At 39.6% G+C, this 242,623-nt stretch overlaps 10 protein-coding genes across 16 annotated transcripts; 5 read left to right on the forward strand and 5 right to left on the reverse strand.

Moving 5' to 3' along the window:
- Nucleotides 1–42,306: 42,306 nt before the first annotated feature.
- On the forward strand, nt 42,307–95,591 carry nr5a2 (nuclear receptor subfamily 5, group A, member 2). Its single transcript, XM_061297964.1, has 7 exons — nt 42,307–42,877; nt 45,206–45,324; nt 48,127–48,268; nt 54,650–55,359; nt 72,270–72,389; nt 74,412–74,559; nt 94,568–95,591. The coding sequence occupies exons 1-7, from the start codon at nt 42,796–42,798 to the stop codon at nt 94,813–94,815; spliced, it is 1,569 nt and encodes a 522-aa protein (XP_061153948.1). The 5' UTR covers nt 42,307–42,795; the 3' UTR covers nt 94,816–95,591.
- A 416-nt stretch (nt 95,592–96,007) lies between these two features.
- On the reverse strand, nt 96,008–148,732 carry LOC133167280 (adhesion G-protein coupled receptor D2). Its single transcript, XM_061297963.1, has 24 exons — nt 148,509–148,732; nt 148,380–148,416; nt 148,120–148,144; nt 146,695–146,919; nt 143,806–143,991; nt 143,046–143,125; nt 142,623–142,901; nt 142,364–142,475; nt 141,974–142,120; nt 141,794–141,896; nt 141,574–141,685; nt 140,832–140,884; nt 140,610–140,736; nt 140,224–140,327; nt 139,605–139,707; nt 138,960–139,113; nt 138,565–138,698; nt 138,115–138,230; nt 136,395–136,515; nt 122,780–122,821; nt 120,039–120,092; nt 118,318–118,465; nt 108,662–108,741; nt 96,008–97,070 (listed from the first exon to the last, which is right to left on the reverse strand). Exons 2-24 carry the CDS (start codon nt 148,413–148,415, stop codon nt 96,954–96,956), a joined length of 2,658 nt encoding a protein of 885 aa, XP_061153947.1. The 5' UTR covers nt 148,416; nt 148,509–148,732; the 3' UTR covers nt 96,008–96,953.
- A 185-nt stretch (nt 148,733–148,917) lies between these two features.
- On the reverse strand, nt 148,918–162,701 carry kif14 (kinesin family member 14). Of its 2 annotated transcripts, none has more exons than XM_061297676.1 (29): nt 161,478–162,701; nt 160,983–161,237; nt 160,767–160,854; nt 160,483–160,581; nt 160,295–160,347; nt 160,182–160,212; nt 159,548–159,655; nt 159,320–159,436; nt 159,024–159,142; nt 158,556–158,728; nt 157,648–157,795; nt 157,263–157,326; nt 157,003–157,187; nt 156,693–156,795; nt 156,404–156,561; nt 155,989–156,136; nt 155,644–155,790; nt 155,221–155,353; nt 154,836–154,929; nt 154,571–154,712; nt 154,069–154,175; nt 153,685–153,785; nt 153,142–153,372; nt 152,390–152,577; nt 151,801–151,953; nt 151,073–151,195; nt 150,896–150,970; nt 149,724–149,874; nt 148,918–149,571 (listed from the first exon to the last, which is right to left on the reverse strand). In XM_061297676.1, the coding sequence occupies exons 1-29, from the start codon at nt 162,482–162,484 to the stop codon at nt 149,213–149,215; spliced, it is 4,860 nt and encodes a 1,619-aa protein (XP_061153660.1). In that variant the 5' UTR covers nt 162,485–162,701; the 3' UTR covers nt 148,918–149,212. The 2 variants fall into 2 exon arrangements, with proteins under 2 accessions (XP_061153660.1, XP_061153659.1); XM_061297675.1 differs by having other exon boundaries at nt 149,724–149,877.
- Nucleotides 162,702–163,049: 348 nt separating this feature from the next.
- ddx59 (DEAD (Asp-Glu-Ala-Asp) box polypeptide 59) lies at nt 163,050–166,908 on the reverse strand. The gene is made up of 8 exons (XM_061297677.1): nt 166,793–166,908; nt 165,569–166,508; nt 165,306–165,488; nt 165,097–165,186; nt 164,764–165,015; nt 164,046–164,198; nt 163,748–163,876; nt 163,050–163,670 (listed from the first exon to the last, which is right to left on the reverse strand). Exons 2-8 carry the CDS (start codon nt 166,490–166,492, stop codon nt 163,410–163,412), a joined length of 1,992 nt encoding a protein of 663 aa, XP_061153661.1. The 5' UTR covers nt 166,493–166,508; nt 166,793–166,908; the 3' UTR covers nt 163,050–163,409.
- A 1,074-nt stretch (nt 166,909–167,982) lies between these two features.
- On the forward strand, nt 167,983–190,972 carry camsap2a (calmodulin regulated spectrin-associated protein family, member 2a). The gene is made up of 17 exons (XM_061298331.1): nt 167,983–168,525; nt 171,129–171,388; nt 176,842–177,003; nt 177,553–177,639; nt 180,627–180,768; nt 181,387–181,526; nt 182,663–182,759; nt 182,874–182,970; nt 183,088–183,119; nt 183,268–183,337; nt 183,434–185,429; nt 185,893–186,029; nt 186,378–186,601; nt 186,845–186,917; nt 188,034–188,149; nt 188,572–188,690; nt 188,972–190,972. Exons 1-17 carry the CDS (start codon nt 168,387–168,389, stop codon nt 189,278–189,280), a joined length of 4,200 nt encoding a protein of 1,399 aa, XP_061154315.1. The 5' UTR covers nt 167,983–168,386; the 3' UTR covers nt 189,281–190,972.
- Nucleotides 190,973–191,964: 992 nt separating this feature from the next.
- Nucleotides 191,965–201,228, forward strand: LOC133167110 (WD repeat-containing protein 47-like). Its single transcript, XM_061297663.1, has 16 exons — nt 191,965–192,104; nt 193,624–193,814; nt 193,887–193,970; nt 194,160–194,244; nt 194,409–194,717; nt 194,996–195,435; nt 195,543–195,636; nt 196,979–197,151; nt 197,621–197,848; nt 198,030–198,102; nt 198,174–198,331; nt 198,448–198,617; nt 198,713–198,883; nt 199,162–199,293; nt 199,607–199,825; nt 199,896–201,228. Exons 2-16 carry the CDS (start codon nt 193,657–193,659, stop codon nt 200,036–200,038), a joined length of 2,637 nt encoding a protein of 878 aa, XP_061153647.1. The 5' UTR covers nt 191,965–192,104; nt 193,624–193,656; the 3' UTR covers nt 200,039–201,228.
- A 1,685-nt stretch (nt 201,229–202,913) lies between these two features.
- Nucleotides 202,914–204,288, forward strand: lim2.2 (lens intrinsic membrane protein 2.2). Its single transcript, XM_061298028.1, has 4 exons — nt 202,914–203,354; nt 203,589–203,729; nt 203,833–203,967; nt 204,211–204,288. The coding sequence occupies exons 1-4, from the start codon at nt 203,177–203,179 to the stop codon at nt 204,279–204,281; spliced, it is 525 nt and encodes a 174-aa protein (XP_061154012.1). The 5' UTR covers nt 202,914–203,176; the 3' UTR covers nt 204,282–204,288.
- A 1,451-nt stretch (nt 204,289–205,739) lies between these two features.
- Nucleotides 205,740–216,038, reverse strand: si:zfos-943e10.1 (GRAM domain-containing protein 2B). Of its 5 annotated transcripts, none has more exons than XM_061297799.1 (13): nt 215,822–216,038; nt 211,238–211,411; nt 210,861–210,924; nt 210,404–210,476; nt 210,215–210,318; nt 210,002–210,100; nt 209,841–209,912; nt 209,603–209,671; nt 209,337–209,430; nt 208,725–208,820; nt 208,421–208,526; nt 208,067–208,174; nt 205,740–207,482 (listed from the first exon to the last, which is right to left on the reverse strand). In XM_061297799.1, exons 1-13 carry the CDS (start codon nt 215,911–215,913, stop codon nt 207,464–207,466), a joined length of 1,170 nt encoding a protein of 389 aa, XP_061153783.1. In that variant the 5' UTR covers nt 215,914–216,038; the 3' UTR covers nt 205,740–207,463. The 5 variants fall into 5 exon arrangements, with proteins under 5 accessions (XP_061153783.1, XP_061153782.1, XP_061153781.1 ...); XM_061297798.1 differs by having other exon boundaries at nt 211,238–211,414; nt 215,822–216,037; XM_061297797.1 differs by lacking the exon at nt 215,822–216,038 and adding an exon at nt 213,504–213,629 and having other exon boundaries at nt 211,238–211,414.
- A 5,682-nt stretch (nt 216,039–221,720) lies between these two features.
- On the forward strand, nt 221,721–229,189 carry gipc3 (GIPC PDZ domain containing family, member 3). Its single transcript, XM_061297788.1, has 6 exons — nt 221,721–222,297; nt 224,635–224,820; nt 224,999–225,179; nt 227,289–227,398; nt 227,679–227,760; nt 228,400–229,189. The coding sequence occupies exons 1-6, from the start codon at nt 221,965–221,967 to the stop codon at nt 228,549–228,551; spliced, it is 1,044 nt and encodes a 347-aa protein (XP_061153772.1). The 5' UTR covers nt 221,721–221,964; the 3' UTR covers nt 228,552–229,189.
- A 557-nt stretch (nt 229,190–229,746) lies between these two features.
- tbxa2r (thromboxane A2 receptor) lies at nt 229,747–237,450 on the reverse strand. 2 transcript variants are annotated; one of them, XM_061298082.1, is made up of 3 exons: nt 237,125–237,448; nt 233,714–234,586; nt 229,747–230,984 (listed from the first exon to the last, which is right to left on the reverse strand). In XM_061298082.1, exons 2-3 carry the CDS (start codon nt 234,530–234,532, stop codon nt 230,667–230,669), a joined length of 1,137 nt encoding a protein of 378 aa, XP_061154066.1. In that variant the 5' UTR covers nt 234,533–234,586; nt 237,125–237,448; the 3' UTR covers nt 229,747–230,666. The 2 variants fall into 2 exon arrangements, with proteins under 2 accessions (XP_061154066.1, XP_061154067.1); XM_061298083.1 differs by lacking the exon at nt 229,747–230,984 and adding an exon at nt 230,991–232,454 and having other exon boundaries at nt 237,125–237,450.
- Nucleotides 237,451–242,623: the final 5,173 nt, after the last annotated feature.

Genomic DNA, 242,623 nt, shown 5'->3' on the forward strand with positions numbered 1-242,623 from the left:
TTCGAGCTCCTCACTGAAGAAAAAAAAAAATGGGTAAGATAAGAAATATGCAGCACCACTGATGTTGGTTCGATTGACATTCATTGTGATACATCCATATGGGCAATTGGAGCAATACACTACCAATAATACTAATATTCATTAGTCAATTAGGCTTTGCATTATTTGAATGGGCCTCCGTTTTTAAGACAAGGGTGACCATTAAGCGAAAACATAAGAATGAGCCTACTTTTCTGACGATTTGCTTGTTTACAGAATTTGGATGTGTCACACAAGAGCGTCTATGTCTGCAATGAATTGCTTCACTGCTCCAACTGTCTTTCTTCTACAGACGTTGATTCATTGCTGTGACTACATCCACTGATAATCTAACAAGAGTTTATTTTATTTAGATCTATATTGTTGATGTTTTGTTTTAGTAACCTCAATCACATTTTGTAAAATACACACCCACATTGTATGTTTCAGAGAAGCTGATGGAAAAGTAAACACACTTTTGTAAATAATATTTGAAAAATCCTCGTTTAAGTTGAGTAAGACATTGCACAAACTAAAATGGAACATTATGTACACCACAAGTCATTAACATTTCTTTTTGGGCTCCAAATGTTTTTTATATTTCACATTTATTTCATCTCTGTTCATTAGCTACTTTTAAATTATCTCCTAAATGCAACACAAACATCCTACTCCATCCAGTGGGAAGGCAAACTGATTGAATGGTGAACATTAAATAAATGAAATAGTTAACTAACAAAGCATTGTGCCTATTTAGAATAACACTCAGTCATTCCCTCATTATAAAGACCACTCCATAATGATCCCATTTTGGGGACTCATTCACTGAAATAATCTGCGCCGAGAGCAAATAGCCTGCACCCGGTGATTGACTTTGCCAGACATTTTCTCATTTAACTTGCAGTGTATAAGGGCAATTACAGTAGGTTGACTTTAAGAAGAGAGGATAAGGAAAGCGAATGCAAGAGACAGAGAAATAATGTTCTACCATAAAAATCACAGACTGCACAGTTCATATACATCTCTATAATAATCTATCTCTCGCCAACCCCCCCCCCCCCCCCCCCCATTTTATATATGTAGTATACTATCCTGTATATCATAGGTGTCAAACTCAAGGCCTAGGGGCCAGATACGGCCCGCCACATCCTTTTATGTGGCCCACAAAGACAAATTGTACATCCACTTCATGTGTCGATAATAAATTAAGAATTTAGTGCACTTTTAAAGTCAACTTTTTGAGTTATTGCTATCAATTTTTATCTCCATTCATTATTTAAAACATCTTAACTGTAAAAAATAGTTTGACACCCCTGCTGTATATCATAGATGGATGGACAAACGGACAGATGACTTTACATGTTTTCTATTATATTTTTTTCATAGACACATTTCTGCAAAACGTATCCGTTAGTTTTAGTTCTGTCCACAAACACCACATTTCAGAGCTGCTCTATGAGTCTAACCCATGAGTGACACTGTTCTGCAGGATTTTAGGAGCTTTTGCATGAAGATTAAAACCATTTACTTGGCACGCCACAGAATATCATAAAGGCACCCATGCTCAGGCCATTTGCATCTGTTGCCTTCCCCGAGAAACAAAGCCCTGGATGGCGATGCGTGGTGGAGGCGGCTTGGACCCCATCTGATCCTGACATACGTTGCGCAATGTTGCCTGTCTCATTAGGATTCACATTTCAATCATGCTTGACTAGCTGTAAAATACGTGTCAGTTCACATGCTGATGCACAACATGCACATACGGATCCACTTTTACGTACATGGTAATGAGGTCATTTTATAATAAACCTGTGTAAAAAGTCACAGCGAGGGGTCATGTGGGAAGTTGGGAAGAGTTACTCATTTGTACACCATTAGTTGTAGAACTTGCTGATTTAAACCTGAATAAAACACAGTTTGAACTTCACAACCTTATGGTATCCATGCACACGATATCACAAAGTTAGAGATCGAGACGTATGAGAGGCAACATTCCTCCTGCATGCATGCGCATATGCTTGCACATGTGGAATGCACATCCACACGGACCACTGGCATGCATGCATGCACACGTTTTGTGATGGCTCAATACTCAACCAGACGATTAAATTATACAGACTACTAATTGTTCACTGTTGAATTTGTTTAACAAAGATTACAATTGTTGTATTAGTTTTAATCTTGTTTAATAATATTATTTTAATTGTTGTAAAAACATGAAAAAACCCTAAAACTTAATCAGATACTATTGCATTATATAATATATCTATAATAACCCATTTAAAACTAGGCTCAGGGTCAAACCAGGGTTTTAAACTAGAGTTTAATTTATAATGCACAGTATCAGTCAGTAAAGGGTTTGAGTTAAATCATGTTTTAATTAATCTGAAAAACCACCTCATGACATCAGTCAAGAGATAGTGAGCTACATTCTCATTAAACATTATTCCATTCATATCCAAGCATGAAATGGGGGTTCAGAATTTTGAGGCGGTCCTGTCCTATTAAACATATAAAAGAAAAATGATTGCCCTCATGTTCATGTTTTCCATGATCAAGGGGCATCCTATTAATGAAAATGAACAAGTTCATTCAGAAAGCATAGAGAAAAAAAATACTATATTTCCCTGTCGAAAAGCTTCCTGCACCTCAGACATAGAGATGAACATCATCCCTCGTTTGGTTATAACACTAATCAACCCCTCACCATCAAACCGGAAACTCAAAATCCAAACCGCAACGGTGGCAGTGATTCCAGCAGCCTGTCCGCCTCACTCACATCTTTATCTTTTCTTCTGTCTTCTGCAGAGAGCACGTACGGGAGAAGGGGCTGCCTCTGGCGTGTATAAGAAGGAAACGTCCAACCTAATATCCTGTCTGGGGTGTCTACGCTCTCCATCGACCTCTATCAGTAGATCAGGTGGAGGGACGACAGAGCTTCAATCATATCTGATTCTCTTTGCTCTCTTTTTGCATGGAACATGTCAAATAGCATGTAGTGGAAAAAAGCACATTTGGTATCATTTAGATTTGGAAACAATGCAGAGAAGATATTTGTGAAAGGGCAGTGATGAAAAATGGTACTGCACCACGCTGACTGTCGGATATTTTTTTAAATATTTCTATATTTACCTCAACAAAATAAAATATATATTTCTGGAGATACATATATTTAGCATGACAGACACATGAGTCCAAGTGTAAGTTCTCCACTGAATGATTTTAAAATTCATTCCTTGTGTAGGCACACATGGAAACTACTAAAGCAATATTGACACAAAATGCCCCAAACCAACACACACTTTTGTAAACAAATCTTCAGCCAATAACTTGCTTATTTAGTCTAGTGCAGACAGCATCCTTTGACAGTTTAATTGAATACATTTTAAATTGGCCGTCTTTCCTATTCCTTTCGGTGACCAAGAAAGAGAAGAAACAAAGCTGTGAAAAAAATTGACAAAACCAGAAGAGAAAAAAAAAGACAAAATGATGGGTCCATAACTGCCAAAATCCTATTCATGTCCAGCTCCACCCCGCCTCATGTAACCTTCTCATTTTGTAAACTTTGGGAATGTTTATAAAACGTACTAGCTAAATTCTACGTCTCTCTGAATTACGCAACCCCCGTCCCCCTTCCCTCCTCCTGACACTGTCAATTTAACACCAAATTCATACTGACAATGCCAGAATGAGGTCTATTCAAGGGTGTGACAAAGTGGCCATCATATAAAGGCATATTTCAGGGTTTGCGATATTTTCGGAGTATATTATTACCATAAAATGAATGTTCCAAGACAGAAGCGTGGGTGTGAAACTATCTTCTTGACATATTGTTTGACAACAAATGGAAAATGTCATTTTGCAAGCAAGGATAGTCAAAAATAACTAAATGTAATAATATAGATTGATGATATTTGGAGGAGAAAATTAGGAACTAATTTAATTTTACAACCTTTCAATCAATGCTGGCATTTACTTGTGTGAAAGAAAATGAATTTGACTTCAACATTTGAAATTATAGGCACATCGGTTATTAAATGAAAAAATAATTGACATGACATACAATTAGAGATGTAATTCATCGACCATTATAAGCTCTATGGGAATCTGTGCAGATGGAATAAGCCAAAGTCAAAATCTAGTTAACAATATAATTAGGGCAATGAGAGAAGGATGTATGTATCACCGTAGCAAAGTGGTTACATGAAGCCTAGTTAGGCTAAAGCGCAGGCTCTAATCAAATTATAATATTGTTCGTGTTGTTTACTTTTTTTTTTTTAACTTTCCCATACACTGTCAGAGGAGCATTTGCAAGTTTCGCACCTTTTATTGCTCAAGGTTTCGGGGTGTCACTATCGGTCAGATTATTATTTTTGTGGATGAGTCTTTCTTTTTTGTTTTTTCTATTCTTTTTATTTTAAGCATGCTGGGCTAGTCTAGGTATGAGTGGTGGGGAAAGTTACGGGTGGGGGCTAAGGTTTGTGTTTGGGGCCTCTCATACAAAAACCAAAACAAAAAGACAGCCTTGGTCGTCAGCATGGGGTACAAAGTGCAGCTGCCCTGCTAATGAGATTTTAAAACAGGTCATAATGTCCCTTTAAATTGCCCTTACATGGAGAATTATATGCTTCATGCGTTGATTTATTTAAATGTGGAGGGAGATTCGGTGAATGTACTGCGTTTGTGTGTGCGTGTGTGTATGTGTGTGTCTGTGTGTTTGACATCAATAGCCCGCAGCAAGGAAAAAAGTGTTCTCATTTGTCAACTCTCATGTACAATAAATCAATAAAATCGTAATGATAATAATCATCATCATCAACCTGTAATCCATGTTGCGTATTTAAATTTCCCTTATTTATGAATCAGAAATTACCAAACTAATGTTATTAAAACATTTAAAAACATTTTTTATTAAATATAAAACATTTTTAATGAAAAAACATGTTTTCTATCAATTATCAACCCAATATTTAAGTAAAGTATTTATTTGAAGAATACGAAAATAAAGTAAAGAACAAAAGAATATTAGGAAAGATTTTGGACTGACAATTGTCCATTTGTCATCAAATTCAAACACACCAAAAATGTAAGAAAGTAAATGGGGCATAATTGTTGTTGAAAATTTAATTTATGTCAAGGGGTATATAGTCAGTTTGAGACATCGACTCGATTCCAAATGTTTCAAATCTGTCTTGGCATAGAAATTGAGGTGTTAACTGTGAAGGAGCTTCTTTCAATTTTCTGTCAATTCTATTAGTTGTCAATTCTTGATTCAAATTGTCCACCCCAAACATCACACTTTTTTCATTTTGCATTCATAGCTGGAGCTGCAGCAGTACTGTATTATTTTAATTTGATCTGAAGTCCATTTTGCAAGGAAACAACTCTGACTGAATTACTACTCCGCTCTTACTGCCGAGTAAGTGCAATCCATTACTGGCTTCATTAATTCAAAAGCAATGCACCAAAATTAACATTGCTCTCAAGACTGCTTGATTTACCAAACTCCATGTGGTCATCAAAATTCATGAAATTAGTCAAAATGATAATACTACTTGAACAATTAGAAATTAAACATTGCTTAATAACAATAAGATTCCAGGCATAGTGTACCATGAGAACACAGCCAAACACACAAATGAGTTCCTTTTCTATTGATCCTCACATCACAAAAAGACAAAAATAGGTCATGTTTTGATATAACCACTGCGTACATACAAATCAAACGCAAATACATAGAAAAATTCGGAGGGTGTTACTCGGTCTCACGTCGTTTCACGTCGGGTGAATATCTCAATGTACAAGGCAAGAACGACGTTTTTATTCGTGTGTGTGCGTGTGTATGTGTGTGTTTGTGTTTTCGGGAGAGGGGACTGAGGCAGAGGGTTACAGGCCTGCATGAAGCCATCCTTTGTACGTATGATGCATGCTCTTTGTGCGAGGAAATTGAGCATCAGCATGAGAAAAGATAGCGAGGCCAGCATCGCTGATCATTGACACATTGTTGAAAAGGCCCATAGATGGAAAATGACAGCCAGCCTTTCACTTGAGTCAAATCACATACAAACACACCCACACGCAAGCCGTGTGGTAGCATTCATGGCTTTCAGCGTGCTAAATGGCATCACTTTGTTGTTGTTAAATAAAAAATAAAAAAGTAGTGCCATAACATTTGTTACATGTCAGTTTTTTCAGAGAAGTAAATGTACTCAAAATGTTCATTGCTGGTCTCTTTGATCTCTCCAGTCTTTTTATAACGTGTGTGTCTGTTTGCAGACAGTACGTGCATGTGTGCTTCCTCTGTGTGCATGTGTGTGTGCCAGCATCTGTAGCCGTCTAATTAGAGACTGCATCCTGGCCAACCTCTTGTTTTTAAGATCCCTCTTTCAAAGCCAGAGATGGAAAAGTCTTATTTTTGGGCCAGGAATTTGTCGGTTTATCCACAAAGCACCCATAACTGAAGAACAAGATTGCGACACGAGTGACGTGACGTTTTAGCTTGACTTTTGTCGTCACAAGGTGAGATTTTGGCGATGGCCTTCCATCTTTATTGTGCTGAATGGTGACACTTATTCATTGTAACACTTTGTGCAAAGGTGGGGTTTTTTTTTGGGGGGTGGGGGGTACCAATAAAAAACAGGGCTTGCACTGCCTCCGAGTGGAAGATAGACACCCATTGATGTCTGATTGAGGACTCTAAGGAGTGAGGATTCTAAATGATCATATAAATGAAATCAATTCAACTCATATTATTGTCACTGTAACACACACATTTTCATCTCACATCTTACCCACTTGCACCAGTCATAGTGCGACACCCAAACATCGATGCTCCTGCAAATTTTGTACTACCTGTGTGGAAACAATGAAATTAATTTATGCATTTTAATTGAGCATTTTATGGGTGGTAGTATGCTGGATCTACGGTTTAACATGGAAGGCCTATGCACGCCTTTCCTCTTTCTTTCAAGAGGCCAAGCGTGGACGGACAACAGAACAGTTTAGGGCGTTTCCACTGCTGTCACTGCGTTGAAGAAGAAGATGCTGCTCTCTACTGGCATGTTTTATGATAGCAACTAAACAGATAGCGTCTCTGAGTCTGGGGGTAATTATGTATATATAAAAAAAACTAAAGGAAATAAATAGGTGGTGAAAGTATACATTGTAATAAATAAACAAATAATGTTTAAAAATGATTTATATTTTTTATTTTAATATTATTTATTTATTATTATTCATTTATTCGAATTGAAATATTTAAAATTCAAAGTTGTATTGTAAAATTCTTATTTATTATTTTATTTATTTAACCATGAGCTGTCATCTTAATGAGGTAGAGGCGTTTGTGTGTCCCATTGATTCGAGGAGCTACGTCACCCTTGAGAGGCTCTGCAAACCAATGTATACATTTTTAACCTCTACCAATCATCTACAAATAACCAGGCCCATCTATATTTTTTCAAAAAAGCCAAATGTGGCCCTTAGGCACGAATGCAGAACTTGCTGCAGTACACAGTCATGTGTTTAAAAATCACTTCAGACCGTTCTATATGGATCTTGCACTTTTTTCTCTGATTTCTTCCCACATTCCAAACAAACATGCATGCTAGTTTAACTGAAGACTAAACTGTTCATAATGTGTGGATGTCAGTGTGAATGTTTTGTTTGTCTATATGTATGCAACTAATTGCGGGTGTACCCCATCTTAAACACGGACTCAGCTGGAACACTTTTTATGAAAATAAATAGATGGATGGTGGCTGCTTCTTCCATCTCATCCAACCACAGAGCCATTGTCTGCAAGAGGCGGGGTGGTGGGAGGGGGTTTAGACAGATGAGAACCAGCCAGGGCACGCCACGCTACTTCACTTTCCTTCTCCTTCAGTCTGACAGGAGCTGAATTACAATAAATGATAGCCCTCCTTGGTCACAAAGCGTTTTGACCTACCACCGTCACATTCTGTACTCTCACCCACTGCAACCCCTCTTTAATGGGTCCCACATGGGCGGCCAAGCTCCCTATGGACCCCGCTGGCAGTGAAGGCCGCTCTCACTATAGGGAAAGACCTGCAGAAATACATTTTTGTGCAAATCTATGTATGTGTCATCTATAGAAGTCACTCATCACTCTCTCGGGATTATTATTAATATACTGGACGACAGTGGAAAAGGGTCATGTGTACTTCGAAGTAAATGTAGAGTAAATATAAAGCTTGAGGGGAATTGGAAGTCATAATACACAAGCCGGGGGTGTGGCAACTGCCATCAGTGTGTTTTTATGAGCCCCTTGATATTTTTCAGATGACACCTTCATACATTTTTCACCTTCTGACCTGTTTTATTGCTGCAAATCTACATTTAATCACGGTGCCAATAAAATATTTTTTTCCTTAAAGGAAGGACGAGATTGGACATTTGAGGAGAGTCGCTGACCTTCCTGCAACCTGCAGTGCAGGGTCAGTTGTGTCACCTTCTCATTCGTCATAATATTTGTGTGTGCACTTGAGTCTTCTACTAGAAATGCCACACGTGCGTTTTTAGTGCACGTGTTTAGAATTTGTCCCAATTAAAAATTTTGTGATTACATGTAGGTTCTGTAATCTTCATTGTGCCCAGCTTAGTAAAGTTGGCAAAAAGCACGGATAGAGTATGTGTGAGTTACACAATGTCTGTAAAATGAAACAGTGATGAAAAAATGTGGTGACTTATGTGGTGACTGAATTGCTTATCTGATCTGATCTGTGTTTTCAGGTCAATTTGTTGCCATAGTGACAGTGAATGGTCAGTGAGAGCACATTACCTCCTCTTGAATGCTCACCATTGCTCAGTTTGCGCAACGAAGGCAGTCTGACAGAATCATTCAGTGACATTACGGCTGGCTGGATGCCGTCCATCTTCCTGATCAATTTTCGAGTCACTCTTTTATTCAAGCTGTCAAAATGTCAGTTATTGACATTTGCATCATCCAGTCACATCAATGGCAACTCTAGGAAAAAAAATCCATCACATTACTTAATGCCAATACGCACAATAGCAATACAGGTTGATTTATCGGTTGACTAAACAATTGAGAATTTGAGCCATGGCAAAAAAATAACTTAAAACAGTCTCACACGTTCTCTGGGTCGAGGCTCCTCACGACAGGGGGTGTTGTAAAATCATTAGCATCCAGAGAACTCTGCAAAAGAAATGTGGATGGTTTCAGAACGGAGCCTATTTTCGCATCCTGCCATGAAATTTCTGATAATCTGTGCACAAAATGTGGAAACAAACACTTGTTGCTTATAAGGAAAAAACACAACTTTCACTGTCATAAAAGTGATTCCAAAATATTATTTGAAATACCACATAGCTCCTGCATACCCCTTACATTGCTGTTTATTTTGAAAACATGACCAAACCTGTCACTCTTAAAAATTGTTGGTACATACATAAGTTATTATCATTTAGACTTGAAAAAGGTGACGAGTTCCGGACCTACAGGTGCCCTTGCCAACAAGCCTTAGTAAATAAATAAATAAATGCTTAAATAAATAAATGCTTAAATAAATAAATGCTTAAATAAATAAATAAATGCTTAAATAAAGTTTAAATAAATAGATAAATGCTTAAATGCTTAAATAAATGCTTAAATAAATAAATAAATAAATAGATCTTCAAACTAGTTTGGATACAGAATGTGGTGCACTGAAAATAAGCCTTTGAATGAACAAATATGGTTATATAATTTCAACTAACCCCCCTTTGTATCATTGTTGAATATTGTGAGTGCTTTATGCTGCTAGCAGTAAATGCACATTACTAAACTTGTGTACCCACAGTGTGACAATTTTATGTATGCCGTTAGATGGCAGTATTGTGTCATTAAAGGCTCTCAGATTTAAATACCATTTTCATAACTCATCTCAACTCAACTTTTTAATAAAAGGTTTTTATGGAATACTTAAAAAAACAACCACAGATGTAACAAACTGCAAATCAAACATAAACCATAATGAATATACTACTACTACTACTACTACTACTACTACTACTACTACTCCTACTCCTACTACTACTACTACTACTACTACTACTACTACTACTACTAATAACTCGGCTGTGTGAGGGGCACCTAGTCGAAGGGAGATAAGTAATAGTAAGTAAAATTGTTTGAGGAAATCTTGTCGCATTGTCTCATTGACAGGATTTCCTAGAACAATTTTAGCAATAATTCAAATTTAGTGCATCAATACAGACTGGTCAAGCCTCACTGGAGTTGATTCTGACTTTGGAATTGTCTAAAAATCCCCTCACCCCCACCCACCTATTCCGCTAAAGCTACTACCACAGCAAACCTTCCACACTCCGGTCAACCAGGTCCGGAAATGGCCATGTAGTCTGAACATTTAAATTTTCATTTGTCTGTTGCTCAGTTTTTTTCATATTGAGAGAGTGAAATAGCTATTACGGATAGTACTGCCACGCATACGCCAGTATCACCCAGAATGGCCGTGAAACTTTCTGAGCCTCCACATGCATGCAGGCGATGTGGAGACCATACACACTGCTGAGCCATGTTATGGGTATAGTTTCAAAGAAATGTATCTGTGAGGGATATTTTTCATTTTATTTGAGTCTCAATTTAGTCCTTGATAGGTTAATGATTTGTTTTTCCATTTATTTATTTATTTATTTATTTATTTATTTGGCTCAATCCATCCAGGGTCACATATTTGTCTTTTCACTGATTTAGGATGAAAGACAGACAACACCCTTGAGTGGTTGCCAGTCAATCTCTGGGTAATTATGAATGGTGCATGGAGTGGAAATCAAGCAGACAAATCAGCAATGCGAGCGCCTACATCACTATTAACCATAAGAGGCAAACATCCCTAAAGGAAAATAATTAAATCCAATATAGTTTTCATCTTTGCTATAATGAGACACAAGCTATGCAGGGTGCACATCAAGTTGAACAAAAACAGTCACTTGTGGCAACAGTGCTGATCCATCAAGGATAGCTGCTGCGCCTTTTACCCTGAAAATTCTGCCAACTCAGGAGGGCAATTAACACCTCTGTAGCCTGGGTCAGAAACAAGCTGAAGATGTCTCCCCTGTGGAAACTGTGGTTGACCACAGAGCTCTTTGCTGATGCTCTGCTTTACATGTTGGAGCTGAACTTGCGTGCGTGCATGTGTGTGTGAGTGAGGCAGAGAGAGAGCGAGAGAGAAGGGAGGGAGACGGTGTGAACGGTGTGAGAGCAAAAAGAGTGCGTGTGTCGGTATATCTCTGGTGCTTTGCGTCTGGTGGTGTGTGTACCGGGCGCTGACAGGCGATGAGAGATGTGCAGGTAAGGTCCACTGCAGGATAATTATGCATAACCTCTGGAGAGTTCACACTTGGGTATTGAGGGTAGTTTTTGTTTATGTTAGACATTCATCCCCCCCACCACCACCACCATCATTCACATGAATGAAATATCAAATGTACCTCTGTGGCTCGCGCAAGGCTGAAAAGAGCATTCATCTGCATATTAGGCAAGAGGGAAATGTGGTCACGTCTTTGCACTCCAGACACACGTTTCCGAAATTAATATGCGGCCGATAGACTGGGAGAAGAGTTTTCATGAATATTCATCAGACTTAATGTGGATGTCTACAGATGAAATCACCGTCTATTAGAATAAAACAGTGGTAATGTGCTTAATTGGCCGGGGTCCCATGAGTGTATAAGGTTCTCATTTTATAAATGCTCTACATGTCAAAGTCCAATCCACCAGCCGAACCACTTGCATATCAAAGTGTCTGACCTTTGATCAAGGAAATTTTCCCCACTCTACCAATTATCAAATGATGTACAACATGTCAGATTCACTACAGAATAAAAAAAAAAAATCCATCAGTGTAACATAGCTTCCTTTTCCCGGTGCAAACTGCACAAAGTGATTATAAAGGGAGTACACAATTTCAACAGTCAGACAATTTTGGAGGCCAGTGGGTTTCAGATGTTGTTGCCCATGCTCATAAATAAATGCGGGGGAGATTTTAAGGGGTGGTGGGGGTAGCAGACGTCTGCCGGTGGTTGCCATCCGTCACAGCTCCTTTGCAGACTTGTGCTGGAAGCCCAAGAAACCCGAGCCTCTATTAGACAAACACATGCCACTTCCAAAATAACAATGCGCTGTGACAGTGTGAGGACAGTGACTGGAGTTGTGTGCGCATATGAAAGGCATGCTGACACTGATATGTGCTGTACAACATGTTACCAGAAGCTGTTGTGCAGATCAACATTGGCTCAAAACAAATGAGGTTCTGACATAATTAATTCCGGCTAGAAGTTTGAAAAGCAATCGAGTATAAATATGGGGTTCAAATGTACTTGAGAAATGTTTTTGCCAATCAGCTCTCTCCATCCTCATTGTCTCAGTGGTCTTTGTATGTCATTCCTTGTTTCCTTTTACTCTGTCCCGGGGCATTGTCAGTGTGTTATCTCATGTTGTCTAAGTGGAAGTAAGGATGTCCCCTGTGTTATCCAGTACCTCACTTTGCGTTTTAGTTTTTATAGATTCCCCTTCACTTCTGCCCTGCCTTGCCTACTTCCCAGCACTTGGTTCTTCCTGCCTTTTGCCCTCACTCAACTACACTACAATAGGTTACTGTGGTGGAGTGACAAAAATGAGATGTTTAACTTCACATACACAACTGATGTGGAGTATTCATATTGGATTATTGTTCTGATAAAATGTACTGGGCCTAACTTACCATCTTTTCAAATGTAATGTGGACATCAGCTGGAGGGGGAAGTGTTCTGTCATCTTAGAGCAGGTATCTTTCAGCAGGCAGGATCCTTTCGGGTTCCAGGCGGAGAAAGCAGCCTTGACCAAGCCCTCCTGCTTCATGCAGCTGTCCTGCAGGGGGTAGGCAGTAAATCTACCCGAGCAGTTTACACACACACACACGCACACGCACACATACGCGCGCACGCACGCACGCACGCACGCATGCATGCACACGCATGACTGCGCTCCCCCTGAAGGCCTGACCTCTGATTTTCTTGTAGTTGCTCAGATTTACAGGTGCCACCGACCTTTTCATCACAGGAAGTCCCTGGCTTGCCTAGGCCTTTACTAATCATCTCCGCTTCTTCCACCTATTGCTCTTTCTTGTCCCTCTTTTGCTTATTTTCAGCCATCTCAAACACTGCTAAAAGTGTTCTCAAATATTTTCTAAGTGATATTCTCACAGGATGAGTTTAAAGAAGAGTAGAGCTAATTTGCGAGCAAACAAATGGAGAAAGAAGATGACCCAAACTATGAGAGAATAAGAATTCATGTAAAAACAAAGGTGCATGCTACAAGGCTAGGAAACATGGTGGATAGCTGAGCAGATGATGGTGCAAATTTGAATAGAGCCCTAAAAGTCAATAAGACATGATAAAAACTGAAGGAGAATAAAAGGAAAAAAAGAAACTTTAAATGAATTAATAAATTAGTAGGTAGATGAAAAATCTGAACAAATACGAAATATATCAGTCAAAACCTATCTTTTATAATTACACTCTTTCCAAGAGCATCAGTTAAACAGTACATCCATTTTATGAGCTTATTGACTATCTTTATAGGTCTTCAGTCACAGGACGGTTGTGGCCCGGCCCACCAGAAAGATTAGTGAAAATAGCCTCTTATACCTAAAAGCCAATTACACCGCCATTCTTGTAATAATGAACTCATGAACCCAGCTCAATTGAGAAATCGGAATCAATGAAGACAGACCGAGAAGACAAGTGGCACAGTGAGCCAGCTTCAATATCAGCTAAGGGAAGCTTCCACAAACAAAAATTTATTTGGATGTCAATAGACTCCGCATGAATCCGTCTCACCCGAGCACACTTGGCTTGTGTTCCTTATTTGCAGAGATAGATAGTGATAGAAATAGAACACAGATTCAGCTCCTTAAGATAGATATTTATAGACGTTTTTCAGCAGAATGTCATTTTAATGACAAAATAATTCATCTTTGATTCGGGTCCCCATTTAGAAATTGTTCATAATGCAACTATTACTCCCTACAAACTGAACCCACAGATTCAGAGGTCCTGGGAAGATAAGTTGTTCACACAAAGAGGCACGCGTGCACACACACAAACACACTTACACACACACATGCAAGAGAACTAAATGGAACCTAACCCGAAATGGGATCAAAGTCCATTAACCCCTGTAGTCCATTAAGGAGAATTAATTTGCCTGCATATCAAAACGCTATTAAAAGACTGAGGTCAGAGTCAAACGGGGCCAAGATGCTATTGATTTTGGAGTTCACATGTCCGTGCAGACAAATGGAATTCCGTACACAGACATTGCCGTCTTATATCACTGTAAGTCAGCGGGAGACGGACATGAGAAAATTGTGCTGACAATAACAAGTTAATACGTGACATCAAACTGTAATTACATCACTAAATGTTTACACAGCACGTTCTTGGTCATTAAGGAACTTTTTTTAATTATCCTTTCAAAACTTTATTATTCCACTTGAATGAAGGGATGCTGGACTGGACTGGACTGACTTTTCCGGTCCAAAAGCTGCTTTTTGTTTTGCTCTTCGCAGTAAGCTCACTGTGTGCCAATTCGTGGAATTCTATTGACGCACCTTCGCCTTCTTGATGACACACATCCATAAGTTCCATAGTTCCCATTTCTGAGTTTGATGTTTGTGTGCCGTTTTAAACAGAGATAAGATTATTTTGTAAACACATACACACTGTGTTTAACGATTCAGGGCCTCAGACCATTGAAAGTTTCCTCTGATGTGGACTTTATTGTGCTGCTTGTCCTTTTTCCTGTTAAACACTACCTGGCGCCTTTTTCCTAACATGGGGATAGTGGCACGGGATCCTCAGGATGGGACGTAACCGATTTCAGCACTTCCTTGCGTCATCTGCCCCTTTCTGTCTGTAGTGTGACTCTTGCATGTTTTATTGTGAGGCCTGGGTAAGGGTAAAAACAAACAGGAGCCCGGCTCAGAAGCTTTGATCTCCCGTTTCCTGGTTCATTTTTTACGTCTGTTTCTCACCGAGCATTTTTTGTTCTTTCACTTGATTACCATACACTTCCTCACACATTTCCAGTCCAAACTAAAAGACAATACGTTGCGATATAATGGTCTCATCTTGCAGGAAGCTATTAAAGGGCTTTTGGGTTATTGTGTTCAATGTTTCTTTGCATTCTGCGCCTCATATAAAGTCATTGAAGAGCAATACAACATGAAATATGGATCTTGCTCGACAGCAAAATGCCCACATTTCACATTGTCGTGGGTCCTATGGGGATTCTTCTTGCTATGTACCTAACCAACAATTGCAGAGAGCTTAGTCAAAGGTGTTGCTTTTCTGTTACAATTATTGCAAGTCCAGAGGCTAGAAATGCACTGGGTCCGACTATTGGGATGAACAGCTGGTCCCTCTCCTTGACCCATCTGCTCAGATCGAATAAAAAAATAAATATTAAAAACATCTTTAGCAGAACTGCTGTTGTATTTGCCATGATGCTAGACATTGTTAGTTAGGCTTAAAGCAGGGCCTGGTTCGTGTTCCAGCTTGAGTTTGATATAGGATACGAGAGTGTTTAGGATAATGTTAGACACCAACCACATTTGAAACTTTCCGGTTTCTTAACTGGGAGTTCTCTTAAGGGAAACACTTGCTGCCCTCATCCTTCCTGGATTGCTGACATCATTTCAGGTCACTTAATTCAATTCAGCACCCCACATATTGAATATCTATGATACTTAGAATCTTATATTGGACATTATATTCAACTTAAACAGTTATATGTAGAATAAGTTGAAATTCCATTCAGAATGCTTCATTTTAGATGAGATCCAAAACAAGAACTTTAATTATAATTATATAATTCTTGACAAATTTAGATTGATACAATTATAAGATTTATATAGTTAGTGAGATTTACTTTTCTAGGCCTTAGTAAATAAAGAATTAACAGTAATTTATACTGAACGTTTTTTATTAGATTTTTGACTTGTTTTCTTCATCCAAAAGTGGGGAAAATATTAACAATGCTACCAAAATCTGGGTATAAAATAAACACTTATTCTAACCACCTATGTACTCTAATGATGAGATTTTTGCCTAGTGTGCCACATGTTATGGAACAGAGAAAAGAGTTTTTGCTTCAAGTGTAGTTCTTTAAAAGTCACCTGTCATTACACATTGCCTTGCATCTGCCAGTTAGGTTCTGGTATCAGAAGCCGTTTAGAGAACATATGGCGGGATCTGAGTCACATCACTTCCTGACCACATACACAACACATGTGAAATAATTGGAGCATGTTTGGGGGTATTTAGACAGACATACGAAGAATAAAGGCTCCTATCCAACATTAAACGGCTGAGGGGGCGAAAGTGTCAAAGAAATGGACAGATCGAGAGGGTAGTCTGGCCAAGTGCGTGTTTGAATGTAACAGTTGGGGCGCTGATGACAGAGTGGTCTTTGGGAATTTAAGAGTGAGGGCTCAGAAGTGGGTGTTTCCCCCGACTCAGAACTTTGCCAGGAAGGAAGGCTTTGGCTTTCAAAGCGTCCACAGCTTTATTTATATTACATATTTTCATCGCCAGCACTCTTTTCAAAGGCAGGAGAGGGATGTTTTTCAATTTTCAAAACTTTTTGGGCTCGTGTCTTTTTCCCTTCACTGTCCACTATAATCTATTTGTTTCCGGAGTGTGTTTGATAGAAGTCTGCATGGGGGGATTGTCAGAGTAAAGTCAGAGTAATCAACATTGTGTAATTGTTTTTTGTGCTTCACCTGTTGTCCAGTGGGGGAAAGAGAACTAAACTAATTGAACAATAGTTGAAAGGTCTGTGTGATGAAAGATGTCATCAACACACCATGAAGACGTTCAGAACTTTTCGTCAAAGTACCCTTTGTTCTTGTTTTATTATTAAAACCAAATGCAATGTGATACATAAACCTAAAAGTTTTCCCAGGACGAGGCACCCGGGGCATCGTTAACCATCATTAAGACGAGACAGCTACTGATAAATTAGTCATCCATCAAAGGCTCCCATATTATCTTGTGTCCCCCGATCATTATTGGAAGCAAACAATTGTGTCGCCTGGTACTCGATCAAACTCCCACCATGTCCCATTGCAGCTTCCTCCTGGGGATGAGACACCCACACGACCAATACGTATCCGTGCCTCAGTGGAATGAAACAATCAAAGACGAGGCTTCACTCATCTTGTACAACATGCGAAGAAAATGTCCAGCTCCTATCCTAGATGCATAGAACTTCCTGATATGCAGTTAGGTAGATGGTGGTCTTAAGGAAAAAAAGTGCACAGAGACTTCTAGTGTATTTTGATGACATACATAAATCAACAAGTTGCAAATTATTTTTAGACATTTCAGAGTTAATAATGGAGACCTATTTTATTTAATTGATTTAATTAGTTTATCTACTTGATTGAAAATATTTCACTATTCTGCAACGGGTCTATGAATCACTGCATGGTTTGGGTTCTGAATACATTAAAGAAATTCCGATTGAATATAAACCCAGTAGAGCGCTTAAAAACCTTTTACCCTGTAAATTTGATTGATTTTCGTTTTTTTACCATTTTTAAATCAATTTCAGAGTCTTTTGTTAATTTTAGAAATCTACCTTCATTTCTTAACTTTTACGAATTTCCTTTCTTTTATTCTACTAATGTGTGTAATATGTCGTCTATGTCCATTATTTTAGTAGTTTTAGTCAAATTTTGGTCTTCTCGAAATTCTTGGTTCTCATGAACATGCATTTATAGGGGGAAAGGATGAGACGAGATGGCTTGGTAAGACTTAGAATTGGGACTCAGCAAAATGGTGACATCAGGTACCCTTTAGCTCCTGTTCCCATCGGTGGGATACTTAATTAATTAAGAGGGGCTTGCCAGTTGTCCTGGGACTCTGGGGTAATCATACAGGGGAAATAACAGCATGTGGAGCTGTGTGGCAGTAGCAGCGAGAATTCCCTGATGCTGATGTCATTGTTGATTAATTTGTCTGTATAGATCAGGGGTGGGCAAACTTTTTGACTCGCGGGCCGAACTGGGTTCTAAATTTGGACCGGAGGGCCGGACCAGGAGCAGATGGACGTAGGCGTTGTGTGAAGTCATATAAGCGACCTGTAAAGGTCATTGCATAAAAGATCTTGGCCTTTAGTAGGTAGTAAAGCATGGATATTCCAAACAATTTTTTTGAAAACAAATGCATTTATTAACAGCATTAAAAAAATAATAATTCACTAAAAAACTGCTATCAGTGATTCTCATAAAATACGACACTGTTATTATGAATAACAATCTCCATCACTTCAGTGCCTGCAGGTCAGATTAATGAAAGATGTTTATCTTATGAGATCACATCAAACGGCAAACATTCTGACCAAATATATCATCTTGAAGAATCGGTGAAAGCATACATCCAAATAAAGTAACCAAAACAGCAACACGGTGAGGGGTATCTGAAAATCAGAGCAGAGTTTTAACTCGCAAACACCTGGTAACAGAGGTGAGGAAACGGGAAACACCTCCTTACAGTAAGCCTTAAGAACTTTACAGGTTAAGATTAGTCGCAAATAGGTGGTGCATCAATGTCCTTGAGCATCCTGTATTGTTTGAAAATGAGAATGGTCGCTAGTTTCAATCCCTGCTATGTGTACGTACAAATCATATTCAAAATGCATTTTTTTACAATAAACTTGAGAGCCTCCCGTTCATTTTCAGTGGGAACAGTGTTGTTGGTCTCCCTTTTTTGCTAGTGCGTCATAGTCTGGAGTAAAATTTGTTGTGGCAATTCTTAGGCGAGATCCGAGGTGTTGGTCCGTTTACCTTGATCTGTGACGGGTTGATGTTGATGTGGCTGAACGTCACGTCGCGTACGTCGAGCCAAATTGGCCACTCTTTTTTAACATTCGGCACTCACTTCTTTTTTTCGGGCCACTCATTTTAATGGAAGGTGTTGGATTTATGTTCTCCTGTGTGAATGTGTTGGTTTATCTTTTGTTGTGGAAAGATGTTCTTCTTAATTGTCGTTTTATTTTGGAGGTGATTTTGTTTTGTGGTCATGGAAGACTTCACTTCCTGTTCCGGGTTATGTAGCGAAAACTGCATACAAATCGCGATGTGCGAATATGTTCACCCTCCTGTGTTGCGGACAATAAAATAAACGGGCAAAGTAATCAACCAACCAAGTGTGTGCATTATTAAGAGAACATGGCCGAAGAAGAAGAAAACCCTTCGAGCTCAACAGGTTATGGGCCCAGGCGTGACACAACAGGAGGAAGATGGCAGAGGTTAGTGTTCAACGGAGACGAAAACGGTTACGAACTCTGGGAGACAAAGTTGCTAGGCCACATGCGGATAATTGGCCTAAAGGACACTATATTATCGGACACTAATCCAGATGCAGAGAAGAATGCTGAATGCTACGCTGAACTGATTCAGTTCCTTGATGATAAAAGCCTTTCACTGGTAATGAGAGATGCAACTGACGACGGAAGAAAAGCTTTAAAAATACTCCGAGACCACTACGATAGTAAAGGCAAACCTAGAATCATCGCACTGTACACAGAGCTAACGTCTTTACAAAAGAAACCTGAGGAGACAGTGATAGATTATGTTATCCGAGCTGAAAAAGCAGTGACCTCCCTAAGAAATGCAAAAGAAGTCATCAGTGATGGACTTATTATCGCTATGATTTTAAAGGGGCTTCCTGAAGCTTACAAGCCATTTGCTATTCACACAACTCAAAGCAGTGAAGATTTAACATTCACACAGTTCAAAAGCAACCTGCGAAGTTATGAGGAAACCGAGAAATTCGACAACAAAGTAAAAACAGATAATGTGATGAAGGTTAATTTAACCTCAATCGTCTGTCATGGATGTGGAAACCGAGGACATTTTGTAAAAGATTGTCGCCAAAAGGGAACACCTAAATGGTGTAGCTACCATAGAAGCTCGACACACAGTGATGAAACATGTAGAAGAAAAACCAAGTACACAGATGATGCAAAACTAACTGTAGAAAAACAAGAGGACAAGAAAGAAGAGCAGACTTTTGTATTTAAAGTTAGTCAAAGACTTCTGCCTAATGACATAATAAGAGAAGGACTAATGGTGGACTGTGGTGCTACTTCACACATCATTACGGAGAAGAACAAGTTCATAAAGTTTGATGAGACTTTTGATCCTGAGAAACACTACATGGAGCTTGCTGATGGATCCAGGACAAATAACGTCGCACTCAAGAGGGGAGATGCCAACGTCTCTCTACAGGACGTACAAGGACACTATACCACCATCACGTTGAGAGATGCTCTGTTCATCCCATCCTACCCTCAGAGCATATTTTCAGTGAAGGCAGCTACAACCTATGGAGCACAGGTGATCTTCAAGAAGGGACAGAGTGAACTGGTGAACAAAGATGGGACAGTCTTCTACATCGAAGAATACAACAGACTCTACTATTTGAAAACGGTAAATAATGAAACATCATTCAATGACATGATGTCCTGTGACACTGTTAATCTGACTTGTGATGTGAAAACATGGCATGAAATTTTAGGACATTGTAATGTTAGAGATGTGTTAAAGCTACCTGATGTTGTGAAGGGCATGAAAATCACAGGCAGTGACATGTTAGATTGTAATGTGTGCACAGAAGGGAAATTCACTAACGACAGAAACAGAAAAAGTGACCCAAAAGCGAGTGTGCCATTACAGTTGGTGCACACTGATCTAGCCGGCCCCATTGAACCAATTGGCCAAAGTGGTCACAAATATGCTATAATATTCACAGATGATTATTCAGGGGCAGTGTCAGTTTACTTTCTAAAACAGAAAAGTGACACCACAGAGGCCACAGCAAAGTTTCTAGCTGACTGTGCACCATATGGCAATGTTAAATGCATTAGATCTGACAATGGCACTGAATTCACAAGCAGTTCCTTCCAGTCTCTTTTAAGGGAAAAAGGTATAAAGCATGAGACATCTGCACCATATTCTCCTCATCAGAATGGCACAGCTGAGAGACAATGGAGAACTCTCTTTGAAATGGGGAGGTGTCTTTTACTAGAAAAGGGGCTGCCAAAAGAACTATGGCCTTATGCCATTCAAAATGCAGCACACACTCGCAACCGATGCTACAGTAACAGGACTAAAAGTACACCATATCAGATGTTAACAGGGAAAAGACCAGATCTCTCAAAACTATGGATATTTGGGTCAGACTGTTATGCATACATACATGATCACAAGAAACTTGATCCCAGATGTGGAAAAGGAATATTTGTGGGGTATAGTAAAAATAGCCCAGCATACCTGGTTTATTACCCCCACACCGGAAAAGTGTCAAAACACAGACTCGTGAGATTTATCAAAAAGAACACGGTTGAACAACAAACACAGACTGATGAATGTGACACAGAAATTCAGACTTATGAGCATGTAGTGCCTTCAAAGGAAAGTACAGAACAGCAAAATGAAAATGCAGCAGAGAATAGAACTCCTCGAGAGGAAGAAATCAACACAAATGAACCAAACCTTGACACAGAAAGAAATGAGGGTGATGATCAAAACCAAACTGAACGATACCCTAACAGAGAAAGAAAACCTCCTAAATATTTAGAGGATTACATATCTAACTGCAGAGTGCTAGATAATGTAAATTCTTTAAGTGTTGATTATTGTTACAGAGCAACATGTGGAATTCCCCAAACCTATAAAGAGGCACTGATGTCACCAGAGGCAACAAGGTGGAAACAGGCAATGACAGAAGAAATCAAATCTCTGAAAGAGAATGACACATTTGAACTGACTACTTTACCTACTGGTAGAAATACCATTGGAGGAAAATGGGTCTACGCCCTCAAAGAAAATGAACAAGGACAAATATTTAAAGCCAGGTTTGTAGCAAAAGGTTACAACCAAACACAAGGAATAGACTACCAAGAGACATTTGCACCAACAGCAAACATGACATCTGTACGAACCCTAATGCAAATATCAGTCCAGAATGATCTTATTATCCACCAAATGGATGTTAAAACTGCATATTTGCATGCTCCCATTGAGGAAGAAATATACATGGACCAACCAGAAGGTTTTGAGCAAACAGAGTCAGGAGAAAATTTGGTGTACAAATTAAAGAAATCCCTTTACGGGTTAAAACAATCAGGGAGAAATTGGTACAAACTCTTGAATGACTACCTTGAACAAAATGACTTTGAAAGAAACCTTTCTGATCACTGTGTATACAGGAAAGACATTGACCATGAAACTCTGCTGGTTATCATCTGGGTAGATGACTTGATCATTGCGGCTAGCAATATTAACATGTTGAACATATTCAAAGAAACAATGAGGTCAAAGTTTAACATGAAAGACCTGGGGAAAATATCCAGTTTTCTTGGTATCCAGTTTATACAAAAAGGGGCTGAAATCAGGATGAGTCAGAAGAGGTACATTCAAAGAATGTTGGAACGTTTTGGGATGTCAGAATGTAAACCCAGATCCACACCGTGTGAATTAAAAACTGACACTACTATATGTAGAGGAAGTGATACAAATGGGACAGTTAACCCAAGGGAGTATAGAGAAATAGTGGGCAGTCTGATATATGCCATGACGTGTACGAGACCAGATATAAGCTGGGTTGTTAGCAGACTATCTCAAACACTAGCTCAACCCACGAGAGAGGACTTAGTAACAGCAAAACAAGTCCTCAGATACCTAAAAGGTACAAATGATTTTGAACTGATCTTTAAGAAAAGCAGTGAGGATCTAGATCTAATTGCTTACAGTGACTCTGACTGGGCATCCTCTGTAAAAGATAGACGCAGTACAACAGGGTACTGTTTTGCACTTACTAAAGAGGGACCAGTAATATCCTGGAAGTCAAAGAAACAGCCTACAGTGGCACTCTCGACATGTGAAGCCGAATACATTGGTCTTGCAACCACTACTCAAGAATGCATGTACTTAATCCAACTGTTAAACGGGATGGACAGAAAAAGGTACACGTGTGTCAAACTGTTTGGGGACAACCAAGGGGCCATTGCTTTGAGTAAAAATCCAGTGAACCGACAGAGGTCGAAACACATTGATGTGAAGTATCACTTCATTCGGGAAGCGTTGAATGAAGGAAAAATCCACACTGAATACTGTCCATCAGAAGAAATGGCTGCAGACATACTAACAAAACCAGTTACAAAAGTGAGACTCAAAAAGTTTCAAAAATGGTTCTTTGGAAATGCACAAGATGCTATGGGTTAACAGCATGAGAACAAGGGGGGGTGTTGGATTTATGTTCTCCTGTGTGAATGTGTTGGTTTATCTTTTGTTGTGGAAAGATGTTCTTCTTAATTGTCGTTTTATTTTGGAGGTGATTTTGTTTTGTGGTCATGGAAGACTTCACTTCCTGTTCCGGGTTATGTAGCGAAAACTGCATACAAATCGCGATGTGCGAATATGTTCACCCTCCTGTGTTGCGGACAATAAAATAAACGGGCAAAGTAATCAACCAACCAAGTGTGTGCATTATTAAGAGAACATGGCCGAAGAAGAAGAAAACCCTTCGAGCTCAACAGAAGGATTCCAGGGGAAGGTTTGTGGGTGGCTTTAGCGCAAAACTGCATCTGAAAGCTCAGCGCGCGAATTATAAGAATGCTGTCGTCAAAGCCCACGCTCTAAATTCGGGACTGATACGAATAGAGCGAGAGTGCGCCAAGTCCGTACTACTACGTACACGCACTTGTGAGTGTGCACCGAGCTTTCTGACACGGCTTCCGGTAGTAAATGCGCAGGCGAGCGCTTCGCCATCTACTGGGAAAACGCAGTCATTGCAGGCAAAACGACCAAAAAAAAAAAGTTTAATAATACAATTTGTTCAGGGTTGGCGGGCCGGATTAAACGGTCCCGTGGGCCGGATGTGGCCCGCGGGCCGTAGTTTGCCCACCCCTGGTATAGATCCTGACACCATTATGCTTGTTTCCCGTGTTTCATTTCATCACTGTGTGGAAAGTGTGTGTGTTTAGAGTGAATCGCAGCGTGCCTGCTATTAGTGTGTTAACATGCCATACAATGTGTAGCAGCAGCAAGCACATAAACAAGATGGTGATGCCTGATAAGAAAAGGGGACATTCCTGGTGACAAATGTATGATGGCGTCCCGGGACAGGGTGGCAGCGGGTGGCTCTGTGAGGAAGTGTATTGATTAGCCTTATTACCCAAAGCATCCGTCTTGGGAACGGCAGAGAGAGATAGGAGGGGTGGGGAAATTAGCCGGACACCACCACTGTTGACGGACTGATTACTCTAGGGGCCCAGACGAGAACAAATCGACCCCACATGTCCGCACATACATGTGCGCTCACACATGTACCCACATGCAAATTGTCATTGAGGCCTACTTATATTTTTGTATTAATCTGGCACAGTTTTACGTTTTAGAGAATGATCGTGTGCAGTTTAAAACATGACACACATACACATAGGATACAAAATTAACCTATTCTTCATAATCTAAAATATTTATTTATTTATTTATTTATTTATTTATTTATTTATTTATTTATTTATTTATTTATTTATTTATTTATTTATTTATTTATTTATTTATTTATTTACATTTTTGCCGCTGACATCTTTTCCTTCCTGTCACACATCTTCCCGTACTGTTAGTGCAACTATCTCAATTGAATTTGCTTGTCATTTTTTACTAGGCCACACTCTACCAGTGTGTGCGTGATTTACTTTATTCATTTCCGTCCATTAATCTGTATGCCTCTCCACGCTACCCTTCAATTTTGGTGTTAATCACATTACGCTGTAATGATCTATCTTTCCGGAGCTTATTGATGAAACCACCTCAATTACTTAGCTCAATATTTCCAACATTAGTTGGCCTTAGAAGTGTTGCACGTAGCCATTTATCTGCATGGGTTTTTAAGAGGTATAAAATCAGCTGCAAAGTGCATTCATATTTTATTCTATTCAGACGTTGCTTAGCTGATGGGTTGCCGGTAATTCACCCCCCTTAAGTAGGTATAATAGCCTGATGAGCACAGACGTTCCTGATAGGAAAGTGGTCTCTATGGAAGGGCTTGCTGAGCCATAAACAATTCAATAACCAGTTTTACTGTCAAGCAGCTATGAAATATTGTGCTTGTTTTCTTACACAGAGACAAAAATGATGATAAAATCCTTTTTCTGATACTTTTGGGGATTTTTTCACCGATTCTGCATTATCACTTCTTGTTTGTGGCTGATAGGGGGAAATGGCTTTTTGTGAAGTGCTGACTTGCGTGATACTCGGTATGTTTGGGTCACCATTGGGGTGACCATCTTGGTACTGTAAAGATGAGGTCATTTTATTTTGCTGTTTCACATTTTTCTTCTCAGTGGCCCAAACAGCAGCACATAAAGGTATCCAGCATTATTACCAACAACCTATATAAACGAGTTCCTTCTTTCAAAATATATTGAATAAATAATATTGGTCATTCAAATCAAATGTTCACTACTATGAATGATATTTTGATACATTGAAGGCTCTATGTAATGCTTGTGTGTTTATTGTCCACTTAACAGAGGAAGATAGCAATTTCTAAATGTTTTCTAGTGGCATTATTCTTGGTTAAGATAAGCTCCTGCTTTATTAAGGCTCCCCAGTCGGAGGAAGACGGTTGTTGCTATGTTAGAGATCAATCAATAGCCATCTTCCCATCACCTTACTGTAAACATGCTAAAGTATTTATGAATTAATTGACTTCCTTTATCCGAAGGTAAGAAGCGTATCACCACATTGTAAACTGCGGTGTGCTGGTCAATTATGTTTGTAACAATGCTTTGTGCCAAAAGTAATGTAGTGAGATAAATTGCATAAAGTTTGAAAACCTTGATTTCCCACCAGTGGTGGTCAAGCAAAAAAAATGTTTGCTCAAATTATCTCAAAATAATCTCAGGGGACTCTTTAATTTGCAATTAACTGTTAAAGAATTTGGATTTTTCAAATTATGCCAATTTCTACTACTGATTCCTTTTCTTTTAAAATGGTGTGTTCGGGGCAACACTTCACCCTTGGGTGGTATTAAAAAAGGCGAAGGGGAAACCTAACTTTTTAAAATGGGAAACACGTTGGACAAGCCTCTTCCCCTATTATGGTCAAGTGACTGTGGGAGGAGACCTAGCTGTGTAACTAACTACCTTGACATAATATTGTGGTTTGACCAGAACTTATGATGGTGAGGTTGGATAAGAAAAAAGAGATGGTGGCAGATGGAGGTTTGCCTACAAGCTAAAAGTTCTCCGTGGCTTTTTTGGAAATACATGTGAACATTTTTCCTCATTTTCTGTGAATGGAAATGTGTCATTAAGTGAAATATACAGATTCCGTTTGCAAGCCGTGTGTGTGCTTGTTCATGTCAGTGTGTATTGGGGGGATTCTGCTTTGGCACTTAACCACTGAGTTCACCACCTTCCAGCTGTGATATTAACTCTTCTCTTTTAGGTGAGACCACACGTGAAGACCTTTAACTCCTGAAAAGTGAAACCAAGAGTATATTTAGGGGGGAAAAAAACTCTCCTGACTGTGACTTTTCTTGCAGAGATTGATGATCCCTCATGTCAAGACCAGTAAAAAGTACACAAGGGCGGAGTAACATGAAATACCTCAATTATCGCTTCATTTTCTTGCAGCATTTTTGGTACAAGTGGATGAGAATACTGTATGGACTTTGACTGGAGTCCTCATACCCAATTCCCTAGACCAACTTAAAAGTACGGGTGAGTGGAGTGAATGTACAGGGGCCCCCTCCATCTGCACTGACCCTGGAGTTGCATCTCTCAGGTCTTCCCGAATTACTCATTCCGTGTCTGTGTTTTTAACAACACTCATTTTCTTAAGGGATATAGAGTTCAGCTTCACTAGACGAGTTGTCTAGTGAAGTGAATATTTTGTGTGATAAAACATGTCTTTTTACATGTTATACCTTTCCTGAGGTTAAGAGGCTGATAATAATAACAATAATAACAATAATCATTATAATAATAATAATAATAAAGTTCACACTGAATGTGACGTGTTCGAATCTAAGTTATTGATAACCCATGTGGATGTAAAGTGAGCATTTGCGTGTTTGTGCACTTGACAACATTATCTGCATCCTCTGTGGGCTAGGCCACATTTCCGTCAGGACATTTCCAAAATAACTGACCCATCCCCCCTTCCCTCCTCACACCCTGCATACTCACACACTTGTTGCTTCCTTTTAAACAGAGCAGCGCATCGATCAAGTCCTGGTCTGGGTTTTTAATCTCTTCCTGAGATAGCCAGGAGGAACCTGAGCGGAAGAACATGCAAATCAAAGTCAAAAAGTCAAAGTCTGCTTTATTGTCAAATCGTATTGAAAGCATTATTTTATCTTGTCCACGTTGACGTATGCAGAGTCACACAGACACATAAAGTATCATGTCAGAAATGCACGCAATAAGATCCATTTGGTGAAAATGTTATGGATTGTTAGAATTATTTACATATAGTACATGCAGATACACATAATCAAGAAATACACACATCTTCAATATACGTACGCACAACATATGACAAAAAAAACCAGCTTAAAAAAGCAGTTGCTGCTTTGCTCAAAGACACTTGGGACCAAAAATGTCTCTTTCAAGAAACCAGATCCAGTTCCTAAGTATCATACGTAATAAACATTTGTTTTGAATAATCCGGTCCCTTGTTGGTCATGAAGGAGCCACCTTCCGGTCCAACCTAAATGAGCAACTTCCACCCCCTATTGTCTAAATGAATGTATTTTTTAACATGATTGGATAAATCTGTATATGTTTCCTGACAGAAGCATATTTTTAGAGAAACACTTAAAGTGCACGGGGACTACATTAAAGTCCCCGTGGAGGCTAATAGTTTGAACCATATCAACAGACCATTTCCTCTTGCCAGTATTCCGAATAATTTTCTATTGTCTGTCTGGTTGTATTGTTCGAGCAGCGCAACAAAGTTCTTCACTTACCTGCATGAAAAACACATTTCACCCCAGCTACCTTTTACTGATGAGATATTGTTTGTTTTGTCCTTCAGGGGGACCAAAACGCTAGAAAAAAACTCTTCTGACAATGTTTAACGGTACAAAATAAAGTTCTACTTGCAGTTCTTTCTAAATATGCTTTGTGCGGTTTAATTTTTTGCATTGAGTCCAGCGAGACTATTTCTGTTTCAGTGTTCGCACCCACAACGGCACAAACGTCCTTTTTTACACATGTCTTTTCTACATGTACTGAAACTGTGGCCCAAATTTTTGAATGTATTTGCTTGAAGTGTTGTTTTCCAAATACAGAGATTTTTCTTTCCGTTTCGTATCGATGTTCAAATTCAACAGGCATATAATGTAAATAAAACATAATTACTTTGGATAGACCCGTCAAAAATCCGAAGACTGAGGAATCAAATTAATTTAATTACTGAGTGTGTGCTGGCTTATAAATATAAAAATATTTACTGCACATGTGTGTTTTGGCCCAAAATGGCCGAATGTTCAGAATGTCTCCAACATCATGGTTACGGGCAGAACAACATCAAAACATAAGCAGATGTTTTACTGGCTTGAATGTAAACAGGGAAATGTGTTTTACATGTTAATACTGAACTTGCTTGATTTATGTCTTTCAATTAGCACACACAATAAACACATGATGACATGCCAAAGCCTGCCATGAAGGTTGATCTATCTCATAATGAGGATAGAAGTTTTTTTTTTTTTAAGTCCTCATCACAAGTCCTACAGCTCCCAGCTATAAGAAGCACCAGGCTGGGCTCGTTTTTCTTGACCCACAAGCCTGTTCAGATATTTCCTGAGTAAAACACACCACCTCAGGCGAGACCGGCCCGCTCGCTGCTGAGGCAGCAGCAGTTTGAGCCCGCTATCCACCACAGTCTCACTCTCTCCCTTTTATTTCCTTCTTCCGCTTCTTGTTCCTCCTGTGTCGCACTCAGGTTAAGCCACAGACACTTATTTTTTACTTTGCAACCATTCTTCTCTAATAGGACTTGATACTATTACTCCAGGCAACATTAGACAGCAAATCAAATCAATAAAACTTGCTCTTAACATGTTTGAGGGAGACCATAATTAATTTTACAAGTCATAGGAAACTACAGCATATTCGGGTCTGTTTGAACAGGTGTCTTTGTAACATGGGAGCATGCCATAACCATAAAGTGATGGCTGAAGAAAATTGGTAATAAGTCTTTAATTCCTGAAATTATAGAATCCGTTCAGATTGCCTAAATGTAATAGGATATTGACTGAAACCTTTAGTGCCAATGTTTTTCATAGCGTAAAATAGTTTGCTCCAACATTAAATCATGCTCACGAGGTCAACTGGAAACCAGATTCTCTGTATATGTATAAATTCACGTGTGTATGGTTGTTTATCCATATTTTTGCTCCTGTGGTTCTGATAAAGTAGATGAGTAGATTAACAGATAACATCCAAATATTATTTCCAAGCCATGAAGGCAAATACCACTTAGGTTAAACAAGCATATGGGATTGAGAGACGCATAAGAAGTCACATAGTTAATAAATGAATGCTAAAAGTGTCGGCATAATAACATAATGTCAAATAAACATTGTCTGATCATTTAGTATTTTTTTATTTGACTTTGTCATTGTATGACCTAGCACTTTGCCATGCTGTGATTCCCATGCTACAGAACGAGACTTGACTTTGTCTGTTGACCCAAATGACTCCTTCCAAAAGATTGCAAAGATGATTGAAGAACCACATTGTTTAAGGGTTGATAGTCCGTCATCTCCACACATAGGGGCCAAATCACAAATATGCCATTTAGGTGTTATTTTAACACAAACAAATTGAATTTGTGGCATGAGAAATGAAAGTGCATTTTATAAATTTGCCCTATTAATCATTTTGTAATTTTGAAATGCCAAGCTATTTCATTTTGGATCAAAACTATTCAGGTCCTGATTGACCCAGGACCGCTTCTCTTGTTGAGGCCAGAGCAAGTCAAGGCAAAAAGACCCATTACATCGTGGGGTCTATCTCACTTGGCGTCAAGACCATCCCACTTAGCATGAAGGATGACTCTATCTGTCCCCTGTCTCATTTTGCCTGTCCGAACGCCCCAATGGCCTGAGACCACCTGCTCATCGACTGCAGTGATTTGTCAAAACCTGATCCCAGAGATGATAATTGATTTAATTGGAGCTGATAAATGGCAGTCCTTCATAGAGTATGGATCATAAGTTGGTGACAGTCTGGGGGATAATGAGGAAAGTTTATGGGTCAAAAGCCAACATGATCTTGCTGTGGGATGGCAAAGCTGTTTGTGAGGTCTATGCTAGGTATTTTCTTAAATTGCTTCGGCAGGGCAAATGGCAAATGATGAATTTAAAAGTGCAGTTCAACTCCAGCTAGCCTTGAGGTTACAGGTATGTGGTGTGTGTGTGCATGCGTGTGTGTATATATATATGTATATGTATATATGTATATATACGTATACACACACACACATACACACACACACACATCTACACACACGTTTGTGTGGATGTGGGGCTGATGGGGGGGGCACGAAAGGAAAGGAAAAGACGCAAAAGGAAAGACAAGAACAAAAAACACTTTGAGAAGAAGAAGGAAAAAGAAGGTGAAGGGGGTGAAGAGAGGAAAAGATTGCCGGGCCAAAAGCACACGGGGGCCAAATAGGCGAGCTGAAGAACAAGAGCAAATGACTCTAGGAAGTTAGTGGTGAAGCTGAAGAAAGAAACGGTGAGTTTGTAGGGTGTGGGCTGCCAGGATCCGATTCCCACATTCTTCCTATCACCACACCTAAGTCCTTAATTGTGTGACCACAGACAAAGTAGTGCAGAGACCGCAGCACTCCTGTCGGCCGACGTTTGGCTGCCGAAAACCTCGCTGTTTAAATTGGTTGGTGATCCTGTCTGCATGCGAGTGGGCTTTTTGGAGCGAGCAAGAGGGAAGAAAGGAATGAAAAATAAAACCAGGCAAAGACAGGAGAAACAAATGGGAGAAAATCCTTTTCGGAATTTGAGCTTGGCGAGGGCAACTGAGAAAATAAATATGTACAAAGTTTCCTCAAATCAAATTACCACCACACCATCAGTATGTCAAATGTTTGAGAAGGAGAGTGGCGCCTAACATTTCAATTATATCTTGTTAACATATACTTGAATGTAGTTTATCTTCCCCACTTGGTCAGATACTGCAGCCAAGGGATGAATGAAGTTTGCACATAAACACAATGTGGGTATCTACTTACAGCTGGTGAAACGGTAATAAGCAGTGCAAGAATTGCCCTTTACAGTCACGCTTTGAACATGTTTTTTTACATATGCAATGGATATCAGAGTGAGAAAACTATGTCTAAGGGTTAGTATATCAGGGGACAAAATGATAAGCCCGACACTTATGCATATAGGCTAGCCTGGATTTTGTCATCAAAATGAAAGCACCGTTCATTGAGAAATAAGGAAACTATCTACACAACACATAGGGACTCATCCCTAAGGGGACAACCAAAGCAAAACATTGCACAAGACTCATTTTATAATTAATATATTTTATAATTCAGTAAAATATGGAAAGGCCAATGGAAGCATGAAGGGGTGGCAGTGGTCAGGTAACTCGATCATTTTGCCCTTTTTCCATACACACAGCAGACATTTTCAGCACTCCTAATTTCCCACAAGAAACATAACAATGAAAGGGTTCAAGTATAATCACATGGGCCCTCACCTTTAAAACAAACAAACACTTGAAACTGGCGGTTGGTGCTGAAACACTACTTCATTACACACCCATGTATTAAAAAAGACGCTACAAATGTTGAGAAAGTGCAGGGCAGCAGAAAGGCTGGGTGTTGTGAAGTGTGTGTCGACGGGTGAAAGGAGGGGGCGGGGTGCTATCCAAGACATAGAAAACTCAGTGAGAACATTATTTTCTGGAGGTCAACAGGCCTCAAAGCCCCAACACTGCACCCCACTCCACCCACACTCCCGAGTCCACTCGACACGCCATTCCTGATCAATAAACCTCTATTTTCTCCCCCACACAAGGTTTCCCATTCAATACAGCTGCCACTGGCTTTAAAAACATAGAAGCATGATCCATTTATTATTGGCTCTTACTATGATCTATCTCCTCACACCACCGCCGCCACCACCTCTTTATGTTGCTGCCTATTGGGGAATGGAGTTGGGTGGGGGTTCTTTTTGTCTAATGCACACACTTTGTATTGACAGGCCTTCAGCGAATCAGTCGTCACACAGCGTGTGAATGCAGCATGGAACAAAATTAGATTCAGATGCTTCTTTGCCGGTTCTTCAAAACAACAGACACGCGATGTTTGTAAAACCCTCATTGTGGTGTTTTAATAGCAAAGTATAGTGACGACTTATTACAGAAAGTTTCTTTCGTGGGTGGGCAAACAGAACTGAATCTATGAAGCGTTCCTGAGAATTAAAACTTTGACACGCTGTTTTTTTTCTTTTTCTTAGTTTTGATAGGAACAATGAGTGCCAAGACACATGTTCAGAAATGCAAGAACCTCAGCATGATTCAAGTAAAGTACTTTTGAGTATGTAGGAAATAATCTGTGAGGTGTCTGCGTGTTGAAAGGCAACACTGAGTGACAGCATGGCTTTTGTATTTGCACAAGGTTTGCATTTATGCACATTTGTCTCATTCGCTCTATATTACACCATATGGCATTCCCACAATTCAGCATGTATATGGTCTTTGCCAAACCAAAGCTGGCTCACCCTTTTCTCAGGAGGACAAAGCTGTCAGCCTTCTGGCTGACTTGACCTGACCGCTTTGGAGGTCCTCAATGTGGCACACTTCCTGCCAACTTTTAATAGCCACACACAACCTCAGAACGTGAGGTGCACTCCTCAATTAAAAAAAAAAAAAAAACTGTTAATGACAAACGGCCAAAAAAATAGCCTACCGGATTTTGAACTAATGGAAACTACCTTCAAATATGAGAAAAATACCTCATGTCACCATTATAGTGACCAAGATAATCATGACCATAAGAATTATCCTAGCACTGTCTGTTTGAGCAGCAGTTATAGATTTGTCTTCTTCACTTTCTTCTTCTAGGTTTGTCTTTATTTTGCTTTACTTTTGAAGTTATTTCAAAAAGTAGAAGTTATCACAAAGACAAAGACAAAGACACCCTTGCGACTTAGGTGTCAGCTTAAAACTTGCTTACAACAGGATGTTTTGGCATATCAGCGGAAATACGTTGAAGGCAACCATTTTGTCATCATGATAAATTGGACCGGCTGACAGATCACTTCTCACCGCTACTCTCTTTTTTTTCTCTTTTGCTTTATTTCGTTGCTCTCGCTGATCTTTCCTCCACAACAATTAGTTTCCCTATAAGTGGGAATCTTGGAGCCATATTCCAATCGTGAGACAGATGTGACTCCAACACCAACTAAAATGCCTTAAAACGTTCCTACCACCCCAAGTCCCACTGCCACCGAGACGAGATTGAAGAGTCGTTTATACCTGCTTTGAAATCAATAGAAGCCAACTCATATACTATAAAACCACACATCCTGTTTGTAAGGCACTTTAGTAGAATTGTTCCTTTAAAATTAAGCTATGAAAATTCCTGCTAAGTACTTGCAAGCAGGCATTGACAGGAATGTCCGTATAGACGCCAAAGAGAGAATACTCTCAAACATTTATACATATCTGGATTTCGTACTGGATGTTTATTTACTTACTGCATGAACCGCACGTGTAAAATTTGGCACTGTGGGCCTGAAGGAGGAACAGCTGGGAGTCATTTTCACCCTGGCCGACTATACCTCCTGCCTCGTGTCAGAGAGCTTGAGGTTTGTCGTGACGGAGTTCACAGGTGTAACAACGTCGCCGCTACTCTGCTCACCCGACATGCCACAAAACCAACTCGCACGTAGACCATCCCGGCCAAAAAATTAAGGGATATGGGTGGTCCAAAGACACATTATGTACATATTTGACTTACCTCCATATCATCTCTGTACAGTACGTGTGATGTTCTACACATGATCTGTTTCTTGTCTCTCGAACATACACAGCAGGTGCTCACATCTGCATCTACTGCTCTGAAAATATACAGAAGGATGTTTGGACTGTTTTGTAATCTGCTGGATAAACTCAGTTTTATGTAGCCTACCAATAATTTGAAAATATAGCAGGTAGACAACTCCATTTATCATTCTATGTATTCGTAAAGGATAAAGTATTGGTGGAACTCATCAAAAAATGCAACTAGTATAATGCTAAATAATGAACTTTGTATATCAAATATATATATTGCTTTTCAAATGCATGTTTTATGTGTGAAAAAGAGAAAGCGTGAATAATTGAAATGAAGGTAAAACTACCCTCTCTAACCATTCCTTGTTGTCCCATTCAATGATTGACTGGTTGGCTGAATTACTGAATTTTTATGGCAGCCCAATAGCCGCCCCGCCGACTGACTGACTGCCTGGATATCTAAATTATTCAATGCAGGAAGGACTCGTTCCAGATCAAACAAACTCCCATCTCAACTCTTCTTATGTAAAAACTTCTAGTTGTCAACTCACGGGTGAACTTACTTTCTCCATCCCTCATGCCAGATGACTGTAGATTTTTTTTTCCCAACGTTGGTTTTTCAGAGAAAGAGTGCAATTCATTTCAGGTGGCCTGAATGTACAAAGACAGTTTGTGAAGTCATCAATGTCAAAGTTGTGATACTGCAATAATAAAAAAAAGTATTGAAAGTAACGTTTTACACAGAAAACACAGTTACATCTTTTGGCACCATTTTCTTGCTAGAACTTAAAAAAGAAATATGACTAGAATACTTCAATTGGGTGTTGGTAGTTTGCTTACCTCACTTGAAATCTTTCTGTTGATTGATGAAGGATCAACAGATAACCCTCACTTCTTTACCCTTCTGGTGTTGAAAATAAAATAAGGAAATACAGTAATTCCTTACTAACTATTCATTTAGGTATTTTCATTGTTTGATGCTTCACATTTTTTTGTAACTTGGGAATTTAATTAATTATGCGGTGACAGTGCTTCTCGACAACCGGAATCATGTACCATTGAATTAGAGGAACCATTTCTCTCAGTGACCAAGCTTTATGGAACAGTAAATGTTAGGGATCTATGTATACCCTCCATTAGTTCTTACTACCACCACCACACCATGCACGCCTACACTCATGATGAACACGTGAACGGCACATCATCCACTAAAGCCTCTCACTTTGAGATGTGGAAACGTCTCAAACAGCATTTCATCCAAAATGATACCTTTAGGCATTTTGAGAGAGCTCGGTAAACATATACACACGGATAGAGATTTATCATGGAGGAACAATGAGCACCCCACCACCGTTGTCTTCTAAACCCATAAAGTAGCCCTCTGTGCCTCTTCACCTGCCTGGTTTTATGGATCTCTGTGCAGCAATTAGGCTTTATTAGCCATTCTTTGCATGACACAGCACAACAGTAGATCTAAATGAATGGCAACACATTGATTAGAGGTATTCACCTCTAGAAATTGGTCAACACCGGGGGAAGACGGGAGGTTAAACCTTTTCTAAAATATGTGACTTAAAGTATCATAAATGTGCAGAATATTTCTCCAAACCGGATTGTCCAGATTAATGTTCCCCAATTTTAATAGTCATAACATCAGGATTTCTTTAAGTACATGTACATTTTAAGGAAAGGGTATGCTCTCATTAGAGTTTTTTTTTTTTTTTCTAGATTTTTTTTTCCGTGCAAATCAATAGAAAACACTTTTGAGGTTGGGTCATAAATTAATTTGCCTTTGAAATGGTCACATTTTGAGGTATGTGAAATTATATGTTGCCAGTAGCTTAAATATATTGTTTATGAAAAATAATCGCCAGTGTACTTATATTGCAGCAATTTTCTGTATATTCTTTCCTTTCAATGCAGTCAATAAAAATGAGTATAGACTCTGGAAATCACAAATGAATAAAGTTGACATTATTTTGTTAAATCAATGTTTTCTCGATCTCATTAGCATGATAATAAATGATGCAGGCCATGTGTAAAAGAGCTGCTGGATAAAAAGCGGATGGGGCAGTACATTGACCATATTTCAGTGTGTGGGTGTTAGTCGTGTACTATTTATGTATAGGTGTGTGTTAGTGCGAAGGGTCAGCCAGAGGGGACACAATGTGTCTGTCGCGAATGACCGCTCAGCCAACATAGACACTATTGGACCAGTCACCAGTAATTGTCTCACAGGCAGAGAAAGCAAATCAGTCCAATCCTTCTCAGACACTTTTTCACCTACCAGACTGTTACAGCCAACCGCACACTGACCTCAGTTGTTGTTGTGAATGTGTGTGTGTGTCTGGCAGAAGACAAGAGCAGTCGACAACATACATACACAATCACCCAGGATCCACTTAGACAAACAGCAATGTGGATAGAGAAGAGGTTTTATAGTCAGGTGTGTGTGTGTTTGTGTGTGTGTGTTTCTTGTATAAGTGCACCCTTGTCATGAATGACCGCACACTCACCTGGTGTCTGAAACTGATTGTGGCCTTGCTGTATCCAAATCGCCTAGCTTGTATAATGAATGTGAATGATGGGGTTAAAGGATAAATCCATTCAAAGATCATGTCGTATATCATAAGACTACAGTGCTTCCTCCATTATCATTCTATTTGAAAATTTATGACGTAGTGTACACATAGATATCCACTTTACATAATCCTCACTTTAGTACCCCCACCATTCCTTGTGTGTTTAATTAAAAATAGAGCATGCTGAAAAGAATCCACTTTGTTCTAGTCCAAAATTTACAAAAACATTTAGTATGAGTTTAGTATAAATTCAAGTCGATTAAAGGACACTGAAAATGTTTAGATAAAGTTTTGTTCACATTTCAGCATTTTGCAAATGTATATCAGGAAAATATGCAGAAGTGATAAAGACTGCTCAAATAATCCATTATTATCGACTGTTAATTAGTTATCTTCATTTGTGTCACGGGTGAACCGTCAAATAAGCTCTGGACTGGTTTCTGGTCAATCGGAACAAACTCACATTCACACCTATAAATTAAGGAATTAAATTTACATGCAAGTTTAGGGGATGTGGAGAGGACCCCCCGCAACCATGCAAACCCCCACAAGACTGCCTGTGTTGTGATTCAAACATCGGAAACTCTATCGTGAGCCTGTGGTTAGTGCTAACCACGACCCATTCGTGCTTCCTAAGTAAAAACAAAACTTTTTTTTTTTTAAATTACATCAAATGTCTTTATCTCTAAGAATGATTTCTTACATCAACACCAACTTTCCAGATTTGAGGAATTACTCCAACAGTTTCCCAGAGGTCAGAATGCATATCCTTGAGGGACATCACCTGTTGGCAGGTGTCATAAAAAAGGAAGACAATGTTTCACGTGCTTAAATTTGCCATGATGTAAGAAAAAAAAAGGCGCATTAAATACTATAACTTCAATAGAAAGCGCATTCAGTACCGAGAGAGCTTGGACATGCAAAAGTAACAATTACACCCTCTGGTCTTAAAGTGTCTGGAAAGAAGGAGACACATTAATTATCATTTGCAGCATGCCAGAACGTGTGTGGGTGCATATGTATGTCTGAGAGTGTGGACGGAGAAGTGGTTGGATTGCGTAAATCACAGCCACCGCAGCACATATTCCAGGACATTCTCAGAGAAAAATGTTTACGCTATGGAGAATTATATGTGTGTGACTACTTTCTCATACTGCTGCACTTTCTCATTCTCCATATTTAAACGTCTCCTTGCTGGAGTTCTCTCATGTCTGACGTCTTAAGTTGGACTGTCACTTTTGCGCTTCGTTATAGCAATTTAACTTCAATTGAGTTCATTGGTGATCAAGTAATTCAGTAATGTGGAAATAAAAGCTCGTGAGTTCCCATCGTATTCCTAGTGCTTAACGATTGTATTTGATTGACTATTCAAAGTTTGAGACGAGCTTGGTTTCAGCCCAATCAGCGGAAAAAGAAAATATATTTAACGCCCATGAAGAACTTTGTTTTATTTACTTATTTTTATGGGGTGATTACTGATTCATTTTGAATCTGAAACCTGTAACATATTTCATCAAAGCTAGAACAGGGGCACGTTTACAGCTGTGTTACATCACCCCTCACACACAGTAAGCACTTGGGAACTACGGACACGAATGGTTGAATTTGCTTCGTGTGTGGAATTTCTTCCCAATCTTGCTTGATGTACAACATCGGTTTTGCGACAGATCTCGGTTGTCATATTTTACGCTTCATAATGTGCCACACATTTAGGATGGGATACAGGTTTGGAGTGCTGTCGTTCCAGTCTGGCACTCACACTCCAAGCCAAGCTAAGCTGTTGTGACAAGTGCAGAATGTGGCTTGGCGCTGTCTTGCTGAAATAAGCGGTGGTGTTCCTTCCTTAAAGGCATTGCTTCAATGGGAACTCCAATGCCAGTAGGCGCCTTTTGGCATTAATGGTGCCTTCACAGATTTGGAACACACCCCGTACCTTCAGAGATCCTGTTTTTTTAACTTTACGCCGATAACAATCCTTTTCCTCTGTGGCTCAGAGGACACGACATCCATGACATTCAAAACGATTTGAAATGTGGACTTGTCAGACCACAACACATTTTTCCCCTTTGCGTCAGTCCATCTCAGATGAGTTCGGGAATCCTGGGACTTCTGGGTGTTGTTGATATCTGGCTTAAGGGAGCGTTTAAACCGATTTTTATAGATGTACGTAGCTGCGGACGATGTTAACTGACAGGGTTTTTCTGAAGTCTTACTAAGCACTGACAACAAGAATAGTAGTCTCAAAGATCATAGAGTGCATCTGGTCAGTCACCGGTTCGTAGTCACGTGAACGTTCCCTGGTTCCTATGACCCCCGTCTCCAAACAACCCCATGTCTCCAATTACAAAACATTATTTTTGTCCATTTATGACTATAAAACAAACCCTGAGCGTTAGCCTCCTCGTGTCACCGGAAAGGTCTGCCAGGCACGGAACCAAACATTGGTTTTATTGATTACAACTATGGTTTTAAAATGATTAATTCCAGATTCAAGGCATAATTCTTTGTGTTGACCAAATTTTGTGGTAACCAACATTTCTCTACAACCCACCTTCTAACTAAACTATTTAGTTTTTTCCTTGTTATTGGATGTTATGAAAGCAACCATATTATTACTGAAAATGAAGATGGTATTATTTACTGATGAATAAATGTTATATATTCAAATCACACCTTTTTTTTTCCGTCCTTGGGTCTTGGCAAAGATCGTTAAACTATGGCACATATGCTTGAAAACAGGGCACAATTATATGCAATAAATCTTAGGTGAATAGAAACTAATACAGCTTGCGATTGAATGGGACATTTCTGATTGCTTAATTTGCCGATCGGCCTCAAAAACGATCACGTGGATTCTACTTAATGTTTATTCATATGCCGAGATGCGGTTGGTAAAGAATAAGTGATCAAATGTTGTGGTCATTGTAGTTGTTGTTGCTGTTGTGTTGAATTTGTGATGGTAGTAGATTTGAGTCTCTCGCTCAAATGCAATCGTTTACGCCTCCAATTGCTTATCAGACCATAAATTACGATGGTTTAACAACGAAGGAAGTCTTGGCCGAGATACCTACTGAACAAACTAGAGATTGGCCACTTTCCAAGCAAAGCTGCCATGTTCAAAACATAATCCACAGATCTTTGTCTTGTTAGGCAGAGGTTTGCATAAGTGTAAATTTTGTAGCATTTGTTTGCTTGAGTATCCTGCATCAATTGCTTCATGTTTAATGCCATTGGAAAATACATTGAGTTGATGTCCAAACCTGCATCATCTGAATGGTGATCTTGGACAAGTCACTGGACTTCTAACCCCACGAAACTTCCTCCCAACTCTGTGTTGTGGTCTTTTCTTCTGTGTTGAGCTTTCATCTATGCGTCATCTTCTGCTCTTCCTTCCTTCTGTGAAAAACATTATCGCCGTAACTCCCCACTGAGGCTTTCCTTCCCAGATTCACACCACTCTTTTATTAAATTTACCATCTGGTTTACTATCCTCCGTTCTGATTTGACTGACATTTCATCAGATGTGAGGAAGTGTCAGGCCTTGACCTGCTCTGGGTCACATTGCTCCACCATATTTTTGTCAACTTTTAATCTCCTTGGACCACTAATATTGATACTCTGTGTAGCACTTTACTTACTCATATTTAGGGATTACTAAACCCTTGTAATAACCCTAACTCTGATGCCTTTGTCAAAACAACACAGAAAAACTATACATACTGTATTCTATGCATTACAATAGTTATTTACTATACGGTACGTCAAACAGAAAAACGGCTATTCATTTTGAAGGATATTTTTGGGGTCACTTCTCTTTGAATCTAATAAAATTGTAATAAGAATTAAAGTTGTTGACTTATATAGTCCAAGATAGATCAGGTCTAATGTCATATCAGAATGAGTTGCCACTTTTAAATTATTTACTTTAATTCCTATAATTTGGTCGTTTAAAAATGCATAATTCTAACGTTGGACTAAAATGTAAAACACGTGATCAGGCCTCAATTGTTACAGAAATGTTAAAATAATAAGTGAACAAATGTTCTGGATAAGTATTTATCAGAGTTATAGACTGTTTTTGTTTTTTTGTAAAGCCAGATCTCATTAAAATGTTGGTGCATGTTCTCCGTAACCTTCTGACAAGCCCCACTTTCATGTTTTTTCCAGTCAGTTGGGAAGGAGATAACCAAACCCTCAGACGATAGCAGCGTCCTTCCACTTTAGGTTGTCAGCAGCAAAGTTGCGCACTGAAACCTTTCTGCACATCGATGCGCACACACATGCACTCCACTCAAAGGGGACAGCCTTTGTTTGATCCAATGTGAGGTTTATCTCCTAAACCCAAATGTCAACACTTACTGTTGACACACTCCGTTTCCTCCAACAATCCAGTGCGGTCCACAGTCAAAGGCCTGCGAAAGGAGCAAGTAAAAGTAGTTGACCTGGGGCAGAATGGAAAGTCAAAAGGAATATGAACAAATAATACTGATCCCACAACACATCACACATCTGCAAATGTAAACCAGCGCACCATTTTGCATTCTAACAGACAGCTAGAATGTCAATGTTTGTGTGTGCTCCTAATTTCAAAACTCGGATGAGTCCAAAGTTTGAGTGCATTTTTTCTTGGCTACTGACATTTCTTTTGCTCTTTTTTGTTGTTACTTTTTTAAAACCTCAAAATATAATACCACATGAATAACACATTTTTTGCATTGTATACAACATTCAGAACACATTCACATAAACTAACTCCATAACTTTAAAATATATATTGCAACACATGTGTCCACCCCAATGTCTTTCACCTCAGCACCTGGAGAGGAGCTCCCTCACTCCTGCAGGTTAATCATTCCAGCAGTGATATCATGTCAGAAAAGGTCTTATCTAATTGCCTGACATGAAACCCCACCCCCTACTTTTAACCCTCTTTTCGACTTGTAAACTTGTATAAATGAGGTGAATAGGGTGGAGGGAAATTCTACAATTATATATATATATATATATATATATATATATGGCGTTATACATCAAAATAAATAAAAAATAATAAAATAATAACAGATGGATATTTCTCCTATCAAAATAGAATAACATAATAACAATAACAGCACAACATGCTCAGAAAGAAAGAAAGAAAGAAAGAAAGAAAGAAAGAAAGAAAGAAAGAAAGAAAGAAAGAAAGAAAGAAAGAAAGAAAGAAAGAAAGAAAGAAAGAAAGAAAGAAAGAAAGAAAAAGAGAGAAAGAAAGAAAGAAAGAAAGAAAGTTAATATTATTATCATTTGCAGGTAACCATAATATAAACGTGCACCTATAAAGAAACGAGCGTCTGGGAGTTATCCAGGTCCGTCTGCGCGTGCATGTGCTCGTGCACTTTCAAGTCATGATACTAAAGCCGATCTTTAAGGTACACCATTAACGGGTTCTAACAGGTGAGGTTTTGGAGAGACGAACCCGAGGCGATGGGTCCCGGTCCAATGGTCTGATTGGACCGGGGATCAATGACGTCAGACGGCCGCATGAGTCGAGGATTGGAGGGAGGGGAGTAAACAGCGGGACGAGGAGGAGGAAGAGGAGGAAAAGAGGTTTCCACATCTCAGGCAGTCCGGCTTGACGCGCCGAGTCTGGTTTTACGCACAGGGGAGCGCGCAGATTTTTTTCTAAAGGCTTTAAGTTATTTACTTTTACTTTATTAGTTTATCGCGCCAACAACACGTTTGGAGACGACTCTAGAAAACTTATTTCGTGTTTTAATCCACGTTTTGCGCGTTTGGGTGACCCAATTCCTTGCTCAGTGCGCAACTGCGACTCAGTATCGTTTTTGTTTGTTGTTTTTGGGTTGGGGTGGCAAAATGATATTCTGACATGTAGAATTGCGTTACTTTTGTCAAGGACAATATTCAACATTATTTCCCGTTTGGTCTGAGACATTCAGAAGAACGCCAGATATAGCTCGAGAAAGACGCAGGCCACTTTGACAAAAAGTGCGCCCATTCCATCAGAGTGTCACTCGCTTACGAGTCTCCCGCTGAGCTGAGGCCGGCGGCGCTGACATGCTGCCCAAAGTCGAGACTGAATCGCTGGGACTCTCTCGATCGTATGGGGAACAAGGACATATGCCAAGAAATTTGCAAGGTAAGAGCTGACACACCTCTCACTTTAGACAACAAACGTGCCAATCATGTTTTATTAGGTGGAACTAAACGACGGACGTGATACTATCAGTTCATAGTTTCCATGGCTGTCAGAGTAATCAAAGATGTTTCGGTTTGCAGAGCATTCTGTTGCATATTGCGGTCTCTGTCTGTGAGTCGGAATAAAAGTAAAAGTGTATTTTTTGACTTGAGCATTTTGTGGCTTGCGATCCCGCCACTGATCACTTACAGTCACGCTTATATTTGGACATGTCCTGACGCAGGGCGCGTAAAAACTGTCCAAACTGCCGAAATAGAGTGTATAAATGTATGCACCCAGTGACCCGTTTGACTTAATTCTGATCGGTAATTTAATGTGTATGAATGCGCGTGTGAAGGGTGGGGAGAGGGGCAAGAGTGTTTTCCTCCTCCGCTATTTATCAATCTCGAGTTTAGAGTGTTTAAATTTGTAATATTATTCGCATCAACTCTTTGCATGGATTACACTATATCTTCATCTTATATCGGGAAAATTATCCTTAAAAGTGGTATTTAAATATTTTAGGAGACATTCTGAAACATTACACACGTTTCAGATATATTTGAAAAATGAACAATATTGCAGTGAGTCATTTTGCGGTTTTAAATTTCTTCGCATGTTTGGCCGTGTTATATATATATTTTTTTCTAATCCCTGCAATGTTACCTTGTATTCATTTAATATTTTGGGACTTAAGATACTCGATCATTTTCCAAATGATTACAGTGCGGATTGGATTGTGGCGTGTATAGTAAAATAGAAAGAAACCGAGGTTGCAAAATTTTTGTCACTGCATGCGTCACCTGTCAAAATCAAATTCAAACTGCACCTCGAAATACTTTTGTCATTCCACGGCGGTCTAAGCGGGCAATCAATTAGCTGCGCGTGTTTATGAGATTCTGATAACAGAGCCAAGACTCCCTGACAAGTCAACTAAAAGAGTGGCTTGTTAGAGGAACACTTATCTGCTTTTACACACGCAATAAAACAATGTAGCTCAGGACACGTTTTTTTTTTATTTTTCTTGGAAGTATTTAGAGATTGCAAATGCCAGATATGTTGTAGTGAGTATATTGCCTCAGTAAAAAGCCAACGATTGGAAAAGAAAATATTTACAAATTAAAGGTAACTTTGTGTTTATTTTTGCGATTTAGAAATGCGCATTTTCATTGTCCTTGTGAAAATTGGTGCAAAACAGCGCAACTCGCTATACGTTTTTCTGTATTTTTCATTAATTCAACGTCCTGCAGGTCTCCCTAAACTCTACAATTTGAAGGTCTTTCCGAATGTGACAAAAATGTGTGAATATATTGCACAGGCCCCGCGGTGTATTTATTTTTGTTTTTACTTTATTTTAAAACCCACACCGTTTTTTTATTATTCCATTTGACTCTTTCTGAATGTAAAATAACCCAGCGGCACAGTGCAACTTGTTGCTCTGATCTGCATATAGGAATGCAACTGCCTTGGAAATTATTATAATTCCAATTGCAAAAAAATCATATAAGACTGGCAAAACTGTTCGCACGAAGGCCTCAAACAAGACAAAACTGAACAAATAGAGAATAATAAGCTTTTTCTCCCCGTTTTTACCGGCTGTAATATTTGCAAATCTACCTCTTTTTCATCTGAATAAGGCAACTCTTTGGAATTAGTGAAATGAATAATTAACCAGGTAAAAAATAAAATAAACGGCACGTTTTAATGGTAGTAATTTATAAATATACTATAATGTCGAATGATACACAATTTCAAATTAATATTGGGATTGCGGTTCTCGTGATTATGGGAAAACAAAAATGTGAAATACAAAAAATAAAAAAAATACATAAATAAAGAGGCCTTCAGTTTTTTATTCGTTAGAGAGGGAATAATCGTGGTTGTTTCTGTGCTGGCCTGCAGTGACGAGCGCTTGTGCGTGTCCGCATGTGCATGCGTGCGCGCGCACTTGTGTCTTCATTTGTCTGTGGGCGGCAACATGTTCTCTTTCACTCTTTAACGCTAATATCTGTCCCCCAGCGAGCTCGACGTGGATGTATTGCATATTTATGAGACTCACTTTCATCGTCTTCTTTTTTGGGGGGGGGCGTCAGATTTGCAATCCAATGTGCAGGAATTAAGCGAGATCATTTACAGCGTCTGTGCGTCGATTTTCCGTTTACCCTTGAAAATAAACGTCCCCAAGGCAAAACTTTACGGAGCGTCACCTATTTGGGCCGTTTTGCGCTCCAAATTGAACACGGTCAGCACTGTGACAGTCTATTTTGTGTACGCATGTGTCTCTTGCAGTTCCACAATTAAAAATGATGGACTACTCATATGACGAAGACTTGGACGAGATGTGTCCCGTGTGTGGAGACAAGGTTTCAGGCTACCACTACGGACTCCTCACCTGTGAAAGCTGCAAGGTTGGACAAATTTTGCTTCTTAGTGTGTGTGCGTGTGTGTGCACGCGTGCGTGTGTGGGCGCGCGTGTGTATAGTGGGGTGGGGGCGGGGGGTCGGGAGTATTAACATCCGTGACGCGGCTTCATAACCTCGACTTTGGACCTTTGAACCTTTTCCAGGGTGTTAAACGCACTTTGCTCACGTTTGGGGATATTTTGCTAACAAAAGCAAGTGAAATTCTACAAGTGGGAAATATTTTTCTTATTGTGGTATGCTCACATCATTTTGCGAAACACCAAGCTACACAAAGTAAAACTCAAGGCCGCAACATTAGGTACACCTGCACAATAATGAGATGCAATATAAAGGCTGTATCACAAATTCTGCTTTTACAAAAATAATGCTTTGATTGGCACTATAGGAGCGGTATTATTTGCTAAAAGTGTGCTTATTATTATGAGTGTAATTATCTGTGGAGTAGAACTGCATTGCATTAATCCAAGAGCCGCTTGTAATATTTTGAGCCCCGTGTTTTGCTAAACGGGGCCACTACACATAAAAAGGGATGAGAACAGTTTTACAACACTGCAACGACAATGCAATACTGTGAAGTTAATACCTCTGTGTCAAACAAACGAGAGTATTATTAGACTCATAACGGTGAGGTATGTTGTGGTTATTATAACTCCGTTTGTATACTTATGCACGATGAAACTCTCATCGCAAGTTCATTAATAGCCGAACGACAGTGTCTGAATGGAAAAAGGCTTCATCATACAAACACGGTTGCAAAGTAAACTGTTTTGACGTTGAGCTCCATCAGCAGGTTTTTGTCCTATTTCCTGTTCTCTCTTCATGTAGGCATTAGCAACGCAAATGTCTCTGCGTTAATACAACTTGAAGTACATAGAGTATGTACTGTTTTTTAATACAGTATTGATGCAGTGATATTGCATTTTTTGCCTATGTGGTCACTATTTAAAGCAGATGTTATAGATTGAATTCCGTATTGTAACCTTGAGATGCTATAGGCACTTGCTCGCAGAGACGTCAGTGGCATCTGTGCAGCTTCTCACCCTCAAACACACCCTCGCGCCTTTTTACTCCAAATTGTGTGTGTGCGTGCGTGCGTGTGTGCGTGCGTGTGTGTGTGTGTGTGTGTGTGTGTGTACGTGTACTTGTGTGTGCCTCCAGGCTGCATATGAAGAGGTGTTTTAATGATGCACTGTCTATCCTTGTTGAAACATTAATAATATTGATATTTACCGCTAACCAATCATTGATTCACTCAATAAAGAGGCCACCTTGATTGTCAATGGCAGCCTCGTAATTGTCAAGCTGATGTATTAGTTTGCTGTCAGAGCCCCCCCCCCCCTTAAAAAAAACATGCATACATGCATTGAGGGCTTTTCCTTTGCCATTCAAGTGCAGAGAGTAAAGAGAAAACAGACTCAGGGTGAGGTATTGGTGAGAGGTGCCTGAAACTTCGATCCCTGCAAGGAGTCGGTAAAAAGGTCAGGGTCAAGGTGTAGAATATTCACAATTTAAGTTCAAGTATAGCTATTCCAAAGTGAGCATTTTGAATGTAAATTCAAATGGATTAAAAACTGTTTTGACTTGAATGATTGGATATAGAAAGGCTACTTACAAATGGAGTTTCAATATAGTTATATTTTATATAATTTAATCACTTTTAATGGGAATAGAAAAAGAGCTCCGTTGTTTTCTAACTCCTTGGTTGGCTGCTGTATACTGGAATTTCCAGGTGTATGACTAATAAAGGAGTGTGAAATACTTGCTGCATGCGAGTAGACGACAATAATGCTGTGTGCAGTAAACCCCATGGATGGCTGGATGGATGGCTGGATGGCTGGATGGCTGGCTGGCTGGCTGGCTGGCTGGCTGGCTGGCTGGCTGGATGGATGGATGGATGGATGGATGGATGGATGGATGGATGGATGGATGAGGGAGGGAGGGAGGAAGAGAGTGAGGGGGGAGGGAGGGAGGGAGGGGGGTGGGAGTGATGGATAGCATAGATTCATTTTCTACTTTTTATATCCACACCGCTATTAAACTAAAAGAAACTAAAACTTATTCATCATGCAGTTACTGTTAAACTGAGTGACTTTCCAAATGTTTGGTTTCATGTATAATAACGTTTGGTGGATCTTTTTTGTACTCACCAAACTTTATGTTTTATTTAACGATACAGATTGTTAATTAAATCCGTGTTTGGTAAAATATTGACAACAGCCGTCTCTATTCATTTATTTTATTTGGGAGGGAAAAAGCAGGTTCATGCTGCATGCAGTCCTCCAAGATTATGGATCTGGAATACATTATACCTGCTCCCATCCTTCCTCCATTTGATTTTCATTGCTTTTGCCAATAATTAATTCCATGTTGCAGTCAGGAACTCTATTATCCCGGAACTGAGAATTATGTAAATGTATTGGATTTGCACGTGTTCTCGTGTGCTTAAATTTATTAAAGTGGAAAGTTGATTTCCGTCAAAAGTCTAAAGGAGGCTATCATAAATGAGTTGAGTATTTTTTAGGTACTAACTTCATACACAAAGACGTTGTATGTGGATCTTTGTATAATATTAGTGGGGGTCAGGTGAGACTTTAATTTATATTTTAAAAAAAATATCTCAGCACATTTCATTTAAAAACAAGCGCCATAACTTCTTCTTTCTATATTAACTGTGTGACATACCTGCGTGTGCGTGAGTGCATTCAACCAGTGTGCGTGTGAATGGGTGCATTACCATCAAATGGATGGGGTCAGGCAGGTTGACATGTTAATTGGTTCCCTCCGCAGGGCTTCTTCAAGCGCACGGTCCAGAACAACAAGCGCTACACATGTATTGAGAACCAGAGTTGCCAGATTGACAAGACCCAGAGGAAGCGCTGCCCATACTGCCGCTTCCAAAAGTGCCTCACTGTCGGCATGAAGCTGGAAGGTAAAGCAATACATTCGCAATTACAACATTTCAAATGCCAACATGACTAGAAAATGTTTTTCCTGGTCTTTTGCTCAAGTAATTCAGCATCTTACCTGCTTCATCTGACTGTGTGCGTTTGTGTTCTTTATTTAAAAGCTCACTTAGCTAAAAAAATATAGCTAAAATATATATATATATATATATCTGCATAAGCTGAACTCTGTCTTTGCAAATGCAAGCATAAAAGATATAAAATACTCAGACATATTTCAATAGTTAGGCTGACATGTTGTATGACCAGTAATCTATTTACTGTACAAAAACATTTATGTACTTCACTTTTATGAAGGAGTTTTATGAGAATACCACACCATAAAAAGAAAAGTAAAAATTGTGCACATCTGCAGAAGTGAAAAGGCAAAAACAGGGAACATTCTTTGCTAAGCATCATATAGTTTTCAAGATACGATGCCTGTTTGCAATCACTGAAAGTGGAAGGAAAAAATTATTGCATGGAGCAGTTCAAGTAGGAGGCTGACTGACTCTGGACGTCCACACAGGTGTTTTATAAACTTTTAGCGTTTTTGTGAAATGACAAATTCGTCATTTTCCATGAAATCACAGTTGAATGCTTTGTAGCAGAAGCTATTCATGCTTTGGCTTGAAGTGTATTATTCCATGATCATTTGGAGTGTGAATAGCTTTTATTCCAAATTGAGATATCCACAAAAGTACATTACACCAGTTGAATACCTCCTTTGACAATAAAATTGTCTGCATGTTTCTTTTTTTTTTTGACTACTGGAACACCTCTCCTTTCCTCCTGTGTGTTGAAAACGAGCAATGCTTATTAGTATTTTAAATGGGGGTCAGAGGGAGTTTGGGGGTATCTGGTAGCTGCTGGACACTTAATACCTGCCAGACAGGGAATAAAATCAAAAATCTCAAACTTGGCATGAGGGTGAGAATGGTAATGATGATACTTTTGGCCGGCCAGTTTGAAGCCTCTTTGTTTAATTTGAACGCAGCTCCGAAGACGGCTCAAACATAGCTAAAGTTGAATGGTGACAGCATGGCAGGGCAAATAATCCTCCTTTTCAAAGATAATATTTCAAATCAATTAGTTTTATTCTGAATGCACAAATTCTAGGGCATGTGTTGGCCTACAGGTCACTTTACAACGATAATAAAACAAGATGGTTATTATTTAATAGAGAACCAATATTGCTATTCTCTATTGTAATCTTGGTATTTATACACTACCAGTCAAAAGTCTGGACACAATTTCTAGTTCTATTGAGAAACTGTGGTCACTGTTTTAACTAGTTGTGTATAGTAAACATTTTGTCAACCGGCCTATAAGGAAAGACGGGCGGTATAAAAGCAAACTAACAAACTCCTGAAGTAAAATCTTTCCGGAGGTTTCTCCCTTCTTCCCTCCATGCGAGGAGTAATTAATCGCTCTTAATCAGGAATGGCCGCTGGGCACGACGTCCCATCCTGCTATTTTCCAGCTGACGTGGGCGCACAGTTTTCCGTGTTTGGTTTGTTGGCAGTAACTTTCAGCTCGGGGGCACGACAGGCCCTCCAGCATTCTGTCAAGGCCCAGGATCTCCAGTGGACGACTCCTGCCACAACCACTAAAGCCCTCCTCCACAAGAAGGCTGACACCCCCTGCCACACACACACACGCACACACACACACACACACACACACACACACACACACACACACGCACACACGCGCACGACTCCTTATCAAATACATGTATTCATGAAAAGGCCAAAGGTGTTCAGAGGGCCACAGGCGAGATCGTGAAGCTACAATTGGAAAGACACAGTAATGATAAAAGAGAGCCCGTTCGGATTCACGCTTATTTCACGGCATGACAGAGCAGCTTGGAGCAAAATGTGAAACGAATGGAAACCAACTGCATGAGAGTTTATTTTGATTATCTAATGTTGGTTGATTTGCAAGCAGTCAGTACAGTGTGCTGTTTCTAGTTTGGAAATTATTCAAGATTGTTAAAATGTTTATCCTCGTGTCGGTGTGGAACTTTAGGAGGTGTGTGAAATTTCAAAAGAAGAAAATATTTTAATAGTACTACAGTAGGAATGGTAGAAATACCAGTCTTAATTCATTTTAAAAAGATCAGCATTATAGAATTATATTCTATTCCAATCCAGTCACTGTGTACTTTGGAACGACGGTGGCCCTCAAAAAACAAAAGATATGAAGTTTGATTTACTGAACGGTTGGTTGCTAAAATGGGAGCAAAGATGTTTGCTTAAGCAAACAGCGGTGGAAATTGATCCACTTACTTTAGGCATCCAGGATTGTGTTTGCCAGTCATGCAAAACTAATTCAATTTGCAGTTCATTCTGGGACGTATATTTGGAAACTGTTGAAATCATACATGCAATGTGATTCATCAGACTTCAGACAAATCGCAAAGGCTGATTTTACATTCTACGTCTGAAAGGCAGGTGTAAAGGAGCACGCAAATGAGAAGTGGTCTTGGGAGTTTTAACACAGTCTTAATGAAGCAAGTTTACCACTGGCTTTTGTGCATTTGCTGGGTTTCCCCAAATTATGGGAGTAATAGATTTCTTTTGTGTAAATTAATAATATATTTTTTTGTCTTCCAAATACACGTCCAATTCTATCACTTCAAATTTCATTTTGCACTTGTTGTGCTTCCCCAAAGTTTATATGATTGAAAAACCGTCAATTAACTTAAGTGCAAAACCCTCTTTTAAATATCGACCATATTTACAACTTTGGCCGACAGCATGCAATCTGGTAGACTGAGTATTCATGCAGTTTAGCAGCGGCCATTTAAGAGCTTAGTAAAAGACAGCAGTCTCAATAGATTTCACCCAACACACCCATAAATAGCACGCAAAATCTGTCAGAGTGAACATGCAATTTAGTACCTGTTTGGAATCTTAGTAAATCAGGCCCATGGTCTTTGGGCACAAATAATTTGAGTTGCTGAGGGTGCTGGCAGACCATTCTACCCCGTATGAAGAGACACACATTTTCTTCGGTGGTTCTTGTAAAAAATTAATTCATTGGAGAAACCCTTAATTAATACAGAAGGAACATATTGAATTATATCAAAGGACCATCATTTTTAAGATGCTCCCTATTTTACTATAGGATATGAAAAACGGTAAATAGAAAATGGAGTCCCTAACACATCTGACACATAATTGCTTCAAAATGGTGGGTTAAAAACAACACAGACAAGATGTTTGCAGTTTGAGTTTGTTCACGTTACAGGCAATCAAAGTGCTGATTGATTGATTTATTTTTATTTTTATTTTTATTTTTATTTTTATTTTTATTTTTATTTTTATTTTTATTTTTATTTTTATTTTTATTTTTATTTTTATTTTTATTTTTATTTTTATTTTTATTTTTATTTTTATTTTTATTTTTATTTTTATTTTTATTTTTATTTTTATTTTTATTTTTATTTTTATTTTTATTTTTATTTTTATTTTTATTTTTATTTTTATTTTTATTTTTATTTTTATTTTTATTTTTATTTTGACAAAATGCTCAGAAAAATGCCTATCACACATTTGAAATTGAAGATGAGCTGGTTCTTTTAACCACATGCACACACTGATGTGCCAATGTGGCATATGAGCCAGTTGAACCATTGGTAGAAAGAAGGTAAGATTCCAGCAAGGTTTCAACCCATTAACACTGGAGCTGATGAAGCATGTTACATCTGAGTATCACCCCCCACTGGTGGGATATTCTAGAAGATACCTTGATTATATGCTTCAGTGGCTTGCCTAATGTCTCCTTCACTGAGGGTATCGCCTAAAATATGCAGTGTGGTTCATAATTGAAGCTAATTAACCTTGAAGACCTGTTACTTTCTTTCTAGTCGGAAGAGGGTCTTCTACAGTAGGCCTACATCTATCAGATTTAAACATACCCACACCATCCACAAATTTTACACCAATAAAAGAGCAGCATCAGACTATGCAGACAAAACAATGCTTTGCGTTCATAGACAATATCAGCCCATTATCTTGGCCATCATTTTGGCCAACGTTTTCATTGCCTTCTATTTTTAATGAGAATTTTTTGGGGGGTAATGTCCCCTAAGTAGTCATTTTAAAAATATATATTAAAAAAATATACATTTCTATTTAGCCTACCGTTTCTTATCCATCTACCTCTTCATTGATTTGTCTGTATTCAGCCTCCTACTACCTCTATTGTAAAACTATACCCATCCCATTACTTATACGTAGATATCATAGGTATTCATGTGTGAGCACAGGCTCGGGTGCATGCGGAGCAGAGGCCGAGGCCCCGACATGACAAACAGGGTGTCAGCAAGGCTCTGCAGGAACCATTAATATGCTGGCGACCGACAGGGATCCTCACCTGCGTGCACTTAATATTCCTGTATATTAAACAACCATAAATCAGAGGACATAAGCACTGAGCGGTGTGTGTGCATCATGTGTGTGAGTATGGAAAGCTCTGTATGTTGCTCCATGTGTGTCAAGAAAAGAATGTAGTTTGTTAAAAAATATGTATTAAGAATAAATACAAGAGACAACATGTATGACTAAAACACAATGGTACCTAGGAAACAAACAAAAGCAGTAACTAAAAAAAGAACAAAACACACAAAAGAACATAAAAAAAAACTTGGGACGCTGAACAGAGGCCTTTAGATATGTTTGCGTACTGCACGCGTTTGTGGATGTAAAAAATTAAACTATGTATGTTTGTTTGGGGGTGTATATTTGTCTGTGTAGAGTTATTTGTGAGCACAGAAATACGCCTTGTCCTTATTTCTCGACTGTGTCCCTGTAAAAAAAAAAAAAAATATGAACCTCATTTGTCTAGGGCTAGGCCACCTATTGGTTTCTTGGCTCATTAATTGCAACATTGTGTAGAAGTCGTTAATACTCTTAAATGGACCCACACAAATGATTAAATGGGTACATTTCTCAAAACCCCGTAATTTTATAGTCAAGATTCTACAAGTACAAATGTTCATGATGATCCCTGGCAGTGTGTGTTAAGTTCCAGTGAGGCTGTTTTATGTCATTGAGTAATGCACTGCGTATGCGTTACAAACTCTTTGAGATGTCAAGACTTTATCCTCCAATCTATATTTGTGATCAAGACATACGTGTTTGTGTGTGTGCGTGCGTGTGTGAGTGTGTCCATGCGTGCATGTGTGTGTGTGGCGTGTTAGATCCTAGCATTCAAATCAGTGACAGGCACTTTTCTAACGGAGGTCATTAAAATCACTCCCAAGGCAGCTTTGGAGTGCATGTAAAGGGGGTACGTAGGGGGATTGGGGGGTGGGGTGGAGGGGCTCATCCTTTCCAGTACTCCACACCCACTACTCAGTCCTCAAGTGTTCTTTTACTAATCTATTAAGACATTATGAGCTGTAGTGGACCTGGGCCAAGTCACCATGATATCCCAGGAATCAAAATGCAAAAGAGGGGCCAAAAGCTTAAAGTACTACAGATGGCCGATTGCTGTAGTATTGCAATGAGGTCTTCTGTTGTTTCGTCCCTGATATCTCTTAGCTCTTTGTACGGGGTCGGAGTAAAGGGTGATTAAATATGAATAATTAACTCCCACGCCCCCCAACTGGGAGGCAGCAGAGCAGCTTTGCAATGGCAGCAGTCAGACAGATCACACATGGCCCCCGTAGCAGTCCAATGTGTAACCGTCTCATTCATTAGACATACCAAGAGCACACACACGATGTGATCCTCGCCGTGGGATCCTGCATGAAGATTATAGGGCGTAGGGGAGAACTTCCATGCAAATTGTCAGCATGTAGTTTGGTCTATCCAGGCCGGTTTTCAAGCTTTTAAATATTCTTAATTAGTCTTATGTGGCTCGCTTTGTTTTCCATTTGTATTTCCATGGAGGGAGGTTTGTGTCTTTGGTGAATAAGTAACTTCACTATCAGGTAGACCCGAGGGCTTTAAAAGTCAACAATGTCAAGTGTAATCACAGCAGAAAACCTTTGTCCTACATAGACATTACAACTATTAAGTTCATTTCTATTGCACCATTTAACAGTGGACAAATGTTTTATAAATTTATTTCCACAGATCTATTTGCACATTTTCATCTGCAACCACACTGGACATTCTTTTCGCAACCACAATCCAAAAACATGGAGAACCTGTCATAACACCAAACAAAAATGGGATACAAATGGGTCAGGGGGTTATGGTTAGAATGATACAATTTATTTCCAAAATATGCCAGTTTCATACAAATTCCACTATATATTTTTTTGTACCAAATCCAATTAACATGGTGCTCATTGAATGGCAGTAATAATATTTTTGCCTTTTTCTTTCTCTTTGTCATTATGTCTTTTCCAGCTGTGCGAGCAGATCGTATGCGAGGAGGACGCAACAAGTTCGGCCCAATGTACAAACGTGACAGGGCCCTCAAGCAACAGAAGAAGGCACTGATCCGAGCTAACGGCCTGAAAATCGAGGCCATGAGCCAGGTGATGCAGGCTGTCCCTACCGACCTCACCATCTCATCAGCCATTCAGAACATTCACTCAGCTGCCTCCAAGGGCCTTCCGCTGAGCCATCACGCTGGCCACCACGCCAGTCACCATCATCACCACCACCACCATCATGGCACCGCCTTACCCCCGACAGACTATGACCGCAGTCCTTTCGTCACTTCACCCGTCAGCATGGCAATGCCACCGCATGCCGGCAGCTTGCAGGGCTACCAAACAGCCTACGGACACTTCCAAGGCACACGCACCATTAAGTCTGAGTACCCAGACCCATACACCAGCTCCCCTGAGTCCATCATGGGCTACGCCTACGTTGATGCCTACCAGTCGGGCTCGCCACCCAGTTTCCCCCACCTGATCGTAGAGCTGCTCAAGTGTGAACCGGACGAGCCTCAGATTCAAGCGAAGATCCTGGCCTACCTGCAGCAGGAGCAGGCCAGCCGGGGAAAGCACGAAAAGCTCAACACCTTCGGTCTCATGTGCAAGATGGCTGACCAAACGCTCTTCTCCATCGTGGAGTGGGCTCGCAGCAGCATCTTCTTTCGTGAACTCAAGGTGGGTGCGCATGGCGTGTCAAGATTTCTTTCAAAAATTGTGTTTGTAATAGTTGAGTCCAAATATGCGATTGTCTGCATGCATTACACAAATGATTCGCTATCTACAAAAATAGAAACAAAGTCCATGGATATTGATTCAATCACTCGATGTAAGACATGTCTTTAATCTGCCTCTCATATGCACTGCTTCAGCACCAATCTTCACAGGACTGTGAACGCAAACTGTCCTAATAACTGATCAGAAATTCAGCAGCCACTCGTATTTTTCTCCAACATGACACATTTTGGCTATGGGCTGCGATAACTCCAGGTCTTTTTTCATTGGGTTGTAGTCTGGCTGATTTATCTGCCCATGAGTGATTCCTCTGATCTGACTGTGCGCACTCCGTGTGATGTATCACTGGTTAGCATATTGACTGAAGAGTCAGAGGAGATACAATACGGCAAATGTGATCTGAAAGCATATCAAGACTGACTTGATCCCCGGTAGAAGCGCTCTTGTCCCAGGGCTGATCCCCACAAAGCTACTACTTTTGCACCGTTGGACAATTGATTGGTATACATTGGCAACATATTAGAATTTTGGGTCAATGACAAGATCCAATGACAGACTTCTTTTTTTCGTCCTAATGGACATATTGGTGTAAATTGTATTTTCAGGAATATCATTTGACTGTACTACAGATCTATCCCCATTTCTGACAGTGACTCCTCCAGTTGACAACCACACACAGGGTCAAAATCATCCCATCAAACTTCCTTTGTGATTTGTAAGCCTAATCACAACAGTAGCTGTCTCAGACACACATCAAAAACAAATGAACAAGTTTAGCACCACACATCTTCCTAGATTCTTACATTTCTCCAAGAATAGGCTTAAGAATATCTGACAAGAGCTCCAGGAATCGCGACCAAATGTACGTACCGTAATTTTCTGACTAAAAGTCGCTCCGGAGTACAAGTCGCATCAGCCATGAAATGGCCAAAAAAGTGAAAAAAAACATATATAAGTCGCTCCGGAGTATAGGTCGCATTTTGGGGGGCAATTTATTCGACAAAATCCAACACCAAGAACAGACATGAACGAGCAACAACAGTCTAAACGATAGGTATGCTAACGTGACATAAACACAAACAAAGAGCTGAGAACGGGCCTGACGTAACATTCAGAGTTATTGAAAAGAACTATTACATAAATAACACGTTTATAAAACCATCTGTGTCACTCCAATTCATTAAATCCATCGATCGTCCTTTGTCAACAATGGGTGCGTGCCGCTGACGACGGCGCTTGCACTTCGAAATATTCCACAGGCCCATATAACGATATATATTAATTAGATATCAAATAACTATTATATAGTAAGCAATAATATTATCAAACCATCTGTGCACTCTAAATCATTAAATCCATTGATCAAATTCCTCGGCCTTTGTTGTCCTTTGTGCGCCCTGATGTCAGCCTCGTCGTTATTCCACAGATCTAGTATATAATTAGATTGTAGCGTTAACAAAGTACAAGGAAAGACGTGGGTTTGGTAAACGGCTCTTTATTTAACAAAACAAACTTCCAGGGGTGTGGCGGCGTGGACTTCCAGCCACGGAGGTGGAAGAGAGATCCATAGAATAGAACCGGGCGTGCGTAAAAGCCATGACCGAGCCCCATCCACCGTTCCCGGACAGCCACCCGGCCGAGTGCCGGCCCTCGACTTCCATCCACGGAGGTGAAAGAGGTCCGTAGAGTAGGACCGGGCGTGCGTAAAAGCCATGTCCGAGCCCCATCCACCGTCCCCGGACAGCCACCCGGCCAAGCGCCAGCCCCCGACTTCTATCCACGGAGGTGAAAGAGAGCTCCGTAGAGTAGGACCGGGCGTGCGTAAAAGCCATAATAGTTTTTCAAACTTTCTGTGTCACTCCAAATCCTTAAATCCTTCAAACTCTTTGTCCTCTGTGTCACTTAGAAACAAAGCCGCTAATGATGCCGGTAGTACGTGGGGCCCTTCGTCATCCCGTGACCAATCTTTGTCCTTTTTGTAAACAACCGCCACGCCGCGTCACGCTGCTGACGTCACTTGAAATTCAAATGACAGTAATCCCTTGCTACATCGCGGTTCGTTTATCGTGGTTTAACTTTTTTTTTTTTAATTTTTTTGAAAAAAAACACATATAAGTCGCACCCCCACCCAAACTATGAAAAAAAACACGACTTATAGTCCGAAAATTACGGTATCCATACTTATCTGGTTGACATAATGTCAGTGAACGTACAAACCATTTGTATATATTTTACGAGGCCATGATCCGACATAGCTCCCGCAAAGGATTATTTCAAGTGCATGCCCCATAGTGGTTTTATTTTCTTCCTGATCGAAGGTTAATATATTGAACGGCATGGTCTTCGGTTTGATCAGTCTGTCTCTCATGTCTTTTCACGTACTTCTGTTGTCGCAACCTTTTATCTGGCATAGCACATTGCCAAAGGCTCAAGTGCTTATTAAAAGGCCGAGGGCATTCATAAAATTACCTCCACATATTGAAAGTAATTTTATTTTCAGATGGCAAATAATACATGTAATGAATTCTTTTTTTTAATATATGAAAGAGAGCCAATTACAAAGTACTTGAAAGCACATGCTGACATTTAGCACAGTGTGTCACAGCTATTGACATTTTTTTGGATTTGCATTTGCATTCAGCTGAGATCCTCGGTACTACAGTCAAACACACACACACACACAAAGTACACACAAAGGGTGCGGCTACTGCTAATCATTGTGTACTCTTTGTCCATTAATTCTGAATGATCATTTTGCACCGCAATTTCCTATCCACTTATCCTGATTCAATTATCACAACCACTTGTGTCTGTCGCACCCTGATTAGCTGTGGAATGTAATGTCTTTTTATTGTCCTAATGACCACCATATTACTGAAACTTGATAGCAAATGAGCCAGGTGCCTGTTACAAAAGTAGAGAATGACATGGGCTCAATAGAAGACAATACTCTCCCTGAGCAACCCCCCACCCTCACTTCTCTGCCCAGACAGATTATTTTGATTTGATTTTGGGATAGGTGATGATAATTTAGCTGATGGCGGGCTACTCTAATAACAAGTTTTCAAAAGGCCCATCTAAATAATTATAAATACTATGGATGCCTACCACACATTGCACAGGCTCCTGCTTTTACTGACTAATACGTAATTGAGCATATTTTAGTGTCTGACGGTGTGGTGTCATTGACACCGATGGTGTGGCTCAATTAACGCAACGAATGGAGCACTGTTATTGCTGTTTTATGGCCCATTGTTTTGAGTTGGCCTCTTACGGCAAATACTTTTGACAATGGTTTCCCTCCTACGTTTTACGGATGTTTGAATTAACATTTGAATTTGATTGTGACTATGTTACATGTGTGTTTCATGACCCAATTCTGCTACTGGTGTTTGCAGCTCAATTACAGCGTTAGAAGAATCACAGACTCAAATAACCTTAGCTCTCTCCACTTACTAGATGAACGTGAATGTGGTTCCTTTAATTTAATTTAATTTTGGGTTGTTCAGAATTTGAATCTATCTGTTCTGTTTGGCGTGTGATGTTTGGTTATTGGCTAGAAAGCACAAAGACAGGAAGAAGAGTAGAATTAAAAGTTTGTCACACGAGTAGCCGGCCTGAAGCTGTAGGTAACTAAATATATACATTCATCTCCTGGGCTCTCTCCTTTTTGCGCTCTCGCTCTGACGCACTAACACAGACTACACTTGCACATTGAGCGCTCACTATTATTAGCGCGGTAAGAACAAAAGAATTTCTTTGGTAATCGAGCCAACCTCAGGGGGTGTGTACGAGATGTCTGCCAAAACAAGTGTTTAAAGATTTAGTTTCCGTAAGTTTACCTCTGTCACGGGACTCGGACGCATTTAGCCATTAGCGGGACCTTTTGAAGATCCCTGTCCTGGCCTCTTCCAGAGTGGCATGCTGAGCCTTGTTTTTCTGGTAAGGAGACATTAAGATGGACAAATTTAACACACCAACCACTCGCCCAGTTTCTCAAGCTTTATTGAACCAAGGCACTCATTTTCATAAAGAAGAAACATTTCACAGCACATCTCCAACAAAAATGCCACAAATAGTATCAACACGTACTAATGATGATCTTGCATCTTGCGAAGAGCATTTAATTGTTCTGCCTAAACGTCAGTGCCGTAGATAAATGGATTAACAAAGATAGTATATTTGTAGTTAATGAATAGTATTCTTTTAACTTTTTTTCTGTATTTTATTACTATTGCGTAATTGTCAAAGTGACTGTGTCGAGCTGGTCTAGCCCTATGCTCTTCTCCATTGTGCGAGCATTTTGGGATAGCTGTTCCAACGCAAACAACTAACACAATGGAATAGAGAATTTAGCAGGGAGATGGATGATATTGATGATTCATATGTTTACGTCTAACCTTACGAACTCAATTTTCTTTTCAACACTTCTGCCGTGTCCCTTTTTTTCCTCTCCACACCTTTTAATAAACCGGATGGAGCTCTCATTTTGGAACCAGAAGCACTTTTGTGTGCCTAGTCAACACACACTAGCCAGCAGGTAATTACTGGAAAAAAAAAAAATCTTATAGATTCCAGTCATCATATTCACATCTGCTTTATTCATTTTACAGATTCTGCGGAAGAATATCTCCTTGTCATGCATTCAGCTGTAATGGTCTTGGCAGTTCAATTATTTTGTCTCTTAGGTTAAAAAAAAATCAAACGAATGATGACATTACCAATTTAGTACCATGCCACAGAATCCGTGGTATTAAATCCTAATGTGACTTTATTCATACAGTATATTGAATCTATCAACTAGACAAGAAAGAGTTACGACAACCTGTGAGATTTCCAAATGTGACTTCACTGCTTGTTTTAGTCATTTAGGGACTATTTTCGATGGATCCAGACACTTCTTCTATATCTCTTTTCTTTTTTGTCTGCATGATCCAGGGATTGCAAAAGCAGAGAGGAGGCCCATTAAGTTGAGGAGGAACTGTATTAGAAGTCTGGTTCCCTGGGAAAGGTCCCAGCTGAGATGGGGCGGCCATATTGGATAAACAGATGGCCAGGGAGAGGAGAGAACAGGCAATGAGAACAGAGGTGAAACAAAGAGGGGAGATGAGAGAGGATGCAAATAGACAAGGAATGCAGAGATAGTGAAAACAAGGAGAGAAAACACACATTTCAGGTGAAATGAAGATTAATAAGCTATAAAGGCTTCGGTATATGTGAACTTTAGGGATATCTGATTCTACACACACATGATCAGATTCAAAGCCTTATGCTGCAATGTCAGTCTTGTCACAGAGGTCAACAATATACCAGCCGCTACCCCCTCGACACCCCTGCCCTGACAAACTGCGAGAATGATGGGATTGGCGGCCATGTGCATTTGGCAGAGATTTGTAACTGTGGCCCTGCTCCACTGCATTTGAATTATTATTCTTCAGGATACATAGACCCCCCCTCTCTCCAACACATTCACTTTAGAGTAGCCACTACGGTGTTTAAAAAAAAAAAAGACTAGAAGCAACATGAGCAAGAGACAAGGAGTAACAAGATGTGAGGATGACAGAAAATTATATGAGATTGTAGCAGTAATGTGAGGGGACAAAGCAGAAAGACAGACAAAGTGAATTTAGGAGGGTAGAAGACTGGTGTATGGAGAGATACGTATGGTGGTAAAAAAGTGGCAAAGAATGGATGAGCAGGAGCGAGGAAAGGAAATTGTGAAAAGGCACTGTCAGAAAAGGGTTGGATGGGAGAAAGAGGGAAATGAGGAAGAGAGGAAGATGAAGGGAGCAGGGGAGGGGGTTAAATGGAAAGATGAACAAGAAGGCTGCGAGAGGCGGCGACCAAGGGCAGGAGGAGGAGAGGGAGCGTGGTGAAGGACAGCAAAGGGGGAGAAAAGACGATCAGTAGGTGGGGTTCGATAGACGGGGGGTGTCAAAAAGGGGGGTGGGGGGGACAGGTGGAAGGTTAATGGGCCTGGAGCGACTCCACCAGACGCTCATGTGCTTGATATACGGCGGCGGGGACGGGCGCGGGGCGTAGGCTTTCAAAGATATATTATTTCATTTGAGGAGCAGCACCATTCGGGCCAACAACCCCCTCCTCCGCACCACCCTCCCCAACAACCTAGTATTTGTCCAGTGATAGATGACAGGGCCCCTCGCGAGCCCAACAGACACATGAACACCTGTGTACAGTATCCCACCAGTACACACGAACATCCTCACACCAAGCTGAGGAAAGTTGTCTAAATCTCCTTTGAATTTCAAGATTTTAGTCCTCTCGCCCGTCTCCCTCCCACTGCTCTGTCTTTATCACTGTCTGAGTGCAGGTTCTAGAGCTCCATGTGTGATGCTGCTGCTATTTTAGTGGTAACAATATCTCTTTGATCAGTCACGCTGGGAAGGAACTGGAGTTTGAACTACTTACTGCATATAGGAAGCTGGGGGCTCACTTCATTCATAAATAGTAGACCACCAGAAAGGAGATGAAGTTAGCTATTTCATAAATACTGTAAAACAAGCCTTGCTGTGTCAGCACTGGTACCAACAGCAGTCAATGGATTTAAGGATTTGTTTTGATGACGCAGTACTCAAACATAACTTTTGCTACAGGTGAATCTGAATGCTGTATCCCAGAAGAGGAAGCACATATATGCACGCAAGATGGCAATTGCAGCCATCTGTTGTACCTGTTGTCCTCTGGGCTTTAAGTGCCCACAGTGTCTTAGATGTTTCTAAGTGTGGACAACTCCAAAGTGAACTTCCTCCTCGGGTCCCTTGATGGTTGTAGACTTAGCTTTAAGACACAGGCTTCCCAAATACTGTAATGGTCCCGTAGGTCCAACCACAGGGGACCGCTGGGGGCCGGAAGGAAGAGCTTGGAACTTGTTAAAAGGAAAGATTTAGGTTGGTCCCTCCCAGAGGACACAACAGGAGGTTAGCATGAGCAAAGTCTGCTCATCTACTTGTTGCTTTGATGAAGGATGAAAGCCAGTGATTAAAAGTATACAGAGGTCCGCTAAATGACTAAACCTACCTCGGAAAAATGTCCATTTACTTATTTAGGTCCCGAGCAGTGAACGCTGCAAATACCTTACGTATTGTTCTTGTAGAAATTCTCATTATTTTTTGAAAAAACATCTCTGCAGCTTTCCCTACAATATTTTAACAGAGGATTCCTGGTTCTACATTTCACCTGGGTCTGTGAAAATTTGGAGACATGTGCAACAGCCCAAAACCTAAAAAAAGTATTTTGTAGCCATGTGCTAAAACTAACAAGATGTCTATAATTTCGACTGTTTTGAAATTGAGCCCCATTTTTGGCATTTAAACCCAAATAAATCACATTAGTGTATTGGACCTCATTAGCTATATGATTGTTAGCCGATAAGATGGTGTGTTGGTATTTTGTCTGTCAATCTGATTTTAAAGTTTGGAGAGAAGCAATTTTAAACTTCCATCTGTCCATGCCTTTCTCCAATTTAGCTGCCTTTTCTGTAATGAAGTGACAAAAGAAAAGCTAAAAAGGCCTCCACCAGTGGAACATTTCCAGGCAAGTTAACGCAGCCTGATTCACATTTGTGAGCACTCTGGGCGTTCTACGAGAGAAAGCAGGTTGCGTTTAAGTCTTGTTTGGGGATGATCAGGGTAAAAGCCTTTTTTATTGGCAGGTCATCCGGCTTGTTAATGTGGTGACGGAGGTGACGAGACTGTGCGGTTACAGTCTTGTACAGTTGTTATTGCAAGTTGGCAGTCAAATCAGCGGACTAAGGGAGGGAATAGTTGAAAGATGGGGAGGAAAGTGATCATAAAAGGCAAAGAAAATGGGTAAACAAAGTGGATGTGAGGGTGTTGATCTAAAAAATTAACTCAACACTTCACCGGTTCTACCCAAGTAACAAAACAACTTTCTACTTTCCCTCTCAGTTGAGCTGGGAGGTGTGTTGCATTTATCTTTGTTGAGTGCTTACTATCTGAATTCTGTATCAGTTAGACCTTATTGTGACTATTTTTTGGATGAAATTGAAAAATATTTTTATATTTTATTGTATATCCTGCATAGCACTAAATTGTTTCCCCCAGAGATTATTATTATTATTATGATTATTATTATTGTTATTGTTAAATAATTTGTCCAATCAATCACAACAGTGTTCCACTTTGTTACTTTGTCTTAACATAGTCCACTTTCTACTACATTATCATATCACTTTGCCTAGATATGGATATTTTAGGCAAAAAGGTTCCGTGCGGTCATGGTATGGTGCAAGGGTAGCCGGCGTAGTTACGGCAACTTCAAAGACAAGTGTGAAGAGGCGGCACTTTGCCTGTAAATAGCCTTTGGCTATTTAGTTTCTCCGAGGTCAGAGGGGCCGAGGTGTGGCCGCTGTAGCTTTATGGTGACCCAAACCTCTAATCTAAACACACCGCAGATAACTATGCAAACCTGTCAGCTAATTTCTCTTTCTCTTTTTTGCATCTCATTTGCGTAAGAGACAGTTAACTATCTATTGTACAACTACTGAACTTCTATGGTAGAAGCGGTGCATTGTTCATGGCAAACTGATTCCATATTGGTTACGATTTGAATTAATGTGCAGAAGTATGGTCATACAAATATATTCATTTCCACTTCTGTTGACAGGACATTGTAGTTGATCGAGGTCATAGCATCATTAGTGCGAGGGAACTACTGGTAGCATCTGAGCGTCGCACATCACTGTATCTCATTCTTCCTCGTTGGTCCTACCAATAAATTTATACTAGTGTCTTATGTTCCAGTGTTGTAGCGGCTGCAATTATGTGGATGTAATCCGGCCTGCCAAGGGATTATGCTTGTCTCTGCTTCTTTCGTCACAGACTTGTCAACAGTTGTCCTCCGATGTCTATTTCTGATGCTTATTTGCTGCTGGTCTATTCTTGAAAGGGAGCAGGGACACTTTGGTGTGTGTGTTGGTGTGTGTGTGTGTGTGGTTTGTGGGGCTGTCCAGGAGACAATGTACATAAGATGTTTTACAGTACGCGGAGCAACTAGTGACAGGGATGATTGAATTTACACACGTTCCAAAGGAGTAACATTGGATATTATGACATTGCTGTGACGACAGGAGAGAGATTTCAGCAGGGCGCCAAAAACAAGCCATGGAGAAAAATGGTCCACTATTTGCTGGTGGCACAGCAAAGTAGGAGAAAGACACCTGTTTCGTAACCCTACTTTTAGCATTCCTTTCTCTGCTGGTTTTAATTTCCTCCTTTTGTTCTCAACTTCTTTAACATTACACCCAGGCCATTTTATGAGTCTCACATCATTCACTCATCCTGTCAATCTCTCTCTGCTTTTCACCCAAAAGGCCATAGCGGCAACCTTGGCACAAGCTTTGGATAAATGATTCCATACATGCAAAATAAAAGCCTCGTACTAATAACGCGTTTTACTGCACTGCATTCTTTTCCAATTGTCGAAGAGGGCATAAAAAAAAAAACTTTTCAAGCAAGGTGAAACAAAGATGAGCAATAAATCTAAATCCTTGCTGAAAGTGGAATTTCTGTGAAAGGTGTTGACAACACTATGAAAACTAGAGAAATGAACCAGGGAGTCAGGAACACAAACAAAAGAATAGGGGAAATGGCTATCAGGTAATAAGTGAATTGTTGTCTCCATGTCCCTCAGGCCTTTATACTCCACATGCTACTCTAGACTTAGCTTCAACAGGAATGTCCGATGGAAAGACGCCCATGCTCTAATACAGATGCATTTATGTCAGCATCTGTCAAAAGACACAAGGTGATGCACCTTAGGGAGACTGAGGCCTCCATCTGCTCTTCTGTCTTGTGGTTTGGGGTCCTTGTCTTTACACAGCAGGAAGTACAGAAATGCTTCATTATCTCATTCACATGTTTAATGTGCCTATCAAGAGCTGTGATCTCTGGAGTTGAGTCACATTTGGTTGCGGTGCCTGCTCCAAAATGTAACCACACCTACAAATAAAAAAAAAAGGATATTTTCTCAAGTTTGTGCAGGACTTTTTGTGTCCATGCAAAATGCATGTCTGTGATTGTGTATCAGTGATAAGATGCTCTGTCTCTTCTGTGCTGAATAATACAAAAGAGAGGCGGGAAAAGCCTTTAGCCTGCTGTCTCCGTTGTCTCCTCGTTTTCCGGACTCCTCTTTACTTTAATACACAGAAGGCCAGGCAAGCATTATGAGGTCATTTCCCACTGTCTCTCAATGAAAGTCCAATACACACACACATAAAAGCACACGTACACACGTTTAAATACATATATGCACATAAATCCTCTCTTTCACCCTTGCCAAGAGTGATAGAGGGATTATAAACTGAATTCAACCCCCCCGCACTCTGCCCCGTGTCATATTCAGACCTTTCTACCTTTCATACTCATGCTCATACAACTATTCACAATAAATCGCAGCATTAATTCAAATAATAATTGCAGAGTGTGAAAATCCAATGGCCCAGTCTTAATGCTTATCGGTCTGTAGATTAAGTTGTGGGTGTGTGCGCATGCAGCTTCTGCTGCTGACCCGATCAATAGGATTCCTATGATCGGTAGGGTCTAAAATAAATAAATATATATATATATAAATATATATATATATATGTGTGTGACTGTGTGTGCATGCATCCGTCGATCCATTTGAGAGAGAGGAGGTTACTTGTGGGAGAAGCAGATCCCTGGGCTGCATGTGTATTAGTGGTCTAATGTTCATGTGAATAATGTATTAGGTTCTTTTTGTGTTTTTGATAGTTAGTTGATAGCTTCTTAGCTTTAAGCCTTACAATTTCTGGGCTATGGGGTTGCGAATGTGTCTGGTGGGGTGGTAGACTCTCTCCTGAAGGTATCCTGAAAACTATTGTGTACAAAAAGATACTTTCCTTAAAGCCATGAACTTACTGTGTATTAACGTTTTGAAAAAACATACATTAGTTTGAGACTTTAGTCTCAAGTGCTCACGATACATTTGGGCATAACGGTAACAACGGTACCGTATTTTCCGGACTATAAGGCGCACCTAAAAACCTACAATTTTCTCAAAAGCCGACAGTGCGTCCTATAGTCCGGTGCGCCTTATATATGGACGAAATTCCTAAATTTAAACTGACCCGAAGCATTGTGTCATGAAATCAATCATAAGTGGCCCGCTGAAGACTATGAATCATGAATCAAAAAGACTATGGATCATTATTTTGCGATTATAAAGTAATTTGTTGCGTCTGAAGTTGAAATAAAAAAGATAAAATGGAGAATGATTTGATTTGGATTAAAAATCTGATATGATGCATTAATGGTGTGCCTTATAGTCCAGTGCGTTTTATAAGGACAAAGTTTTAAAAATGGGCCATTCATTGAGGTGCGCCTTATAGTCTGGTGCGCCTTATAGTCCGGAAAAAAAATACGGTATTTCAAGTCAAATTTGACCCCATGATTAGGAACACAGGATATTAAAGGATATGTTCTGAAGTTTCAGGAATTTTGATATACGTACACGGTGTTGAAAAATGATTATGAATGTAGGATAAATTTCAGCAAACAGAACATTTTAGTTTTACTGTGGAAGTTAGTGTTTGTTGACATAACGAGTGGCTTTTATGAAACAATTACTTCTCATTAGGGTAACTCTTGGGGCATCACAAATCTATTGTTGAGTGGGTGCGCATTTTATGACAGGATCTCAGCATCTGCTAGTTTTATGTTTGCATATTTGCAATATAGACGCTTTGCAGTTATCATCCATTGATATTTTCACTTGAAAGTTTTTTGTTTTTTTTAAATTTCCTGTTGCTGTATGGGGACTATATTGAGTGAGGGACTAACAAAGGTGGTGAGGGTAGTGGAGGATGCCCATTCATCGTTGTCTATCCTTTCACAAACAAACGAGTGAGGATGTTAGGATGTGTGGACGGATGAGGTGAAGTGAACGTGCTCAATCGAAAGAGACCCTTTCGTTCTCAGGATCAAAGGTCACGCCGCAGAGTCAATTAGCGCAGTCACCGTGGGAAATTGTCAATTTCAGGGTCTCAGTATTATCAATCAGACATTGCTGAATGATCACTTTGGCTGTGCGAAATGGGCACACAATGAGAAAACATGCATAATACCCTCAGATGCTTTACTTTGCATTTATGAGGCGAGCTGCAGTGGACAATAACACCAATGAAAATAAGACATTTGAAAAAATGTATAGACAGCTCACCCCTGCCCTGACAGTGTGTCACCTGCACATTTTCCCAGCGTTCTTATCACTCCACCAGCAGTAGGATCGAAGACCAAATGAACTGTATGCCTTGATAAACAAGAGTTCGTTTTGGGGAAATTAGGACAAGGAGGAGGGGGGGAAAGGTAATCTTTTCCCTCACATTTCAGCAGAAATCCTGGGTGGGTGGATTTCATCACAACTGTTGTTTTTCTTCCCAGGGATATGATGAACTCCTGCATTTGTTTCTTCGAAAAGAGGAAAAAATGTTTGGTTATTTAAATAGGGGCTTCTAATCGACCTCTCAATTCAGCTAGCTACGGGGCTGGATTAGCCATATGTCGTAAAGGACAAGTGCCTGGTGGGCCGAAATACTTTTTAAATGTTTTATTTATTTCTTATTATGTATTATAATCATTTTCCACATTTAGACCTAGTACCCATTAGTCCATCTACAAAATAGACATCAAAACAAAGCAAGCCACAGCAAATAAAATTGCATGACGTAGTAAATTAAGTTTAGCCAAACATTGTGTTTTACTTAAACTTGATCCTCCTCATATTATTCATGTTGTAAGCATAGTTGTGCATACAGCATGTGTGCCCATGGACCAGTCTAAGGCCCAGTCAAATTTTTTTGCGACAGTCGTGCCTAGCTAATTCCCAAAGAATAATAATGCCAGTACGAACACAAACGTAAAGTAATGCAATGCTACAAGGATATAAATATAATTGCAATGAAATATCTTTTTCAAATTCCATAATAATTGTATTCTAATAACCGTCTTGGTTTGAAGGAATGCCTAGAATGATTTAATTAAATGGCCGAACGGATGTGAGCACGCAGGCACGACATAATTAAGCGTTTGCAACACTCTGAAGACAAAGGGCCCTGTTTCTAGGTGAATTAATGCGTGTTCCCAGGTGAATACTGGAACTGTTTGGCTCAAGGCGAACAGATGCTAAGATAGGACGGCACCAAAGGATGAGCAGCTCGACACACAACAGCATTGAAGTCAGCTTCAAACCTAACCTGTAGTAGGCATTGATTTCCATCCAGAAAAGAGCAATTGTTCACGTGAATTTGGGGCAGATTAGCTCTTGGTGTCCAAATGCTACCCCTCCCTCTGTGCAAGAAATATCATGAGCTACTCCATTCATTAACATCCACAGAAGGAGATTCCATTAATCTCTTCATTAGTCCACATCAAAAATGGAAGTACTTATTAAAATCAGATCCAGCTGTGTATACTCGTTAAAAATGTCCGCACCGTACGCCACTTAACAACGTTCATGGCACGATACCAAGACCAGGGCACAAGAAAGGCGGCAACTTTTCTACCACCCCAGCCTGATTTGACTTAGCACCCCATGATTGCTCTACTCTTGGCAGGGGTCTATGAATAAACATGACGTGTGTCAGGGAGTATTTGACTGTGGCAATTCTAATTTCATTTAATCTTCGCAACAATGTCTGCTCTGAATCACCTTTTTATTTTTGCACGTTTTTCCATTCTTCCATTCCCAGCCAGGTTCATTCCCTCGCTCACTCCCTCTTTTTTCTTTTTCTACATCTTGAAAATCCCATTAATCCTAGCCAGTGGTTTGAACAAAACTTATGGGCTAAGCGATTGATTCGTGTATTGATCCCACTCAGCTGAACGATCATCAAGGCGGTAAATTGGTTTCTTGGAGAATATGCTTTTCTTTTTTATTGCTGGCCTATGTATGTAGTCGTCCCTGCTTGGATTTTCAAATATCCTAGATTTGGTGATAATGTTGAGTAAACCAAGCCTGAGAAAGTAATGTAATTTGGGGGCTGTGGTCAGTTTGAAGCTCTAGTTTTCAGAATCTTTTTTTCCGCAATGAGAACGTAGAAGCTAAATGTTTGGTATTATCGTTGCTGGCACTCCTGAATACTACATCATCTTAAGCGCTCCAAAAACATCTCCACTCTTATGCCTGTATGATTTTCATGTTCACAAATCACGTATAGCAAAATTCCAAACAAATTGGCTTGTTCGTTAATGACAATATAGCGGGAGTTCAACCCTTATCCATACTAGAGAGCAACACGTTGATTTCAAGCTTTGATTTATGGCCGCCTAAGTTAGAAACACTTGTCTAAGTTTTCCATCCTCTTAAGATAAGATTTTAACAACTAAAGTAGTACCACACACTTTATTGCACGAGTCAAACAATTTGAACTTTGTGCTATTATGCTCAGATTAAATCAAAGAGCCATAAGTTGTAAAAAGTAGATGGCAAACAGCCAATCGTGAGATAAAGTATGCGACTCGCCTGCATAGCAATTCAAAACAAAGCGTCTGATGTAGTGTCAGTGAGTTCATATGATGTGTGCAGGGAGTAGATCTTGAAGGATCAGGCGCCGTGCCTGTCGCTCTTTTGACAGAGCAAAAGGAAGAGCTCGTCAGGGAAACAGTTTGTGTCCTTTGCACTCAAAAGGTCAGCCAACTGAACCCCAACCCCTGTGCCGGCCTTATGCTTGTCTCTCACTAGTCTCCCTCTTACAGACGGGTGTCCTCTGCCCCTCGTCTACACTGCTATCACCCACTGCCATACACTCCCTTTGATGACCTAGGCTTCTTGTCAGAGGGTTGCTTCCAGGCAGGCAGGACAGCCCTTTGATGGAGGACCCCGACACTTGCTAAAAGCATTGACATGCGGTGGGACTGATGCTGTTGTTTGAAGATCTTGGGCATTACATGTACCCATCCTTTCAAACACACACATACATACACACCATTGCACTAGCTTCCAGGATCTTTACAGAGGGCAGAAAGAGAAGGACCGGCGAGTGGCTCAAAGAAACCCCTCCTTTGAAAGTCTTCAGTGATCTCTGATGGTTTTAATGATGTCATTTGAATTTTGCTTTAGTCGTTAGCTGGCGATACCTCCATAATGGGACTATAGAAGTAATGCATAGAAGGGAACGAAGACTACTTGTGATCAGAAAATTAATGGACAAAAAAGCTTTTGGTATATTCTATAATTGTACAAAATACTTTAGTTGATGCATTTAATTTCCATTCAAAATATCTTAAGTATGCCACTGTTCAGGTAAAGTCGTAGCATTATCTGTAGCATAATCTAGCTGTCTTTCACACTTGACTTTCCCATCCATTTAAAGTTTTGATCAACCTAACCTTCAGCCCTTATATGGTAATAGACCATCACATCCACTAAAAATAGTATATATTATTTCACTAACTCTATATATATATATATTTTTTTTTATTATGCCTGAACAATGTAACATTTGTCAAAGAAGTGGTTGACTGATCAACTATATCTATATTATAAGGGTGCGATAGGCGGTGCATTGGTGCGCATGCAGATTAGAAAAATTCACTATTGTGCTACTAATGGGAGGAAACAAGCAAGAATTAAAAGAGAGAGCTCAAATATTTGAACAACCCATTCAGTAATTATTCAACTTGTGCATTTCAATGACAAGTACACTCATTCCCTTTATTCGCCACAATTTTTGACTCAATATCGAACCGGTTGCCAATTGCTGGTCACTTGTGAAAAGCAGATGCAGAACGTGCCAAACTGCGCACCGGTTCAGTCACATTTGGCTGGGTCGCTCTGTGTGCCTTAGCTGTGTGAATGCTTTGTCTTCTTAAACAGTGGTGTCTTCTTAAAAGGTAAACCGATTATGTTGGACGCAAGTCAAGAATCATAACAACTCTAATCAACTTTAGACTCCAGAGTTGGCAATCAAACAGTGGTGTCTTTTTTCCCTTCATGATAATAAATTGTTTTACTGCCTTCTGAATGCAATGACACAAAGTCAGTTCAACAAATATATCTCTGTGCAAGTTTAGCAGCACTCCGTTACGAGACCACATTCCTTTTCATGGTACCCATACTTGCACCTGCTTCTTTGGCTACGTTTAACATTGATCCACATTCCTCACCATCCACTGCTGTCGTTGATACTGATGGAGTTCTCACATACTGTTGTCAAAGTCAAAGACTAACTCCTGACACCAAAAACCAACAGGCCCCAGGGGGACACATTATTTTTAATGACATAACATAAGGCAATGTTTGTTGATGCAAAAAAACGAGACATTTTCCTCATTCCTTTTTTCCCCTAATGGCGGCTTTTTTGTTTGAGTCTCTCAATTGTGGTGTAATGATTAACATGGCCAAGCATGGGAAGAGGCTGGCTGTTACAAAGGAAGATGTTGTTTTGGGGAACTGTTTGACCTGACCTGGTTCCAAAGCTCACTTGGCATGCCCATGGGAGCCAGCGGCTGCAATTCAGCAGGCGTAAATGTTTTAATCAGTCGAACCAGAAACGGTTGACAATGGACAAACAGAGAAACTTGCACCAAAACTTGTTAAAGAGGCACCCAGTAACAGAACCAAAATGAAAGTGTAGTTTCAAATGAGAAAACTTAGCACTAACTTTTGGGAATGATTGAAACAATAAAAAGTTTGGAAATAATCAATTCCAATTGATCTGTACAACCTCTGCGCATGTCTTTACTATAACAGTTGCTTGTGCTTAATTTATTTTCCTAAATATTGGAACTGCTCCTCAAGAGTCTCAACAGTATTTTTACAGGAAATTAATGGGCTTTTGTTAATATCCCCGCCAGGTTGACGACCAGATGAAGCTTCTGCAGAACTGCTGGAGTGAACTCCTAATCCTGGACCATGTCTTTAGGCAGGTCATGCACGCCAAGGAGGGCTCCATTTTATTGGTCACTGGGCAGCAGGTGAGTTATTGCAAACCAAAAATATGAATTTCTTCAACATAGCAGTGGGCTATTATTTAAACAAGAGAACATGGAAAAGAAAATGCAGCAGCAGCAGCAGCACCAGCAATGGGGTAACTTCAGAAATGATGATGAAGTGAAGATGTCGACAGTTTAAAGAAACTGCATCCATTAGGATTAGGAGAATGAAAGATTGGTAGTCATAGTCAGTTTCATTTGCATACTTTGGTCAATGTGCAGCTGCTGTTGGAGGGGATATGCTTTTGTGTTTGCATAAATGTGCGGGAAGCTTTAAATGAGTCCATTATCTCCTATTGTCTCCCTCGTCGCCATATCACCAAGGATGCAATACAGTGAAAGCAAAACCCAATGTGGGTGTGAACACACAGTTGATCTGCTTCACAACCAATCAAAATTCCCTTTAAAATTGGGGCACAGTCCTTCCAGACATCGCAGAAGCCGACATTGATTTGCTGGAATCCAAGCAGAAGATTGAAGCATACAAAGTACATTTAGGAAGAAGAGCTACATGGGCCAAAATCACGTAAACCTGTCCAGGACAATCATGTAACCCTGCTGAGAAGCAGGCACTTGGAGACTGTAAAATGTATTCATTTTGCATGTTCGGCACATTTGAAACTAACCCTTTGATTCATGTCAGATGTCCTATTCATTTTTTACACTGAACTCAAACAAAGTGAACATGAATTTAACTTCATTCTCAGGGTCGCCAACAAAGGCATAACTATGTGTGTTCTTTTTTCCTGCCATGGGCTGAAACATGAAATGGAGCTCATTAAAATACATTCAATGAGAAAATGACAAATGGGCTGAGCTGCTGAAAGCTTAAGCAAGGCCCTCAATATGATGGCACTGATATTATGACAGCCTGATCTTGTGGTGTCCATGAAATTTAAATGACAAATATTTAAAAGAAAAAAAGAAAGAAACACTGGAAACACACTTCAAACCAGTCCTCCATCCATATTGATGCAGGATGGATTAAAATCTGAAGGTTTATTTATATTTACCCAGCATGTCACTACAAAAGGAATAATAAAGTAGGATTGATTGACTGATTGATATGCAGGTCACTTGGGTTAGTGCTAACTCTGCTATAGTGGTGTTATAGTGTTTTCCCCTCTCTTTGTACTTCAGGCCAGGAGGCAATAACCTAAGGCATCACCATCAACAGTCCAATCCTTCAATGAAGTTATTTCATGCACAGTTGATTTTATGTAAATTGATTGACACTTTGGAAAAGGAGCATCGTCTCCCTCTCACTTGAGCCATAACTCTCTTCTTTATGAATGGGGAAAAAGAAAAGCAAGTACAAAAGCAGTTGGGAAAATAATAGAGGGGGGGAAATGTTCTATAGAGAATGGACCACATATACTATTAGAATAAAAGTACATCACTGTTCCTTAAGGGGTGTGACTTGTGTGGTTTTGCCCCTGCCACGTGACTTCTACACGCTACCTGTACATTTTCGGCTTAGTTTGGAGTCTGGTAATCAGGATTAATTAGTACAGACAGAATCTTTAAGGGTACGAATACCTCTTGCTGCTCCCTTGCTCCATAAATGAGAGAAGAAACGGGGTTTCACTGAACATTTTCTGATTCCATTCAATTTCAGTCATCCTATTTTCTCAATAAATATTGTTTAAAATCCTTCTGTGTTGTAAATTTAAATTGAAGCTCACACAGACCCCTCCTTTAGGAAAGAAAGGCATCTATCTACCTTTCCTTGGAAATGCCTTGACAGTCAATTATGATAATGAATTGTATAAAATATAAAATATTGCTATAAAAAATAAGCTAGTAATAGAAAATAATAGACGTAAATAATAGAAAATAATGTAAGTAAATAATAGAAAATAATATAAGTAATAGAAAATATAGCACCGCATAATGCATAATGTCAAGTAATATGAACTATAAGTATTTATATAATGTTTCACAATCATTGAATATTGCAGAAAACTACATTGAAATTCAAACATTTTTTCTTTCTTTTTGCAGGTAGACTATGCAGTGATCGCATCCCAGGCTGGGGCCACCCTCAATAATCTATTGAGCCATGCCCAGGAACTGGTGACGAAATTACGTTCTTTGCAAATGGACCAACGGGAGTTTGTCTGCCTGAAATTCCTGGTCCTCTTCAGTCTTGGTGAGTCTAAACAGAGGATATTTGGACGTGTGGGGAATAGTTTGTTTTTTTTGCATGACAACGATTGAATAATGTATAATGGTTGCTGAACCTAAATTGAGGAAATTATGTATTTATACAATTGAGAGCTTGGTGCCAAGCTATTTTGCTCCCTGTTTCCAATGTTTGATGTGATTTCTGGCAGTGACTGAATATGGACTGCAAATTCACCACAAAGAATACTGATTTAAATTTGGGGATCACAAGTCAAGTTATTGATGCACTTACGATAGAGAGCATGGTGGTTAGTGAAGGGTGACGGTTAATTATAATGGTAAAGGATGAGAAGAGAAAAGAAGAGGTATTCAGAGATATTAGTGAAGGAATACATTTTATAGACTAACATGAGGGTTACCTTGGTTTTGCTTATGTGTGTGTGTGTGTATGTGTTCTCAAAGTGGTTATCCATGGTTTAGGTGGAATTCAGAGGGGTCTTAGAATATGTGTGCATGTACGTTTGTGTGCATGTTAGTGTGTTTGCCTGTATGAGTTAGTTATGTCCAGCATGTGTCTTCACGTGGCATAGGGTTTGCTTGGGCCCAGAGTCTAAATAATTTGGCAGAAACATCATCCATAACGAAAGACTGACCTCAGGGATGTGTATAGCCCCCGGCAGTGCCTGTTTTCCAGCAATGCCTCAGTCTCCCACAGAAGAAACCCGACACAGGTGGCGGAAGTGGCGGCGTTTGGACTCAGCAATGCAAAGCCTGGAGATTTAGCATTGATTCATAGCAAACACAGCTGAGCAGAGGTGGGCTATTGATGGGCTGATCTGAATATGTGTAATGGAATGAGAAAGCAAATACTCACAGAAGCGGCTTGCACACTGCCGGCAACACCAATTAGTACGGCTGTAGCTAAATGAGGCATGAAAGTAGATTTGCGTAGGCTGCTGAGTGGTGAAATGGCTTCTAAAGAGGGATGAGTTTCATTTAACGTACACTCGGATGAATTAATCAGACGCCAGAACTCAGGTCTAATTTCAGAAGCTCTGCTTTTTCTTTTCTTTTTTTTAAACTTGAATTCAATTGAGAATGATATAAATCTTTTCAAAAATACATGGGCAATATACGGACCATTAACATGACCGTCCGTCCCTGATACAACTTGTCAGCTGTTTAGCTACATTGAGCTGTCATCCTCCATAACTGCGGTCTGGGTGTTTTCATATGCGGCATATGTTGGCATGCATCGGGTCTTGTGTTATCTTTTCAGCACCCTCTGACTACCAAGACTGGCAAATCGTATCTTGACTTGGCTATTACCTGATAGTTACCTGAGAATTAATCAACAAATCCATTACTACCTTCATTTTTAGACCACGGGCAAAAGAGAACATGTTGAGTCCAAATAGGGATTCAGTTTTTTTTAAAAATATTTTTGTATCATTTAAAACATTTTTGCCATGCAAACTGTTTGAGTGTGATATTGTTTTCTCAAAATACCTCAAAAGCAGGTTTCACGGAGCTTACTCTGGAATGGCCAGATCGGCAATGTCCTTGATGAAGTAGTTATTAAATGACCGTGCAGACTAATTTGCTCAGACAGATTTTAGAAATAGGCAGATAAGCTGTTCTATGTTGTGGTTAGGTGTGCCTTTGGTCCCATATATGATTATACAAGACAAACTGCCGTCATTCTGGATAGGTCGTTGACATTTCTATGGTCTGCGTTTGCCTATAATAAATGTTCCAATAACCATTAGACTGGCATTTAACGATCATCATTTACTATTTTTTCGTGCTTTTCTTAAACTTGACTTTTTCCATTATTTCCCATACTGGCTAAGCAGTCAGTAAGTCACAGCCCCGACAACAGAACTCTTAGTTAAGCCTTCTGTCGATAAAGAGAGAGAGATATAGATGTCGCTCCAGCTGAGAAAAGACTTGTCCTGACCTGAATTTGACCGTCTTTTTTTCAGTCTTGGTATTATTTTCTCACTGTCTCACTTTATCCATCTCCTTCGATGGTGTCCTCTCTATCTGCTGTCATTCTTTGCTTGTCTCAAGCGAAGGCTTTTGCTCTCTATCAAGAGGACGATGATCACTCTACTAGCATTGATCTTGGTGTGTGGAACTGTGAGCAATGGCCATGTGTGTGCTTGTATGTGCGGTAGTAAAGTCACAACCATTAAAGCTCGAGAGAGACAGAGTACAGCCCAGGTCAGAGTTCAGAAAAGAATTACTACTAGTTGTCTGATGACAAAACACTGTTAATGGGTCTTTGATTTCCTTTTAAAAGCCGTAAGTGCTGAATAGAAATACTGCCAAGCTGCTTTTTTAAGTGATCGTCGGGTGACAGGTAGGCACAGAAGTGACATCTTGGCTTTAAATTAAACAAGTGGTCTTTTTCTTACTATTAATTGACAATTAAAGCTATATAACGTGGTTTGCTTCGTGAGTTCTGCAGTACTCTGCTGTTTAGCACTTGAATTGTAATGAGTGGGGATAACTGAGGAAGGAAAAAAGGAAAAAAACATCACTTATCAATTTTCACAAGTGTGGTATTTGATGTAAATTCCCTCAACTAGAGACAGACAGGCCTCATATTGGCAAAGCACTTGTAGGTTCAGAGGTCAGAGTCTGCTCTGCCAGCAAGCGACTGGGCTCTGTGGGTCAGACCACGTCAGATGTAATTGGGTGAGACATGCACTGCCAGTCCTCGTCAGCTGGGAAGAGAACCAGAGGAGCTGTCAGCGCACTGCTGAGTGCTAAATGCTCCCAGCAGAGAAGCAAGATTTGTGGATACAACTTAGAATAATTGTAGTGGTTAGGGACAAGAAAAAAAAAGTTGATAGAGAGGTAAATTATTTGGAGGTCTACTGATAATGGAGCACTCTTGGACTCCCAAGTCATTATTTTGGCATTTCATACTCAGCGTTAGGTGCCAAGTCTTGCCTTTGTGGAAGTTGTAAAATGCTGCCTTAAAAAAAAAAAAAAAAGCATGTCAGAATATGTGGATTATTTTGATTCTGGTATCAGGAACAATTGCATAAATCAGAGGGTTATCTCTAATATAATCTAATATATACCTTGTTTAGATTTATGACAGGTTCAAATTTATTCCACATACTTCAACAATACAATAGTAAACAACTTGGGAAATTAATACAGTTTTAAGAGTTTACATTTTTTCATCTTATAGTTCTTCAAATAAACTGCGGTGAACATAATCCATTTTTAACAATCTATATCTATAACATAAAAAGTTGTATTATGTACTTATTTATTTGTTTATTTATTTTTAATGTATCCTTACTTCTATCATCGCTCCCTCATTTTTTCCCATCTTGACTTTGTCAGACACTGAAGCACTGCAAACAAAACGAGACGAGACAACAAACATGGTCAATGTGACTGACCTTGATAAAACAGTGCGCTATCTCCATTTTACATCATGTCTGTGTATATAGTGAACAAGAGGCAAAACACTAAAGTCCCAGTCAAGTGTCCCAGTCAAATATTCAGCTGCAACAGCCTGAGCTGCTCAGAATCAATCTACTGATCCCTGACCAGATTGTTCATACAGCCCATCCAATTCCACATTCCCAGTACGCACAGCAAATATTCATTTCCTGAAATGAACCGAATCATTTGGATTTGTCGAGGCATTGATTAACATACTAAGAAGATGGCAATGGTTCAATATTTGCTCCTGCTGGGACCACAATGTAAGGGCTAAATAATGGAGCATGAAAAATCCAAAACACACTATAGCCTCATTAAAAGCAACACAATAGACAAGTTATTTTATGCATACGTATAGTTTTTTGCCCTTTCTCTCATGCACTCAGCAGTATGGAGTTATATTGATATACCTTATCAATGTTCACCGTTGAACCTTAACAATCCTGATTTAAATCTGCTCCAAAATATGATTCTTAGAAAGTCACCAAATGTAAGTACTTTACATAACAATGCTTAATTAATTTCCAATTGCATTTCTGATGGCATGGTTTCAAGATTACATCCTCTCCAATGTGTAATCTATAACTTTATTGTCCTAACAATTAAATGCAGAACTAACATTAATTTTCAGCTATTGGTGACCTAAAATGTCGAGCTAACCATGTGTCTGACAGATGAAGGTTAATATCGTAAATGATGTGTCTCATTTATAAATTGCAAGATGCAACTGTCATTTTCCATGTCATCAAAAATATAATCCTTGAACTAAATGTAGGCTCTGTCTTTGGAGTGTCCGCCATGGCACTTGCTCACTCAAATCTGGCTCAGGCCTCGCTTTTTGTCAGGTCTGACACATCGGTGGCACCCATGACACAGAATATGACAATTCTATATAATTATACATCACACACTCCAACCACTTAGCTTTGTACCGGCAAAACTAAAATACTTTCACAGATGGACGTTTAGGTTTGGCCTAATTCTCTTCCAAATGCAGTGTTTTAAAATCACACAGGTGGAAAAAAAAAATTGAGACAATTAATAAAACTTTTTTATCTGTTATAGTAATGGAAATGACTTACTTTTGCTGACCATGTGACCACGTGTTGCTGGGCAGAATTGCATAGGAGAAAGTCTACCCTGTTGTCCAAAAACAAGGTGATGATGATGATGAAGCTGCTGTATGAATCCCACTGGGCAGTGGTAAATTACTTTCATTAATTCAGGAATTAAACTGTAACATTTATTGATATACGGCGCATTACTTTCCCGGTTTAATACAATTTCTGTATTAAATATAGAAAAAGATTCCAACGAAAAGAAATAGAGTGCCAAAAGGTGACATCAATCCTTGTTTGTTTGGTGTAAAGTGTTTGAATGTTAGTTGTTTATGTGAGCCACATCTCCGATGTGGGATTGCGGGATCGTCATACAGCGGAGTCTGGTAGATCGGTGCAATGACAACAGTAATGGAAAATACAGTGGTGGTGATTGCAGTGGGGGTACACTAAAGATTTATGTATAAGGCTAATAAAGCGCAATCTATGCACAATACCTCGCCTTCTTCATCACTCCGCTTTGACTGTCGTGTAAAGTGCTGGGCAAACACATGCTGATTGAAAACTATTGGACTGTCATCTACTTTTCAAACAAATCTTTTTACCAGCCATCAGCATCCGACAGTCTTCATTCTGAGGCAGCAAACCAACAAATAAAAAAGTCCTTCGCCGTTCGCTCAAACTTTCTAGCCGACAAATCCAAACTCAACTAATCAAGTTTGAGTGTCCTGACTTTTCTTTTCTCGTATTCCGTCTCATCGAGAGTAGGTGGAAATATGCACTAAAGCAATGAACCTAATACTTGCACCTATTTTCTGTCAATTTTAGCCTAAGAAATACAATGCACCTTCCACTTTGTAGGGAATTCAGCGTAATCAGACTGCGGAAAAGGCTTTCAGAATTTATGAAGCAATAAAAGCTCCGGCTTGCTGTCATTACTGAATGTAGGCTGTTGTCATTAAGACCTGTTGTGCTGACTTGTGTGTAGTTGTGGGGAGATAGTCACACTCAATCTTCTTTTTACAACTCACCAGTTAAAAACCTCTGATTCTCAGAATTCATTTACATTGTGTCTTTCCAATCTGAAGCTGAATCTCCCACTTGATTTAGTTCTTGAGTATACATCAAATGTGGACGGTTAAACATTTTACCAATGTAAATATGTGTCACTCAAAATGCACAGAGAAAATATCCAGAGAAAAAGTCAAGATGTCAGAGACAATAATGAAAATACATTCAGTCATTCAACTTCTCTGATAGGATCCAAGAAAAGACAAACATGCTGCCTCTCCCAAAATAGGAGTTCATTTTAGACGCGTTTTAGTTGTGTACTATTCTCGCCTTATATGAAGATATACCTCATCGTCATCATCCCTCATACAGTAGGAAGTGTTCAATCTCACAACATGACCCTTTTTCCATTATCATTAATTTTTAGTTTGAGTTGAATCATTTGTATAAGGAATATCAAATATGATTAATAACCTCATGCACTTTATATATAAAACCTACTAAAAAACACTGTACATATTAAAAATAAATTAAATACATATACGTACATCACCGTGTTGATAATTATAGGCCTCAATATGATAATATTTTTACTTTCCAAGCAGTTCAAATGCCTAAAGGCATGTTCGTTCCCACAACTTCCATAATTACCAGCAGTGTTACTTATTTACTAGAGCACCATCGGTGTGTGTATATAATGCATACAGTCGCAGCAGTTATAAAGCAAGTTTTGCAAGAGTCATAATCACTTTGTCACTACTCAGTCACGACCATAACATGTGCAGCACCGCCTTGTTCTTCATATCTCAATATTGTGAAAGCAGTGTAGTGGCTCTCAGATTTAGAACACATTGTAACCTAGTGCACCTCTATGTCAATGTAGAAACTACCCTGCATGATTACACAATTACTACTTAAGCACCACAACTACATGTATGCGTTTCAGAAGAAAAAGACACTTCCTTCCTCCTGCTCCTCCTATTCCTCTAACAATGTCCTGCTCTCTCCTGTGGGGTGATTTAACGTGGCCCAGTGAAATTGTTCCCCACAATCTCTCCCTTCCATTCTCCCTCTGCCTTATTACGGGCTGTCAGTTTATTATAAAACATTAGGAAAGCAGAGGGACACTTGCGGTTACTGTCCTATCGATCGGCACGGATAGATTCTGTGATTTAGAGTCCGCCTCGGCTCGTGCCCTCCGTGTTCTCAGTCTCCCATTTGCTTTGGCTATTGATGTTTCAACATTAACAGTTACAAGCTGCTACAGAAAATCAATTCTCAACTTTTATTACCGTCTGGATAAGGCCGAGGGCCCCCCTGCCAGCTTGTATTTAGGAGTTACGGATACTCCGCCCAGCATGTCAGGTGTTTTCTAAGTGGTATAGGCAGCAACAATCATTTGTTGAAAACACTACGGGGCCGTCAGGGGCCAATGGGGAGGGCCTCTGAGTGCTGCATAAGTAAGGAAAGTTGGGGGAGTTTCATTTTTTTATCCTGCATACTAATACTTATATTGAACCTGTTTGAACACTGTAAACACACCTCAACATGCCACAGATGACGATTGATCCCCTCAACCATCATCACTGACCAACCTGTTATCCGTGTATGTGTGCGTTCACCCAAATGGTGTGAATGTAAAGAGGCTGAGGCCTTTCAAACATTTATGAGGAGCTACCGAGCAGCAGTACAGGAGCTCTTCTGGGACAACCAGCCCCCGGTTCTGTGCTCGCAGTCCCGATCAATGGAAGTCAAGTTCATTTCACCCTTCTACCGCCTCCTTCTCCAGTCGTGGAGTGGCCCACTGGTGGGACCGCATTACACTTACACCACTTGTTTTCGTGACTGTGTACATGTGTGAGTGTGTTTCCCAAGTGCCAAAGCTTCAGGTTATCATTATGTACTGGTCTGTCCGCCGCAATGCTAATACTAATACATTCTCAGTGGTCACGTCTTGGGTCCCAGCGCTGTACTGCCTAGGAACCTGCTCCACTCCAATTAACGGCCAAGGGATGCATGCTTGGGCCAGGAAGGACAGACCCAGGCTACCCAGGGCCCTGCGGTGAACAGGCTCATATTAGTTAAAGAAAGCCCACATTGTGCAAACATGAATGTTGCAGAATATCATATCAAAACCTAGTGATTTGTGGAATTGATATATTTTGGTCCATGTTTTGTTTCCTGCAAAACCATCCTTCATCCATCACAAACCACAATAATCCAAATCCTTCCCAACTAAATTAGACCACCTGACCAAATCTGACTTGATTTTTACCAATCCAAAACACATTACTGTGTCTATATTTACTACACAGTTGTGTCATTTGTGTGGCATGATATCAGGGGAAGGACAACGGCCATGACCATGTTGAAGTTTCTCTTGGCAAGATACTGAGCTCCCACTTGCTCCTTTCTGTACCAAGCTCACATGGATTTTCTCCAGATGCTCCACTTTCGTCCCACATTTCCAAAACATGCCTGCTAGGTTACTTAAAGATTGCCTATAGATGTGAAGGTAAAATGTGATTGTTTGTATTTGTGTTTTCTGATTGACTGGTCTCCAGTCTAATGTGTAACTCATAAAGGCTCAAGACTCCATTTTATGGAAAATCCATCACCCCGTTAACAAATACAGTGCATGGGCCTTTTATTTTATTTTATTTTGATTAAATAAAATCCCGCTTTGCAAGGACAGGATTACAGGAAACTCAAACAAATACCTTTGTGTAAATATAAAAACGCAACAGGATGTACAACAAAAGGCAGTGTGAGGTGAAATGTTTAAAATGAAAACTGCAATCAGATGGACCTCGTGCTTTTACACGGGCACCCTGTGAATCATTTCTAAAGCTGTAAACGAGAATAGTATATAATTTGCTCTTCTATATGCGTGGACTCTGCAGTAATAAGTGTTGCTGTCATTTCCATAGAAAATATGCTACTTTATGTCTTTATGACTGGTTTAGCTCATGATGAGTCATTACTGTTGCTCATTGGTAGATAACAAGCAACTCATACTCTCAAAACATGTAACAATAATTAATTTAAACCTTTAACTCAATATGACTTTTGACAGTTGACATATTTATTCATTCATATTCAGCTGTACCAATGTATTACCATTGCATTTGATCATGTTTAAAAGCTACTCTTAGTGTTTTATAGATAACCTGGGGGGAAAAGGGTTCTATTATCTCACTGTGAGGCAATCGGAGTCCATCTAGGACACTCAAGTTACTAGTAACCTACATGAACTCAGATTTTCAACCATATTTCAGTCTCTAGTATCCATCCATCCGTCCGTCCGTCCATCCATCCATCCATCCATCCATCCATCCATCCATCCATCCATCCATCCATCCATCCATCCATCCATCCATCCATCCATCCATCCATCCATCCATCCATCCATCCATCCATCCATCCATCCATCCATCCATCCATCCATCCATCCATCCATCCATCCATCCATCCATCCATCCATCCATCCATCCATCCATCCATCCTTCCATCCATCCATCCATCCATCCATCCATCCATCCATCCATCCATCCATCCATCCATACATGCCGGTGGGACATACCCGGAACACCTGCCCAGGGAGGCGTCCAGGAGGCATCCTAATGAGATGCCCGAGCCACTTCATCTTGCTCCTCTCAACGTGGAGGAGCAGCGGCTGTTCTCCAAGTCTCTCCCGGATGACCAAGCTTCTCACCCTATCTTTAAGGGAGAGCCCGGACACTCTGTGGAGGAAACTCATGTCGGCCGCTTGTATCCGGGATCTTGTTCTTTTGGTCACGAAACCATAGCTCGTGACCATAGGTGAGGGTAGGAGCGTAGATCGACCGGTAAATTGAGAGCTTTGTCTTTTGGCTCAACTCTCTCTTCACCACGACAGACTGGTGCAGAGTCCACATTACAGCCGACGCTGCACCGATCCGCCTGTCGATCTCACGCTCCATCCTGCCCTCGCTCGTAAACAAGACCCCAACATACTTGAACTCCTCCACTTGGGGCAGGATCTCATTCCTGATCCGGAGAGGGCATTCCACCCTTTTCCGACTGAGAACCATGGACTCAGATTTGGAGGTGCTGACCCTCATCCCGACCGCTTCACACTCGGCTGCGAACCGCTCTACTGAGAATTGGAGGTCACGGCTTGAAGAAGCAAATACCACCACGTTGTCTACAAAAAGCAGAGATGCAATGCTGAGGTTCCCAAACAGCAAACCCTCAACGCCTTAACTGCGCCTAAAAATTCTGTCCATAAAAGTTATGAACAGAATCGGGCAAAGGGCAGCCTTGGCGGAGTCTAACCCTCACTGTTAACGAATCTGACTTACTGACGCAAATGCTGACCAAACTCTGGCATTGTTGATACAGGGACCGACTGCCCTTATCAGTTGGTTCGGCACGCCGTACTCCCGAAACACCCTCCACAGAACTTCCCGAGAGACACGATTGAATGCCTTCTTCAAGTCCACAAATCACATGTGGACTGGTTGAGTGAACTACAATGATCCTGCCAAGGGTATAGAGTTGGTCCACTGTTCCACAGCCAGGAGGAAAACCACACTGCTCCTCCTGAATCCGAGGTCCGACCTTCCGATGGACCCTCCTCTCCAACACCCCTGAGTAGACCTTACCAGGGAGGCTGAGGAGTGTGATTCCTCAGTAGTTGGTACACACCCTCCGGTCCCCCTTCTTAAAGAGGGGAACCGCCACCCCAGTCTGCCAATCCAGAAGCACCGTCCCCGACGTCCACGCAATGATGTAAAGGCGTGTCAGCCAGGACAGCCCCACAACATCCGGAGCCTTTAACAACTCTGGGCGGATCTCATCCAGCCCTGGGGCCTTCAACTACCTCAATGACTTCGACCCCAGAGATTGGAGAGTCCACCTCAGAGTCTCCAGGCCCTGCTTCCACAACGGAAGGCGTGTCGGTAGAATTGAGGAGGCATTCTCCCCACCGACTCACGACGTCCCGAGTCGAGGTCACCAGCACGCCATCTCCACTGTAAACAGTGTTGACGGCGCACTGCTTCCCCCTCCTGAGATGCCGGATGGTGGACCAGAATTTCCTCGATGCCGTCCGGAAGTCATTCTCCATGTCCTCGCCAAACTCCTCCCACGCCCAGGTTTTTGCCTCAGCAACCACCGAAGCCGCGTTCCGCTTGGACATCCGGTACCTGTCGGCTGCCTCCGGAGTCCCACAGGCCAAAACGGCCCGATAGGACTCCTTTTTCAGCTTGATGGCATCCCTTACCACCGGTGTCTCTAGTATCTCACATATTTTATATAATTTGATTGCTGTTCTCAAACTTAAAAAACACAAGTCACACGTATTCAAGTTGGGGTGTAAATATATAAACTTGTACATTCACCTACTACATAAATGGAGCTGCTCGGCATGGCAATCTTGCCAGGCATGTGGCTTGTCAGCCATTGTGTTCTTGTACGATTGAGCACAGTACACAAGCATGTGTTCAAACTATGGTGTTAGGAAGATGGTGGTCAGGTGGCTACTATAATACCACAGTTCCTTTAAACAATGTGGTTACAAGATACCTCTAAGCAGACAGAGAACAGAGGGGCTCTAAGGTTTTGTGATTGCATGCTGTGGTTTGTGTGTGTGTGTGTGAGTGTTTGTGTGTAACCAGAGACAGTGATTAAATGTTTTAAAGTGCAGATGATCCAACAGGTGCCGTGGCTCACTGGCCCTAGTTCTCCTATCCCCGCTCTCTTGCCGTTGCCCCCTACAACCCATCACAGCTCCTTATTGGTCTTTTCTTATCCTGGATATTTTTAGCAACAAAGCTACATGACTCTACTGTCTGCACACACACACACACAAACACATCCGCTTTAGCTCTCCTATTGACTTATTTTGAAAATAAAAGCAGTCCAATGAGCAGCTGCAAACAACTGTTGAATAATTCATACAGAATTAAATAATTTCAACTCTAGCTCAAATAATAGATGTAATATAAAGTAAAGTTGAGCGACAATGATGAGCAGTGCCTTAATGCCACCCGCCACTGATACGATACATATTACACGGCATGCCAGTAAATTCAAACATAACGTTCCACAATGACAACTGACAAACAAAACAACTCAGTAAAAATCCTAACTGGAAACTTTCTTCTTGTCTTCCTAAATGATTGAAGATTAACTATGGGACAGAGTCAGTGACCTCTTAAGTAGGTATGCAGGTAGAACGGCCACCTAGAAATGCATTGTCATTAACTAACACAATTTATTCCCTTTTTTTTAATGAAACTGTTTGTCTTTGTAATAATTGAGTGAGTTCAAATACAGGGTCATGGGTGATATTGAGGGGAAAATATATCCTAAACCGATAATTAAGGAGATAGCAATGTTCAGATCGTACTATCACAGCAAAACAATTTGAATGGGAGCCGAATAAAATTCTGACTTGTGTCCTGTACATATAGAGGACTTTGGACACGCCTGCTGTAGTGGCTCAATATTGGTCCATATATAAGGCGCACCTGATTATAAAGCGCACTGTCGGCTTTTGAGAAAATTTGAGGTTTTTAGGTGCGTCTTATAGTGCGGAAAATACGGTACTTGGATCTCATGCAAATATTTGAGCAGAACCGAGATGAGAAATAAGCGATATCTAATTGAACGCATATACATAAGTGCTTTGAATCTCATTACAGTGCAGCTGTGGGTAATGATGTGGTCAGCAAATTGTTTTGGCCTTTTTGTTTTATTTATCAATTTATCTGATTTAAGCTTTCTAGTCTTACATTTTTGAGTCCACTATGGGAAAAAAAATGCAGTTTTACTTTTGCAACTAAAGACCCAAAGAGCAAGTACGCATACTTTTAAGCTATAGAAAGTGGTGTGCAAGCATGTCATCACACATGAATAGTACTGTGACAGGATTGGAAGGGTCGCCGCCATATAGCAATTTGCACTTAAGTTGACTCCACTTGTCATGTGACAGGGCACCAAAATCACACAGAGAGCAAAGAAGTTGAAAGGAGTGTGGAAAATATGGTCACACTCTCTTTAGTCAGCACTACCCACTGCTTTCCATCATCAAGAGAGAATGACGGGCAAAGAGACAAAGTGGTTGTGAAACGAGAGAGGGGGAGCAAGGAGAGAGCGAGAGAGAGCGAGAGAGAGCGAGAGAGAGCGAGAGAGAGCGAGAGAGAGCGAGAGAGAGAGAGAGAGAGAGAAAGAAAGAGCAAGGGGGTGGGGTGCTATGGATTAACTGTCCTTCATGCCGAAAATATACATCCCCAGGCACTTGCCGTTGAATTATTAATTCAAATTTGTCAGAAAAAGAATAAGAGGCATCTATTGACGGGGAGACGGGCCCTTTAATGAGACCATTAAAGGGGAGGCTTCCCACAACAGGCACCTTACTGACTGCTGCAGGAGTTTTGGGGGCGATGGGGGGGATTGTGGGTGAGGTACTTGACCCCCCAATGATTTTCTGTCACTTTATCATAAACAAGAAAGGTTGACTTGCCTCTCCACTCGGCAAGCCCTCCCACAGCTACTAAACAAACCCCGTCTATAATTAGCCAAGGGGCGCAAAAGTGCACTGAATGTAAACAAGGTTATAGAGAGCACGACAATATCATCTGCCACTATATTGGTGTAGGTGAAAAGAATTTCACTACACTTGAGGTAAATCTAATGCTTTTGTTTAATCCAAATGAGGCGTTCCATGTAAAGTTTATGACCTCATTGTCTTGTCATGAACTAACAGCATTTGCACCTAACTGTCTTTTGGAGAATTAGTATAGTTGCAATAATATTAGCAAGGTGAGTTAGAAGGGTCCTTTAGGTGCATCTGACGGGGAGGAGGGTGAAGAATGTGAGGAGGGGGAAAAGGAGAAGGACCTCAATGAGCAAGTGGCTTCCTTGCTGATTTGTGATTCTTGAGTGTACCTCGGGCAAATTGATTTTCATTATCCTGAGACAATGTAATATTTTCTTTGAACTCGATTCAGAGTTTTAATTAAACCTCAGATACATGTTTTTTGAACATGGGAGAAAGCCAGAGTACCTGGAAGAACATGCTAATGAAGCAAAGACCAGAACTGAGACTCGAACCAGGAACTTTAAAACCGTGAGTCAGACGTGCACACTGCTCACCCACCTGGCGGCCAATTTTGGAATCATACGAAACAGAAAATCAGCAATGAAATAAATGTTGAAATAATGCATCCTTTTCAGACTGCTAGCTCCCAGGTGAATCCCTCTGTTGTAGAAAAGCTAAGACAGGAGCATCTGATCCAGCAAGTAAATTCACTTCAGGACAAATCCCTATGCACCTTGCAGCCAGCATAGACAATGAGGAAGCTCTTCTCTCTCTCGATTTCTTCTGCACAGAGCGCCTCCTCTCTTGTTTATTTTATCACACCTCGGGCACTTTTGCCTCTATTCCATCTCTTGACCCCTCTCAATTGCCCACCGACCTGTCCTTGGGCGACAGAACAGAACAGACTGCTACCTGTTAACAGCAACAGCAATGTTGTTAGCCAAGCTGTAGCTTTAACCTAATACGTATATCCCCAACTGGACTTGACTCAGCTCTCATTCAAAGCTTCATGACAACACATCTCTTGACTGGTTAACGGGACTTTTTGATAGCTGGATAGACAAATTGAGCCTTCATATTTGATTTTGACATGCTGACAAATCCACGTACCCTTTAATGGCGAGAGAGAAAGGAAGTGTGAGACGGTTGTAATTATTTATTGCTCATGCGGAGGATCGTCAGCCCCTGGACAATGGGTTGGATATTAGCTGGAGGGCATGTGCCTACAGTAAATTACTGTAAACCAGGACAATGAGAGAATCACAGCAGAGGATAGCTTGTGTTCAGAGCTTAATGAGGCCTTTTCTTGAATGTATAAGAAGTCCGAGTGTGATATTTGTCAGCTTCTTACAGCCTATTAAATATAGATGTGGGCTTTCAAGGGCACTTGTGGCTGCTTGTCAGTTTTCCCAAACAGACTCCACTGAAAATAACGCACAATATTCATCTTTAAAAGGCTCAAAAGGTGAGATTAAGGAGTATTTCCTGGTTACTCCAAGCAAACTGCATCTTATTCAAGACCAAATTATGATACGGTATTTAACTTTTTAAATTTATCAAGCCATGTTCCTCTTCCATATTTTTGTGTCACTATTAGAGGGGAATTAAATTGTCCATTTATTTTCCAGACCACCTCTCCTGTTCAGGGTGATCTGAGGCCTACCCCGGCTGACTTAGAGTGAAAGAACTCCCTGGACTGGTTGCCAGTCAATCGCAGGGCACTTAGATACATTCACACTGTCACTGAGTGAGGTGAACACTTAGACCTACTACACAAATGCATTTTGATGTCAGTTATTATGGTGTTACTCAGAGCACTCAGTTTTTATTAGTAATATATTTTTGACCATTCCTGATGATTTATCATTTGCCAATTCTTAATTGAGCGCTCAGAATTTAATTGATAAGTGTCTATTTCATAATAAACATGAACATTCAGTTGCTTAGAGCTCAATGAGATGATTCAATCTCTTCCCGTGTACTGGGCATGTCTGTGTATCCCATTAGTCTCCAGTGCACTGAATCTGACAGAAACCCAATTAATTGTTAAGAACCGCACACAGCACCACCCCTGGTTTTTATGTGGTTGAAAAGGAATTCCCCAAAAGGGACTCGGAGGAAAACAAGTGTGCTGAGTTCTCCAGGGTGCAACGCGTTTGCCGGCAAGCATAAATAGAAAAGATCTTTAATGGCCTAATGGCGCAGCGCAATCTCCTGCTAAGGAAAGGTGCATGTTCATGTGAATTGTAAGTAGAGTATTGATGGGAGCTGAGGGGAATGTTGTCCAACTCTGTGTGCGTGTGTGTGCGTGCGTGCGTGCGTGTATGGGGTTGGTCTCACAAGTTTATGGTAGCGTGAGTTCCAAGCTGGGGGTGAAGGATGCTGTGATATCCTACCACAATCTCAACTAATGGATCAGGGCACTGTACCATAACTCAGTGAGCTACTTAAGCGATGACATCAACCATGCGGCTGTTGCCCCTTGTCCCAAGAGTTTATTTGCTAAGATTGCCCCTGCTGCTCTATTTGTTAGCGCCGCATGTACAAACACACAGATGCAGACGTGAATGAAAACACACCACTACGTGTCACCAAATGTAGCTGCACAGTCCTGACTTGGTCCCTTTAACCTACTCAGAATCAACGGTCATCAGGTTCTCGTTTGTTCCCGCCCTCTTTTCTGATTGGAGCCAAACTGCTCGATGGATTAATAATGAATAAAGTAGCCCAGGACATTGCTGAGCTGATAACAACACAAGCGGGATGCAATAAAGAGGCCCGGACTCTGGTTCAAGTCCTCTTGAAAGTGCCGTAGTTGTAGTAAAAGGTGCTCCAGCTTTGATAGGGTCGTATAAAAGGCCTTTTGGAAGGCCAGCGCCTGATGGCGGAAGTCACTTGTTTGTCTACTGGTTTACTGACAGCGCTTGACTCAATATCTGTTTATGGCCCGCCAGCTTTTATGTGTTGTTTTGAAACCCAGAAGGAAGCAGATGTTGTGACATTTGAAAGGAGTGAATCGGCAGCATGTGACACGGACATTTATTGATTTGGGACACTGAAAGTGAAAGAACATTGAGTTATTTTGTCATGTTACCCTGCCAGGTGGATGTTCGTACCGGAAAGTCATGACGGTAAATTGTTGTGTGATGAAGGAAGAAGTAAAAATTATTGTCTCTGAGAAATTGTGCCAGGCCAAAGTGGCCTTATAGTGGCAATCAGTTCATGTATTAAAAACCAGTATTGTGGAAAGTCTAAACTAGAATTCTACTTCTCATGAATTTGTCTAAAAATATGTGAAGATAACTTGGATGTTTTGCTTATATTGTAGCGACAATAAAAGTATAACAGTTAAACACTGTCAGATAGAATCTTTTTTTTAAAGTTACACATTGTGGAATTAAAATAATTCTTAAAGTGATGTCAATAGTTCAGAATGTTAACATATTATCTCCAACATTGCCTTAAGATTTCTAATGGTCTTAACGATTGATTTTCTAATTTCCTTTTTAATCTTAATAGGGATGTCACTATTGACTATTCTTGGAATTATAGTTGATTATTCCATCAATTAATGGAATAAAATAATGACATTTTGTTTTTCATTCAAATCTATTACAAAACCGAATTATTCTTTATGAACCAATTGTTGTTTATTTAGTGCTAAAAAACAATTAACAATTAAGCAATATATTGTGAGAGGGATTGATGTACTCTTCTCACCAACCTGTTTGGAATATATTCAGTTACTGGTTTAAATAGTCATTAATTAATTTGATAATCAATTGATTGTCAATTAGTCAATTCATTTTGACAACTCTAAATATTGACATATGTAGTAGACCAATATCACGGAACTGAATGATTCGGTTTTAAAGGCTTCACTGTACGAGTTTGCGTGTGTTACCTTGGGCAGGTTGGAGAAGAGAGTGTGTGTGGGTCTGTGTGTGTGTGTGTGGGGGGGGGGGGGGGGGGGGGGGCAGTATAACAGAGTAAAAACACACTCTGGCAGCATGGTAACGTCTAGTCTTCAAGTCTAATTAAAAGGCACAGCGGGTTCGGAGAGGAGAATTGTGTGTGTGTCTGTGCTTTTTCATTAGGTCACTGACTTCAGTGTGATCACCCGTCAAATAGAACAATGTATTCTGCGGGACCTCAGGGTTTCCATTTGAGTATTCGGACGCAGCGCTGCGATGAACTGTGGCTGTTTAATGTGTAAAAAAATTTTTGATAATTAGTCCCACTGTGACTGAACGATGAGTTAGAGGAAGAGGAAGGGAGGGGGGAAGAGAAGTGGCTGAGGTGAGGGGGAGGTAGTGAAGAAAAAGGAGAGCACTTAGCACACTTAATGCTTCGACCTGACTCTGTCTGGAGATTCGTGATCAACTGTTTGCTTTTTGATTTGTGTTTTTTTATTCTCTCTCTCACTCATTATGTAAATATAATTTATTTTGACCACATAAAAAAATGGAGGGTTTGTTCTTTAATCATTTTTTTTTATTCATTACATTTGCAAATTATAGACAAAAAGCAAGCCCCTCATATGGAGACCCTCATTCATTATTTTTTCAAAAGGACTACTGATAATTAGCAATTAAAATGTGGCCCTTTTGCCTCAATTTCGCCCTAATCAGCTTGACAGAGAGACATACTTAACTCTTCGTAGTAAATCCCTCCCCCAACTATCTATGCACATATACACGCACACACGCTGCCCGTCTCATCTTAGTTATGTTGCCATGTTGCTGGAGTAGCTCAGTGTTTATTCTCGCTAATTGGTTTTCCCGCTTACTGGTTCTATCACACTAAACAAATACTATGGCAGTCATGCAATGACCATCAGATAACAATTTATAAAACACACAGACATTGTTTTGGGAATATGAAACTAAATGAACTTGAAATGCTTGGAGGTGGCAAAAATCCCTTTCAATTTCATCTGTTTTTGTGCCTACATTTTAGAAGGGCATGTGACATCCTCCAGGTTGAGGTAGTTGCATTTTGTGTAATTATAAGATCTCATGTCAGAGGGCTTAAGGGTTAGGGTTTTAAATTTTTGTGCATTTGCAATTATCAAAGGATCGAGCTAGAGCTAGCTATTTTGGAAATTTATTTTATGCCTCCTGCATGGCTGGAGCAGATTTGGAGTCTCCTGTCTCTTCCAGTGTGTACAAAGCAATGTCCATAAAGGCATGGTTGGATAAAAACACCCCAGGGATGAATTGAACAGAGATTGTGAGCCAGGTTCTCTTTAGGGTCCAACATTTGTAACCTCTGACCTCACACATGTTCTTTTAGACAAACGGACAACAGTTTCCACAGACACACTCCAAATATAGATCATCATTTCAGATCTGAAAAAAGAAAGTCAGCCTTTTATCTCATTTTATAGCAAATCAGTAACTTTTTTTCATGCATCATTGCAAATGTTTTATTTTTCTATTCCACATTGACCTGCACATAACATCCCTACGCAACACTCGTGCCTATAGTGAACGTAAGTCCTCATTAGAGCTTGGCATCAGCACCGACGCTGTTTCAGAAGTGTGGCCGCGAGTCACACAGCTGAGTGACAGCAGGAAAAAGCATGTCGTGTATGTTTGGAGTCCCTCTTTGTCACCCCCTCCTACCGCCCCACACACGCACAGCCCTTTCCTGTCCTCGTCTTGGCCTTATTTAGCCCCTCGCCGTGTCACACAGAGGTCATGGTGAGCATGCACACAATGCACACCAGCTCACACATGCAACAAAAGCACCGACACACATGCATACAGATTGCAATAGCATGGTAGAGTGCATCATAGATGGAAATGCCTTGAGGGAACTGCTTCTCATACTCTAGACCTCATTAGCTGCTGATTTATCTCTCCCTCCTCCCTGCTAATGCTCTGAGTCGTGTAGGTGTGTTAGCGAGTCATACAATGCTAGTGAGGGAGAAAGTGTATTTCCTAGGCTTAGCGTCTAATCATATATATGTCTGGGAATTAAGAGAGATCAAGTGAATGCAACGGGATGTCAGTAAGTGCGCATATACGTGCATTTATTCCATGGTTGCACATGTGTGTGTGTGTCTGGAGGTGTCAACGAGAAACAGGCACACTGTTGTTCTCCATTAGCCTGTATAAGCACATCCAACCTGAGGTCAAATATATTAATAAAGGATCTCGCACACACACAGACACGGGATAGTCGCTTTGCCATCTCATTAAAAATTCTTCAGCCCTGCACTTCGTGATCATGACAAATACACACCGCTGTAGTCCACCATTATCCATTTAGCACATTTTCCACTTGTCTTGCAATAATCTGTAGGAGCCCCCAGTGAGCTTATTATTGTTATTTCCAAGGAAAATTGCTTGTGGCAGCACACACAGGTAGGATTTGGGGGGGTTAAAGTTTGAATTTGCATCAGGAACCAACAATGAAGGCAAGAATCTACACCAAAAACACTAGCACTCTTGTTGCACTCTGCAAATGTTCACTTCTTAGGGAAGTCACTTATTTATTATGACATTGTTTTGATATGACAAAAAAGGATGGCTGTAAGTCTGCCCTACATAATTTATTGACTCAAGGGAATTTAATCTCAGGAGGACCTTTATTTTTCCTCTCCATCCCTTTTTTTAATGCCTTCACCTGATTCCTTCAACACGGTAGTCCCAAGAGATAGCTTTGAGCAAAATAAAGGGAAGTAGCCTGTTTTGTCATACAACCAAACAATTCAACAAATTAGGTTATGGGTGACTCATTTTTGGCTTTGCATTATCGTCATAATGCCATGCTAAACAGAGATGTCGTTTGAGAACCATCAAACATTAATTGTTGCATTTAGTAGGACATGGTGGGAATGGTCATGTGGTTAATGAAAAATGTAGTGACTGTGATGTTGTCTCTTTTTACTTGTGTAGATGTGAAGAATCTGGAGAACTTCCACCTGGTAGAGAGCGTTCAGGAGCAGGTGAACGCGGCGCTGTTGGACTACGTCATGTGTAACTACCCACAGCAAACAGACAAGTTTGGTCAGCTGCTCCTGCGGCTGCCAGAGGTTCGAGCCATCAGCCTGCAGGCCGAAGAATACCTTTACTACAAACACCTGAATGGCGACGTGCCCTGCAACAATCTGCTCATTGAAATGCTCCACGCCAAGAGAGCTTAAGAGGGAACATCTGCTGGACCTCGTGAGGAATGAGGCTCCAGCCCAAAGTCTCCTGTTTTTATTTAAATCCACCTCAGCCCTGTGTTGATTTTGTAAAGGACGGAAAGCTGTGTTAAAAACTCGTGAAATCTGCACAAACTGAGCGTGCACACGTAGGAACAAGAGGAAAGAAGTGTAGTCACGCAGGACACCAAGAGGAACACTTGAACTTAACAAAGACTCAATGTTTATAACACCAGTGACTAAGAAAGACCGTTGTATAGGATGCGGACTTGTGTTTAAATGCTTCTTTTAGCTCTGGTTGGTACTGTACAGACAAGCATTCATGTGGTCGACCAAAGCGGACTCCTTACCTGCGATCACTGAACTCATGGATACAGCAGCGGCAGCTTGACCTGACCAAAAAATGTGAGAAATGACTCTTAAGGTAAGAAAGAAATGTCCCTCCATGATCAAAACAGTACTACTCCAGTAAGAGAAGAAATTTAGTGGGTGTCCTTATTTCATGTACTTCAGAGGGTCAAATGTTAAATACATATAGTTATTAATATCAGCAAAAACAATAGCATATTGACATTTTTCCTGCAAAAACACTTAATTTTACAATTTTATTAAACAAAAACTAATGGAACAAAACAAACTGTGGTTTTGGATGTGGTTCTAGCCAGCCTTCGCCCAGAAAGACCAAAGCTTGCTGCAGATGAAGGAAATTACACAAAACCTTTATAATCAGTATTATTTAAAATAAAATGCAAAAAAAAAAAACTGAAAAAAAATATTGTGATGTCACAGTTATGTGAGTCATGCCTTATTTCATTACCATGCTAGCTAACTGTGCAGATGTGAATGAAAATATGTACAAATATATATAAATAAAGTATTAATGTTGTAAAATTAACACACAAAAAAAGAATAATTACAGGTGTTTACATTCATGTGGTAATAAGGGAGACAAATGTGATGATGCATTAATTGCAAACCAATGATTTCCTAAAAAGATGACAGCGTTGACATTGAAAATAGTTGCTTTCTTGTTGTCGTGTGTGTACAGTGCTTTAATTTGAGTTTTAATCAGTACTTAAATTATGTCGTGAGACACTAAAATCATTAAGGAATCACACATAAAATATTCATTTGTGTCTGCTGGCATTCAAACATCTCTGTCTCTTAAGTATTGCTGTATAGGTTTCAGTTTCTTGTTCCACTTTTTTGTACAACTTTTATTCATTATTTAGAGTGCTTTACCTTTTTGATGTACAGAATGTCACTGGTTACACTTAATAATGAAGATAATTTATTGCGTCTTTTGGGTTCCATCTTTGTGTTACATGACGTGAGGTTTCGGCGCCACAATAAATTTGTCTACAGTCGGAAGGTTCTTGTTTTGTTTTTACAAACTGGGAACCAAAGAAGCAATTTTACATGCACAATACACTGATCTGAATGTTCAATAACTTGACGAAAACAAAAATGATATATTTTGTGTACCGGACGACGTTATTTAAGTGGTTTTAGTCTTGTACTGTTACAGCAGAATTGGGGAGTAAAAAAAAAAAAAAAAAGGCTGAAGAATTCAGAAGAATTACTGGCCCCCTTCACATACATTGTGAGATGCCAAGTTATCATGTATTAAATTCTTTGTTTTTGAAGTTTGACACTTGACACAATTTTAAAAACACAAGAAAGTGAAACCATTTTATATAATATACACAGATGTGTTGAATATAAAAGGTGTATAAGTAACATGAGTGTATAGTAACATGAGAAATAAACATGAGAAATAAAGAGCACCGTAAAGACTTTCTAGGACACAAAAGATATATATACGTATGTACGTAAATAACATTATCACACACAAAGGGTTCACAAAGGTGCTCCATTATTTCATTTAAGTGTTAATTTGTCACAGTACAGAACACAGACCACTGACTAAAAAGTGACTTTAGACAAATGTTTAATCCCTGTTGTCATTAGGAAAGGTCAGGAGACGCTAAAATATATATATATATATATATCTCGCACACACGCACACACACACGTGCGCACACACACACACGTGCGCACACACACACACACACAAATAAAGATTGATCCTACAATTTCAATATGATGGTCCTCGTTCGAGGAGTTAGGCCCTTCTATGATGAAGTTGAATTTCTTCTAGGTGAGAAGCAAGAGGCAGTAAAGTCGAGCTCCAAGGGGATGTGGAAACTACAATCAGCTGGTGATCCCTCCACTTGTGCAGGAGGGAGGGCCTGTGTGGGAGGAGGCGGGACCATTTATTTGCATTCAAGAATACAGGAGGTCGTTAGTATGAATAATAACAATGTACAGTGTATTGCATAAAATGTTTTTTTAAAGAAACAGAAGAATCAAAAGCATTAAGTTAAAACAGTCAGGAGCTAAAGAAACCAAGTTCATGAATAACACAAACAGAACTTGCCAGCTGATACAAAGAATATGTAAAATGTCCATAATGACTCAGGATAATGGAGGAAAGTTTGAGACTCAAATCCACATTACGTTAAAAATAAACATCTTGGCATACATAAAGAAAATCTATGCTGAACTCAGAGAACTACTACTCCTAAAATTTCCCTTTTCTGATATATGAAACAATCCTAGGGGCACATAAATGGTCAAATTAGCTTGGGCATCCATCTATGCGTTCAAGGCCAACTCCAGCCTATACCACCTGACTGAGCGAAATATGTGGTACACTATTATAATTAAAATTTGAAGCTTGGGTCCATGGAGAAAACTTGCAATGACAACTTCACACAGGTAACGATTGGGGCTGAGATTCGGACCCATTACCTGTGACTTTGAAGTGACCTACAATACAAACCAAGTGACAATATTTGCCATATTTCTTTTTTTCCAGACTGTAGGGTTTCCAGAACGATTTTCCTTCCCCCTCAATAACACAAAAGGATTGAGTGATCATCTGATAGATATGTTTTCATGCAGCATAATGCATGCCGGCCAGTCATAGCTGGAAAAGCAGCTAGCTTCACTTTGAGCTTGGCTTGCAGAGCCTGGCCTCTTGGTCCATAAATGCGTTCAACCTGCCTGCCTTCACTCGCTCTGAATTTGTATAAATAATGTATATAAATTTATCCGCACACTCTAACAAGTGCAGCCTCAGGTGAAAATATTCAGAAATGCATGCTGTGTGCGTCCCCAAGGGTGGACATCAGCTCCAGACCGACCGAGTGCAAAGATAACCCCACATAGTAGATGCCGAGAGAAAAGGGGGGGGGTAGAAAAAACACATAAATAACTTGCCGAAAGCAACATTACACTCAACATCACTCACACACACACGCAAACACACACACGCGCAAACACACACGCACACACAATCACACAAATGTAATGCTGTCAATTTCTAAACAGGCTTTCCTTTCCATCACACAAACAGCCCCAAGTTGTGTCTGCCAGTGCTACGTGAAGCTTTTAAACTCTGGAAGCTCGTCACTCATGCTTTGTGAGATGCGCCTGCATGAGTCCTGCATGGCCGTGCAGCAGGCTGACACAAATAGCAAATGGGGATACAAGAAGAAGTAAATTCCCCTTGGGAAATGGATTTCCAGATTGGTTGAGAATCAGATGAGGGAGGGTACTTGATTTGGAAAAAAATGTACTACAAAAGGTTTAGCTGGATTAGTTTATAGTATAATGTGTGCACAGTAAAAAAAACTAAAAAAAAAACTAAAGTAAATTAGCCAAAAATAAAAAGAACTTGCCTTTTGTATTACAAACAATTTTTGTCATAATTTAAAATTATTTTAGGACATAAATAGACCCATACATACAGTATTTTCCGGACTATAAATCGCTCCGGAGTATATAAGTTGCACCAACCAAAAAATGCATAATAAAGAAGAAAAATACATATATAAGTCACACCGGAGTATAAGTTGCATTTTTGGGGGCAGTTGATTTGATAAAATCCAACACCAAGAACAGACATGTCATTTTGAAAGGCAATTTAAAATAAAAATAGAATAGGCAACAATAGGCTGAACGGTACGATACATAAATACATAAACACGGAACTTATCAAAAGGTTTCTTATTGGTAAAGACTCTCATTTAACTGAGTGCGTTGTAATAAAGTGCGTTATAAACTTCCTTCATGTTAAAATTGATGACGGCTCACCGAGACTGAAGAGAAACAGCAGACGTCTTTAGCGAGGCAATTAGCCAACTTTAAATTCACTCCAAGCAGCAGTTGTACCTATTGCTTGCCGACCTGATTGACAAAGTTTACACATGTAAAGATGAAATGAATTGGCATGCATTGTTAATGGAACACTCGCCATTGTTAGTCCAAACCATCAATATGGCATGCTAAACAAACATAGAAAGGTTTGGAAATGTAGTGGTTTGAAGGCCGCTGCTGTTTCATTTCAAAGCATGCATTATACATCATTGTGCATAAAGAGCAAGCCTACAGCATTACTATTTTTTCCCTGATAATTATCCTTTATAAGTAATTAAAAGTAGAGCGATAGAGGCAGAAAGAAAATGCAACTTTCAAGCACCTGAACCTCGCTGCCAACATTTCATTAATTGCCTATACAATGGGGGGAGCCTTCAATTTAAAAAAAATAAGGAGCACACATTCAGTGCTCGTGTTATACTGGCACTTAAATCCGACAGAGCTCATAAAAAAAGGACTCAAGGTTGCATCCAATTGAACGCCTCCAACTACAGCCACTTCAGGAATCCATTTAGCAAGCAGGGGGTTAGAACATCTAATTCAATAGGAGTTGCTTTGTTAAAATGGTTGCACCAATGTCTTTTAAAAACAAACACACACATGCACGCGCACACGCACGCGCAAACACACTTTCAGGCACTCCTCCTTCTGTGTTTGCTTGGCTCCATTGTGGAAAAAAATTAACCCAGCACATACAGAGCGCAGGACACAAAGGCTCAATCTTGCCAGAGCTCAGTTGAGGGGCAAAGATGAATGCTTCACTGCATATAGAATCTTGACCTTTGCCTCGACAGTGCCAAAATAAAAAAACAAATCCAAACTTCTAGAGGTCTGGACTGTAAGAAAACGCCAATTTGAATTTCACTACACACTACATCATTGATTTCTATAATTCTCCGTAAGTGAACATTTTCCAAAATTAGGCAAACCTATTTCGACAAATATTTTTTTAAATTACTTGATTATTTCAAAAGTTACTCGTGGAAAATGTCATAGGCTGGACAAGCATTTCTTTCATTGCTTTTCATTTGTAAAGTGTGTGGGAAATTGTAAGATGTAATTAAAAAAAAAAATGTTAAGATGACATTTACTTTGTCATGGAAAACAATTCTTATTGTCTCCTCCAAAGAAATTGCCTGTTCATCAGTTTTGTTTAATATTTGTGCACAGGATTGCTTTTCTGTCAATATTCCATGAACATTTACACCAAATACAATTGGGTAACAATATCCACGCAGTCAAATATTTAGCAGGGATTGAGCTCTATTGTTGGATCTGGATTGTTTGTGTTCATATCAAATGAAAGATAAAAATAAGAATATAACTTTAGAAATGTATAACAAAGAATAAAACCGTTATACTACATAAGAAAGGTCCATATTAACGGAACCCATTAAATGTATTTACGTATAGGTGGTCATTGGATCAACAAAAAAAGATCAAAACTAAACTTTTTAAGCTATTTAATCTTTATAGTGAGTCACTTTTAATATATATGTATTTTGAGAGTTTACCATAACAAAGGCATAGTTAAAGTTCTCATGACTAAAATAATTACAAAATAATTTAGCTAAAAATACTTGGTGAATTAGTTTTTGTGTTATTGAACATTGTATCATGATTAACTACATTAGCATTTGGTCAGATACCAAAAACCTGTTTAAAAAAAAATCAGAATTGACCTATAATGAAATAACTCAACCTTTTGAAACTTTTTGTACAATAATACCGGAGGTCAGTGCATGTTCTTTCATACCAAAATGAATGAACACTGTAAAAAAAACAGATTCTGCACAATGAATTGGAGATATGTGATGGCCTCAGATCGCCTCCAATAAAACCAGAACTTTGTAAGTCCCACAGGAGCAAGAACAGCCTTGATCTGTGTGACCTACTGCTGGGGAGCGGTGTAATCAACAGAGAGCCGGACCGTCAGCCATCAACATGCATGGTCCTTAGCACTCGCACACATCACATTTATTCACCAGCTATGTTGCTGTAGATCTAAGGGAAGCGATACACGTCACATTTCTTTGCGTGAGCGCATAAAATAAGTTTATTGTTTATTTATTGTTCATTTATTTAATATTATTAATTCGTATTATTAACCTATCTGTTTAATCTAATCAGATCTATTCTCTTCCTCTCTGTTTTAGTGGTGTCCGATGTCTATCTGTTAATTTATGTATTTTATGGATCAATAAAGCATCTATCTATCTATCTATCTATCTATCTATCTATCTATCTATCTATCTATCTATCTATCTATCTATCTATCTATCTATCTATCTATCTATCTATCTATCTATCTATCTATCTATCTATCTATCTATCTATCTATCTATCTATCTATCTATCTATCTATCTATCTATCTATCTATCTATCTATCTATCTATCTATCTATCTATCTATCTATCTATCTATCTATCTATCTATCTATCTATCTATCTATCATTTTAGTTATCCCATTCAATGAACGGACTACACACCTGTGTCTCAAATGATGATGTGACGGTACCAATATGTGCGTACATGTGATTGGAAAATTGGTTCAAGGTTGCAATCAGTAGAGCACGGACAAAAAATTAAAACATGAACCAGAATCATTTTTGACCTGAGATATTTCAACTTCTTTTTTTTTTTTTGCACTGACAGAACGGTAATCCTTGTAAATTTAAATAAGATGATCTTCTCCTTGTGCCTGGCAGGAAGTGATAGGCCTACATATGTTTCTTTATATGTAAAGTACCTTTGACCTCAGATTGGGTAGGCTGACTATTCCTATTAAATATTTTATTTAATCTTTGATATCTTTTTATTGTGTTTGCAATATCATTTGTGTTGGAAATGAGCAGGATGCATTTTTTTTCCAATCGAGTTGAACCTAAATTTTGAACAGTCCGCCTTAATTTTGCAAACTTCAGTCGGATAGATGAAATAAAGCTCAAAATCATATTGTTACTCGTCTATCTAATTTTATTCGACAATGAGTCAATAAAGAAAATAATAATGAAGGAAAGATTATATGCTTCTTTTTTGGACATCATCAATGAACCAATGATTTTTAATAGATTGGTGATGACTATCAGCTAAAATTCTAATAAAGAAAAGCAAAATGTCACATTACAATATAAATAAATATGTATGATATAGTATTGTATTGTATTGTGGTGCGCTACATACAAAAATATACTTGAATGGCGCTTTCATCCTTCCTTTATTCCATTGCTACTTTTAGTTCCCCTGCTGTCTTTCGGAACACCAAGTCCAACTGCTGGCAGCCCTTCACAGGCCAACAGCTGCTCCTAAACCTTCATTGTGAATATTTAGTCTGCCACACGTCTCATGGGACAACAACACTTTCTGCAAGTGACTGAGGACTCTACAGAGGAACGGTCCATCTCCAAAGTCAGCTACAAACATTGTAACATCAGAGACTTTAGCATGGCTATGAAAAACATGAGCTTGGACCAATGGGAATATTTGCTGGTAACATCCCTTCAGCATGTTTGGGTCAATCATTAGGTCATACACAAGGACCTTGGGATCTTTGAGTCACCTGGATTTTCACTTTTGAGAATCTGGTTAAGATAAACCTAGTCTTGCTGTGATTCAAATATAATTCATTTAGACTGAATTTCAACCATATCAATTATGAATCACTAATATTTTTAAAATTCTGTTCAGTTTATACCTTGATGAAATTGATGATGGATTTCACCAGATCAAACATTATCTACACAAGTTTCAAATAAAATGATTATGATGATGCAAATTACCGTATTTTCCGCACTATAAAGCGCACTAGATTATAAGGCGCACCTTCAATGAATGGCCCATTTTAAAACTTTGTCCTTATATAAGGCAGACCGGATTATAAGGCGCACCTTCAATGAATGGCTCATTTTAAAACTTTGTCCATATATAAGATATATACATTTGGCCCGCGGGCTGAACTTCGGACACGCCTGCTGTAGTGGCTCAATATTGGTCCAAATATAAGGCGCACCTGATTATAAGGCGCACCGTCGGTTTGAGAAAATTTGAGGTTTTTAGGTGCACCTTATAGTGCGGAAAATACGGTACGCACAAATGTAAAAACATCTCCCCAAAGACAAACTATGATGTGAAAACACGTTTGTCAATCCAATGCCTGAAGCGAGATAGAAAGTAGGAAAGAAAATCCATTTACGGAGCTCATGTTGGTGCTCAACAAGCCTTTTCACTGGGAGTGAGTACAAGAGAGTGCCTAACAAGCTGCAGACGGGATATTAGGTGATGTACATGAAGGAAAGAGGCTGTGGGATGCGAGAGCATGGACACGGAGGCACTGCACATCAGTTTAATCAATACCAGCCAAAGATGGATGAGTATAGAGTGGCAGACAGCAGGTAGCTAACACGCTGTTTATAGGCTTGGCTATAACATCTCAACACAAACCTGTCCAGGTCATAGCCAATTTTTCTGGCTGTTATGAATTACACAGAGGGAAGAACTGTATTGGAATGACAGGTGGCTTCTCGTCTATCCAGCGTGTCCTGAGTCGTCCCTCCTGGGACAATGCCTCACCAAGGAGTTGTCCAGAAGCCATCCTAACCAAATGCCTGAGCTACCTCATCTGGGCCCTGTCAACATGTAGAACCCCTCCCTCACCATATCTGAAAAGGAAGAGCCCAGACACCCTCCGGAAGAAACTCGGTCGCTTTCTGTGGGTTATGACCTACAGCTCGAGAATGTATACCACAAAAAAGGATTTTGTTAGTAAAGGATGGGCTCTGCAACATCCTGCCTTTGCAGGCCTGGTGTCACATTTAGGGAATAAAGCCAGTCAATGAGGCAGGGACAACTGTCCAGCCCTTCTGACCTGCATTCAGACATAAACAGGAAGTCGCCTATGGGAAGGAAGTCGTATCGTTGTCCCCCCCTTTTGTAGTGGTGAGTAGAAAATGTGCAACAAATAGATGCGAGATGTACACAAAACTTCATTAATTATAATAATTTCAATAGAAGTTTATTTCGTATTGCCCAGTTTGAAAACACGACATGCAAGATGTTTGTGTTCAGAAAGGAAGCAGTTGATGTTTCCTGATGCCATTAAAAAGACCCTGCTCCAACAATAGATTAGTTGTGAGGTTAGTTAATGCAAGCTGGAGAATGTGTTTAGGTTTGCCATGTTAAAATTGAATCGGTGGATCTCTGGAGTATGGCTACTTGAAAAGTAGAACTTGGGTCAAAACAGGTTGGGTTCAACAAGATCGATAAAAACAAATAGAGACGCACTGTTCTCCACAGAGATCAAGACGCTTAATCGATTACTCTGTCCTCTAAAAATCTGGTTCAAGCTTGCTGGGGGGTTTGAAAAGGATGGTGGGGGAAGTGGGCCAAAAAGGAAGTGATTTAATGTCCAAAAAGACATTTGTTTTCTCTCTGTCTCTTTCCTGTTGTGCTCTGATAGGGACTTCCTGTCCCCAGTGGAGGTGGATGTGGGTGTCATCTGTCCATCCATACCACCCACTCCCTAAAGCGCACGGAAATATCCTTCTTCTCCGATACATCCCAATGTGGCAGTCATTGAACATTTTTTACTTCTAGTGTTTAATATTTTGATATTTAACTGAGGCTTTTATCTAGTAAATCTGAACAACTGAAATTAATGAGCATCCAATTATGAGATAAAAATTTCAAGAGGGAGGGGAAATAATCAACATTATAACTGTAGTTGTCTTTCGAATTTTTTGTATAATAAACTCCATTCTTAGTGTTTATATAGTTACATGAACATCGGATATGCAGTATGCTCGTACATTTACCGTGTCGTGCAAAGAGGTCTCAACATCAAGCCATGGCCAAAGCAGGATGATCTCTTCCCGTTTGCCGCAATATCTCTGTGACCAACTCCCTTCCTATGTGCAAAAACATACACGGGCACACACCCACACACATGCAGTAACACACACATGACCTACCTACCAACCTCCTCTGTTATTCCTTGTACGCATCTCTTGCACTGCTACAGTAAGCCTTTCTTTCTATCACGCAAAATCACACACACACACACACACACACACACAGAGAAACACACACACAGATGGAGGAAGCTCTGCCTGTGTCTACCGAGGATGTGAAATGCAGTGATGGCACATTAACGACAGGTTCCGTGACAGCGGTATGCATCAGCTCCACTGACCATTTTTTAATTCATTGTGGATTGTTTAAGTGAAACAATGGCCCTCAACCCCAGTGGGGGTTACGAAAGGGTGAGAAAGGTGAGTGTCACGGGCAGTTTTTTTGTTTTAAGCTGCGGCTGATCCCGTGGGTTCCGTTGGACTCGTGGATTTGAAATATCTCTATGGAGCAACATCCGCTGTTTTTCCAGGTAACTAAAAACAAAAGGGAAAATGACTGTGGAAAAATAAAGGCTATTTGGATGCAGTGCATCGCAATGAGACTATAACATCAAGGTATTATTGTAGTAAATTAATGCATTTGATCAAAACATAATATTAAACGGTAATGGAGAGAGCTGTTTAACGCTCAAATTCAATTTAAGAAGTCATTCATTGTCTTTTAAGTGCACTTTTAATATGCCTTGTTTTAGTGGTTTATACGGTTTTCTACCAGTAGGTGTAGGACTAGAATTGGAAAAACCACATTTATTATTATTATTATTATCTTCTTTTTTTTATTGTGAGTATGTATGGGTCTACTATAAAAATATGAAAGGTTTAATATGAGGGCTTTCACCATGCTTTCAATCAAGCATAGACATGCTGCAAGAGAAAATGGTTCCAACAAAGTCAGAAGCATAAAATGGTCTTGGTAAAATGAAGAGGAATAATCCAACCATTGATTATTTAGTCATCAAGTTTATGCTTCCAGCTAAATTTCATTTACTGGAGAATTCTGCGTCATTCATTCAGTTGTATGGAAAGCGCTCTTGGCATTCCTCACAGTCTGTGTGATCTATGCTAATAGAGTCCATTCATGCAGCACAGCTAGTCTTAATGAAAAACCTTTGGCTGGTGATCAGTGCTATTGATCAGGTTGAGCCACACCTTTAAGCAGGGCTAATTGATCAATCCCCACTGCTTGCTTCGGATTAATGGAACGTGACCACTGCATGAGTGTGTAGAGAAAGTGCGTTTGTGTAAAATATGAACTTTTCCAGGTATTTATATTATGAAAATATGTGGGTGTATGGTGGATAGTATTTTTGTGCATGAATTTGAAGAAGCATGTGTTTAATGCACTATTTCTCAAATGTTTAATAATACCTTGGACTCACAGGACTTTTTCATCTCCAAAGTTAATGCATGTTTTGTGTGATGCAATTGCTATGTTTTCACCACAAATAATAGAAGTTGACATTTGACCTCTTCTTTGATGGAAAGTATTTAAATCCTGAGAAGGGTGTTTTTCGGACCAATTACAAACGACAAAAAAGGTTATGGAGGAATAGAATGTTTTGACTAGGTGTCACAATGTCAAATGTTTGATTACAGCAAGATAAACGCCTTATTCTATCATGTCCTATTATGTATCCCCTATCAGTTTACCCCTTGGGATAATTTAATGTGTATCGCCAGTCCCAAAGATGACATGACACCACCAGCCCCCTGCCAGGAAACACATGAGGCACACGGGCCAAAACAGGAAACCTCCAAAACACTCCTGACACATACACACATTCATGCACCGCCCATCAAATGACTGAATGACTCACTGGCCATTAGTGCGTGCGTGTTTGTGTGTGTATAAGTGCGTGTGTGTGTGTGTGTGTATTTGGGGTGTCTTAATGAGGGGGATCCAGCTGGCCTGTCATGGGTCTCCCAATCGCGTGTGAATAACAGGGAAAAAACACTGAAACATTCAACAGGCTACCAAGGTCAACCGGGGTGAGACAAGACTAGGTTTATCACTTTATATGTCTCTTTTCATGATTTATCCATTCTTCCACAGATTGAAATGTATTTCATTCAGATCAATAAATTGACTATATTCTGTAACACAGTGTAACAAAATCTAGAATTTGAATATTAGGAATAGCGTTGTTTTGCTAGAAATAAATTTAAACCTGAAGAAAGAAATGCATTGCCCCATAGTAACATCTGCACTTTGTTTTACATATAATAATAATCAATAATCACATGGTGATCAAATACTCTGCATTGTGCATTCTGCAACAGATCTACTAAATCAAAACTAAACACTGACTTGTACTGTCTTTAATTGCAAAGCAAAGTCCTCAAAGGTAAAATCTATCCAATGTAGCCCATCACATTGCTAACCTCCAATATTTATTTAACCTCGACCAAATAACCTGCCACCACTCCTAACCTCTCATCCTCTCGTTGATTCACACATTTTGCAGAACGGGACCATACTTCCAACCAATAACCTCTGGTGTGAACTTAATTGTGTATACTCAAGTATTGAGTTTCAGGCCATGGCTGGATGCCGTGAAGCTCAAAGAGAAACAGACGCTGTGAACTTGACAATGAGTGAAAAGGAGATAGAGTGGAAGAGAAACCGAGAGACAAGGACCACCCAACATCTGAAAAGAAACAACAAAACTGGATGGAGAGTAAAATCAGCTTCAATCTCTTTGGAGGTAGGTCAGTCTGACAGTGTTACACAGCACTTGTTTGGCAATGAAGCAGCTAAAGAATACTTTGATGGTGACAGATGTTGAACTGATTTTGGAAAAAAAATACTCGTAACTTCCCAAATATTTAAACATATTTGAGATTATTCTCCTTTAGAGTAAGAATCCATAGTGAGTTTTAACTTTTAAACTCAATGAGTGAAATACTATCAGTAGTCCTTGAGAGCTACTGTGTAAAACTACTGATTGATATCTTCCCTGAACTACTTGTAGCAAATGTTATCTACCTCTTTTAAACAATATATATCTTTAGCTGTTAAAATGAAACAAAATAAATCTATAAATATGAAAAACATACTGTAAATACAATGTCCTGTATGAATGAAATCCAAATCATTTAATACACTGTAGTGGTAAAAAAGTGTAGTGCTTACATGGTTCACTAGAGGGACATTTGGACAAATGACATGGAAATGAGCATGTGCTTGTGTGCATATGGCACAAAGAGTAAGGTTGAATATTATATAGTTTCTTAATAAATTATTTGAGGCTTGTTGAGTTCTATCAATTTCATTGTTTTGATGTTCAAATTAATTTGAATTAAAGCAGTAATGCTTATGGTAAAGTCAGCATAGTATATATACATTCCACTTTAGAAGACTTTACACAAAAAATAATTTAACTTGCCATCGATCAAATATTTATCTGGTTTTGTTTGAACTTTTGTACGGTTCAATGACAGTGTTAAGCATAGATGTAAAATAAATCAAAACGTAACCTAATTAAACAAACCCAGATGCATCTGGCTTAAGAAGCTTTTAGCACTGACAAATTTGTGACGGTGTTTTACCACAATACTGTAAACGTTCTGGCTGGAGCCAGAGTTGAGGTCTTAAAGCTCAAATTCGGTGGTCTCAACCCGCCAAACTTTCAGGCAGCAGAAAGATTCAAAGTCCCACTGAAAATGACTACACTAGGTATATACGTATACATGTGGGAAGAGAGTCAATTACCTTTCTATGCAGATGAGTGACTGCGGAACTTGATGTGGAGGAATTGGACTCCCTTGGAACAGGAGGAATGGACAGCTGAGCTGGAGACAAAGACAGACAGGCACTGTTAAATCTGTTAAGTCTATTTTCTCTAAAGACGGTTACATTAGCATAAAGTTGGTGGAGCAACCAAAACAAAGGAGGGGGGGAAAAAATCCATGATTGAAAGGGAAAAGTATTTCATTAAGCAAGTAACTTTAATTATAAGGTAACGGTTTATTTGGCAATGTCACTAATTTAAAATGGTGCCAAAAGATTTATGGATACTGCATCTGTGCAGGTATATCACCGTCATCGAAACATCCGCCCAATTTGTCTGAACAGTCTGTGTCGCCTGTCATGTCTGCCCCCAAACAGACTCTCTGTGTCGGGATTAATCTCCTCAATTGACGGTTAATCTGAAGATGGCTGGGGGCACCATCGACGACTAGCAAAACTAATTTCACTGTCAATGCCCACAAACCAAAATACTGCAAAATATCTTCATTGGTCTGTCTCATACACATGCGAGAGGGCAGCAGAGCGGGGACAATCAGCCCTAAATTCATCATAAACTGCAAGGTTGGCTGACAGCCACTCAGTGCAAATGAGTCACACTAACGTTGGTTTAACACCTTCATGTGTCACTTTTGATTGTCTCTTCATTATGATCAAAATAAACACAGACATCATAGTCACGCGTATAATGGCCGTTTTGTGGCCAAAACATGCTCGAGGGTTTCTTGCAACAACAAAAGCTGTTAGTCAAACATGTACATCCAACTGAGAAACAAATAGATCTTGTTGGCGTCTGGCATGAAGCAAGCAGCTTTTAATAGAGTCAAGCTCACTGCGGTGCATTTGGGACCATCTGTCCAGTCCATTGTGTTACTCTTTGGAAGCCTACAGAGTGACAGCTGAGGAGTGGGGTCCTATGAAGACGCCAGCCTGGCTATTTTTTTCTCTGCCTGTCATCTACATCTTCCTTCTGTCTTATTTTTATTTACTGTAATTATTTGTTTCCCTTAACATAGATATTCCCTAATTATTGTGTAGCATGTCACAGTTGGTGACATTCTAATTTAGAGATCACGGGAATGTAGCAAAACTGTCAAGAGAGCAATTTTATAGTCTTTTGTACACGCAATGATCACATTTATGGCTGTTGAAGTGGTGTGCTGTCAATTTCTTCAAATTAGGTTAACTTTGTTCGTGCATTTGTATTTCATTATGGTTTCTTGATGGGTACAATATACAGATATCTTATTTTTTGTCCAATCAGATTTCCCCTTCTTTGAGTTGCCATGTAAATGTAATCCGCCCAAGGTCTTCAGAATCCCAAATGTGTCGAACAGATACACACCATTGTGTTTTTTCCCCCCTAACAATCAGATTTTAAATTTACTAGTTAATATCTTTCAGCTAAATAGTTTGTTATATTTACCCCTCTGATTGGTTGTGCTAAATATGGGCAACAAGAATCTGTTGATTGGGAGAATGATTATGATTAAGAAATCCCTTTCAGAATTGGACATTGTGAGGGTAGGTCCAGCAGCAATGCTGCTGCCTGCCTTGTTTCAACCTGACAAAGGATTTTTTTTTTATGCACGTAGAGATCAGTGCTACAGCTATCTTACACAGACCAGCAGGAGTAAAGAAAGGGAGTCTGCATCAACTTTCTGATGAGTATGATGTATTTTATTTCAAGTTTTGATATTTAATCATGTTATTAGATAAATATTCATTTTAAACTGCTATATTGTAGTATAGAGGTGTCTATAAAATGTACAGTATGTACATACAGGAAATGTCTTAAGGATAAAAGTAAAGCATTAGTCAACTAGTAAAGTTCAATGCAAAAGTTGCAACATATTTGCGGGAAGATGAATTGAACTCTCTTGGAAAGAGCACATAGCATTTGCAATACACTAAAATAACAAAAGAGCATTGTTAGTCATAAACAGCCTAAATATAAGGTTGCTTGGTGATTGTTCGAGGGTTACACTGGAGTTTAGAGGTAGGAGGTGAAACCTGGGTTCAGGAAGTTTTCACTCCTTTCTTCCTCGCATGCCCCTGGCCTCTTTGACTTTAAGTCAGTGAATGAAAGAAGCCAGATGCAGTCAAGATAATCACCACCTAATAAGAGGTTATATTGAAAGCAGCTTGTTGCTTAGATGCGATATGCTGGAGACGGGAATGCGTATACACACATGCCTTAAGAAGAAGAAGAAAAAATCAACTTCAAAAAACATACCCGCAAAGTTGGGGCAGGTGTAATTATGGTGTATGATGACATATTTAAAAAAAAAAGAGCAGATCATGTGAGACCAAGACTACTCACAATAAAACGCACCCACTCCATCCATTTTCTCTAATACAGTATTCCTTTAATACTTACTTGAAAAAGTGCTCAGATTCACATATTGATCAAGTTTATTCTTAACATTCCTTCCTAGAAGAACAAGAAGTTATGTGGCTGTGGCTTGTGTCAGTTGAGAGGTTTGGTCTCACAACAGTATGCAATTTTATAAACAATATTTTTCATCTATTAAACTTGGTTCAAAGAGTGCATAACTATGAAGAGATCATCAGCCTTGATGTACCAAAGACCTCGTTCATTGTGCAGCAAATCAAAATTGCCCAAAGGTCTGTTTTTAATGGAGTATTCATATAATTGAAGTAAAGCAAAGGTGACACTTATGAATTATTTATATAAAATATTGACAGTGTCTTACAAATCTCACAAGTCATAATACAATTTCTTTTTCAAAGGCTAAAAATGAAGTTGCTTCATCAATTTGTAATAAGAATTCAAGAAGCATGGCAATTACCCAGTGCAACTATTTTCTTTATTAAAAAAGCTGAAGGATTTTTACACACACATCATCTCAAAAGTGAAAACTAATTAGATCTTTTATGTGCATATAATTGCTTCATATTGTGCTAAATGATGACAAGTACTTTTGTATTAATATACTTTAACTCTTGTCACACTCAAAATGCAAATGTGTATAACCATCATGATCAAGACATTTGGTTTTTGATCTTTCTTTGCATGTATCTTGGCTTTCTTCCACCATTATCAGCTTCCAAACTCTTGCACGGATTTTTGGCATGTGTTTGTAAAAGACGGACGGCACTTGCTCTTTTTAACAAATGCTCTCTCTCATGTGTGCATTTGCAGCCTTTTAATTAGCCTGGAAATTTATTTGGCAATAGAAAATTCATAGCCTACCCTATCCGTCTTCAAAATATGACCACATACTAAGAATGCCCAATGCTTTTTCTTACAGAAGGTTTCACTCAGAAATAAGTATGTTTGACAAAATGATTACGCAACCAACCTCAAAACACTCTGTACTGTTTGCTCGTAGAAATGTCTTCTCATTTAAAACCTGTACGTAGGTCAGGTGATATGTCAGTGTGAAACGGCAGTCTCACATCACAGCCCCGCACAGATTAGTCAAAAGACCCTCTGAATGTCTCTGAAACATCCAAAGTCTTGCTCTTTATACTATCAGCGCCATCTATATTCTCTTGTCTTTTTTTTTTCTCTCATTTGAGTGACTATGAGGTCTAGCAGCTGCAGCCTCTCACTGCTCGTGCTCAGCCGGTGGAAGGCAATAGGTTTAGCAGACGAGGAGTCGAGGTAGATTTATGGCAAGGGAGGTGACCTCTGGGGCCGTAACACGGTGATGGGTGAGTGGCTCTCAACGGTAAGCTACTGGCACTTGACAAAGTGCCCGAAGCAGAATGAATTTACTTCTCTTTTCCTCAATCATCAAGCAGCCACTGCCCTGACCCCCATCCTGACTGCTATAACAAGATCTCCCATCTCACAAGGGCCTGAAAAATTTACTGTCACATCTACTTTTCAATGAGCTCAAGCGAGCACTTCTTTCACCTTCAGCGGAGCAGGTACTGGCGTGGAGGAGGACTCACCTGCCCCTGTGCGTGTTTGTGGTTTTTTAATGTGCATTTGTGTGTGTGGGTGGGGACGGGGGGAGGGTGGAGGACCGGGGGATGTAAAACCTTGCTGCACTTATATACAGTCCAAAAGCCACTAATATCATCCTAAATTTTTTATAACCTTTCAAATAAAGCAAGCAAAAAATTAAAAACATTTGGTGAATGGCTAGGATGTGAACGTGGCGGGAAGTAGTAAAAAAAACATGTAAATTTCAGGAATATTTTTTTATCTAATTTTAGTCTCTTGGCGAAGATAAATTGATTAAAAAAACTGATCATGTTCATTTCCATCCTATTCTTTATCATGATAGGTTTATATGAATTACAAACTGGTGGGACAAGATCTACTTGGACTCAAACTGTCAGAAAAGCATGTGAATTGTTGCCTCTCTTAATGTGCTGACTCAATAATTGATTGGCAATTGATCCAGGTGGGTAAGTCTTCTCGCTGCTGGGGTGCATGTATATGATATTTAACAAACCCAGTGGAATACATTGTCTGATCATCTATAGGGAGTGTTCCACTCGGATGTCTCTCTGAAAAAAGTGTAAGTGTAAAATTCCGGTTGAACCAGTAATAGTGGTTCAGAAAACATTGTTTTTCTTTTAACTTTCAATTCTCCTAAGCATCCGAGCTGCACAACCTCTAGGGCTATTGCCGTTCTCAATCTGTCCCTGGAGGGACAGGAATTATGGTCCCTGTCGATTGAGGAGAAAGGGATGTTATTCCCCTGTCACCTAGTGGCCGTGCCGCCATCCTCTCTGCCCTGATCTACGGCCTGATTCACCCCTCTTTACCCCCCCTCCCCTCTTTCTCTTCCCCACTTTGGCTCATCGTAAGCTGCCAGCACGTCGTTGCCACGGGCTGTTGAGATGCATATGATGGAGAACAGTTCTGGGGAATGGAGTGGCAAGACTGATATTGGTTTTGCGCTACTGTTGGCGGCTGCTGTGTAGTGGTGATGCTTCAGGACTGAGGTGGTCAGTAATGATGTTTCTCAGCTATAAATACAGTTAAATAAATAAACACAAAATATGAGTGAGGTTGACAGTGCACCAACACGGAAATAAATGTTGTTCCTGCTTATGGCGTTTGAGGATGAGGGATCAGGCATATGCAATATTTGTATATAGATATTTACATTTCTTTGCTGATGGCAAAAATTCAAGTAGGGAATAAACAAAGAATTTGAATTTGAGAGGGCAAACACTTTTTTTTTCACAGCAATGTATGTCTCATTCATTTGAAAGAGAGAAAGAGAAAAACAACAAAGTTGCAGTGGTCATCTGACTGATGACTAATGTGATTTGTAAATTTTGTTGGAATGCTTGAAAAAAAAATCATGTACGTACAATTTGGTAAAAGCCCCTCTCGGGATAAAGTCCAATTGTTTTATTTCTCTGGCAAAGGTAAAAGACCAACCAAGAGTAAAAAAAATATATCAGCCTGCAGACAGCACCACCAATGAACACAAACACTGAGATCAATATATCCGCCACGTGCTAAAGAGATGACTCAGAATCATAACGGCCAACACTCAACCTCCTTTAGGCCCTCGTGCGCCATCCTGACTTTTGAGGGTCTTTCTGGGTGAACCAATAAATAAATAAGCACATAAATACTTTGGATGAATAACCCAAGAATGGAAGCCCATGTAGCTTGGCCATCCATCATCCGTCCTATTACCACGCACTCAGCGGCACCTGCAGTATGTATAATGCAGTCAGCCTCTGTAAGCAGATACAAATTCAGCATGTTCACAACCTCAATTTGTTATATTTGACAATGCCACAGCTTCTGCTCTGTTGTTACTCTGAATTATGAATAGATTTTCATTTTAGGACTTAGGTCAGAGGGTGACAGCGACGTGTTCTTATGCAGAAGAGCAGCATACATTTTTTTTGCAGCTGGGTGAATATGCATAAATAGTTTCTCTTAAAGCCACAGAGATTTTTCATGTTTTGGATTTGTTTCACTTGATAATGCCAGTGCATACCATGGCCGCAGTTTATATGATTTCTCTCAAAATAATCAAAGGGCTTGGTGTGAATTTATGACATGATGATGTCCAAGCCAGTCTAACAAAAAACATAATGGGACAAACCCGTCCAGTTAATCCCGTATTTGACAATCGCTTTGAAAAACATAACAGATCAAATTTGTGAGTAATAAATTGAGGACAGTTGTAAAGAATTTTGAATCTATTATCTTTTGAACCTTGTTTGCCCAGACCAGATGTATATTTAGTGCACATCACTTTGCATCAGGAAGACAATGAACACAGGCTGCTACTCACAGGCCAAATTCTGCCGGAACACATACACATCACATCTGCAATGTGCATTTTTTCCTAGTGAGTAATCATGAATGTAAATTCTGCAACAACACATTCTTCCTGTTCATCCTGCGAGTGCCTGAAGATCAAGATCTTTGCCATCACACAATACTCAACTCAAATATACATCACATATGGTCAAAATAATTTCACATCTAAAATGGTTATTTAAATGATGATGGATTTATAAATGTAAGAAAGGTGTTGTGTGTGTTTGTATATTCTGATAAATGGGAGAACTGATGAATATATGAACATCCACCAAAAATAAAGTCAATGAACTCTAATTCTAAATAATTCCAACATCATAGGTATTGTAAGTTAACGGTTGAATTTTACCATGGTAGTTGTAGTTCTTTGTCAAAATGCCCCAAGATCAAGAATTACAGAAAATATGCCATGCATTTTTCTTAGCCACACTGAACTTAGCTTTTTTAAGTGGGTGATTTCATCTCACACAATGCAATTGTAGAGCCTTGACTATGACGGCCGCTATCATTCGCAAAAGCTGCAATCCAGAGACTAAACAAAAATGTGACGCCCATAAAATAAAAACATCGTTTGTATTTTCACTCCCGAAAGCAGCACACAAATTACACAGTTAAAGTTCAAATCCAGATGGCACATGCATCAGACACATCAGCAACACTGCATATACAGGTTGTATTTGTGAATATATATTAAAAAAAAAAAAAAAAAAAAAAATGACAATATACCTCAAAGGGATAATTACCCGAGGCACGCAGTTTGAAAATATTACAACTTGACATTTCCATTATGGCACAGCACTTATCATGACTGTTATGATGAGGACCTGCACATGGGAAAATGGTACCCAGATGACACTGTCATTACATTGTTGGGGAGCATGGGATCCTGTTGCATGTCAATGCATTGGGCTAACTATGCATGACAAGTTTAGTTGTATCGGAGAAGGCAACATAAGAGGACAGAGCCAACACTATAGCGTTGATGGCAAGCAATCTGTCTAATCACTTTACTCACTTTAAAGTCAGAATTCTCAATTTAATCTCAAAATCCTCACGTTAAACTTCTCACTTTAATTCTCACTTAAAAGTCAGAATATCTACATTAAAGTGAGAATTGTCACAAGATACCTACTGGATCTCTACTCATTGAGATGGAGGCTTTTAACAAATCAAGAGGATGACACCAGCTCACACAGCTCCTGTTTAAAAGAGCTCGCAACCTTCAACTTAGCCATTGTGTGGGGCCATCTCATCAGGCATGCAACACTCATGCACATACACAAACACCTACATAACCTTTCCCCTTTCCACTCACCCCCCCCCCTACCACCATCACCAACACTTCACCTCTTATTCTCTCATTTTGCACATGCCCTTTTCTATTTCTTTCTATGTGTTTCTTCAATAAATACATTCATTTCACATCATCCCCAGTCTTCCCTACAATATGCAGTCCACAAACACTAAACAGTAAAGAGGAAAAGGGACGTAAAGTATAATATAAAAGCATATTGAGGGCAGCTTGTCCTTGCAGTTACATATCAGAAAATAATCACTCAGAGTAAGAGCTTTTGAAAGAACTATGTGCTCTGCTAGTAGTCCACGTGTGTGTTATGTAGCATTACCTCTTATAACTTTGGTTCTTCTTGTGTGGTTTATTCATATTGTTAATGAATCTTAATTGAGTTCTGTTTTTAATTGACAGTGAACTAATGCAGAATGTATAGTTTGTATATACCGTGTTTGATATTCAAACTTAAATATCCCTTATCAAATGTACTTCCACTTTGTGCATTTTAGTCCTTATGTAACATTCAACAGTGCGATGATGAGTTGTCACAAGCATTCCCCCCATCAGTGTGTCCTTGCTACATTTAATATAGAGCAAGCTTCTACTGTACTGTATGTCTGAGTGCTCGGCCATAAAGTCAGTCAATCATGCAAACGCAATTTGCATGTGGTAACATTGAAACGGGAGTAGATTGAAGCGGCAAATGGTCTGAATAATCTCATCTGACAATCATTTATTTTAGTGATTGTGTTACATTAAACACATTATTTGTGATGCAGGGCCTCATTTGTCTGCTTACAGGGTGGTCTCATTCGCATAAATGTGACACAGGCAGTGACACTAACTGTGCATTGAGTGAGTGAGCGAGGCATTAAGAGTGTCAGGGACCATGCAAATCACCTGCAAAAAAAACAACAACGCTGCGTATCGCAGAGTCAGGGCTACACGCAATACATACAACTCCAATCTGGTTCGCAAGGTAATTTGTGTCCATACATTTATGTTTGGAACGATTAATTTTCTGTTTAAGTTTCACACCTGAATATATGAATCGATGTCGAAGATCATAATAAACACTACAAATTCTAGCAAATTGCATGCCAATAAGCAAAAAGGCTCAACTTTGCTATTTCTTCGACTTTTTTGTTACATGGAAAAAGTCAAATAGGCATACATCGGAATCAACATTTTGGGGGGAAGCTGTTCATTTTGTTATTTGGTTAGGACAGTTGTGCTAATTGGCGGTTCCTCAAATTAGCTACATGGAATAGTAAATAAAATTATACAGTAAATATGTGACGTATTGTAGGATGTATAATTGAGTGGATTACAAAAGCATTCATGTAATGCTTATCACTCAGTAAACTACTTAGCGATGTTATGATGATTAGAAACGAAGCAACTGACATCATAGATTGACTGAAAAATATATTTATTCCAGGTATTATCTACTCTAGCTACCTTGAAATATATGTCAAAACTTGAATTTGTGACGCCAAACCAGAGATTAAACTCTACCTTAACTTTACCATCTTGAATCCGGTAACTCACACAATCAAGTGTATTCTTAAGTCAGCTGATTCAGATGGATTGATGTCAGCGCGTCTGGTTAGTGTTACAGTGAACCGGATATTTCTGATGTCTGATTTCACTCAACAACTACACAGGGCCTTGCAGTAATGCATCACAGATAAAGCCAGCTGCTGAATAGTGAGGAAATTGCTGGTGTTTAAATGTCATTTCCATGACTGTGATATTTCTAAAACATTGACATTGGTGAATAGTAAGTAAGTTTTTAAATTAAAGGCCAATATAGGCCAAATGGGACTACCCCCTGTGGCATCGGCTTGACTGTCGGCGAGAAAAGAATTCAATGACGCAAATACAGTGCAACAGGCAGTGATGCTTACCTTTTTAAAGAATATGTACAGAATACTAATATTAGCTACATAGCTTATATATAATAGCTACCGGGTTACGTTATAATCAGATGAGTCTTGGACAATTTCAGTGTTGCTGTAACAAATTAATTGCATTGCTCGAGTAACTTACTTGTGGCACTCTCTTCTTCCTTCTGATGATTTGGGGTGTTGCAGTTATGGAAGGTGGTTGCCTCCTCTGGGTTGGAGGCTGCTCCTGCTGGTAAACTGATCTGACGAGAGCAAGTGCCTGAGCTGGATGGACGGGAACTGGCACAGTTCTGCAGCCAAAGGAAAGGGATACATCAGTACAGGAGAATAGGATCAGAGTTTAGAGAGTTTACTCTTTTTTTTTTTTTTTTTTTTTTTAATGTACAAATATAATACGTGCATGTACCACCTTTTGTGTTGCGATAATTCACTTAATTCAATTCATATTTGAATAAAATTCTCAAAGTAACAAAATTCAATTAAACTAATTCAATTTCATAGAGTCCTAAATTTGTGACAAAAAAACAAGACAGCATATTTTATTTAACCTCTGAATTAAATCTGCCTCATGAGCCTAAACCCTTACATATAAGACACCATACATCGGCAACTTATGTCGTTCATCTTCAAATGACCCCATGTATGCAGTAATACTAGCAAAAGCTTCTTCATCTCACACCGTGCAAGGCACAATACCCAATCCTGCGTTTTACAACAAGGGGATATATGGGGGCATGTGCGGTCATGTAGAGCCAAATGCCTCCAATGCAACCAAAGGACAGGTGGATACGGTATTTCAAAGAGGATTTATGGCACAAAACAGCATTAGCTAAAAACCGTCAGGTGGCAGCGATAGCTAAAAAAATGCATTCTAGTAGCGGAACCCAGCAAGATTGGAAAACCACCACCTCAAGAGCAAGCAGTAAAAATGACAGTAGATGGTGCAGGGGGGGGACATCACTGATGCCGTGAGCAGCCAATATATCAAGCCGCACCAATGGCAAGGGGGCCCATTAGCCCCCAATCCAGTCCAGCAGACTCATCTGATCTATTTATTTATTTAATTTCTTCATATTCTTACAGTGTCAATCTCGAAGGTGGCGGGGGCGTCAAAGGAAGTGGAGGGGCACATGAGATTTTCAAAATCAATCTGCACTTTGTAATGGATTCATTCCTTTTGCAATGACCTGATGAGTGCAAGGTGGGAAATATTGGTGGGTGTATATGTGTGGGTCAGGGTGCGGTGGGAGGCATAGGACAGAGTATTAACGGCTGTAAAGCCTTCACTCACAACCGAGGAAGTGGAGTAAAGTTGATGTGATCCCTAATAAGGGACAAATTGCAATTTGTGTTTATGTGGTGGCGGGCAAAGGGTGCTATGATGAGAAATGTATTTTTGGAATTGTCCGAAAAGTGCTTTGCTTAGGCTGACACGTACCACAAACACGTGGTCGCATCGCAGCAGCATACGGCGAGGTAGTATAAATACTGGTCTGACACTTTAATGTCAGGGGACAGCTTGTCCTGGATTAGAAACTTGTAACCCAGCACAGAGGTTGACATTGCGGGGATGAAGGTGCCGCAATGGGCAGCGTAAAGGGGGGGTATTATGGAGGGGGTGTGTTTGATCTATAGGGGCATCTAACATGGACTGTCGGCTAGTAAGAGGATAGTGGATGTAAGAGGCTGTTTTGTGGCCAGCTCTCATTGGCATTGTTGGAGAGAGGATTTTGTTTCCCCCACAAAAAAGAAAATTGGAAAATTGAGTTTGCGGCGTGTGTGCAACACGCAAGACACACACACGCGCACACACACACACGCACGTAGGCGTGCATACACACACAAAAGAATTAAAGTACATACTGAGAAATTAAGCGCCTTCCTCCTTTCCTTGATCCTGTTGACCGTGGTCCGGACCTAAAAGAACAAGAGATACTTTAAGTATGTCTGCTTGGTGAAGCACACTTTCACACCATAAAAACATCAATCAACTTCTATACAAAATTATTTTTTTTAAAAACTAAGCTGGCCTTTGTGGATTCTGATAGCAAAAAGCTGAAACAAAAAAAAGAGTGTATGCCTACATGAGAGAAAGTGCTCTAGTGTGTCCCGGTGGCTAATGGGACTGAAAGTGACACATAGAGCTGGCAAACTAAGAAGACGACTTCGAGATATCATCTGTCAACACAGAGCGGCGAGACCAACAAATGGAGCTATTGAAGGAGAAGGGACTGCCCTTGCAGAACAGATTACATTTTTATCCTCCAGATGAAAACTGTAAGATCACGCACGAGACAACTGATTTGTTTCCACAATTGCAGAGTAAATTTTATACCTGATTAAATGTAAAATATCACTGCCACACTGTGGATAACTGTACAACAGATAAAACCCAATTATTATTTTTTGACGTGATGTATAATTGGATAGCAAATTATTATTTTAAAAATATTTCACAATCTTTCACATTCACAAATGATTAGTGCGATTAAAACAAATTCTGTGTATATTCAGAGTAATCCATACCTGAAGCATTTAAAGACGTATTTAAATGTACCTACAATCTCGTTAATAAATGCTGTTTGAAAATAAATATATAATCGTATTGCTGGCTTGTGCTTTGCAGTAAAGTACATGCACAGTTTATTTTTACACTATAATTTATTTGTCCCCAATACAGCATCTATGGGTTTTGAGATGTGTCAAATCAGTTCTGACACACTTACTAAATACATTAATCAAGATATACTTAAATTATATTTATATTGAAATTCAATTAAATTACAAAATTAAATTAAAATGACCTTTGTCAAGTATCACGTATTTTAGTATAGCTTAAAATAATATCGATATACTGCCTTTATTGAATAGGGCAGTAATTTAACTGTATTTATAATTGTCAATGTAATGAAATTGTGAAGAACCAAATAGATGACACAAATAACGTGTGTGTGTGTGTTTCTGAAGAGACACCAACAAAAGATTCACAAGTAAATTTGAATCAGCTATTTATGCACATTGTCAGCACTGTAAATTTGTAGCGGGTTACACATAACACATAAGCCGCCATAGCGAATATGCATTATGGCTTCTGGCTTCACTACGTCTGAGCATTTCATAAAATATGACACTGCACACACACACACACACAAACACATGCACACACACATGCAACAGACGCATATATTTTACAAGTATAAGACTGTTGGAGAGCTACATAATGAAGAAAGGCTCATGCAACTGCACAGTATCAACAGAGCTTGCACTGTATAATGAGCCTACTAATTTTGACAAGATGCGCAACAAGTCTAAATGCTGGAGACATTATCATCCGATATTTATTGAGGGGGAAGGACATACCAGAGATTTCACTGATATCAAAAGCAGCCTCCTGTTGAGGCAATTACATGACATCACTTAATGAATCATTTGACAATGAGGGGAAGGGCATTGTTTTTAGATGATGGTTATGTGTTTAAGGGCTTGAGCATACACTCAAGGTTTTGCGATGATGCAAAGTTAAACAATTAACATATGAAAGCGGCTGACAAACACCTGCCGACATCCTTGAAGCTTATGGAAATAAAAGGTCATCAAAGCATTTTAATACAAGGTGACCACCAAGGAAAAGCTAATTGCATTGAATAATGGGGAGCTATTGTCAGGTAATTAGTGATAAAAAAGAAAAACACTGCATTTTGAGTACATTAGAGGCAAAGCCCATTCCATGGCAAATTTATAAATGTGGAAATCCAGCTTCATGAATTTTTCGACACTGAGGCAGTATTCCTTATCTTATCAAAATAAGTTTTTGCTTTCTAATCAAATCTAATCTGCTTCATGAGCAGAAAAAAATATTTTGTCTGTTACTTATATTGGCTTTTTTCTTTTTGCAAAGAGTTCGCTTACAATTTGATGGGTATGAATTTCAACTTTTGTTTTTGAGTAAGTAGTGGCTACATGAACAGAATGTTATCTTCAGAGATTTTTGACTAAGAGTGATTTTCATGTGGTGAAACTCATCTATTAAATTGTATCCTTCTCTGTTGCCTTATCTAAATGGTAATAATGCGGCATCTCAGTCTGATATGTTCTCAGTCCCTCATTGCATGTTTCTTCCTCTGTCTTCCTCCGTACTGAGGCTGCTCGGGACCTCACTGGCCAACGGCTTTGTCAGGATTCTAAATGGAGGGCCGTGAGTTTAAAAACTTAAAGAGGCAGTGAAATATTAGGCAATGTAGGTGAGCAATGAGTGGCTGAGAACGACGCCGTGTCAGTGTTTAATGGTCGGACTCGGATGCATATAAGTTAGTCCAAGCATGAAGGGCAGTGGGACGCTTGCGTGGAAAAGATGTCCCCCTCCCTTCCATCTCAGCACTCCTTCCACCATCAACTGTCGTATACATACACACACGCACGCACACACGCACGCACACGTGTGCACTCAAGACCACCCCCACCTTCCCGCGCACACACACACACACACACACCCTCCTACTTTCCGCAACCCCCCGAACCGGCACAGCTTTTAACCATGGAGCCCATCAGAAACTTGTCATTTCTCTCATTCACTGCGACAGCCTTGAGACACAATGCAGACTTACCTCTGTGTTGTACACCCCATATATCAGGAAGATGAACAGGCCCTGCAAACAGACAAAGAGAGAGGGGTAATAAGATAGGAGGACAAAGTTGTTACACTTGTTTTCTCTCATCATAATCATCAAAAAAAAAAACAGCTCTAATGATTGGAGCGATAAGCAGTTTATGAAATGAAAAGTCTCGCTTAAAATGTGATCAGCTTCTCCAAACTGTGGCCTCCTTTGTGTCCTCTATAATAGTGGTGTCACTCATTTCAACCTCCTCACAAAACATGCAAACCCAAACTAGAGCTACATTTTTTTTCCAGTACAGATTGTGTCAGACAAGTGCACGCAAATGTAATACACACATTGCGAGTTCCAAAGTCTTACTAAAAGAGATGCACAAAAACACACACATACAAAAAGAGAGCAACTCAAGCCCGTCAAAACCATCAAGGAAAACCATTGGAGCAAAACAGAGAATGGGAAAGGAGAAGCAGCATAATGGAAAAAATGAAACATAAAAGAAGATATTTCATGTTCAAAGAACCCTGAACCCAACAATAACCTGCCCTTGAATGCATAAACCCTGTACTTTTGGTCACAGAGAAATAGTTATTTTTCATTGGAGATTTTTGTATACACAAGCTTGCGCATTCGCCTTCGGGCCATATTGTAAACCTGTTGCAGCCGTAGAAATGGTGACATATGCCACAAAAGAAGAAGCATGAAAAGGTGGGTAAAATCCTATAATAGGTCAACAGAAAGACTAGGTTCTTTGATAAGCCAGTCTCATTATGATTCAGTTCTAGTTCACACAAAAGATAAACCTTTGAAAAGTATTGCGCATCTTTTTTCATTGCATAACCTGAAAAAGAAATGATCAAGGTCCATTGGAAAGACAATACCTCTAAAGTACAAAACTTACCTAATGGCAGCAAGAATTAAGGAATGTTACATGAAAATGCGTATAAAGCTGTAAATAGGTGTCGAGTGTATCATTGAATTGAACCCAACTGTTCACGCATGCACTAAAAACGTGCGCACACATGCTCACACATTTCGTACATAATTTGCACTATTCTATTGCATTCCAATTGCAATTCCCAACTCATTGTTTGATTACCATGTTTTTGATCATTGCTCATATTTGTAATTAATCTTATGTTGTACAGTGAACAAAGTGGGAAGAACATCCTGCACACATTAAGAAAAGTGGTCTATTAGAGAATAATTGAGTTAAAAATAGTTTAAAATGTTAAGTCATTAATATTCCCACCGAAAACAAACACAAACAAAATTGGGGCACATTATTTAAATGTGTGTGCACTTTTCTTAACCAAGTCGTGTTTCTTTTGAACTCTCTAGCAAATGGTACAAATTTATGCATAGGATGAGCATCGTTGCTTTCAAAATATTGTTATACTGCACTTCAAACAACAGAGCATAAATTAATTAGCATCCAACTAATTGGGGAACATTTGTATGTTTAAAAAGTTAAATCCACCAAACATTGTGTTTGACCACAAACAATCATCTTCCCAAGAGTGGTGGTGCAATGCAAAGAAACACAGAAAAATACATTTGATACAATCACATTACTTCCGTTGATTATATTGTTTCCAATCTCCCATCTATCTTCTTTATAGAAAATGTGTTATCACCATTTCATAATGTTAAATATAGGCAGTAAAAATAATAACTTTACTATAACAGATAAATTGAATTGTTTGACTGGACCACTACTTCTCTCTTACAGACCAAAAGACCCCAACCTCTATGTGCATTGAAAACAGCCACAAAAATAAAAGGGAGCTATTGCAACAAGTTAGACACAGTGTCAAAAATCCAACCTAGAGTCAAACACTCGAGACACTTTTTACAAATAGAGCTATCTGCATCTCTGCTTGGCAAAACGGGGAGGAAAAATTTAGCTCTTACACCTGGTAATCATTACGGAAATGAGAGACAGAGGAGGTGAAAATGCTGGGATGTAGGAAAAAAGACAAGAAATTCACACTTCTGCACTGGGACTTGCTAATGTCTCTGACCCCTTTATGCATAAACAGTTTAATTAACATGTATACATAACTTTCACTTTAACTGCTCATGGCATGTCAAATCAAAGTATCTGTCAGTGCTGTGAAGTACCGGGTTGATGCTGTGCAGGTCCTCGGTTCATATTCACCCCTGCCTAACAGCTCCAGCTGGCCAGAGAAGCTGGCAAGACCACATGAAGCCAGACAAACAGGCAGGTAGACAGCCAGGCTGCTTTGCTGTCAATTTGATGAGATAAACACCTCCCCATGCAAGCTTTAACACCCACAACCAAGGGGCAGGACTTGATCGCTTTCATAGAGAGAAAAAAAAAATGCCTTCAGCCAGCTTATAAAATAGTATAAATGTGAGATCATGGTTTTACATAGACTGTATGAGTAAAACTAATTGGAAACAAATGCAACATATATACAGTGTAACTTCTGAGTTCACAGTGATGAAATCAGTGCAGCCTTGGTATTTTAATGCTGTCTTTATGAGCCCCATTTTTAGCCAAATAACCCGATTTGGCAATTTAAGTGGGTGTTCGAAATGGATGGAATAAATCAAGCCAAGGGAATTAGTGAGTAATGAAATAAAATGACAATATAAAAACAATAAATCATGTAGTACATACAGTGGGGCAAAAAAGTATTTAGTCAGCCACCAATTGTGCAAGTTCTTCCACTTAAAAGATGAGAGATGCCTGTAATTTGCATCAAAGGTACACTTCAACTACGAGAGACAAAAGGGGAAAAAAAATCCGGAAAATCACATTGTCTGATTTTTAAGGAATTTATTTGCAAATTATTGTGGAAAGTAAGTATTTGGTCAATATCAAAAGTTAATATTAAAACTTTGTTATGTATTCTTTGTTGGCAATGACAGAGGTCAAAAGTTTTCTGTAAGTCTTCAAGAGGTTTTCTTACACCGTTGCTGGTATTCTGGCCCATTCCTCCATGCAGATCTCCTCGAGAGCAGTGAGGCATCTCTCATCTTGTAAGTGGGAGAACTTGCACAATTGGTAGCTGACTAAATATTTTTTGCCTCACTGTATATTCAGTAAATATCGTGCCATTAAAACGTTTCCGTCCCCTCTAAATACATCCTGGCGGTGGCCAGGGGGTGGTCAGAGACTGAACAGGGGGTGGCCACCATGTAGGCCAGCCTACTAAAATTACCCCAAGAGCAGGGTGACAACTCATCCAGAAGGACACAAAGAACTGCAGCGGCATACAAAGGACACCGTACAAAGAGCTACATTTGTTGGAAAAAGCTTTCCTTAATTAGTTTAAATGCTCCCCATGGAAATTGACATATCTCATAGAACTTCCCACATTACATCAACATAATGATCGCAATGTAAGTGCTTTGGCCTTATTTCATTCGACTTTTAAAAAAGCATTGTTCATTCTTTGAGACGAACTAATCGGACACCCACATCCACTCAACTCGGTTGTCACATTGAGCGGGAGACCCCCAAGTCAGTGTGCCACTACTGGGTCTATAGTTAGAAAGCGATCATATACACACAGCGATGCTGGTGGAAACACTCATTGGTGTGCGATGGCTCAGGAGAGGAGGGAGAGTTATTAGCTTAGCCCTGAACCACCTATTTAATATAGGGGCCGGCAGTGATCACTAACAGAGCCTGGCAGAGGTGACAGCTTTTGGCCCTGCTTGAGGAAATCCAATTGAAAAGCAGCCAAGAGGAACAACAAGCCCAAAACAGATGTTGCTCGCTACCACCGACACAACTCGGGGCCTCACGAGCCAGAGGCGACAAAACACAACAGTAACTCTGACGTAAACACTAACAGACAACAGACAAAACAGAATGCGTAAATGTAAGGTAGGATATGATCGAGTTCTGTGACTTGAATAGAACTGCGTACAGTATATACTGGAAAAGGAGAGATGGACGAATATATAGGACTGGAGATAACACATTTTTGATTCATTTAGGAGTGTGATGGTTGATTTCATTTATCAAGTGTTTGTTTTTGAGAAAAAAAATCTTGCTGTGGTTTGATTTTTTTTTTTAATTTGAAAACCTTTGGAGTAACATACCTCAATACTGTATAATGGGAATCTGGAAAACCCGTATTCTATGTTGAAACAAAATATACAAAGCACAAAAAAAAAAAAAATCAAAACATACAGAACATACTTGCGGAAAAAAAATTCAACAATCACCAGCAAAGCATCCCATTAATGACAACCAAAAAAACCAAACATTTCATTGCTCTTCCCATTTTACCGGCAGGGCTTGTCGACAAACATACAATAAACGTGCCCTCAAAGCATCACAGCCCTTTTCTTTAAGAATAATTGAGCTTTGCAAGGTTGTCCTTCCATCGCCATTTTCAAATTCCTTTCCACTTCTTTCTTCTGCTACCACAAAAGAGCAATAAATGGTGGAGGTTGTGGATTGGAATAGACTGAAATCAATTGTATATCTTTATTGCCTATCGATGACAAATGACGTTTGCCACTGCTCTAGCATTGAGCTGGTGTGTCATATTGATTTTATATCACAGCAACAATAACAGATGAGCGCTCGCTTTTGTGTTAATGATTAAATAAACCCGTATGACCGAGGGTGGGTGGGAATGAGGCAATCATTTAATTTTTTGCTACACATGCTAACATAATTCTAAAATGTTTACACAAATTGGACTTATTGGGAGAGCAATGGCTTTTAGAAATGCCCCTTTGAAAAAAAATCTCTACTAGGCACATGTGGTAATGGGATGGAGAGGTTGTGGGGCTATTGAGAGCGAGCGAAAGCGGACTGTAAACAAACTAGCTTTTAAACAAGACAATTTAGGGCTGGTTTGCCTTAAGCGCCAAGCAAAACATAGCTGTAGAAAACCGATCCAAAGATTCTGCACATGGGTCAAAGAGTCTTTGAACTAGTGAGGCAAAGTGTTCTGCCGATGCAGAGAACTGTTTAATTAACAATACTAAGGTATCCAAGGAGGCGCTCTGGGGCAACCCCTTGTCAAAGTGGATGTGCCTTCACTGTCAATCCCAGCATGTTTCTTGACCACTAAGTTCTCCCAAAGATGGAAAGCGGGCGAGGGGGGAGTGTTGAACAGGAGGAAAACATGGCAAAAGCAGCTGGACATTATATTCTTCTGAACAGAATGCATAAACATGCATTCTTTTACTGTTCGTAACTTAGCCACATTGGATATGAAATGAGAATAAGTTATTTGAAAGTCTACAATTTACAGTAATTTAACATCTGTGTTTATCTTAAACTTGATGTCCAAAAGTATTGGGAGTGTTAAGAAATTAATGAAATAATCAGGGATGGGTCTCAAAATCTTAACCATGACAGTTGTGACATATGTATGCTTCCAATTTCATGGGAAAAGGTTTAGGAAGGCCCTAACTGACCTTCAGTATGGTCCATAAAGAAATGGATGGCTTGTGTTCATTTTTTCCTCCACTTAAATAAAAGATCTAAATTGCTAGTGCGGAAAAACACTGTCAAAAAGTTGCAAAGAAATGAATGGGGATGCCTGATAATTTGATTAAGATTGACACTAAAACAGATCGAATCTATTGACCTGACAAAAATTCCACATTATGGGAATTGTGAATCCAACGCTTATTCTGACAGACCTCGGTAATCATTAAAAATTCTCAACAAACCACGAGTAGCATGCATGAGTGTTACTGTAAAACTACATAATATGATTAACAGGAGCAATATAAACCATGCTCCTACTTGGAAGAAGCCTCACTTTATCATTTTCTTGTGCTTGTCTGCTTCTAGATTCATCAATGTTTTGGGGCCATAAAAAGTGCATATTTTGCTCAAGGAACAACAGGATATTTGCCCTTGGTCTACTCTTCGGGCACGGGAGAAATGTGTCCTCTTATTCATATGCACACATTTGTAGGCATGAAAACAAATTTAAAATCGCTCGAATGATACTTCTTAGACGCACACACACAATCACACACACACACATACTCACCACCCGTTTGAACTGAAACATAAAATTGCACCGTTGACAAGACTGTGCAGCAGTGCCCTTGACTAGCAATGACAAATGGATGCAATATGCAAAATTGGAACAAGTTGCTTTTGGGTACCAAACAGGAAAAAAAAAAAGATGGTTACAGGTATTATTATGGGATGGTTTTGCTCTACCGTCTCACAGTTGAGGTGAGGCGAGCTGAGGTTAATGGCATGTGTCAAGATCACCAAGTATGGAGGCGAGAGCAGTGCAGACAAAGGGAAAGACAGAGCATCTTTCACGTTTTAAGGGTTAAACATGGTCAATGGGTGTGCCTTGTGCTTTTTTATTGCATTGAACATGTGACCTTGGATTTCATGGGAACTTACTGATACATCGTTTGAGTATGAGTACATACTGAGAGCTTTACAAAAAACGTTGCTATTCACTGCATATCTGGGCCTTACGGTCCGTTTACAAGAGCTGCAAGAATATTTTTGGGATAATAATTACAAGTTGAAAATGAATCTTAACATCACCAATAATTCTCTAGACAATTTTGATTAGTCAGAGAAGAAAGCATTCATTCTACAACAGCATACAATAAATGATGTAAATGTTTGGTTTTTATCGAGGGTTTGATCGTCAGTGTGGTAATTGGTGAATATGTGGCTTGTGCAAAATATGTGATTCTATATCAGAGGGCTTCATAAAGCTGCAGTTCCTGCTGTGCGAGTGTGTGTTTGTGTGTTGCACTGCCACAATGGAACCGTGTATCAATCATGATAAACAGGCAGACTTGGCGACTGTCACATGCAATCACACTTCACCACGGTTCGTAGGTCCTCAAAGTGAAAATGAATGGTAGTTCAACGACATGAAGACTTCATATATCTTCGGGGTTTTTTCTCTCTCTTTCTTTGCTATCGCTGTCTTTTATTTGGATGGAGAGATGTTTTTTTTTTCTTAAAGCCCAATTTAGTTGTTGTTGGCAGTGTCTAAAGCATGTTGTGGGTTAATGATTTTAATTATTGAAGAAATTTGAGGACATTTCCAATTACCACGACACTTAATCCGAAAATAGTAATTACAAATACTCTAAGTACCCCAACAGCAACGCAGACACTGCTCCACCAAATCTATAAGCGACAATAATTTACACTTTCTTCAAACTCAGAACCTCCCAGCTTTGAGTCATAGGTAAGTGCTAACCGCTATTTGTAATTCAAGTTTATGTTACTTTACAATGTCTAAATGAATTAATAATTCTGATGTTAATACACAATCCCGCCCCACAAAAAAAACATATGACATAAAGCTATAATTTGACATGACAAGTGTTAACTGTTATAATCATCAAATTTGCAACCACTTGAAAGTCCAACGAGGGATAATGTCAGTCCTGCAGCTGTTGCAGCTCTCTCACACCATGGCAAGGATTGGCTTTAATGTAGTAATGACACAATGCTCTAAAAAGAGGAGGAGATGAGAGGGTCTCTCTACCTCCCTCGCTCTCTCCCTAACCTGGCTCAGGCACTGCTCTTGCTAGCCAAGCTGTTTGATTGGCACATGCTTTCACTTAACGAAGGATAATTACCAAGGAAAACAAGTGTGAGACCACATCTGCTCAGTGTAAAAAGAGGACCAGGCCTGGTGCAATCTGTCAGATGGGGCTTTCAGGTTGTGTGTTCACGACTGCCTGCCTGTGTGTGTGTGTGTGACTGAACATTTTACCCACCTTCTGTGGCCTTTAAATCCAAGACAAACCCTCCAAGATCCACCCTCCACCTTGTCCCGACAAGAAGCAGATTAATAGAAATCAGCATATGGCTGTAAACACTCAGCGGGAAGAGCATATACGTATCTGTGCACACTGATGTGCATAGGAAATGACCTAAGCTATGTCGGTGACAAGCCAGGGGCCACCCCAGGAAGGGACCAGTGAAGACTACGCTCGATATCCCAATCAAGGTCCTGCTGGCCATGCTGTTGTTTCTTAGCTCACATTGCCACTTTTTTGTTTGCTTTCACAGAACAATAGTGGGTCTAGTAAATGCTAATGGGCCTCACAACACTGAAATATCTCACCGGCATATTTCTGCTACGGATATGCGAAGGAAACAATCACCTGATCATAATTTTGCTGGATCAATGACTACAGCGTGCAAAACCCTCTACCCCAGGGGTCGGGAACCTTTTTGGCAGACAGAGCCATGAATGCCCATTTTTTAAAAAGAATTTCCCGTGACAGCCATACCATTTAAAAAAAACAATAGGTTAAATACAATTACCGTATTTTCCGCACTATAAGGCGCACCGGATTATAAGGCGCACCTTCAATGAATGGCTTATTTTAAAACTTTGTCCATGTATATGGCGCACCGGATTATAAGGCGCACCTTCAATGAATGCCCCATTTAAAAACTTTGTCCATATATAAGATAAGTATATACATTTGGCCCGCGGGCCGGACTTTGGACACGCCTGCTGTAGTAGCTCAATAATGGTCCATATATAAGGCGCACCTGATTATAAGGCGCACTGTCAGCTTTTGAAAAAATTGGAAGGTTTTTAATTGCGCCTTATAGTGCGGAAAATACTGTAAATGCATGGAATTTAATTAAGACCAACAATGTTTTGAGTGTACTAATGTATTCTTTTTAAGAACGTTTTTAAGAACGTTAAAAGAGCCATATCTGGCTCCCGAGCCATAGGTTCCCGACCCCTGCTCTACCCCATTACCCTATGAAGTGACTCCAGTGCCTTCCTCCACAAATACCCTAAGTTATACCATATTAAGCGTGCGATATACCAATCTACCTCTCCTATGTGTTTTTTCTTAAATTCACAAAAAACAATATCAAAATTGGTACGATATGTTATCCACCCACCAAAAAAAGAGTCTAGAAAAAGAACCGACAGCAGTGCTTATTTGCTTTGACCTTAATGCAGTGAAAAGAAAATGTCTCAATGTGAATTGGCACTAATATTTGACAGCCTTTTAACCTCCCGACACTCTAACCCCCACTTCAACTCTATCCCACCATCTCCCTGCCACCCACTAGAAGAACAACATGGTTTTGCTTTCTTGCCCTGTCCTGACCCAGTTCTCACTAATTATCCACAAAGTATGCATCAAAGCTGCAGAAATTCTACAGATCTACTGCAGTGTGGCAGTGTAACAGAAACCAGGACAATTTCTAACCTAATCACAACCAGCCAACACCGAATGAATACTGTATGCATGTATTGTATGTATAAATGTAAACCCCCAAAACTAGATTTTTGTGAGCAACAAAAATAAAGGAGGTGAAAATAAAAATAGCATGGCCATTGCCCCCCCACGTTGTCAATTGACAGGGTGTGTGACGGTGATGTAGGGCAGTGAGATCAAGAGTTCTGAAACCGATGAAAGGGCACATCTGCTGAGGTTAAAACTTCTAATCCTCACCTTCCTAATTTTTGACACTGCCGTTTGTGAGGACTCAACAAAAACGTCCTCACAAGGTATAAGTCCCCCTTACAGTTGTTTCAAACTGAAGTTGTTCTTCAAAAAGCCAGAAAGCTGTGTAGAACCACACACAGGTAAGGCGAGACACGCACAAAAATGATGGTTTGCTTTCTTATGACACAGGCTATTACCAAATTGAGCAGGCAGGTAATTCTAAGCCAAATAAATGTCAGCAGGTTTAACACAAAGAGAGGCCTTACAACGCTAGGAATTTTCTCCCTCTTTTAACAGGAAGTGTGTTATTCACTTTATTTTTCACATTTGATATTATGCCGTTTCTTGACCTCTCTTTGATACAAGTTAAGAATAAAGGATTTCACAATACTGTCGAAATTGACTCATTTTAGTCCTTTTTTTGAGGGGAGCGAAGGCATTGTGTTGCGTGAAAGACTTAATTTTGACTGTAAAAATAGGTGACCACAATGTGAAATCAGCCACAATTTAAATTCAGACACCGATAAAAGTGTAAAATGCAAGAAAACAGGCAAACATGGAAAAGGACAAATAAGTACAAGTTGAGACAAAACACTATAAATATACAACTTAAAAAGGCTGTTCAACGCCCTCATTAGAAGTGGCACCTCAGAGAGGCTTGGTGAGAATCAGTCTGACCTTGGTATCCTGTTTGAATATTGTTTTAATGCTGCGGCTGGTAATTGAGGATGCAATACAAACAGGACTACTTTTCAAAGGGAAAGTTATTTTCCCTCACAATGGAAATGCAAACAATCATGTCGCGCGTTTGTTTGTTTTTCAACCGCACCTCATAATTATCAAAGACACCAATTAAAACATGGATTTATAAATAAATCTACATGATTATACCTATGACTACTTAAACTTGAAAGTTTTCATCATCCTTACATTATTGTTTAAATATAGAACATAATGGACATTGCATGTGGTTAGCATGTCCGAAACAGTCGACTTTTTTCTTGCCATGCTTGTGTGGGTTGCTGGACGAATGGATGAATGGAACATCGTTCATTTTCTATACTGCTTATATTACTACCAAATGTCAAATTTTATTGATATAAAAAAATAGGCAATTCCCCCACATTGAATAAACAGTTCAATGTTATACTAGCAACTCAAATGTACAGTTTGTCTGTCGAGTAGAAGAGTGGGGAATTCAAGAGTCAAGATTCAAGAGTTTTTTATTCGCCATGTTTGAGCGTGCCAAACAAGGAATTTGACTTCGGAATTAGAACTTGAAAAGGGATGGGCAATATTGTCCAAAAGTGATTGTAAAATCAAGTTTCAAATTTGCTTCATGAACCAGTTGTTGTATTTTTTGACTCCTCTAGAAAAGTACACGGAATTGCCATTTCTTATCCTCCATTCAAACCCACCGGACCATCTAGAGTGGTCAAAAACTACAACTGGTTCATGAAGCCAATTTGAAGCTTCACTTTCACATCACATCATCACAATACCAAAATCTAACAAAAAATAGAAGAAAATTGACAAGACAAGCTAAATTAGCTGGGCATCAGCTAACACCTAGTATTTCAGCAGCGTAACATTTTTGTTATAACGCAACTTCCTTCATCTCCCCACTTTGTTGTCTTCAGCTTCTTGTTGCACTCACCTCACCCGTTGATCAAACTTGTTGATAGTTTGATGTTATGGACTAATAATAGGATGGGCATAGCAGGGCCAAGAGCCTATTATACCTAGGTAATGGATAGTGCGAAAAGTTTTGAATGACATTGGCTAGAGATTGGATGACAGTGGGTGGAGCGATTTATGGGCCCCACAAACACTCCCTTGCCCTCTTACCACATGTGCTATTTATCTTTCACCTGATAAGTAAGTAGATGAGGCATGCCTGTATTTATGGTAAAGATCCACATAAAACTTACTCCGAGATAGAAGTTCAAAGAGACTCAAGAGAATAGCATAGCTTCTGAAACTTTGCAGATGCTGTGTCGTGATTGTTTGAATGAATGAGTGCTTTTTCAATAAAAACTTTATTCATCCCATGAGGGAAATTATATTGTCAAAAAGAAATATTTATAATAACCACCAAAAAGGAGTAACCCAAAATTTGGTTTGATTATTTTACAGTAAATATATAGAAGCGGTGGGGAAAAATAAAATAAAATCACCAAGAGGAAAGTAAAGGAATTTCCAATTGTTCAAAATACTGTAGGTGCCTGCTGTAAATGGATCAAGTTACAAAAGCACTGTAAAAACAACTGTCTTTTGGATACGTCTTCCTTTTCAGAGTTTCAAAACTTAGTAATATCATATACTGTGAATGTTGACTCAAGTTGCTCGATTACAGTAAAGAGCAATAGTTCAACTAAAAGAAGTGTGGAGGCATATTACAAAGGCTCACAAGGGAAAATGAGGACTAGAAGTGTACGATCACGCGCAATGAAATGTCACCATTATCTGTTTTATTGATTCAACAGTAAAAGCCTGACACTTTAGCTTTATGGTGCTTTGGCTTGGGCCAGTAAAAATGACGGGCAAACAACAATTCTATGAAACCTTTTTTTCTTTTCTAATTCCCAATCATTTTCAGCAATGTTTTGCATAGTCTTGGGTGTTTTGTGCCTTTTGCCTGAAATCACCTGGCATGGGCTCCGGCACACCAACGACTCTAGTGAGAATGAGCGGTATAGAATACCACTATTGGGAATGGATATGGAGTCTATAGGATTCAGCAGTGAGAGAAAAGTCACCATTTAGTATATCGAAATTCACAAGAAATGTAATGAAAAGGATACATTCAATTTCTCACACACCTCAAATGATTCTACCTTGAATCAAAGCTTTCACCCTGCCACTTTTAATTCTATTCCATTATGCTCGAGCTTTTAGTGACCAGCTCTTGTATCACTGCAACAAGAAACACCTCACACTCTGACTTCAGACACAGTATGTCTCTGGAAATGAATGATGTCAAATCATCCAGAACGACCTTTGTGAGGTCAGAGGTCACAAATGTTGGACCTGAGCGTCTGGCTCTAAATTTTCATCCCAAAGGTGTTGGATGGGATTCAGGTCAGGACTCTCTACTGAAGTCAGTTACTGCCATTGACAAGAAAAGATGCCAAATATGCACGATAACTGTGACAGGTGACAGTGGTAAGATAATGGAAGACGCATTGATCAAGGTTTAGAACCAAAACACAGAAATTACTCTAATGAGAGAGGATCTATATGTTCAGGCTGATTAGCACAGCAAAATCATGTGCATTAATTATCTTCATGGAAAAATATCCTTAGCTATAAGGAAAAAGCTATTTGTTGCGAGTGGCCCACTTAATTATCAGACAACAGTTAAAACCTTTATTGATTCTTTCCTTAAAATACAGCTCAATTAAATATTCTACAACTGATGGATTCTGGGTAATATGTGAAAAACTACTAACCTTTGAGAATTTCATTAAAAAAAAGGGGGCAAAAGGATCTGAGAATTGAGGCAATAATTATCTATAAAAGTTTACCACAAATTTTCAACAATGTCAACAACATCAAGGTAAAGAATTTAACTGTAATATAGCTCCTCTCTAAAATTCTGTGATAAATCTACCCTTCAGATTTTAGCACTAAAAGCATTTGAATTGATCATCACAATCATGTTGACCTTAGATTGCCTATGACGGGAATAATGCAAATAAACAATATAAATGCAATTCAACTGTTAAAATGAAAGAAATCCTCTCTGTCATTTTTTTATTACTCCCATTTCTGCACTAGCCTTTGCTACTGACAAATAAAAGCCTTGACAAACTGTGTACATTCAGAGAAAAAGAAGAAGGTATGATGGAAAACCTTTCAACTTCTCCTTACAAGAAAAAAACCCCCACAGGATTAAGTTTGTAACTAGAGTTTTTTTTTCCTGGTTGCAGTTGTGTTTTCATTCTTATATTTTTCGAATGGAATGTAAGAAATGGAGGATGAAATTGAGGTTATGCTAATTTGGTTAGAGTGAGAACTACCACCACGTTTAAATATTTGTTTCATCTTCTTTAGGTTTTCACTTTACTTTAGATGATGATAATAATAATAATAACAATAATAATAATGTTCACTATGATTCATGTGTGGGTTATTGTATGCTTGTAACATCTTTGCTATTGTGTCACTTGGTGTGTACCTGTAGAGAATTGAGAAGGATGAAGATGTAGGCCATGACAATGGAGAAAGGCACAAGGACACCACACAGCCACGTCAATCCAAGAATGGGCAGCAGAACCAAAACTGCTTTAACAGCAGCCCTGTGATCATATGACAATAATGTTAAGCACACAGTACCCATGCAGGGTTTTAACACACACAAATGATAAAGAGGCTAAACATGATGGCAAACCATCCTGGGTTAATATTCAAATCATTCCTTATGGACGTTGGCACTTTTCTAACTTTTTCTTCTTAGCAGTTTTTGGGAGGATATTTGTCCTTGTCGTTGTCTAACCTTGGATGACTAGCAGTGGCTGTGTGGCTGGGAAGACCCACAGGGTGACAACTTCCCACCTTAAATCTCATTTAATTCTATTTAGAGTGGAATTAGCTTCCCACTCAGGTGACTGCCAAACCACACCAGCTGTGAATGTGTGTGTTCAAATTGTGACAGGGATGGCGGCAGGCCCTAGCTTATTCATTGGAGGAATTTGTTTAAGTTTCCGAGATGGCTGCCACCCAGGGGTGCCAAATGGTTCAAGGACAGCTTTGAAAATGTGTATAGTGTGCCTACTGTGAGGCCTGGTGGGCTGAGGTTGAGAAAAAAAAATACACAATTTGACATAACTTTCACCAATAGAATCATTTACAAGACTTCTGGTCGGAAATCTACTGGATCACATGTGGGAGAGATTCACGCAGATTAGTTCATACTAGTTTGACCAGAAACACAGCTGTGATGTTTCTGCATGGCAACGTAAAGTACAAAAAAGACAAATCAGCCCAAAAGATTTTACACACGTATTTACAGGGGAAATGGAAAGCCCAAGGTAATTATTTTCATAATGCAATGGTTTACGTAATTGGCTAGTTTATTTGATTAGACATTTGAGTCGGAATTGATTTTTGGACAGACTTCAAATGACCAACTACTGTAAATTTACAATTATAGATATTGTAGAAAGACAGACTTGTAACACTTCCTCATCTTTCTTTATCATGTTATAATTAATATTTATTGATGAAATTTGGAAGATGTTGCAAAAAAATACACACTGAGTTTACAGACTACGTTTGAAAAAAATAATAATTTAGACAATTGTCTTTTTAAAGGTTATTTTAGTTTTTAACAAATGTTTCCAAAGTTTAAATAAATCATACAATTAAATATATTCCTGCCTGTTTCCTCATTGAAATTGCAGAAATCATACATAACTTCAGCTATAAGTGGATCTTTTTTCTCAATCCCATTCCTAATTTGCTAGTCAAAATGGGTGGAAAAAAGCAGAATTGCATTATAAACATTCATTTATAACCGAGCCAAATCATTTAAAAAGTCAAACTGTATACACGATTATATTAGCATAATATGTTATCTAATTGTCAATACAGAAAAAGACAATTTGTCTGAATTAATTCATGTGTCTGATCAAAAGTAAAAGACCCTAAAACATTCAGGGACAGAGGGCTTGAAAGCATTTGAAGTGGCTGAAAACTGATGAATATTTTATAGACAACACTAATATAATCAATTCAAAATGTATTTCTATCTTACTTGATGAATGAGCCTCACTATTTTACAAATGACAAATCCTTTTCTCTGGTACCTTCAGAAGACAGCCGCCCGTTCCAAGGCCTGTCGCAATGTTGAAAAAGTTTTAAAAAGAGGACAAATAGCGCCCCCTCATGGCCAGTACCTAACTTGCTCGTAGGTTTGTTCCAGAGGACTGGCACCCATCGCCAACATAATGGAGCGCCTCTTGGCTGTGGAGATAGTGATGACCACCACCCTAGTGAGTACCATGACATTCACCTGTAATGAAATATATAAAAAAAATAAAAATTAAAAATAAACCATTCACAATACTTATTATGAAAACAAATCAGGGGGACAGATAATTTGAATTAATTTTTTCAACTAACTTACACACAAACAAGAAATTACTGTACCTACTAAGCAAACAAAGCACAAAAAACTGAAAAAGATGGATTAAGAAGTTGATAACGGAATTATTTTGAATCTCTTGGTTGCAGTGCAGTTTTCAGGCATGGGTTAATGTTACTTGCACGTGGCATCGGTTATGTCAGCAATGAACAAAATACATTATATTGTAAATCGAGGGATGGCTCGGGTGTAATTTGCTGACCATGATGATGAAGATGACAGGCCCAGCAAAGCCCCATATGACACCGTTCTGGACACTGAGCCAACAATAGCCATCCGCCAAGTATTTGCCTGAGGCCGAAGCCAATGTGATGGTGACTATAAGAACTGGCAGACCTAAAAGAAGGTTGAGAAGTAAAAAAAAAAAAAACAGTGGAGACATAAAGGATTGTGAAGAGTAACATAAATAAATAGAACAAATGTAGGCAAAATGGAGACATAAAGGATTGTGAAGAGTAACATAAATAAATACAACAAATGTAGGCAAAATGCAAGATAAATAATGTCACAGTACAATTTGAATGGAAATACTATTTTTGCTATTTCACGTTCATAATGTAATAGAATTGAAAGTATCCCAAGATAAAATCACTGTACCCCAGCCGATGAGATAATAATACTTCATGTGTCTTTCTTCACTGAGATTGACAGCAACCACCTTGCTCCAAAGCAGCAGACCCTCAACCAACATCCAGCTGAAGGCAGCCATAAAGAAGAGGTGGAGCAATGCTGCCACAAGTGTACACGCAACCTACGAGCACAGCAAAGCAGATGCAAATGTCACTACAGTACATAGACTTGGATTACTTGGCCGGAAAAAATAGTAAAAATACACCCAAGACAATTCTGATCAATTAAATATGAACTGACTAAAATACCTAATTAAAATCGACAGGAGACACACTTAATGACTGCTTGGGATATTTTCTACATTTCAAACCATTTATTGAATAGTCCAAAAAGCAACCCCAAGAGGTACAGCTGACCCGGACATGACCTAGGGTCAAATAATCAACTACTGACCCGTGACTGACCATTGGGTGAATATAGGACATTAGAGTTTTGTATCACATTATGTGTTAGCAGTTTAATAACACGTTTAGCAAATTATAATCATGATTATCATACCGAATAAGAATCATTTAAATTGAACAATCAGTATAGTAAATTGTGAGTAAAACTTCAACCATCACTATCACTAATTACTGTCTTGTCACCCAATTCAATGAGTTTGTACTGTACCTTGTTGTGAATGGCCGAGCCACTGCAGAGCAGAATCACTTGAGCACAGATCAGCGCAATGAACAAGTTCTTATGGATGGATGTCCTATCAGATCGAGGTATGCTAGTGGAAAACGAGTGAAAAAATGATTTGAATTTTGTGAAGCTTTCACAAAAGACTGTCAATAGAAACAAAAAAATGAAATAGCTCATTGAATTAAATTATCAATAACTAAATAAGACACTCAAGTATTGTTTAATGCTTTTATGCATATTACATGTACAAGGCAAGCTGACACTCAGTAGACTACAGTAAATACATTTTGATAGCAGCTCCTTCATGGCCTATTGCCATCCCTCTGTGACCCTTCAGCTAATTACCAGCAGCAAAATGCTACCATAAACCTTTGGAGTGAACTCATGTGCACACAACCGTAATTAGAAGATTAGCACCAGTCAATATTCTAAACGGCCACAGAAGAAAAGCAATGCCTGCTACCGCAACGATGATCATATAGTGATCTTTTTGGTGTATTGGTGGGACATCAAAACCATTTAAGAGAACAGTTGTATACTGCTTTCATTACTCGAGAAGCAAGTAATTTTGCGGATGAGCAAGACAACATTAGGAAATACTCACTCCAACACGGTGAACAGCATCAATGTCACCACCAGAGCACACAAAGATGCTCCTGAGCCAATGAAGGTCAGCTTGGTCAAAACAAGCTCTTCCTCAGGAGTCCACTGGGACGATGGGTGAAAAAAGAAGAGTGGAGAATATTGTTAGCTAGGGCTTACTAAACCTGTGCCTTTCAATAAAAATAAAAAAAAACTGGCAAATACAAAAAAGTATGTTTTAAAACTAGATCACTGTGATTGTCACCTGTTGGATAAAAACAGACTCCGGATTGTTTTTTGCACAGTATTAATGTACCGTTATCACTTTCGGCATGTTTTGCTCGCCAGATTCTGAGTACATTTTAAAATTAATTTTGTGTTTAATACTGTACATGCCAAATGACTCACCTTTGGATTCAAGTAATTCATCAATACTGCAAAGTTTGTGGTATGGTTGCATAGACAAGAAGTAACGCCAGAGCCAGCAAAGATGACGCTGCAGCCATCACTGGACCAACCACTGGTATGATTATTCCTATGACACACCACAGAGAAATGCACAAGAACACAATCACTAACTACGTGATTAAATGACACAATTGAATTCATTGTTTTGCTGATGAAACCTACATCAGGCTGAAATTCCAGAAGGCACAGACTGGAGAAGATCTCTGCACATAGTCCTTAAGGAAACAGAAACAAATTCAACACTACATTTTGGTGATAATATTTATTGAATTTACTTGCAATGCAATAGCATGTGAACTAATTGCAATTTTATGACAACTCTAGTGTCGTGCTCATAAGACCACAAGCATTGTATGAAGTCAAAGTGATATAGTATCTCCTTTGTGATACTTAAAGAATGCAAGTCGGTTGTCATTAGGAATGGACATTCGAGTACATGTATTTAATCAACTATGGTGAATGTGACCATTGATTATTTGTTATTTTGTTAAAATTATTTTACTGAGATTGGAGAATCTCACCACTGTTTCAACACCAATGTTGTACTGAGCATAATGGTCGGCAAAAGTCTTCATGGGTGTAGCTCAACTTCCCATAGCCAAGATTACATCACCCGCATTTGTATGTGCAAACTGTTTGCAGCCAAGTAGTGCACTGCATTTTGATTTAATTGCGAGATCACACAGCAATCACTTCGACACAGCCAGTCAAATTCTTAAAAAGACTTAGAATCATAAAATAAATAGTCATTCCTATTTCTAGCTGCAATTCATTCCGCTGTATATACAAGCAACATATCTGGATATATCCCTGGCCCTATCAGATGAGCATGTTCAATCTTCAATGTTGAACAAGACATTTTCACTGAAGCACAATATAAGGATTATTACTCAAGCTTGCTTACCCCATGTGATGATGATAACGTGTACTTGACAGCAACAGGGATTGTTTGGGCCTTTGAAGCATCGCGGACGGTGGCTGATATCACAGCAGAAGCCAGGTGACCTGAGACAAATCTGAAGAGACACATCCTCAGTAAATGTCAGTTAAAAAGGAGGGACAAATCTTTACATTTCCTCCATCACGATTGACTTCTCAGAATATAAGATCATTAAATGTCCAACCTTTTCACTTGATCATGCCGACTCAGAAAAGGCTCTGCAGCTCCAGATAAAATCTCATTCAAATGGCTGTAGTGAGTGTGAATGAACATCACATCCTTATGTCCTAAAATCAGAAAAGAAATTGTGCCGGTAAAAATAATGTGAAGCAAAGTGCAGCAAGATTTTGTCTATTTTTGTTACCAAGTTTCTGAATTCTCTGTAACTCTGAGTCTGGGATTAGCAGCTCATCCTGAGCAGTTCCCCTCATTGTGCTGGAGCTGATGTCAAATGGTTTAAATGATTGACAGCAGCTTATTTCAGTCAGTTTGTGGCTCCTTATGAGTATGTCTACTCACAAAAAACAGCAGAAGCCACGGCGCAAAGAAAAACACAAAAAGCACATTTAATGTAAAACAAAAATCGGAATGATGGATGTTATTAATTACGTAGACCAGTGAAAAATTACTCTTTCTGATATTTGTAACCCTCCAGAGAAATTACTAAAACCAATAACATATGTGGTACTACTAGTACTAAATGTAGGCATATCACAATATGTTATGGTATATATTAAGACGTTTTAGACATTACCTATGTTCTTGGTAAAAAGTGAGAAGCTTTTTCCTTCAGCAGATAGTATGTCTGCCAGAGTTTCAGAAAGACTGTCAATACTATTGACGATTGTAAAAGGTCCCATGTTGATCTGTTGAAGAAAATCAGATAAAAACAACAAACAAACATTTCAATTATACATCATGCCAGGAATTTTGGCTTGTTAAAAATGACATAAGAGAAAAGAAAATAATTCAAGGTGTATCTTTCTCAAAAGGATGCTTTTGTCAATCCTCACCCCGCCATCGGTTAAACCAATCCATTGTTGAGCCACATGAGGCTCTAGGATCAGACTCGACATCTTTACGTAATCTTTAGCAATGGACGTCATGGCCTCTGCAGCGTTAGTGCCGGTTGCATGGCTAATAGCCAGTGCAGACAAGCCCATCTCCATCCTTTTAGACACATAGTGGATATCATTGGACGTGAGGACATTGGGACCACCAGCCTCAATTTTGTGCAGGACAGCCCGGGCCAGTTGATGCAGTGAATTTATCTCTCTGTCCCAGGAAGGAATCTGCTCATTTAACATCCAAAAGAGATGATAGATAAATATCAGTTTGCGCTATCATGTAGTGTTATATTCCTACAATGATACATTTTTGCCTTAAAATGTAACATTTACAAACATAAAAAAGGACACTGAGAAAGTTTAACTTACAGGACCGGGTAAAGGATACTGGTTCAATATGCTGAAGAATGGCATCTTTGGGGAATGAGAATCATCCTGATCTTCTATAACTAACAAAATGGAATTGCATTCATAAAAGCAAGTTAATAAAAAACAATTATTACACACAAAATATGAACAATCTTCAGTGGTTTTCAAAGTGTTTTGCACACCTCCCCAGAGAATAGAAAATAATTAAACTTGCTATGCTACTGTGGCCACTATTTGTGTGCCAAACACAAATTTGGCCCAAACCTCTGTCTGACTATGCACATGGGTGGAGTTTACTTTCTTTTGGTATTTTGGGAGACAGGCGCAGGTCCAAAAGGGCATCAGTAGAGCTCAAGCTCTGTCGACCTGCGCCTCAATCAAATCCAGTAAAATCGCATCACACAACCAGTGCCACAACTTACACCTGCTTTGAGCTTGTCTAAATTCTAGTCTATTTTCAGTCAACAAATTGTCAGGGAGAGTATGATAGAGAACAGCCCACAGGGAGGTGCAACTCAAATTCTGAAACAGAAAACCAGAGATGCACCTGTCGACAAAAATAGGCCCCTTCAAGTTAAAAATTTATTTTGACTCTTTTCCGTTTGAGAAGGGGAGCGACAGAGTCTAGGGCAAGCAGAAAATAGAAAATCGGCTTTTCAACACAGGCTGATACTAAATTATTTACATATGATTCAAAGACGCTATCTTGACACACGTGAAAATGGCATAGCATTGTCACAATACACTTTGTCAAAGGCACCTTTCTTGTACTGGCAGATGGCTCCTCGATAAGTGTCACAGTCGTCGTGGGCCAAACTCCCTGTAACAGGATCAAAAATGTCGCACACTCTGTCAGGCTGGGGGGTTTGGACAAACTCTAGGGAAAATGTCCGATTCTCTGAGGAATCTCCACCCAAGATAGAGTCCAAAATGACAGATATGTTACCTAGATGAATAAAAGTGGAGGGTTAAAAAGAAAAAGGAAACTAATGTAGCCATGATGATAGACAACAACACTGTTTAAGTTTGGACAACGTTTCTTCTTGAACATTTCCACATTACCGTGTTTTCTGGACTATAAGGCGCACCTAAAAACCTAAAATCTTCTCAAAAGCCGACAGTGCGCCTTATAGTCCGGTGTGCCTTATATATGGACCAAATTCCTAAATTTAAACTGGCCCGAAGCATTGTGTCATGAAATCAATCATAAGTGGCCCGCTGAAGACTATGAATCATGAATCAAGAAGACTATGGATCATTATTTTGTGATTATAAAGTAATTTGTTGCGTCTGAAGTTGAAATAAAAAAGATAAAATGGTGCGCCTTATAATCCGGTGCGCCTTATATAAGGACAGAGTTTTAAAATGGGCCATTCATTGAAGATGCACCTTATAGTCCGGCGCGCCTTGTAGTCCGGAAAATACGGTACTTAGTAACCTACATTATTCAATCGCCTACCCATGTTCTACAGCAGCAAAAGAATTGAAATGAGAAAAAAAAAATCACAAATCCCTAAAACTGTTTGTTCCTGGGCAGCAAGTTCTTTAATGAGTATAAATGTGTTGTCTTTTCCGCGTCTTCAACCTACTGGGAAGTGAATTTTGGACACTCAATGCTCATAGGAGACTATGAAGTCAGAATGGGACAGAGTTTGCTGTTATGGGTGGATTACAAGTGACGTGAGTCACAAAACATTTACAAGAACTGTAAGGAGCTGAAATTGAGTAAAGCAGGGGAAACGGGCTTGAGAGGGATTCTGTCAGACCACAAACCCCATTAAACATTAATAATGAACATGTGTGATTTTATTAACATGTTGAAGTTGGCTAAAGTGGGGAAGAACTCTCAAACTGAATTCTTTGTGTTGTTGATGCTGCAAAGAAGAAGTAGTTACTTTATAGGTCTCATTTTTCCGGTACAATCTGAAGTAAATACTACTATCACTGCATTACAATTCAATTGCTTCCTTTTGTTCTGTAATGGCAATGAAACATGTTTTGCTAGCCATTTGGAGCACAGTTTTGGATGTAATTTTGGTGACTTCATTAGATAAGAAAAGCTCATTCACTTTTGATAGTTTAAGATTTGATCCTCTTGTGTTTTCAAACAAATGTTAGTCATGTATTTTTCTACATTCTAAGAATGAATTTTAAAGAGAGTTTGTTTGAGGCACATACTTTGTGTGAAAGTGTGTGTGTGTGGGGCGGAGGGAGAGTCATTTTTCAATATTTTGATTGAGATTCTGTTGTTTGGTTCCCCAAATACACACACACACACACACATTTCCAAATGGGTGGATTCCCCACATAAATGCTTCTCAGATTTTTGGCAAACGTGCAAGTGTGCATCCCAGAATGACTTTCGACTAGCCTCTGTGTGATTGTTTTTCTGCACAGCAACCATACCCGCCCTGAATACCAGTGCAGCAATGATACCGTGCCAAACCATGTGCATGCAGTAAATTTGTGTCTGTTCTTGATGAGATCGTCTTTAAATGAATGTGGTAGCCTTTCATTTTTCCCCCATTATGATGATGCTGAAAGCTGGCCAAATTACCTATTATATGGGCTCCTGCTACACAGCTTTGTAAGAGAGGACTCTATTTCCATGGATGCCCAGTTCCACTTGAAAATCAGCCCAGATATGTTGGGTGGACACAACTTTTCCATAAAACTTTCACTTCTTTTCAGTACTTGATCCCATATGTGAATCTCAGTGATGCTTCCTGAGAATGACTCATACTCCTCAAATGAGCCCCCAAAGGTGTCCTGCTCCTGACCGATAATAAAAAGGCCATCTGGCCCAATGCTGTCAGAAGTGTTCAAGACATTCCCAATGTAGATTGTATGGCCATCAGCTAATAGTGTCTAGCGTCCACCGTTCTGTTTCCAAGAAACGCGAATTCAGTGCCAGGATCCGTCGAGGATGAAGACTTCTTGGTAAGCACCATGAATACCATGTACTAGCAGAGCCAGCTGTGCAGGCTTTCCTTGGATAAGGTTTGCACAAAAGCTGGAAATCATTAATATATGACTGGGTGGAATAAGAAACGGCGCTGGAAATTGCAAAGCAGTTAGGGTCTGAAAACTTGTGAAGAGGATGGACAATCTTCCGGTTTGAGTGCTCGCTGAGCCCCAGAACCAAAGTTTCACCTGAACTTTTTTCCCCCGGGCATACACAAAACAGAAACACTGCTATAAAACCAAGCAGGCTTGCATAACCCTTGTTAACGTAAACAAGAAATATCGTAAAAGCTAATGCAGACTAAAGTGTAGCTAGAATACAGTACAGTGGAACCTTTAAAGTCAAACACAATCCAACCCGGGTCGATTTCAAAACCTTTACCTTAAATGATAACAGAAATAATCCATTCCTGAGTCTACCTGTCATCATCATAAAACTGTGAATGAAATATTATTGACACTGAAGCGCAAAAATAAGATATTTTAATGTCCAAACCATTTTTTAAAACTCAGTCTTGCAAACGTATATTCCTGATTTCGTACAACTTTACATTTTTAAGCCTCTCTCTGCAAATGCTCCCCTTTGGAATAGATCGTACAAAACGCCAAAGAAAAGCGAAACTTATGTCTCATGATGTCATGCAAAAGGACAGCTCAGGAATAGATATGTAAGTAGTAAACTTACTTTGCAGATGAGTAGTGAATTTCTTGGCAATCCACACAGCTTCAGAGATGTTTATGGACTTCAAATAGTTATTTATCTCTTGTTTCTCATCTGGACTGGAGACACCCGCTAAGGCCCCAGAGCGCTGGTAACAAAGTTTGTCTGCACTGCCCCATTGCAAATCATCGGGTATGTATTCATACAATGTCTCCTCATATATAAGGGCTCTGCTTTCCAGTAAAAGAGCTGTTAAAATAGAAAACTTCCATTATTATTGACAACAACAAAAAACAGTTATAATACCCTACAATTGTTTCAGCTGAACTGATTTGTAGAGCATTTTAAAACCACAACCGCTGCATACAAAGTGCTGTACGTGGAGCAAAGTAAGTCATAGAACAAACACGGTTAAGATAATAAATAAATAACAAAGACAGTAAAAAGAACAAAAACATTCAAACTGAAACCAAGTCTCACGCCAAGTCAAAAGCCAAAAAATAAAAGATAGATGGGCAGCGAGTGTAGATGTCTGACATTTAGCAGGAGCTTTTTCCAAATAGTGGGACTGGCAACGGAATCCCACAAGAAGACCTAACACTATATTTAAAAAAAAAAAAAAAGTTTAAATAAATAAAATGTGGGTTTTTTTCCCCCTTGATGGAATTGAACATCTACAGTACGTAAAGAGACAATTTACATCTTGATTTCTATACAAATAAATAAGATTTAATTGAAATTTTTAACTGAAAGGCGTGTCAAACTCTAGTCGTAATTATTCAGGATGATTATTAGAATCCTGCAGAGCATGAGGATGAACTGATTATTTGAATCAAGTGTGTTTAACGAGGGAAACTTTGAATACATGCAGGAATGCGGCTAAGCAGTGGCGTAGCCAGGAACTTTTCCAGTAGGGGCGCGCGCCCACAGGAAAAAAAAAATCGAACATCACCCACGCCGTTCGCTGATCGCTAAAACAACATCCGGGTCCGGGAGGCAAACGGTGAATGGATAACATCGCGCACATAGAATAGTGCAAGCACATTTGCGCAAGACTGAAAGAAAAAAACGGCATGAAAATGAAGAATCAAAAAAGCACGATTTTTTTCAACCGGGGCGCAGGGAGTCCGAACCGGGGCGCCGCCCCGGCTCGCCCCGGCTTGGCTACGCCACTGCGGTTAAGCATATTTAAAATACTACTAACAATAAAAAACTACAAAACACATTTTTCTCTAAATGTTAGATCAAATTCAGGATTTGTGTTTTTACAAGTTCGGTAGGATAACTAGATAAATTTGTCCCAAGCAAATTAGTTTGATATTAGAATTAATGTAAAAATAAAAAGTAGATTTTTATTTAATATTACATTTCTTCACCAGAATTCTATCTTGCAATTCTGCAGTGCTAACGCTGAATGAAAAAAAAAAAAAAGATTAAAAAGCCACTTACCTGATATAAAGACATGCCAACACACCTGAGAGAAATAGCAGTTAGTTCAGTTTAATATTGACTTAAAATGCATCAGTTTGAATGTATTTAGTTTCACACTTTAAATTGACTAAAGAGAAACTTTTTAATACTAGGAAACTATATGTACTGTATTTATAAATTTTAAGATGCAACCAGGGGGATTGCAGCTTCAATTTTAGCAATCAACCAATCTAACCACAAGAACTATCAAATATGTGCAGAAAAGGAAAAATACTTACAAGCACTTTAGAACGAGGAGACATTAACCAGTGCATTCTGAAAATCAAATAGTCAATCAGCGGGTAACGATTGCCCTTTTGTTTTGGACATCCAACGTGAATTTCTGAATGAACAAAGCCGCGTCTTACCTTAATGATTGTCCGGGAAACTTTTACCATGTCTCATCTTAAATCTCTGCTTCGGTGTCAGATTTACTTGATGCAATGTAAGAACTTGTATTTGTCAAGCACTGCCGCATTGGAGTCAAGAGAAAGAAGCTTTTTTAGCAGTGAGAAAGCGGTAGGAAATTTGTGAAGAGCAAAGGGTGTAACGCGTATAGGACAGCGCCCCGAAGTTTGGTTCAACGAGCCTCTAAGGTCCTGGAGCGTCTGGCATGGAGTTTGCGCAATTACGTCATTCAAGGAGCATTCATCATTTGCTTCCTTCTTGGCGCTATTTTCTCAGCAACATGTTATGTTTAAAATCACTTACTCAAATGCGCCGGAATCCACACATTTAAATGTATTTATAAAAAATAACCACAGCGAGGAAGGGTGCAACATTCTCATTTTAATACGTTTTATTGCTCGCACAAAATAGCAACATATCAGTAGATATTTTTATATTATATCCAAAGTCTTACAAATAACATGTTCCGCAGGGAAGAAAAACATTTTGAAATACATTTATTAAAAAAAGAAAAAATGAGTGCAAATATATTTTGTGTTGACTTGGATGGAGCAACACAAGCAGTGGCAGCTGTCTCTGTTGCCAAGACTATTATGTTAAGATAAAAATAATAATAAAGCTCCTATAATGTTAATGTTTAATTTCCATTCTCACAACATGGCTGTTACACCCAACGTAGGCTACCACTGGACGTAACACCCGCAGGGAGGGAATTTACAAGATTATTAATGCCTCGACTTCTGTTGTGAGGAGCTGTATCGCATTCAGTCTGATCATCTTTGCTTTCTTCTGACGTGACGGCGTTCTTGCTCTGAACAGCTTGCGGCTGATCCCAGGGCAAAGTCAGAGACTGCAGGGCACAGTGGAGCTCATGTTGTGCAGCCATCAGAGTTTGGCCAGAGGGGGGATGTAGAGAAAGCCCAACCGCTTCCTTGGAGAGACCACTGATAATCTCATCAACCGTCTTGGCAGTGGAAGAGATGAGCTCTCTACAGCTGCTCAACTCAGAGTGTCTATCTTTACCTGGGGAATGATTGCAAGCATTTAAGACTGTAAATTATTTACAGCAAATGTCAACATTGTGAAAGTGAATAAGCTTTTGATTTCCATGCCAAAAAGGTTTGAGGGCTTTTTCATATGTACACATGGCAGGTGGCATCCCTAAGAACTCTCACCTCTCAGGGTGTTGGACAAAGAGGAGTGCAGCTGCTTGATGGCTTGGTCCAAATTGAACAATGTGGCCGCTGTAGCCCTCAAGGTCTGCAATTTGGAAGCTGAAGCATTGTCCTCGGTTTCCTCAACGTCTTGTGGGTAATTTTCACGCCGCTGCTGAACACCATAAACATAGGACCCCGCCCAACCCCAAAATAGATTTTTTTATAGCGCATTATAGAGCATATATATATATATATATATATATATATATGTGTACACACACACACACACACACACACACACACACACATTAATAACCCCGCCCCCAAAAAATAAATTGCTCTCTACATGTACAAGCTGTGCAAGTATTTGCTTCAACTTTAACTCAGTTGAGCTGCCTTGACAACAATGACACATGGGTATTAAAAATGGCCCTGGGACTTAATGTGTCAATGGAGGGATTACATAATTGAATTTCAATAAACAAAAACTAATTTGTTCAACAAAGATAACGCGTGTGTGTGTGTGTGTGTGTGTGTGTGTATGCGTGTGTGTGAGTGTTGACTGCAAGTGATCCCACTTCATTTATCACCTTAATTAACTAAATGTTTAACGACAACAGAGATGAGCCTTCTGAGCATTCAGCGCTACACTGACAATAAAGGCTGAGTGCCACCTATGATGGATCTTTGTGAAATTTGATTATTAGCGTAGTGCCAAGTCTGAGCAGGATTGGATGATGAAAATTTAGATTTGCACTTAAGATTTGAGATTTTTTTTTTTACTTGCTTGTGTACTGTCTTTTCACTTCACAGCAAAAACATTTTTTTTTTATTATGAGAAATGAAAATCTAGATATGCACTTAAATATTCAAGCTTTTTTTTTTACTTGCTTGTGTCTGTGTACTGTATTTTTGCTCAAGACCAAATTTTGAAAAATTCTTACAAGACATTCCATGTACAGTAGATACACCTGCGTAGTATAAACAAAATGCATATATAAATGGCCATCAATTACACATGCATTTTCACTATTTGCGAGTCAGACCAGTCCCCGTCCCCCGTATACTGCAAATAGGGTTTGCAATTTTGGACAGAAAAAAAAAAGCTCTTTTAATTATGCTTGGAAAAAATAAATGTCAACACACATTTGTCATTACAGTAGCATAATCTGAGTTGAGTTCAAACTCACCATGATGCAACAATGGATGTACTTCTGCATGCAGCGGGCTAAATCAAGCGCCTTGGACTTGAGGCCCTGCAGCACCTGTGAATAGATCATGATAAATGTTCACCTGGATTTTATTTGTTGGATGATTACTTTAAAAAAGAGCTAATCACATTACAACAATTATTTTTTTAATCTTACTGGGTTCTTTGGATGAGCGAACTGAGCCGCTCTCTGTATTTCCTTGGTGGAGATGAAACTTTCTTCCAAGACGGAGTGTACACCTTTATTTGTTCCTTTCATCAGATATGGTACAAATGATACCTGAAAATAGGTTTTATGATGTTTATATGTACAACATTCACATCAGATGTCTGTCTAAAAAGCACAATTTCCCTCAAGACAATGTGAGAAAATTTGGATGAGCACCAGAGATATTTATTTCATGAGGAAGAGTCATGTAGTATCGGCTCATAAGTAACTGGATTTGAAGATGCCTAACACCCTTCAAAATTTGTGGATGGATTTTTTTATTTTAATTTTTTTGCATGACCAAACAATTCCCTTGGCTGATAAAATATGCCTCGAAATAAACCGAACTTTGACTCCCAAGCAAATCTTACTTTCCTTACTTTACTGGTCCTACACATAATAATTGATTTTCACTGCCTATGTATGTAACACAAATAAGATACAAATGTGTCGATGTAACATTCTTAAAAGCTGATATACTTAGTATTCACGCTGCAATTTCAATTAGTTAAATGGCATTTTAATTCAATAACATCACACATTCCAATCCTTTTTTACCTCGGAACTCCATACAGCTAATGTTCTATTCCTCTGTAATGTTTAATCTGATCTTAATTACGGCAAATCCCAGAGCCAGACGGAGACAGATGCTACTATGGTATTAATGGTATTGTTACCTTGCCTGTGGCCTGGAAACCCAACTCCATAACACCAAGTGGCATGCCTGACAACACCGCCAGGTGGCTAAGTGTGAGCAATGCTGCACGCAGGCACTGACCACTCTTCCTTCGTGCTTCGCCCACCATTGACGTGATCTCGGATTCGCAACCCTAAACAAGGAGATTTGCATTTTCAGTAAACATCGAGTAAGCCCTAAGCAACAGGTGGAGTTTGAATATATTTAGTGAGTGAATCAATGAAAACAAGCGAACAAATGGATGGAATGTTCTGCGGGACTTTTTAAATAAATGAAAACATACAAAAAACTTGGATGTAGCAGAAATTTGTGTTTAGGTACTGAGGCTTATAAGGAAATTAGATTCATTTTCCATATATTCATGTTCTGAGGCTCAAGGTTCACAATTCCCTCTGCTTAGTCATTTCCATAGACATAGCTCAAACAGCTCAGAGCCAAGACCCGTCAATCAAGGCTTTGAATTTTTATTAACCAGCCTATGCCAAAAATCAAAATTATTTGCCACCTAAGATTTCTTTCACTCAATTAATTGAAGTACGAGACTGAAAAGTGAATTTATGAATAGTCACTTGAATGAGCAGCTGCAGATATCCTCCCATCTTCTTGACTTGGCTCTTGAGTTCTTCAGCGAGTGTGAAGAGTAGGCCAGAGGAGGCTTTCACACAAGCCAACCACTGTGTGATGACAAACACTGCACTCTCGGTAGCTGCGGCGGCCTTGATCAGTTGAGTCAGAGCCGACACGTTACCCATAAACACTACGTAGAGGGGGAGGATAAGTGAAGATTAGAAATGTCAATTTCAGAACTACTATAGGGCACAGGTGTCAAACTCAAGGCCCAGGGGCCAGGTACGGCCCGCCGCATCATTTTATGTGGCCCGCGAGACAAATTGTGCATCAAATTCCTGTGTCATTACTAGAATTGCAAATTGTCTTCACTTTTCATAACATCTTTTTTTTTTTTTAATATCTGACCAGTTTTTACTTGTCTGATTTGAAAACGAGTTATTTGTCAGTTTGTTTTGTAGCTTTTACTGTATATAATATGAGGTGATCATACATTTATTTGGGTTGACAGTCATAATGGCCCTCCGAAAGAAGCTATGACTACAATGCGGCCTGCGAAAAAAGTTAGTTTGACACCCCTGCTATAGGGCATGATGAATTTATAAGATCATATACTGGGCTCCTAAAATTTGGGTCAATATAGATTTCAATGTGAAAATGCCACTCTACCTCATTTGAATGGAATTTTGTTGTGTTCTGACTGTTAATCAGCGATAAAACAAATGCTCAATATGAACAAGCGTGGTTAACTCACCATTCTCTTGGCTGTCATCATCTAAGCTGTCGTACAGATCAGATATGGTCTGGATAGCTGTGTATACCCAGTGCAAATCTGACGCCAATCTATCGGCCAAGCTTTCTTCAGCTCCTCCAAAACTGCGTAAGCGGGCAATTGATTGGCTCACCAGCTCCTTGCAGATAGCGGGCAATGAAGATTCAGTGCTGCTGGAATGTGTAGAGGGTGGTGTGGCAACACCCATTAACCCTGGGACATACACAGAGGTCACTTGGGGTGTGAAAACATGACTTCATCAGAGATCACTTTTTTTTTTTTTTAACAACGTGTCATATTAGAAACTCAATTTGTCATATAGTCTTCCGGGACTCCGTTTTTACTTCAAGTGGCAACACCCTTGGATCACATGTTATCGTTTAAAAAAAGATGCAGCGGCGGCCGAGTTTGGGAATTTTCATTTTCCTGAATCCCAGACTACACCAGGGAACCGATTGGTGGGCCTTATGCATTTAAATTGTGAAAACAGAGCGAGGAAAAGTCATTTTGAATCATCAGACTTACCATCAGAGTGGGAGGAGCCCTTAAGAAGGCTCTGAATGGGATGAACACGGATCTCATAAAGACGCCCTGAGAGTCTCTTGCTCTTTAATAAACTCCTGCTCCTAAAAAGAAAAACCAGAAGTAATGTATGAATATGTAACTTATTATGAACGTAGCATGATTATGAACATTTGTAATGAGGCACATCTAAACAGTTGCACAAAAATAGAAGAAATGTTTTTCACCAAGAGACAGCTCCCTAATTTTCAGGTTAGTCAGGTATTTTTGGAGGCAGCCAGACACATCCACCAAACTTTCAGCTGCCTCCAGCACTAACATTTTGAACTTCATGATGTCATCAACGCATGTTTGGGATAAACCAAACAGAAGTATGTTGAATATTACCTTCGACGTGAAAAGGTGGAAGATGAGGCAGAGGAAGATGATATATCTTGCTCCCACTCATCATCAGGGGCATAGAACACATCCTCCTCTTTAGAAGCCGGATCACCCTAAGGAGAAAAAGAAATTACACCTGAGACACACAACTGGCAAACGTGTTGGTAAAGAATATCAACATACGGTAAAGATGCTTTTGTAACACTAGGCAATATTGAACTTTACAATGAATGCCAATTGGAAATGTTAAAAAGTCATAAGTCTATAAAGTTGTTCTAACTTGATTGGCACTTCTTAAAATATTGTTTGTGATTGAGAAGGTTTTAAATTGGCTTATTTGTTTCTGCAGTATGTCACCAATATTGTAAGCAATGAAATCTGGTAACAGTTACAGAAAAAAGAATTATTGATTTATGAAGTAAATCCGAGTTTGAACATCTGGCTGCTGGGTGGACCATTCTTTCTGAGAACCATCCAGATATTTCATCTTTAAAAAATCAAAATTAACCTGTTCCATTTCTCTCATAGCAGCCAAGTTGTTTTGAAACTTGTCCAGGCTCCAGAAAGTAGAGATCCCCAGCTTTGTGTTTTGGACCCGGACTTGAACAACATCCCCTTGGCCTGGGTGGCCATTGTCAGCGCTCTCGTGTCTACAAACACAGTAATATCACAATGTACGTATCTCACCGGCACTGCCACAAACAAACACTTAAGTTAAACTGTGTCAGCCTTAGATTTTTTTGGGGGGTGTACTGTCATGTGATCTTGTATACCTGCTGAAGACGGTGTTTTTGTTCAAGTTAGCACTGATCTTATTGGCTTCTTCAACCATCAAGGAGAGTTTCATAGCATCCCAACGTGGAGACACTGCAATAAAGACATGACATATAGTGCTTGTCTTGATAAACAAAAACGACAAAAAAATAGTAGATTATTCTATTGGATCGCATAATAGTTGGGAAAAATAATAAAATTGAATTTTACTATGATACCCATCACCATTAAAACGTACATATCTTTTTTTTTTCTTCATCAGATTCTAGAGAGGAGCTATACGCAGTGGTTCTGAGGCAAAAACAATGACTCGCACTACTCTATCCAAAACTGAGCTTGCTCATGAAGGTGGGCAGTCACTAGTGAGCCTAAAAAATGACTCACCATCTCTTGGAGTGTGGATTAACCTCATTGCCCGTTTCCGCTGGATTTCTTCAAGCTCTTTGCTGAGCTTTCTCTTCTCAACTTCCAATGCCTCAACAATCTTTGCTTGACACACATGGTGTTCCTCCATCACCTTAAATAAATAATGATGATTATTTGAATTGCATGGCGTGATGTCTCAATTTCACTCAGATTGTGATAATGAAAGAGAACTAAGACAACATTGTTTCACTTAAATCACATACATATGGACCCTGTGTCTAACCTTAAGACATAGCTCCTTGTGAAACTGTTATTTAAAAACTGCCCACAATGATCTGTGTGGGAGTATTTTTCCACATTCTGGTGGTGCAAACCCCGTGTCGCACAACATAAGCCAGCTTTCCACTTTCAAGTGAAAGTGCTAGTCTACTACACCCTGACCTGGGCCTCCATGTGTAGACGGAGGCGTTTCTTCTGGGAGTCCACCTCTTGCTCCAAGTCCTTATTTGCCATTCTCAGTTCTTCCATCTGGCTGGCTACCCTTTGCTGGTTGAGCTCCTGGAGACGCTTACGCTCATTTTCCTCGTTCTGAGTGAATGACATTTTTGGTATAACTCAGGCTGCATAGCAAGCATAATGAAGTCTGTCAAAAGACAACTGGTTCTAAATTAACAGTACATACAGGTGCATACATACATCATTAAACTCACAATTATTGCAACTAGAAAAAAAATGGTCAAGTGTGGACAGTGTAGATGGATTTTTCCAAATAAAAAATTCCTGTACCAGCACTTTTTCCATTGCTTGGATCTTGTTCTCATAAAGGGCTTTCTGATCAGAAAGCTCTTTTTGGGCAACCTCTTTGGCCATCTGGATACCCTGCATCATTTCCTCTTTGGCCTTCACCTGGGCCTCTTCAATTTCTGCCTCCAGCCTGGGATAACAAAATATAACTTAGAAGGGAGTGGAAAAACTGACAATAAACTGACACTTGTGTTAAAAATGTATACAGTGGACTGGCATCAACACATTCATGGGCGATTTATTCGTTTTATTTTCTGAACATTTAGGGTTTAAAAAAAATAATCAAAATTTCCTTTAAGGTATTCATAATGGGCATCAATTATAGATGGATTTTTCCTATTCACGAGCTGACCTGATCCCTAATCGCCCACAATTGCTCTGTGCCCTTCTCACTTACTTTGCTCTTTGAGCTGCAAGCAATTCATTTTTGGCAAACTCAAAATCTTTATGGCCGTCGCCTGCACCAGTCCAACATGATACGCGCTTTCCACTCTGCACCTCTGCGGGATGGTTGAAACGCAAGTAATGGTCTCCACCCAGAATCACCCTGTCTCCCTGCCGACAGAAATTAAGAAATAGATGTACAGTATTTATAAAATAGATAGGTTGGTAAACTGTTTTAATTCGGATCATAAAAAGTTTGCTCGGAATGACAATCAATTTCAAACGAAATATTGCATACTTACGTGGTGCAAAATAGATGATTCTGATATTAAGTTTCCATTCACAAAGGTCTTGGCATTTTCCATGGGTGTGATGCTGATGGTACCATGGGCGTTTGTTATAATGCTGTAACAAGAAACAAAGTCATTCGTTTTTGGGGCTAAAAATGTCATCTAGATGGGACATGACCCTGGAAAAATAAAATACTGTACGTGGGTATTTGCAGAGACTCAAATTGAGGTACTGACATTTTGGCTGGCTAATTTAGTTACTTAACAGGACCTCATCTTGAGTACGTGTGCATTAATGCGGCTGATACGTATTTGTTCTCACCAGTGCTGGTCGGCAATGAGGGCGCCAGTCAGCTGAATGTCATGTGTGCAGTCAAACTTGAGTTTGCCAACTGTCGTTCGACCCTCTTTAATCATGTAGAGAAGCATCTCAGACAGCTGAGGGTCTTCATTCAGGTTAACCAGATTGGGGAGACGGTTATCCACTTTGAATGTCACGCCTGATTTCTGCAGACAAGGAGAACAAAAGATAGTACAGCATATCAGTTACGACCAGTGAACTTTCTTTGCGGGGCAACATACCTGTAACTCTTTGGTTTCTTCACGTTTGCGAATTTCAGCTTGCTCGAGTTTCTCTCGCCATTTCCTATAGTTTGTTTTTAATAAGAAAAGAAATAAAGCGAACCGTTTTAAGTGAGAGCTTCTCAAGCATCCCAAATCATCTCAAGTTAAAAATCAAAAGCTTAGTTTTGTATTGAAAAGAGGGAAATAATATAACATCAATATTGCTTTTCATTGTTGATTGCGTGGACCACATTTTTCAAAACCAACACGTTGGGGACTAAGCAAAAAGAATTTCAGTAAATGTGGACATCCCAATATGATATTTTGGAATTAGAAGTTGTTTTTGTGTTGTTGCATCAGTAGATAAAATAATCAAATCAATGGTAATCAAAGTAATGCTGACCTGTTGGCCTCCACCATCTCTTGCTCTTGCTGGCAGAGTTTGTTCTTCAGACAACTGATCTCCTGCTGGAAGAGCCTGACCCGCTCTGGTTCAATACCACGGATGCTTGCTTGCGCGGCTCGCAGCTTCTCCACTTCCGCCTTCAACTCTGAGCAACACGACAACGTATCACGAAAATGTATTTATGTCTATAGGATTTTAATCATAAAGTTACTCAACAGGTGACTCCAGATAAAGTTTAGCCCATCAAAAGAACATTATGGACCTAACATTGACCCAAATTGTAACCTCAGACTCACATCCACTATGATTTTCATACTGTGTCAGGGGACGTGAGCGAAATCCACAGCATTAGCTCCCCTTCGTGCTAAAAATGTCAAACGGGAGCCTGATGATCTAATGAAAAATAATACTTGCATGACAGTTAGCCGCCATGTGCGGCTGACAGTGCATAAATATGGCCCGGAGGCAAGGTCAGGGCCCGGCCCTTAATTGAAGTGGGTAGGGCATAAGCTGGTGATGGATAGATGGGCAGACAGGAGGGCATGTGGGAGAGAGGGGAGATCAAGAGCAAGACATAAACAGGAAAGTAAAGATTCTCATATGAAGAAAGGGAATGAGAAGAATATTCAGAGGCAGAGCAAACTGGAACGGCGGATGGAAGGTCAGAAAGGGCCTACATTCTAAAACAAGTTGCACAACTGAGAAAACAAAAAGAAAGGAATTGGAGCAAAACAAAGTACAGTGCATGAGAAGATAAACATTGTTTTCCCCCAGGCAGCAAGGTGTGAGTTGTAACACAGATCACACAACCTGCATGGTGATAACAATCCATTCACTCAAATCACTGCAGCCCAGAGGTCTACAAATTCAAGTAGGGGCTAAATTGCATCAAGAGTATATCTCACCTCGGATGAGCTTTGCATTCGTGTCCTCGTTGACCTTGGCCACATTTATGATTGTGCGGGCCTGTTGGGCGTAGCGCAGCGTGCTTAAGCTTTCCTCCACGTTGCTTCCGGCTGGACTCAGCGTGGCTATCATGGCCGTCTTAGAGTTACCGCCCAGACTCTCCTTTAGCAGCCTGATCAAGAAGTAAAGGTGATTGTAGGGGAGATCTTCCCACTAAACCCTCTGCACAAAATGTATGCAAGTTTTTTGTAACCACTTTGCTTTGTATATTTAAGTTGTGAGAGGACAATAACATTACTCTAATGGAAACCATAAATGGAAATGTAAAAAAAACAAAAAACAAAACATGAGGTAAGTCAGTATAAGGGACTTGGTCAAAATCTCATCCATAAATGCTCGACTGGGGTTGCGGTTGAATTTTTTAACAGAATCAACCAAACATAATAAAAAAAAATAGGTGCTCTCACCATGTGAGGACAGACTCCCTGTAGGGTATGAAAACTTTCTTCTTTGTTAACGCTTGATCAGCCAGTGCGGAGATGACTTTTCCAAGTGTCAGCAAAGATTTGTTTATGCTAGCGCCCTCCTAAAAGGATACAGAAAATTATCCTCATTAATTTGGTGGAAAACAATCCCCAATAGAAACAGGTTTATGATAGTAAAGAAGTCACCAATAATGAATCCAAAATATATATATTACCTTTTCATTAGTGATAAAAAAATTACAAATACAAATTATGATATTGATATTGGCTGTACGTACCCTGAGGCGATCTCCACTTGTCTGTGCGACGTTAGACCGTTCACTGCCTGCCAAGTCCACCAGGTTGATTCTACTGGTGATGTTGTGGTCATGTTCTTCTCCCTCCACCAACTCAGTCTGTGAACCAGCACATGTATCCAAACTCATATTCATGGAATGAAGTACACCATTTATGCACCAAATTTTGTTTTCGGGAACTGTGTATGCATTCAAATATGAGTACTGCACCTTAGTCTGTGTCATCACGAGGGTAAAAACAGAGTGAGATCTGGAGCTTTTATCATTCATCCCAGTGGCAGCTGTTGCTCTCTGCTTGTTTCCTAGTTCAAACCATCCCTGGAAAAATGATACAATCAGTTAGAATTTCATAACTAACTGAGCAGCCAAATATTGGTTGTTGACATCAGTGCTCCCTTAATAGGCCATTAGGAAATTTCCATGGCATGACGCAGAAAAAAAATATGTGCTGAAATATGATAATCTCAACTCAATTTACAAACAATTTAATTACTCAGAGCAAAACATTGGTTAATTTAATTTTCTGCCTTTTATTATGTTATCTATCAATAATAAATATTTATTAATGATTGTGAAATACACTGATTATGTCAATGATTTCGCACAGTAATAAGTATTTAAACAAGTAAGGAAACAAACATTAATATGCAATACATTATTATAAGAAATCTTGTTTTCAAATGACGACTTCTACAACATTCTTCAGAAATCACGTTGTCCCATCACTGGTGCGCTACTTTTAGAACAAGCCACTCGAGTGAGTACCCTGAAGCGTGCGGTCACAATGTTTGCTGATCTGTTCTATATTGATATTCACATAAACTTCTAAAATGGTTAAACTTACCTGAATGTCATTGTACGATTCCACAACATTCCTGTGAAGAAACAAGGCAAGTAATTCTGGTGAGACAAAATGACTAAGAATAAAAAAATATATATTAAAAAATATGTTCTTACGCAGATAGCTCTTCAACATAAGGTCCATGGATTGGATGCTCCCTCACCCTCAGCTGAAATAACAAATGCAATTTATTCGAAGACTATAAAAAAGCAACACCAATGATCACATCCATGTTGAGGTGCTTTACTTGAGGCTAGATACATTTTTTGACAAGGTATAATTTTGCTAACTGCTCAATACTTACGGGCATCCTCCTCTGGTTTGGATCATCTCTGGTCACGAGGAGGTCATGGATCTTCTCATTGTAGACTTCAAAGAAGCTCATCTCCACATGACATTTGACCTGTAAAGTCACAACCAAAGCTAGCTAATGTTTTGCCTGTCACGCAATGCCATCTAATTTTAGTAAGTAGGCATAATTTATATCCCATTATCTTGGATCATATCATTTTTTACACATTTAATATGCAACTGCAAGCTCTGTTACAGCAAATCAACAAAGTAAAAATATTCTAGCCCATAAAATACCTGTTCATTTTCCATGGCGGAAAGCCTCAAAAAAAGTTCCCGGCAGAACCGAGGAATGACTCCAGCCTCCTCTCCAAAGCCCATCATGCTGCCAAACAAACATTTAAAACAAAAAGCAGATCAGAAAACCTTTCAAGCACAACATTGAAGCACAAAGAAAGGAAACTGAATAGATGAATGAAAATGAATTACTAAGTCTGCCAAAAAAATACCCACGTATATGATTTTCCAGAGCCAGTTTGTCCATATGCAAAAAGGCAGGTGTTAAATCCATCAAAAGCCCGCAGCAGCAGCGGTTTTGCCAAAGTATCGTACACCATCTGCTGGCTGGCGAAGGAGGCATCACTCGGATCCACAGAGCACAAGGAGAAGTCAAAGGTGAAGGAATAACTCTGTTTTGAGTCGGGATGTTGCACAACAGTCTCCTGGCCACTCGTGAAAATCACCTGTGAGGCCTTTTCGGCCTTCTCCCTAGGATGGATGAGAAACACATGGTGGTTTTCCAGCGAGGACAGTGTGGAGTAAAGCACACATTGAAAATATTTAAAACCAGTAATTATGGATTTTAGTTAGTTTTTTGCACTCAATAATTTCATACAGCATCCCAAATCTGTTCTAAGTCAAAGTCAAGCATTTTGGATCATTTTTCAGGAAAGGATAGCATTAAGTCTAAATTTAAAAAAGGCATTTGTTTTCCATGCAAACACAAACCTGGCATTAAAAGGACGAACACGCACTGCAACAGCCACTGCACTGTTCTCCATCTTTAGTGAGTCTTGTGTCTTGGAGGCCTCGTTGGGACGTGGCAAGGACTGTTTAGGTGCTGCAGCAGACGTGGTTGTTGGCATCCTGGTGTTTTCTGGCTTTGAGCATGAGATCGCAGTAGAAGCCCTCATCTGTGATGCCGTGGTTGCTTTAAGCACACCAGTATTACTTGTTCGAGGAACTGGGATTGGTTTGCTGTCCTCTGCTTGCTTGCTTACTCTGCTTTTGGACCTGTCTGAATTTACTGCTTTACTCAGTACTGGTTTGGGGATTTCCTTCACGCTCAGTTTCTCGAAGACATCTCTCCGTGCGGCGATTTTGACAAACGGTGTCTTTTTAGTAGGGGTTTTGAAAGTATGGGACTGCTCATCGGACGGTCTACCTGTGGAGACTAGTGACTGGGACGAGGAGGATGGAGTCTTGCTGTGCGCCAGCTTCCCTTCTCGTCCTTTACTGGCAGACTCTCTGAAGCTAATGGAGCGGTATAAAGTGGGAGTTCTCCCGTTGGATTCTTGAAGGATTTTAGGCGTTGCGTGTGAACTGACCACACGCGGTGTCGTAGAACTTCTACCTGTGGAGGGCGTCTTGGGCCTCCGTTGCAAGGTCATTCTCTTCTCTAGAGTTGTTGTTACGTTATTTTGGCTTAGCTCCACCGCCGTGTCCTCCGCACTATCAGCTCCGGTCTTTCGCCGTGACCTCCTTTGGAGAGTGAGCCGACCGCGATGGGGTGTCTGTTCGTTTTTTGACAGCGCAGAGATGACATACGTCCGGTTTATGGCGCTGCTTTTATCGCTGTCCGAACACGTAGGATCTCCGGGTGGTGCCTCATCCTTGGCGAGAGTTTTGACTGCCTTTGTCTCAGCTGAACACTCACTGCCTCGGGTCCTGGTTGTTGACATTAGATGGTCGTAGTAACTTGTGTGCTTTCTCGCCTGCACGCTGAATAGCGACATTTTAACGACTGCTAATAAATAAATAAAAGATCGTAGGTTTTCTTGAACAATTCAAAAAGGTGTACTTTCAGACAAACACGTCACGATGTATTTTAAAAAAATATACAAGTGAATCTTCACAAAGAAAATAATCGTCCGCGGTAAAAGACGTTACTGATGGATTGTTGTTTACTGCGCTGGTTGTCGCTTCCGCCTTCGCCCGCTTCAATTTCAAATCCGAGACGATAGTAGCAGCTGATTGGATACTTAAAAATTACGTCATTTTCACGTGGTGTAATGTAAGCACCACAGGCCGACACTGGGTAGCAGCACCGTACTGCCTGTAAAAAAAAATTTACTGACAAAAGTATTTTATGGATGATTTGTTAAAACAAAGCCGCATGGCTTCTCAAGATTTACTGACAAAAGTATTTTATGCAAGATTTGATTTCACAACAAGACATAACAAATTGTGGTAAAATATAGGTGGGAACACTACAGATACACTACCTTTTCTAAGTGTTGTTTTTTTCTTTTTCTTAGTTTTTTTTTCAACTGCTAGAAATTATTTCTCAACAGCACCATGTGCATGAGACAAGTTTATTACACGTTCATTGTGTAAGTGATACTCTGTGGTAAACATAAAATACATCCAGTGATCCCTCGCTACTTCGTGTTTCATTTATCGTGGCTTCACTACATCGCGGATTTGTTTTCCAAAGTTTGCTTTCCGCTAACTTGTCAGCCTGCCCAGTACTTCTTGTTGGTGACCGTATTTCGCGTTTATCACGGGTGGATTTTGGAACCAATTATCCGCGATAAATGAGGGATTATTGTAATGGATTGAAAGAATGCATGAGCTGAAGACATAATCACTTTACATACAGCATCTATACAAATACTTCAATGACCACTTCATCAGCAGAAGGTGACATAATTTGTAAGACTATTTTTTCCGTCGGTCATGTTTCTTGATAATATCAATGAGGTTATTTTTGTTCACCAGTGTGTCACCAGGTCCAAACTTGCCATGCTGTTTTTCTCTTCTCTGCTGCTCATAGAGATGAGGTGAGTTGAGGAGCTGCGGGGGTAGGATGGTTCCTGTTGGTTTGACCCTATTCACCACCCCCGAAAACAGTCGTTTGTTGTTGTTGTTAAGAAAGGTGATGGCAGTTCCCCTGTGTCCCAGACGGCCCGCTCTTCCCACCTAAACAGGAGTAAATGTGTTTTTGTGCTCAGTTGATTACAAACCAAACAGGAATTCATTTCTGCAAAATCACTAACCTGATGGACATATTCATCCATGGTGTTCGGCATATCGAAATTAACCACCACTCTGACATTAGCCAAGTCCAGTCCTCTGCCAAGCACGCCGGTACTGATCACCACCTCAAAGTCCCCCTCCAGAAGCCCCTGAAGACACAAATGAACCAACACAGCCCTCTTACACATTAACCCAGAATAAAATAACAATGCAACATCTGTATTTTCCATACGACCAAGAACATGGTTGAACCCAGTCTAGGACGCAGAGGCAATTATCCTCTCAATATTTGTGTGTTCTGAGTGACAGTGACCTCACCTTGAGGATGCGATTACGTTCCAACTGGCTCTTGTCAGAGTGGATTGCCACTGAATTGAGTCCTGTCACCTTGACAACCGCTTCACATAGCAGATCAGCACCAAGTTTGCAGTCCACAAACACTACCACTGGAGGTTGGTATAACTTGTTGTCCTGTAAAACCAAATGACAGCTTTGAAAGTAATGAATACAAATCTTCATCCAAAGCATGATTAGACCATGGATTTATTCATTCCTATTATTATTGTTGTTATTATTATTAAATTCGTTTTCTGAAGTGCTTTTCCCTTCATTAGAACAATTTCCCATTTGAGAAGATTAAAAGAACAGAGCAAAATATGTGTGTTAAATTTGAACAGACGATTGACCACCTGTTATTTCACACAATGGTCTAACCAATATATTCCTCAAAAAAAGTACACTGTTCTTATACGATGCTTTAACAAATGGTCCAAGCATTACTGGAATTCTTGGAGTGCAGCCTTAAATCTGGGCTCACCCATTTCCTGCACACAGAGGCCACAGCTACAGCTATTATCTGGTCAAGACCAACTTACCTTTTTGGAGAGCAAATTGACTAGCAATTATATTACAGTATATTTATTCTATAAAGAAATGTGTAATGTAATTATTTATTCTTAGTCCATTTGAGGTGTTTTCTGAAAGATTATGAATGCAAAAACCCATGAATTCACAACCACTTGTGTGTAGAACCTACATTGAGAATTTCAAACAGCTTCTTCTTTTTCGAGGGTTCCTCAACCCACAGCAGGATCTGTCGGACGTTGGCGCAGGGCTGGTTCTTCTCTCCTACAGCAATACGGATTGGATCACGCACCAGTCGGGCCGCCAGCTCCTCTGTCCCTGTCGGGATGGTGGCTGATGCCAGGAGGGTCTGGTGAACTTCAGGGACATGCTCTAAAACTTCTAGTACCTGCTGCTGGAAGCCCATCTTAAGCATAGTGTCAACCTGCAAAATATGTCAAAGCAAAATATAATTGGACCGTCTTAGTAGCCACTTACTGTCTTTATTCAGTAGAATCAATCATACCTCATCCACCACAACAATCTTCACTTTATCCAGCTTTACAGCTTTCTGCTTTAAAATCTCGATGAGTCGCCCTGGGGTTGCTATGACGATCTATAAAATGATCCAGAGAACACAAGGAAGATATTTTGATGTCAAATCATTTCTGGGTGGTCTAAATATTTTCATTGAGAAATGAGGATTGAAGAGTAAAAATGGAATTTAATGAATACTTTAATGCTGTGCTTGAGTCGGTGGAGCTGAGGGGGTAGAGGCATGCCTCCCACCAGCAGGGCAGTTCTCATATTAGGCAGGCCAATCACCACCTCTTTAGCCTGTCTCTCTATCTGTATGGCCAGTTCTCTGGTCGGAGTCAAGATGAGTGCCACTGGGCTGCCCACTCTCTGAGTTTGCTCCTGAAAGAGAACATGGAGAGAACATGAATTTAATGCCAACAGAGAGAATTAAAACTGAGTGAAGCAATGATCTACTGTACCTTTATTGCCCTCAGGACAACTGGCAGGAGAAAAGCTATAGTCTTGCCGGACCCTGTGTCAGCACTTGTGATCACGTCCCTGCCAGTGAGACCAACAGGCAGCATCTGCATCTGCACTGGCGTAGGCACGTCATAACTAGCTGACTTCAAGTTGGCATTAAGAGTAGCAGGGAAGCCGCAGTGTGCAAATTCTATGATTGGCCTCCTTACATCTCTCCCCTGGGTTTCAATGCCCAGTTCTTGTTTAATATGCTGTACCTGCTCATCAGTTAGCCCTGATATGAACAAATCCTCTTTATAGGAATAGTTTATTTCAAATGCATCTGTGGAGGATGTAGTAAGTTCATCTTGATGACTTTCTTTGTCTTTATTTGTGTCTTTCTGATGAAAGATTTCTGCCCCAGTCCCAAAGCCCATTTGGGCCAAGTGGCGGGCTTTGCATTCTAGACTGCAAACATCACTGTCAGTGCTGTCACAGATGTACTCTCCATAGCGACCACACATCACACAGATAGGTTCTCCTGGCTCTGCCCATCTCTGATTCTTTTTGAATGACTTCACCGGTTCTTCCTCTTCTTCATTACCACTTGCAGAACACTCCTGCTCCTCTTCTTGTAATGGGATCTTAACCACATCGTCGGGGTCCCCACCTGGTTTTACTGTGTTATCTTCAACTTTTTCAATGCCACTTGAAGAACACTCCTGGTCCTCTTGTGATGGGCTCTTAACCTCGGTGACTGGGTCCCTACCCGGTTTTACTGTGTTATCTTCGACTTTGCAGTCTGTGAGCCCCTGGTGAACATGCGTCGTCGAGCCGACTTCACCATTGTTCTGATCCTGATCTACATCACCTTTACTCCTCTTCAAAATATGATTTCGGTCCTCTGCAGGTCTCTTCACTTTAAGGGCTCTCGGCATAAACATTCTACGAGATATTACTCTGGAAACACAGATAATACACAACAATCAATAATGATTTTTTTTTCTGTTGCTAAATTTATACGTCAAGCCGTGTAATTTATGGACTTCCTATAATTGAGCGCAAGTAGTATCAGTTTACTCGACAATAAAATCAGGCAATAAGTCGTTACTTTGCTGTTTCGGTCTGTAAGGTGTAAGTGTGTGCTGTTGCTGAAATGGCTAATTCCAGTAATCACAAAGAAAGACTAAATAACTAGTTAAAATGAATGTCATCATGTTGCGCTGAATAAAAAGCATACGAACCTGCAACGTTCAGAAGCATCTCCAAATATATAACACGATAAAGTTCTAGAATAAGGTACACCTCTGCTTTTCAAAACAACCGGACCGAAGGCGCAGATTTATGACGTCAATACTTAGTATCCTGGGAACTGTAGTCCGTCAACGGTATTCACTCTGCTTTAGGAAGAAAACAATTTGTCACAACAGAAATGATTGTATTTTAGTATTTAGATGCTTTGACCATGTAATAAATTTTAAAAAGGCATAAACTAGAGATTGTTTGTTCATTTGTTTGTTTGTTTTTGTTTCTATGATTAGTTTTGTTTGTTTGTTTGCTTGCTTGTTTGTTTGTTTGTTTGTTTGTTTGTTTGTTTGTTTGTTTGTTTGTTTGTTTGTTTGTTTGTTTGTTTGTTTGTTTGTTTGTTTGTTTGTTAAACCAACAAACCAAAAATCAAAGAAGTCTATCCCGAGTTCAACTCAATTTAAATTCATTGCTCTTTGAGCATTCTTACTAAATGAGTAGGTAGTTCGAGAACATTCAAACTGCAGACTTCCTCTGGACGGAATGAAAGCAGTGTGTGCAATCGTACATGTGATAATGTAAACAGTGCTAACTCAATTCTGTGGCTGCTTTCCATAGGTACTCAGGTTACAACCCCCGTAGCTGCATTTAAGATGTTATTATTATTATTATTATTAGTATTATTATTATTATTATTATTATTATTATTATTATTATTATTATTATTATTATTATTATTATTATTATTCGAGTTAATATAGTGATTCTCAACAAGCCATGCAATGTGGCGGCAGAAATTTTAAGATTTCAGATAATTTGACATTAAATTAATATTTATTCAAATGTATCTTTTTAATCTATGACGTATAGTGACAGGTAGAACAAATACAACACTCTTCCTTTGCAACAAAGCCTTTCATGCAACAAAATAAAACATGCTTCCTCGTTTAAGCAGGCGCAGATTTCACAGTGAATATGTGTATCATTAAGAGTATGCATACTCTTAATGACATCTTCAGTGATGTGCCTTCTTGGCTCAATACATTTTTGAAAACATTGGTTTCAAACGCAATGAAAAAAGTATATAATCTTTCAGACTTTTCATAAAATCACCGTACGCGCATGCGCACTAAACTCAATTTGGGTGCAGAGGTTGGAGCGTTTTTGGAAAGGCTCGTTGTCGCTGCTGCAGGGAGAGAAACGGTACCAGGGCAATAGCACTGTGAAAAGAGAGTTAAAGGGTCTAATCATACCTTCTTTTTTTTTTTAACAAGAACATATGGACAGGAAAAAAAGAAATCCTAGAATTCCAGATGAATCAAAGAATGGAAACGGTCACAATCCTGATGAAGACCACCTTTTCCTCCCGTGAAATTGAAGGAACGCGACCCTTCTGCTTTGTGCAAAGAAGCCCGTCTCATTTGATGAATGGATAAAATGCACCACGATTCATTGTGCCAACGAGACGTGTTTTCGAGACAGTAGCTTCATTTTCATTTGACAGCTACTCGTTGTTTTCCATCGAATTCCACTCGCGTGATGCTTTGCTGCTTCTTTGCTGTGAAGGACTGAAGAAACCGACTGCGTGGAAATATGGGTGAAGTTCAGGACCTAAATAATGCGAAGATGGTCTTCGTTGCTCCATCTATCAAGTCTTTTGAACATTATGACTTTTCCCGTGCTAAAATCTGTTGCAGTCTCTCATGGCTTCTGTCCAAATCATATAGGAGAGGTAGGTATCAGTTACCTGCATCATTGTTTTTGTTGTAGTCCCGATCGTTTCAGCACCATTATTCTGCAAACGTGATCGATGTTGGTTGTTTGCTTTAGTGATATATTAAAAATAGATATCACTAAAGCAAACAACTAAAATATAAAATATACCTGTTTATATTACCTGAACCACCTTTACAATGTAACCCTTTTGTCCTCAAATGCATCTTCATTCCTTAATTAACTGTGGGATGGAAAAAACGTAATTTATGAGATTAGATAAACGCAATTCCCTAAGTGGTTTACAGTGATCAATGTGTTACAGTCTTACGTGATGGTAACTCAGTGTCGCCTACTGGGTTTCAAGGAGTAACCTTGAAATCACTGCAACCATCTCATACTAAAGATCATCGGCACCTCACCTGGTTAATAGCATAAAAGGCTTATTACAGATGGTGTTGCGCAAAAGATGCATTATGGAGAGCACTCGTCATACGGGATAATAAATACTAGGTTAACCAATTGATATATTTAATAGTAAGGGATAATAATGAAGTTGTTTTACTGTGTAACCAAATAGAGTGATGATCCGGATTGGCTGCAGATAATTCAGCTGCAGTAGGATTAATGTAATTTAATTACATATTTTACATTATGTAATTTGCTTTGGCTGTCCATTTTTTTCCACAGAAGCATGGCGTTCTGCTGTCCTCTCACAATGATAAGTTTCTTGATGGTATATTGCTAAGTCTTTGTAAAGGCTACCTGAGGAAAAATAAGTTTCCCAAAACATTTTATGAATAACTGCTTTGCATTCTTGGCTTGACTGATTCAGTGCATCTTGCATTTATCAAGAAAACAGCAAGGACATGTCTCAATAATTATAATATCCATATTCAAACATGTTTGCATTTTTCAGATGTCTGATTTGTATTTTTCAACAGTATTAATAGAGATAAAAAATAAAAAAAATCATCATATGTACTAACTTTTCACATTATAAAAGGACTAATACATTCCTCTTTGTTGGAACAATATGCAGTCATAGCTGCAAGGCACACAGCCCATTGTCAGGCTGTCGGAAAAGCCCGGCAAACATGAGTTCCCTTTCAGATCCTCAGTTCATCTTCAATCAGCACTGAATGAAATGGGCTGAGTCCAAAAATATAGGCCTCCAGAGATTGTGAGCGAGCAGGCTTATATCCAGATCTCAGCCTACGCTTTTCTCTTCTGAATGCTTCACATGTAGCTCCCTTATTGTACCCACGCAGAAGTGCTGTGTTGTCAATAAAAGCCTGCCCAGATGAACAGATGATTTCTCAAATTGCTGCAAAAGTCAGAATGCAGACTAAAGCCTGGGTAGCAATGTTTAAAATAAATACAGTTGACTAAAGTTTAAAATACAAGGCGTCACCTCCAAATTTGAAATCGGAATAGTATAATTGCTTTTAAAATCATGGATTTTTTCTGGAACAGCTTTTATCAGTTTGTATTTTGCTTGAATACATCTTTTTTTTTCTGTTAGCCTACACAACACATATTAAAAAGTCCTTGGATAAGCAGAAAATAAATTGTGCTTCATTTGTTGATTGAGTGTTGAAAAATGCTGAAAAGACTGATTGTCCAACTATGTCCTGCTCACTGGGTAGGAACAAAATCCACATCATAGTAACAAAGTGAATATATTCTTCTCATGTTGAAGGCTGCTAATCTTACCAGGAGAATATCAACCACCTGAGCCATACCCACAACTATAATCTGACATGTCTGGAGTAGATAATGATTTCATATCGGTTGCGGTGGCCATTATCCTAACTCAGCTTTGACGTCTGACTCCCATGTAAATGGAAGAGGAAGAAATATTGATTAGAATCAATACCATGTGAATGTAACTAAAAGGCTTTGGAGCAAAGAAGGCTGAATTTCTGTATTGACAAAGAGTCCATCTGGAGATGACCTCATTGACAGTGGTCATGAGGATGTGATTCATCGACCGACTGTCTGTTTAAATTTGTTGTGTTGGAGAATGCAAGCAATTGGTTTAGCCCATTACCGCATGCTCTCCACAAAATGAATTTTCACATCAATTTATCTGGTGCTGATCTTGGATTTGACAAACATTCCTGATAATCTTCATAGCTTTCATCCACCAAATGACTTTATTCAGTTAATTAATCATGGCCAGGACCTCTAACCCTTTCCCCTTAATCTTATTGCGAAATTTTTGTAAGAGCGGAAGAATCCTATTTTGTCGGCAAAATGAAATCTGTGACCAAACACACAACACACACAAAAACAGAGCATCTCTTTCTGATGAGACAGGGTGTTCCCAGGGAGCTGAATGTTGTGGAGATACAGACGAGATGAATCAATAGTGTGGCGCTCCGACTCTGGTTGCTATGGTAACATTACAGGTTTCTCCATCTATCTCCATGACAAGTTACTGCCAAGGCACGGCAGGGGACATGAATAAGGAACAACCCTAAGGGCTGTAAAAAGTATTGTCAGCGAATCTGTGCATTCGTATGAATTTGTCCACATTGCTCTATGAATCCAAGCCATTGTGGATTTTTTTTTTCTTTTTATTACAATTATCTAAATTTCCTCCCATTTGTTAAACAGACAACATCCCGAAAGACATGAAAGAGCCATTCTACACGGACCAGTATGAGCAAGAGCACTTAAAGCCTCCAGTGGCCAGTCTCCTATTGTCTGCTGATATCTACTGCCGGGCCGCCAACCTCATCTTGAAGAACAATCCGGCCGAGCCTCTGCTGGGCCACGATGCTGTCTTACAGGCTCTGGCCCAGCGAGGTCTTTTTGTCACCGATCACAACAGAGTTGTAACTGAGAAAGACCTTCAAAAGAGGCCTCTGCAAATGGTAGGAGTGTGTTTTTATATCATTTCAAATGTTTCTAAATTTATAAACTGAAGCAAGAATTGAGCGTTCTGTTAGTTTGTGTCTCAATAGGAAGCTTGACTGCCTCAATGAGCTGCAAGTTGCTGTGTGCTCGAAACAATTAGCACACAGTGTGCCTGCAGTCTGTTTGCTGAGTCTTGCTGCTCCTAATTTCCCTTTTATGCTAATTACAAAGTTACTTAAATTCTTCTGGAACTTCAACAAGACAACCTCTTATAGCTGCTTATATCCCTGACAAATTTAAAACCATGATGCTTTATAATCAACGGCCGCCTCTGTAAGTAATTAAGATATAAGACTAATTAACAATACGTTTTGTGTTTCTGGTGACTGATATGTATAAAACAGGTCGGTTAAATTTTGAAAGGAGATGGACACTGCTCCTTCTGCATGTCACCATCTCTGCAGCTTCCATCACACTATTGCAAAGGCAATGCGTTACCATGGTAACACTCCGGCGTGCAGGGCCGGGGTGTTGTTCGTAAGTGTGAGTGGGTGGTTGCTAGAATGGGGAGTGCTCATGCTGGCACATGTCATATGTAAAGTGTGTATATGATGGGGGCTGGAAATGTAAGCACCAAGGCAAAGAATTCTGACATGCTCTGCTCCTGTAAACCTTTTATGGAAGCTAAGCAGGAATCCTAAGATGCTTTAGCTCTCTCCTACACACACAGGAAAGGCAGGCAGACAATAATTTCTCAGCATTCAAGTGACGTCCACAGCCCTTATTATTATACTGCAATTGTTCTAATGCACAAAGATGAGTGGAAGCAGCAGGGGAGAAGGGAGGCTGTTCCAAGTCCTCTCTGTTCTTGTCAGCCTCAGTGAAGTCACAGCCAGCATGTTGTGCTCAGTGCCAACGGGCACTCCAGGGGGACACAGTATGGATGGGTAGGCAGTGTGCATTGAACACTATGGCATCTTTCTCTATTAACCAGTGCTGACCGCTGTTGTTTAATATGATAACAGATCTTATTTTTACGACATTGATATTTGTTGTCAAAATTCTGCTGTGGGTTTCGGTAGAATTGCCGTTATGGCACCGTCAAGTAGACTGTCTTGCTTTGTGAACTACAGGGAGGAAAAAAGACCCCTGGTAAGAGCTAACAAGGGTAATACGAAGAACGACAAACATCTATGGTTGGGTTTCCTTTTTTTTGGCTTCAGGTGCCTCAATAATGCACCACCTTTGCAATGTGGATAAAGATTCAAATTCGAGTTGTATGATACAAATTTCTAAATGTATATTTTTATTTTTAATGGTTGAGAAAGGCGGCTCGGTGTGGCACTGGGTAGCACGTCCGCCTCACAGTTAGGAGGGTGCGGGTTCGATTCCACCTCCGGCCCTCACTGTGTGGAGTTTGCATGTTCTCCCCGGGCCGGTGTGGGTTTTCTCCAGGCATTCCGGTTTCCTCCCACATCCCAAAAACATGCTTGGTAGGCCGATTGAAGACTCCAAATTGTCCCTAGGTGTGAGTGCGAATGGTTGTTTGTCTCTGTGTGCCCTGCGATTGGCTGGCAACCGGTTCAGGGTGTCCCCCGCCTACTGCCTGATGATGGCTGGGATAGGCTCCAGCACACCTGTGACCCCCATGGGGACTAAGCGGTTCAGAAAATGGATGGTTGAGAAATGTTTTGTTTTCCCACATGTGATATGCTTTTCAACGTCAATCTTATATACAATAATTAAATTCGAATGAATTTTCTGATGACTGAGGTGGACAGCACAATGTAATATTATAACGCGTGAGATGTTGGAATAAAAGGCTTGCCAGAACACAATACATACAATGTATATGTCAGTTTGTGATGACCATGGCTACATTTATGCTCATTTACACACACAGCAAAAACATTTTTCTTTTTTTTTTTAAATTGTGATTATTATTTTGAGTCTGGGTAATTCCAGACACTACATTTACTGTCTTTTATGGTTAACTTAGAGGCTGCTACATAATTTGAGGCTTAGTTTTGGAACGTACTACTGAAAGCCACTTTTTCATGGGCAATTTCTTACCACGCTTTCTATATATAAAACTCACAGTGTGGCAGTTAAAGGAACCTACGAGAGAATTCTGACCCCATATTGAACCAAATAAAGCTGCTGTCTCTGGCATTCAGATAAACACTTTAGCTTAATTAAATTTGTAGGCTATTCACATTTTAACTACATTCTCATGGTGAGAAAAGACTATCACAGCACAATTGACCCCACAATTAAGCAGAGAAAAAAAAACATTTTACACATGAATAAGTACCAAGTTTACATTGATAGGTTTTCTATTCATATAATTGGAGGTACCTTTGCTGTTCACACATACATGCATCTGAGTAACTGGATTTGTTACATTCATTTGCATTTACAAAATGATTACCTAGTGACTGTACACTGTGTGGAGTAAAGTGTTAAGACATGTCTTAATCAGTCTGGGATTGTACTAGTTAATCTCTTAAATCCTAATTCTTCATTTCAACAGGACATATTGAATAATTCTCTTTCCTGAAGCTCCAAAATGTTCAAATTGAGCTTCCAGTTTTAGCTCCTATCAAACTAATAACCAGGTGCTCTTATTCAATTTTCTCAATAGTCAATACAATACAATAATCAAGAGTTTTGGCTCTTTACTGACATGAAAATAATTCTCTCCTGTGTTCTTCATGCTCTCTACTTAGTGTATAGCACACAGGAATATTGAAACATTTAGGCAAATCTTTATATTGGAAATGAGGTTTTCAAAAATATGTGTGTACATAATAAAACATTCTTAAATTAGGCATTATTGTGAGACCCATGTCAGAATAAACTGCTGCAGGTCATTGAAGTGAAAAAATGTCCTCAAAGTGACCCTCCTTGGTGATAAGAAAAAAGGGGCCAGCTGAGTGCTTTTCCATGTCCAGCAGAAGTTCCATGAAGTTACTTGAAGCTTGACAGATTCGAATTTAAACCTTTGACCTCAGCACGGTGCCTGCTGGCCTGTGATAATGAACGCACCAGATTATTTTTACATTTTATCCTACATTCTCAACAGCCTCGTGTCTTTCAGGCAAAAGGAGGTCCAGTGGACTGCAATGCAGTGTTGTATTTTGCGGTTCACTTGGCTCCTTTTCCCACAGGATATCCATAGTTAACTCGACATGATGCTGTAATCAGCATAGTTTGCAATTTAAGAGTCACTGAGTTTCAAGGGCATTACTGCCGTAGGAGGACATGAACTACTGTACTCCGTAAACACGACAGCGTTCTAAGTTTTCAACGTAATGGCTTATTGAGGTCTTGAAGAGAGTAGATTTCAGAACAAAAAATACTTACCGTATTTTACGCACTATAAGGCGCACCTAAAAACCTCCAATTTTCTCAAAAGCCGACAGTGCGCCTTATATATGGACCAATATTGAGCCACTACAGCAGGCATGTCCAAAGTCCGGCTTATATATGGACAAAGTTTTAAAATGGGCCATTCATTGAAGGTGCGCCTTATAATCCGGTGTGCCTTATAGTGCAGAAAATATGGTACCTTTTATTTTTTTTATAACCGGAACTTGAAAAGATGTTTAAAAAAATGGAAACAAAAAGCCCCCCAAAATGTGTAAGTGTTCCAATATGTGTGGAATTAGGAAATTATAACTATGCAAGTAAACACTCAAGCAATAATGGATTGATTTTATTCATTGCAATATTTGGCAACACTTATCCCCTCTACATTAATCTATTCTCCCAAGTAAAGTGTTTGATTCACAAGTAATCCATGAATTCACGGGATACACCTGTCACGTGTTAAATATAGGATATATATGTAGTATATAGGAAATATATGTTCCTATGTACGTATGTGAATATTTTATGAAGTAAAGTAAAACTGGAAGAAAGCACATGCAATTAGCTAATCTAAAGCTTATCTACATGACATGATGTCTGTGCATATCACAGAGGAAAAGGCCTTACTTAAAATGGCGCGACCTATTTCCATCCAGATACACAGGCTATTTTTCTTCCCTCTAGCTTTCATCTGACATTTCCACATGGTCAGCTGATCATTTCCTGTCCATCCATTTGTATTTCACAGCAACTCAGCTAAATCCTTTGCAACTCTGCATTTCAGCATTACATTTCAGAAACACCCTGCACTAACTTTAACATTAACATCTCGGGCGGCCAGCCAATCGCAGGGGCCCCTAAAAATAACCAGTGACTCCCTAATGGTCTCATTAGATTATGCACATTTCCCTTAAATTGTGTCTGATATTAAATATTTCCTATTTCCGGAAAGAATTTGTATAGCTACATTACCCATTTACTATAAGGCCCTGGTGGCACTGAATTGATTAATTAAGAACTGCAGTTTTATGGTGAAATAAATAACATTGGTTCTTCTTTGTTGACATTTTATGTCTTCAGACTGCGGCAGCTTTAAATCAATATCTGGAGATTGCTCTCAAGAGTAGATCGGATGATAGAGGGAACTGACCTCTGAGGAGTAGATTCACATTCTGATTGGACTTGCCTGGAACTGATCGTTTATTGTTTATCTATTGTTTATTACCCGTGAGAAATATAGCTGTAACAGATAACGTGGTTTGTTTGTTTGTAGTGGTTTTTTGAGTGTGTCTCCGAGGGAAACAACCCTAGTGCTTAGACAGACTCAATAAAGGCAAAGAAGAAACATCTTGACAGTCTGTTATTAAGTGGGATTGGTTTGCTGCTGGCTTGTTATACAGACTCCAAATTTAGCCTTACACTAACCATTCAACGTCACAGAGAAAATAGACTACACAGTAAAATCATACTCTTAAATTTAGCTAAATTGCCCCACAAGTAAAGTAACACCTCCTGGGCCGCTATTCCGCTGTCACAAAGTTGAAATGAAATGTACTAAGTTTGAATTTTTGTATTGAGTTACAACATCAATAACAATCTATTTCAAATAAAATAAAATAAACGTCACTTATGATTTATTGTCTAGTCACATGATTCGAAGAACTACAACAAATGCTATATTTTACTGTTGTTCTTATTGGCTGAACATTCAAATTCACCACACTCGGTATTTTAGGCAGATAAGGATGCATTTATTTTCAAGGCAACACCCACAAGAGAGTGTTGGGCTTTGGACAGTTTGAGATTTATTTTTGAAGCTCGTTTGTTGTCCTTATTATTATAGCTAGTTTGACAAATTGCTCCAAAGTTTGGGTCTTGATGATTCAGACAGTAGTTGATTGGTGTCTCCAAACATGGAAAATAATATAACCATCATTATTTTCACTGTACTATTACAGGAAGGCAGCAGTTTTGTCCCTTAGTCACTCCATGAATAAAAGACAAGGAGAAAAAAACAAAATGAATGACACAATCGAGCACTGTGGTTACAAGTGATGCTAAAATGTAATTATCATATCCCCAATTCCTCTTTTTCCAGAGTGCTCATCTGGCAATGATTGACTCTCTGATGATGGCATACTCAGTGGACACTCTGAGTGTGGAGAAGGTGATGGCCAGCATTCGCCAGTATTCATCAAACTATGAAGAAGAGGAAATACCTTATGACACAGAAGATGTGGTTACCACCTGGATCAACAAGGTTGGTGACAGACAGTAGTACTTTAACTTGTCGATATGCAAAAAGAAAGCTACAATCCAGAGATCTAAAATACACAGACGAGTAGGGGAGTCATTTTAAACTATTGAGGTTGATGGCAGTCCACAACTGCACACTTTACAAAGGTGGTCGAATTCTAACTTGCATTTGTAATTTTAATGATGATCAAAATAAAAAACAAAAATGCATTAAAAAGTATTTTCAACTGAATATATAATTGAAACATTTGTAAATTATTGTATCCGTTTTTTATTCGGGTTTTACACAATTTTCTTATTTAATCAGAATTGGAGTTTACCATACTGCTGATATGACTTCTTCTAGGCTGACACTTCATTTGATTATTATTTGTGCACTGTTTGAAATGTCTGTTCAAAATTTCTACTAGATGTCATTAGGTTGTGTGTTGTACAGTTGGCCAGTGACTGTATATTCAGACTATGTTTATTATTAGTGCAGAAATGTGACCTAATTATTATTAGTGCTTTCACTAGCAAAGCAAAAGTTGATCCTGCTTATACTCCATTTTAGATTAATGAGTATTTGAAAGACACTGTGGCTCAGGAGGAGAAGAAAAAGAAGGAGACACAAAATGCAGAAACTGCAGAAACTCCTCGGGTGAGTTTAACTTCTTTCTCAGCAGAAACATGCAGAATGTGTTTGACTGACAGCCCGAGACAAGCTACCCAAATCCACTTTATGAATTTAAGTCCTCGACATCTGTGTTACTCGGCTATCTGGAAGCGGCTTCCTCGAAACCTTAGCTATTAAACTCCAGCTTTCATCAAAGGAATCACAAAAAGTTTAAATCTTTGCAAGAATCCCTCACTAAATGTGGGCCTTAATCAGAAAATCTTGTTTAATTAGTTTCTTTGCGTGAAGCCGCTAATGTCCAGCCTGCAGTCTCAATCTGTGGTGATTTTATCAACAGTCATTACAATTGCCATAAGGCAGAATGCTCAATTTGTGTGTGTGTGCGTTTTTTTCCACACTGTTTGTAATAAATTGTTAACTGAACCACTCCTTCCGATATTTGGAGATTTCAAAATACCCCAGTGAAGGCTTTCTTACGACCTTATGCTGCTCTATATAGCGTAGAAATGTCGCACTGTCCAGTCCTGTTCCTGCAGATTTCACAGTTTGATGCTGATGTGACCGGTCAGAGTGCAGAGGCAGCACATCATGCCCGTACTGACCTCACATTATTTCATCATGACTTCTTTCAAACTCCAAAGCATGCAATCTAAGTTGAAGTCTAAAAGCACACCAGCGTCATTTTAATGAAATGTTAAGAAGTTTGACTCCCTTGATTTTTTTTTTTGCTCAACACAAGCCACTTCTGTCTTTTTAATGCACAGGTGTCAAACTCAAGGCCCGGGGACCAGATACGGCCCGCCACATCATTTTATGTGTTCCGCGAAGAATTCGTGTCGTGACTAGACTAGTCTTCACTTTTAATATATATATTTTTTTAATATTTGACCAGTTTTTACGAGTCTGATTTGAAAACATGTTGTCAGTTTGTTTTGTAGCTTTTACTGTATATAATATGAGGTGCTCATACATTTATTTGGGTTGACAGTCATAATGGCCCTCCGAAAGAAGCTATGACTACGATGCGGCCTGCGAAAAAAAAGAGTTTGACACCCCTGTTTTAATGTCATTGACTTAAAAACGTAAAATTGTTCCATCTGAAGACCGAAACGTGTCCACCATGCGTGTGTGTGTTCATGCAGAGAAGGCTGATGAGAACATAACCCCAATGTTAAAGGATAATGGAAAACACACCTTAAGATATTTTTGTGTGTGTTCATTTGATTTCTATTCAGGGGAGCTTGACAAATATTAATTTCCCAAATCCTCCATCTTGTGTCACGCTCCTCTTCTTCCAGAAAATCTGCTACCCCCCTCCTACCACCACATGTCCATTTTGGACTCTGAGAGCCGTGTATGCAAGGTCATTTTTAGCTGCTTGCCGTATGGGAAAAAATAACAGCCCGGTTTCTCTTCCACGTACAAATTTTCTTTGTAATTGGCCTTCATTTGCCATGAAGTGAAAGCTTTGTAGTCAAACCCGATTAACAGTGTTTCTTCTTTGAAGACATCAAACCTCAGTTGGTGACTTCTATTACCATTTAGAAACCTACAACTTTAATCCCATCAGGAGAAACCAATAAAGTGACCTTTCATCCACTCTGCTTCATTTTGTATTTAAATGCCCACACAAAACGCGTTCACAGTTCACAGTTACTTCTGAATAAGGCATAATAACAAAAATAACAAATGTATGCAAGGAAAATCATTAATTATGTAGATTGCTAAACCAGAACTAAACTATAACATTTATTTTAATTTTGGCTAATTCATATGTTTATTTATTGTCTTTAAATGCTTTTTTTCCCCATCTGATCAATGCCTAACATGCAAATGAAAACACACTCTTGTTTAACCTTGAGCCATGTCTTTTTTTCAAATGCAGATGTGCATCATATAATATATTCAATAATTACTGTGTGGACAGATTCTTTACACTGTTTCATATCTGTGTTCTTGCAACTTGTCTGTGCTTGCCAATCATGTTGTTGACTAATCTCACTAACAGGTTATTTTCTTTGTTGTTGCTGTTTGCCTTTTGCTACTGCAGTCTCCAACCAAGTGGTACATGAAGCTTGTGCCTGTAAGTCGACCCATCAATGCTAATTCCGTCCTTCATCGCACCATTCATGACCCTCACTACCACCACCTTGTGTTTTTGCCACAGTAGTTTTTAAACCACAGGAAAACAAACCAGGACCAAGAACAGGGCCATTCATCATACAATATGCTTGAGTGGTAGCCCAAAACAGCAAAAAAAAAATACAAATAAAAAAGAATCGCTCTACTACTACTCACTGTTAAAGTAGAAATCATTGCACCGACTAGATATGTGCACGAATGTAAAGATGGTGTTAGGTTCAATAGAAAAACCGTTATGTACATGTGTGACAATGACAAAGATCTATTCTATTCTATTCTATTCTATTCTATTCTATTCTATTCTATTCTATTCTATTCTATTCTATTCTATTCTATTCTATTCTATTCTATTCTATTCTATTCTATCACATCTGATGTCACTGTCCATAATCATAGGTTTACCACATTACTGCACCCATTTGGTTTGACCCCTTGTGTAAAACCTCCAACAAAGGTTCAGACGATTGTCTCAGTCTGGCAGTACTTGGCAGGAAATGAATGTCCTTGTAGACTTTCCGTGGCTACATTGGCACATGGAACACTCTCTTTCATGCCTCAGGCTGCTCCCTCTGTCCAAACACAACTGAGATATTGATAATGCATTGTTATGTGTTGGACTGTATTCTAGTGGGTATGCCCACAGTGTTATCACTATTAATGAGTCATACCTCATACAAAAAAAAAGAAGGAAAAAAATCTTTAATGATGCTTCTCTTCAAATTACTTCCTACAATTGCATTTTTCCATTATCCTCATTTGAGCAAATGATTTGAATTGATTTGATTGTTCAAAAGCAAAAATGAGGCACCTCAGCTTGCAGGGCTACATCATAGTGTGCTCAATATTGTGACTTTGTTTATGGTGTTCAGGCCCGCTACAGGAAGGAGCAGAGCAGCAGCCAGGTGATGCCCTGGATCCCCCCGGTGGACAACTTACTGAAGGACAGCATCGATGGATCGGCACTGGGTGCTCTGCTGCACTTCTACTGCCCCCAGCTGCTGCCTCTCAGTGGTAAGAGTTGTTTTGCAGCATAATGACACTAATTCGTTCAAAGATTTTAAGAGCAAAATCCCAATTCCAAAAATTAGAGATGTCAAATGATATTTTCCTCACTTGCACTTGATTTGGCACATCTCTGTAAGGTAATAAGCCAATAAAAATGATGTTTTAAAAACTCACTTTTTGAAGTAGAAAATCCAAAGTTTCAGATTCATTGTATGTATTTTGGACAAGTGCTTAACTTGTGTGTTTTCAGTCCACACAATGTTTGATGATTGGGAATTGATTAAGCAACGGTGCCTTTCCTGTGGTACACAATAGAGTGTGACGTTACAAAATCACATCAGCTGTCAATGTGTGATGATGACTTCAAAATCAGGCACATTTACACAGCAATACAAAAGAAACAATCAGTGAACACTGTTTTCTTTTCAAATGCGTTAACACGGGTCTCCGCCCACTTAATCATTGATCATTCAGTCGTTCTCCACCAACACTTAAATAGCCTTACATTTCCCAAGCAGAGGAAACCCGAACACGCCATTTGTGATCACATCCAGTAGTAATATTGGAAATTCACCAAAAGGGATCTAAGCACAAGCAGGCTGATGGCTCCCTCCGTGTTCCCAGATGTGTGTCTGAAGCAGAACATGACGCTGGCAGATCGTCTCTACAACTTGCAGCTCGTTCAAAATTTCTGTAGTGACAACTTGGAAGGCTGCTGCCACTTCAGTTTGGAGGATATGCTCTATGCTCCATCCAGCCTCAAGGTACTCCTCAACTAAAAACTAATATAATATTGTCATATATGGACTAAAAATAGTATATGTATCACACACAAAATAGAGAAATCTAATTTAAAGTCAAGATAATTAAAAGTATCACCACCCACTATGCCAGAAAACTAATGATGTTAAATTTAATTATGTCAATTGGAAAATTTCAGCATTTTGTTGACAGATTAAACGAGAGAAAAAAGACCCACCAGGGCATGGCTGTCTTGAGAGCATCGGTGTGGCTCAAACTGCATAAAAGCCGGATAAATTAAATTCGGTAACCTTGACCCAGTTTCCCCTGCAGCCACACCCGCAGTAGCAGTGTGTCACACTAACACAGACCTTATTATAGACATGCAGTTGATATGGAGGCAAACGTTTAGTTTTTCTTTATTACTGCTTGATACCTTTTCCAAAATTACAGTTAACTTAAGAGATGATTCTTCAGATTTTACAAATATTTGGTATGAAATGATTTAATTTTTGGTCATTAAAACCTATCCTCACAGAATAATCAACTGTTAACAATTTTGTTCTAATTTAGTCAATTTTGCATGGAGCATGACGTTATTCTTGATGGCCTACGTTGTTCTTATTGGACTTTGGTTCACTGCATGTGGCAATGCATGGTTGAGAGAAATGTTGCTGATGAATCAGGTACCTTGAGAGCTGAGCTGTGCAGTATTGTCTTTGTCAGCAGATGGGGGGGGGCGAACATGTTTCCTCAAGGTCATTCTCATCATGCTGTTCTGGTTTTTACGTGTGTGCCAACATGTTCACCGCCAAAACTGCCTACTAGATTAATGATCAAACCTAGTCTCAGGAAATTGCTTATTTTACTGTATATGACTTTGTTTAACTAAATATATGATTAGTTGTAAATATTGATAATGGACTAAATGAATGGAAATATTAGTAAAAATATGTCTTGCTTTTTTTTATTTGGTTTTATTGAATAATCATAAAAATAACTAATCAATGTTTAAATTCATCAGCATTTTTTTGATAATCAATAAATCATCAAATAGTGGATTATTATATTATGGCGCTCTCAGTCGTGTTCGATTTGGGTGTGCAACAGTCACTTAAATGTATGCTCTAATGTTTATCTAATTTGATTCATCCCACAGAACAACTATTTGGCATTCATGGCAGAGCTCTTTTGGTGGTTTGAGGAGGTCAAGCCTGATTTTGTGAAGCCAAACATTTTGGACAATGAAGCCCCAGGTCAGTCATATATGATTTCACATTACTAGTAAAAAGCTGTAAGATGCATTTGTATCCAGAATACAAGCAATTAAAAATAAGTCAACAATATTTTGGGATTTTTTTTTCCCCCAGAGCTCTCATCCTTGTTGAAGAATATCCCAGCTGTCCCAATCTCTAAAGCGACCAAGAGGAGTTTCATGGAAAGATCCCCAAGTCCTGAAAGACCAAGGTATAGTATTTTAGTACAAATTGATAAAGCTTTTCTTACATAGAAATGCATTCCATGATTGACCACATCCATTGCTAATAATAATACAACCTTCATGTGATATTACTCTCTTTTTAGTTTGCCTCTGCGACCCCAGCCTAGAAATTCAGGTATACACTTTTGTTTTGAACTCTCGTATGACTATATACATACCATGAATATATCAATTTGAAATGGTATCTATTAGAGATAGTTTTTCGCACACATAAGAGTAAATAACAAAATGAAAGCATTTTGTATGTTGCTTGTGTCATCCAGGTGAGATGAAGAAATCAACCTCCATGTCCTTTGTTGATAGCAACCTTGGTACTTGGCCCAAAGAGAAACGGTCAGTGTGGCATATCACCAAAACGTTTTTGAAATAATTAATTTCAAATGTAGTATTTATTATCCCTCAATACATTTCCTCAATTTGTTTCCTTAGGTCTGGACCTTATGGAGTATCTTTTGACATTCCCTTGGACAAAGACAAAGCTGCATCTTCTTCTCTTACTGCCACACGTGGCATGGTCAGGTCGGTCAGCACCGACGACGGTTCTGGTTTTAAAGTCCACCACCTTCCTCTAGGGATGAAGCGGAACCTTTCCTTCCAACCAGTCAATGGCACGAGCATTGGCATAGAGGAGGAAGGATGCCCCGACAGTCTAGCTGGTATGGAACCTGAAAGGCGTACCTACCCTAGCGGATCTAGCATGACAACTCCCTCCATAGAAGAAGCCCTTCAGATTATTCACAGTCCAAGTAGGCCCCCCGTGGAAGGAATCAACCATGGCTTCTTCCTGCATGGTCCGGAAATTGGAATTGGCCACGGTAGCTTGGAGCCGCTGTCGGAGTTGGACTCCAAAGAACGTTTGAGCCTGACAGACACCACAGAGGTTGACACTGGCATCCACATTCATACAGACGATATGCTGGATGAAGATTCATCACTGAAAGACTGCTCTGTGAACATGGACCTTGATATGGATACACCCAGCCCTTGCCCAAGCAGTCAGAGCAAATCCCCCTCAGCATTTAGGACTACCAACTTTGCTGAAGAGAAGATGAAGAAGATCACTCCACCAGCACCAGACTCAGGACGCGAGAGCAGCAGCTCCCTTAAAACAACTCCAGAGGGTTCGGATTTTGGTTTGCCGCTATCGGTTTCATGGGCCCCAACTCCAGAACACAGTCCCGTCCGTCAACAAATGCCAAAGGCACCTCCAAAAGTCGTCCAGCTCCCACACAATGACCCCGCTCAGGTCATGGCAACCGAAATGGTTGAGCTGAGGATGCGCTTGGAGGAGAAACGGAAAGCTATCGAAGCGCAGAAAAAAAAAGTAGAAGCAGCTTTCACAAGGCACCGACAAAAGGTGGGTCACTCTGCTTTCCTCAATGTAGTGAAGCGTAAAGGGGACGGAGCTGCGAGTGGAACAGAGGAAGGAGGGAAGTTTAAGGGCGAAGTCAAGTCGATAAGTCCCACCTTGAGGTGTGGTCGAAGCAGCGCAGACACACCTGATGGTGCGGAGCAAAGCAGCACAAGCTCCTGTTGGCAAAGGTCGCCCGGTCGAGACGAAGAGGGTGGTCAAGGCCACACCCCGCTAACCGAGGCGGATCTTGCCGAGTATACGCGATCCATTGAGAAGCTCAATCATTCTCTAGCCTTCCTCCAGACTGAGATGCAGAGGCTAGCTCAGCAGCAGGAAGTCATCATGGCCATGAGGGAGCAGCAACATCAGCAGGCTTGGGTCATCCCTCCGTCTCGTGCCACGCCTTTGCCGCAAAAATACGGAAAAGGCGGCAATGTCACTCGATCCTCAGGACCCTCTTCTCCAGTGGACTCTCCTTGCTCGGCCCACCGTTCTCCAACCAGCATCAAGCGCAAATCGGCCTCCTTCCACTCACGCAATCCTCGCACCGCTCGCCCTAATGAGCTCAAGTTGGCCCCTTACAACCGCATCCTCACAGCTCCCCAGTCTGTGGATAGTATCCCAAGGCTGCGCCGTTTTTCCCCCCGTCTCCCCACAGATAGCTCTTTTGTTTACATGGGTGAGACGCCAGCCAACAAGGAGACAGACACAGAAAAAGACCTCAGTGGTGTCTGCGGATCTCCTCTCAGCTCACCCAAACAAGAGCAAACACAAATAGACTCAAATACAAAAATCCACGAGGAAGCTCTCAGCCAACCAAACACGACTGATAAGGAAAAAGTAAATCTCAAACCTACACGGTCGCCCTTTGCTGAGATTCTGGCCCACCCGGTGGTTGAGACCTTCACGGTGACCCCTACGGAGATCCCGACGTTGCCTGAAGTCAAGGGCAACCTGATTGAGGTTCCCTTATCAGTTGTGAAGTCGTTGAATGACCTGACGCTTGACGACGGCTCGGAAATGGAAGGCCAGGAGGATGAACAGAAGATTCGTCGCGGCTTCTTCTTCAAGGTCAGTTCTCATTTCACACGGTGATTGTCACAGTTTGGCCTCCAGATAACCCAACGAGCTCAAAATCTTGTTATACATTACTACGTAATTTTTACGTGATGGTATAAATGATTCAGCAAAGATGAGGGCGACCTCATCTTGCTAGTTATAGTTTGTGAGGACTGCTTGCCAGCTGCAGTGTGAGCTGCAATGTGGGTCACAGAAATGGGTCTGATGTGAATAATTCAGGCACCACTGCGGAGACATGCACTCGTAGAGAAGCTGCATGAGGGTTAGGAATAAGTGATCACACCAAAAAAAAGGAACCAAAACCAGACTAATTACCTTTGGTGATTGTGCATTTCCACTAATGTCTGACAAGAATTCAAAGCCCAAATTTATTTTGCAATGAGGGCTGCCCTCCTATTGACAGAAGGACCTCCGCAGTGTGTGACTTGATCTTGTCTCATACTAATTGTGTCAGGAGGATGGAAAAGCAGAGGAGAACATGGCTCAGAGGAGGGCGGCTCTGCTGGAGAAGAGGATGAGGAGGGAGAAAGAGAGCCAGCAGAGGAGGATGCAGCAGGAGGTGGAGCAAGAGCAAAAGAAAGAGGAGGCTCGGTATTTTAATTCTGTTTAAAATCAACTTTTCTTTTTATATTCGATAAAATGGTTTCTGAATATTGAGGGCACTTTTCTGGACACTTTAATGTGTTACGCTGACTTTTTCCTAAATAAAAATTCATGTTTTGTTAGTTTCATATTTATGTTGACTTGACTGTGTTTATGTGAATCAACTATTTCAAAAGGTGCTTTATAAACAAAGCTCATTATTATGTTTATATAAATAAGCAGATTTGTAACAGGCCAGTTAAATTCATCTGAGTGAACCAACATATGTAATGCACAAAAAAATATTTGGATAGAATATTATCTATTCCATTGAATCATTTTCCATTGTTTGCCCAGGTTGAAAGCGGAGGAGGAACGTATCCGTAAGGAAGAAGACAAAGCCAGGAAGGAGTTCATCAAGCAGGAGTATCTTAGGAGGAAGCAGCTGAAACTGATGGAAGACATGGACACGGTCATTAAACCCCGACCCTCTGCCGGCGCTAAACAAAGACGAAGTCGACCCAAGTCAGTCCGTCGCGATAGCATTGACTCCCCAAAAACTCCGGTCAGAGCCGCGACAGGTAACCGCAGAGTCAACACATTATGACCCATTTGTCAATTCCCAAGCTTTATATCTTTATGTACATGTATGTAAAAATGTGTAAGGTATTTATTGATTCTTTATTGCCAATGATGTTTTAATTACTATTCATTTTAGACTGCATTGCTATGGACAAGCCTCCAGTGTCCTGTCGCTGTAACTGTCATGCTGTGCCCCATCTCCAATGTCTCATATTTAGGTTTCCAACAATTTCTCTTTTCAGTCTCCAGTTTGTCCCTGGCATCCCTTAACTTGGGAGATGGCGAGAGTGTAGACTCAGGGAAGAGAGTGCAAAGGTAAGATTGGACGTGCATATGTAAGTGCTGATGCGACCTTGATTTTATCAAATTGGAAAATATTTTGTAAAAAACTAAATTAAAAAAACACATTGCAAAGTACTTCACATCATGAAATAAAGTCCATAACAAGAATTACAGCAAAAATTCAGCCTATACACAAAGATAATCATCCTCATATTTTAGTGGTAAGAAAAAAATGTAAAAATCAAAAACCAAAGCTGCATAAGATGGCTACTTGCCTTCGCAGTGACAGTTCTGTCATTATATCTTGTGTTCTGCAAAGTGAGTGGGACATAGAACAATCTAACAAACTGCTTTTACAATGCAGTTTTCCTGACTATCCCTACAACATATTCCTAACTTTTTTTTTAATATATATTCTTGCTACTGTCCTGCTCAATCCCACATGCCAGAAGTGCTAGTTTAGCCTCTGGTAGTTTCCTCTGGTTTCTGAGCTCTCCTAAACTGCAACGAAAAAGGTTAGTTCCTGCTTGGTACTGAGATCACGGCACTTCATGTTATTCCGACCCCCGATTCTGCACTGTACCTTGTCCTCACACTGTCTTTGACTTGACTGAGTACAGCACTATTATTTTTTTTTGCTTGTCTGTTTGATAGCTGTAAAGCTGAACTGCTATATTTGTTCATAACATGCCCTCAACTTGCATTCCTGATCATATATATATATATATATATATATATATATATATAAAAAGTGGTTATTAAAAGCTTAAATGATTTTACATACTTAAAAAAGTATTTTAGTGAGATAATATTTAGTTAGCATTGCAAAGATGTCTTGTTTTAATGACCTCTTGTATGGAGGTCACACATTGCCACCTGACTGCTTCACATCACTGCCCCACACAACCTTGTGTTTTGCAAACTTGTGACTGATATTATGCACCAGAAGACCAGGCAGCCTCTTTAGTGATGATTGCTTTTAACCTTTCCTTCTGCAAAATTACACAAATTAGTGATGATGTAATGAAAGAATATCTTTTACATCAATTGATGCATGAATACAATAAATTGGATGAATTGGATCTATCTATTCTATGGAGTAGCAACCATTTCAAAAGTCGATTTCTTTATTTTTTCAATGTTTTCTAGGCCAGATTCAGCCGATTGCTTCCTGTCCCCGAGTCGCACCAGCAGCAGAAATGGAGAGAAGGACTGGGAGAATGGATCCACAACCTCCTCCGTTACATCAACCACAGAGTACACAGGTTGGTAGTGTTGTTCACCAGAATCTTTTGTTTGTATTTAAAACGCTGTGGTTTCTATTGGTGGAGAACTGCATGGCTGTACTGCATTACACTTTTCTTTTTGGCTGGTATCCATACTATTTAAACATTTGTCAAAATGGGCCATGCAAGAACACATAGTAACCGGAATATTACAACTTCTTTTGACATGGTTGCTTCTCCATATAGTTATATTCTCAGTGCAAGTGTATTATGTTGCAAATCCCTTCGTCTGGGCCTCAAAATACAATTCAAATGTCATGCTAATTGAATTGCAATTTAACAAAGCTTTCGAATTAATCAAGTTGAGTAAGAATTGAGCAGTAAATTGTTTGACTTGACTGAAGACGTCATAATCACTATGATGAAAGCTGAAACAATTTTCTGTCCTGTTTCCAACCCAGGACCGAAGCTCTACAAGGAACCAAGTGCCAAATCAAACAAGCACATCATCCAGAATGCACTGGCCCACTGCTGCCTTGCTGGCAAAGTCAACGAAGGACAGAAGAACAAAATCCTGGAGGTAATAGCTTAGGGTGCTTGTTTTTAATCAACAGAAATTTTTCTCGCATGGAATAATATATACACAAATTATTATTATTAGTAGTAGTATTATTAATATTTGTTATTTTATTTTTTATTATATTTATTATTTTTGTTAAAATATTTTCAAGAACCAGAAAATGTGTATTATATTTACTATTTTGGTTAAACTGCTGGGTGGGACTCAAGTCATATTGCCTAAACATGTTATTGGCTTCAGCACACAACTCCTATTTTGAGATTTATTTTCTACTGCAACAGGAAATGGAGAAATCCGAGGCGAACAACTTCCTGGTTTTGTTCCGAGATGCCGGCTGTCAGTTCCGCTCCCTCTACACTTACTTCCCGGACACCGAGGAGATCAACAAGCTCACGGGTATCGGCCCCAAGAACATCACACGCAAGATGATTGACGGCCTGTACAAGTACAACTCTGACAAGAAGCAGTTCAGCCAGATACCCGCTAAGACCATGTCAGCCAGTGTGGATGCCGTGACCATCCATAGCCATTTGTGGCAAACCAAGAAGCCAGCCACCCCTAAAAAAGTTGTGCCTGCTACCCAGTCCTGATAAAAACTGATCGTGAAAGTTTCAGTTTGCGCTCTCACTGTTTATTCCTATAATGATTCAAACACCTGCAGTGCACACCCATGTTTTCCCTTTTCCATTTTGTCAGATTGCTACAACTGGAATGTAAGCCACTAATGAAGAATGATGTAAATATCTTATGTATTTTTAAAGACAAGTCATGTTGGAAATGAAGGCATGTGTGAGTAGTGTTTCTATTTCCTTTGTGCCAAAAGTAAAAAGACAATATGAATGCTAGGACATTTGACTCAGAACACTGAAGCACTGAATGTTTAATAATCCATGTACAGGTCGAATTTCATTTGCAATAAGTTTATGTGCGGCCTTACACGCCTTAGGCTTTAGCGTGTGAGCTGATTGTAAAGCAACATTCCGAGTTGCTGTTTTGTATGTCTTTGGAAGAAGCCTTTTTGTTGTTATTTGTCAGTAAAGGCGTTTGTATATTAAGGTACGTAAATCTAAGGGCCAAAAACGATTGATTGCATACAGCTAGCGTTTGCCACACAGCACGTGTGTGTTCAACTCAACAAAGTCAGACGGTTTCAGCTTTTACACGACCATTTTCTTAGGAAGAATGTAGGACATCACTCCTGATAACATTCTTCTCGGCTATCAAGATGTGTGAAAATACATGTTATAGTTAGTGAATGATCAATTTTCTCGCTATTGAGTATATTTTGTAGAATTCCTCCATTTGTGATTTCTTTGCACTTATGGTGTAGTTATTTATTAACGTATTCTCTACTCTTATCTAATTAAGAATCTTATTTATTTTTACTGATAAGACATAAAATGGCTAAGCTCTGGTAGCGCAAAGCTTAAAACATTGTCGATTCCCAGTTTTCTTGTTACAGATTACAATTTGAACAGCTTAATCTGGTATTTTCCAACACGCCACAGTTTGAACTCTATTTACACCGAGCGATTCATCCAATCCAAAATGTTTCAATTAATTCGGGTTAATGGTCAGGTTTTATGTCGGTGCTCTTGCACATGTCATTTTTAAACAAATTTGTCACTGCTAATGAATAATAGCTGTGTGTGGAATTATCATTTCTGACGGTTTACCATTTTACCTTTTGATCAGGAAGATATTTTTTAATCAATCACACATAGGGTGGAGTCGGTCATCCGAACTGAATTCCCACCCATTAAGTGAAGTGCTGGATGGTTTTATTACATTTGTTTATTTAGAATAACACATTATTAATAAATGACAATGCGTTGAAAACCAAATGAATATCATAAAAAAAGTTTGTTTTAGCTTCAGTCGAATTTTACATTTTGTAGAAAAAGCACACAGTGTTGTGAAACAGATGTTTTGCTGCATACGGGTAAAAATGCACCATTTTTGTTTGTGCCAAACTCATAAACAGGTTAAGTGTGAACAGTTCTACTGACGTGATGCATCATTTAAATTTAGGGTGTGATGGGGGGGTATTTATGACTCAAGGAGCATGTACTTTTAATTAAAACGTAGTCTAGTGTGTTTCTCTATTGGTTATTGACAACTGCAAACCAAGGGAAGCAAATATTTAAACTAAGCTATTATTGTACGGTGTGTTCATGTGAGTTCATATCTTCATGCAATGATGACACTTTTTGTCAATGCGGTGTCAAAAAAGCTTGCTGAACATGTAGTTTGTTTTTTTCTGCTATCAATAAACTCAGCATAGCCCTCAAAATAAACACAAATGTTGAGTCTTGTTAACTATTGTTCAATCAATTTAAAATGTTGTTTTACATCAGCACAACAATATGCGATTATTTTTCTCCAAAGGATTGCCTCATGGGCAGCTCGGAGACGCACTGGGTAGCACGTCCGCCTCACAGTTAGGAGGGTGCAGGTTTGCATGTTCTCCCCGGGCCCGCGTGGGTTTTCTCCGGGCACTCCGGTTTCCTCCCACATCCCCAAAACATGCTTGGTAGGTCGATTGAAGACTCCAAATTGTCCCTATAGTGCGAGTGCAAATGGTTGTTTGTCTCTGTGTGCCCTGCGATTGGCTGGCAACCGGTTCAGGGTGTTCCCCGCCTACTGCCCGATGACGGCTGGGATAGGCTCCAGCACGCCCGCGAACCCTGTGGGGACTAAGCGGTTCAGAAAATGGATGGATGGATGGATGGATGGATGGATGGATGGATGGATGGATGGATGGATGGATGGATGGATGGATGGATGGATGGATGGATGGATGGATGGATGGATGGATGGATTGCCTCATTCCACAGGAATATAGCTACTGTTTTTTTAGATGGTTTCAAATCAGACAGGTGAAAGGCCAGTTGGTCACGATTGTGGGTTACCATGACCTGAATGATTTAATCTACACAGAGACACTGCAGTGATTTTTAAAAATCATGATTTTAAAAAAATCTTTAGTTCTCCCCGTAACCTCAACCAAATGCATCATTGTTTTTGCTGTTCCAGGAATTAACCTAATGAGAAAAGACATCCCAGCAGGATTTAATAAATGGCCAAATGGGAATAAATGCATATTTTTTCCAAATACCCTAATTAATTGAAACAAAAGCTCATTAGAGCAATCAATAGACAGACAGATGGACGGACAGACAAATGCTGTGTCTCATCCTGCCAAGAAGTTGTAGCTTTTACTTGTGCTTGCACAAAGAATATAGGTGTGACTATTCGACAATGGCGCTCCGGATTGGACGTTTTTGGCTGCGTGCGTCCGCATGGAAACGCGACCAGCGCTCCACAAATAAAACAAGACGAGAGCTTTGCTAGCAAGACGGGATTTATTCCAGACACCTTGCTTTACGACGGTGGATTGATGCACTCTGCCAGGTCAGGACTCGGTAACAATTCGACAAGATATTAAGCGTGCAGCATAGAAATGAACGGCATGAGTGTGTCCGCTGCGTATGTGTCTGTGGGGAGACTGCATGGGCGGTGCCTGCCCGTTACACACCATACAGTACAAGTATCAACATATTGTGCACACTATGCATGCAGGCTAAAGAAAGACCCTTGAGCACCATAAAATCGCGTATAATGTCGGAATGAGTAACCGCTTACATATCACCAAAGATGCTTATGATGAACTTGATGAAGCAGTGAATTGCAATTATTGCGTCTTAGATAATAACCATCCTGGTGTTGCAGCAAACGGAACTTGCTGTGGTCGCTCAAGTGAAAAAACGATGTTACCTGTGTTTGGGAGTTACCGGTAATTCAAAGGGTCATTAATTGTAAATAATGAAATAATGGATGGATGGATGGATCGATTACTTATCGTCACAACTGTTGCTGCAAAACTCATTGCTTCTATGTAATGTTTTATACCACAGGTGTCAAACACAAGGCCTGGGGGCCAGATACGGCCCGCCACATCAATTTATGTGGCCCGCGAAGACAAATTGTGCATCAAATCCGTGTGTCATTACTACAATTGCAAATTGTCTTCACTTTCAAAAAAAAAAGAAAAAAAAAAAATTTTTTTAACATTTGACCAGTTTTTACTCGTCTGATTTGAAAACGAGTTGCCAGTCTGTTTTGTAGCTTATACTGTATATAATATGAGGTGCTCATACATTTATTTGGGTTGACAGTCATAATGGCCCTCCGAAAGAAACTGACTACAATACGGCCCGCAAAAACAATGAGGTTGACACCCCTGTTTTATAAAGATAATAACTATAATAAATAAATTATTACTATAATAAAGATAGTAATGGTCAGGGCAGGGTTCGGCAAGCCAAAATGTTCAAAGAGCCACATTGGCCCAAAAAATATAAAATAAACATACCTGTCTGGAGCTGCAAAAATCTAAAAGCCTTTTATAATGCAACATAGACTGTCAATACATAAGTTGTATGCCTACTATTAAAATAATAATAAAAATAATAATGGTATCAATTTGATCCTTTCTTCTTGCGGACCATTAGAGTTCACGTACCTGCATAGCAGAGCTGTCCGATATCGCTCACGTCACACGACTCATCCATCACAGGCAATTGAGAAAAAGCTAGAGCTGAATTGATGTCCTTGATTTGCTGATCGGTGATATTGTTTGTGAGGAGAGGCACGTCTTTAATTTTCTGAATGATCTCGGTTTTGTTTTTTAAGTCCCAAAATACGCACCGGGCTGCAACAAAACTTGCATCAGTAGAGTTTGAAACAGTTTTTTCGATCCTCAAATTTCTCCACCAGCACTGCAATTGCACGTTTCCTCTCAGTTGCAACTGGGTGATCGGCAGCAAATTTAGCATGCTTTCGCTGAAAATGTCGCTCCAAATTCTTCTTCTTGTTATTTGACAACTTCTCATTGCAAATCAATCTATCTCCAAATGCATCTGTATTGAAGTGGCCTATAAGCTGCCACCTGAAGTGGGTCACCATGACAGCAGAGGAGAAAATCAACATCAAGGAAGCAGAAGTGGTGAAGCTCGTCCTCGACTTCCTCAGCTCTAGGAAGCTTCACATCAGCATGTTGGCGTTGGAGAAGGAGAGCAGCGTCATCAACGGTCTCTACTCCGATGATATGCTCTTCCTCAGGTAGGCTATGACAGCATCACAGACCACATTATAACTTTCAAGAAAAATAATGCATTTGCTCTTCGTTGATAGGCAACTCATTCTGGATGGTCAATGGGAGGAGGTGATGCAATTTATTCAGCCTTTAGAAGGGTTGGACAAATTTGACAAGAAAAGGTGAAATAAATTCTCTAATTAATTAAAATTAATAATATAAAATGTTTTTGTCACAGGATAATATGAAGGCAAACAATATACGCTATGTTCAAAGCAAAAGAAAATATGTGGTTCTATACAAACAGAAATAAAATTATAACCACCTTTCCGTGATTTACTTCAGTGTTGAAATGTGTATTTATTTTTCAGGTTCCGCTATATCATTCTGAAGCAGAAGTTTCTTGAGGCTTTGTGTGTGAATAATGCCATGTCTGCCATTGAAGATCCTCAAAATGTACGTAGTACTTCACATAACAAAGGTTCTTTAACATTCTCACCATTGCTAAGAAAAAAAAAATTGTCCAACTCAACAGCATTGTGCTCCACTAGTTCAAATGTGTTCAAATTATTATGTTGACAGTCACATGTCCAATGTTATGAATCTTCTGTCACATGCAGCTGGAGCTTACCATGCAGGATGCTGTCAGGTGCCTGCACAACCTCGAGGAGTTCTGCCCATCGAAGGACGACTACGGCAAACTCTGCCTCCTCCTCACGCTGCCTCGACTCACCCACCATGCTGAGTTCAGGGACTGGAACCCGAGTACAGCACGCGTCCACTGCTTCGAGGAAGCCTGCGTGATGGTCGCTGAGTTTATTCCAGCTGACAGGAAATTGAGCGAGGCGGGCTTCCGAGCGAGTGGGAACCGTCTCTTCCATCTGCTCATCAAAGGAATCCTTTATGAGTGCTGCGTTGAATTCTGCCAGGTGAGGTGACGCTTTTGCAGCTGTGACATCTTTTAGTGGCTGAGTGTCTGTTGCTTATTTTATTTTCAATACCGTCTTGAAACCATGACTTATTCTGTTGTATGAATAGCAATAGCTTTTTCAGTCGAATGGAAGAGCAGTTAATTTTTCTGCATTGATATATGAACTAAAATGTGCATTGTTTGTAATGAATAAATTAACTCAAATGTCTCAACGCCTTAATAATTTTCTCTCATTTGTATGACCTAATCCAATTTAACGACACTTTTAACTTGCAGAGCAAAGCCACTGGAGAGGCAATAACTGAGGGCGAGGTATTACTCGGTGTAGACTTGCTGTGCGGAAATGGTTGTGACGAAGTGGATCTATCGCTGCTGTCCTGGCTTCAGAACCTTTCTCCTGGAGCGTTTTCATGCGCCTTCCAACAGAAGACACTCAGCATCCATGTCGACCGCCTGGTCAAGCCCAGCAAGGCCGGTCATGCCGACCTCCTCACCCCTCTGATCAACCGCCTGTCCCCCTGCCCGGCCTCACCTTTCCGCCAAAGGCCGCACTCAGCCGACACGTACATGTCCAGGTCCCTGAACCCGGCTCTGGACGGACTGTCCCACGGCTTGGCTGCCCAGGGCAAGAGAGGAATGGAGGGTAACATGAAATCAGCTCTCAGTCGAAGCCTGGTGGAGAGTAATGTTCATCAACTGGATCATTCCCCTGAGAAGTAAAAATCTGCTTCTTGACTTGAAATACAAAAAACACATCAATATTGAACCTAAACTGACATTAACTGGTCCGTGGCTTTTTTGTTTTTTTGTTTCTTGACTGTAGAAGGTATCCACAAGGTTTGGAAGGTCCTAAGACAACTCGCACTCCTCTGACTCCTGGTAGAGATGGTGGAACAGCATGCACGGAAACAGTTGAGGTAACAACAAGAGCAAATGATAACAAGCAATGAGCTCTAAAACGATGCAACGTTCTGGACAATGAATTTGAATCTCTATATAATCTCGTCCCTTGACAATATAAAGCTGGTCAAGTGCTAGTGAACAAAGAGTCAGAAAGGTTGCAGCAATGGTGTCACAAAGGCTATGTCGTAGCCTAGTAATGGAAAAATGAAGCTTCAAAATTGCTTCATGAACCAGTTGTTGTATTTTATGACTCCTGGATGACACTGTTGGCCATTAGTGAACTGAGAGTCATCTAGGGGAGTCAAAAAATGGAACAAATGGTTCATGAAGCTTCATTTTCCAATCACTACCGTGACAACAATTGTGGCAGTGCAACTTGTAGCTACTTCACTATAACAACATGTCATGGATATTTTTTGCCTTGTTAATACTCACAAAACTCGCAGATCAGATCAAGGAAAACCACAAAAAAATGGGGTAAATTTTGGCATTTTTATTAATTATTTTAGGAAGGATTTAGCAAATGTTGTTGGTGATAACTCTACACAATTGCCTTCTAGTTTGGTGGTGTGTATGTGTTATAAAGGAAGTATCGTAGGTATAGTAAATAGTTTAAGCGCTCACCTTTTGGTTGCTCAGGCTGGATTGCTTCAATGAATCAAGACTGAAAAAGCAAATAAAGGTTGTCTGAGGCAATGTCTTGTCATGGGAATTATTGCAAAGAGTAACAAGCGAAAAAGAGATTTAGAATAGATTCCCCCTGAACCCGTGAACCACCTCATCTCCATAATGCCGCTGCTCATAAATCCCTCCTAACTGCCCTGCCTCAACTGTCCAAAGACACTTGTGACCCGGTGCCACTGCCGCATGAAAGTGGTGGAGGTCATGGGAAAAGGCGTCAGATAATCTGGTTTGATTTGCTGTCGTACCCGAGATGGCCCAGTGACTCCATCATCACTCATCTTTATGCATCCTAGGTTTCAGCTAATAGAGTAACGTGTTCATATTGGATGTGGTGCGTGTGTGTGCGTGAAAAGTTGTTGAAGGGACAATAGTGTAGACTCAATATGATGAGGGCCCTGAAAACTTTTTTTATGGAATGGATGATGTGGTAGAAAGCCTTGAGAGGAAGACTTGGCAGTAGAGCTCTTAGGAGAGTTGGTCTATTACAGAGTAAATTGATGATCTTCCGTATGTGTTTGTGTCTATTATAGATTGGCACATTTGCATCCATCCAAAGTTATCCAGAAAAACCAAGCGAGCGGAAATTTCAAAATGGCAATCAAACAGCAACACCGCTTTAAAAGGTCATTTACAGACAAATTATTTCTCACCATGCCTTGGTTTGTTTGTCAGCAACCTGACTCCACAGAGCACATGCAGGAGTACTACAGGCAGCGTCTGCGTGTGCAGCAACATCTGGAACAGAAGCAACAGCAAAGACAGCTTTACCAGCAGATGCTGCTTGAGGGGGGTGTAAAACCATTCGACGGAGCCCAAAACAACCTCACTGAGACCTTCCTCACGCGGTAAGAGATAATATATTTTTGCAAAGTGCAATCATGAATAGAAAGCAGAAAATTAAAAAAAAATACTCAAAAATAAACAACCAGTGAGCGTTGCCAAAAATGTGTTTATGCTGCCCTCTAGTGGCAATACTTTGCTGCTTGGAATGGTATTCATTTAGCACTACACAAATTTTATGAACTATTTTGAGCAATTTTAGAGTCACCATTACTTGTAAAATATAATAACTTTTTATTATTATTTTATTTATTATTATTAATTATTTGTCAACCATACAAGTGAATTAATTGATTATATTCAACGTGATGCTGTTGATCATAAGAATGACTCACAAACGCTATCCAAGCAACAACTTTTTGGTGTATATTGTTAATTAATTTTTGAGACAACTGTTTCTTTCTATCAATAATGTTGGATTATTTTGAAGCATGTGTTACATGGTTGGAAGGTCTTACAGTGTTTTCTGTTCAGATCAATTCAGAAACTGGAGGAGATGAATGTTGGCATTGACCACCATGGAGCTGAGGCGACCCCTCTTGGCCAGCAGTGTAATGGCGTGGTACATGAGGGCAGCACATCCAAAATCCAAGACCCGGGGGTGGTACAAAAGGCAAAGCCTGGTAGTGTATGCAACACCCCCTCACAAGGGCCTTTGAGCCAATGGCTGCAACACGCCAGTGAGCCCCCACTTCCTGCAAGGTAATAAATGGTGGTTTTGTTCCAGGATAAATTCATGTGATTTTAGTTCTAATATGGGGCGATGTGTGTGTAGGACTGTATTCATTATTCATTCATTCCTTCTGAGCACTAAGAGAAAATTAGTCTGCAAATTTAATAACAGGCATTTTTGTGTAATTGTATTTGTGCATTGTGACTGCAGTGCAGCTGAAAGCATTAGAGCCCCATTGCAAGATGATTCCAGCAGCCATGTGACACGTTGCACAACCCAGCAGGTACCACCACCACCAACAATTAAAAATTGTTCCGGAAAAATAAATGATTTTTTTCTGGACTCTCTTTATAGCCAGGAAAGGCCAAAACCCAATTTTTCAAAGTGAGCCAGCTTGAAGACACGCAGGCGGTACGATCTGTGGCCTTCCATCCTTCTGGATTGTTTTATGCTGTTGGTTCCAACTCGAAAACTCTCCGAGTTTGCGCCTACCCTGGAACCCTAACAACCAGGTCTGGATTGTAATAAAGCAACATATATTGTTATACTTGTTGTTATTACTGAAAGAATGGGTACATATATCAATTAATAACTTCTTCCTATGCTGTTTTCTTCTCTGCATGTTCAGCACTCCGGATGTCATCGAGCAGCCGGTGGTGCGCTTCAGAAGGAATAAACACCACAAAGGTTCCATCTACTGTGTCGCATGGAGCTGCTGTGGACAGCTGTTGGCCACCGGCTCCAATGACAAATATGTCAAAGTTCTGCCTTTCAATGCTGACAGCTGCAATGCGACAGGTCCATAAATATGAGTTTACAGGAACCATAAACTAGTCGATAAACATTCAAGCAAGATGAAGACTTTACTGAGGTGGTTTTATGACAACATTCAGGTCCTGATCTGGAATTCAGCATGCATGACGGAACCATCAGGGACTTGGCCTTCATGGAGGGTCCTGAGAGTGGAGGGTCCATCTTGATTAGTGCTGGAGCCGGAGACTGCAACATCTACACCACTGACTGCCAGAGAGGACAAGGCCTTCACGCTTTGAGTGGACACACTGGTATCTGACCTTGAAACATTTTGCTCGGGCTCTTAGTTAAGTACATTTCAATAGGCAACATTTTCACCAGTACATACCGTATTGGCCCGAATATAAGACACGTTTTTTTTCATTGAAATAAAACTTAAAAAGGGGGGTCGTCTTACATTCGGGGTCTAGACAAAGGCTTTTTTCAAACTTGAGTCTTGAAAAAGAGGGGGTCGTCTTATAATTGGGTTCGTCTTGTATTCGGGCCAATACGGTAATGTATTTATGGTGTCACCTGTGCTTTTGAACAGGCCACATTTTGACTCTATTCACATGGGGAGGATGGATGATCACTTCTGGATCCCAGGACAAGACAGTCCGGTTCTGGGACCTGCGGGTTCCAAGTTGTGTGCGTGTTGTGGGTACCACCCTGCATGGCTCAGGTAAGTCGACTGCATTCATTCAAGGAAATATGAAACTATGGCCACCGTGCATCTGACTGTGTGGTGTACATTCCAATATTTTCTGATGGCTTTATTACATGGATGTCAAATTGGCCCGGGGGCCAGATATGACCCGCCACATATTATGTGGCCCGTCAAGACAAATTATGCATCGAGTCCGTGTGTCAATACTAAAATTACAAATTGCCTAAACTTTAAAAATATATATATTGCTAGCAATTATTATTACCATTCATCTTTTTAAAAATATTTGAAGTTTTTAACTCATCTCTGATTTTAAAATTTCACATAGGGAGTGCGGTAGTTTCGGTGGCAGTGGATCCGAGCGGCCGCCTGCTCGCCACTGGCCAGGAGGACAGCACCTGCATGCTCTATGACATCAGAGGAGGCCGCATAGTCCAGACCTACCGGCCCCACAGCAGTGATATTCGTTCAGTACGCTTCTCACCCGGAGCCCATCATCTTCTCACTGGTTCCTATGACAACAAAATCATCATCAGTGACCTGCAAGGTAGCAGCAGACGATTATGATGCTGCATCGGCATTGTTATGCTAACTTCAATCTTTTTCCTTGACCGTAGGTGACCTAACTAAAGAACTCCCTCAGACACTGGCAGGAGAACACTGGGACAAGGTGATCCAGTGTCGTTGGCATCCCAAAGACCGAACCTTCCTCTCTTCCTCTGCTGATCGGACCGTTGTACTCTGGGCTCCCAATCCCTGAGAATGTCGGTATATCCTCAGCAAAATCAGCAGCGAGCACGCAGTCGGACATTAACCATTGCATATGTTGGTATTTTTGTGTCAATGCACTAAAATGTCAGTGCAGGCAATGGCCATATGAAGATGTAGAAAGCCTAACTCATATTTATTTTATGCTTGTCACATCACGCTATCGTCAAACTTTGTTTTTTGGTGCAGAAGAAAGGAGACGGCAGCAAATGGAGTTGTATATTATGTTGTTGAGTACGGTGACTTGAAATGGTTTAGTCATGCGCTGTGCTTGTACACACAGAACTAATCAGGCATTTGGATTTTAACTCGTGCTTTAAATCTGGAGATTGTATTTGAATTGAGTTTTGCTAGAAGACCTCCAATAGAAAGCCTATAAGAAAAAAAGAGAAACAATTAGTGCAAAATATTTTATTTTCCCTGTTGGCTTACTAAACTTTATTAATGAAATACAATGGATTGCTACTAATGCACTTAAAAGCTATAGTGAGGAATTTATTACATAGTGTGCCTTTTTAAACACTTTTACCATGTGCTGTATGCACCTTGACACGTATATTTTTGTAGTATTCCTTACTGTGCACATTTTATGTCTGTCTTAGTGTTGGAAGTATGAACTGACTGAATAGTAGGTAACACAATGATCACATTGCACAACATGAATAGAAGCTAGCAATTGACTTGCTGAACACATTAATTTGTCGATGTGTCACATGCATTTGGTTGCATGCAAATCAAATTCATGAATTACACCATTACGACTGTTGATGGACGTGTACTGGTGTGTTTGACAATGACCTGAAGAATAGCACAATTCATCTTTCTCGTAAAATGAGGTGATGTTGAATTAAGAACTATTTGGATGAGTTTAATCCCTCATCAGAAGCTGTGTTCTTTTGAAGCAAAGATGTAAAGTGTGATGCTGAATAATAGTGATGGATGAAAATGAACAATGAAGCTTCAAATTTGCTTTGGGAACCAGGTGTATTTTTTTTCACTCCTCTAGATGGTCAACAACTGGTTTATGAAGCAAATTCTTCCTCAAATATTTTTTTAAAAAGAATGGTAGCCACATATTCTGTGACAACTCAGTTAATCAATTTACCACCATTTATCTCTTTTTATGTTCTTACTGGGGCCTGTTCCTAGTAATGGCTGACATTTATGTATGTACTATGTATGTATGTATGTATGTATGTATGTATGTATGTATGTATGTATGTATGTATGTATGTATGTGTGTATGTGTGTATGTGCGTGTGTGTGTGTGTGTGTGTGTGTGTATGTATGTATGCGTGTGTGCGTGTATGTGTGTATGTATGTGTGTATGTATGTGTGTATCAATGTGTGTGTGCGTGTATTTGTGTGTGTATGTATGTATGTATTTACTTATTTATTTACTTATTTATTCAACTAATTATTTACTTATTTATTTACTTATTTATTTACTTATTTATTTACTTATTTATTTACTTATTTATTTACTTATTTATTTACTTATTTATTTACTTACTTATTTACTTACTTATTAACTTACTATTTATTCATTTATTTGTTTGTGTGTTTGTTTATTCATTCATTTAGTATTTTGCATTCATGCACTTTAAATGAAAAGGTAGTGCACACGAAAATCTGACAAAACTTACTCAACTTTGACACGATGCAGAAAGCTGTTGGTTTGACTTACAGATGTGTCAAAAGGATTGTCAGCTGTTGCTTGGCTTGCACACTGTCTCAGTTGAACCATTCCAACTTCAGCTTACCTTACCTTACATTATAAATCTTTTGTGTTTGTATGTTAAAATATGTTCAATCACCTTGCACTTTTGTACACAGTGTATGTTCCACATATCTCGACATTGTGATGTTGACTCTGTGGCTCACAGTGGGACCTTTTATTGTTCTCTCACCAGCCACAGGGTCATTAGAGTTCAAAAGATTGAAATAAAACAATTTCACTGGTGATAATTAATTGGGTGTTAGATCAACATTTTTCCAAGTCTCCACTTTGTATTGATAATATCGCATGCAAGGACTACGTACATAGTCCCGAATAATACAAAAGTATAATTTTATCAATGAAATCACCTACATTTCAACGTTTATTTGAAAGTCTTCATTGAACCGTTTAGACCACAACTAAGCCTCAATTACCCGTGAATGTACAATTGAAATGATTAATATTTATTAATAACGACAACAGTCAACATTTGATACCAATAAGAGGCTATGAATGTACTGCCAAAAGGTCAGGTTCAAATGTTCAATGATGTTAGTTAGTGATGAGCCCCCATGTTAATATATTGGGTTTTCCTGTGGGGGGGAGCTTGGCTCAGTTGGCTCACATGCCTCGCTCGATCATTCGCTCCTTTGTGATGGGGGACAATGCAAGGCAACATTTGGGGGTTTAAAAAGCATACGCACTCTGTCAACCCAACCAGCCTAGAGGGACCGGACGGCTCAACCAAGCTAGAGGTATCAGAAAATCCTAGACTTTTATGGGCTTATCTTTACTGATTGGATGATATTATCTTTAAAATTCCAGAAGTCAACAATTTGAAGATCCTCAAATATCAAGGTGTGAGTGACTTGAGTGACTGAGCTTCTCTGCTTCACCGTGTAGTTTATTTTTTGAGGTTTCATCTATGCTTAAGATACGCACTTCATTTTTAACGTAGTAGACTGGTGTGTGTTTAGCATAGTTTAAGGAATATGTCGTTTTTTAGATTTTGCATAGAAAAGTTCTGAAAGTGTCATCAGCTTGTGTTTGCTTGGACCCATACAGTGACTGCTGACACCTCACTTGTTCATTATTGTCAGATTAGTGTGATTTGCACAAAGGGGAATGGGTGAACAATGGCTCAGCGCTGCCTATCGTGCACTCTCATTGTCAGTCGGCTGCTGCAGGTCAAGTGTTATGCTAGCCTCAACCCATTTCACGAACCGTGGAAAACATTTTAGTTTGAAAAAGCATTTGCTTTTGTTTTCTAGACAGTTCATTTCTAGTGGTGGTTGCAGCAAATTCTCTGTGGTTGTTTGTTTGCACAAATTGTCACCCATCTTATTTGTGCTTCCCTTTCATCCTCTATTGTGAGTTCAGGAGGAGAGAAGCTCTGCAGACTTCTCCAAAATGTTGTACACTCTGGCCGGAGGAGGCACACTTTGCGGCGTGGCTGCGCTTGTGCTCCTGATCGTATCCACAGCGACCGATTTCTGGATGCAGTATCGTTACTCGGGTAGCTCAGCCAACCAGGGCCTCTGGAGGTTTTGCATCAATCATAAATGTCATGCTCACACCATCACCGTAGGTAAGTTTGGGAGACGTCGAGGCAAGCATCGCAATCTGATGATCTTGACTGACCTTTTCAGATCATTGTCAGTCATTGTATAATTCTTCCTGTCATTCAGTATCGTTTGACATCATTCCGTAGCATTCCCCATGTTTTTATCCAGCTTCTTCACCTTCAAACTCTCACTCATTCTCTAGTTAATAGTGTTTTTCGAGGGGGGGACCACTAACTAAGTAAATATGTGACCCTCAGCCTTCTGGGATGCGACACGGGCCTTCATGTTGCTGGCTGTCCTCAGCTGTTTCGCTGGCGTGGTGCTCGGCCTGAGTGCTTTCACCAATGGTACCAAGAACAAGAGGGTTCGCATGGGGGGCATTGCCCTGGTCTTCTCAGGTGACACACAATAAAAATCCTTTAAATCAACATTTACATTCCACAAAGTGCAGCCGTCTCAATGCAATATGATGCACATGAGACTAATTGGTGCCCCTCTCAGGTTTTCTTGCTCTCTTGGCTCTCTCTATCTACACGGGAGTGACAGTCACTTTCTTTGGGAAACGCTTCTTGGACTGGCGGTTTTCATGGTCCTACATCATCGGCTGGGTGGCCATCATCTTGGCTTTTGCAGCAGGTATTTCTGATGGTTCTTATTACTTAGTGCGCGTGGTGATGGAATTCAGACATCACTGTTGATTATCAAAAGCTTTTTTAAACAATTTTATATGTACTTTTTAAATAAATGTCATTCTGCTCTCATATTTATGATTTATTCAACATTGAAATGTTATAAAAACTGATTATTGACCATCATCACAACTTCTAATCCTAACGATGTAGCTGTCATAAAACGTTCACTCCATCTCATCCACTCCAGGTGTATTTCAACTCTGTGCTTACCAGCGAACAACTGCAGAACCTTCACCATCAAATGTTCCTGACAGTTGAACCACAGCACCTTGTCTGTAGTTAGAATAAATATCATTCCCATCCCGTGTGTGTGTCTTCTCTGACCTATAAATGTTTTGCAGGCCTCACACGGTAAGGCAATTGTAAAGAATAAAGATAAAAAATCCCAACTTTCCCTTTACACTAATAATACACCTAAACCTGTCACGGATCGGAATGGAGCAGGGCGACCAAATGCAGCTTGGACCAGGGTTTATTGGGGGAAAAGGTAGTTGGAAGGGAGGATGAGTGGACAAACCAACAGAACCGGCAAACTAACATAACTTCCTAACATAACCAACAACAGGACTGACCGATAGACTGGATAACAGAAACGGCACTGACCGACAAAGACGTGAGACAAAAATACATTAACCATCCGACAGGACACAGGAAGGGAGGAGCGAGTACACAGACAGACAGAAACCATGACAACCTACATATAATAAAACAACCGGGGACGAGTCGTGACAAAACTATCTATAGTAAGATTTTATAAGTTTTGACTATTTTGTAGCTTGTGGTGCATTTTCAGGAAATATACAATTGCTCATCGAAATGATTAACACGTATTAGAGGTGGTATCTTCATGTATAATTACTCCACTGGCTCAGTAGACTAGTGGTAGACTGTCCGCCCTGAGACTGGAAGGTTGGGGATTCAAACCCCGGTCGGGTCGTACCAAAGACTATAAAAATGGGACCCATTGCCACCCTGCTTGGCACTCAGCATTAAGGGGTGGAATTGGGGGGGTTAGATCACCAAATGATTCCCAAGCGCAGCACTGCTGCTGGACAAATTTCACCACACCCAGATGTGTGTGTGTGATGATCATTGGGACTTTAACTTTTTTTACTCATTTTTTTCACAGGCCGCAGTGTAGTCATAGCTTCTTTCAGAGGGCCATTATGACCCAAATAAATGTATGAGCACCTCATATTATATACAGTAAAAGCTACAAAATAAACTGACAACTCATTTTCAAATCAGATGAGTAAAAACTGGTCAAATAAAAAAAAAAAGATATTAAAAGTGGACAATTTGCAATTCTAGTAATGACACGAATTTGATGCACAATTTGTCTTTGCGGGCCACATAAAATGATATGGTGGGCCATATCCGGCCCCCGGGCCTTGAGTTTGACACCTGCGTCGTAAAATAAGGAGCCTTGTAAAAGCAGTCGCAGTGAATAAGTTTCTCCACGAGATGGCAAGTTTATGCCTTGCAACTGTACCTCAGTACAGTACATAATCACATGTGCAAGACTTAACTTTTTCGCTCATTGAAAAATCTTTTTAATGTGGCTTACGTTATTAATTTAAATATTGTTTATGAATTGTAAAACCTGCAACTATTCTGACGTCTGTGAAAAGGTGGGGCTCTTACATTGTTGGTTTCTTGCTAAAGGGGGAAAAAGAAAACAAGTTTTGAGGGGGGAAATTAAAAATTACACAAGAGTTTTCGCAACATTTGATTTATTTTCAACAATAGCAAAGTCATCTCACAGAGACTACTTTGAATTACACAGAATGCAAATAAATATATATAGAGAGAGCCATAGTATAATTAAGGATTTTAACAATTGTTACAAAACTTTGAATAGTGCAAAACCACACAAACTCTGCCCTCATCAGGATTTTGGCTCGAGGACCGTGGATGTGTGCGTGTGCTACCCCTGGTGGGAAACTGACAGTACTGCGTGTGTCTAATGCAGCAAACGTAACTCGTGATGCAGTGGATCTGGTCTTTGCTGTGGAAAGGAGCACCTCCACAACAAAGTGTGAGCTGTAGCGTGGATATATGCATCATCAGGCAGGTGGGAGAGGCTCTTACATAGAAATAATCAAGTCAAGCAATAAAGTCAAATTACTAAAGTGGCGAGCTCTCTCTCTCTCAAAGGGTCTGTGGAGAAGCACCCAAGTCAAGACATAGAGCCCAGTGACAAGCACTAGACTTTGAAATGACAAAGGAATATCTACCTGGTGGGTCATGCCCACCAGCCCTGAGTGAATACACTTTGAAACAAACAAAAGAACTTAACACCGCCAGACAAACACCTGAAAAGACAACTTTTCGCCATTTCTACTCAATCCAGTGTCTTGGATTGTGACAGGCACAACGCATTTGGTAAAGTGCACTCGCTTCTTTCAACTTACATATTTACTTTCGAACACATTTTCTTTGATTTTAAAAACAGCACATCGGAATAAAAGACATTTTTGCCATGCATAATACTCATTTGTTATAGTTTGAAATTTTGTGGCGCTATTCTTTGTTACTATTGAAATTTGGACCTTATCAACAATTGCGGTTTTGAGTTGTCCTGCACTTAGGGAAGGGACAACTTGTAGTCAGTCAGTTCCCCTACATGCAGACCCCCAATAACCATTAGCAATACATGATTGGTGTATCTAAAAAAAAAAAAAAAAAAAAAAAACCAAAACGAAATTTAACTCAAAATGTTGAGATGCTACTCTGTCCAAAAACTTCTGCTGACAACACATTCAAACATGTTGTCCAACTTTGCTGACAACCTCCGAGCATTGATCAATAAATTTGTTAAATCACGTCAAAGAAGATGAAGACACAGAGAAACACGAGAGGTGACCACTGTGGGCTGATCATCATCATCTCAGCCCACAGCAGGTTAGGAGGAGAAGACATTCAAAAGAGAGGTACCCACATTTACAATAAGACAGACACGTTCCTCCAAAGACAGGAGGAAAGGCGAACGCCATGGGGAAAGACGCGCACATCTTTGGCTAGCGGCAGCGCAACGTCTGCGGTGCCGAGGTGCGCACAACAGCTGGCTAATGCTGACGGGTATAGCCCTGTTCAGTCTGAAGGAGTGCAAGAAGAGGTGGAACAGTCGCTCGCACGTCCTCCAAGCTTTGGTCCACACAGCAAGACACGCTGCAACCAGGCAGGATGTACATGCGTTTTGGCTCGGCTCTGTGTGACTCAAGTGGTGGCATCTTTTTCTTTTGTTTGTTTTGTTTTAAACTACTGCAAGCTTAGCCCTTCAAGTTAAAAAGTTGTCTCAGAAATTGCACAGTTTGGCCAACTTTCTCTTGACGTGTCGTGTCTTGGGTGCACGTTCCGAGCACGTGAAGAGTCTTCAGCAGGAAGCGATCCTCCAAGTCACAAGTCAGTCATTCTCCCTCTCCTTCGGTCGCTGAGTGTTATGTGTCTTGGCGGTACCTAAAGAAGAGGAAAAATAGAGTGAGGCACACCAAGATGTAAGCGAACAAGCATGAGTGTAGGGCAGAAGACTTTCTAGAATGCTCCTTTACTTTATGTCATTGTGAACTTGCCTTGCAGGTAGGAAACCACCCACTCATTTCCTCATAGAAGTGTCACTTGTCATAACAAGACTCCTAATAACTTTTTTCTCCCCCATTGAGGAGCAATTTTGCTAATGAGGAGAAACTTTCTAATTCTGAGGAGCATTTCTTTGCTGATTATTACCAGTGACCTGAAGCAATAAAACTATGACAAGATAACATGAGAATTGAATACAAGGCTGAAGCTAACAAATATTTTACTGGTTGACTTTCCTACTTAAAATGCTCACACGAGATAAACATCTCTTAGCCGTAATGTATTTATCCGAGATGCAATGTGAATTATGACTTGCAAAATGCAATTGGAATCTGCTCATTATGCCGAGCCCAGCATCAAATTTACATTTCGAGAGCATTTTATATTTTAATGTGATGCCCAAGTTGTAGTGTTAACCATTGCTCAATTCATTTCATTCGTGCTTGGCATGGACAACGACTTACCCGCTCTGTAGGGTGAACTCTGGCAATGCACCAAGTGACGTCAGCTGTTCCTCAAGGGCCACAATACGCAAGCCAATGTAGCCCGAAGACAGCAACAGCACCACTACCCTGAGGAGCGGAGACAAGTTGAAACAAACATCACACCCATTTATGTGGGCATAATAATAACTTGAAATGTTGTGAGGAAAACACAACATTTGATCAACCGTTTGCAGTGACTTAATACTATACAAACATAAGAGCTTCGACGAATAGATACTAAAAGGAAAACCTTTTGCAGGAGGAGTGTGAAGCAGATTTAGTTTATCGCAAGAAGACAGCATTGACGCAAGGAGTGAAGACAAAGCGACTTACAGTATCAAGTAGATAAAGAGCAGCGTGTTGAGGGTGCTGGCCTCTCTCTGAACCAGCAGAGACTTGGCCTTCTCCGGCACATTCCAAACCCACCAGCCACCTGCAGCTGCGGGGGGAAGCAAACATGCAAGGACGACATTAATGTCAATGTCACGTTGGCAAGCAGCATCTAAATTTGGCTTTCCGGTATCATTTATTTAAGAGCGTTCAAAAGCAGGACACATAAAGCGGTGCACTCGAAAACACTGCGTTTTAACATTCTAACAGTTAACCAAGCATATTGTGGGATTTTTTTTTTTGATACCTGAAACAGGCAGATTGTCCTCTGGAGAGGAGCTGTTACTCTGTGGCTCACGCAGGCTCTTGAAAGAAAAATCTTTTTCATTGGGTAGTGCAGACTCTGCAGACAAAGAGAAAGAGACATCAATGACTTGGTTCACACTACCTGCCCAAATTGATCAGGTTACAGATTGCTTGCCCTCCTACTTTTTCACGCTTCTTTGTCAAGTCTAGTAATTTGATTTGAGGCTTAACTATGGTTGCCTCAGCTATGTCCCTTTCACTTGTCAAGTCTAGTAATTTGATTTGAGGCTAAACTATGGTTGCCTCAGCTATGTCCCTTTCACTTCGTCCAACAAGGAAGAGTAGTTTGTTGCTACTTGCTAAATGCTTACAAGCCAAGTGCCAAAATTAATATATTTGCTTATTTTACTAGAAACATTTTCACAGACTTATCCCGCACTAATCAAAAGTCAACAATTGTGTGATAAGTGTGGATTGAATAGATCTTAAAGAATAACTAAGCGTTATTTTTAATTGTCATGGGGAACTAACAAATTATAGATGTGTGTTTTTGCCAAAGTATTTTTATTCAATGTGAATAGAAAAAACATTATCCAAAGTGTTAACCTCTCACCTTTGTTTGTGCTGTCCAGAGGTTGGTCCTGTAACGACTGCGACTCGGACCCGTTGAGGTCAAAGCTGCCATCCAGACTGGACAGGCTGGAGTTCTGTCACGATGGGACACAGAGACAACAATGAGTTTATCCAGCAGCACACAGCTGTTGACATGAAGTTTTTGTGCATGACGGAGAAGACATGACTGAATTAAAATGATCTCCAGTGGTTTCAATACACACCCAGCAGCAGCAGAAAGCAAAAACAACAGTACGACTTGCTTACCACCAGTTTGTTCTTGTCATAGCTGTGCTCTGCAGAAGAGATGACTGGACTACTGTTGGCACTGCGGTCCTGTAAACGGAACACACACACTTATGATGACGGTACTGCACAAACTTGCTAGTCTGTAAGACTGCCCTTTTTCTTTTCTTTCTAAATTGTCTTGTATCTTGCATCACACTGCGTTATTTATCTCCAGTTTGATTAACTTGCAAGCATACTGCCGTCCTTGACCACTCACCTCAACTTGAGGACAGACAGAGCGCAGCAGCTGATAACAAGCTTCTCGGTTCCGTAACGAGACAAACAGGAACTGAAAGACATCAGGGAACAGGACAGACAGAACATGAGCTACTAGCAGACGTGATTAGAAGCTCCGTTGGTCTGAAGAGGAGAACTCACCTTTTCGCCATCTGTGGTTCGGACTGACAAGGCATTTGGTACAAGCAAAGCAGTGTTCTGCTTTTTGACAATATGAATGCAGGAGACGGGGATCACTACCTGGAATGGTGGCAACGGGAAAGTCGGATTAAAGAACAAGAAAAATACAAATCTGTCCCGAAAAGTTTAGGTAGGCTATTGTAATTTTGATTTTGCAACCGGCTGCCTGCTTACCTTGGTGTCCTTGAGCAGAACAGAGGAATGGAAGCAGGCATGGCTGTTAGTAATGTATAGTCGACCATGGTAGGGCACTTCTTTTTGCAGGGCACAGATGTATGCTGGGGAAAAAAAAAAAAAAAAAGTGGTACATTTCAGCATTCTAATACAGAGCTGAGTCAAGTCTCTTGATTCACATTTACCTACCATGTATTAAGTCTTCATTTTCTGGAATGTCTGGAAACAACTTGTGGAATGTTGCATTGTGCTTTATGAAACTCTACAAGATAGAAGAAAAAATAATCAGTCATTATGTAAAGAAAAGGGCGACCATATATTCTTCGACCCATCTTTTTCTCATCGCATTTAAACATCAGATCAAGCTATAAACTCAATTATCTATTGCCAACTCTAAAATTACAGAGAGACCGGTGTTTATAATTACACACTACAAGTTTAATGAGTTCCACAGACTTCAGTAAATGAATTGTGCAAGAAATGTTTTGCGGTTTATTTAAGGTGATCACAGAGTGAATTGTAGGTCTCAGCTTGTGCGGCATTCCAAGTGTGACTGTTGTGTTTGCACATGCCTCCCAACAACAGAGAGGCACAGCTCCTCCTAATATTACAACAGCACACTTCAAAAAAGGCAAGGTGGACTTACGCTTTGTGTGCCGCTGGCCTTAGTCCTTTCGAACCCTCTGCATTCAACGTCCAAAGTTTGCGACCTAAAAATACAGTATAGTTGTTTAGAAACCAGAAATGTACTGTTAGCCGCGACACTATTTGACATTTTCTCATGTTTATGTAGACAACCTCATTATGTATGATATCATGAGGGCAACCCACACACACACATTTAAATCATGTGAGCCTGAACAGCGCAATTATGTGTGTCACAACCCGACCCAACTGCTTCAAGTCTTGTGATGCATGTTCAAGTTATTGTGACGCCACACACGTCACATTCTGCATGTGATTTAAGGCATTCTACTTTCTCAAAAATGTTTTATTGGATGTAGCTCTGACTGAAATTCTTACCTGATGGATAACTGTCTGCTGAGGGTTTTGTGTTGCTCCTGGAGCTCCAGCTGAGCGGTCTCCAGACTCAACACCTTCTTGGCCTCTACTTTTTTGATGCCGTCTTTGCTCAAAGTGCTCCTGCTCTTCTTAACTTTGGCTGGCACTCCACCACCACCGCTCTCTACAGGGTAGCTGCTGGATATAGAAAAAGACAAATTTGATATACGAGAATCCATTTGATATGCACGAACCAACACATTTTTTTTTTGTACAGTAAATAAATCACCCATTAACAGAATCTACAATCTCTTGTATGCTCGACCATTAATTCACAACCAATGTTGTTGTTACTTTCCTCTTGTGAGACGTCATTCTATTGCATCAAGGTAATGCGGTGTTTATTGTGAAAGGTGAAGTGTAAAATCTTTGCAAAATTTCACCTACGGAAATAGGCTGCGCAAATGGCGATTATGACGGCACAGTTGTTTTTGGGAAAGTACAGGTGAGAACTGAGCTTGAGCCACAAAGCCTCTCCAAAAACTGCAAGTGTAATTCATTAACCTGTATTCTATCCTTAAAGCGCGAATGTAGAAAACCAACACCTGTTTTTTTTTAATTAAATTTTACACATGTCCTTTTTTGGGCTAGCTGGGAACAAAACAACAACTGACTGACATGTACAAGTCTTTGCAATGCTAAAATAGAGTCCTAATTAAAATCAACAAATGGTGCACAATCATTAGGTGAGAGGGGGGGGGGGGGGGGGGGATCATCCACCTTACCTGGAAAACTTAATCCTTTTTGATGAACGAAAACTCATATACCTGCTGACAGTTGGCATTTCCCTTACTTGCGGGGGGGAAAAAAGGCTCAAATCTATCCTAAAATATATCTGGCTTCAAAGAAAAGCTAGATTTTCACTCAATTTAATTGTAATCCTTGCAGCGGGGAAGAAACAGTCTTCATTGTGCTATGTTTTGTATGAATGCCCTGAAAGAGGAAGCCACTACCGTATGTGCTTGTGGTGGTGTGACACTCCGTAAGAGTGACGTCAAATCTAACCACTCCCCCCCCGAAGCCAAACAAGCTTGAAATAAAGCAGCAGAGCACACATACCAGAGCACAAAGTGCACTTTTCCAAATGGACACACAAACTATTTTTGAACTTTTCACTTACAAATGTCAATATGTTGTTCTTCTTTTGAAAAAGCAAATGTAAAGTGGATGCAAAAAAAAAATAAACTGCCCAAACTGGCCAGTCAAGTTATAATTAACTAGGAGTGGTGCCGCATGATTATATTACATTTGAAGATCAGCATTCGGACAATCCTACAAAGGAGCCAGCACGCAAATTATCATACAATTAAAATGAATATTTGTCCACCACTTTTGCAGGTGAGAATGTGCTCTGCCAAGCATCACGTTCCGCATCTGGAGCAAAGTTCAAGGGAAGATGAGCAATGGAGCCTTAGTGGGAAGCAGACCATGTCATTATGCATTAACCATTCGAGTGAACCTGGGAGTGGTGAGCTAATTCTAGTTCTATCTTGAAGGCATGTCTATGACACATGTTTCAGCAGCTGACAGAACCTCTCAATGTTGTGATGAGCCGAAAAAAAATAAGGTGGATGCCCCACCCCCTACCACCAGGTCCGCAGACAAACATACAGACATTATTTTTCTGTCAGCTCTATTTCCTCTTGACATGAGGTTGAACTAAAATGGCTAATAGAGACAGTAGTCAAAGAGCATCCAAACGGGTTTGGAAAGGAGAGGATGTTAACCGGATCCACAAAAAAGGGAATTTTTGCGTCGCACTTTCTGACACCTCCTGACTTCATTACATTGAATTAGCAAAGAGCATTTGGTTTGCAAATATGCAAATCACATACAGAGGAACAATTTACATGACAAGAAACTAAGAAAAGTGAGAGTGTCATTTTCCTCATCTATTTACCCCCAATAAGGAAAAATAAACATTTATTTTCCACAAGACTACAAAAATGGTACAACTAGTTTGTCAGACTACAGACCACAAAAAATGTATGTGTGCGGAAGTTTTACTTGAGGAGAACCACATTCTACACTTTACAATTGATCCGTTGAGCTCACTGAAATACTGCTAAACATCAAATGGAAATCTTTTTTGAAGCTTTAACAACTGCAGCCCAACAGTAGTCTAACAAAATAAAACACGTCCCCAGGCATGCTTTTAAAAAACATTAAGCATCCGCCACGTCAAGATTCACATAGACATAGGGACTTGGTGATTTTTCAGTCTTACCTTTCTAAAACCTCTGCAGCACCATTACAAGCAACACGTCTCCGTATCGTTGCTTCGCTTCTATCCATGTCTGCAACACTAGGGAGACCTTTTGCACTTAGACACATCGACTGACTAATGTAATGGGAGTAAAGGTCTTTTCCTTTTTTTTCTTCCTTCCTTCTGAAGCAACACCCAAGAAGTAACACAAGCAAAGAGGCTGAAATGCAAAGTAGAGAGAGACAAAAAAAAAAAAAAAACAAGAGGTGGTTGGGGTCCAGGCCAAATAACACAATGAGCTTCGTCTTTTCTAGTGGCCAGAGACTGTGTTGTTATGGAAATGGTTATAGCAGTAGGTGGTAAATGATGGGGGGTGTTAACAAAACCTTTTGGTGGGTAATGTACTTTTAAATTGGTCCTCAATTGACCCAATTAAAGAGGAAGTTGATTTAAACTAATTTAGTACAATAGAAATGCCAATTAGGGAAGCTTGGAAAATCCAGTAAATTAAAACAAAAACAAAAATTCAAAGAAAAAATAAATAAATTGCGAGATTACCATCTTCTGGAGAAAAACGTTTTGTGAAAATGAGAAAAGTAGAGCAAAACCATAAAGTACCCACTTTTGGTTTCAACTCTGTGATTACACCATGGCTATGAGAAACTATGAAAATTAAAGGCAACTACAATATTATTCTGGGTTACAGCGACCAGGATCGATGTTGAATTTACAGACGTCCAGTGTTGATATACAATTTGGGCTTTCTGCACATGCACATGTTCAACGTAAATATAAAATACATTTAGCATTAGATCATAAATGGGCACTTGGACATGCCAGCCAGCCTAAGTGTTTGAGCTTTAACAGAGCAGACAGGAAGGGCAGGGAAGTCGGCTACTTGCTAAGGACAAAAAAAAAAAAATGCAGTTGGTGGCAGCCTGCCAGCCTGTAGAATGCAGTGTGTGTTGGTGTGCAAGTTTGGGTCTGTGTGCATGCATTACCAGCAGTCAATGTGTGTTTGTGAGAAAGTCATGCGGCCCGGTGCACGCAGTGCCTCACATCATTTCCTGTATGTGGACTCTTCAAATCTTCCCAGTAAGTGCACACATGAGCAAAAAGGTATGCCAGGGCTATTCAATTATGAATTCAAATCAAGAAATGTAGACACACGGTGTCAAACACATGATGATGGTGTTCTCTGTGTATTGTTTTTTTTTAATGCTGAAATTCAGCCAACCACTTTTTCAAGAATAAAGGAGTGGTCATTAGCCCTGCCTTGACAGAGGCAACACAAGACTTCAGATATGACCAGCTGATTTGTGGGAAACTCAAACAATCCTGCCAACTTGATCCAACCTTCTTCACAAGCCTGGAGCACATCCCTCGATTGAAGTTCGGCACTGACCGCAGGAATCAAGCATGCGGTTTTTTTTCATCCTTTTTTGTTCCATTTAGAAGCCACCATGAGATCTGAATGGCAATATTATTATTACAAGAGAATCAAACTCTTTCACTCTGCCTGCATAACACCACGTAGCACCTGTGACACGACTCATGAGATCAAGACCAATTTCTTAGAAAACAAGCCCACTGATACGTAACTCCCCCCCCCCATGAAGTTTCTGTAGAGGATCACTGTGCATATGCACTTATCAACGTGACATGTGACTGCAAGACTTAACCAGGTGATTTACAAATGTTTTAGTCTTTTTGGTCTGCCAAGAATATAGAGGAATACATAGTGACGCCAATCTGACCCACATATCGTGAGATGGATGAAGTCATGATTGCTCAGCATGAGGGACAGGAGATCAGACCCATTTGGTCAGTTTGGTCGTCACTTACTGAACCAGTCACTGATTTAGTTCCTTTATGATCACACAGCGATACATTTCATTTAAACATGCCAAAACGATCATTGACTACTTGCACGTATTTTACCATCGTCACTTTCTACGTTTACAAAAACAGCCGTGGGGTCAAGGCTAATGAATTACTGTGCACACACACGTTGCAGAAATAATCCATAGTGTAGATTAAAAAAAAAAAAATCGATCGCGTTAGCATCCGAAATGCGCAACTTGTGACACGTATGACCCTTCATTTAAAGGTCTTAGCATCTTCCGACCCCAGGTTGGCTAACTGGCTAGCATGGAAGCAGTATTTGTATCTACGACTCTTCCACGTTGCAAATTTATGGCAATTGAAAATATCGATCCCCATTCTATCAGACTCCTTCTTTGAAACAGGGAGATTTGCAGGCATCAATGAAATGACAATGGTTGCATCTGTTCTATGGATGATGCTCACCGGCTGTAGCTAGCATTCGTTCCCCTTACCTCTCTTTCATGTAGTGCTTGATTCTGACAATGGCCTTCTCGTCGATCTTCCGAATGAAGGTTTTCAAGCGTTCTCTCTTGTTTTCGAGCATTCTTCACCCGCTGCCAGTGGTGGTCAGTTCGTGAGGATACGGAGTGCCACGCCAAGGCTCACAGCTCTTGTTTAGGATTCTGCCTTGGCCCCCCCTTGACTCATCCACTGCTGCTGCTTAGGATAATGCCCTTAAATCGGACCAAGTCCACGAACCAATGAGCATCGAGAGAGGCTGCTTAAAAATGGTCATGTCAGACCAACCATCCAATCAGATTGGACTAGTGGGTTTGGACAGACCGCCCATCACCTTATACGGAGAATGGGCGTCCTCATTTATTGACATCTGGAACGCGCTGTATTATTATGGAAAGTCAAGGACCCGTGTAATCAATAATTTACTCAAGGCGTTAGCTTTACACGTGTATACACTAGCACGTGAATAAAGAACTGTTTGATGGAACCTGCAATAAACTGTTAATATTTTTTTGTCTGTTTTCTGGCACTCGATCGTTTTCAGACCCCACCACGTAAAAAAAAAAAGATATTCTGATCAACAGTATTGGACTAAAGTCCATCCATCCATTTTCTGAACCGCCTAGTCCCCACGGGGGTCGCGGGCGTGCCGGACCCTAACCCAGCCGTCATCGGGCAGCAGGTGGGGGACACCCTGAACCGGTTGCCAGCCAATCGCAGGGCACACAGAGACAAACAACCATTTGCACTCACTCTCATACCTAGGGACAATTTGGAGTCTTCAATCGGCCTACCAAGCATGTTTTTGGGATGTGGGAGGAAACCGGAGTGCCCGCAGAAAACCCACGCGGGCCCGGGGAGAACATGCAAACTCCACACAGGGAGGGCCGGAGGTAGCCTCAAACCCGCACCCTCCTAACTGTGAGGCGGACGTGCTACCCAGTGCCCCACCGAGCCGCCCTATTTCTAAAATTTACTTTTTCAAATGTAAATAGAGTAGATCAAATACTAAGACCCTAGTAAGTTTGACATTGAATATCTAAACAGCATAAACAGTAAGGAAATGTGTTTGTGGTTGATTCTTTCTTTGTTGTCACAATACCTTTATTGAAATTAAGCATATGCCATTGGAAAGCTTTCTTATGAAATCACCACCCAATTTAGTTAGATGTGGGATGACAAATTTGCCAAATGTTCTCTGCTAATGTAAACAGCTTACTTTGTTGTTGTCCTTTACTCTTCTACTGGATGAAGATTCAATGAAACAAGACATTTTGGCAGTTTAAATTTAACAATTTAGTTGATTTAACAATCAACTAGCCACAACAGCTAGTCTGCACCTTATCCTCAAATTGGTCGCTTAACTGGATTTATGTTGACTTAATAGCCAATCACGAGACGTCAACAATTTGTGGACTAACACTTGGTTCAAAACTTGGCAAATGTGCGGTTTGCAGTGGCAACTGGTAGTTTTTATTTACTGGTGCGTCAACAAAATTATTTCATGCTAACTTTAGGGGATTGTAAATAGTTGGAAATTCGTTCTATAATTTTATTACATTACCTTGACAATAAATAATGCATTGACAGATAACATGTATGAGCTCTCTAAAGCCCAAATTTTGCAATTAAAGAAACAACAAATCATCAGCACCATTGAATGCATTCATAACTTTTTAATACTTTTTTTTTGCCTGGCTTCGAGCTTTATGGAGACTCATTTATTTGTTCTTGCACAGATGCACTCACTTTTAAATCAAAACCAATTTCCCTACTCCCTACTTTGTTACAATCATAATGTATTGTGTTGCAAAATGATGATAATAATCGGTATACTCCAGAAGCTGATATGTTGTTTTATTGCTTATCTGACCTTTTCGGGATTGAACTGTAGCAAACAATTGGCTTCGTTCACTGATAGAGTAAATACTTGAGCAAGATTTTATATTTGTGGCTGACCTTAACACTAGAACACCTTAGATACCTTTCACACCAAAATTACCAAGGACATTGCTTTGGTAGTACATTAGTGTTCTATTGACACAGAAACTAAACATTTATGTAAGGCACACTGATGACAAGGTCGAAGTAACTGCATTCCATCTACACTGTTGGTGGCACAGGTAAAAGATGTGAGTCGTCGAAAGCCAATAATGTTACTTGGAGGAAACAATGTTGAGTAAAACCAAAATGTATCACCGGGCATGAATAAAGTAATTAAATAAGACATATATTCTAAAATGAGCACTGTTAGAAATGATTAAATCGATAATGCATGTTTTTTTTTGTTATCTGCAGTAAATATAATAAAATGCTGAAGTATAATGCAAGATTGGACAACAGACACACATTTTAGGATTTGGAGTTATTTGTTAGGTTTACAGAATAAGAATCTGAAATCAGTGGCCAGGACATACCAAAGCTATCAAAAAAATAATGATCTGATTGACGATACCAGTCTGCAAATCAAGTAAAGCACATATCTAAAACATCTTGTCAGTTCACTGAGCTGAGGGACCACTACAGTGTACATCAGAATCTCTCAGTGTATCAATATGTAACATTTTGACAAAAATAAAAACCTGCTTCATTTTTCATACAACGCAACTTTCGTTAGGATGTTTTACTTCACTGCAGACCTTGGTAATGTAGTCTATCTTGAAGTAGTTTACTTAGGGTGGAGCACACGCGGTGGGGCAGCTATGCAGGTCAGGAACAGAAGAGACAGTGTCGCATAAAAGTAAATTAATTGTTGTTTGTGACGCTAGGTTTTGCACTGTATAGTTTTTCAGCTACATGTAGTTAATGCAGGCATGATCATGCAAATATCACAATACGTTTGACAAGAACGTTACACATCAAAGTAGACATCAAATAAAATACGAAAATACCCCGCAAATACCAAAGAAAGTTTCCAAACAACACTGTGAGGAAGGATTCCATGCAGCATATTGTTTGTGCTAAAGAAAGAAGTTCAGGGAAAATGGCCATGCAAATAGCAAATATCGGGAAATGTGCCACATGACATGTTTTGCAAATATTTACACTGAGTCACAAAACTGGAATTATTACAGTGGAGAGAGTCAACATTTAAAAAGAAAAACAAAACAGCTTACACTGGCGCTCAAGCTCAATGAAAGAAATGTGTAAACGGTTTTAAATGCAAAAACAAACACATTTTGAATTTTTACTATTTCATTGTTATTGAACAATGTTATGAGCCAAGGAAGAATCCAATAACCGGAATACGTTTGCTGAATTTCAGAGATAAATACCCCTAATATATTCAAGCGCCTTTTGGACAAGTTACAATGTTTGCTAACAAACACTTAGGCAGTAGTGAACTAAGGTTATCATTAAATACATCGTAGCTCACTAGAATGAACATGATAATTATTACTAAACAGTTAAGATTTAACAGTCTTTGGTTGAAATAGGATAGATTAACAGTAAATCATTTAAAGTTTTTTTCGTGACCGAAATCAAGCACGTGGAGTAGGTGTACATTTGGGGATTGTTATAATGTAATTTGGATTTGGCATGCAACGATTGCCTTTCTAGTTGTTGTTTTTTTCTTCTCTTTTTTTCTCTGATATTCAGATCTCATCTTTCTGGATGTCTATTTTCAGACATCCGTGGTGATGGAACAATGTGATTATGAATTGTCCACATCACTCTTTAAGTTGCACTTAAATCTGGCTTGACACAAATAAAAAGGATGACAGATTGTTTCCTGTATGGCCAGTTATAAAGTTGGAAAAACAACCACTTCATTATCTAAGTTGCCAGCGACAAAATCTATGTTTTCTGCGACAAGAGAGATAAACACGTTATCAATTAATTCTGCATGAACAAACGTGTCAATTGCTTTACTTCCATGACTGTCTTATCTGTTGGGAGGTTTGAGGACCTCCCCCCTTGCTATCGGGTGTTAAACATGCTTAGCCATGCCGACCTTGGGAATCATGGCATCACTTTAGCCTGATAAAAAAAAAACAAAAAAAACAGGCCATGATGCACATACTGCACATTTTGTACGAAGCCAAATAGAAAGCCATAACAATGGTGGAAGAAGTAATTATGAGCAGCATCAACTTACAAAATAATGGGGAAAATAATTCAGCATTCACTGGGAGGTCACAGGCAGAGAATGTCAATTTAAAAAAAGGAAGCGATTCCAAAAAATGGGTGTTGTTTTGGGTAGTCATGAGAGTCTGTATACTGTTCTGAAATAATAGCCTTCTACCATTCACTTCTCAGTGCAAATAAACTGACATTTCATACCAATCAAACTTTGTGGATGTGTATTTCTTGCAATTTCCAATATAATTGAGCATTGTTGCTTTCCTGTGCCATTCTCATGGTAAGACCACTACGCAATCAATTTGAAGTGGTCTTTGACTAATGGCATCCACGTTGCAATCACGCTCCAATGACACAATCTCAGCTGGTAGTTTAAAATGTGATCTGTGCAATTATTTGGCGTGTTTTTAACAATCATTTCATTTCATAATTTGTTTTTCCCCCCAACATTTCTTGGGAATCCCCCTTGACCTGGTGGTAGGCTGACCACATTCATTTTACTGTTGAAAATCAGCATTGATGGAGTTCTGTCCTCTCCGCAACGTGCCATTGTAGCTTTATTTGACTTATTTATTGGAAAATTATGTCTGATCTCTTAGTTGTTTATGACACATTGTGCCAAAAATATTTAATCAAATATCATGCTAATACATTGCGTCACTGTGGTAAGCATCAGTTTAAATTATATAACACAAACTGATCAGTTAACTAAAAGAATGCATGTTGTTTACTGACTTCATTGCCAGGACAACCTGCTTATATAGCAAATGGAATACACATTATATACTTTGCCACAAGTCATTTCCAACTGGTTTGACGATGAAAGAAAAATGTGGCATCACTGTTTCATTCTCGAGAGACCAATCAAGGCTGTTAGGTGTTGCCAAAATAATGCAGGCAAGCACATTTGAAGGTAGTTATTTTTTTTCTATGAGCAATTAGCATGCTCAAATATGGACTTTGCTGAATTTTTAATCAGTTGTCTTTTTTCATACACCACTGTTTTTATTACTAGTGCAATTAGTGATATGCAATTACAAAACCAGTTTCTGTACATTACTTCAAATTAGTAATCTAATCTAAAGAGATTCCTTACAGGGATCGACAATTCTGTTCTTACAATGAAAATAACCACTCGAGTGACTAATAATGGGTTTTATTTTCATTGATGGCGCAGATGCGATAGCGTGACAATTGTAGCTTTTCCTTTACGTGCAAGCGCAGGGCGTTTTCTAGGTCTGTGCCAAGCTGGGCGTTCGTCCGTAGCCAGCAGGTGTTCTTGGAAACGCATCCAGCTAAATGGGAATTTGGTGACAGACAGGTCTAAAGTTACGCCCGATCAGACCACGTCTAACTACCGGGTCAGCTGGTTTATCTCGATTTTGTTGAACTTGACTTTAATAGGTGCACAAGCAGGAAGATTCTGAATTTTACTGACAGGCGTGGATAGAACCCAAATTTCAGAATGTATTAGTATGACTATTGTGCTTGCAGTGTGTAGTAGTGGTGCACTGTTGAACTATATGCACAATTTTTCTTGTTATATGCATTGCCAATATAAATTAAATATCTGTTGAAGGGTCTGTCTCCACAAGCCAAAAGGTCACTACATCACCAAGAATTCACCCCAGCATGTCAGTCAGTGAGGCTAGACAAGGCAGGTACCTACACTCCCCAAGCAAGGCGATCAGTTTACCTCTTCTTCTGGGACATTTTTTTTTAAGCGTGACAATCATCTTACTCAGCAGTTGCGTTTTTTTGTACACAAAAAAAAACAATAGAAGTTGCATTCCGCAAAGGCAGGTTGATGCTGGATTTGTGTGCTATTTTGTAAGTTTTACAATCTATCTTGATTCTATTTCCCGAGTTTAAGCTACTGACGGCTCAGGTGTAACGCATGCAGTCATCCACTCGAAGGGTGTTTGGTTTCTACATGGAAGCTAGTGTTACCGTGCTTTTTTTCATGACTAATTCATCAGTCAGTTCTCCCCGAAGCTGATGGTGGTTGGATGGTTGGCCAGCTAGCTAGGGGGTGGTCAGTGTTTGTCTCTTTATGCCAGGGCGGTTGCACCACCAGAGAAGGAAGGCACGTGAACTGATGCAGAATAGGGAGGCTATGAGCCCACAGGAGTCCAAGGCAACTGAGGCAGAGGCCATGGAAGGACACAAAGCCAAAAGCCACAATCAGGGGCGTATGGAGCCCACAGCGCCTCCGCTTCCTCCTCCTTCACCCCCACCAACGGGGCCGCCGGAATACCCACGGCCGAGGCTTATTTTCCACACGCAGCTGGCTCATGGAAGCCCCACAGGTCGAATCCATGGATTCACCAATGTCAAGGAGCTGTATGCCAAGATTGCTGAAGTTTTCAACATCTCTCCCTCGGAGGTACAAAACCGGTTTTGTGAAAGTCAGCCGTGCTATTTCATTCAAGTTGATCAAGCCTTTTTGGTGACTTTTATTTTGGTTCTCATGAAACACTATCAAAGTGACACCTTATCTTTACATGGGTCATGACAGCACAATATAACAAACTGCTATTGTTATTTGTCACTGCATGGATCCAGTGTTTTCACATCAGTATAAATACTGAAGTTTATGCACGAATCAGTCGCGTTTCCCATCAGGCCACCACAAGAGCATCGACATCATCAATAAAGTCAAATGTTTATTGTTTTATACTGGACTGCACTCATCTCCAAAATTGCTTACATTTACATTAAGTACATTGTGCATCTGCTTGCTCAGCTATAAGATGTATATAAAGCAATATTTGATGTTTTTTATTTTTAAGCATTGGCAATTCTATTAGCGTGTTTAGGGATCATACTTTGCGGCCAATTCATGGTTTAAATTATGAATATAAGATATAATCACTTTAAGGGGAATGTTTGTTTATTAGTAGTAATGTCTTCTAACATTCATGGGGGTGTTTATCTACAGTAGGATTGTCAAACTCTTATGTTGGGCCATTATGACCGTCAACGTCTTTTATTATATAGAGCATAGGCTACACAACAAACTGATGAATAACTAGGTTTGAAACTGGTGACTAAAAATGTTCAAAAACCTTTAAAATATGAATGTTAACAAAAAATTCAAGGAATATCTATTTCTTTAAAAGTGAAGACAATTTGTAGTTTTTGTCTTCGGGGGCCACATAAAATGATGTGGCGGGCCGTATCTGCCCCCCGAGCCTTGAGTTTGACACCTATGATCTACAGCAGTCAGAAAAAGATGACGCAGAATCCAAGTGTCAGTTTGCATATCAGTTCCTTCGCATTGTGTAGCCTACTTGATTTTGAATACTTCCAAGTTGCAAATATGTAGCTGTACAATAACCTTCTCTCTATGCTAATCAGTATATTCGCTCAAAAAAAAAAAAAAAAAAGAACAATTGTACAATTCACTGTACAATTCACTGAGCAAGTGAGCAGTAAAACACCTGCAGTGCCAATCTGTGGTGATATTAAGGTCAATATGAAGGCTTTTGCTATCTGCATTTCTCCTTGAAGGACGCACGGAAGTGAAGATTAGACCAAGTATATTCCACAAAAGCCATCCTTCACATTCTTATCAACAAGACACTAGCCACAATTATGCTGACGTGACTGGCTAAAGTCACGCAAGATGCAAATATTCCAATGTTGGATGTTAATACTACAAATTCCTTGCGAATAAAATATGCACTTTCATATTTTTATGAGTTGAGAATACATTATGTTAGTTCATCAATAAACATTTTATCAAGGTGCATAAATGTACAAATTGAACTTTTAACTCAGCCTGCCATGAGGGCCTTGGCTTCCAAATGACTTTCAGGGAGATTTCACGAATGAATAAACTACCTTTAGTTTTGCACATAGATAAAATCCTTCAACAAACATCTAAAAGCTTCTAACAGCAGTCAGACACGTAATAAGGATATTCAAGATAACGAGGAGCACAACCTTGCTCTTATGTGAACTGAAGCGCGGCTGCTAACTTAACAGTGCAGCGACATCACAAAAAAGACCTTGAACTGTAGTCAGGCTTTAGTATCGCATGTGAGCAATAGCTAAGTGCCAGGTTAGATAATAAGTGACGGAGGTTATCTTCTATTTTTCTTGCAGCCTATGAAAAAAAAAGTTAGTTTCCCAAAATCAACTCGGGTTTTATTGTTATTATATATTGTTATTTTTCTTTGGCACAGAAGGTTGCACATTCATTTGAAGAAACATTGAGAGAAATACATATCAAGGGATAATTTAAAACCAGCAGTTACAAATCAAATGCTAAGCACATTCAATAGGAAAAATATGAATGAAGCAATCCATAAAAGACTAAACATAATACAGTACTGTATGTAATCCACTCTGCATGTCTTCTCTTGTAAATTGTTTCCCCCTGCTGTTCAAAATCCATAAAGCACAGTTGGGGAGTTTCTGTTACGTGACAGTTTACTGGAGCTAAATTGCAGCACAACCGATCATTTTTCAGCAATAAAGTACGCAGAAAAAAAATCCTTTCAATTTTCTTACAAACTACTTACAATGTGTACATCGTTTGCACATCATTAAAATATGGTATTTAATTTTTACAATTAAATATTAATGAGTGGAAATTTGCTTTAGGGTAGCAGGTGTTAAAATTGCTGCTCAATCCTCCATGTTATTGTATTTATGCTCAACTTTATTTCGCTTTTCGATCATTTATTGAGATGCACCCATCTTTCCCGTATTTTAGATTCTGTTCTGCACCCTCAACTCCTATAAAGTGGACATGCAGAAGTTACTTGGGGGGCAGATTGGACTGGAGGATTTCATATTTGCTCATGTCAGAGGAGAGACTAAGGAGGTGGAGGTGACCAAGACAGAGGATGCATTGGGGCTCACCATTACAGACAACGGTGCTGGTTATGCATTCATCAAGGTGAATAAGGACAGTGTGCTGTAACGAATATTTTTCTTTCCCCACAATGAGAGAGATTTTTTTGGGATATATCAAACCAACTATCTTCTTTAAATTGACACCTTTATGTTTTCAGTCTCTTCTAATTAGACCACAAGGTCACCTAAATGAGTTAAAAGTGGATTCTTTCTCCCCTTAGAGAATAAAAGAAGGCAGCACTATAGATCAACTCAAGACGGTGTGTGTTGGTGACCACATTGAGGCCATCAACGACCAGAGCATTGTGGGGTGTCGACATTACGAAGTGGCCAAGATGCTCAAAGAGCAACCAAGAGGCATTCCCTTTACTTTACGCTTGGTCGGACCCAAGAGGGCCTTTGGTGAGATTACACTTGCTCTTTAAAGAATAATTAACATCAGAGTAAATTTGAGAATATTTTTTTCAAGTATCCTACAATAATTTCTACTGTATGCTCATGGTTTGATAGTGTGAGAATGAATTTTTACATATGTTGTTAAAGTCAAATCCACCATCCTGCCTTGTGACTGCAAAATGCATTGCGTAAGAGCTGATATACTTTGACGGATGAATGTTTTGTTACGTCAATGATAACTTTATGTTCAGCAAATTATGCAAAAAAAGATAATGGATAAAAAGTCACCATGCGTGTGAAAAGAGCCTTATTAGGATGATGAGAGCATATAAGCCTGCAGGAAGTGATGTACGTCTTTTAATCAATCTAACTCTCCAAAAAACAAAACAAGGCAGGCAGTATCTATCATCAGAAAGGGCGCAAAACAGGAAGTGTGGCCATTTCCCAGCATTACTTTGAAGATTGAACCTTACCATTCCGACTGATTTTGTATAATGAGACCGAGGGACAAAAATGTGACTTGATTTACTGTAAATGTGCGTTGGTTACGTTAGTGCTTCTCAATCTTTTACTGTTATCCCCCACCCTCGGGAAGAAAATATTTCATGCCCCCCCAACTCTCCCAAGTGACTATAAATAGTATAATTTCTCTGTAAAACTGCAATAAGTACACCTCTACATAACATCGTATCCCAAAAAATGGTAAATAGACTGAACTTATATAGCGCTTTTATCTACATCCACACTTTACAATGCATCACATTCAGCCATTCACACACACATTTATACACCGATGGGAAGAACATACGTTGAGACTTGTTGGTCGCACTTTGAGGACACACTTTGATGATACTTTCCTTGGCAACGTAATCCTGGATAATCAAAACAACATCAAATTAACCTTTGGTTTATTTACAAAACTCCTCGCCATGTAGGCGTCTGTCTCCCTTTCTCTGTCCCATAAATGTTTTCCCAAAAGCCTTATTCATCACACTTAATCACAAAACATAGGAAAGGAAATTAAGGAGTACCGGTTTGTCGTTGTGAGTGGATGAAACGGACAGGGCTGGAGCCTTTCTGTCGAGGACCTTTTGTATTAGATCGAAAACAAAATGAGGTGTCAATGAGGTGACTTCCACCGTACAGTACAATGTAACAAGGGCCACTTTGGTTGAGATTACATCTCAAACAGACCCGGTAGTTTGTCTTTTCTTGACCTTATCACCAGGTCCCAGACAACATTTTTTGGATTGCACGTTATAATGAAATTATGTTTCAATCAATTTTTATTTTTTATCTAGTTTTTTATTAACATAGGGGTACTAAAATGTTTGTCCACATGTGTCAATGACTTTGGAATAGACAAACTCAAGAAACCTTGTATCAACCCAAGCTTCAAGATGAACTATGTATCAGATATTGCGAATCAGGCTTTTCCCCAGGTCCAACATAAGTGAACTCTTACCGGATAACGTACTTGTTGAATGAGTGGGAAATATTCCCACTGATACACACATGCCTGCGGAGCAGTGGAAGCGAGTGGGAACATTGTGAGACATTTACTGTATTTGTAAAGTGCATGCAGATTTCATGGTCGCCAGACAGGAAAATATGTAGGCGGCTCAACAATGTAACCCCCCACCCCCCTATCATCATCTCTAAATAATCTCCCTTCTGGCAGAGAGTGACACATCTAACTACATTAATTGACGTAGTTTACTGGGAAACACGGACAAACAATTCCAACTAGCTAGATGGATGAAATCATTTTTCCAAATGATCCAGTCCATATCTAAATTTCTACTCTCATGGGAAGCTTCTTGATTATCAACTGTATATATTGGCCACACTTGTTAGATAAATTATGCTTTTACAGTTGAATATGCCAAATATGTTAATGGTGGGAAATTACAACATAACAATATAAATTGTTGGAAATGATGCATACTCATCTTGCAAGGAAGATAGTTCAGCTTTTTAACTAGAAAAGGTTTTCTTAAATAAAAAGATACAGTAGGGACAAAGGGTCAAGACATCTTATAATACACACACACAAAATAAGGGGGAATCTCTGTTTATATTACACGTCATGTGTGTGGATGTGTGTGTGTTTAGACATGATTGGAATGAGGACCAAAGCACCAAAGTCAACTGAGGGCAAAATAGCCAATGGAAGGGAAACTCTGCGCCTTCGTTCCAAAGGTTCCGCTACCGTCCAGGAAGTGGTAAGTTTGCAGGATAGTGGTTGAACTATCAGCGACACATACACACTTCCTGGAGACTTTACCCCACACCTGGAAGGTTCCAGGTAACTATGGAAACAAAGTTAACATACAGTAACAGCAAAAAATTTGCCATAAAAAGAACATGAAGCAATCACCCAGAAAATGTACTGCTCGCCAAAATAGCTTTGACCCTAAAAGCCAATTTCATTGGATACATTGTAGTTTAAAAAGCTAAATGCATAACTTGAGTTGTGAATTTTAAACAGTACATTTTCCTCAGCAGAATGAGTTTGAAGAACGGGCCACCATGAAAGTGGATGACCTGCTGGAAAGCTACATGGGCATTCGAGATTTAGAGCTTGGTAAGAATGCCATACTGGCGTACAGTATATATGAAAAGTTGCTATATTTGGGCCAAAGGTCACACAGAGACGCACGAGCGGGGAGGCAAGGAGGTATCTAATTGGCCATTTTACACGTGCAGCTGACTACATCATCCACAAGGTCTTGCAGTTTATGATTACGTACTTTGCATGCTCCAGTCTTCTGCACAAACCCCACCGAGTCCATTTTTATGATGTCATTTCCAGTCTACAGCAAGTGGCAAAATGGCCGCCCCCGGAGATGCAGAACTTTGAGAATTTTGTCGCTCATTTCATATTCCATAAACACAATTATAATCAGAATACCATACCACTAGTGGGGTTGTGTTGAATATATTCACGTAAAAAACATTTCATACTTGACTGCTCTGTTCCTTACTCTATTCTTCATCATTCTGGTAAGATCAAAATAAAAATGTAAATGTGAAGAATATTCCTAATAATATATAAGATATAAATATGACCATTCACCATTGACCCATCCTTTTTAGCTAAACCAGAATGGTTGAACAAACTGATCTAAAAAGTAATGTAACTCTGTAACTGTAAATATCATTCAATCTTTTACTGACATGAATCGGAGAAAATGTAAATGTGTGTATCCCTTTATCTGTGCAGCAACTACCATTGTGGAAGCAGGCAAAGACAAGAAAAACCCTGATGACTTTGCAGAAGCTCTGGACTCAGTCCTGGGAGATTTCGCGTTTCCTGACGTGTTTTTGTTTGACGTCTGGGGAGTAATTGGTGACGTGAAGAATGAAAGGAACTAGATTTGTGTGGAGACCGGAGAGCTATGTTCCCTGGCACATCCAATTATACGAAGGCATTGTAGCCTTCTCATTTCTTACATGAATGTTTAATTCATTCATAAATGTTTAATGCTTGCATACATTTAACATTTATGCGAGAATAACTTTCTTCTTGAACCATGACAGGGACTGAAAATTAATGTATGCTTTCTGTTTTGGTCTCTAGGCATATTAATGTTCACATCAGACTGAGAACTTAACCACCACGTACATTTTCAAGTCAAATAAATAATGCAAAGAAAATGCATTGCATTTACAGAAAGTCAATAGAAAAAATAAATAATCATGTTTACAACAATACTGATTGTTTATATTGGGCTTATTTAAAAAAATATATTATCTGTATCCCGGACAGACAGCTGTTTTTCAAAGTAACATGGTATTTCTTTAAAAAAATAATTCCTCTTGGCTGTGAAGATAATGACTTTAAAGCATCTGTCAGACAATAACTGCAGCAGGAAAAACAATCAGTCTTGGATCAAAATCAGGAAGTCAGATATCTTCCTGTGAATCTATGAGGAATTTTCAGTTCAAGGCTTCTGAAGAATCATAGTCATGCAAGAAATTAAATGGGTTTCTTTTGTAACACTGACTCAAAACGTGCGTTATTGTTTTTTTCTCAAAGAGACACGAGCATGTAACAAACTATTTCCCTTTTATGGAGTAAATATTCCACCGCTGCTGTACTTTCAAATGAGACTACTATTATTGGTTGTCTGGTTTTGCAAAGTTAAACAAGATGTATGGCACATTTCATATATTAAATGAAGAATAAAATACAGTATAATTTTGTTCTAGTTTGTGAGAAGTACTGAATGAGTGGATGTTTTTTTCTTTCCTTTATTTTCATAGTCTTTATAAGGAAGCGGTTCCACTCACAATATCTCAAACCATTCAAAACTCAAGGTCAAACATCAGAATAAAAAACAGAATACCACAATTCCCAGTAGCACACTCAAGACAGCAATATTTCGGACATCCTTAGATGTCTTACTCAGCGGCTCCTGGGAAAATATTCAACAAATATTGTATTAATGTCTTCCAAAACCATTTTGGAACCGATACCACGTGATATTATAAATGTTAATTGCTATCTAAGAGTTCATGCAAATATGAATTGATAAGGTAAGTAGACCATAATTAATAAAGCTACAAATATTTTCCACAAACATTTATTTGTATTACTCATTTAAATACAAATTTCAGTGGTTTCTTTAGTAGCACAACTTTTACATTTTTTACAACTAATGCATATACGTATGACAGACAATCATGCATAGCTTACATGCATCTGAAAATAGAAACTTGATCATTCCCAAGTATGAAAATGTGAATGTGCGCATGTATCTCTCAAGTGTGCCTGTGTTTAAAATAATCACAGTAGATTATTGCATAAGTTTTTTAATCAAGAGATTGAGTGACGATTTGGCATCGGGGGCATCTATCTCACAATATTTATGCTAGGATGTAGAGTAATTTCCTTAGTGTTGACTATTTTTTCTGTTCTGTTCTGTTCTAGTTGCAAATAATGTGATGGGAAAAATAAGATCTGTCATAAATTGTAATGTTTTGCAGTATATTGTATTTATATTGTATTGCCAGTGATCTTTGTTGTTCCTTATGGAATCCCATTATTTTTCCACTTACATGCTTTATCATTATTATTATTGATGGGAATGTGATTACTGCATATGTGTACTGTGGAGTCATCATATGCAGAACAGATAGAGTTGGGGAATGATGGGAAATGTAAATTACATGACAGAGTTAGGAGATTTTGCATTTTGAAATTATTTGTCTATCAAACAATGCAAACACAATGCGAGACATAGCAAATGTGATTTTGATAAAGTACCACAGTCCCATAATTGTAATGATTCATCGTTGTTGCTGTCTTCTTATCGATTACAATTCAATTTATGGTCCACTCCAGTATGTTTTGCATTTTGGTGTATGTGTTGGGGTAAGAGTCAAGACGGGATCTTCCACAGGGTGTCACTCAAGACAGCAAGTCAGCACTGACTGCAAAGCAGATCATTACTATAACCAAGCTTCTTCTGTTCGCTGAACCAGAGATCAACAATCCAAGTAGTGGCTTTCTAGTGTAAGGGATGTTTCATTTAATTTTTCATTCTGTCCCATTTCATCTGAGCTGAGAGGCCCTCCAAGTGAAGAAGAATGGGTTAATCTGTTAATGGTGCTCCTGAAAGATCGGTTTAAGGTGGACCATCGGGACCAGTCCATGCGGGGATAGACTCTCTGTAATACCGCCCTGCGAAACAGGATATACACCCATGGGTCTAAGATCTGGTTCCAGGATGCAAAGCGCAGCCACAGCAGAAGATATATGACCTGGAGAGGACGTCCACTCAGCACAGTTTGTGCAATAAAGACCTGATGGAGGAGGAAGGAAACAAAACAAATCAGCATTAATAAATTAAGTACCATAGATGTGGTGATAATTCAACCGGGGAAGTCACACTTGTATTAATGACACAAAATGAACAAGCACAAAGTATGATGAGAAATGAGAGTTAAGAATGAAATTGATGGAATTAATTGGATTGGCAATAAATTAACGTGGCCTGACAATTATGTTGGATTAACCTTTCCACAGCGGCTTTTTGTTATTGTTGAATTGCACAGTTAACTGGCATTCTTGATGACATGAAGCAGTTCAGAAAATGGATAGATGGATTACCATATTTTCTGGACTATAAGGCGCACCTAAAAACCTAAAATTTTCTCAAAAGCCGACAGTGCGCTTTATAGTCCGGTGCGCCTTATATATGGTCCAAATTCCTAAATTTAAACTGGCCCGAAGCATTGTGTCATGAAATCAATCATAAGTGGCCTGCTGAAGACTATGAATCATGAATCAACAAGACTATGGATCATTATTTTGTGATTATAAAGTAATTTGTTGCGTCTGAAGTTAAAATAAAAAAGATAAAATGCAAAATGATTTGATTTGGATTAAAAATCTGACATGATGCATTAATGGTGCGCCTTATAGTCAGGTGCGTTTTATAGTCCGGAAAATACAGTATTGAAAAGATTACATGAATCCTACACACTTTTAGCAACTATCTGTGAGCATTAATAAGTGTGTCATTTGATAATTAAAAGTTGAGATAATTATTTTTAACTTTTGATTGCATTATTTAAAATATAGTCCGGTGCGCCTTATATAAGGACAAGGTTGTAGTCCGGAAAATACGGTAATATAAAAATACAGCTTTGGTAGGGCAGACATGCCACAGAGATCAAGAGTTTGTATGTCTGCAGTTTACCATAAATACGACAAGCAGTTACTCATTGGAACAGCAGCCATATCCATGCCAAGTGACAATGAGGCTAGTTTGACAATACACTGCAGCACACATACAAAACAGTCATGCAATATTGTTCTCATAGATTATTTGAAACGCTGAAAAATGGGATGCTACAGTTTACATATTTTCCACATGATAAAAGACAGCACTGTGTAACAAGCCTTTAACAAATGACAGGACATAAAAAGCAAGTATAAACAAACAGCAGCAGCACCACAAAAAGATGAGACAATGGCTAACCCAGCAATTTGGTGGGTTAGAGGAGAACGGCCATTGAATAAATGAATGACCTCATGGTTTGTTTGGCTTGGTGGAGTTCCAGACCGATGTTAAGTGGGGTGACTGATGATTATGATGAAACTCTGCGAGACATCTAACATTCACATTTCACTCGCCTTATTCGGGAAAGGTGACACATGATGTATATCCAGGGGTCAAGTATCTGATTGCAGGTGGCCAAGCGTATGTACAACAAAATACTTTCACCTTTTACGGCTTCCCCAGTCGAAGAATTCACCAGAATATAAATCTGTGCAAGGTATCACACAAAGTTAGACCAGGGCCGCAAACCAAATATTGTATTTAATGGGTTTATACAAGTCACACCCATATTGTTTGCTGTATTATATAATCTAAATCTTTATATAAAGACTTGGGCAATTCTTGTTGCAATGTTTTAACATGAATATTCTGGTCATTTAAATCTAAACATGAATTGTTTGCAAACATTAACTCTGATTTTGAGTGACGGCTGTATTTAGAGAAGTGAAAGAGATTGTGAAGACTTTTTATCGGAATATGCCATTTGCAAAATTTATCACACCATCTAAAAATGCAAGACAAATGTTTGTTACTTCTTTCAGCATCAGCTAGTTGCAAGAAAATAGATGATGTTGTTTTCATGTTAACCAAGTGAAAAAGAATTGTACTCAACAGCCAGGACAGATGTGTATATCACTTTCCTATGTTGAAGTTTATTGTCTTGGTCTATTTTGAGGTTCCGCTGCAGTTGCCAAAGGTCAAAAACAGACAGTGATGGAGCACTGACCGTATCATCTAACACCACCTTCTATGGAGCGCTGGCAAGTGTTTTTATTTGCTTTTAGTTTGCTTTTAGCTAGAACAATTTGCTGATTTCTACTATCTCCATGGAGACCGACATGCCATACATGTAAGAGTAGTTTTCTTTTTCAGGATGCTGACTTTGCCTGTGCTGTACAGCAAATATCAACTACTGTAGAGAGTTAAAGTCTCTCAGGTTATCGGCAGGCTTTTAGTTCAGCTCATGAGGACGTTGCATTGCTGATGAGCAATGAAGCGTTTAGAAAGGAAGCACAGTAAAATCTCCTAGGATGGCATGATGCCCCATTATGGTAGTGTTGATAAAAGAAAGAAAAGAAAAATGTCAGAATAGGGTGCTGGATGCTTTAGATGCCTTTCAGATGTTAGAGTGATGCCATATGGTGGTTACTACGCTGAGTCAGTTAATTTTTGTGTACTAAAGACATGATGTGGAAATCCTTCTTGAAATGAACCGTGAATGTTTTCTTGTTTATTTTCGCTGCAGTCTCGTGTCCTTATAAAGGCGATGACAAAGCGTTCACTGATTTATATTGGCAACGATCAATCGTTCACTGTGCTAAATTGGGGAACTGCCTTGACTAAAATTACAACTGTGTATAACTTTTGTGTCTGGGACAAATTCTCATGATTAGTACAGAAATGATGACTCAAATTAAATCATTGCAGTATTATATTTTGGATTACCATTCGGACAAACAGACTTACCAGTATCGGGCACCAGCAGATGGAAGCGATGGCCATGATCAGGATAAGCTGCACCATCATTTCCACTTCCTGGTCTCGGGGACGTTGCATCTTATCTTGTCCGCAGCACACCTTGATGAGCGTCACAACACTCACGGTGTTCAACACAAAGGACACCGCAATGCATGTCAACCCGACCATGGAGAAGAGCACAGAGAAGGTCAGGTCACTGCCCTCTGAACTAATGTTGAAAAAACACCAAGAGCCAGGTATCTGCATGTGGTAGCTCCCGACTCCGGTCAGAGGCAGCGACGCTATGCAGCTGGCAATGAACCACACCAGCAGCAAAATGAAGACTGTTCGCTTCTTGGGCATGGTGGTGGTACGTGCAAATGGACGGGTGATGCCAATGAAGCGCTCCAAAGCCATAGCAGCACCAAGCAGCAGTGGGCACAGTCCATAGAAGACCATTGACATGCCCATGAAGTTACAGAAATGGCAGTGTGGATCTAAATTACGCCAGTTGAAGTGTGTCACATGAAAGGAGACCACAATGCTGCCTGTAACCACCACACCCATGAAGTCAGTGACCACCAGGCCACCCAGGAAAATGAGAAAGGAAGAACGCGAGCTGCTGTGAGTCCGTTGGAATGATTTGACGAGAACCACAAAGGCGACGAGATTGGAGGTGATACCCAACACACTGAAGATGGAAGAGAAGTAAGCTGAGGCGATGGTGGGGACAATCTTAAATGGAGGATTGTTAATGGAGTAGCAGATTGGGGTGTCATTGGAGGGTGCTTCCATTGATGTGTTCATGGTGTCCAGATGAGATGGCATGTCCACTTCAGATTGTGGAGAACAATATCACTACGAAGAATACGGCTCTTCCACCTTGAAAAGAAATACAAAATCCATCATCCATTTTGTGTAAACACACACAACACACATACTTTGCACATACTACATTTTTTAAATGTGGTAGTTTAAATTATATTTTACATACATTCATCTGTATACAGTCAGCAATTCATGTAAGATTTCAGAATCAAAATGATTGCAATAAATAATTTAAGCATGAAGGAATATTGATAACAACATTTACTCCCAGTTGTCAAATCTGATTAACTGTCTTAAATGCAAGTGAATACTGGTAAATGTGCAATCATTAACTAAGAAATATTCATGGCTGTAAAATCATGTTTTTGATCATTTTAATGGAAAGAAAAGATGGATAGAACATTGAGCAGCGACCCTAACTGATAAACTTCCAGGAAACGTTTATGAGAATAATTCAGCCAGTAAAAGGAAACACAGTCAGACGAAAATTCCCCCCAGTAATCATTTCCGACATTTCAGACATCGTAAACAAATTAACCCCGTTTTTTGCAGGATGCTTGGATTCATTTTGAAAAATGAGATGATTTCATGATAAGGGAACATTTTAACCAGAAATAAAACAAATGTACCATAATCTGTAATCCATAACTATCACAGTGCAGTCAATTACAACACAATGAGAGTTTCATAGTTGAAATCATCAATTTTACTCCGAAATAACAAAATATTAAGCTGGCATGGAAAATATCCTGATATTTACTTTGTCGTGTTCAGTATGATTGAATTAAATCATTTTGGACTTCAAATAGATACGCCAGATAATCCACAGATACTAAAAAGGTAGAAGGTGCCTGCTCCATCTGAGGGTGCTCAGGAGGCAAAAACATGGAAGGAAAGCTGCTGACTTTCCAACGCTGCTCTCAGAATGGATGTTCCCTCCTTTCCCAGAAGGACATTTACAAAATCTGTTGCCTCAGCAGAACGGGAAACATTATCATGGACAGCTCGCATCCGGGTTCCCACCTGTTTGACCTATTGCCCTCTAGCTGTTGAGCAGGGACAGAACATACAAATAAACATCGATAAAGTTTTGGTACATCAAGAAGTCATCCTTAGCTTTTCTCTGCAATGTATATTAATCCACTTCTCATTTGTAAACCAATTAATGAAACACTTTGGTAACTTTATTTCTTCTACAATAACATCCACTCGAGATGAATGCAAACAGCATCTTTTTTAAAATCACCTAACATAGTTAGGTAACTAAAACTATTGTAACTCTGACAGACCCAAATTTGTGGTCTATACAGGGAATTAACTTCACTCCCTTGGATAATTCTAACACGAGGCCGATGGTGCTTGAACTGAAAAACTTTTAAGTGTGCCATTAGACAAAAGTGCCCATTAGCTTCGGAATCAATATGTCAGTCTATCATATTCAGTCTAGCTTTAAGGAGACATGCAAATTGTTTCTCAGTGAAAGAAAATGGGAAACCACAGAAACCTAAGTGTGTGTGTGTTGCATGCAAAATGCAAAGAAGACGCTAATCGTACGGCTGAAATCTGCTCGAGTCTCTGTTTATAAAGTCATTAAAAGAATATTAGTGGGCCACTATCGATCGATTTCGCCTCTGCTCACACTCACTACGATTATAAGCCGCAAAACAGTAGTTATCACACTTTTTACACAAAATAACACTTGAAAAAAGATTTCAATCTCTTAAATGAAAAATAAGTGTCACGTTAAACAAAATTGAGGTTGAGGTTTTATTCTAAAAATGAGTATTTACAATTATTGTGAGTTAATGCAACAGTCTGGATTGTTTGAACGGTAACAATGTGCTTAAATATAGGATGAAGACAAACTGTACTTGAATAAGGATTCAATAAAACTGTACTGTACATTCAAGTTAATTAAAAACAGCAGCTCAATAAATATTTTGAAATAAACCGATTTCGAAAATGAAATGCAAGTGTGTTATTTAGTTGTTGAAGTAAAAGTTTAATGAATATTGTGTATGCCTTGCACGCGCATCTCTGTCATTAAAATACGAGGCTTACTTGTATGAGTACATTTTGTCATTTTTATTTAGGTTTCTTTAGCACTGCATTATTGTACCGAGCAAGCGGGACAGTGACATTTTAGTTAAGTTGGACTTTTGTATTTATCGACTGTGGAGATTCCACTTTAAATGGAAAACTAATGTGGTCCGTAGCCTTTTTTTAAATAGCACGTGTGTGGTTATAAACCACGAACTGTCAAATTTGTTAAATGCTTGATAAAAGTTTCTACTGTGCAAGAAAAAAAAAGTTGCTAAAAATACTGTACAGTACTTTTCTTGAAGATTCCAGTATTTGACAGCTCACAGTAAAAATTATGCCCACAGTACCACTGGTACTAATTGCAAGAAATACAACAGCATCTCTATGTAACTGTTTTGTATATACTTAAACCCAACTCCAGCAACCAGAAAAAAACTCTTACCAAAGTAAGACATTTAAAGGCAACATTGTGAACGTTGTTCTTCTAACAGAAACCGCTGTGCATTTTGTATGTTTACTAAGTGAGGTGGTAATGAGTTTTTGTCTTACCATTAGAGAAGCTTAGATGCTGACTTTGAGCTCTCCATCCAGACCATCAATCTGCTTCTCATTAGTCATGGATCTAACGCAATGGCCATAGAAGACAGGAGACCATTTTCAACGTATGCACCCTGTCAAAGGAAAGTTACACACTAAAAAAAAGTAGTTCCACAACACACTTAACAATAACCCTTCAACATATCCTTTCTTCCGCTGCTTCCCAGCTCTCAGCAGCTCAGATAATCATCTTTTCCTTGAGTCATGCTTCCTTTAGCTCCCTGCAAAAAGGGGAAGGGCTTTGGCAACAGTTAGAAACTATTTGAGGCAAAAATGAGGTTCACAAAAAATGTTCAAAGCATAAGTAAGACATTTATCAGTGGTCCACTGGGGGGATGGGGAGGGGGTTGGGGGGTGGTGCTAGAAGCATCTGTCTCATTTTGAGGAGATGTCGTCCTCTAACTTGTGCACCCATAAAAGGGTATCATATAAACCATAAAAGCTGCTTGTGTATGCAATAAACCACACATACATTTGAGAAATTATCTAACTTGTATTAAGTTAAGGACACTGCCAATGGTTCCATTGTTTAGGTTTTATTTGTTTTGCTTAATAGCTTTTTAAGACAGACCTAAGTGGTGTAGATCTGGACCAATACTTCCAAATCTACATTTAGGTCAGCTTTGAAGGTTTTTCAGATTTTTGGTCCAGCATCAAATATTGATATTTGGTTTTTCTAAAAGAAAATTGGCTTTGCAGATATGTGTGTCAGGCTGCTATATAGTAGGTATAATCACTTTATTATAATGCCAAAGTGTGGTGCTGATGCAGTTGCACCCAAATGTAAAAAAAGCAAACGACATCACCATGGTGACAGTGGTTAAGGATGCGAAACATGTTTTTTTTTTTTTTTTTTCAATTAGCCATGAATTACGTACTTGAAAACACAAATGTGGGTATTATTGAACAACAGCTAATTTTACATTACTTAAATAAAGAAATTCAACTCTGCCTTTATACATCATTATTTTCCTCCTCACTTCAGTATAAATGGGATATCTAAACAGTATTATCACGATTGTATTAAACATGCTCAATTGAATGTTTTCTTCAATTTTGGCGATTAGAATTTAGTGGTTGAACCATGAAACCACCCTAATAATTGTCTTTGCCGCTTTTGTAATTTAAACACACAATCAATCCCCAGCTCATATCACTTCAACTTTATTATCTTCTCTTTGTCTAAGTAATTTGGATATTCCTTCCATTATCCCCAGCTCAGCGCTGCCCCTATTAGCATTTCTTTTTAGTTTGCACGAGTCACACTCTCATTGATGTGCTGGTCTCAAGCAAGCCAATCACAGCCATTGTTTGCATCTGTCGACTCACCACATCCGGACATATATTTTGACTAACTCTAATCCATCCAACTTTAAAATGATTTCTAATGCATTACGTGCAATCAAGCTGGCTTTTAACTGCTGCACAAAACACGCATTATCTTCTACTCTCATTTCACCAAGCTTTTTACGTAGTACATCCGCAGCATACAATGCATTTTCTTTTTTGGGTGAAGTATCATAAAACCCCAAAGATAGACCATTTTAAATAATGCAATCAATTAATGCTTCGGGCCAGTTTAAATTTAGGAATTTGGTCCATATATAAATTGCACCGGACTATAAGGCGCATTGTCGGCTTTTGACAAAATTTTAGGTTTTTAGGTGCGCCTTATAGTCCGGTACTTTATGTTTATTCTACAGGGGAGGTCATATTTTTGCTATTTTGGGCGATGGGGATTTGCTACTAATTAGGCAAAAATGTGGCTTTTGGATGCAAGTCATTGTCAGTCGTCTTTATTATTGAATTTATTTCAGCCCCCCGCCCAAAAAATAAATTTGATACTTTAGTTATTTTTTCCAACTGTAACCCAGATGTATACTTTCTGTTTAGACATTGGCTGTTTATCAAGGGGAGTGAAGCAAGGTAGCGGCTGTAACAAATAACAAACTCTATATGCAACGATATGATCAAATTGAGTGAAAAATACAGTGTCGCTTTCATCTAGCATTCCTTTTATTCTTCCATGTATCCATCAACAAACAGCAAGCTCAAGCCTGAAGTTTTGTTTGTTCATTAATGAGCTGGAAATTTTCTGCAGAAATAAACAGAGCACCCAAAGCTGAGAAAATGCAAAACAACTGAGTAAACTTAGGGTGAACTCAGACAGATTAAGGGTCATACCTGTGACAAAAGTCTCCATGACAAAATAACAAGGCTTTCTTTCAGCGTGCACACACAAACACACACACACGTGCACACACACACACACATACACACACACAGACACACACAATACCAATTATAGCAACTACTTTATGATTGGATTGAATACATCTCAGTAGGAAATGTGTGGTCTTAAATTACCTGATGAAAAATTGTGGCCCAACATCATTAATACCATGAAATAATTTTGCCTAGATTCATAAAAGGCGAAAGCAGAAGGCACTCTTCATTAGAGGAAGACTTTTAGTAGATACAGACCTTTCTTTTTTTTTTTTTCCATCTAATTGCTTGGCAATGTATGGATTAAACAAAGTTAGGTAGATCAAAAAGTTGATGCCAGAGATTCTTTCTGGGCTCATCATGACACTTCCAAACTTTTTCACTCAATTTCCTCCAACTCAATTTCTTAGCATTTAGTCACACTTTCACTACAAACACTAACTCTGCTGGAATTTGATTTGATTATGTCCAAATGGACATGTTTACAGGGAAGCTGTAATAGCTCCATTTCTGGCGGTTTCAGGTGTCCTTAATTATTATTGAATTATTCACTTGAGAGTGTTTTGGTGCAGACAGCTGTCAGATTTTATTCTCCGCCATCATTCTTGTGCTTTTTTGTTGCAAAGCTATTATGCCTCAATTTGCAAAGTACATTAGCTGACATTTGAGACCAAAGTGCTAATGAGCTGTAAGAAACCATTTTGTCAAGACATAAGTCTACATTTAAAGACTAATCTGTTTAAGAGCAACTTTTAACTGTGTTTTTCTTCAGGAGACTGCAGGGCAGGAAAGTAGTGATGGGAAGCTTCGAATTCTGTTCATGAACCACAGTTGTATTTTTTGAGTCCGCTAGATGGTACACTCTGTTGAACATTGGGCTGAAAGTACACAGATTTACCATTTCTTAAAGCCCTCAATTTAAACCAACACTGCCATCTAGTGGAGTAAATCAATACAATTGGTTCATGAAGCAAATTTGAACCCTTATTTGCCCATCAATACAGGACAGTTTCAAACAAGCTTTATATGTTCTATGAATGTTCATTCTTTTCATATGGACACCAAAAGAGAAAGACAGTAAAGATACAAAGACTAATCTTTACTGTGATTAATCCTCACTTATGTTCTATTAAAAAGATATCTCCTCTGCATTTAACACATCCAAGCAGTAAACTTATTAACATGTTGAAAAAATTGTTTACAGCTCTTGTACTGTCGCTTGCAGTATTCATATAACTTTAAGACAAACCCTAAAGTGAATTATGTGTGACAACCAGGAATCTGATGTAAACAGAGTTGAAACTATGCAGCCAGAGGACAAAGAGCCAAAGGTCTATTTGATGGCCCACAAGAGGGAAAAGGAGTAAAGAAAAACCTCTTCCCTTTTTTATTTTAATGACAGCAATCTGTCAAGTGACAACACTTTCGTTGGACACAGAGAGGCTGTAAGGACTCGGGGAACATAAGACAGATGATAGGAAATAACAGCAACAGGACATAAACACAGGAACCATGGCGTTGTACACTTTTAGAACGACCACCGTTTACTGCTGGCAGATGTTTCACATAGACTATCTCCAGGCCATGTGGAGATCCATTGAAGTGTCTTTAATGTTTAAAGTTATTTTTTTGACAACAATTAGCAAAACTACAGTCAAACATGCTTTTATTGGGCATAATGACTGATGTGCATTGGAGTGGAAGTTGAAGCGTTACTAAGCATGCCTCAGAACAGTGTAATTAACATTAACAAGCGCCTCTGGAGAAGATAATACAATTCAATACATCATCTGTGTTAAATTGAATAGAAATTGCACATCATTAGTAATGAATGTGATGACTTTCATGACCCCATGAATCCTGCAGATGGCAGCAAAGTCTTTCCTGAGTACCAACTCTTGCTTGTGGAGGGCATTTTGACTACAGTGCAGAAACTGGACACATTTTTCAAGTGTCCTTTTTGCTCACATTTTAATGAGGAATATGTTGTCCTGACTCCTTGTATAGTGAGAGGTGGACGGAGTGGATGCAATTTCTTCATGCCGACACATGCAACATGATCACCTACTGCTGTATCGACATTAGTTTGTGCATCAGTGCTCCTCAGTTGCTCATTCCAGCTTGTGATGGTTTCTTAGTGAATCAGTAGGCATGAGGCATGATGCCCGTGTGACACTTTTACTGTTCTGTCTGGAGTTGAAATGTCGGTACATGCCTTATTATAAAATGTGCTCATAAAGGCCTAATGGTGCGTCATGAATATTTCAGCGACTTGAATACCATACGGAAACGAGCTCTGAATAAAAAGAAGCAACCTTAACAAGGCCCCGGCGTGACAGATAACCTCCATGGCCTACCTTTTTCCTGCTTCTTTTTTTTCTTTAAACGTGACTTGATGAGATTGATTCGTCATTCGCGACAAAAAGAACTTGGCCACGGGGCTGTGGATAATCCAATTTATCGCTTTGCCATTTATTACACATTTCTGTGGCTTTTGGGCCCACTGTCACATCGATTCTTTGATTGCTTGCTTAGCTGGGCCCTAATGAGCAACTGTCTGAAACACTGCATAATCGGCGCCCTAATTCACTGCCTAGTCAACCCTAACGCTCGGCCTGCTGGCTCGCCACGATTGAAAAAAGAATGGAGAGAAACGCACCACAGTGAGTAGACAATTAGCATCATCGGCCTTGAGATAGGGTGACACTCTGTGTATGTAAAACCTTCCTTGAATAGCATCTCTCTTGTGATGTAGTGGAATGTTGCTGCAGCTGGTATACGTTATTAAAATTTCCACACAAAAAAAGCAAGAGGGATTTGCTATCAATTTCTTTTCCCTTTGTGACCATACAACGTCTAAGTAAACAGATATGAGAAGAGCCTCTCTCTTTCTCCCGCTGGAGGATAGTTGACAGAACAAATATGAGGAGGTGAAGGTACACCCTTATCAGCCGATGTGCATAGCATTTATCCAGCTAGAAAAAGGGCTTAAGGAAACGCCAGCATGTTTGTCAAGAGGCTGGTCGGTAAATATAGGAGGCAGCTAATCAGGCAATCTAATAACATAAAAATTGCACCATCTGTTTGCTTCATTGGTTGTCCTGTATGCTCCTGCTGCAGATTTTTCCAATAGAAGCTGCGGAGTTATAATGACTGATGCACCAAGTCGGTGCTGTTTACTCTTGAGGCATCTCATCGGATATTTGTGTTTTTAAGCAAGAGAAC

This window comes from Syngnathus typhle, linkage group LG14 (genome assembly GCF_033458585.1).
Source record: "Syngnathus typhle isolate RoL2023-S1 ecotype Sweden linkage group LG14, RoL_Styp_1.0, whole genome shotgun sequence".
NCBI lineage: Eukaryota > Metazoa > Chordata > Actinopteri > Syngnathiformes > Syngnathidae > Syngnathus > Syngnathus typhle.

Excerpts from the sequence above, each read along its gene's own strand:
- nr5a2 (XM_061297964.1), top strand. The coding sequence starts at position 42,796 with ATGCTGCCCAAAGTCGAGACTGAATCGCTGGGACTCTCTCGATCGTAT. Across the intron at positions 45,325-48,126 it reads TCACCTGTGAAAGCTGCAAG|GGCTTCTTCAAGCGCACGGT; the intron begins GTTGGACAAATT and ends TTCCCTCCGCAG. Across the intron at positions 48,269-54,649 it reads TGTCGGCATGAAGCTGGAAG|CTGTGCGAGCAGATCGTATG; the intron begins GTAAAGCAATAC and ends TGTCTTTTCCAG.
- LOC133167280 (XM_061297963.1), bottom strand. The coding sequence starts at position 148,415 with ATGCACTGGTTAATGTCTCCTCGTTCTAAAGTGCTT. Across the intron at positions 143,126-143,805 it reads CATCTGCCAGTACAAGAAAG|TTATAGAAGATCAGGATGAT; the intron begins GTGCCTTTGACA and ends CCATTTTGTTAG. Across the intron at positions 139,708-140,223 it reads ATGCTGTTCACCGTGTTGGA|CATACCTCGATCTGATAGGA; the intron begins GTGAGTATTTCC and ends GTTTTCCACTAG.
- kif14 (XM_061297675.1), bottom strand. The coding sequence starts at position 162,484 with ATGTCGCTATTCAGCGTGCAGGCGAGAAAGCACACAAGTTACTACGAC. Across the intron at positions 160,855-160,982 it reads GGCTCTGGAAAATCATATAC|CATGATGGGCTTTGGAGAGG; the intron begins GTGGGTATTTTT and ends TTTGTTTGGCAG. Across the intron at positions 154,713-154,835 it reads AAAAACACCGTCTTCAGCAG|ACACGAGAGCGCTGACAATG; the intron begins GTATACAAGATC and ends CTGTGTTTGTAG.
- ddx59 (XM_061297677.1), bottom strand. The coding sequence starts at position 166,492 with ATGTTTATGCCGAGAGCCCTTAAAGTGAAGAGACCTGCAGAGGACCGA. Across the intron at positions 165,187-165,305 it reads GACTCAAGCACAGCATTAAA|ATCGTCATAGCAACCCCAGG; the intron begins GTATTCATTAAA and ends ATCATTTTATAG. Across the intron at positions 163,671-163,747 it reads TGGATGAATATGTCCATCAG|GTGGGAAGAGCGGGCCGTCT; the intron begins GTTAGTGATTTT and ends ACTCCTGTTTAG.
- camsap2a (XM_061298331.1), top strand. The coding sequence starts at position 168,387 with ATGGGTGAAGTTCAGGACCTAAATAATGCGAAGATGGTCTTCGTTGCT. Across the intron at positions 185,430-185,892 it reads GTCGCGGCTTCTTCTTCAAG|GAGGATGGAAAAGCAGAGGA; the intron begins GTCAGTTCTCAT and ends TAATTGTGTCAG. Across the intron at positions 186,030-186,377 it reads CAAAAGAAAGAGGAGGCTCG|GTTGAAAGCGGAGGAGGAAC; the intron begins GTATTTTAATTC and ends TTGTTTGCCCAG.
- LOC133167110 (XM_061297663.1), top strand. The coding sequence starts at position 193,657 with ATGACAGCAGAGGAGAAAATCAACATCAAGGAAGCAGAAGTGGTGAAG. Across the intron at positions 195,637-196,978 it reads CATGCACGGAAACAGTTGAG|CAACCTGACTCCACAGAGCA; the intron begins GTAACAACAAGA and ends TTTGTTTGTCAG. Across the intron at positions 197,152-197,620 it reads ACTGAGACCTTCCTCACGCG|ATCAATTCAGAAACTGGAGG; the intron begins GTAAGAGATAAT and ends TTTTCTGTTCAG.
- lim2.2 (XM_061298028.1), top strand. The coding sequence starts at position 203,177 with ATGTTGTACACTCTGGCCGGAGGAGGCACACTTTGCGGCGTGGCTGCG. Across the intron at positions 203,355-203,588 it reads TGCTCACACCATCACCGTAG|CCTTCTGGGATGCGACACGG; the intron begins GTAAGTTTGGGA and ends TGTGACCCTCAG. Across the intron at positions 203,730-203,832 it reads CATTGCCCTGGTCTTCTCAG|GTTTTCTTGCTCTCTTGGCT; the intron begins GTGACACACAAT and ends TGCCCCTCTCAG.
- si:zfos-943e10.1 (XM_061297797.1), bottom strand. The coding sequence starts at position 213,610 with ATGTGTCTAAGTGCAAAAGGTCTCCCTAGTGTTGCAGACATGGATAGA. Across the intron at positions 209,913-210,001 it reads GAACCACAGATGGCGAAAAG|TTCCTGTTTGTCTCGTTACG; the intron begins GTGAGTTCTCCT and ends GATGTCTTTCAG. Across the intron at positions 208,175-208,420 it reads CTCTTTATCTACTTGATACT|GGTAGTGGTGCTGTTGCTGT; the intron begins GTAAGTCGCTTT and ends TCCGCTCCTCAG.
- gipc3 (XM_061297788.1), top strand. The coding sequence starts at position 221,965 with ATGCCAGGGCGGTTGCACCACCAGAGAAGGAAGGCACGTGAACTGATG. Across the intron at positions 222,298-224,634 it reads TCAACATCTCTCCCTCGGAG|ATTCTGTTCTGCACCCTCAA; the intron begins GTACAAAACCGG and ends CCCGTATTTTAG. Across the intron at positions 227,761-228,399 it reads CATTCGAGATTTAGAGCTTG|CAACTACCATTGTGGAAGCA; the intron begins GTAAGAATGCCA and ends TTATCTGTGCAG.
- tbxa2r (XM_061298082.1), bottom strand. The coding sequence starts at position 234,532 with ATGCCATCTCATCTGGACACCATGAACACATCAATGGAAGCACCCTCC. Across the intron at positions 230,985-233,713 it reads TCTGCTGGTGCCCGATACTG|GTCTTTATTGCACAAACTGT; the intron begins GTAAGTCTGTTT and ends CTCCTCCATCAG.